The sequence below is a fragment of the Rana temporaria genome, chromosome 2 (genome assembly GCF_905171775.1).
Source record: "Rana temporaria chromosome 2, aRanTem1.1, whole genome shotgun sequence".
Classification (NCBI taxonomy): domain Eukaryota; kingdom Metazoa; phylum Chordata; class Amphibia; order Anura; family Ranidae; genus Rana; species Rana temporaria.
In genome coordinates, this window is record NC_053490.1 from 438,437,164 (window position 1) to 438,725,521 (window position 288,358).

A 288,358-nucleotide genomic window follows, 5' to 3' on the forward strand; every position below is an offset into this window, starting at 1 on the left:
CTATCCGCTGGAACTGATCTGCGGATAAATCCCAGCGGATAGATCCGGTCGTGTGTACGAGGCCTTAGAGGCTGCGGGTGACTGTCACATCAATCTTGCCTAGGTGAGAATTCCAAATGTGCCAGTATGGGACAATAAAGAAGATATTTGAAAAAAATAATTATATATATATATATATATATACAGCCATGGCCAAAAGTTTTGAGAATGACACAAATACTAATTTTCACAAAGTCTGCTGCCTCAGTTTTTGAGATGGGAAATTGCATATACTCCAGAATGTTATGAAGAATGATCAGACAAATTGCAATTAATTGCAAAGTTCCTCTTTGCCATGAAAATGAACTTAAAGCAGATGTGCCAGTAAAAAAAAATATTAAAAGCCAGCAGCTACAAATACTGCAGCTGCTGACTTTTAATATTAGGACACTTACCTGTCCTGGAGTCCAGCGCCGTCCGCAGCAGAGGACGAGCGATCGCTCGTCTCTCTGCTGCTCCCCCCGCCATCCTCAGTGAGGGAACCAGGAAGTGAAGCGCTCCGGCTTCACTACCCGATTCCCTACGGCGCATGCGCGAGTCGCGCTGCGCCCGCCGATTGGCTCACACGCTGTGTGCTGGGAGCCGAGTGTTCCCAGCACACAACGGGGGACAGACGGGAAGTCTGGAAAAACCCGTCTTTTGCCCGTAGCGTGTGGCCGGAAGTGGGTGCAAATACCTGTCTTTAGACAGGTATCTGCACCCCCTCCCCCTGAAAAGGTGTCAAATGTGACACCGGAGGGGGGAGGGTTCGGATCAGCGTGAGTTCCACTTTAGGGTGGAGCTCCGCTTTAATCCCATAAAAAAAATTCCACTGCATTTGTGAAGAAGGCTTTAGGGTGCCCAAGAAAGTCCAGCAAGTGCCAGGACCGTCTTCTAAAGAGGATTCAGCTGCGGGATCGGAGTGCCACCAGTGCAGAGCTTGCTCGGGAATGGCAGCAGGTAGGTGTGAGCGCATCTGCACGCACAGTGAGGCGAAGACTTTTGGAAGATGGCCTGGTGTCAAGAAGGGCAGCAAAGAAGCCACTTCTCTCCAAAAAAAACATCAGGGACAGATTGAACTTCTGCAGAAAATATGGTGAATGGACTGCTGAGGACTGGGGCAAAGTCATATTCTCCGATGAAGCCTCTTTCCGATTGTTTGGGGCATCAGGAAAAAGGCTTGTCCGGAGAAGAAAAGGTGAGCGCTACCATCAGTCCTGTGTCATGTCAACAGTAAAGCATCCTGAGACCATTCATGTGTGGGGTTGCTTCTCATCCAAGGGAGTGGGCTCACCCACAATTTTGCCCAAAAACACAGCCATGAATAAAGAATAGTACCAAAACACCCTCCAACAGTAACTTCTTCCAACAATCCAACAACATTTTGGTGAAGAACAATGCATTTTCCAGCACGATGGAGCACCGTGTCATAAGGCAAAAGTGATAACCAAGTGGCTCGGGGACCAAAACGTTGACATTTTGGGTCCATGGCCTGGAAACTTCCCAGATCTTAATCCCATTGAGAACTTGTGGTCAATCCTTAAGAGGCGGGTGGACAAACAAAAACCCACTAATTCTGACAAACTCCAAGAAGTGATTATGAAAGGATGGGTTGCTATCAGTCAGGAATTGGCCCAGAAGTTGATTGAGAGCATGCCCAGTCGAATTGCAGAGGTCCTGAAAAAGAAGGGCCAACACTGCAAATACTGACTCTTTGCATAAATGTCATGTAATTGTCGATAAAAGCCTTTGAAACGTATGAAGTGCGTGTAATTATATTTCACTACATCACAGAAACAACTGAAACAAAGATCTAAAAGCAGTTTAGCAGCAAACTTTGTGAAAACTAATATTTGTGTCATTCTCAAAACTTTTGGCCACAGCTGTATATGTATATACATATATATAGATATATCTAATGTGAGAGAAGAGAGGAGAGCATAGGAGTGCAATAATGGAATGTGGGTTTGGGAAGATGAAGATCTGCTTTAATAGAACATCCCCCACCTACATATTCTCAACTTGGCCATGCTCCCCAGCCTGTGGAATGTTGAGTCCAAACCCTAAAAAAGTGCAAGGTTCGTGTCTCCCTCTTTGCCTTCTGGTACCGCCTGTTGTACAAATGTAATGATGGTACCTTGCACTTTACATCAATAACTCAACCTACCCTTAAAAAAAAAAAAAGGACCTGCAAGACAAAGGCATAATGAGCTAGTATGCATAGCATACTAGCTCATTATGTATTACTTACCTTAAATCGAACCCCCCGCAGCCGTCCTCGCCTCCTCCGGCCGCAGACATCTCTCCCGGAACTTACTTCCGGGTATTGTGGCTCCGGCGCTGTGATTGGTCGGAGCCGTGATGACGTCACTCCAGCGCATGCGTGCGGGAGCCCCTGGTAACGGCACATCTAACTGAAGCAACGGCACAACGTGCGCATGTGCCGATCACTTTGACACAGGGGGATATCTCCTAAACCGTGCAGGTTTAGGAGATATCCAGGGTCTTAATATAGGCTTACCTGTAGCATAAAGTTACAAAAATGGGTTTAAAACCACTTTAATGTTACAATAATCAAATAAAGCATATTTTAATAAGGACCATTTGTCCATATTTTTTCTTCATAAGGTATTTCCCGTCTGGATTTTTTTATCATACCAAATTTGCTTTCCTCCATACACAAGACCCCTTAAGCCCACCACTTCATGTGCTTGTAAACAGTCTAGATCTTGATAGTTTTTGGTTTCCTAGTCCACGGAATCCAGCATTGTCATTCCCTGCTTCTGTGCCTCCATCTTGAGCCACTTGTTAGCATGGGCTGGATATATTCTCCTCATTTTCACAGCTATCCCTCTGATGGCATGCCGCAAGTGTCTCTGTCAGGTCCCAGGGCCAAAAAGGATGATACTTCCTCCAGTACTGCCTCCTGGAATGTGTGACATTTTATCTTTCTTCCCTCAGTGAAGAGTCAGGAAGTGGCAGGCTGCACCAAAGAATAAAAAAGGTATTTACCATTATAAAGAACAAAAAACTGTCTGCATTGTTTAATGGGGAGAAAGTAGAGGAGAGTAAGTTCATTCCAGGGGTAAAGGTCCACTTAAAGCGGGGGTTCACCCTAAAAAAAAAAAAAAAATTTGCGCCATACTCACAGTTTAATCCATTAGTTTCGTTTTAGACTCCCCGCGGGGAGTAGGCGTTCCTATTAAGAGGGGAACATGATTGACGGCCGGCTATGGCGCGTCACGCTTCCCGAAAATAGCCGAAATAGGTCTTGGCTCTTCACGGCGCCTGCGCAGTCAGCTCCTAGTCTGTGCGCAGGCGCCGTGAAGAGCCGAGTCCTACTCCGGCTATTTTCGGGAAGCGTGACGCGCCATAGCCGGCCGTCAATCATGTTCCCCTCTTCATAGGAACGCCTACTCCCCGCGGGGAGTCTAAAACGAAACTAATGGATTAAACTGTGAGTACGGCGCAAAAAAAATAAAAATAAAGGCATACTGTAGCTCACGCTAGTATGCTGGATGGCATGGTAGAAACTTGTTTTTTAGGGTGAACCTCCGCTTTAACCACTAGAGTACCGGGCCATCGTCAAATGACGGCTCCACGGTTACTCTGAAAATTCAACAGGACGTCATTTGACATCCTGTATTCTTGCGGCCACTGGGGGGCGCGCGAGCGCGCCGGCGGCAGCGCGCGCGCGCCCGGCGCGTCCCCGAGATGCCGATGCGCGTGCCTGGCGGTCGCGATGTCCGCCAGGCACTCGGGATCGGCGGCTACAGGGACAAGACGTGGAGCTCTGTGTGTAAACACAGAGCTCCACGTCCTGTCAGGGGAGAGAGGAGACGGATCTGTGTCCCTTGTACATAGGGACACAGCATCGGTCACCTCCCCCAGTCACCCCCCTTTCCCCACAGTTAGAACACAATTTAGGTATACATATTAACCCCTCCCTCACCCCCTAGTGTTAACCCCTTGAATGCCAGTCACATTTATACAGTAATTAGTGCATATTTATCGCATTAATCGCTGTATAAATGTGAATGGCGCCAAAAACGTGTCAAAAGTGTCCGATGTGTTCGCCGCAATGTCACGGTGACAGTAAAAAAAATCGCAAATCGCCGCCAATACTAGTAAAAAAATTAATAAAATAAAAATGCCATAAATCTATCAGCTATTTTGTAAACGCTATAACTTTTGCGCAAACCAATCAATATTTGATCATTGCGATTTTTTTTACCAAAAATATGTAGAAGAATACATATCGGCCTAAACTGAGGAAAAAAAACGTTTTTTTAAAAAAAAAATGTGATATTTATTAAATAAAAAAGTAAAAAATAGTGTTTTTTTTTTAAATTGTCACTCTTCTTTTGTTTATAGCGCAAAAAATAAAAACCGCAGAGGTGATCAAATACCACCAAAAGAAAGCTCTATTTGTGGGAACAAAATGATAAAAAAATTGTTTGGGTACAGTGTAGCACGACCGCGCAATTGTCATTCAAAGTGCGACAGTGCTGAAAGCTGAAAATTGGCTTGGGCAGGAAGGGGCGTAAGTGCCCAGTATGGAAGTGGTTAAATGACAATCTTATTTCTTTCACTACACACGGTTTGGGCCTTCCTAAGCACTGGTAGGAGTGCAGATTATGTGAGGGCCAGGATAGGATAGCTGTCGTGTCAGGAACACACACATGCCGTGTACACACAATCGTTTTTCCCGTCTGAAAAAGTCCTATGAAAGCTTTTGGCTGGGAATCCCAACCGTGTGTATGCTCCATCTGACTTTTTCCCAATGGAACATGGAGGTGGATCACTGATATTTTGGGGATGTGTGAGCTACAAAGTGGGGACGCTCATTGTTTAGTGTTAGGACCACTTATTACAGGGTGACTTGGCGCGGCTCTGTGGCTCACGCATGTGTTTGCAAATGCGTGTGGACAAAACCCCTGTTTTTAACGCATACTGTTAGACAGGTTAATTGGTTGTTCTGCAGGCTGGTCGGTAAGGAGGCTTGGTTTTTCCCTGGGCATTCCCCAGGTTTTGTTGTTAGTTGTTTTGAGCTACAAAGGCACAGGAAATTTGGTCAAAATTGATGGTAAGATGAATGCAGTATGTTATCAAAAAATACTGGAGGAACATTTGCAGGAAGCTGCGTGTAGCGCCCCCTTGCCTTCAGCATGGGCACTACGCTTTAATTTAGTGGGGAACGGGAGAGTTACCTTGCTCCCATTCAATGTTTGTCTAAATTTGATGATCTCTGTCATGGGACAGCAGACGGGAAATAACCCTTAATACGTTGAAATAAATAAAAGACAGCAGACAACTGTTGGCTGTTAAAAGCCGCGGTTGTTTAATATTGGTTTCAAATTATTGTTAATAAATACTTTCAACAAATTTTCATAAATAAATAAGCATTCAAATAAGCCTTAAAGCTAGCCTAGCCACTACGGCTCAGGCTGCCAATACAACTACCCAGCTTCAAACCAAAACAATAGCATAAGCTAATAAATAATAATGACTTTATTTATAAATAACATGAATTACATATATATGATATAATATATAGCTAGTCCCCCTTTGTTGCTGTCAAATTTATTTTTATTTTTTTTAAAACAAAGGTGACACTACCACATAATAAACACTGCGACAAAATATTATAAAAAAGGGGTGGGAGGGGGAGGAAAAGAACACCACAGCTCCTAAGTCTTCTGAGGCGAATGAGCCTGAGCTAGCGGAACCCCGGTTTAAATAGCCCAAAACTGGGCTGGTTCCGACTAGTTCAAACTGGGTTTTCCCGGGCTTTCTACCCCAGCACCTGAAAGGTCATCTGTAGGGCAATGAGCCCGACCAAATTCCCCCACAGTGAAAGGTCAGCTGTAGTGCAAATAAGCCCGCCAAATTCCCCTGAGGGAGCATAAGGCTCCCCTGGGGAACCTGAAAATGTTAACCCGTCGCCTTCCCATGAGGAAAAGGGGGGCTAGAAACTGCCTTCCCCCTTTTCCTGTCATTCTGGAAGTTCCACTGGGTCAGACTGTGGTCAGGGAGTGCAGTGCCACCCCTGGCCGGCAGCTGGCGCTATAGGGGTTCTGGCAGAACAGATCTTCTCCCAGCAGCCAATTAGAGGATGTTTTTCCTCTGTGAGAGAGGTCATGTGTCAAAAACTTTCCGCAGAGTACGCGCATCCTTCAGGGTACGCGCATCCATGGACCCCGCCGGCGTGGCCCACCTGGCCAGAGCTGAACTTTGCAGCGAACCTCTTCCTGATGAGAGAAGGGACCCCAGTGCTCCACTGGGTTCCGAGGCCTATTGAAAGGATCCTAGTTTGGGATCGGGTGTCCGGACCACTGACAGGTATGCTTGCTGTCATCCGGGGACCATTTGCAAAAGAAATTTACTGGGAGGATTCTCTGTCCTTATTTACTTAAGTCCTCTATTGAAATTGGCCTGTGGCGGGGGCCCTAGAGACAGGTCTGTGTTGTTCAGAGTGACGCTCCGGCTGCCAGGCCTATCATAGGGGTCTGTCCGGGGGCACTTTACCCACTCTGAGCAGAGTGGCGACGTGTATACATTCGGTTTAATGCAGAGCAGTGTATTGCTCAGTTCTATATCCAGGCCTGATACCGCATGGTTCTATTTTTTTCTTCATCAACCTTGACCTTCCTAATGTATGTTGATGTTGGCCGTGTTTGGCCTGGACAATAAAGCATTGAAAACTCTTTATTGGATGTCTGGACCTCCACTCACTGTTGCTATTCTCACAGTTACACCCTTAGACACTGCCAGGGTAACTTAGTAGGCTGGTCCCAAATCATTTAGCGGCTCCTCCGGGGGTAGTGCTACATGCGCATGGGACGTACTTGGACATTCCAACATGACAATGATCCAAAACACAAGGCCAAGTCGACCTGTCATTGGCTACAGCAGAATAAAGTGAAGGCTCTGGAGTGGCCATCTCAGTATCCTGACCTCAATATCATTGAGCCACTCTGGGGAAATCTCAAATGTGCAGTTCATACAAGACATCCCAAGAATTTCCAGGAACTGGAGGCTTTTTGTCATGAGGAGAAGATATGGAGCCTCATCTACAAATACAACAAAAGACTTCAAGCTGTCACTGGTGTTAAAGGGGGCAATACACAGTATTAGGAACTGGGGTGTGTAAACTTTTGATCAGGGATGATTGATAAAAAAAATGGCTTCAGACAAACACTAACCATGAGTGAAAGAAACATTTTTGTGTTAATCATATTGTCTGAAAAATTGCTTAGAAATCATAAATTCTGCCAGGGTATGTAAACTTATGAGCACCTCATGAAGCCTTAGGCCCCATGTACACTGCTGCTGCTAAACGGACGTTCAGAGGCAGTATGTAAACTTATGAGCACAACTGTATGTAAATGGCCTACAAACAGTGGCGGTACTTCCATAAGGGGCGCATGGGCACTGCCCCCTCTCTCCTGGCACCGCTCTATCACCAATAGATAAATTTATGCATTGCATGGCTGCCACCCCTATTCATGTATCCGGCCCCTTGTCGGGCACCTGAATTACAGCGGTAGGGTATTTTTTGGAAGCACCTGATTAGAGCACCTGATTAGAGCCCATGCTGGGCGCTCGCTGTTCACTCAGCGTTGTGTTAGGAAAGCGAACTTAATCGCTTTCATAACACTAAACCACCTGTCACCTTATTGGCTGAAACGACAGGCGCTGTGATTGGACACCACCTATCAGGCATCCAATCATAGCAGAGGACAGGAAGAGAGGGCGGGAGACGAGATCGAGGAGTGTGGATGACATTGCCGCTGTGACCCACTGCCCCACGAGACAAGGTAAGGGCCGAGCGGGCGGGGGATGCACACTGGCATTTGATGGGCACACTGGCAGCAGTTGATGGGCACAGTAGTGGCAGTTGATGGACACACTGGCAGCAGTTGATGGGCACAGTAACGCCAATTGATGAGCACACTGGCAGCAATTGATGGGTACAGTGTCAGCAATTGATGGGCACAGTGTCAGCAATTGATGGGTGCAGTAGCTGCATTTGATGGCACAGTGGTGGCAATTTATGGGTACAGTGGCTGCGTTTGATGGGCAGTGGCTGCATTTGATGGCACAGTGGCTGCATTTGATGGCACAGTGGCTGCATTTGATGGGCACAGTGGCTGCGTTTGATGGCACAGTGGCTGCGTTTGATGGCACAGTGGCTGCATTTGATGGGCATTTGATGGGCACAGTGGCTGCGTTTGATGGCACAGTGGCTGCATTTGATGGGCACAGTGGCTGCGTTTGATGGCACAGTGGCTGCATTTGATGGGCACAGTGGCTGCGTTTTATGGCACAGTGGCTGCATTTGATGGGCACAGTGGCTGCATTTGATGGCACAGTGGCTGCATTTGATGGGCACAGTGGCTGCGTTTGATGGCACAGTGGCTGCATTTGATGGGCACAGTGGCTGCGTTTGATGGCACAGTGGCTGCGTTTGATGGCACAGTGGCTGCGTTTGATGGGCACAGTGGCTGCGTTTTATGGCACAGTGGCTGCATTTGATGGGCACAGTGGCTGCATTTGATGGCACAGTGGCTGCCATGGATGTTTTTTTTGTAGTTTGTTTGCGTAAAGGTGATCCTAGCAGTCATGAGGTGTCGGTGGTGACACGTCTCCCCACATAGATGTGATCAGAGTGTCGTTGTCCAATAACGGGGCCAATTTCTCTTTTAGTCACTGTACCGTCATAGTAACCATTTGTTATTATTCCATTAGACTAATAAAGAACTATACAGCCCCATCGCAGTAAACTGCATGATTTCCAATGAGTTGCCTTCCTCCAGTGATGTCACAGCTCAGGCTGGATGAATGTCTGGTGACCCCGCCTGCAGCTTGTCGCTCAAACACTATGCAGGGAACACGCACTGAGCTCAGGCCTCGCCCCTGTATGACGTCTGCAGGCAGCCCGAACCCTCTCCGCATGCCACAGCTGTACAGCCTTAAAAATGCCAACTCACAGGAGCGCGAGGCGAGCTGGGAACCCGACAAGACTACATATCCCGTCATGCCACACCACCAGACCCCGCCCACACAGTCCGACGTTCTGCACTGAGAAACGAATCCACAGCTACCGTTCCCCTTAGGGGCGGGGACTTACCACAAGCTGACACGTCACTGTACAGGGCGCAACGTCTATCATTCAGAAAAGGGGCGGGGACGGGAGGGAGGAGGTGGGACGGGCTACAGGCTCGGGGCGTGTCTAAACGCAGCACTTTGTGAATTAATTATTCAGAAGGGCGTGTCGTGTCGGCGCTGATTGGGTGCGGCTGGCAGGAGTTGCTTTGCGTCATCACGTTACCAGCTGATCGGAGTTTGGAGCCGGCTTGCTGGGAGTTGCGGGGAGACAGGACAGGTCAGCGGGAGGGAGCGGTCAGTGGAAGAAGTCCGGGGTGCGGGAGTGTCGGGGCAGGAGATGGGATTGTGTCCCGGCCGGGGCAGTGAGGAGCCGGGTGCTGGGCTGGAAGCTGAGGACGTGCCGGGCAGGGTGGGGTGTGTGATGGGGGTGCCGGCTGTACACCCTGACACTGGGATCGGGTGTGGTGAGGAGACACTTCCAGTGATTAGTGACTGATGGGGCTCCGTGCGGCCTGGAGGACGGTGAGTGCGGAGGGTGCCGCAGTGTCAGGGTGGGGTGCAGGGATGACTTAGGGGGGTGGGGCACAGGAGGACACCACTGTCACTGGGGGTGACATAGCAAGCTGGGTGATAGACATAGGACAGGGGGAAGAAGGTGACATATTGTGGGGGAGCCCATCAGAGGGGTGCTGGATGGGGGAGAAGGTAGGCAGCTGGCAGTGGGTGTGTGAAGGGTTAAATGGCTGAAGGACGGGTACAGCACTGCATGGGTGGGGTATCAGCTGTCAGTGGGTGAGGGTGTGAAGGGTTAAATGGCTGAAAAACAGCTACAGCGGTGGTTGGGTTGGAGAAGTAGACAGATGTCCATGGGTGTAAAGGGTGGGTGGCTGAAGAACAGGACCAGTGATGGGGGTTAGGTTAGCAATTGGCTATCAATAGGTGTGAAGGGTGGTGGTGAGGGTAGTAGTTGGCTGTCAATGGGTGTGAAGGGTTAAATGGCTGAATAACAGGTACGGTGCTGGATGGGTGGTGGCTAGGTGAGGGTAGTAGTTGGCTATCAATGGGTGTGAAGGGTAAATGGCTGAAGAACAGGAACAGCATTGGATGGGTGGTGGCTAGGTGAGGGTAGTAGTTGGCTGTCAATGGGTGTGAAGCAAAAAAATGGCTGAAGAACAGGAACAGCATTGGATGGGTGGTGGCTAGGTGAGGGTAGTAGTTGGCTATCAATGGGTGTGAAGGGTAAATGGCTGAAGAACAGGAACGGCATTGGATGGGTGGTGGCTAGGTGAGGGTAGTAGTTGGCTATCAATGGGTGTGAAGGGTAAATGGCTGAAGAACAGGAACAGCATTGGATGGGTGGTTGCTAGGTGAGGGTAGTAGTTGGCTATCAATGGGTGTGAAGGGTAAATGGCTGAAGAACAGGAACGGCATTGGATGGGTGGTGGCTAGGTGAGGGTAGTAGTTGGCTATCAACGGGTGTGAAGGGTAAATGGCTGAAGAACAGGAGCGGCATTGGATGGGTGGTGGCGGCTAGGTGAGGGTAGTAGTTGGCTATCAACGGGTGTGAAGGGTAAATGGCTGAAGAACAGGAACGGCATTGGATGGGTGGTGGCTAGGTGAGGGTAGTAGTTGGCTATCATTGGGTGTGATGGGTAAATGGCTGAAGAACAGGAACAGCATTGGATGGGTGGTGGCTAGGTGAGGGTAGTAGTTGGCTATCAATGGGCGTGAAGGGTAAATGGCTGAAGAACAGGAACGGCATTGGATGGGTGGTGGCTAGGTGAGGGTACTAGTTGGCTATCAATGGGTGTGAAGGGTGAAATTGTCAAAGAACAGGAACGGCATTGGATGGGGTGGTTTAGGTTGGAGAAGTAGACGTTTGCCAATGGGTGTGAACAGTGGGCTCAATGGCTGAAGAACAGGTAGAGCGACGGATGATGGTGGTAGTGGTACACAGGTTTAGTGGTGAGTACTGTAATGTAGAAGGTGAATTGGGTTTCAGGATTCCATTAAGGAAACCAAAGTGCTTCCAAATGTAGGGGGGGGGGGGGGGGAATATCAGGAGATGGAAGAGCTGGTGTTGGGTGTAGCTTGCCAAACATCAGGAGAGGTGATGGTGGGCTGGACATCCTAGATGAGATGGAAAGATGATCTGAGGAGCTATAGTCCACAGTGTTGGCACACTAGAAGGTGGCTCTCCTGGTACTGGGTAATACCAGGAAATTATGTCTTTTGGCAGGCTACGGATGGCTCTCCTGGCACTGGGTAATCCTGTAAGTGATGGTTTTCGGCAGGCTGAAGGGTGGCTCTCCAGCAAGTGATGCCTGTTGTAGAGGGTGGATCTATGGGCTCTCTGGGTGGGGGTGCTGCGGTTAACACTGGGCACTGTGCTCTCTTGGGCGGGCTACATCCTTGTATCTCTTGTCCATTTGCTGCAGCCCACAGTGGGATTCTCTTGTAGGAAAGTTGTGAACTTGCTGTAGGCCTGGGAGAGTGGCTTAAGTGGGTGTGGCATGGTTGGTGTGCTTGCAGTGCCCAGCATAGCAGATGGGTCCTATTGGCATAGCGCTTGTTGCAGGTGGATGGCATGAGCTGGGTAGATAGGGGAACACGGCTGCGACCACACCCCAGTGAGAAGACATGACATCCAGACTTCTCATCCTCCTAACGGTAAGGATTCAGCATGCATGTCATTCCATGGATCATGTAGCCGGGATTTTCCCTCATCTGCACTCAGCCATTTTTTATTCTGTTAAACATTATTTTTTTATTTTTTTCCTAATCTTTTTGATCTGTTAAAGTATTTTGTATTACCTATCCTCACCCAGTTCTGTTATTCTAATATACACATCCTCCATTTCTGATGACTTGAGTGCCCTTCCCTCATCCTCTTACTTGTAGCTATACTTTTATATGCCGTCCCCTCCCTCCCTGAGTATAGATCCTGTTTGCGTCTTGCGTTCAGAAGCTCTGATTCACGCTTATGCAACCTGCTGTTAAGCCATGCAAACACTAGGGGCGATAGAGAGCTGGGCACCACTCTGGGTCATGCCCTTAAGAGGAAAGAGGAGCAGAAATGATAAAGTATTTGCTTTCCCAGGCTCAACTAGTAATTTAGATACGTCTATCGCTCACCGGTCACCATAGTCCTTGACATGTTTCAGTGGCTAGAGGAGTAAACATCTTTTTGTTTTTTATTACTGATGACAAAAACAAAATCAGATATTTTGCACACTGTCTGGTAGCATCTGTCCTTGAACTGAAGAACGTGGCATGACAGAACATTTTGCATGATGGTAGTACAGCCCTGCTGGTGCAACTCACGATGTTCTATTTTATCATAAACGGTACTGAAACTTTTTAGGTTGGCCATCTGTTTTTCTGTGGGACTGGGTGGTGTAGCTTGAAGTTACTGCAGGATACGACTATATGATGCTTTTCACCCTGAAATTTTAAAGTAACTGCTAGAATTTTCCTGCTAAAATTGTCCTAAATGTAAGTGACACTGCCATTTATTTTGTTGGAGTACCTACCTTTTGGGGTATAGCAAATGCATGTGTTATGTATATGCTGTTGAAAAAAATGGGACTTGCATTTTGATTCTTGGGCTCCTAAAAGAATTGGTGGACAAAAGACTAGTTCGCCTTTTTGTATTCTAATTTACTATGCAATAAAGGGGCCACACAAACACTCGATTCAATTTCTGTAGGCCAAGATAGGCTTCCCTAAAGCCTGGCTAGAAAACTTTCATTGTGCTCAGGATCTCTCAGTCTAGGGCAGGGATCCTCAAACTACGGCCCTCCAGCTGTTGCGGAACTACACATCCCATGAGGCATTGTAAAACTCTGACATTCACAGACGTGACTAGGCATGATGGGAATTGTAGTTCCTGAACAACTGGAGGGCCGTAGTTTGAAGACTCATGGTCTAGGGCAGGCGAGGGCAAACTCGGCCCTCCAGCTGTTTTGAAACTACAAGTCCCATGAGACATTGCAATACCCTGACAATCACAGGCATGACTCCTAGAGGCAGAGGCATGATGGGATTTGCAGTTTCACCACAGCTGGAGGGCCGAGATTGCTCACCCCTGGTCTAGGGTGTGAGATCCGTTGGACGCAATGTCCGCATGGAAGGCTCGTCCCCAGCATCAAAGGAACAAAGGTTTTCCTGCTGTCTTGCAACTGCACATGTGCAGCCGCTTCAGTGATGAGGGAAGAGCAGCAAACGACTTGCCTATGCGCGGTTGTATGTTCCTTAGATGCTGGTGCCGCGCCCAACATTTCTTGTGTCCTAAATATTTAAATTTTTTTTTTTTTTTATCAAAACATCTTTTTATTACTTTTATATACAAACAACATATTGAGGGGGAAGACATAAAAAAACACAACCCCCACCCTCTCAATACGAATATTTCTAATATGCGGCAGGCTTCAGGAAGCCTATCTTGGCCTACAGTAGTGTAATTTGAAGGAATGTGTGTGTGTGTGTGTGTGTGTGTGTGTGTGTGTATGTATATATATATATATATATATATATATATATATATATATATATATATATATATATATATATATATATATATATATATATATATATATATATATATAATTTCCCCCCACTGAAGACCATTTTATACAATAATGGTGTCCCTTGGTCTGCAAACTGGCGCCCGATGTGGCCCTTTGCATGATTTTTATCTGGCCCTTGATGCACTTCTTCATCCACCAACTCCAAAAAAGGCATTCCTTCCAATGAAACAAAGGTAGGTCACTATTCTTCCCACTGGCATCAAAGATGAGGCATTGTTTACTCGCAAAGGCACCAGCACATTTTCTATTCCCATTGGCCACAATCTAGCCCCCAAAAAGTATGAAGGAGAGCGAATTGGCCCTCTGTTTAGAAAGTTTGGAGACCCCTGCTTCATTGCATAGTAAATTTTATTACAATGGTGAATTAACCGTATACAGAAGATTTGACTTCATTTTTGTTCAGGGTTCTGTTCCCCAGGGAACAAGGTTTTATGTAGTACTTTGTCCCTTGTTCCTATTTGCTTTGTAAGCCTGTCTAGGAGGTTGTCAGGAGCGCCCACTTACCCCCACAGCGGTCCAACAATATAGCCATCAAGGAGATGGCTGTTTGATAACTAGCGCTGGTCTTGGCAAACACATCTGTATTCCTCTTGTCACCCTGTTGCGGGTAAGTGCTTGGAGCCAAGGCAAGCAGAGGTTATCAAGCAGCTGGCTATGTTGTCACAGCCAGTGATGAGGGGGTGGGCTCCCAGTCTGACCTCCATAGCTAGGCTTACGAAACATGTAGGTACATTGGTCAAGGATCGACATGTATCTTGTCCCCTGGGAAACGAAACACTGAAAAAATGGAGGTAGGCGTTTTTTTAGGGAGTGGCCTGCATCCATTTAAATGGCCTGGAAGGGTGAAAAGTTTAACAAATGTAACCTAAATCAGATTTATATGAAGCGAATACAGATTGGGCTTAGTAAATCAGAACGTTCTTCAAAATAACGGCCTCTCATTGTCTGTGCACTTGAAGACGCGAGATGAATTGGCTTTCCGGAATGTTGCTTCCTCCTTTCACAAAATGGCTGCCGTCATTGTAACTAGGCCTCAAGTTAGTCATCAATAAATTCCTACACGGCCTGGTTTCTGCGTACAGGAGATGAGTGACTCAGCTAAAACAAATCTTTATTTTTATGTGGTAGAACGGTCTCTTAGGCAAATAGGAGTGAGAGGAACATGTTTACAAAGGTGGCTTTCTAGGAAACTATGAAAAGAATTTCTGCTTTTTTCATGTACAATATTGCAGCTGGATTGTATTTTGCCATCTATCATGTCTGGTCAAAGTTTGCGGATGACATTTCTTTTTATTTCAAAGAAGTCCTAAAACTGGTAGGCAACCTTTTGGCACTTCGTCGAAACTGCGAATCGTATCGTGCCTATGGGAGTCGTTCCTGTGGATATCTGCCCTGCAGTGCCTATTGGAAGTTGTAATTCTACAACAGCTGGCGTGCTGAAGGTTGCCCCTATCTGTTCTAAAATATAATTTTATATATATATATAAGATTATATATATATATATATATATATATATATATATAATCTATCTCTCTTGTATAGCGCAACGCATGCGAACTGAATCTATATATATATATATATATATATATATATATATATATATATATATATATATATATATATATATATATATATATATATATATATATATAATAATCTAATAATCTAATAATATATAATAATAATCTATCTCTCTTGTATAGCGCAACGCATGCGAACTGAATCGCCTCTGGGCGCTTTTTCCAGCCAGTATCTGCTTGGCTGGTGCGGTCATTTTTACCCCGTAGGATCATGACACACTAGGGACACACAGTCATACATATATACTGGGCCATTTTGGACGAGATCGAATTTACCTACCAGCATGTCTTTGGGATGTGGGAGGAAACCAGAGTACCCGGAGGAAACCCACGCAGAAACAGGGAGAACATGCAAACTCCAGGCAGATGGTGTCGTGGTTGGGATTCGAACCAGCGAACCTTTTGCTGCTAGGCGAAAGTGCTACTCACTGCACCACTGTGCACTATATAATCAATGGAGGGACTGATGCCAGGTCACAGCGGGCTCAAACCAGAATTGTTTAAACATAAAGAAGCCTCGTAGCCGGGCAACTACTTCAGAAGGATGTTGGCAATGACTGCCCTCATTGTGACAGGTGTTGTTTAAAGATGAGCGTCAAGCCAATGCCTAGGTACACAGTGAAGATATATATATATATATATATATATATATAATATAATTTTTTATACCTGTGATGAAATGAGTTACAATTCTGTTCAGACATCCATGCCAGACTGCACACTGCCGTTAAACAATACAGCTTGATCACCAACCCAACCTGCCGATATGCCAGTGAAGTAGCCTCCCTCCATTCTGATCCTGTCAGTCTTCCAGTGTTGGGTCAGCAGCACTGCATATCCAGTAGAGCCTAATTGGTTTACAGCACTCAGTCTCATATTCTGACTTCTACTGTGTAGGGGACTATAGAAAACTTGATCTAATACATTATGGGTACTAGCTTTATACATATCCTTTATCACACTGCGTAGATGGCACTTCTTACACTTGCTTAGAGTGCAGCTTATGCCAGAGTTTGGTCAGGTCCGCAGCTTGGCATGGATTAGTCCTCCAAACTGTGATGGCAGCCATTTTGAGGAATGGATACTTTGTGTACAAGTTGGCAATATCTTCATGTCTCAAGAAAGCTAAAAGATTTTTATTTTTTCTCTCTGAAGGCACTTCTATATTAGCACTTGTATCTTTCTGAAGGTTTCTTCATTTACTGCACCCCCCACACACAGAGCTTTGGGCCTCGAGTTTCATAATTCTAGAGTGCTTTAATTGGCAGACAGTGGAATTTTTAGTAATACCTAGTTTAGAGTCCCCAAATCCTGACCAGTACAAATCCTCCTGGGTTAACAATGGCACATTTTGTAGCTTTAGGCTATGATGGGATATGCAATCTATGTCAATTGTAGCATGCCACAAGGCAAGAAGCATCCATGGCTTGTTTTTTTTAACCTTCTTGTAGTGTGCTTTCCAGATTATAGTACTGTACATATATTTCGTAACTAAAGCAGCTAGAGCATTTTGTTGGAAACATAATGTTATTCCTAGGTACATCTTAAAAAGTTTGTATTTAAAGTTTCATTAATTCTGTATTGGATTCTCTTCACTAGTACAGAGGATTACATTGCCTTCCTTTGGTCTCTTAAATATGCGATTGAAAGTGCAAAAATGCCTGTTGATCCTGACAGAAATCTCGACAGTTAAGTTATGATGCTGTCTGCCTGTACTGCATGCCACTGATTTTTACATTGTCCAGAGCTATGTTTTTAGGCTACAGAACACCCCTCACCTCCCCATGGAGCACAGGAGATAGGTGATAGGTGCTAGTTTGTAGTGCTGTCAAGTATGGTCCTATAGTCACAGTACAGCCGAAAAGTGTCACTGGGAATGATGAAAATGGTCAGCCTCCACATGGGCAGATTAACTGATGGGCTGGCTCTATTATGGGGGAAATGGTCAGCCTCCACCTGGGGAGAATCACTCATGGTCCCCTTCATTATGGGGAAAATGGTCAGCCTCCACCTGGGGAGAATCACTGATGGGCTGGCTCTATTATGGGGGAAATGGTCAGCCTCCACCTGGGGAGAATCACTGATGGTTGCCTTCATTATGGGGGAAATGGTCAGCCTCCACCTGGGGAGGCTGCTCACTGTGAAGGCTGCTTCCATTATGTAGACATGGCAGCCTTCAACTCTGGTGATGCACTGCCCAAACCAGTGCAATGGGCTAAATATCCAGTAGATTCCACAATTGCGGTTGTGCTTATTTGCCCAGACGCCGTCAGTTTGCCCAATTGTAGTTCATTTTTTACAAGGTTGTAAAAAAGCACAGTTGGTATTGGCTAATGGACAACCGGTGTCGACACGACTCGTTGATTCAATTAAACATTATCATATCGTATCAAAGTGCTGTCATTTGAACTACTTGTAGCATTACTTGCATGATAATTAAGTCATGTTCTGTTCTTTTTATTAATCTAGTAGGAAGTTTCAGCATAGCTTTTTCAAGTAGAACTAAAGGCAAAATGTTGTTCCTAAATTTGGGTACAGTGGTGAAGGGTTAGAACCAATGTCAGGTTTTTATTGCTGTCCATTGGAGTGTGCCTATGTTGTTTGCAGACACTGGCTTACATTCTTGCCCCCTTCTCTAGGTTGCTACCACCCCATTTCCATGTTGCTGAGATTCTGCCACAGCAGCCACTGACACTGTTACCTGGCCACCAGCATCCTAGCAACCAATAATGCTGTTTTATTGGTTGCTAGGATGCAGGTAGCTTGGCCGTACAGAGTCATTGGTGGTTATGATGCAGGCAGGTGCCACGTAGCATAACGACTAATTACGTTGTGTGACCCAGCCGCTGGTGTCCTAGCAACCAGCTTGGTAACAAGGCAGTGTTCGAGTATGGCCACTACATCACGGTGCTGGCCTCCGCACCAAGTCCTGCCTCGCTCTAATTGTCCTAAGTACCAGTTTCACTGGTAATGAAAGCGATGGCGAATACTAAGTTATTGTAAGGTTGTTTTGATCCTGTCTTCTCTGATCCTCACCATTCTACTGTCCCCAATCCATCTGCTGATGGAACAGAGCCCTGATTAGAAAAGGTATTAGTTTATATTTACTAAAAAAGTTGCATTTCCATGTTCTGTGTACTGTGGGAGACCAGATATAATGAATGCTGGGTCCTGGGTTTAGTAACTCTTTAAAGTTTCATTACAGATGTCCAGGTCACGTCTTGCTAAAAGGGTGTCTGGAGCTGGTGGCTAACACCTGAAGGCTTAGTTCAACTTTTAGAACATGTTTTAGGTTACACCCATATTTAGGGTTTAACATGAAACCTGGGCACTCTACCTAACCCTTCACTTTATAATGTTGCTGCACCCACACAGTGACATGGATCTGTGAATGGAAAGGCTAATGTCCCATATGCCACCACAAGTGACATCACCACACTTGAAGGCCATTGATTGCTTCCTCCAGCCCCAACGTTTTGCCCAAGGAGTTGTTGACCTTTTCATTGCGTCATTGTTGACCCTACAGCCATAGTGCTGTTTAGTGTCTGTTTGCGCTCTGATAGGAATGTTTTTGAACAAGATTTGTAGATAAAGGACAGGTCTTGTTGCCACTGGCAAGCTCTCCTTGATTCTTTCTGTATAGCCTGGTAAAATGAAGGCAGATAATAGGGCTAGCTGCAACAAAACCTTCTTCTTTTTTCAGACAGCTGTGCGCACGAAGGCCAAAGCAGCTCCAGAATAACAAGCGTTGAATTCATGAAAATATTTGCTGTTACCTGTGGCATGGTTCCCAGCGTAAAACTGCCCATAAGCAGCCGTGTGAAGTTGAAGTGGTTTACCGGTTTGCTTTTAAAGTGTACGTCAGGGGAAAGTGAAAAAAACCTTTGCAGTCCATGCACATTTTCCTTGTATCCCTTTAAATACAGGGAAATTGTGGCTACATTAATGTGGACTGACATTATAGCATTTTGGAGGATTGAGTGGTGTCAGCCCTGCCTAGTTGCCTTTTTTGGGTAGACTACGCAAACCTGTCCGCTTTAAGATCTCTACAACAAAGAGACCAATTGTTCTGTGGTCCAAGATGAGAACTAGGAGGGCCAATTGGAGTTACTGAGATAACGAGATGTGTGCACAAGATAGCTGTGGGTTTCTGACATTTTTGCACATATTAAACAGATATACTTTAAGCCCTGGTTCACACTGGGCTGCGGGAGTGAAGCCGTGCGAGTTCAGCTGAACTCGCACGATTTCACTCCCGCTGGCAGTCCCGATTTCGGCCGCGATTTAAGAGATATCTGTGCAGGTTTCTGCACAGATGTCTATGTAAATAGCGGCCCTAAATCGCAAAAAGTAGTACAGGAACTACTTTTTGAAATCGGTGCAGCGCCGCAGATGCGGCGTCGCACCGATTAGGACAGTGTCATTGCCGGCAAATGCCGCCGATTTGAGATGCGATTTCACAAGTGAAATCACATCTCAAATCGAAGCAAATCGTACCCAGCGTGAACCTGGGCTAAATGGTACATTTTTATAACAGACTAAAAAGGAGACAATGGAGTATGATGTTAAAATGTTACTAAACCCAGGACTCTGCATTCACTATATCTGGTCACCCACAGTACACAGAAATGCAATTTATTTTAGTAAATCTAAACTGTTAAATACCTTTTCTCATCAGTAATTATATCAGTCTTTTGACTTCTGCGTCTGGCCGAGCACTGGTTAAAGCTTGTAGGAGGAGTTTTCTTGCTCTTCTGATTGTCCTATGAGGTTGCAGCACCACTGACCCTCTGGAGAGTGCTGATTGGCCCGGTGCTGATCACATATGTGGTTTATATTTTTGTGCCTTAAAAGTTTAGTCAGGGGATCCATTGTTTTCTTCTGAATTTTCTTTTGGATGTGGCACCACATAGAGACATAGACCGATAATCTGTTTTCTGTGCTGATCACATGCACCCTCCCAAAAAGAAAAAAAATGGTAGCAATACACACCAAACTGAGCATGTGCAGAGTGCCTCCTATGACTCTGTTCTATCAGGCGACTGTTGGGGAACCGGGAAGAAGGGGAGGATCAGAGAAGACTGCATCAAACAACCTTTTTACACTATGCAGAGGATTAACCGCTTAAGTTCCACAGTGAGTATAACAAGCATGCTTTATAAACTGCATATACAGATGGATTTTACTGTTGTAGGTTTAGTAACACTTTAAGGTTTACTTATAAACCCCCCTCTTCTCTTTTTTTTTATAATTTTGCATTATGTTTTAGATCGATCTCAGAAAACTGAGCCCGTCGCAAACTATGTGCCGCTTTTGGGATTTAAACATTGCATAACCATTATATGCAACCCCATGAATTAACGTTGATGCATAGGAAGTTTCATGGTCTGCGACTTGAAACCTTTAGGCCTCATGCACACTGGACGTTTTTGGACGTTTTTACAGCAGCTGTTTTTGGCAGTAGACGTTTTTTTCTACAGTCAATAAACTCTCCATGTTATCCTATGTGTTCATACACACATAGGCTGTTATCAGCAGTTTTGGGTAGTGGCATTTGAGTAGTAAAAAAAAAAAAAAAAAACTTGTGGGTTCTGAGAGACGTTTTTCCAGCTGTAAAAACGCTCCAACGCTGATAAACGAAAAAAAAAGTTGAAAAACTCACTGCTAAGCTACTGGCGTTTTTATAACGTTATTTTAACGTCCAGTGTGCATGAGGCCTTATTGTTGATGGTCTTGCAGTTCACATTCAGAAAAGTAAATCTGATATTTTTACTTGGTTGGAGAGCCTCCCTGATGATGGCGTTACACTGTGCAATGTCTTGAGTGGATCCACCATCAACTATATAGTACAAGGACATTATTTAGGTTTATCCTCATAGTTTTAGGAGAGCTAAAGGAGATTGTACAGTGTATGGTTAAAGGAGTTGTAAAGGTTTATTATTTTTATTTTTTAAATAACAAACATGTCATACTTGCCTCCACTGTGCAGCTCGTTTTGCACAGAGTGACCCCCCAATCCTCGTCTTCTGGGGTCCCTCGGGGGCTGTCTCGGCTCCTCCCCCGCAAGAGCTAACCCGCCTCTGGGACACTTACGGGGGCACTCCCGTGATAGTCGGCGGCCCCACTCCCTGGTGTGCTGCGTCATTGATTTTGATTGAAAGCAGTGGGAGCCAATGGCTGCGCTGCTATCAATCATCCAATGAAGAGCCGAGAAGCCAGAGCATAGGATGCATTAAGGTGAAAAAAAGTGAAGCTTTACAACCCCTTTTAAAGCGGACTATATACTGATTTTATTTATTTTTTCTTTCTTTCAGATATATGAGGAAAAATATATATTTTTCTATCCATATTATACAGTGCGGATGGACAAATCTGCAGGGCCAGCTATTATATTCTGAAATGAGAGGAATACAAATTTCAGAAAAGTGAAGTGGTTGATGTAGAAGTGAACGCTTACATTGGTGGCCAGTCAGTATAGGGAGGAAATTCCCCCTAGCAGCCTCAGAAGGGACCTTAAATGAAAGCGACTGATCTAGAAACTCTCAAATAGAATACTGCCCCTTCTGGACAAACAAAATAAGAAGGGGGCGGAGTCACGCCTGACTCGCTGCAAATGTTTGCTGGAGCTCCTGACCTGTGTAATCTGTTATCGTTTTATTAGTATTGTAATTTAGTGTACGTCGTCTTTAACGATTTCTAAATAATGTGTTAAACAAAATCAATCAAGGTAATCATTTGTGTTGGGGACTTTATTCCTTGGTGATATAAAATACAAGAAATCTATTTTCGTTCTGATAAATCCTATTCGTTCCTATATGATCCTATTCCTGCTGAGAACTGCCACTAGCGGGATTCAGATTTTCAGGCCAGGATTTTTATTTATTTATTTTTCTTTAGTGTTTGAAGGGTTAGAACCTCTGCCTGGGTTTTTCTATGTCCTGTTGAAGAAATAGACGCCAAAATAAACGTTTCTTTCTGTAGAGTAGAAGCGCTGGTAATACAGTTTAATATCTGTGTGGCTCCATTGGGGAGGTTCTTCTCGCTTCCATTTGCAGTTCTATGTTGTGGCCAGTACAAGAAGTGAGGGGAAATATTCCCAATGGGTGCAGTCAATACTAGGCTCTCTTGTTAAAGAAAAACTCTGCTGGACAATCTAGCTAATTCAACTCTTCCAGGATCACCGTTCCTTGTTATTCCCCCCCCCCCTCCCCAAGCACTTAGTGGTACATTCTGCCTGTCCCTCTATCACTACAGGACACAGTAGTGGAGCAAAGGGTCAACGGATCAAACCACTGAGGGCAGCAGGGGACCAGGCAATCGACGCCTGATGATCTGGCCATCACACAAAGAAATTAGGGCACGTTGGAGCAGAAATGAAGATTTGAAGTCGTGTAGCTTGCACAGCTGAAAACCACAACATCGTCGGCTGTATAGATGCCGGAACGTTCTGTATTAAATATTTTTTTAGCATTTGCTCTGTGCTGTATTTTATCAGCCGTGTCAGGCGGAGGAGAGACTGATGGATGTACTGCTCAGTTACTAGATGGAAAATCATCTGTGAATTGGAGCGTGTATTTCTGCGGAATGGCGACTTTATCTTGGCCACCTTCATTTCTGTTAAATCCCTACAGAGATATCGGAAAGTGTTTCTGGTAGCTCTTTTTCCGTAATGTAAGTTATTCATCAGGTTTATTGGTCTTTTATGAACCCATTTAATATCTGATATATCCGTATAGAAGGTTAGAAAGTATCAACTTGTAAAAACGTGTCCAGCTTTAGTTAATAAATCGACACAAAGTACAATGACTGTGTGAAAAGGGGCTTCAATCCCTGGCAGCTAATTGGCTTTCAGTTTGCTGTGATGGGTTAATGGTTGATATGATTGGTTGGTATAGGTTACTGCAGATTGTTCTTTAGGCTGTTTAAAAATAGGAGATATAATCATGGAAACTGGATGGAATAAGCCGAAGTCGCCTACGTTGCCATATTGCTATGCTGGATAATGCCATGGTTTTCATAAAAAAAAAATACCTATTTAATTTTTTTTTATTTTTTTAAATGCAGCTTGTGGGAGTACCTTTTCTTCCCCCTTCCCCCTTATTCCTTTTTTTTTTTTCACCTCCTGTGTAAGGGGGAGGGAGAGCCAATAGGAGTAAACAATCGAATTGAGAAGAGAGCAGGGGGATGACCCCCATTGGTTTCCCCACTATCTGCTAACATCTTCCAGCAGTCGGCTTCTGAGTACTGATCCTCAGCGAATTGGCCCGCAGTTCGGACTTTGGACATGCCTGCTGTAGGTACTGTGAATATCTCCTTAAACTTGCACTGTTTAGGAGATATTCAGAGTGCATGCAGCTGACGATCTCATTGGTGCATGCGCTCTGAAGGTCTGGCTTACAGTTTTGGAGCCTGTGCTACATGCATGGGAGTAATGGCATTGCGGCTCTGGCCAATCACATAGCCAGAGCTCACGAACACTGAAGGAAGACATGTTGGTGGTGACTTTACAGTGCTGGAGGGCTTTGTTCCAAGGTGAGTATTTCATAATGTGCTAGCACATGATGCATACTAGCATATTATGCCATCGCCTTGTAGGTTTTGTTTTTTATCTGTGGCTTACAACTGCTTAAAACCTGCCAGTAACACTTCCTGTAGTACGGTAACATTAGGACGGGGCTATAACCTAGCATGCACGATTGCCCCCAGACCAGGCAGCTTGCTATGGGGGCACTCAGCAGGGGGGAGGGGTTAGGAGCACCAGCAGGGGACCTAAGAGGAGGATCAGGGCTGCTTTGTGCAAAACTATTGCACAAAGCAGGCACGTATGACATGTTTATTGGTAAAAAAAATAATCGGAACCTTTTACAAACGCTTTAGGAATCAAAGGAGCTGGGTGGAAAATTGTGGGCTGAACAATGACTGAATCTAATCTGGTATTCAAGCAGCTGCAGATGGTGTTCCTGTCTTAGCAAAAATGGGGGGTAATTGGGCTGGATAAGAAGGAAATCTAAGTGCGTATAGCTAGTCTTGGACTGTACTCTCCTGTGTCAAGGCTCTTAACGCTGCCTGAGCACAGCAGCTAAGTTAGGCGGCAGTCAGGCCCCTGTAAATGTGCGGCCTTAGGCAACCGCCTAGTTTGCCTTATTAAAGAGCCGCCTCTGGGTATGGGCTGAAAGCTGGAGAACATGTCTGCAAGAGCCCACATTTCACCCGTGAGCTACTGATTGCACATGCAATTTTTTTATTTTTTTTTTAAATAAATGGAGCCACATGAAAAACTGCCTAAACCGTTTAGGTGTTCAGGTAGCTGAGGTTGTCATGGCTGTCTGAGTACAAGTCGGAAGAGGAGATTCTGCCATCTATGCTGTTTAGTTCAGATGGGAGAATCGTTTTTATTTGATTTCCATGAGATGTGTATGACCAGCCTTGGCTACCAAGTGTAGCAAATAAATTTTTTATCAACGATGTACCGGTAGTTATACATCAACTACCTGTTTACTTTATATGGTAGAGCAATAATTGGGCTCTGCAATGTCATTGGTGATGTAACATCAGAGCGGCTGATCTGTCTAATCCTGTGACTGTGACTCATTCTATGACGTTCACATTGCTAAGCTCGCAGAGTAACAAATTAGGTCAGGGGTGAAAGCCGCTATTGAAATTCCTCGCAGCTCTTTCTGTGAACCTTTTCCCTTATTTGTCACCAGTCACTGAGCACTTATGATGGGCAAACGCTCCAATTCTGTCCAAGGTATTTGTTCAACTGGATGGGATCTGTTTATGTGACATAAAAGAAGCACTTCGAATTGCGTTTAAATATGCAGGGTAAAACGCATTTTTTATTTTTTTTGGAGGCTCAGCGGTAAATGAAGCTTGTCTCGCGCAATGTGCTGCTCCTCTGGGTTCATGATGAGCCATTGTACTGTGCAGTTATATCCAACATATAGACTTGCTCCACCTTACTCCTAGACTGTAAGGCTGGTCATAGATGATTGTGTTTTTTTTTTTGGGCTGATCGAGAAAAAAAAAGACGGCGTGACTGATCTACATATGTTTTTCGACATTCGTGATCGACAGAAGTCGATCATTACGCCAATTTCTGTCCAGCGGGAACTGCAATATGTAAAAACAATTATAACCGTAATTATAGTTGAGTAAGGCTACTGCCCGCTCGGACCTGAGCGGAGTACTGACAACTTCTTGGTAATGTTGGATCAAGTTGTAGCGCCTTTAATATTGCACAAGATCAGGGCCCGCCAGTCTGTAATTTAACATGGTTGTAAACCTCTGACTTGATGTATGAACAAAGCATATCCTATAGTGTGTACTTGTCTCAATTTAAAAGCACGAAGTGTAACTTCTGTCTGCTGCTTTGTTCCATGTTTAAAAATGGTGACGGGGAGGGACCTTCAGCTGATTGACGGCCTCAGCTCTGTTCCTGTGTGCTGTGTAAAGGGGGGTGTTTACTAAAATATGACATAGTGTTGATTGTATTCAAAAACTAAAGTTTTGCCTTAAAATGAGACCAGGCTAATACAAACTAGGCCTAAACTAGCTCCCCCTCTTCTAAATCGTATACTAACTACCCTTCCAAAGGAAGCTGCTTATATTTGCCTGGTTACATGATCTCCCCAGAGTCCGGCTTCATGGGAGAGGAGAGGGCAGCAACAATGGCTGCAATGCCTGGACCAGAGCGCTCTGACAATAAGTATAGGCATCTTCCCTCTACAGGGTAGTGGGAATAGGATTGGTAAGTGGGAGCAGTTTTAAGCACACCCTCCTGCCTGATCCAAGGGCAGGTGGATCAATCTTTTGTTGCCGGAAATTCCGACAGCAAAAGTCCGATGGAGCATACACACGGTCGGAAATTCCGACCAAAAGCTTACATCGGACTTTTCTTGTCGGAATTTTCGATCGTGTGTACGCGGCATAAGTGTTATTAAACCCGGACCCCGCATTCACTATATCTGGTCTCCCACAGTACACTGAACATGGAAATGTGATTATTTTAGTATTTAGTAAATATAAACTGCTAAATACTGTTTTGTTATCAGTGGTATACATTCTTGTGACTTCGATCGGTGTTTGGATTGAGCCTGTAGGGGGAGTTTTCATTCTCTGCCTGTCCTATGAGGCTGCAGGACCCCTGACCCTCTGGACAGTGCTGATTGGCCCTGTGCTTATCGCATACTCTCTGGTAATGCACTCCAAACTGAGCATGTGCCAGAGTGACTGCCAAGGTTGTCTTACCTGGAGATGGATTGGGGACAGTGGAACTAGAGAAGCATCAGAGAAGATGGGTTCCACAGCTGCTTTACCACAGTTGAGGAGATTCCTCCATCTATGCTCAGCATTCCTTATGGGGAATTGATGGATTTTTCGCTCAGCCCTAAATTCTACGTTTGTATTGCTAGCCTTGAAGAATATTTTTTTTTTTTTTTCCCCCATCTTGTGTCACACGGCTCATTTAGACCAATCGCCTCAGTCGGGACACAGGCTGCAATAATTAACCCGGTAGACACTTGGACTTTGGTTTCTGAATTCTCCAAAATGGGGAAAACTGGAGGAAGTGTCGGACTACAAGGGCGCTCACCGGGTGAGGGGGGAGGTGCTGGAGCATGTTAGATGGTACTCCCTAAATTCGGGTGTAATATGCTTCAAAGGTGAATTTAGCTCTTGTAGCTCTAAAATGCTCAACAAGTCAAATCTCATTCTTTTCAATGGATCCTGTTCACATCTGAGCGTTCTGTCATCTGAAGCAAAACGCCTGTCGCTCAAAGTACAGGAGCCTGTTTTTGGCAGATTACAAGTGTTTTTTGGCCCCATAGACTTCAATAGAAATGCCTGACTTGAGCGTTTTATGTGCGTTTTCTGCTCCCCCCCCCCCCCCAATTTCCTCTCCCTAGTGCTTTTCTATTGGCTAAACAAAAATGCCTGGAGCTGTAAAACGCTTGTAATGCGCTTCTAAAACACTATAAAAAAGTTTGTAAAAAGCTTAAAAAAAAATAAAATAACCACGGGTAAATCGATACGCTCAGGTGTGAATGGAGCATTAAATTGGAGCTATTTGCTACATACACGGTGTAAATTGTTTAACCTGCTAAAGGATTTAGAACTCTGTTCAGCTGCTCTTCAGATTATTTCAACCCGCCCAACAGCATATCCTGGTCTCTGATTTCCCTTTTCTCTACTTTAGATAAAGCAATATCATTTTTCTCAAGGTCCCACAATTTCAAATGCTTTCTTCTCCAAAAATGTGTCGATTGTGTGGTCTAAACAGGGCAGTTTTGGATATCCAAATTCATATTTTTAGTCCTAGTAAACGGCTTTGCTATCCTCTCCATCGCTAAGCACTGTCCCTGGCCACTGACCTATGCAGAGAGCGGTGACGCACGACTCTTACTGGAAACTCACAAATGGCTTTGAGGTTCAGGCTGGGATTGGCGGCCTGACTTCAGCTTCATTACATTGCGCAAGAACCAAGCGCCTAATATTTTTCCGAGTCTCGGGGGGGGGGGGGGGGGGGCAGACTAGCGGAGCAGATTTTGTACACCAATTTTGCATCAGTGAGCTGCATATAAACTGAAGTTTTTTGTATTTGGCAGCAGTTTCTGCAATTGTTGATAAAGGAAAGGGTTGCTGTAAAAGCCCCAGTGTTGTGCCCATTTAAATATAGTTGGCAATTCACACTGAACACTTACCTTTTTTTTTTTTTTTTTTTTCTACATGAGGATTAAAAAAAAAAAAAAAAATTGCCACAAACTTAGACAATTGTTCCTGGACGGTACAAAGTGAATTTATTATTTTGACTGACTTATATTTTTTGTTTCCGTCTACCCTGATCTGGCCATTTCCCTGCAAAGGGAAGAGTAACTCGGCGGCCTGGTTCACAGTGCGATTTCAGGTGCAACTTAAGTTGCACAGAATTGCATGACGATGGAAATCGCAATATTCTCTCTATGGTGCCTGCTCACATCAATGCAGCATGGTGCACTTTTGGAAAGAGGGTCTGAGCTACTTTGGTGCAATTTCAGCGAGATTTTGGCCAGATAGACTGCAACGGAAACTCACTTAAAATGCATGTATATGAATTTTTGCCAGTAAAGTCTTTTCCCTACCAAAAATGCAGTAGTATCAAAAACACGTCAAATGCAAAGTTTCACTACATCATTGCACAGAAATTTGGATCCAATTGTGGTTGCACTTGTGTGAACCTAACTCTTCCAAATACTTAAACTAGTCTTAAATTTTATAATGTCGAAAACAGGGAAATTGAGGAATCCCGAAACGTAAAGAAAAGGCTAAAAAACAAAGCGGCATTAAAAGAGAAGTCCAGCCAAAGCTCATTTGGCTGGGCTTCTCCTAAGGGCCACATGAGTGTTAGGCCCCGTACACACGGTCGGACCAAACCAATGAGACTGGCCCGTCGGACCGTTTTCATCGGTTCACCTCTGAAGTGGCCGTACGGCCTGATATGTGTACACACCATCAGTCCAAAATCTGATCGGGTCAGAACGCGGTGATGTCAAACACACGACGTGCTGAATAAAACGAAGTTCAATGCTTCCAAGCATGCGTCGACTTGATTCTGAGCATGCGCGGGTTTTGAACCGATGCTTTTCTGTACTATCCATCGGTTTGGTACGATGGGGCAGCGGTCCATCGGTTCGGTTTTGAAGCATGTTTAGAAATTTTGGACCGAAGGAAACCAGACCGATAGCCTATACACGCGGTCAGTTTGGTCCGATGAGAATGAACCGAAGTTCATTTTCATTCTCATCGGACCAAACCGACCGTGTGTACGGGGCCTAATTCGTTTTAAACTCCTGTGACCCGTTTTCAGCAGATGTCAGACTGAAGTCCACGCTCTGCTGACATCACCAAGATCAGTCCAGGCACCGCATCATCCCGACAATGGGAGTCTGGATCTGCCAGGTGCCTGGACTGATACCCATCTCGGCGCCTAAGTGAGCTGCTGAGAGACTGAGATGGCTGCTCTCCGCCCCTCCACAACTCGGCGCTCCAATGAACGTGGAGGAGCAGAGAGCTGCTGATTTGACAGTCAGCAGCTCTCTGCTCGGGGAGCTGCGAGAACCAAGCCATCGGCAGTGTTCAATCACTCGGTTCTCAGTGTAGAAGCGCCAGGGGACAGATGCAGCAGCAGCAGCATCAGACTGAGGTAAAACTGAAAAAAAATCCCATGCTTCTTTTAAAGTGGTTGTAAACGTTAATCTTGTACCTATAGGTAAGCCTACAATAAGGCTTACCTATAGGTAATGTAAATATCTCCTAAATGTGCTCCGTTTAGGAGTTATTTACTATATATGGAGCCAATGACATCACAGGCGCATGCATGCTGAAGGAATGGCCACCCAGCGGTTTACAACCGCTTTACAATGTTGCCTCCCTATTGCCCTGCATACATTTTTTTTTATAAATCTTGATGCAAATCCCATGCAGTCAAGCTCCTCTTTGTAATGGGCTGACAACAGGGCTGAATCGCATAGCGCAGTGATGTCACCTGCCGGCATCCATAACCTTTTTTAGGTGTTTTCGGCAGAGAAGAAAGTTTGTCCATCGCTTGTGCAAAAACAATTTGGAGTCAGAGGCCACATAGAAAAAGTTAAAGGTAATTACAAATAAATCTATTCTAAAATGTATGCAGGGCAATAGGGAAGCAACTTTTTTAAAGCTGCTTGTTTTTTAGCCTTTCCTTCTACTTTAAATCTCCCTCTAGATTTGGCCAATAAAGTGTTTTGCCTAAACTTCCCGCATTCATCGATGGCTACTGCGGTAGAAGACTCTACTGCAGATTTTGAATAGTGAGCCTGTGTCGGCATCTAAATGGGTTAATGGTTGGGAGGGAGATTGTCCCTGGAAAAGATTACGGAGAGGTGGAGCTGCTGGCTGGAACAAAGTGTATACGCCACCAAGGGGCCGTCAGCCGGGTTGGAATTTCTATCATATGTACTAGGCATGTGTGGAATGTTTGGTATCCCAGCCCCTGTCCGAGCAGCGCACGTAACTGGCAATCTGGCGCTTGTGATCAGCACTTTAGCAGATGTATCCCGGTAAGAAGGTGTCAGGAGAAACATTAGCAAGTGTTTTTAGTGTGATCTTGCTCCAGTATTTTTAGGATAAGGGCCTTGTGTGCAATAGAATCCAGCAATGTGCACACCGGAGTGACCCATTCGTATCCCTTCTTTGTGCCTCCAGATTATTTGCTGTGTTTAATATTGTGCTTTATGCAGTCATTTTGAGATGAGATTGGTTTTCTGATGCGTAACCCTTGTTAATGTGATCCTATTATATAAAACGATTCACTTTTCTCAAATTATGCGTTGCATGAATTAATTAAACTCCTGATCCCTAAGGCATACAAACCGCGAGATCTCTCCATGCAGAGACCCGCAGACCCAAATACCTTGGTGAAATGTCAGTCCTCCTTCAGCAGGATCACAATCATTCTGCTGCTATTGAAAATTAAAAGATAGATGTCGCTTGGTTGAGCGTGGTGGGAACAAATTATTTCATTTTCTGTTTTTTTTAAGATGATTGTTGAGGCATTGGAACTAAACCATGGCCAGCCTCCAAACATTGTAAAAGCAATCTGGATCTCCGCTATCCTAATCTCTGCCACCCCATCCCTTTAAAATGAGAAAGGCGTTTATATTATACTATAAACTACATTCTTTATCTTGTTTTGGGTCACTCCCTGTTGCTGTCCCTGTACATAACTGTTCTCTCCTAGCTGCAAATCTATAATGGTCTCTGAATCAATGTGATCTGAACTTTTATTGCTTTGATTACATTTTTTTTTTTCGTTTCTTGTAACTTTCAGCGTTTGGTCATGTTGGACTTTTGTTGTAATACCGCTGGATGGCTTTTTTTTTTCTTGTGTTGGATATAAGGAAGGTTTAGAACATCTGTCTGGTTTTCCTGCTGTCTCTCCATTTGGGAGATCTCCACTTAGTGTCCTGGTGAAAGGGAGGTAATGGGACAGAGGCAGAGACCAGTTCTTGTCAATGCGTTTTGCAGAGACACGAAGAAAGTGGAAATCTTTACATAGGGGGATCACATCTGGCAGTAAAAAAGTGGAAATACTCCAACTTTTCACTATTTCCCAACTCCAAAAGAATTTTGGGTGAAGATTGGTGCTTCATTGCCCAAAATATAAAGGCCAACTACACCAATATTTAGAATTTTCAGTTTTATCTTGTCAAGTTGAAACACGCATTCTCATATCTTTGCTGGAATTGCCCTCACAGCCTGGCCATTATGAAGTTAAATAATGACCTACTCCAGGGGTCTCCAAAATGTTCAAACAAAGGGCCAGTTTATTGTCCTTCAGAATTTAGGCGGGCCGGATTGTGGCCAGTGGGCGCAGAAAATGTCCCGGGCCCAGCATCAGTGAGAATAAATATGGCCTCGGGTTGGTGGTCAGTAGGAGGAGTAAAGCCCCCCTATCAGTAGGAGGAATCGTATCCCATCAGTGGAAGGAATAGTGCCCCCTTGTTGGTGTCCATGGGAGGAATAGTGTCTCATATCGGTGGGAGGGATAGTGCCCCAAGGGCCCGATAAAGGCTAGCAAAGGGCCACAGTTTGGAGACCCCTGACCTACTCTATCCAATGGATTCCCATTCCCCTTGGTACAAACTAAATTTGGAATCCAGCTGAATTTACATTTTACTAGCCTTTTGTGAGGTAGGGGCAACACAAAATATTTCTGGAAATCTCATCATTGGGAACTCTGCAGATTACCTTTTAGAGAATTTACAGATCTGGCCATATTCCACACAAATTGACCATAAAGGAATAGTATAATAATAACTTTAAATGCATTTTCCCAAAATAAAGGAGTGGGAAAAGTTCCCTTTTTGTTACAAATCTTTATTTTTCCCCCGCCCCGTCTCTGAACTGTATCCAATGGCTCATACTGAAGACATATACATTTCCCTAGCTATCACGCCTAATTTTCCATATCTACGTAGACACTGGAATTTTTGTTTGGATTTCTAAAGGATCAATGCTGATATTTTTGCTTTGGATGGAAGCTAGGGAACTGAATGGGCCACAGATTACGTCTAACTCAGACTTCTGCTGTAGGATGTTGTGATCTCTGCTATAACTATTCTTTGAAGTGTAAAATGCATGTCGTCTCCAACAGGGAGAGTAAGACCCTTCCATATTGGTTGCACAAGTTGATGAAACCTGGGAACATGGGTACCTAGATCTTGCACTTCAGCACCTGAGAGATCTAGGAAAATTGGTAATTGGGGCAACCAGGCATGATTGGGCTTATTCAAGAATCTGACTAATTGGTGGTAAATTCTTACCATTGTTCAGTTTTGCTTATGAAATATGTAGACTTTGCTTAATTTGGTTTTATTGACTTTGTGTCTGACTTTTCTGCTTGCCTCAGGAGGCATCTAAGGTATGACAGGTGCTGCCCTGTCTGATCTTGTGTACAACCAACCAGGGAAGCTGTAACATAATATCCAAGCTATATCCCAACCCTCGTCCCAAAATCTTACCTGAAGCATCTTCTGTGCTCCTCCCGGAACCTCCTGCTCTCATCCAATATTTCTGCAGCACCTCTCCTGTTCTCTGGCACTGCCTTCCCCAACAGTACCTCTCCTGTTCTCTGGCACTGCCTTCCCCAACAGTACCTCTCCTGTTCTCTGGCACTGCCTTCCCCAACAGCACCTCTCCTGTTCTCTAGCACTGCCTTCCCCAACAGCACCTCTCCTGTTCTCTGGCACTGCCTTCCCCAACAGCACCTCTCCTGTTCTCTGGCACTGCCTTCCCCAACAGCACCTCTCCTGTTCTCTGGCACTGCCTTCCCCAACAGTATCTCTCCTGTTCTCTGGCACTGCCTTCCCCAAACTGTCTTGCTATCTCCTACTCTGTCCACCTTTTGGGTGATCCCTGAATTCTCTTCAGGGTAGCCTATCCTGCCTCTACCTAAAAACTGTACTTTTACTTTCTATCCGTTTGTCCCACAGGTATTACCCCCTTGTATCGCTCACCCCAGCCTTATAAATTGTCAGCTCTCACAAATTGTCTTAATTGTCATTTTGTTTATATGGGTGCTGTATTGAATCTGCATGTAAAAATTATGTAAATAATTGCCTTGAACTATCTGACTTGATTCCTAATCATAGCCTGTGTCTTTTTGTTTTTTTCCACAGGGAACGGCACATCTTTCTGGCTCACCAGCAGCAGTTCTTCAGTGGCAAGCTTTATGTTCCTGCTCTGTGCTAAAGCTGCCAGTTGAAGAACTGTTGAAGTTGGCTATTGTTCACCTTGAAAACCCAAAGTCATCAGAGAAGACATGACCTATTGACTGATCCATATGTGTTACGACGAGTGGGATTTCTGCAAAGCGGGATCTGTGTCTTCAATACATAGCCATTCGTTATCATTTCTGGTGGATATTGGAGCGTTTTGGCCACCAATGGTTTTATAGATCTTTCAAGGCTGTGCTGGTGGGACTTTTACCTCCTAAGTTTCCAGATCTGCGTACCTAACCTCTTCAAGGCACAGTCGTCTTGATACATTTTTACAGGAAACCTATACAAGACTGCCTTTGCTGGCCCCTCCTGAAAATGCTTGTTGCATGACTGTCAGTGAAATTGTTTCCCGAGTCTATGACCTGTAACATTGATGCAGCTTTGGTCTTCTGACGCTTGCTGCATATTTGTTTAAATTACTTGGGTAGTTTGGATGTCAGTCAACTAGTGGTTTCTGAATGTGGTCAGCAATGGCATCCTCCATATTTTGCTCATGCTGTGTGTGTTTGTTTTTATTTTTATTTTTTTTAAATAAATAAAATGTGTATATGTCAAGCTTTTTATTTACTTTTTAAGTCTTATAGATATGAAATATTGCTTATGACTAGTCATATTTTCTAGGCTGTCCTTAAAGTAAATCTTTCACCAGAGAAATATGTGGACTGATATTGCTGATGGCCTTTTAAAATGTCAGCTTGGCTGTTGACCCTCTGACTTTAATTTTTTGAGTTACTGGCTCAGAACCAATATGTATATTGGGAAAGTCAGAAGTCTTTAGCTGCATACTTGTTAGCTGGGGGGTTAGCGTGTCAGCCAGTCAGAAGCTAGCTTATGCAGCATGTCATTTCCTGAAACAAAGAAGGAGGCTGCCATTGCTGACTTCTTCTCTAACCCAGCACAAGTATACCAATAGTTGTCCTGGACTTCAATCCGAGTCACTGACCTAAAATAACGGTGTCCTAGGATTGATATTTAAGTCAATTGGTTAGCATGACAAATGGCATTCTCAGAAAAACCTCAAAGGCAGGCCTTCGAGTTTCTCTCAGTGATGGTTTACTTTAACTGCTTTACTAGAAAAGTCAGCTGCTTACAGGGTTCAATAGCTCAATGTGAAATTTATACACAGCTGAATGATCAGAGGAATGACTTCTCTGTCCAAACTTTAGAGACTGCCAGTCTGGAAGGTGTGTGTGTGTGTGTGTGTGTGTGTGTGTGTATATATATATATATGTATATATGTATGTATGTATGTATGTGTGTGTATATATGTATGTGTGTGTATATATGAGTGTGTATATATGTATATATGTAATGTGTGTGTGTATATATGTATGTATGTGTGTGTATATATGTATGTGTGTGTGTGTGTGTATATATGTATATATTTTATTTATGAAAACCAATAGTGCTTGTGAATCCTCTGCTACAGATGTCATCTGTAATAAATGGTTGTTTGTAAAATAAAGACTTGATATACAATAAGTATTAAAGTTCATTATATTAAGAAACGGACCCCAAGCTATTATGCCTTTTTTTTTTTTTTTTTTTCCTTTCCTCACCTAAGAAAGTATGCTGATCAGGTGTTCAAGGGCAGCTCTTATTATATTGGCACAAGCCTACAAAAATTCTATGTTGGGAATGCAGTATTAGGAGTGGTAACATCTAGAGAGTAGGAACTGATGTGTTTTTTGCTCCTGGAGTTAGAGGTATAAATGAAATCTGTAGGTACCTCAACTTTAAAGATTTGTATTTAGTGAAAAAGATGTACTATGACTGCAAGCATTCACAGCGAACCTTACTAAAAATAGCTTTCTAGCTAGAGGTTTTCAGCAGCATGAAATCCTGGAAAGCATAGTGCCTATGTTTAACTCTCTAGCATTTTGACCTGGAAAAAGCTTTAATCCCGAGACGATTTTGTTAGCTAGGTTTCCAGCTCTGCATTTATTTTTTTTGACTCGCAACAGGCTTTCCTCAAAGTGGCTGAGGGAAGAATCCTTTTTTGCACATGGCAACCACCACTTCTGCACAGTAACCAATGAGCTTCCAGGTTTTATTACCAGGCTTAATTGAACAAGCTGGGGTTTGAAGCTCATTGGTTTCTATGCAGAAGTGAGCCTGATTTTGTGCTTTCCAGCTCTAGTAAATAAACACCATTGTGTACTTAAAAGTGGGGTATGCCTGTCAGACAAGCAGCACCAGGAAATTCCTCCATCCATGTTATTTAGCATGGATATGGGAATCTATGGAATTCTCTGGTTCAGCCAACTGGGCTGAACAAGGGAAAAAACTTTTGTGAATGGATACCTTCAGGCAGCATTTTTATGAATTGGTTTGTACTTTTAAAATGGTTTCTCCAGTCATCACTTTCAAGATGCAAATCATACTCTCACTTGAACAACCTATTTTTTATATACCACTCACTCTCATTTACATAAAGAATGATTAGTCTTATGATTAACGTTTCATAGAAAACATGACACTTTTTTACAAGCTCTTTGTTATGTTGGTTAATATATTTGCTTTTACAAGGTGAAAAGTAATAACACCCCCACATAGATTAGATTGCTTCTGCTGGACCTTCCACAGCTTTTCTTGTGATGAGGACTGTGGCCATCATTCAGATAAGGCAGTCTGAGCGTCGGGTACTTCATGCACCAGTGTTGATCTGATGACTCAGTACAGCTGAGCTCTCAGGTCTTCGAAGCATTTACCTACTTATCAATTCACTGTAATTTTCCCTGCAGGGAAAAAAAAAATAACATGAACATTTCCAGAAGATGTAATGTATACAATTTATTGTGCATTTACATATATCAGGACTATTCTCTGAGCTCCTTATTATTGGACTATGCATTACAGCTTGGCTAACCCTTCCAAAAATAATTGACCATCATTATAGCTATTAATGTGCTAGAACAAGGTACACTATGCCTTTAACCTCCCTGGCGGTATGATTCTGTCTGGAATTACGTACCAAAAGCAGTACAATTATTTTGCAAGGAAATTTGGCGTTTTATACTGCAGCCTTGTAATTCTTAGGAATAACTCATTTAAATCTGACCAAACAAAAGTCTAGTAGGCATCCCGGGTATGATTTTTTTTAAAAACTAAATTATAATATAATTATAACATAATATAATTATAATAAAAATTATTCAATAATGTAATCGACTCAATCACTGAAATCTGCTCAGTTGCAGAATTGTCGCTGTCATTACTTTATTTTTTTATGACGAATTTCCCCACAAATCGCTATCGCACAATTCTGCAAGTGATTCTAATTTATTATTGCTGTTTTCTAGCTGCTCTAAAACCATTTTTGACATAAAGGGACACTTTTGGTTGCTATGGACAATCTACAGTTTGCAGAGAGAAAGAATGTTTTTATTATATAAAAGTACATGTAGGACATTGGGCAGACCACTAGAGACAAGGGGGTGTATATTTTTTTTACATAAGTACTGTAATCTATAAGATTACAGTATACTGTATGTATTGTGTTTGTTTACTTTTTTTAATTTGGCGCTCCGTTCTCCGCCCCCGTGCATCGTAACGTCGCAGGGAACGGAGATCGGCGGCACACGGGGACACTGTGAATCTAGCGAGCACCTGCTCGCTCACACAGCGGGGGTGCATCGCTGGATCCAGGGACAGTAACTTGTCTGTGGATTCAGCGAGCAGATGCGCCGCTGCATACTCTGCACATCTACCCCGAGCGTGACTCATGGATACCGATCCTAGCATGAAAAAAACCACCCCGAGTCACGCTGGGGGATACCGACAGGGAGGTTAATAGCAGCCGGTCTCACTACATAACAGCCACTCGTTATCCCTTACCGCAAAAGAAGACTGGAAGATCATTTGGCTCCCTCCAATGTCCTCAGATACCTACCTTTCATACTGCATTATATTAACCCTTTTCTGAAATGGGTAGAATTGCTTACTAATATGAATATTCATTGGGCAAGGACAAAGTGGCATCTATGAAAGCTGGTTGGTAAATGTATTACAAAGTGGCCCTACACCTAAACGGGTTTCTTTAAAGAGACACTGTTGCCAGACCATTAATTCCAGGGGTGCCCAACCAGTGGCCACAGAGCCCTCTGATGTGGCCCGTGACTGCCTGCTCTGGGATGACAGGTTGGTAACCTGCCATACCAGAACATTAGTGTTGTGAATGAAACTGGCGGTCGAGAAAGCAAGTGGCTGCGGAGCAGAGCCGCATCATAAGCCAATGCTCCCTATATAGTGCCAACTCCTGTAACAGGCAGAGTTATACCCAATGTACTCTGCCTGGGACAGCAACAGCTGGTGATACCTGAATGAAAGACTTTTATTAAAGGTACGTTTATTACTAAAAATCATAGTGTGTATATATTGGCATATCTGTTCTGCAGTGGTTACTGGGCTGCTTTCAAACTGATCCGCAGGTGCAGTGCACCTGCACTGAGCCATAGATGGCTGTTATTACCTGTGGGTTTGGTGTGCTTTCAGAAAGCACCACACCTGCAGGATATAATAGATGTCTATTGCAAAGTGCAGCTAATCTGCAGGAAATCACAGGTGCACTGCACCCTCAGTGTGGGCAAACCACAGCAGTGAGAAAGCAGTCTTAGGCCCCTTTTGATGCAATTAGTCTGACCCAATTGGACCCTTCATTCACCTCTATGGAGCAGTGGATGTAAACAGATTTGTGGGTGTTAACTAAACTGATTCTGTTCCTTTAAAGCATGTTATACTGCAAAGCGCTTGTGCTTTGTCATTTGGCCCTCTGTATACCCTAAAAAACCTGGCTGATCCTGCCTGGTTATACCCTCCCCCCTGTAAACAGACCACCATAATCATGGTGGCTGAGCCCCTGATACTGTGGTCTATTTGCATGATTCCGTCAGCTCTCCCTGTCTGTGTCCTCTGTCTTCCCTCCCCTGCTCGTACCTGGGCCGGCCCCCTCACCCATCATAAATCTTCTTTTATTCCCTCTGTATCATTAGACCATCTCTCCCTGCGCCTGTGTAATATAAAAACTCCCCCGACCTGTACCTGTATAAACGGCTCCAGGTGCCCAGCTGATCGTCGGCGCTCTCTCCTAGCTGACGTCTGCAAGACGGCTCGGCTCTAGCCACTGCAGCTGTGAGCCGAGACAGAAGAGCAATTTTTTTCTATTACACAAGCACAGGGACACATGTTCTTATGAGACAGAGGGAATAGGAAGATTATATTACAGTGTCTTACAACCACTTTAAGCATCAAACCTTTGATTATTATGTAACATTCTATATGTTACAATGTTATTTACACTTCCTTTGGCCGAGATATTGTTTTCTGTTCTTGGGAAATAGTTTAGGAGGACTGTGTCGGATTGTAAACGGCCAATGTGAGCAACTGTTGTCACCTCATATTCCAGCAGAAACAAGGATAACACATCAAAATAATTAGAAAGTTATGTTTCCACCCTACCTAGGGCATACAGTTGGGTCCATAAATATTTGGGCACAATTTGTTTTTACAACTATTTACCAAAACATATTCAAGCTATAGTTATATAATGTATATGGGCTTAAAGTGCACACGTCCAGGTTTAATTTGAGGGTATGTACATCCAAATCAGAGGAAGCGTTAGGGAATTGCAGTTCTTAAGAATAACCATTAAATCAAAAGCCGTTTCGTGGGCTACTCCTTTGTTATTTCTTCATCAATTAAGCAGGTAAAAGGTCTGGAGTTGATTTTAAAGGCCAGTACACAGATTTTGCTTTTTCGTCAGACAAAAGCTGGATGTGCAGACTATAAAAATATTTGTTGGCTATGAACTCCACGTCCGATTTTCGTTTCATAAGAGAAAGAATACATATAAAAACTAACACATTACGTCACTTCTGATATATTCTATTGTACGAAAATTTTCATATTGCGAGTAACCTCTTCACTTTCGACATGAGACCAGCATGCCACAAAAACCGGACGTTCAGTCGTCTGAAAAATTAAAAGGTTGTGTGTACGAGGCTTAACCACCTATTCTGGCACTTCTCTCCTTCATGTAAAAATCACAATTTGTTTTTGCTAGAAAATTATTCAGAACCCCCAAACATTATATATATTTTTTTTTAGCAGACATCCTAGGGAATAAAATGGCAATACTTTTTGTCACACCGTATTTGCGCAGCGGTCTTACAAGCGCACTTTTTTTGGAAAAAAAATCATTTTTTGAATTACAAAATAAGACAACAATAAATTTTGCCCAATTTTTTTTATATATTGTGAAAGATAATGTTACGCCGAGTAAAATGATACCCAACATGTCATGCTTAAAAATTGCGCCCGCTCGTGGCATGGCGTCAAACTTTTACCCTTAACAATCTCGATAGGCGACGTTTAAAAAATTCTACTTTTTGAGTTACAGAGTAGGTCTAGGGCTAGAATTATTGCTCTCGCTCTAATGATCGCGGCGATACCTCACTTGTGTGGTTTGAACACAGTTTTCATATGCGGGCGCTACTCGCGTATGCGTTCGCTTCTGTGCGTAAGCTCGACGGGGCGCTTTAAAAAAAAAATTTTGTTTTCTTATTTATTTTTATTTAGTTCAATATTTTTTTTATTTCAGTGTAAAAAAATTATAATCACTTTTATTCCTATTACAAGGACATCCCGTGTAATAGAAAAAAGCATGACAGGTCCTCTTAAATATCTGGGGTCAAAAAGACCTCAGATCTCATATTTAGACTTAAATGCAAATAAAAGAAAAAAAAATCGAAACGGTCATTTTTTTCAAATGACAAAAAAAAAGATGTTTCTTTAAGACGCTGGGCGGGACTGACGTTTTGACGTCACTTCCGCCCAGCAGAGCTACGGGGACGGGTGGGGGCGATTTTTCCCTCACTCGCATCCCCACACAGCTGCCGAACAGACCCGACGGCTCCGGTAAGCGGCGGAGGGGGGGGGGCCCTCTCCCGCCACCGATAACGGCGATCTTGCGGCGAATCCGCCGCGGAGACCGCCGTTATCATTAACAGAACCGCCCACTGAAGAGATGGATATCTTGGTTGTGGCAGCAGCTGCTGCCGTTACCGAGATATCCATCTTTAAAAACATGACGTATTTTGACTATGGGCGGTGGGCAAGTGGTTAAAGCGGAAGAAAAACCCATCCATAAAAAAAGTTTCATTTCCAGCACGTGCCGGAAATGTAACACTCCCAATGGGTGTGCTCTCAACCTGTAATGGCTGGTGTCATAACTAATCACATGTGCAGTATTATGGCAGTTGTAGATTAAACCGAGGCAAAGATGGCAGTTTTCTTGGCTGAATACGATAGGCAGGTTTACTTACACTTTAAGTGTGGTATTAGCATTTGGAATCTATAGCTGTGAGCCTACATCATGCGTTCAAAAGAGCTGTTCCCTTCAAGTGAAACAGGCCATTTGTAAGGCTTCAAAAATTAGACATATCCATTAGAGAGATAGCAGCAACTTTAGGAGTGGCCAAATCAACAGCATGGTACTTTCTGAGGAAAGGATAATGCACTGGTGAGCACAGCAACATAAGAAGGCTTGGACGTCCACGGAAGAAAACAGTGGTGGATCGCAGGATCCTGTCTACGGTAAAGAAAACCCCATTCACAATATCCAGACAAGTGAGAGGTGAGAGTAACATTGACAAAGTCAACAAGACAAGATGCCATGATAGCAAATACAGAGGGTTCACCACAAGATGCAAACCATTCATAAGCCTGAAGAATAGAAAAGCCAGAACAGTTCTCAAAAAGCATTCTTTGTACGGATGAAGCTAATATTAATCTGCACCAGAATAACAGGAAGAAAAAAAAGTGTTGAGAAGGCTTGGAACATATCATGATCCAAAGCACACAACGTCATCTTTAAAAGATGGTGGAGGCAGTGTGATAGCATGGGCATGCATGGTTTACAGTGGCCCTGGGTCATTGGTGTTTATTGATAAAACTGAAGCAGCCAGATGAATTCTGCAGTGTTTAAAGATATACTGTCACCCCAGATTCAGCCAAATGCAGCAAAGTTGACTGGAAGTCGCTTCACAGTACAGATGGAAAATTATCCAAAACACACTGCAAAAGCAACCCAGGAGTTTTTGAAGGAAAAGTGGAATATTCTGCAATGGCCAAGTGAACCACCTGATGGGGAAGGGGGAGAGATTGTGGATGGTGGGACTTTATGTGAAACAACACATTAGGGTAGATTGAATCAAACAAAAATATTAATTTATTAACATAGTATAATTGAGCATAGTGCAATAATGGTATCCATAGAAACTCCATGTATGGTACAGAAAATAGCAGATTGCTAATCAAATAATACAATTGATGACATTTCAAGTATGTGATAACATGATTGGCAATCATGTGATATGATAAAAACACCGTTATACATGATAATAGATGACCCAGCAATAAACTCAGATATAGATAAAAAAAATATAATAAATGGTATAATTGATGATTCAGACAAATCAAAACCCATGGTAGGTCCTCCTGGGGAGGTGTGCTCCACCCCCCCCCCCCCCCCCATTACTTCTTAAATTTCATACCATGAGTTATGTACCTCTATATTCCACCCATAGGTAAGAGTGTTTAGACTTCAGGTCTCTGGCTCTCTCTTTCCTTATATTAATCAATTACCAACTTCTCATTTATTTTAGGTACCATTACTGTATAGACGCTCCTGATGAATAAATAGAGTCCACGAAACGCATAGAGACCCTCTTTTAGTTAATACCATGTCACAGCAGTCATGTACCTACCATGGGTTTTGATTTGTCTGAATCGTCAATCAATTATACCATTTATTATATTTTTATTATCTATATCTGAGTTTATTGCTGGGTCATCTATTATCAGGTATAACAGTGTTTTTATCATGTTATCAATTATACTATGTTAATAAATTAATATTTATTATGTATTTTTTCCCAAAAAAAGTGCGCCTGTAAGGCTGCTGCGCAAATACGGGGTGACAAAGTATTGCAACGATCGCCATTTTATTCTCTAGGGTGTTAGAATAAAAAATATATATAATGTTTGGGGGTTCTAATTAGAGGGAAGGAGATGGCAGTAAAAAATTACATATTAGAACTGCTGTTTTACTTGTAATGCCAACGGCCACCATCAGATGGCGCAGGTCACAGAAGGAAGCTAGGCACTTCACAAGGCCGCAAAGCTGCGGCCTCAATTACCAGCCGTTGCGGGCCCGCCACGATCGCGCAGGGGAGGTGGGGGGCACACTATGCCTCCGTGCTCCCCCGCCGATCGCGCTGGCAACTGAGGCCGTGGCTTTGCGGCCTCAATTACCGGCGGGCGCCAGGTCACAATTTGTCGCAATTGCGACCTGGCGCCCGGATATCGTCGAGCCCTGCCTAACAGGGATATATGAATCTATAAAACCCGATGGGTGTTCTAATCCCACTGTCTAAAAACCTTGGAGTACATCAATGCTATAGTCTAAAGCAGCTTTTCTCAACTTGTGTGCTGTGCCAAAATACTAAAAACGACTAACAAAGGCAGATGGATCAGGTAGCTGGATCCAAGCCTGCCTAATTTTATGGATAGGCACAGGTTGCAAATACAAGTATGGCTGCTCACCCACGTCCTAACAACCAATAACATTGTTGGTTGCTGAGAAGCATAGTTGGCACCCTCATCTGCCTCCAAGGCCGCTCAGGGAGGCACAACAATGGGAGTCCAATTATTTGTTGCTTTTGGCTCTGTCCCTGTAGGTTCAGGATTGGGAGAAAGAGCTCTAGACTGAAGACCAATCAGAACCAGTGGCTTAAAGTGGAGGTCCCACAAAAAAAGAAATTAAAAGCCAGCAGCTACAAATACAGCAGTTGATGACTTTTAATAAATGGACACTTACCTGTCCAGGGTGCCCGCGATGTCGGCAGCTGAAGCCGATCTGCGCTTGTGGATCGGCTGCTGCCGCCACCATACTCGGTAAGAGAATCAGGAAGTGAAGCATTGTGGTTCCACTTCCTGGTTCCCTACTGCGCATGCGCGAGTAGTGCTGCGTGTCTTCACTGGTCCCCGCTGTCTTCTGTGTGTCTCCCAGAAGACAGCAGGGGGTACAGAGTAGGCGCTGCAAGTGGTGTAGATCACTGAGTTGATCTATGCCAGGAAGTGGGAGCAAATACCTGTATTAGACAGGTATCTGCTCCCCTCTCCCCCCTGAAAGGTGCCAAATGTGACACCAGGGGGGGGGTCCCAAAAAGTGGAAGTTCAATTTTTGGGTGGAACTCCACTTTAGGCTGCCCATTTCCAGGAGTAGGAATGAAGGCACTATAACCCACGTGTATATTGTTCATTCTTAATCAACAACTGTGTGTCTCAAAATCTGAAAGGAAAAAAAAAAAAAAAAACGTTGTGGTAGTTACAATTTTTTTTTTTCCCCAATATGAACAAATACAGTGCTATTACACAATGTATCCTGGAACCTTACCAGCAACTCCTATTAGGAATCAGCTTCAGCCGTTGAAGCTGAATTACTGCTATTGATTTTTCTTATTTAACCGGTTAAGGACCGCCACACGACTATTTACGTTGGCAGAATGACACGGCTGGGCACATGGACGTACAGGTACGTCCCCTTTAAGATGCCCAGCCCTGGGTGGCGAGCGCGCCGCCGCCGTGACCCGATCGCCGCCCATGTCCCGCGATCGGGTCACAGAGAGGAAGAACGGGGAGAGGCAAGTATAAACACACCTTCCCCGTTCTTCCTAGTGTGGCTCTCAGTGATTGTCTGTTTCCTGTGTTAGGGAACGATGATCAGTGACGTCACACGCACAGCCACGCCACGCCCCCCCCCCCACAGTAAGAACACTCCCTTAGTACACACTTAACCCCTACAGCGCCCCCTCCTGGTTAACCCCTTCACTGCCAGTGTAATTTTCACAGTAATCAGTGCATTTTTATAGCACTTTTCGCTGTGAAAATGACAATGGCCCCAAAAATGTGTCAAAAGTGTCCGCCATAATGTCGCAGTGACGAAAAAAATAAAAATCGCTGATCACCGCCATTAGTAGTAAAAAAAAAAAAAAAAATTATAAAAATGCCATAAAACTATCCCCCATTTTGTAAATGCTATAAATTTTGCTCAAACCAATCAATACACACTTTTATTTATTCATTAATCAATACACGCTTCTTCTACATATTTTTGTTAAAAAAAAAAATCGCAATAATACGTATCGGCCTAAACTGAGGAAAAAAAAATATATATTTTTTTAAATTGTCGCTCTATTTTTATTTATAGCACAAAAAATAAAAAACGCAGAGGTGATCAAATACCACCAAAAGAAAGCTCTATTTGTGAAAAAAATAGAACGCCAATTTTGTTTGGGAGCTACGTCTCACGACCACGCAAATGTCAGTTAAAGCGACGCAGTGCCGAATCGCAAAAAGGGGCCAGGTCCTTTACCTGCATATTGGTCCGGGTCTTAAGTGGTTAATAATCCTTAAAACAGTCTTCATACAATGTGGCAACATGCGATATTCAATTTTTTTAATAAAAAACAGAGACATTAGTGAGGATCCTACTCTAATTATGTATATATGAATTCTAGTACAAGATAAGATTTATAATATTGTGCCCTTGGTTAAAAATGTATTCTTCACTTAATGTGTCCTTATTTGCAAAGTATTTGCAGCTCTAAAGAGATTTTATTCAGAGTATCTGCCAATGTCAACAACCTGCAGCTGCTCCCACACTGATCAATATTAATCATAAAACAAGTCAGTCAGTGCTGAGATTATGTGCATCATAAGCAGTTCTAATATCACGTGACAGCTTGACAAGACTATTCCACAGAATTTATTCTCTTGTTGATAAAGTTCAGGGTTGCAGGCTAGCTTGTTTCCATTCAATTATTACTGAATACATGCATTTCTTGTAATGCTGACTAGGGATGAGCTTTATGTTCGACCCGAACATTGGCTGTTCGCGGAATAGCGAACAACTTGGGATGTTCGCGGCAAATTCGAAAGCCACGGAACACCCTTTAAAAGTCTATGGGAGTAGTCAAAAGTTCTAATTTTAAAAGGTTAATATGCAAGTTATTGTCATAAAAAGTGTTTGGGGACCCGGGTCCTGCCCCAGGGGACATGTATCAATGCAAAAAAGTTTGGTTTGGAGTGTTAGGAGGGGTGATCCAGGGATATGAAATAAATAGACAGGGATCCTAAGTCTAGGATACAGACAGCTAAGATGGGGATAGTGCAGGCTGGATTACAGTGTGAAGTGGAGGGAGCTGGGCTGTGGATGGGAGATGTATCTGGGGAATGGAGGAGCCCAGGAGTCCATCAGGAACTTCTGGCAGGTAAAGGGTGCAAGCATTTAGTGAAGAGGGAACTGAGGTCTGCTGTGTCAAGGGACTGATAACAGGGAAAGGGAGATGTGTATTAGGACCAGACAGGGATGGACTGGCCATTGGGACTACAGGGAGTTTCCCGGTGGGCCGATGGCTCAGTGGGCCACTTCAGTGACAGTGGACTGCCGCACCCTCCGCTCCTCTGTCTCTTCCTTCCCGCAGCGTTTTACCTCCTTTCCCTCCCCGCAGCGCTCAACTGGGGGGAACAGAGAAGTAGGGGGAGGATCAGAGGAGCAGGGACGACGACAGAGGAGCATGGGGGAGGGGACAGACAGAGGAGCATGGGGGAGGGGACAGACAGCTGACTCAACAGCTATGGCGTGGGAGTTTATCACTTCTGCCTAATCTTGTCCCATAAGGGGGGGCACCGAACTGATTCTTTGCCCCTGATGAAATAATGTCTAGCTTCCCCACTGGTATTGCCTATAAAAAAAAAAAAAAAAAAAGAGTACCAGTACCAGCTGTTCTACTCTAATAAATTAGAATGGCTAGTGAAGGGGTAGAGGGGGCTTGGGTGGCCGGGGGAGGTGCGGGAGTTGTCCGGCCCTCATGGGAGAGACCTGTCAAAGTGGGCCAGTCTGGATGAAGTCCCGGGCCAAATTTTTGTCCCAGTCCAGCACTGGGACCAGAGATGCCATAGGGAGAGGAGAGCAGTAATCAGAGCAGGGGGAATTACATTACTGATTACAGGGAGAGGAGTAGTGGAGCTGTCAGTTGTGGGGAAGGAGTGGATAAAAGCCGATGACCCGGACTGAGAGGAGAGTTTGCAGGCAGGGGAAAGTGTGTAGGTGCAGCCGTTGAGGGGGAGTTGAAAGATCACCTACCTGTCAGATGTCAGCGAAGACCTCCATGTACCTTTCTGGTGGATGGCTACTACGGTCCCTCAGTCACCGCCGGCTGCAGTCCCGCCTTTTGCCCTCAACACTTACTGTAGGACTCAATGAGGCAGACAGGCATCCCTTCCATATCACTCCGCCAGAGACAGACAGGCTTAGCTGCCTCCACCCTACAAAAGAGTACCGCTCTGCTACTGCCTCCTGGGGCCCCACTGATGGAAGGATGGGGCCCTAACAAATGGTGTTTAAGGTTTGGCCAATCTATAAGCTGCTCACAAGCTTTGAAAACTGCCTGCACTCTACAAGAGTGAGTGGCAGTGGAGGCAATGCGGGAAACATCTCAGCTGAGCGGGACTGCGGGACATAAGTCCGAATGGGAGGCTGTACCGCAGAATCCGGGACTGTTGGGAGGTATGCCTTAGACTAACATCTAGTATTCTGTTAAAACTATGGTTTTTCTGATATATAGCAAGTTATTGGGCAGTCCAAGTCTTGCGGTCATTTGTAAGTGTATTCCTGTAGTTGTTTTTGATGGGACATTGGTGATATCAATAAAAACAAATAAAAAAAATGCTTTCACATATTAAGCAACTCTTACCCAAATAGGATACTTTTATTAAGGAAATTGCCAGATATTTTTCTTAGATCATGGAATCTTTTTAGAGAAAAGTTGTTTTTCAGGAAAACTAGTTGAAAATAGCATCCATCCTAAAGTAATTCCCTTACAATTGTAACTGATAACTTTGAACATTTGGCATGTAGGTTGTATAAACCACATCAAACAAGGGTTGATAATATGGTAGCAAGGACTTTGAAAGGAATAGGGTAAAAACTGTCTATCAATTAAAAGTCGGGCCTATGATCAACAATATTCACAATCTGACAAAAAGGGGAGAACAAGCGTATATTGGGTAAGGAGGATAACTGCAGGACAAAAAGTGTGTAAAATTAAGTGGCCTGATCTCAGTTAAAAAAAAAAAATTAAGTGGCCTGGAGTCCTAAACCAGTTACTATGCAAGGATCAGTAACAACAGTCTGTATAATTCAGCAAGCAGGGGATGCAAACTAGATATTAGCCAAGGGTAACAGTATAGCAGTCCGTGTGTGTACAGTATAGCAGACAGGAGATATAAAGACAAATAGCCAATGGTCACTAAGAGAAGAGGGATAACATGGTCAGCACAAAACGCAGGAAACATAAACCGGATGGTAAGCAAGAGTTCGTATTTCATCCATCCATTTTCCCTATGGGATAGCGGGTGTCAGTGGATGAACATCCGCTGACATCCGATCTCATCGGTCCCCGCTATGGTCCGATTCTGCAGGCGGAGGAAAATCCTATTTTTCCATCCGTCTGCGGATCGAGTGAACATGGACCGACGGTCTGTGTTCATCTGATCCCCCCCATAGAGGATAGCGGAGATCTGTCATTGCCGGCTCAGCGGGGATCAACGGAGCAATCCCCGCTGAGGAACGGATCCTCACGGCATCTGTTAGTGTGAAAGGGCCCTAACAGTAGAGCAGTCACTTTCTACAACTCATCAAGCAGGGAGACAGTGGCTATATTGGGAACAGCTGAAACAATCTAAAGTTTACTTGCAGGGAGAAAATACAAAAAGTTAATGTCTGATAACATTTCTATTTCTTGTCCCAGCACTTGCTTCCTGAGCTACAGTTACGGTATTTGTCGATTGTGTATGGAAGGGATTTGCACTGGACTCTCCAGCAGGTGGCACCTGCCTTCTTTTGTATGCCTGTCAATCTACTCACAGCCGAATCTAGGAATTCAGACACTTTCTAAAACGTGCCGATTGCTATGGGTTAAGTCCATCAAGGTGCATGGAACCTCATAGACTTATTACTTTAATTTACAATTCAAGGAGAGTGTGCGTGCATAGCCAACTACTGGAGTACCAAAACTAGACCTTCTTGGTCTCAGCTCCAATAACTGCAGAGTTACGTGCAGCTGCTTTGTCTACACTCCCCTATTCCTGCCTGATCACAGAGCGATTTGTGTTATATAAAGCTCTTCTCAAAATACAAAGCCCTCTGAGAATGAACAGGAGGAAGGGGTGAGTAGGACTGCTTCCAGCACATAAATTACTGAATTCCTGGAGGTCAGCTTTAATGAACACTTGTCACGCACTGGGTAATTAAGATTGAGCATGTGTAGAAAACATACGTGATTTGACAAGCCGTTTTCACTGATGGTAATATCTAATCAGTAAATCATCAGGCAGCTTAAATAGATATACCACCCACGTTATCCCACACAGTGGGGTAGATTTACTAAAACTACAGCACTCAGAATCTGGTGCAGCTGTGCATGGTAGCCAATCAGCTTCTAACTTCAGCTTGTTCAATTAAAGGGGTTGTAAAGGAATTTTTTTTTCATAATAAGCATCCTTTACCTGCAGACATTCCTCTTTTCACGTCCTCATTGTTCGTTTTTGCTCAGAAGTTGCTCTATTTATTCTCTGTTCTGTTCACTTACTGCTTGTCTGATTTTACTGACCACCGTGAAGGGAGGCTTTACTGCGGTGGTCAGTAACGTGCTCACCCCCTCCTGGGAACTACATCTGTGTGGCAGGATGCTCTCTACGTGTTAAGAGACTTCAAGGAGGTGTGAATTACTGGGCGTGCCACAATTCATACTGGGAAATGTAGTTCTTACATGAACGAGCGATGCAAACCAGGAAGTGAATGAGAGAACAGAAACTAGAACGCCGGAGGTGATATAGATGAAGGAATTTAATAGGTATTTACTCGTTTTTTAACAGAATCATTACACTATTCTGTCTACCTTGCAGACAATTTTAGGCAACATTTTTTTTTTCCTTTAGTGACCCTTTAAGCTTTGCCAATAAAACCTGAAAGCTGATTGGGTTCTTTGCAGAGCTGCACCAGATTTTGCACTCTCCGGTTTCAGTAAATAACCCCAAGTGTCTACCTGAACCTACGGTTTCTGCAGATGTAAAATTAGGAATGAGAGCAGAAGGTGAACAATTACAACAGGTTATCTGTACACAGGTATGGAGTATAAAAAAATCTATAGATATTTATTAGTAGAAAAATATATATATATAAAAGTAGTACATTTAGAAGTAACAATATAATAATCGTCAAAATATGGCCCCGACAACTGCTTAAAGTGGAGGTTCACCCTATAAAAAATGTCTAACACTACATCCAGCACCGTGCTGCATATAAAATGACACTGACCTTTATTATTTTTTTGCCGTAGATATCGTTTAGCCGTGGAATTCACCGCGACTTCTGGGTAGGGAATCCCGCGGGAGTGGGCGTTCCTATTGTCATGCCAATTGATTGACATGCTAAACGACGGCGCACACAGTGCGTCACGACTTCCCGAAGGAAGCTCGGGTCGGGTCGGCTCGGCTCTATTCGGCGCCTGCGCACCGGCGCCGAATAGAGCCGAGCCCACCCGAGCTTCTTTTGGGAAGTCGTGACGTGCTGTGTGCGCCGTCGTTTAGCATGTCAATCAATTGGCATGACAATAGGAACGCCCACTCCCGCGGGATTCCCTACCCGGAAGCCGCGGTGAATTCCACGGCTAAACGATATCTACGGCAAAAAATAAATAAAGGTCAGTGTCATTTTATATGCAGCACGGTGCTGGATGTGGTGTTAGAAATTTTTTATAGGGTGAACCTCCACTTTAAGTTACACTTCCACAATATTGTATTCGTATAGGTATACTCAAATTATGAGGAATACATAACCAACAAACAGAAGTAATATATATATATATATATATATGGAGTGTGTAGCCTTGAACAATGGTCAATTTGGACACTTTGCTCCCTTCATTTGATCTGGGGCCGTGGCCCCTGTCTCATTTCCTGTGACCGGGGTCCCAGCGTTCGGCGATGCATAGGGCAAGTTCCGGCCCTCTATGCTCCGCCTTTGCCACCACCACATTGGCCGATGAGCACCGCGTCAGTGGCGTTGTCGGCATATGCCCGGCCGCCCCTGACCTCTTGGAATGACGTCATATCTGTCCTGAGCGACGTCTGTTGCTGTGCGGGGGCATTTAAAACGTTTGCATACGATGCTTACCCTCGGCAGCACACAGGAGAGGCTCCCTACAGGACCCCACATTACGCTCACTAGCCAGACTCCAAGGCAACATGTAACCCATTATATGCTGTAACAATGTCCAAACTTTAAGATTGGACTTATTCTTAAGGGGTTTATGTTTATGTCTACTCTTTAGAGCCTGGTCCTGTTTACCTTTTTCGGGCAAACGTATGGACAGAGTGTTTCTCTACCCAGCCCATGCACTAGACCTGTACTAGTGTAGCACCTGTGGTGTTTTATATTGGAGTCACCTGGAAGGAACCCATCAGCTCTGCTTACCAGCAGACTGTGTTTTTGGTTAACCACCCTTCTGTTTTACTATGGTGAGCATTAATTGTTTTGTCTTGTTTTGTTTTGGTGGGATGGTAGGTCTCTCTGTTGCGGCCCCCTCCTCTTTGAGACTCATATGGGGGTTAATGGCGACTACTAGGGATTCTAAAATAAAATATTATACATTTTTTTAGATTTAAAAAAAAAAACTAACTGGCTATTTGGGTTAAATATAAACTGCCAGTATGCTGGTATCCAGGCCCGTGTTCATTATCCGATACGACCTGCATGTAAGTAAACACCACATGATACAATTCTTTTGTTTTCTGCCATCATCGTTTTATATTAACCTGTTATGGGCTCCTTATATTCATATGGTCCCCTTTTCCACCTATAAATCTTTCTATGGTTGGGGCCGGGGCTTAGGCTTCCCACATTCCACACACTGGAGACATTTCTCTGTGTATGGTTATATTACTACTATATTAACATACATCATGACCGACTCCTAATGCCCCAATGTTGGGGGTTAATTTCATTTGTTTTTGATGAAGCCAATGGGGGGGATTGTGACCTAGTTTACACACAGACAGCAACGTGAGTTTTTTTAATATAAATTTGATGTTTTATGTAATTGTTTGATTAATCAGCACCTCTGATGATGTGTTTTTTTGTCTATGTTTATGTTTATGTATGTGTCTTAACAGACCACCATACCCCTGAGGAAGCGTTCCTATATGCAAAACATGTAGAGCAAGAATAAAAATCATGCATATTGGACCCTTGTTCAAGGCTACATACTCCATATATATTACTTCCATTTGTTGATTATGTATTCCTCATAATTTGAGTATGCCTATACGATTACAACGTTGTGGAAGTGTAACTTTAGCACTTGTCAGGGCCATATTTTTACGATTATTATATTGTTACTTATAAATGTACTACCTTTTTTATATATTTTTCTACTAATAAATATCTATAGATTTTTATACTCAATACCTGTGTGCCTTTCAAAGTCCAAGTGTCTAGTTAAAAATTTGTATTTATTCTCAAATTATCGGGATGTTGGCACATGTTTACTGATGCATCCACAGTATCACCCTGTGGGGATGCACATTTAAGCAAAATTGTTTTTCAAAAGGTTATCTGTACAACCCTGGTTACCATGCAATCTCACCATTCACAAAGAGGTTCATTTCAAAATGTACTGTATTTTGGATTACCACTGAACCTTTTACTATAGGCAAGCGTGGTTTCTTTTGTGATCAACAAAAAGAAAATATTGAAAACCAAGGATCATTAGGGAGGTGTTTAAAGTATAGCCTCCCATAAAAAGAAAATATGTGCTGCATTACCTAATTATAAGTGCATCTATATTTAGTTTTCACTTAGCCTCCCTGAAAAGTCTCACAGATACCTGTTGATCCTGCCAGTGAGCTGCACTACAGAGTAGTGAAAAGATATTGCAGGAATGTGGCAATTAGTCCTGCCCACTGCTTTGTGGATTGACAGCACTGCCTTTGTTACCGAACCCCTCCCACTAAGGCCTGCAGTGTCTTTGATGGGAAGCATGTGAGACACTAAAGAAGGTATTGTCATTTTCTTTTTTTTACTTTCCACTAGTTTTTAGTAGGCTTTAAATTTTGGTGTTTAGGAACTCTGCTCCTTCCAGAGTCTGGGACCCCCACTTGACTTTATTCTGTTTTTCTTACCATACCTATACACAATCATTATTTAATCTTAAGGCTCATACAGACTATAAGAAAATCAGGAGAAAGTTCGTCGGATTTTTCTCTATGTTTTTACAGAAAATCAGAACCGATGAAATACATTTATTATGAAAATCCTCGTGCGACAAAGTCTTTTTTTGTCGTTTATTGTTTCTGATCATGCGCAGTTTTTTTCTGATTTTTCTTCTACGAAAACGGTGCACATTAAACTAAAATCCTTCCTTTCTGTTCCCGTACATGAAACATTTTCATGTTTCTCCCTTAGGGAATTTTTGGACGAAAATTCGGAAATCGGCTGTCGAAAGTTGTGTACACACTATACGAACTATAAGAACATTAGATTCAGCCAACATTTCAGTACTAAGCAAGTTTTCTTGAAGCCTTCAATATTTCTTGGGCACTAGTCTTGAGTGTTGAACACAGATTGTCATTGTAATGCTGACTGTAGCTTTAAACAACCTTCAGGTTGACATGCCATTTAAAAGCTTGTTTAACTTTACAGTCAGCATTCCAGTTGAAACTGTATTCAAGATTACCAGGCTTAGGCCCCTTTCAGACTGGGGCGGGAGCCGCGGTGGAGGTATAACGCCGCTAAAAATAGCGGCACTATACCGCCGGGATTGCCGCGGGAATCAGCCGCTAGCGGTGCGGTATTAACCCCCGCTAGCGGCGCATTGCGGGCGGTATTGCCGCGGTTTCCCATTGTTTTCAATTGGAAGGAGCGGTGAAGGAGCGGTATACATGCAGCTCCTCTCACCGCTCCAAAGATGCTGCTGACGGGAGATTTTTTTGTCTCCCGCCAGCGCATCGCCTCAGTGTGAAAGCCCTCGGGCTTTCACATTGAGTCTGCAGTGAAGGAGTTTTTCAGGCGGGATAGCAGCGCTATTTTTAGCGCTGTACCGCCTGAAAAACTCCTCAATGTGAAAGGGGCCTAAATATAAAGCATAAAAAAAAAAAACAGAGAACCAAATACCACAAAGGGTGGCCAGAAATACAGTGTTCGACCCCTTTCACACTGGGGCGTTTTTCAGGCGCTTTAGCGTTAAAATGCACCTGAAAGAAGCTGCATCTGCAATCCCAATGTGAAAGCCTGAGTGCTTTCACACTAAAGCGCCTGAAAAAAGCCCCAGTGTGAAAGGAGTCTTAGCGTTAAAAAAAAAAAAAAAAAAAGCACCTGCAAAACACCTGAAAAAAGCTGCATATGCAATCCCAATGTGAAAGCCTGAGTGCTTTCACACTGAGGCGCTGCGCTGGCAGGGCATAAAAAAAAGTCCTGCAAGCAGCTTCTTTGCAGCGCTTTAGGAGTGTTGAATTCACCGCTCCTAAAGCACCCCTTCCCATTGAGACAGTTAATGCCAAAGCGCCTGAAAAATGCCCCAGTGTGAAAGGAGTCTTCGTGGAGCTTTACCAGCGTTTTTTGGGCACTGGCAGTGTGAAAGGGCTCTGAAAGCACTTAGGCTTTCACATTGAGGTTGTAGATGAGGCTTTTCAGGCACTTTACAGATGCTTTTTTTAACGCCAAAGCGCCTGAATAACGCCCCAGTGTGAAAGGAGTCTTAATGTGAACATTTTACAGTTCCATGTATGTTCAAAATATTAACAGTTCCATTTCTTCCCAAAACAGATATTTCAGAATTTGGTAGATACTGGAATTTAACCACTTGATACTTTTCAAAATCTCTCAGGACTAAATAGTGTAATCTCTGCACCCAAATGTGTCAGTCTGTGCACCAGTGTGTCATTATAAGAGGTTTCCACTCTGCCTGTTGGATTTGATTGATTTTAGATTATGGGGAATGCAAAGATGCTGGAATATGTAAAAGTGCACAATAACAACCAAAACTCACATACTTACAGGAACATATTTGTCAGTTACTCATATGATACAAGGGGTTAACCGACCAAGGTTCCACCTCTGATGAAAGCTGGCCATACACTGAGCGAAATGCGCTATGTGGGTGCCCGTGTTGGCACCCTCCCGCCTGACATCCGTCAATTGGAAAATTAAAAGTGCTGGGTGGAAAAACTGTCAGTGAAACAGTGCCTGCACCCAACCAGATGCAGGCACTGTTCTGGTGTTTTGAGATGCATTCATCTGTGCTGTGTGAATGGAGGGGATCTAAGATTTTTTTTTTCCTTCAGCCTATAGGCTAAAAAACAAAAAAAAAATATATCACATTTTGGGTAGACTTGACCCTTTAAATGGTGTGTTACTTACATAACTTCATTCTTCGTGATCCTTCTGCCTGATAGGATTGCCTCAGCTACTTGTGATACAGTAGGGTCAAAGTTCATGCTTGACACTGCAACTACAATATCATCCCTAGATTAGGTAAGAAAAAAGAAAAAATAGGTAATAAAAAATAAAATGAACAAGCAATAAAGCATACACAATCTTTCCTAATACTGGAAAGGTTCCAAACGGTAAGTATATGTTACAAAATAAAACTTCCATGAAGATATAATTTAAACTACACATCACAACCTGGTAACACATTATCAGAAGTTGCCAAAAGGGTGGCGCTAAAGAGCAGAAAAAACCCGTAGTTTCACATTTAACGCATAGTCCTACGATTGCTTGCAAGTGTTTTTTATCTTTTAATGCATAAAATGCATTAATGGAATAAAAACCTGCTGCTTTTAGAACCCCTTTAACTTGTGTTGTCATATATGTCCCAGGAATCCTCAGGAGGGTTGTTTTCAGCTAAGCACACCCTTCTGCCTGCATGCCTGAGCTAAGGGCAGATGGAGTCCAGGAAGTAAATGCTACATGAATCATCTGCCCTTACTCAAGATGGCCACGGTCAGAAATGCTAGGGGGTGTTTTTCAAGGGGATTTCTCAGCAAAACATGGATAAATGGGGGAGTATGCTTCAAATATTAAAAATTTATTGAAGCCAATGTCCAGGTTTACTTTCAAATATAGTTTGGGCTAAGTTGGCGCAAACAAACTATTTCCATCGCCAACATGTGCAGCCTCTGGGTGCGCTGTATAAATTGTATGTAGCCTCATCGTCATACAGAATACAGCACTGTGACCTGGGTGTGTGAACGAGACCTTCCTGTCTCACACTCGGAAAAAAAATAATGTCGGGCTGAGCAGCGCTCAGCCAATCATAGGCAGCTTTGTATTCTTTCAATGAACACAAAGCTACCTCTGATTGGTTAAGTTGTAGAAGTAGGATGATGACGTCATTATTTCAGAGTCTGTGCCAATCAGAGGAAGCATTGTATTCATTGATAGAATACAAAGCTGCCTATGAATGCATGAGTGCCGCTCAGCCCAACGCTGTTTTGTTCCAGGTGCGAGACAGGAAGGCCTTGTCTCACACTCAGTTTACAGTACTGTATGTAGCTGAAATTGCCTAGGCAATCCGAGTGGAAGTGGGTACCTGCAAAACCAGAGAGAGGAGGAAGAGCGGAACTTTCCCCTTTTGGGTGAAGTTCTGCTTTCATAAAGGATTTGGGAATGTTCACACAAAAAAGAACTGTAAATATTCCCTTCAGTTATTCAGTCATGTGCAGATGAAAAAAGTAAACATGGATTTGCTTATCACATATTTAGATATTTAATAATTTAGACATATTTTATGAACATTCTAAAATCTTTTAGGAATTCAGCCTCACAGTACCATGCAATCCAGTGCAGTGAGTTTTTGAAAAGTAGTGGATGCACCTTTTTGGTGCAATTCAGTGCCATTTCATCTCATTCAAATTGCTCATTAGCATAGGAATCACACAGTAACAGACCGCTTTCTTGTGCAACTCTGGTGTAAACCGGACCTCTGTCCAAGAAGTTTATACCAAACCCCAGACAGTGCCTGAACAAAGATGGTGCTGTAATTACATTCATATTTTTAATCTCAAAAGAGGTTCAAGTAAGTTAAAGCGGGACTTCGCCCAAAGGGGAAGTTCTACTTTTCCTCCTCCTCTCCCATATTTGGAGGGGAGCAGGTAACTGATTTTGACAGGTACAGTGCCTTGCGAAAGTATTCGGCCCCCTTGAACTTTGCGACCTTTTGCCACATTTCAGGCTTCAAAGATATAAAACTAATTTTATACAAATACTTTCGCAAGGCACTGTACATGCTCCACTTCTGGTTGAATCGCAATGGTGATCTGTGTGGAAGAAGGGGGACCAAAATTCCCCCACAGCCTCTTGGAACACTTCACAGGTCCCAGGAGACTGTAGGACTAGTCATGGGGCACAGTGCGGCTCGCGCATGCACAGTGGGCAGATGGCTGTGAAGCTGCAACGAGTCTTGCAGATCTGTTCTCATATAGCAGGTTAAACAGCATAGTGCTTGTGCGGTCTAATCTGTCCCTTTTTGACGCTGTAAAAAATCTGGTTGATCCTCCTTGTTCCTGTGCCACTCTATGTAAACTGACCACATTAATCATGGCTGCTGATCCACGATCTCTCTCTCTCGGCAGTACAGTCAAAGAAGTATTACTGCCTTCCCCTCTATTCTACCAAGCAATAATACACAGTGAAAATGTTTGTATAAAATTATGCTTCTAAATACCTTATTTCAGATCTTATCTCACATGACCTCCAGCTGGAGGGGCCAAGTAGACACAACAGCGGTTACGTGACCTCCGCCCCTCCGGCTGTAGTCCTTAGATCGGAGGAGGAGAGCGATCGGCGCTCACGTGACCAAGCACAAATGATCTGAAATAAGGTATGTAGAGGCATCGTTTAAAAAAAAACACTAGAAAGTGTGGGACATGTGTCCTGGGTGCCTGGCGCTAACACACAAAAGCTGATGGAGGAAGCAAGTGGAAAAATCCTCTCCTGGCTCCTGTGTGACAAGTTGAAAAGTGTTGACTTTACAACCACTTTAAATCTCAAAGAGGTTTCTATGAGAAAGTTGCTTACCCCCTTTAGGAAAACTATTTTTGTATATGAAATATTCTGCAAATATGTATCTTCTTACTTTAGATAAAAAGCCAAGAACTTCATCTCTTCCAAGGCCCCTTTCAATATGATTTCTGTATAACCCTCACCAAATCCTGTTGAGAAAAAAAGTGCAGGATGAGCCTGGATTGGAATTAGCAATGCAAAGCAGCAAAGTCCTTGCCCTTGCTCATGTGTACAAAATGGCAACATTCAGTGGATAGCATGCATTACCAAGGACCACAAAAGCATCTTTCCTAATCCTGTCATGAAATGTTTATTATGATGCATATGCTAAAGATAAAAGTACAATTCCATGTTACAATCCATTTAAATCCTTTCAACCTGTAGAAATATCTATTACAAAAAAAAAATTGAATGACACAATGATGCATGCTACTGCAATATATAAAAGCAATCCTGGCAGTATCTATAAAGCCAGATAGAGTATTACATGTATGTGATATTAATGCAAAAAACATGATGCCATTTAATGTTCTTTAAAGCTGAAGTTTAGAGTTGTTTTGGTATACAGCACCAAACACACTGGTTATTTGTAATGGTGTGTATCTTATTACTTGCATGCAGCTGCTTCTGGTAAATAGTTGTCCCTGTAGTGCACAGGTGTCAAACACAAGGCCCACGGGCTGAATCCGGCCCTCCAGGCCATTTCATGTGGCTCTCGCACCTCTCCTGCAGCTGCAGGAGAGCTCCAGCCCTCCTCTGGTCCTACTCCAGATGCTTACTTTCTGCAATCAATGCATCCAGCTTCTTCCCAGCAGCAGAATAAGGAAAGTGGGGTGCACTGTGATGTAAGGGAGAGTGGGGGACTCAACTTCTGATGGTGGGGTGGCTCTTGACATCTAATGTAAGGGGAGGGGATAGACTGAACATCTAATCTTACAGATACAACCAGCCCTTTTGAGGGCAATCATAATGCTGATGTGGCCCACGATGAAATTGAATTTGACTCCCCTGCTGTAGTGTCTCCCTAGAGCCACTAGATACTGTCCTGAATAGCCGTCTTCCAGCCATCATTTACAGAACTGGTATTACTCTTCTGTCACCATGCATCGCCTTCTGTGAATGGGTAGGGGGACCCTGTCATTCAATTGATCCATCATTCACAGTCCTCAATGCATTTTGGGATACTAATAGTATGGGTTCTGTAAATGGCGGAGAGGGCAGTAAGAGGCGGGTGAGCAGTACAACTTCTCAGTAGCAGCAGCTGCCATTAACTTTCATAGCTCTGGAAGACAGCCAATCAGAAAAATAATTGGATGGCTTTGAGGAGCCATAGCAGGGAAACTGCTGCATGAAAGTAATGGGATACACACTACACATAAAGCTGGGTACCTATGGAACAAAATCCGGCCAGTACAGCAGGAATCAGATGAACTTTGATCTGTGTGTGGCCTTCTATGTCTAAAAGAAGTTGATCAGAATTGCTGGAAAACTTTAAATTCTATCAGCTGCAGCGCTGATCAGTGTATTCTGACAGTTCCCACTGTCAGAATACATTAGCACACTGGGAGGATTCCTCCATCCACCTCGCTTGTGTGGATTAAGGAATCTGTTCATTTTTTTTCTATATTTATCCCAGATCAACTATCAAAGATTGTGCTAGACAGGTGCAGGTAGTGGTGTCACTGTAGAGATTTGCATTTTAAGCATCAATTTGGATGTTTGGATCACAGACCGCAATTTATTAAAATTGGTTTTTTTTAAATCACTTTTTTTTAAAGCAATTCTGAAGATTTTTTCCCTTCATGCATTCTATGCATAAAGCTAAAAAAAAAAAACTTCAGTATGCAGCCCCACCTAAAACTTACCGAAGCCCCATCTCGATTCAGCGATGTGCACGAGAGAAGCTGCTGTCTAAGGTCTTTGCCTCCTCATTGGCTGAATGACAACAGTGGGAGCCATTGGCTCCCATTGCTGTCAATCACACCCAGTGAGGAGGAAGCGGGGGATGGGCCGAGCCCTGTTCTGTGCGTCTTGTGGACTCGGGAGTGAGCACACACAGACACATGAGTGCCCCCGTAGCAAGCGGCTTGCTATGGGGACATTTGGAGGAAAAGATAGGAGCGACGACAGGGGACCCAAGAAAAGGATGTTTGGAGCTGCTCTGTGCAAAACCATTGCACAAAGCAGGTAACTATAAGAGGTTTGTTTTTATGTAACCTTTAATATTAGTTGAAGCGTTTTTTTTTTTATCTCCATTCTGGAGTTGGGCTTGAACATACTTCAACCAAGATTATATTATGGTTTGTGAGGGGTTATCTTTAATAATGAACAGCAATTTAAGTAAAGGATTATTGATGTCACCCCCAGGGTTGTCGCTCATGCAAGCTGAGGGGCTCCAGGAATGTTGCATTAGGATAAAGCCGGCCTCAGTTTTCTCAAGGATATCAGTTCTGGAGCGTGGTATTACTTTAAAGCCACAGAGAATAGCAATCCCATTTGTGTGTAACATACTGTATTACTTTGCAAACCTTGTTTTTCCTATATAAAAGCAACAGTGACATCATGATAACCTGAGCAGACCCAGCAGCTCTACCCACTACAGGCTGCCTGCAGATAACTACAGGAGGGGGCAGATACAAGACCTGTCACCCTGCACAAGGAGAGAGAGCAACAATGACTAGTCTTAAATACAGGAAGCTCCTGAACAAAGACAAAGTTTCATGCTGGATTCCTGTAGAAATCTGGAAGAAATACACAAAGCCCACCAAGTGAGCAATGGCAGGTTCTATAGTTGTATCTTGATGGGTTTCTTCCTAATAATATCCTAGTGAGGGGTGCAGAATAGTGTGTGGATGAAGAGAAAGTTTGGTCTTTCAACCCAGTGCCTTGTTGTCTGGCAATACTTGCTGTACGAGAACGGCTTCATTTCCTGCTGCATACCCAAAACTTTGTGGAGTTGAGAAAAGCTTGCCCCAAAGAGAAAAATACAAAATGTAGATCTTCTACTGGAAACCAATTACTGTTTTTGTGCCCTGCCTTACATAAAAATTTTCGTTTTTTATCTTGCCTGAAAAAGATAGTTGTGAATAGGAGAAAATATGCGGTACACGAACCTGCATAACGAATGCTTTTCCCCAGCAGAGACGTCCAGAAGAACGGCACAGAGTTCACAGGTATGTGCTTGTTCAGCATATTGAGAGCAGCAATCCGGCCTACAAACAAAAATGCACAGCTCTTGTATATTTCATGTACTGCAACTCCCTCCAATGATATGAACTATTCAAATTAACTACATCTTATACATAATGCACAAGAAACATTTTTAAAACCTCACCTGTTAGATATTGCTAGCTAAATGTAAAGTGTGCAACAGTCCCACCACACAGTCACCATGGCCCACGTTTTACCTACATAAATGCCTACTCAGCAGTAGACATGCATTGTTCATCCATGTGCATTTTTATTCAGTTTTTTTGAACGCTGCTTGTATTTTATTTTAAAATTACAATAATTTCTAGATAAATTCCTCCTCGTTGTTCCAGAAATGTAATATTACCATATGGGTCAAAATGTATTTACAGAAAAGAAAAGGCTAAGGAATAAAAATGTAGTAATAACGCTGGTTCGGATTAAAAGGCGAGGAAAACATGCCCATCTAGTGTTACAGCTTCTTTCCATTTATAAAAAATGTCTGTCTAGAACTGTGTACATGTACTGTATCCTAATGTGCTCACTACTCTTAAGTATAGCATTGCAGGGGAAACGCTACAATGTTCTGTAAGTGTATTTGTGATATGAACTTGCAGTTGGAGGGCAGACAGTTTGCATTGCAATACCATAACTAATTATAGTCAATGCAATCATTACATAGTGCCTGAACTGCCTTTATAACAGCTGGGCATGGTATTATTCATGTAGCACAGGGACTGTTTTCAATGATTGCTATGCAGTAGGGCCTGGAATCATAATATATCACTATGAACATTTCTAGGATCTGATGTGCAGTAGATTTTGGAACCATAATATGGCTTCACTGTATGCTTGTTTCTAGGACTGCTGTACAGCAGCGTCTGGAACCATAATACAGCAGTATTAGTGTTACTAGAACTACTGTACAGTAGGGTCTGGAACCATAATACAGCATTATGCTTATTGTACAGTAGGGCCTAGGACCCCAATATACTGTAGTTCTATTAGTGTTTCCAGAACTGCTGTAAAACAGGGTCTGTAACCTCAAAATAAAGTTAAAGTGTCACCAAACCCACATAATAAAAAACCATCAATAAATGCTGTTTACATGCTGTTCATACTAACTCAGTCACTATGAGATTTGTTTTCTGTGTTCTGCAAAAAAACTGGTTGATCCTGCTGCTCTCTATCTCCACCTTCTGTTCATGTCCCCAATTCTGCTAGGGATTTTGCAGCTGTGGCGGCAACTCTGTACATGCTCAGTTTTCATTGAGTTTCTATGCTGAGCATTTCCTCCCTATCACATCTGAGCAGCCCATGTGACTATAGAGTCATATATGTGGGTGTATAAACAGTGGTAAAGGACAGTCCACTCCCTCCCTTCTCATCCATGCCCACTAACCAGATAAACACTATAAGGGTGGAATTTTACATGTACATCGATAAAAGCTTTACCTCCCAGGCATTCTAAGAGACAGGCTGTGACTGGCATAAATCCGCCCACACCGTGTTATTAAAAAAATAATAATAAAGATCTGATTTAAAATATATATTTGTATGACAATTAAAACAGTTTATTTGATTTTGAACATGTGATCAGCAGCAGAGGACTAAAAAGCTCCCCCCTGAATATGTTTCCCTGCAGACAGGCTGAGAAATATCTGGGTCATGTGATAGCTGTATATAATCGATTAGGAAAAATGTATTAAGATGTTTTTTTATTAAAATGATTACAGTGCCATCATTCACATACAAAAATGGAATGGGCCATGTAAATTAAACAGTGTGTTTAGTATCACTTTAAGAGTGTTTCTTATACTGCTGTACAGTAAGGTATGACTCCAGGACATAGTACTTTAGAGAGTAGATGTGCCATAGGGCCTGGAAGAATTACATATGCAGCGTCCCACTCAGGACATGTGGGATCTGCAAAAGTATTACTTCTTTGTCATTGCTATATTGCATGTCATTTTGTATTGTATACCTGTGGTATCCCTGTTCATAGGCTGGTCAGGTGTGATTCTTACTTCCCACCACAAGATGGGGATAGCACCACTCTGGGAAATCTATCCCAGCTCAGGCTTATCTGTGGTTCAGTTGTAGTCTGTACAGAAAGCAGCATGGAGAGAGAAGGGTGAGAGAAAGTCAGTCCAGAGAAGGGACACATTTAAACTGCTAAAATCAAAGGATAAAAGCCACTAACCGGCAGCAAAGACCTTTGAGTATAAAGGTGAAGGATTTATTAGCCTCCGGCAACCTCACCCATGTCACTGGATTCAAAAGGAACCAGACACAAGTAAGCATTATACTGAACCACACCCTGAGTTTAGGCCTACTAAAGCTTATTAGCAGTGGATCAGCAGAATTCCTCTATTTACCCAGAGACTGTATTCTAACTGGATGTTTGTACTGCAACCAAAACCAGACACAGTAAAAGTTGTGAGTTGTATTCTGCCACTGCCTATCTCATTCTTTAACATTGTTACTACAACTGGTTGTACCACCATTAACGGTACTGGCGTCACGACAAATATCATCAAGGGACCCAGCCGCCACAAGCACTCTAAACACCCCTGTCATCACGGGCACCTCAACCACCATCTTGGCTGGCGTTTCCCTATCGCAGAGCGTGCCCCGGAGGATTTCGTGCTATCTTCCCTTTCACTGTGCGACCCGCCCAGGGAGGCTTTCTGCTAACCGTGAGTAAACCGATGAACTGTATTATTGCTGTCTATCATCGGCCCACCGTGCACCTCACGTGTTCCCCTGCGGTTCTGGCTCGTCGCATAAGAAAAATTGGCGTCACGAACAGGATAATTACCCCTGCGCCCTATCTAAAAGACTGTCGCATCAGAATAAGCCCCTTTGCTTTATTGAGAGACTATTTACTTATTGCATGCTGTGTGGGGCCACAGAACTGTTTAAACTGTTTAAAAGTTGCATGGAAGCGTTATCCCAGTTATCAGCATAAAAATCGCAGCATCCAAAGTGAGAAAATCAGACATTTGTGTGTTAACAAAACTGCATGCAGTATTTGAATTGACTATTTCCATTCACTTAAAATGGCTGCCAGAGACCTTCTTGTCCAAAAATTCCTGTGCCATCACTGTGGATAGGTTAGTGACACCCCCTGAAGAGCGGGAAAGTTTGGTGCCACCTATTTATGCAAAATTGTCCGGCCAGCCCGCCTTACCTTTGCTGTGTCAATCCTGGGAGGAAAGTGTGACAAACGCACGCCCCAGAAGTCGCGAGACTTTGCATGCGAGCAAAAGGAGAGCAAATAATCGCATTGCTTGCCGTCCGAGCAGTAATCGCAACCTGTCAGTTGCCTCTACTAACTATAAGGGCACAGATACCTGAAACTCTGCCAGAGACCCAAAATCAACATTGCTGCAGCATTGTATTCAGCTGGCATTAAATTCTTAAAGGGCCATACACCCGCAAGACAGCGGTTGCCCATAGCAACACCGCACAAAAAGTGTCTAAAAACGCATTCGACTTACCTAACTAGAACTCACCTGCTGTTACCATGTCTGTGCAAGGAGATGACGTGCAGCCTGACCTCAGCAGACCCCCTGCATCAGCCGCAGTCGGTCCCAATGCAATACCAACCGCTGCAGCACCAAGTTTAATGCCGTTAACCATGCCTTATTATTTTGGAGCCCCCTGGTTCCCACGATATTCTGGGGAAATTCATACTTTAAGGGACTTTAAAGAAAAAATTCTGGCTATGTTCAGATTGTACCCTGTATCCTCAGAGCAACAGATGGAGATTCTTCTTGCGCAATTGGAAGGAGCTGCGCTCAGAGAAGTGAAATCCTGGCCGAGCTCAGAGAGAAAGACCATGGAGCAGATTTTTCAACGTCTCTACACCACCTTTGAACCCAGTACCGTGTCAGAGGTCAAGATGAGGTTCTTCAGCAAGAGACAGCAATCTGGTGAGTCACTCAGAGACTTTGCATTATCTTTGCAGGAAGCCCTTAGAGCTGTTGTCCAAGTAGACCCCCGTGAGGCAGAAAATCAGGACAAAACCCTGAAAGAACAATTTATTGAAGGCGTCCATACAGACAATCTAAAGAGCCAACTAAGAATGTTAGCCGCCCAACATCCAAGCGCTACCTTCTTAGATTTTAAAGAACTAGCTATCAGCATACTGGGAAAAAGCCCACCAACAGAACCTGTTAGATCTGTTGACGTGCCTGTATCACAGCTGGTTACCCCTGTAAAGTCTTTACCTATAGTCAGTCAGGCAACCCAAGCTCCAGTTCCTGACGCAGTTGCTGCCTTGACGGAGCAAGTCCGTTTTCTGACTAAAAGTCTGGAGAAAGTCCACCAAAAATTGGAACAATGGGAAAAACCATTAATGCTAGAGGATGAGAAACCTGTGTCCAGAAGACTCTTCCCCTCTAATTCTAGAGAGACTTATTCCAGAAATTCTGGCGGACGCCCCCCTGACCACACTAGTACCCCTAAGCGGCCTATCTGCACGTACTGTCACAAACCAGGCCATACAGAAGCAACCTGCTGGCAGTTAAACGGGAAACCCCCGAGGCCAAGGACCACCCCTCGGGAGGTAAACCAATAGGTCCAGAAGATCCCCACTGGATGCCAAGATACGTTGGATCCCGTCCTGAAGTGGCACTTCAAATAAATGGAGTCCCTTTTGTTGCCCTAGTTGACACCGGATCCCAAGTCACCACCATCCAACAAGCAGCCTTTGAAAAATACTGGGATCAAAATCAACTTACCCAGCCTCCAGAATCCTGGCTGAGTCTCATAGCCAGTAACGGCAAACCCATACCAGTCCATGGTTATTGGGAACCTACCATTCAAGTAGGAGGAACTACACTACCTCGACAAGGCCTTATTGTGGTACAAGTCAGAGACAATAACCCTAACCCTCCAATAGTCCTAGGAATGAATGTCCTCAGGAACTGTTATGTTGAGATGCTAGAAGCCTTGCACCAGTTAGTGCCTACTGCCCCTCCTGATTCTAAGAAGGTGATCCAACAAACCATCCGTGTACTAAATGCGCAACAGAGATTCACCAACGAAAAAGGAGAAATTTGCTGTGCCCGCATCCGGGATAAGCAACCTGTGATCCTCAAACCCAACACCGAAACTCTCTTGTGGTGCCGAGCTGTAGTCGGAATCCAAGGTCAAGACTACCAAGCCCTGGTAGAGCCTGTTGTTTTGGAAGACTATCCTCTAGTTAGAGCTGCAAGGAGCCTAGTAACCGTCTCTGAAGGTAAAGTGCCTATACGACTCCTAAACTTGAGTGATAGCAGTGTAACACTATCAAAACACCTTCCTATTGCACAGCTAATCCAAGTCACTTTTCAAGATGTCATCAGTGTGGCTACAGCTACCACAGAGCAAATTCCCAAGAGACAGAACCCCCAGGACCAAAATGTAAACACATCCTGGTGGAAAGAACTTCATGTGGGAGATGCTTCCACACCAGCAAACCAAATAGAGGGAGTACTAAAAATTGTGAAGGAGCTTCACCTTGCCTTCAGTAAGCATCCCACCGACTATGGAGAAGTGGATATCATCAAGCACTCCATTCCTACAGGTTCACACCCACCGATCAAGGAAAGATATCGGCCTATACCACCAACTATGTACCAATCTGTAAAGCAAATGATCCAAGAGATGAAGGACTCCAATGTCATTAGAGACAGCCATAGTCCATGGGCTGCACCTCTAGTCCTTGTCCGTAAAAAGGATGGTAACATCAGATTCTGTGTGGATTACAGAAAAATTAACCAAATCACCCACAAGGATGCTTACCCTTTACCACGCATAGAGGAATCTTTGACAGCTTTAGGATCTTCAGCCTACTTCTCTACCCTTGATTTAACCAGTGGATACTGGCAAGTACCCATGGCACCTGAAGATCGTGAGAAGACTGCATTTACCACCCCGATGGGCCTATTTGAGTTCAACCGCATGCCTTTTGGACTTTGCAATGCGCCCGGAACCTTTCAAAGATTAATGGAGCATTTTTTGGGACACAAAAATTTTGAAACCGTCCTGTTGTACTTAGATGATGTCATCATCTACTCCAAATCTTATGAAGATCACTTGAAACATTTGGCCGAAGTTTTTCAAATCCTCATTAAACATGGACTCAAAGTCAAACCATCTAAGTGCTATCTACTGAAGACAGAAGTCAAATACTTAGGGCATATTGTAAGCTCTGAAGGTGTTAAACCGGATCCAGAGAAGATAGCCGCAGTCCGAAATTGGCCTACTCCTACTACAGTGAAAGAAGTGAGGAGCTTTCTCAGTTTCGCAGGATACTACAGACGCTTTATTCCTCACTTTGCCCAAATTGCAGGGCCAATATTAGAACTTCTGAGAGGACATCCTAAGAGGTACCAAAAGTCTCCAATACCAGTTGAATGGAACACAGAAAGAGAAATTGCCTTCCAGCTCCTAAAGAAGAAGTTAACAGAACCACCAATCCTAGGCTATCCAGATTACCAGAAGCCATTTCATCTTTACACAGATGCTAGTAAGAAAGGTCTGGGAGCTGTCCTATCGCAGGTACAGGAAGGAAAAGAAAGAGTTATTTCCTACGCTAGTAGATCTCTTAAAGGTACTGAAAGAAACGACCAAAACTATAGTTCCTTCAAATTGGAATTCCTCGCACTCGTGTGGGCTGTTACAGAAAAATTTAAAGATTACCTTGCCGCAACACCATTTGTGGCCTTCACAGATAACAACCCGCTAGCACATCTGAATACCGCCAAGTTGGGAGCATTGGAACAAAGATGGGCCTCACGCCTAGCTAACTACGATTTCACCATAAAATACAGAACAGGAAAAGCAAATGAAAATGCGGATGCATTATCCCGTCTGCCTACCCAAGAAGACCCTACTACACAGGAAGATGTTTGGGAAGAGGTAGAAATGCCAGCTTTTTACAAAAATTTTGCCCAACAAGACATTATCACCATCAAAGGAAGAAAAGTCCTTAATCTTCAACAACAAGTGGATCCAAGATCCCAAGTGGACAAAGAAAGGTGGATCAAGCTGCAAAATGAAAGCAGAGTGTTGGGAGAACTGCAAGATTTCTTCACCAGCGGAAGAACACCTGAAAGAATTCGCAGAAGAAATGCTGATCCAGAATTGTCAAAACTTTGGAGACACAGAAAACATCTCTTCCTACAGAAGGGCCTACTATTAAGAAGAACTTTAGACCCAATTACCTCGGATTGTCTATACCAAATCTTAATACCACGCCGAGATGCAAGAATCATTCTTGAGATGTATCATGATCGATCAGGACACTTTGGCGTGCAGAAGACAGAAGCCACCATCCGTAGAAGATTCTACTGGATCGGGATGAGAGGAGACATTGAAAAGTGGTGTCGAGAATGTTCCACCTGTGCTGTTGGAAGAAATGAAAAACATGACCAAAAAGCACCCTTACATCCCATTGTAAGTCGAACACCGCTAGAAATAGTTGCAATTGACCATGTGAAGCTGGAACCAAGTCGCTCAGGTTACACATACGCCATGACCATCATTGATCATTATACCAAATTTGTTGTAGCCGTACCTGTCAAGGACCTGACTGCTAAAACAACTGCAGAGGCCTTCTGGAAACATTTCCTATTGCCATATGGATGCCCAGAAAGAATCCTTACAGATCAGGGATCTGCCTTTGAGTCGCAACTCTTCAAAGAACTGTGTACACTTCACAATTGCCAGAAAATCAGGACCACAGCCTATCACCCCCAAGGCAATGGACTTTGCGAGAAAATGAACCAAACTTTAATTGAGATGTTAAGAGCAGTACCACCTGCTACAAGAAGTGATTGGCCTACTCTATTGCCTCAGTTGATGTACACTTACAATAACACGATTCACTGTTCTACTGGGTATACACCTTACTATCTCATGTTTGGCCGACAAGGTAAACTACCTGCTGACCATACTTTGGGCGTACAAGTGCCTGATGCAATCAACCCTCTACCAAAGACTGATTGGGTGAGTGAGCACCAAAGACGTCTAATTGATGCACAAGAAATTGTTCAACATCGCATGGAACGTGCTCATGAAAAGCAACAAAGAGATTATAACCAATCTGCCAAAGCAGAACCTCTCAAAATTGGTGACCATGTATGGTTAAAAAACAACCATCGCACCAGCAAGTTAGATAGCAAATGGGAGAGAGAACCTTACACCATTACAGCTATTCTCAATCCAGAGACTGATACTTATGAGATCACTAAAGAAAACAAATCACGTGTAGTACATCGCAATCGCCTTAAGTTATGTCTCAAGGAAAGTACTCAAGAAGAAACTCTTCAAGAAGAAGCTATCCAAGAGGAAACACAATCCATAGAACCAGAGCCTACAAAATCATCTGATTCAGAGAATCCACTACAGTCTTTTGGAAAAGCATTATTAGACTCTGATCCTTTACAATGGTTCCTTACACCATGGCTCAATATCTTAGTGCCTGCCAAGACCAATACAACCGCACTTCAACCAGAGGAGCTATCTCAAGAAGTGTCTACTACAGCTCAAGAGACACCAAGTTCCCTTGAAACAAGGCCTGTAGAAACTCAGCCACTAAGAAGATCTGACAGAACTACAAGAGGACGACCACCTGTCCGTTTGGAGGATTACCTGCACCAGCAGCCGAGAAGTCGACTACCGACTCTGTCATCTCATCGTTGAGTGCATCCTTACATCGTCTGAAGTTCCAGAGTGAGAAGAAGACTTACTTGGGATATTATGTTTATTTCCTTTAAAGGACTTTTCAAAAGGACTACTTACCTACTGTTTTGCAACGTTCAAGCCTGCACCCGGAGATAGACTTTCACGTACCTGAGCCTCCGTGATATTCATCTGTTGACATTTTCCTGTGCCCAGGGAACGGACTCATACCCTGTGAGCCTCCTGAGATGTTATTTTTGCTTTGTTTTTCTTTTTCCATCTCATCGTGGACTATTCTGGTTTTGCCATACATCACCAGTCTTCAGAGGAAAAACTACACCCCTTTTTGTCACCTTTTGTCACATTTCGTTGTTGCCTGAGATATGTTTGCCTAACCCATTTTACTTGCAGATACAAGAAGTACAAGAATGGGGTTATATTGTTATTTCCTATGCATGCATGCTTTTCCATTTCTCTTATATCTTACAGGAAGACACAACATCGAGTCAAAAGTGTGCCGAGGTCGACACACGTTTTACCATGGGGGTATGCAGCGTCCCACTCAGGACATGTGGGATCTGCAAAAGTATTACTTCTTTGTCATTGCTATATTGCATGTCATTTTGTATTGTATACCTGTGGTATCCCTGTTCATAGGCTGGTCAGGTGTGATTCTTACTTCCCACCACAAGATGGGGATAGCACCACTCTGGGAAATCTATCCCAGCTCAGGCTTATCTGTGGTTCAGTTGTAGTCTGTACAGAAAGCAGCATGGAGAGAGAAGGGTGAGAGAAAGTCAGTCCAGAGAAGGGACACATTTAAACTGCTAAAATCAAAGGATAAAAGCCACTAATCGGCAGCAAAGACCTTTGAGTATAAAGGTGAAGGATTTATTAGCCTCCGGCAACCTCACCCATGTCACTGGATTCAAAAGGAACCAGACACAAGTAAGCATTATACTGAACCACACCCTGAGTTTAGGCCTACTAAAGCTTATTAGCAGTGGATCAGCAGAATTCCTCTATTTACCCAGAGACTGTATTCTAACTGGATGTTTGTACTGCAACCAAAACCAGACACAGTAAAAGTTGTGAGTTGTATTCTGCCACTGCCTATCTCATTCTTTAACATTGTTACTACAACTGGTTGTACCACCATTAACGGTACTGGCGTCACGACAAATATCATCAAGGGACCCAGCCGCCACAAGCACTCTAAACACCCCTGTCATCACGGGCACCTCAACCACCATCTTGGCTGGCGTTTCCCTATCGCAGAGCGTGCCCCGGAGGATTTCGTGCTATCTTCCCTTTCACTGTGCGACCCGCCCAGGGAGGCTTTCTGCTAACCGTGAGTAAACCGATGAACTGTATTATTGCTGTCTATCATCGGCCCACCGTGCACCTCACGTGTTCCCCTGCGGTTCTGGCTCGTCGCACATACAAGTCTGAAATTTAAAACAGCACAAGGAGAATCCCATAATCTGTGCAGAAGATGACCTAGATTTGATCATCTAATAAAAACATTTTAGCTACACACTTTGGGCCAAATTCTCAAAAAACCTGCCTAACTTAACTTTCAGCAGTTAAGTTACACAGGCGTTAAATTTCTACCTAAGTGCCCGATCCACAAAGCACTTACCTAGAAATTACACGCTGTGTAACCCAAGTGCCTCCGTCGCAAGGCGGTCGTCTGCTCGAGGGGGCGATTCCTATTCAAATGAGGCGCGCTCCCGCCCCCGTACTTTACGCCGGGCTTTGTGGATCGCGACGGGACAATAAAGTTGCGTCGGGTAAAAAAAAAAATACGCGCCGGGAATTTTTTTTCGAAATTTAAAAAAAAATGCGGCGATCGAAAAAAAGGTTTGTTTTTACAAGGTCTAAACAGTTTAGGCCTTGTAAAAGCATCCCTAATTTTACGTATGCAAAACGTAACTTACGCAGAAAACACAAAGCTAAAAAGCTTTGTGGATCTGCCTAAGTCCTCATTTGCATACGCAAAGCGGCATTTCGACTCGAAATGCCCCCAGCGGCGGATGCGGTACTGCATCCTAAGATCCGACAGTGTAAGTCTATTACAGATGTCGGATCTTCTGACTATCTTTGGAAAAATCCTTCTGAGGATCGTTTCCAAAGATAGTCACAGGGATACGCAGGCTGAACAGCAGTTCCGCCTGCGTATCTCCTTTGAAGATTTGGCCCTTTGTTCATACTTTGTGTCTCGCTTTTTTTTAAAAACTGTGTTGCAACAAAGTATTCTGTGCAAATATATGAAGTTAGTAAGCTGCCTGAATTTCAATTGTAAAGTTCAAATTAAGCAATCTTAAAAAAAGGTTGGTAGTGGTGAATGAATTCGCTTTTCATAGCATCTTTGTTAAAGGGGTAATGAGTTATGTAAATATTTCATAAAAATAGGGGACATACCTACCAAGTCTACAAGGAAAAGAAAAATAGTAATAGTGGATATAACCACGGCCGAAAATGCCATTAAGCCGTGATCGTGGATATAGTGTCCACCAAAGACAGCACTTACCCATCCAAGCTACTTGGAACTGGTATGGACCATTCATGTACAGGAACCACCCACCCCCGGACTACCCAGAACCCCCCCCCCCCCCCCCCCACATCTACATAAGTTGTGTTGAGTCCTGCCTTTACAAACAGCGGCAGGAACACCACTAAATCAAAAGGGCGGGCAGAACCAGATAACTGCTATAACAAGACATCTGAGAGCTGAATTGATGGGGGAGAAGAAAGTGTATGGCCTCGTACACACGACAGAGATTCTCGGCAGAATTCGCCGAGAAACTCGGTCAAAACCCGGATTCTGCCGAGAATCTCTGTCGTCTGTACAGTTTTGGCTCGATGGAGCCGCCGAGGAGCTCGACGAGAAAATAGAGAACATGTTCTCTATTTTCTCGTTGGCCGCGTTGTTCTATAGGAGAAGGCGGCCCGCCGAGCTCTTCGGCGGCTTCATCCCAAAACGAGACGAGGAACTCGACGTGCCAAGCACGTCGAGTTTCTCTGTCGTGTGTACGGGGCCTCTGTGTGTACGTCTGCATGACAGTGAAACCTATTCTCCAAACGTATTCACTTGCTATTAATTAAACACTATGAACCTTTACCCAAAACAATGCTCAGTATGGATTCATGCTGTTGCATGTTATGCCGCATATTAAAATTGTGTTGTATTAAGACTGCCCAACACACCAAAAAAAGTGCACCCTCTATTTTCTTTATCGTACACCATGGGACACAGAGCCTTAGTCATTACATAGTGGGTTGTATGGTCACCAGAGGTGATTGGACACTGGCACAACTTATGAGAACCGGTTTCCCTCCATATAACCCCTCCCATACAGGAAGTACCTCAGTTTTTTCGCCAGTGTCTAAGAAGATTGGATGCAATGAGAATGAGTGCTAAAGGAAGCTCTGCCATGGAGGCCCTTTGGGCAAAAGAGCTATACTTCGGGTCCATCCAAGATGCTTAATTTATTACGCCCCAATTGGATGGTATCCGGGCCTCGCGCACAAGGTATTGCATAGGTCCTGGCAGAGTCTTTTACAAGGCCCAGGGAAGAGGCATCCTAAGTAGGAACCCATATCCCTGAAGGTTGGCACACAATACTCGCGGTGATGGGTGAAGATTGGTTTTGTCTGGTCTTCAGCAAACCTGCGGCGTGGACAAGGTAAGAGAAAAAAGTATTACGTTTTGTCTTATAAACGTTTTTCTTGTGGGTGTCTTCTCTAATCACGCCACTAGAGGGAGTAAAGAGTTCAAGTATTACTCACCAGAACTCCGTGCAGTGTCAGGTCATTTAGACAAGCACACTCCTCGCTGCAGAGCTCTGCCAGTTCCGACCAGGTCCTATCCTCCCTGCAAGTATAGCTGGATACTCCAGCACACAGCTTCCCCCAGGATGCCATTTGCAAATCCCTAGGCGGGAGCATGCTTTATGGGGGCATGAGGGGGGAGGGCGGTCGTGGGTGTGCGTGCGTGCGCAGCATTACACTGTGCAGGCAAAAGGACACGTAGGGTCTCTAGGTGGTTGGTTACTGGCAAAAGAGGACACCCACATAGCATGGAATTGTGTGATTAGTTGCATACTGTATGTAATAGGCTTAACTAGCACAAGAGTATATGCAGTTGATGGTACCTTGGCTTTGTTGTTGGTAATATGTCTTCCCAAAAGAAAAATACAGGGGTTAAAAAAAAGTCAAGAAACCATCGCCACCTAAGACGAGAGCCGCTACCCGGGCCCCTTTGGTACCTTCCTCCCCGGTAATTTATGATACACCTGTGCAGGGTGAGCCATTGACTCCGGCAGGTGTCGGAGTCTGCGTTTGTTACTGAGGACTCTTTGGCAGTAACCCTTAGCAATTTAGAAGGGAGACTCGCTTCATTAATCGCTAAAAACTCGCAAAAGGAGAAAAAGCAAAGCAGGGTGCCTTCAGTTGCTTCAGATCTCCTGTCAGAAGGGTCTGATGAGGATGAGGAGGACATGCCTCCATCAGAGGAAAAGGATTAGGACTCTGATAGATCTGACGCTTCAGATGAATTTTTTGTTTCTACTTCCTTACTAAATTCCTCCCTTTCCTGTTAAGGCGCATTCGACCAGAGCGATCAGTGCTTCATGGGCAGTGCATCACCAGGCTTCCTTGGCTCAGATCTGTAAAGCTGCAACTTGGTCCTCAGTCCATACATTTACAAAATTCTATCAAATAGATGTAAGAGCACATGAGAATTCTGCCTTTGGACATAGTGTGCTGCAGGCGGCGGTCTAGGGCTTCTTGTCTTTGGCGGTCTGATGGATCTGTGTCTCCCACCCTTCATATTGAGCATTGCTCTGGGACGTCCCACTATGCAATGACTAAGGCTCTGTGTCCCGTGGTGTACGATAAAGAAAGTAGGATTTTTAATAACAGCTTACCGGTAAAATCCTTTTCTTTGCGTACACCACGGCACACAGAGGTCCCCCCCTTCTATGGGATACTTACTGCTTTGCTACAAAACTGAGGTACTTCCTGTATGGGAGGGGTTATATGGAGCGAAACTTGTTCTCATAGGTTGTGCCAGTGTCCAATCACCTCTGGTTACCATACTATGTAATGATTAAGGCTCTGTGTCCCGTGATGTACTCAAAGAAAAGGATTTTACAGGTAAGCGGTTATTAAAAATCCTACTTTTTGTAACGTTCATTGCAATGCAGGTGCATTGGTATAAGTGCCCTTTACTACAGCCTATTGGCCGAGCATTTGACCGGAAATGTACGATTGCGGCATCTTACAATTTAGCTGCTTGTCGAATCTTCTTAGAACTTTCAACAGACACCATAAGCCTTCAATGACAGATTCGACATGTGTATGTTTTTTGCTGCTTTGTCGAATCTTCGTTGTTCATGTCGAATGGTCTACCCCAACATTGTCTCTATAATGTCAAATCTTTCCTCTCTATGTAGAATAATCTTGGGCTAAGAGAGTTAAGGTTGTGCACATTCGACCACAGGTTCGATAGACACAGATTGCTATTATCAGCGTCATGTCGAATCTCCTATCTATATTAAACTGTTGTAGCAACGAAAATGAAGCATTTTTTACGTCGGATCTTTCGGATTTTGGATTCTGCGCATTCGTTTTCGTTTGTTAAAACGATAACGAAAATACCTGAAATTCGGACGAAAGTGCATTCGGACGAAAACGAATGCACATGTCCAACAAATTCTACATGTGCCTACTGTATCATGTACTTGTATGAAATAGTATCCTGTTCCCTGTGTATTGCTTCCTTTGTGTGAAAAAGCTATTGTTCCTGCCAGTCACTTTGCTTTCTTATTAAAAACAGACAAGAGAGCACAGCGAGGTCAGTTTTCTAGCTGTGCTGGGAACCCAGCCTGCTCTCCTCCAATTAGACTTGTGCTGACATGCCGCCCCAGCCCCAGCTTTTTCTTCTCCCCCAGCTCTTTAAGCTCCTTATGAGCTTAGTGAGCAAAGTGATGTGCCCTAAAGTTTTATTGTTTATGAGCATGGAAGTGGGTTGTACAAATATTGAATTCTGAGACTACAAAGTATCAAGTTCAAATGATGGACACATGACATTCTGTATTGTAGATTTGGGGATTCTCACCAAGGCCAATGATATACTGAGACAGCCAACTTTCACAGCTATATTTAACTACAGAGTCCAAAGCTTCCCCTCCCACCTGTTCTGATGTGGTAAACACACGCATGCAAACTTGTGATCTAGCAGGTTCTGCTGAGAAAGGAATGACTTTTCTTACCAAGATTGCTAGGGGCAGGTGCCTAACATAATACACACACACACGCGCACACACACAGTATATCCATTCTAAATCTCATTAGATAAGGTGAAAGGTCATTTAAAGATTTTTTTTATTACAATGTCTGATCTGAAGTGGAGGTATATTTTGGAAAGCATGAACGCATTCGAATGGATACAGGGAAATTACTACAGTAATCAATTTATATATGGAGGTGAAATACAAATGACCAATGGGTCTCAATGAAGATAAATTAGATTTTCTGCTACTGATCTGCCGGTCTAATACATCTGATTATCTGAAATAGCTATTAAAAGGGCTACTTTTACCAATTTTTACAATAATTTAAAAGAATGAAACAAGACCTTTTTCACTTTTAGGTGCAAAGCTTCTACTTAATATTGGGCCCCACAAAGGTCCCCACCTGAGAAAGGGACAGAAATATTCTCTATTCCACATAAAGATTTACCGGATTCTGGGCTCCAAATGACTTTTCTTGTGGCAGACAACATGATGCCCTTTACTACAGGAAAAAGGTAGCCATACATGTGTATCATGTAATAAATCTCCCAGTGTATAGAGAGCAATCAATCATGTTTGTGGACCTTGCCAGACCGGAGTCATAGGAGGCTGAAATTTTCAGATGGCCATTGGTGCATCTAGGCTGATAAAACACAACACAAAGTAGAAATAAAAAGAGAAAAACCTAAATCGGGAGTAAAGGGGAGTTCAACAACATAACAATGAACAGTAATTAGGTGCATGTCATCTTATATAAACATTCCCGGAGCTCCACAGATGACCAAAAACTGATTTTAATCCCCTAAAATAAACAGATTTAGTCACCGATATTGCTCCTCCTAATTACATACAGCCATTTTATTTGGACTCTGTGAACATCTAATGTAATGTTCAATACTTCTTTCTTATCATAGGTCAGGTCTGAATTTGTGTCTGCATTTGCTTTGTTAAGAACAACATCCATATTATATATTTCCTACCATGAGAGTGAGCCATCTGCCAGTGTCCAATATTTGCTCTGTGTCCCTCCATCATTGGCAGAGGAAATGATACAACATCACCAGCAGCGAAGACATCAGGAACACTGGTGCGCATAAACTGAGGTAATAAAGACACTTTTGATTAGAAGCACAATTACACAGATCATAAAAAAGGAGAAAGAAAAGAAAGATAGAGACCTTACTGGAAAGCTACTTAAAACCCTAAGTAGGTATGGCCAAAACCACATATAAAGAGATGTTGGCAGGGTTTTCAGCATCTATTTTTCTGAACGTGTTTGGCCAATAAATTAATGCAGAGTTTGGGTCGGTTATACAAGCTTTAGGTTTTTATACAAGTCAACTGGAATGCAAAATAATTTTGATGCAGCCGAGAAGAGAAAACCTGCAGGGTCAAGACAAGGTCAATAGCAAGTTAAAAAAAACAGTGAAGGATACTTCTTAAGATGCTCCAGAACACAAGCTGAAGGCATTCACCGATAAGACCACTGTAACCACCAAAAAGGTAACCACCAAAAAGCAGAATTTTGACTTACCTGTAAATTGCAAATCTTGAGTTCAGTACAGGACACAATCAAAGTATTCATGGACCCTGGGTTACAGGCTTGTACCATCAGAAGACTGAAAAAGCTTTCAGGGACCTGCCCCAGGGCACCTCCCCTATAATCCTACTCCATTCTGCGAGTCCTCCATTTTGTAGAAAGCAATGCAGAGTAGCCAAAGAATGGAAAGGAGGGTGTGTTGTACTGTACCCAAGGTATAGACTTTACAGACAAGTCAAAATTCCTCTCATCTTAATCGTACAGTACCAAACACAAGCAAAGAATTCATAGACCCTGGGATGTCCCCAAGCATTGAATGAGGTAAATACGTAACAACCATGCAACAGGCCCAACAACAAAAAGGGTAAAAAAAACAACTTCACAGCGCCGCTGCAATAACCTTGCAGCAGAATCTGCAGAAGATTTGACATCCACCTGGTAGAACTTTGAAAGTTAGGCACAGAGGACAAGGTGGTGGCCTTGCACAGTTGGGCTAAAGAGGTCTGGGGAGATTTGTCCCTGGAGTGTAGCTAAACTCATATTTCTTTTCCATCAAGCAATGGTGGACTTGGAAGCACGATGTGAGTCCCTTGTGAGGTCCTAATAACAGGAAACCAGTCTTCCTGATTGAAGTGGATGCTTTTGAAGGAGATTCTTATGGCTCAGTCTATGTCCAAGCAATAAAGAGAAATATCCAACTGATGCTTTGGAGCAAGGCATATGGATGGTAGGACTTGGGCATAAGAAAAACTTATTGAAGATTATCCTGAACTTAGACCAGGGAATTATCAAAGTATAAGAAGCGAGAGGGTCTATGGTCCTGGTCACAAACTGAGGTAGGTATGAAATCTGGAGGCTAGGATGTCTACATCTGGAGCCCCCCATTTCTGACATATCAAATTCAAGATGTGTGGATGGAGTAGTCATTCCCCTTGAATGAGCTTGTGTCTGGGTGAAGTGATCATTCCCTTTGAGAACATTACTAAGCCCACCCTTTCTAGCTGCTGTGCCATTAATAGAAGCCATACAACAGCTTCTATGAATGCATGATCTCTGAATGGAGGGGGGGTGAAGCTATCACCCATCCACCCCCCATTCAGAGACCCCGTGATCCAGAGGAAAGATTAAACTTTCTCCTAAACCAAGAAGAATCTGCACAAGGGGCATACTAAATGTAAGTTTTGTTCTTTGTGCCGATTTTTTTGTTTGTAATTTATGCTAAACTGAGTCTTTAATCCTTTAGCTGACAGAGCAGTTTTTACATTTCTTGCAAGATTGCAAGCCTGAAGATTATGTAAAACCTCCAAAACAATATATATTTTCTGAAAGCAAACACCATAGAAATCCCTTAAAGGTCATCAGTTTAGAGTGGTATCTCCACCTTTGTTAGTGTAAAAACTAAATAGTTCCTTTCTCATAGCCTCCCTGCTACTTCTTTCTCCACTGCACTTATCTTTATTTGCTTTGAATCATCTGCCGACCACGGTTGCTGGTGTACAGATTCATACAATTAAAACCCTTATACACAGCCCTGACAGCTGTGCAATAACTCCCGGTAATTGGTCAGCGTGGTCATGTGACAGCACTAACCAATGAAGGCCTCTTACTTTAGGGATAAAAAGAAAAGACCCTTATACTCTCCTCTAACCAGAGGCACACATCTTGTTGGTCCTGAATGTGCAGGCAAGTCTGCAGAGCCTGGAAAGCATGGGAGGGTGCAGGTTGGGAGGGGTGTTGTCCCTTACCCGGGTATATGGAAGCAATCGGATGGCTGCAAAAGCACCAGATTGCCTCCAACTGACAGCTGGCAGTCGGCTTGTCAGATTTACAGACACACAGCCACTGAGAATGTGTGCAAATCTGTGGCAGGAAAAGGATTAAGACTGGACCGGAGATATACGTGCTAGGGAATCCCTTGCTTGGCGGGACAGAAGCATGGGTAGTTAAGAGAAGGAGCAGGTTTGTTTCAGGTAAACAAGATGTGTTCGTGAGATCTTGAATGAATTTAAAGAAATAGGGATCCGATGTGATAGATATATATTATGTCATTATATCAATGAGAGCTTACATTTTTTTGTTTTTACCTTGTGCTAATATTTTTTAGAATCTATTTTTTCTAACGTATTTGTAATAAAACGAATTTCGTAAAATTATGTAGTGTTCATTTTCTGGTACCGGCAAAGTCCGCTCAAAATGTCCTAATCTTTTAAAACAGATCTTGAATGAAATTGGGGAAACAGGAAAAACCTCAATTGAAAGATACCATGAGGCCTAGAACAGTCATGGAGACATTTTATAGTAGGATGTCTCTTTGACCTGAATTCTTAAGCATGGGCTCTGTTGGGTATTGATACCATGAACAGGTTTGAACAAAAACCTTTGAACATGTCATGAGGGGGTGTTGGCACAACTACTCCCTGGGACAAGATATAATATTTGGTAATTTGGGAGAACAAGTTGGGGAGGGGGTAGAAATTTGAATTCTATTTTGTACCTTTTGAAGCCACCGATTGAACCCACAGGTCTAGGACCCAGGGAAAAACTGTAACACACTCCACTCTTAGGCCCCATGCCCACGGACGTTTTTACAGCCACTTTTCTGAGCGTTTTTTGCAGCTTAAAAACGACTCTCCATGTTATGGCCTCATGCCCACCATATCGTTTTTGAGCTGTAAATGGCTGAGGAGTTTTTAAGCTGCAAAAAAAAAAAAAAAAAACAGGACCAGTGCATTCTGAAGCTCCAGCGTTCGAGCTGTAAAGATGTCAGACGCCAGCAAACGTGATTTAACGAGGCTTAACGCTGTGTTGAGCCTCGTCTGGTTTCTTTCTCTATTCAAAATCAATGGTTCCGTATGGGAGCTCATTGATTTGAATAGAGGTCGCACCAGAAGTCGGATCAAGATGATCTGACTTGCGGGCGACTCGTGTGCAGAGAATCTTGAAGGGGAACCCGAAAAAAAAAAAATTGTGTGAGGTTCTCCCACAGGATGATTTGCGTGAGGGTTCCCCCAGGATCCATACCAGACCCTTATCTGAGCACGTAGCCCGGCAGGTCAGGAATGGGGGCCAAAGCACCTTGCCCCCATGTTGATGAGGACAATGGCCTCTTCCCGACAAACCTGGCCGTTGGTTGTTGGGGATCTGCAGGCGGGGGGGGGCTTATCGGAATCTAGGAGCCCCCTTTAATAAGGGGGCCCCCAGATCCCGGCCCCCCCACCCTATGTGAATGAGTATGGGGTACATCATACCCCTACCCATTCATCTGGTGGAATAAAAATGTCAATAAAAAAACACTACACAGGTTTTTAAAGTAGTTTATTAGGCAGCTCCGGTGGTCTTCTTCCGACTTCTCCGCTCTCCGGGGGCCTTCTTCTGACTTCGGGGGTCTTCTCCGCTCTCTTCTGCTCTCCGCGATCCCCGGTTCTTCTCCCTCTCTCCGGTGCCTTCTTCGGGGCTGGCCGCCGCCATCTTCTTGCAGCTCTTTTACTAGCGGCGGCCAGCCCGGTCTTCCTCGTCACCTTCTGCCTTTTTCCCTCTTCTTTTTCTTCCGATGCTGCCACGACGCTCCCTCCCACTGTAATGCCGGGTGTGCAATGATTTATATATAGGCCTCTTATGACGTCACAGTCTCAGCATGCTCCGGGTGCTGATGACATAATTACCCTGCCCCTTATGTCATCAGCACCCATAGCATGCTGGGACTGTGACTTCATAAGAGGCCTATATTAATCAGCAGAAGAAGAGAGCAGAGAAGACCCCCGAAGTCAGAAGAAGACCCCCGGAGAGTGGAGAAGTCAGAAGAAGACCCCCGGAGCTGCCTAATAAACTACTTTAAAAACCTGTGTAGTGTTTTTTTATTGACATTTTAATTCCACCAGGTGAATGGGTAGGGGTACGATGTACCCCATACTCATTCACATATGGTGGGGGGCCAGGATCTGGGGGCCCTCTTATTAAAGGGGGCTCCCAGATTACGATAAGCCCCCCGCCCACAGACCACGACAACCAACAGCCAGGGTTGTCGGGAAGAGGCCCTTGTTCTCATCAACATGGGTGCAAGGTGCTTTGCCCCCATGTTGAGGGCACCAACCCCCCCATGTTGAGGGCATGTGGCCTGGTACGGTGTAGAAGGGGGGGCGCTCGCACCCCTTCCTGACCTGCCGGGCTGCATGCTCGGATAAGGGTCTGGTATGGATCCTGGGGGAACCCCCACGCCGTTTTTTCCGGTGTTGGGGATTCCCCTCAAGATCCATACCAGATCGAAGGGCCTGGTATCATGCGGTGGGGGAACCTCACGCAATTTTTTTTTTAATTTTCGCAGGGGTTCCCCTTCAAGATTCTCTGCACATGAGTCGCCCCGCAAGTCGGGTCATCTTGAACCGACTGCTGGTGCGACCGCTATTCAAATCAATGGGCTTCCACTGATTTTGAATAGAGAAAGAAAAACGCGGCTGTAAGCTAGCGCGGCGAAACGTGCATTGAATTCAATGCAAAACGCGAAAAAAATCGTCTAGAATGAGCCAATCGTCAGATTGTTAATTCTAAGTTTATGAATAGGGAATATCTTTATAGATTTTGCTTGAAATTTCTTTAGCAGTGGTTTCCTAGCAGATATTCTACCATGAAGGCCTGATTCACACAGTCTCCTCTTAACAGTTCTAGAGATGCGTCTGCTGCAAAAGGTGGCTACTTTGAAGAACCTAGAATATGAAATATATTTTCAGTTGTTTCACACTTTTTTGTTATGTATAATTCCACATGTGTTAATTCATAGTTTTGATGCCTTCAGTGTGAATCTTCAATTTTCATAGTCATGAAAATAAAGAAAACTCTTTGAATGAGAAGGTGTGTCCAAACTTTTGGTCTGTACTGTATATTTTTGGAAACATTCACACATTTCAATTTTATGTAATGCTTATTTTTTTGGACATTTTGGTATATTGCTTTTTTGAGATTGTTACAGTATATATACAGGATTTTATTTATGCACGTTTGTATAAATAGTGCTAGATTTTTTTGTGTGCTCTGCTCTATGCACACTAGAAGTCCCTAGTCCATTTTGGAAGCAAGCAAGAGAGGCTGGCTACCTTCCTACATATAGCTAGATCATGGAGAAAAACTCTAGCTACCATTTAATAGGAAGTTAGATCACCATGGCAAAAAAACATATTTTGGAGATTTGGAGGGGGCTCAGAGCAACAGAAGGTAGTTTTCAAGCTAAAAACAAACTTGGGAGAAAAAAGTTTATATATATATATATATATATATATATATATATATATATATATATATATATATATATATATATATATTATTTTTAAACCAGAGTTCAGCATTACATTAAGCTACAACAGTCATTATATGCAATAATGAGCATTATAATCAGTAAATGGAGCTCAATATTATCTTCTGGATACTTACCTTTTTTGCTAGATGCCACAACCCTCTCTAGTGCTGACTCATTTCTTATATCATATAGAGCTCAATATGAAATGATGCACTTAGCAAAATTCATATACAAGATCTGAACAATGACAATAGTTGGACAATCTAAAAGTTGACAATAGTATGAACAGGTACCTGGTCTACATAGACTGCTCCTCTAGAGTCCACTGCAATTCTGCTTCCTTTCAGGAAATTTGTCACAGGGACTACTCCTAAATTTTCAAAATAATAATAAAAATATGTTAGTACATGAACAACAATTATGAACTGAGCATGGTAAAGAAACAGTAAACAATATTACATTGAATAATTTGCTTTTATTATCGGTCTTGAGTTGGTTGCTATTCACACCTTTAGTAATGGATGATCTTAATATTCTCTTTTAAAAACTGAACACTGCCAGTCATTAAGCCACGTTAATTTTAACCTGTAATTCATTTTTAGATGAAAGGTCCTGTCCCGACAGCATGCTCAACAAGATACTTGTTACTACCAGAAAAGTATTTTGTATTTCCCGAATGTAGGTTTACGTTACTAGAGCTGACCACTCTGACCACGGTGGTCGGGGCTCAGCAGCCCTGATTTTCGTGGTCAGTACAGAGAGGGGGATACAGGAAGTGGCAAGTTAAGGGAGGTTTTTTTTTTTTTTACAGTTTGGAGGGGGCAGATTACACAGCACAAGCACTGGCAGTGTTTTTTTTAAATTAGACTTAACAAACACTAACTTTCAACATTTCCTGACAGAGTTCCTACCACCTTCTGCACTTTTTTATGGGCCAGTCCCTATAATAAGTGGCCTCATAAGGTCATTAGGAAGGTACAAGGGAAGATGGGCTATTCTTTAAATCCATCATTGACGGATGGAGCAAGCAGATTGAAGAGGTGTGGAATTTAGCAATCCCGAGGCACCTAAAGCAGATCTTGCACTACAATGACCCCCTTCCCCATCCTCTCCTTACAACATTTAATCACAGAAAAATACCCTTCTCCCAAGCTCCCAGCAGGCTCACCTAGGCGAAGGTGAGGTTAGTGGGTTTTCTTGCTGGATCCTGAGAAATTGGAGGGTACAAAATCCTGCAATAACATGCTCCATACAGCATTTTTTTTTTTTTTTTTAATGAGAACTAGAGTCCTGAACTTCCATGAGATTCCTCTGTGAAGCACAGCGACATCAGAAATTGAAAGTGTACCTTAAACCTGGGAGTACGGAGTGAGGAGAGTATTTTTCAAGCATTTTCCTCCAATGTGGGTGTGTGTTATAAGGGGGCTCAAATTTTCAAATCCTGAGCTACTAGCCAGGCCTTAAGGGTTACTCGCCACCAGTAGCCCCAACTGATCCCTACCCTACACCGCCCCTAATCCCCCCCCCCCCAAACACGCCCTCATAAATTATCTCATGAAATGACACTTAAATGTTTTATGTAGAATTAAAGGGGTTGTAAAGGAATTTTTTATTTTTTTTCATAATAAGCATCCTTTACCTGCAGACATTCCTCTTTTCACTTCCTCATTGTTCGTTTTTGCTCAGAAGTTTCTCTATTTCTTCTCTGTTCTGTTCACTTCCTGCTTGTCTGATTGTTACTCACCACTGTGAAGGGAGGCTTTACTGCGGTGGTCAGTGACGTGCTCACCCCCTCCTGGGAACTACATCTGTGTGGCAGGACGCTCTCTACGTGTTAGAGACTTCAAGGAGGTGTGAATTACTGGGCGTGCCACAATGCATACTGGGAAATGTAGTTCTTACATGAACGAGCGCCGCAAACCAGGAAGTGAACAGAAACTAGAACGCCGGAGGTAATATAGATGAAGGAATTAAATAGGTATTTACTCGTTTTTTAACAGAATCATTACACTATTCTGTCGGTCTACCTTGCAGACATTAATTTTAGGCAGAACATTTTTTTCCTTTACAACTCCTTTAAGTTACAAAAATAAATATTAACAACTTTATGATGCAGCCTCCCCTGTGCCCACCATTGCAGCCTCCCCTGTGCCCACCATTGCAGCCTCACCTGTCCCCACTATTGCAGCCTCACCTCACCTATGCCCTCCATTACAGATTCAGCTTACCTGTGCCCACATTGCAGATTCAGCTCACCTGTGCCCACATTGCAGCCTTGGTTCACCTGTGCAAGAGGATCACCACAAGGAAGAGAGCATGCAGCAAGAGAAAAACTCACGGCATTACAGAGAGGATAGCCCATTGTTACAGCTGAGTTTACATTACAATTGCATTACAATTGCCTCCACTCGGCTCGTGGTAACACACAGCCCGGCCTCCTGACCCCACGCCTGTGATAGACAGAACATGTCCCAGCATTGGACTGGCATCCTATCACAGGCGCGGGGTCAAGCAGTGGGGCTGTGTGTAACCACGAGAGGAGCGGAGGCAATTTTAATGTAAACTCAGCTGTAACAGCAGGCTATCCGCTCTGTAATCCCGCGGCTTTTCTCTTGCTGCATGCTCTCTTCCCGATCAATGGGAGAACGGCTCCTGATCAACCCTGCATGCCTGCTGTACTTGCCCCCCCCAGGCAGCCCAGCTCCTCGCCAGAAATAATTTTCCACTCACAAAATGCGAGTAGGCGAGTGGAAAATTTGAGGGCTGGTTATAATATATCTGTACTAAGGGGTTTTATTAGAGGGTGGTGGGCAGCCACATACATGGACTTTGAATATTAGCACAAGGTCTAGATAAAAGTATTTTTATGCATGGATAAGTATACTTAAGCCTGAAAATGTACATTTGAAGTTTTTTTTATTATCCTTTGCTTCGATTCCTGAAACTTCTACATACTTATATAGGATTTTTTTAATATTTTATTGTATACATAGATTTTCTTCCCACCCTATTTTTATTTACTTACAATGTACATTACTGGATAAACTACAGGCTTATACAAACCTATTCCAGCAAGCACAACATCAGCAGGAAGAACAGTTCCATTTCTCAGACGTACCTCCTTAACCTATAAAGACAGAATAGACTGTCAAGTTTATTGATGTTCCACTGATGTCTTAACTGCTAATTAAGCTTTGCTGAAATGTGCAATACTAAAACTGTAAAAAGGACAACACACAATGGTAACTAAATTTGTTTGCAACCAAACTATATGGACACAGGACCTAGAAAACTGTGTGGACCTAGAAACTAAAAACTGCAAACATGTAAGTGAAGAGTACCTCAAGACAGAAGACATTTAATATCTTTACTGCCCTATAAACTGCATAAATGAACTATTTACATAGCATAACTCTCCCTTTACGGCCGGTTCACACCGGAACATGGTGCGTGAAAGTCACATTCCACGCACATTTCCCGCACCGTGAGCAAACAAACTGCTTTTCACACTTGTGCAACTTGTCCTGCGACTTGGGACTGCAACGTTGCATGAAAAGTCGTACCCCATGACTAGCAATGAGTACCATTAATATCTGTGCGACTTCAAGTTGCACCAACTTCAAAGTAGTGTCTGTACTACTTTGGTCCGACTGATGCGAGTTGAGGTCCATAGACCTCAAGTCTACACAAGTATTCCCTGAAATCACATCAAAATCTCATTGAAGTTGCGGTAGTGTGAAAGAGGCCTTAAATGAATGGGCTGCAAAATTGCACATCACAGGAACATGCAGGAATCCCAGTGTCAAATGGCCCTTACTGATTACTGGCTGGCATTTCTGTCAATCACATCTCTGCAATAAACCTTGGATACCTGGTACAAAAGAGCATCCTTAATTCTATACAGGATTATTATTATTATAATAATAATAATAATAATAATAATAATAACAACAACAACAATACACTTCTATGTTAAAATACTGTATATAACTATAGGTTCTGGCAGAGGTGGCAGGAAATTAGTGCAGTAGGTGGATGGGTGTGGTCTCTACAAAACATATTTTTGGACACTTCTAGAAAAAAAAAAATCACTAAATTGCCTTTAATCTCAGCAATTCCATTAACTATTTACTAATAGGTTACCAACAAAATGTAACCCAGACTTCAGCAACGAATTACGCTGGCCATGGATGGATCGAAATTCAGCCTGTTCAACAGGGATGTCTGTTCCTAATAAAGAGGCGCAGACTTAGGGATCAACTCCTCTTGAATGGGAACAATAGTGCAGCAGGGAGGATATCCCCATCAACTTTGAATTTGTTGATATTTTTTAAGATCAGTTGGCTGGCAGAAAACAAAAAAAACAAAAAGAAGAAACGTTGGCCCAGATTCACAGAGAGCAAGGCGCACATTACGCCGCCGTAGAGCACACACCGTACGCCACGCCAACGTAGCGCGGAGAGGCTAACATTGCATTCAGCAGGCCAGTGCTCCCAACGCTGCGCCATCGTGGCGTAGGTTTCGAAGGCGCACGCCGGCGTAGGTGGAAGTGGGTGTGACCCCATGCAAATGATGGGCCAAGCGCCAGACAGGTACGTATCACGAACTGCGTATGCGCCGTGACGTGGACGCATACACAGCACCCCCTGCGCCTGCTCACAACCACGCTGACACAACTGCCTAAGCTACGTCGGATCACCGCGTACACCGTGAACATAACGTACTCCCAGCCAAACACACGTCCAACGCACAATACGCCGGCTTGTATTCCCTGGTGCAGACCTGTGCATGTCTGTTGCCAGGTTGCACCTAATTTATGAGGAATAACTTAACGCCGGACGTACAACTTACGCGCATCGCGCGTAGCATGCGCCGGGCACACGCACGTTCGTGAATCGGCGTATTTACCTCATTTGCATGTTTGAATGGTTAATCAATGGGAGCAGCACCATGCGCCCAGCCCATATGTGCGCCCACCCTACGCCGGCATGTGCAAGCTACGTCGGCGGGGTGTAGCCTGTTTTTAGGCACATGTTGGTTCGTGGGTCTGCCGCGCACATACGCCGGCGCATATTGGCACTTATGTCGGCGTAACGTGTTATACGTCGGCGTAAGTGCTTTGTGAATCTGGGCCAATATCTATGACCAGCTTTACTGTACATGGTACTCCAGGTTTCCCTAGTCAAGAAGATTCTGTGCACACTGCGTACTATTCTGTCCTCTCCTGCATACAATATTAATAGCTAACATCACACTTACAATGCATTACCATTGATCCATTTCTGGATTTTTATTTGCCACTGGCATTGTTTGAGAAGGGGGAAAATAAACAAATTTAACATCTAATGATTTCCATCTTAAACTAGCACAGTCATTACAAAATAGGCACAAACTATGCAATATTCAAATGTCTCTTTATCTGATGGTTTTAATAAACGTTAATTTAGACAAAAATGGAGATAAACCTGTCCATTCTCGCCATGTAACTCTCTGGCTTCTGTCCTCATGTAGAAATTGACCCCGTGCTCCTGTAAAAGCTGAAATTGAAAATGGAATGCATCAGCATAAAATAATGAAAAAACTTGCATACTAATGTTGCAGAAAAGGGCAAAGCAAAATGAAACCTTGTGTGCCATTATAACTAATACTTTATAAAGTTATGTTCCAGCTTTTAGTCTAGATGGTTATTAGATAATGTTCTATTTTCTATTTTGATCAATTAGGTTACTGCATACCCATTAAAGTAAAGACAAACATTTTCTTGAATAGTTATAAAGATTCTGGGCTATGCAACTAGCCCTTTGGGTTTTCAGGATATTCAGCTACTTTTCTACGTACAGTAAATAAGTATTGATGCGGTCAATAGGTTAGTAAGTGCCTGGGCAATCGCACTGCACAGGGGTGGTTTCCAACAAACTGGGAGGGGATGCACACTGGGTCTAGCTACATTTATAGAGCGTCTTCTACTCTTTAAGGAAAATATGTAAAATAAGGAAAATGTGAATCAGTCCTAAATAGTGCATTACAACAGTGCTGTCATACAAGTGTGTCTATATACAGTATCTCACAAAAGTGAGTACACCCCACACATTTTTGTAAATATTTTATTTAATATGACAACACTCACTTTTGTGAGATACTGTACATATATCATTTATATTGTGACAGTGCTAGGCCCAGCCCTGCCACTGTGTAGTATAGGCAGAAGTCAGAGTATTCCAAGATACAGCTTGAGAGGCTCCGGAGTATTTTTTCCAGAATGGCAAAGACAGGCTTGTTTGTCAGGGTTATCAAGGTTTGGTAATCTGGATCAGGGTCTGGAGCTTGAAGACTTTAAATAGAACTAGATGGGAAGAAGTCTCCAATCCTGTGTCCAGGTCTTACTGGAGTTCTGCAGGCTGTGTGAGTGTGCAGGCATGCACAATCATAAAACAAGGCCTGGCCAAAGTTCAGGGCTCCTGTCAGGAGACAGTTGTGTGCTCCAGCCAGAAGATTGGCATACTCCCATTAGGAAAGGTGATGCACTTGAGAGACTGCTGAGCAAGTCTGGAGGACTGGGAGAGCTGAGGTGATTAGGTGATTCTAGGACTAAGTGATTCATTGACTCTTGGAGAGGGAGAGAGGGGGAAGAGGGAGATCAGGATGCCAGGAGATCCCATACTGGGAGGCCACTGAGTGGGCCTATACAAATTAATTCTGTAACTAAAGGCCAGGAGAGCGGGGAGAGCTGGGTCTGAAGGATCCCGACATATGCCGTGAAGCTGCTAAAGAATGTCAGGTGGGCTGCCAGACTGGAAAATCCTCTCCATAGCCAACTAATTTTGTTAACTTTGCTGTTTTTTTTTTTTTTATAAATTCTTTTTATTAGTTTTTGCACAAAAAAACAGTACAGGCAGGCAACATACCCACCACGACAGTGGCCACGCAGGGCCAACACACACAAAACAGAGGTAAAAAACCATCCCCTGCACAACTCCTTAACCCCCTCCCCCCCCCACCCAATCCCGACCAACACCCTACCCCACAATCCCATCATAAAGGTATTTGTCATAAGTGACATTAAATGCACTCAAGGTAAAGCACTTTGCATAACTGGAATCTCGACACTCAGTCCCAGTGACCTAGGAACTTATCCCACCGTTTCTGAATTGTCAAGCCATGCTTGCCATACTTTATAAAACTTTTTACCACAGCCCCTAGATTTATACGTGGCCTTGTATAAGTGTAATACCGAGTTGATCAGCCCCTTCCAATATGACACTGTGGGAGCGGCAGTTTTCTTCCAATTTAGCAGGATAGCCTTCCTGCCATAGAACAGTCCTATATTCAATAGGGTACGATGTGCCAAGGAGGGAACAACCTCCTCAATCAACCCAAGAAGGCATACCCTAGCTGTTAGGGGGACCGGAACGCTAAGTACTTCTGTTAAACATTCCACCACCTCCGACCAAAAGGTTTGAATGTGAGGACATTTCCAAAAAATGTGTTCTGAATCCGCTGGAGAGAATACACATCTCCAGCACTGACTACTAGTTGAAGGATACACACGGGACAATCTGGCAGGAGTATAATAAATGCGGTGCAGAAATTTGAAATGAATTAGACGGTCCCTGGCTGAGACCAGATGTTTAAAGGGGTGATCCCACATATCCTCCCAGTCCTCCCCCTGAATGCCTGGAATCTCCCTCATCCAACTCCCAGAGGCGTCTTCGTAAACAATGATTTATACACCGTGGATAAGGTTTTGGGCAACTCCTCATTCCCCAGGAGATTCTCCAGTGCGGAAGGAAGGAATTCTACCCTTCTAACCCCGAACTGCGCCCGAAAGGCATGACGCAGCTGCAGGTACCGAAAGAAGAAGGAGTTTGGCAGACCATGCCTCTCCCTCAGCTGATTAAATGAGATAAGCTCACCCTCTCTAGTGATATGCTCCAATAGCTTAACTCCCCCGCAAGCCCAAATCATCGGGTCCGGAAGGGAGCAAAGGTCAGGTAAATTCGGGTTCAGCCACAACGGAGCCGAGGGGGAAACACCCAAATAGGAAGGTGACATCATGGTAGTGGCGGACTCCCATGCTCTAATGGTGGCTTTCATGGAAGTTGTTAAAGGTAAGGAGGATTTTGGTCCTCTATAAAGGGCTAACCGTAGACTTTCATAGGAACCCAATAATGCAGCTTCCAGTACCGTGGCCGTGTCTCCTTCATCAGCCAGCAACCACTGCCTGGCAAACACCATCTGGCCAGCCAGATAGTACTTTTGCCAGTCTGGAAGCGCCAACCCTCCCTGCCCCCATGGCTCCTGAAGAACCTTAATGCTTATTCTAGGTGCCTGCGGCGACCAGATAAACGCCCCAATCAAACCATTCAGCGTGATGAAAAATTTTTTGGGAATCCACATGGGAGAGTGACGCAGGAAATATAATAGTACCGGCAGAAACTTCATTTTAAGCAGACTAACTCTACCGATTAATGAAAGGGGTAATTTTTTCCATGCCTGTATCTTCTGTTTCAAAGACACCACTTGCGGGAGGAGATTCAGCGACATGTAGTCAGATATATTAGCAGTAATTTTTACACCCAGGTAAGTGAGAGAGGAGACCCAAAGTAATGGCAACGTGTCATCCCTCTGCAGCTGGGCCTCCAGGCCCAGAGGAAGGATAGATGACTTGCTCCAGTTCACACGCAGGCCTGAAAAAGAGGCAAACATGTCCAGGATCCGCAGGGCCGCCCGAAGTGACGACCCCGGATCCCGAAGGAACAGGAGCAAATCATCCGCATATAGCGCCACAGATTCCACAATTGAGCCGACCTGAATCCCTCCCACCTCCCCCGATCTCCTGAGTGCCCTGGCAATGGGTTCCATCATCAAGGCAAAGAGGAACGGGGAAAGAGGACACCCCTGTCTTGTGCCCCTACCTATCGTGAAAAACGAGGACACCTTAAAACCCAAACGGACAGCCGTCCGCGGGTTTGCATATAGAAGTCTTATCCATTGGCGGAAACTAGGACCAAAGCCCATTTCCTCCAACACCGCGTGCATGTATTGCCAATCAACTGAATCGAATGCCTTTTCTATGTCAATGGAGACAATTACCTTGGCCGGAAAGTCAGCACTATCCAATTGAATATGCGTGAATAGCCTCCTTAAGTTCGTATCCGTTGACATGCCAGGCATGAAACCCGTTTGATCAATGTCCACTATAGACGATATAACTCTTGCCAATCTCGACGCCAGAACCTTGGTTAGGATTTTTAAATCCATGTTTAATAACGCTATAGGACGATAGGAGGAACAGTCTACTGGATCCTTACCTGGTTTCAGAAGGAGGACCATGCATTGCCAGACTCCATCATGGAGTCTGGCAATGCTCCCCTTTCCCAGCAATGCCGAAAGAGCCGGTTAAGTCTAGGTGCCAATTGCGAACCGTACGTCCTATAGAAGTCCGCCGGGAACCCGTACGGGCCCGGCGCCTTCTGTGGGGGGAAAGCCTGTATCGCCGCCTCGATTTCCAGCACCGAGATAGGCTCCTCCAAAGTCACCGCGTCCGAGTCCGACAGTCGCGGTAGAGCCGTATCCCTCAACAATTCGCCCAAGGCAGCGGAATCGTATGCCGGAATGGGTGAGTATAAGGCCGAGTAGTAACTCACAAACTCCTCCAAAATTTTCTCGGGGTCAGTGATCAGGTCCCCTCCCTTGCTCCTCACCACAGGGACGCTGACCGTTGTTTTACGGTCCGCCGCTAAGTTGGCCAACAGCTTACCATTTTTGTCCCCCTCAGCAAAAATATTTTCCGCCTTTTTCCTAACCTCGGTGTGAGCCAAATTTGAAAAATGCAGGGTGAGTGAGCGCCTAGCCTCTAGTAGGGAAACATAAGAGGCCTCCGAGGGAGAGTCTGCATGTGTTTTAGCACTCTCCCGCTCTTTGGCCATCAGAGTTTCCCCCTCCTGGTTATGGTCCTTCCTGGCAGATTTTATGGCCGAGATACATTCACCCCTCGTCACCGCCTTGAAAGCATCCCAAACCACTGAGGGTTCAGCCGAATCCTCATTGGTCGCCCAATAGGTAGATATAGCCTTTTGTAAGTGTTCTGTTACCTGGTCCTCCGCTAACCATCCCGGGGACAGTCTCCAACCCCCCCGTACGCCACCCTCCGGGAAAGCCAGAGTGGCCAGAAGTGGGTTATGGTCCGAGGGGCCCCCTGACAAATATTCCATTGCATACACGTGTTGTAGGATAGAGCAATTGCCAAACGCCAGATCAATCCTAGCAGAGGATCTGTGGGTGGTGGATAGATGAGAGTATGAGGTGACACCAGGGTGTTTCCATCTCCACAACTCCGTCAGACCCGCCATCGACACCCAGGAACTGAGATCCCCCGAGGCCGGCCTAGCAGCATTGGAGGAGTCCAGAACCGAGTCTATAATAGCGTTGTAGTCCCCCATAATAATCATCGGAAGGTGTAGGTGTGGGGCCAATGTTACCAATAGGTCATACAATAATTTCACCTGGAAAGGTGGGGGCAAGTACACATTAACTAACAGGAGTTTATGCGCGGATACTTCTAAGAGGATTGCCACATATCGGCCCCCAGGGTCTGTAAAGACCTGGTGGATTACACAGGAGAGGGCCTTGCTGATCAATATAGAAACCCCCCTTGAATATGTGGAGTAAGTGGAGTGGACCGCCCTCTGCACCCATTGCCTCCGTAAGGCCAAAATTTTACTCCCCTCCAGATGGGTCTCCTGAAGGAGGACGATATGTGGCTTGACCTGCTTGAGGTATTGGAACATGGCCGCCCTCTTAAATTTATTGTTTAAACCCCTGACATTCCAGGACAAAATCTTAACACGACTATCCATGACCATCATTAAGAACAAAATAGAAAAAGCTCAGTAGCGAGGCAGTCATGCAAAGGTAGACAAGCAAAAACATCCTACATGAGATCATAAAAGCATCTAAGTTCCAAGGTGCATTGTGAGAGTAGTCCCCGTGGTGTTGGTCAAACATCCCTCCCCCCCCCTGCTGTTATACCAGAACCCCCAACTAACAAACAAAAAAAGAAAAAAACAAACAGTCCGGTATGCAGCTTGAACCCTGTAACAGACAAACCTGGAAGAGTTCCACCTTCCGTGATTATAGTTCGGCAGTTAAAGATAGATAAAATCCACGTCTGTCACCAGAGCTCCATTGGCTAAACTAAAAAAAAAGGAATTTGCAACCGACCGACCTTGAAACAGGAGATTGGTCACTGCAATTACAGCACCTTGCAGAATGGAGTGTGGGGTTTTTTATCATGTAACTTGCACCACAGCCCCACAGGGACCCAGTCTTATCAACTGACATATTAATGTGTCCCAATGGAAAAACTGGGAAAACAACCCCCAATGGGAACAGTCAGAGGAGCCGTGTGGCAGCAGCAAAAGATAAACATAAGAGGGAAAAAAAAAAAAAAAACATAAACGGAGCACAAACCAGACGAGGAACCAACAGATCCAGGCGATTTTGGAAGCCTCATGGAAGAAGGTCCTCACGGCATCCGGTCCAGCCATTCACCGGCATCCTGCGGACGTTCAAAGAACTTCACCGATCCCTTGTACTGTACCCGAAGACGACTGGGGTAAAGCATGCTGTACTTTAGATCTTTATCTCTGAGCCGCCGTTTCACATCCGTGAAGGAGCGACGCCTCTTCTGCGTCTCCGCCGAGAAATCAGGGAACAGCATTATGCGGGTGTTGTCAAATTTCAGCTCCTTTTGGTGTCGCGCCTCCGCCAGTAGCATGTCCCTGTCCCTGTAGTTAAGGAACCGGACCAGAAACGGACGCGGAGGGGCTCCCGGAGGCCTGGCAGCAGTGGGTACCCTATGTGCCCTCTCCACAACATAGGTTGGGGGACGATCATTTAGGCCCAGGAGCTCCACGAAGAACCGCTCCGCAAAAGTGGCAGTGTCTCTTCCCTCGGCCCCCTCCGGTAACCCCACCACTCTTACATTATTCCTGCGTTGGCGGTCTTCGGCGTCATCTGCCCTATGTTGTAGGGACCTGACCATATCCTGCAGCTCTGCAAGTTGTGAATCATGGGCATGAGAGACATCCTCGACCCCCGAGATGCGGTCCTCAGCTGTAGTCAGCCTGCCCCTGATCTTCTCTAGGTCGTGACGGATGAGGTTATATTCCGTCGCAAGGCTATCTATGCGGCCCATCAGCTCAGTCTTTGAAGCCGCTATGGCCTCCAGGATTGGCCCAGTTATGGCTGCCGTGTCCACCTCGATCTCCTGAGGCAAGGGAGAGGAAGCCACAGGGATCCCCGGAAGAGCGCCTTGCTGCGTCGCCATCTGAACGGGGACAAATTTGGCGCGCGTTACGGAGGAGCTGGGAGACAAGATGGCGTGGGCGGAGCTAGTCGCCATGCTGCCTTGCGAGCGGAGCTGCCGCTGCTCCATCGGAGGTTGTAAACTCCGCTTCCCCTGCTTTTTAGAGGACGATGAGGGCATCTGCTTGATCCTTGGTAGTTCCCCCAGCCAAACGCCGCCACCACGATGCGGACCGGTCGATCTAGCCGCCACAATCAGGATAATTTACCGGAGGAAAGCCGGAGCTCTGAGAAGACAGGTCTTGCCGCGATCACATCCGGCCACGCCCCCCGTTAACTTTGCTGTTTAATAAAAGTGGGCAACCCCATAACCACAGTTCAGACTGGTATTGGTTAAAACACATCTAACACAGAGCTAAACGATAATAGATAGATAGGATAGAGTTGTATGAATGCTTTAATCCTGCAAAGGAATTTGGGAGTTAGAACCCCTAACAGTTTTTTTTATTGCCTTCATCTTCTTTGCAGGAACCTTCTCTCTTTCCTATCTGTGCTGACGAATGTCATTAGGATCTGAAGTCCAGGGAAAGCTCACCCACAGGGAGAAAGATGCAAGAGAAATTTGACAACTCTTCCCTACAGTCCTGTAACTTTTACACTACTTCTGAAATTGTGTCTCTAACCCCATGCTCTGCCCTTTTAATAGTAATAATCTGATTGTTATTGTAGGACTATAGTATTCGGTCTGCTTCGATTGCATGTCCACTTATTTTCCAAAAGGCTGCAGAATCTGAATCCTGATTATCTTACATAATATTTTTTTTTACTTTTCTAGGTGACATTGGCCCTTTAAAGCACTCAAGGAAACTAGATCAAGTAAAATGTTGATTTAATTAGAAGCAGAATTTTCATGCATGTCAAATATGAGGGAGACTCCCTGGATTTCCTGTTACTGGCCAAGTTCTCTCTCTTTCAGAGCTGAAATGTTTAACAGATCAGTCCCATACACTGTTTATTATTGAAGCTCTCCAACAGGTCACTGAGGATAGAGCAGTACTGCCTATAAAACTCTGGATGAAGAAGAGGGCTCAAACAGGGGCAGCTGCTTATCAAAAAGAACCAGTCACAACAGGGATACAAAAATCATATTAAAGATTTGCATTTGTTTCCGTATTTAGCTTCACTTTTTAGCAGTTTAAATCTTCAGGGAGTTGGAGGTACGGTGATGTCTGACAGTTTCTGCCATGTCAACTATCTAAACCCCGTATGTTCCTACGTACATTTTGGGGTTGAAAGAGTCCCATTGTCAGTAAAATGTACACTATGGGGTTCTATTACATGATACTGTCATGCACACTACGAATCTGGGGGACAATGTGTGAAGGCAAGCAGGTTAAAGAGGTTGTAAAGGTTTGTTTTTTATTTTCTAAATAGGTTCCTTTAAGCTAGTGCATGGTTGGTTTACTTACCCTTTCCTTCGATTTCCCTTCTAAATGTTTTATTTATTTGTCTAAATTTTTCACTTCCTGTTCCTCTTCAGTAAGCAGGTTTAAGGATAGTTAGGAATAGCTCACTTACCATTTCCTTCAATTTCCCTTCTAAATGTTTTTTCCTTTGTCCGCATTTCTCACTTCCCGTTCCTCCTCACCACAGCGTCTCCTCGCAGAGATGTAGTCCCAAGGGAGGGGGCGAGCACGCTGACTAACCCCCAGTCAGAACGGCTCGGATTATGGGGGCAAGCTTACTGAGGAGGAACGGGAAGTGGTAAATTCAGACAAAGAAAAAAAAGATTTAGAAGGGAAAATCGAAGAAAAAAGGTAAGTGAACCAACAATGCACTAGCTTAACCACTTAAGCCCCGGACCATATTGCTAGTCAAAAGACCAGAGCACTTTTTGCGATTCGGCACTGCGTTGCTTTAACAGACAATTGCATGGTCGTGCGACGTGGCTCCCAAACAAAATTGGCGTCCTTTTTTTCCCACAAATAGAGCTTTCTTTTGGTGGTATTTGATCACCTCTGCGGTTTTTAGTTTTTGCGCTATAAAACAAAAATAAAGCGATTTTTTTTTTTAAATGAATATATTTTACTTTTTACCATAATAAATATCCCCCAAAAATATATATACAAAAAGATTTTTTTTCCTCAGTTTAGGCCGATACGTATTCTTCTACATTTTTTTACGTTAAAAAAAAAAAAAAAAATCGCAATAAGCGTTTATTGATTGGTTTGCGCAAAAGTTATAGTGTTTACAAAATAGGGGTAGTTTTATGGCATTTTTATTCATATTTTTTTTTTTACTAGTAATGGCGTGATCAGCAATTTTTTTTCGGTACTGCGACATTATGGCGGACACTTCGGACACCTTTGACACATTTTTAGGACCATTGGCATTTTTATAGCGATCAGTGCTATAAAAATGCATTGATTACTATAAAAATGCCACTGGCAGGGAAGGGGTTAACACTAGGGGGCGGGGAAGGGGTCAAGTATGTTCCCTGGGTGTGTTCTAACCGTAGGGAACAGCGATCAGTCATTTCCCCTAGTGAGTCCACCCCCCGGTGGACTCACTAGGGGAAATGACTGATCGCTGTTCATACATTGTATGAACAGACGGTCAGGCATTTCTCCCCTGACAGGACCGGGAGCTGTGTGTTTACACACACAGCTCCCGGTTCTCGCTCTGTAACGAGCGATCGCGGGTGCCCGGCGGTGATCGCGACCGCCGGGCGTGCGGGAGTCAGGAGCGAGCGGGGGGGCGCGGCCCCTAGTGGCCACTTCGCGAGGCGACGTAGCGCTACGGGCTCTCACGCAGGAGAGCCAACCTTTCGCCGTAGAACTGCGGCGGCTGGTCGGCAACTAATTAAAGGAACCTATTTAGAAAATAAAAAACAAACCTTTTCAACCCCTTTAAGGGACCTCTGACATGTAATTTTCATCAATCAAGCCTGTGCAGTTATAATAAATTAACAGTAAATATTTAGATTCTTGCAAGAGCCAAATCATAAATTGATTCCCTTTGAAGAACATAACTTAAAGTGGAATTACAAGCTATTCCTAACTATCCTTAAACCTGCTTCCACCCCCTTTTAAACCCTATTCTAACTACCCTGTGAAAGGAAGAGGCTTATATGTACCTTTTCTGAGGGAGCGCTCCAGTCCGGTCACATGATCATCTCCCAGCTGTGGCTTCAGCGGAGGAGAGGAGGGACAACTAACAATGGATTTCCCATAGCCTATGGGTGGTGTCGCCGCACAGGCATATCAGCCGTTGTTAGCAATCTCTCCCCTCCCCTGAAGCTGGCTGCTGCGGAGCACCCTCAGAACATGGAAGTATAAGTAGCTTCCTTTCACAGAGTATTTAGAATAGGATTTATAAAAAGGGGTGGAAGCAGAATTAAGCACAGTTAGGAATAGCCTGGAATTCCACTTTACTGAATTCTGCAAATAACATTCATAAAAAGGTTGTGTAATAAATAGATTATTGCCTATACAGACTTTTAAAGAAAGAATTGCCAATTTAAAAGGGGGAACCCTGTACTGAGAGATACATTAAACAGGCAATGCAGACCCCCTTTTAAAAATACTAGTTGTGTGGTCAAGATCCAATGGTTTTAATACTATTAAAGATATAGCCACAGAATAAGAATGTAGCATGTAGTAAACAAAGTCATAACCTCTAATATGTATTCTAGATCAGTAACTTAGTATTTTGAAGCCTGTGAATCTGTGTGGAGACTGCATGCATTCTGGTTTGCAGGTTTGTGTACAGTGTGGTGCTTAGGCTTCCTCCCACAATCCAACAGATTAATGGATTTCCACACAAACTGGTTCTTGTGTTTGAATAGTTGTGGTATGTATATTGAACTGTAAGCTTTTTAAGGGGACGGGACTGGCGCTCACCTAAAAAGCGCTGCAAAATATGTCCTATGTTCAATCTAAACTTCATGACTGAAATTTAGGTATAGATTTACTGTACATAGTTACATTGGTCCAGCTTGATCCTATGCATATGTCATATCGCTATAGTACCTGGAAATCATTGTCGCAGGTACTGCTACTATAGCAATGGCCACTAGCTTTTGAGTCCTGGGCTGAGCAGCTGCCCTGCCATTTAAAGAACACGCTGCATTTTTTTAATGAATGTAAAGCATTCTCTGATGAAATGAGGTGTAGAGTGAGGTCACAATATCAACCTCATCCTATCAGAGTAAATTTTGCACTTATTGAAAAAGTACAAAAAACGTGTTTTCTGAATAGTGCCCTTGCCGAGTAAGCAACCTTCTATGTTCACCAAGCAATAGGGCAGCCGCTCAGCATAGGACATGGAAGCTAGCAGCAATCACTGTAGTAGACGTGGCTGTCTACTACAGTGATTTCCAGCTTCCACAGGGATCTTCCAGGTATGGTACATGCATACTTACATTGGTCCAAGCTGGCAAGCTGGACAAATGTAACTATGCAAAAATATCTCTGCCTAAACATTGGATTTATTAACCAGTGCATGCCATCACATCAAAATAACCATACCAAGGCTTCTCCGCCCAGACTGACTGTAGTAAGAGCACGGTTGTGGGAACAGACATTAGGGAGTGACCAACTCCGATCCTTTGCCTAACAACTACCCAGTCCTGAGATTTACGCAGCTCTACTTCACAGAACCAATGAAGAAAAAACATCCAAGCATCAGTAGACTGAAATTCCTTGTTAATACGTTTGCAATCAGCATGACTTTTTGGCCCTCAGTCCTGCCCCTTCCCCCCCAATTTAGAGTGCTGCTGTGCAGGGAACTGCAAGAGGCCAACACCAAGTTAAATTCAGGTACTTACACATTTAAAAAATTTAATTAAATCATGTGATAGGAGAAGTTCCTTCTTCTCATCCACTTTTGCATTTTTTTTGTGTTCTCGGATCACGTACCTATTTGTGACTCACCTGGACAAGCAGAGCGGAAGTTGCTCTCCCCAGTGCATCCCACCCGGCCACAACCTCATGGGACATATTATGGGTCCCAGGAGGTTGCAGGACCATTGAGAAAGTGCAGCATGACTTGTGATTATGCTGGCTGTGAAGCATCAGGAAGTTGCAGGCAGTGAATAATTGACCCAGGTGAGGACAGTTCTAGATCCCTGGACTGGTACCTGCATGTTTATTAAAAGTCAGCAGCTACAGTGTTTGCAGCTGCTAATATTTTAGATTTATTTTTTTTAGTCCAAAGTTCTTTAGGACACCTAAAAAGACCTCTAATGCCGCGTAATGTTCGATGTGAGCTTGTTGTCGGAAAATCCATCGGACATTTGCTGTCGGAATTTCCAACAACAAAAATTTGAGAGCTGGTTCTCTATTTTTCTGACAACAAAAGTTATTGTCGGAATCAAAACGAACAAAAATCCTATGCATGCTCAGAATCAATTTGACGCATTTTCGGAATCATTGAACTTAATTTTTCTCGGCTCGTTGTAGTGTTGTACGTCACCGCGTTCTTGACGTTTGGAATTTCTGACAAAATTTGTGTTACAGTGTGTATGCATGACAAGTTTGAGCGAACATCCATCGAAAAAAAAATTCACGGTTTTGTTGTCGGAATGTCCGATCGTGTGTACGCGGCATAAGGCATCGCTCATCACTTCCAGGTTATACTATGCACCCTTCCACTTTATAAGCAACGGTTATCTTACAAAAGGCTTTTACTCTAAATGTGGGTAACAGCAAACTTGTCCACCAATCCTGGGCATATCTGCAACCTCAGGAAATATATATCTATTTCACTATAAATGATTGTATGTAGACTACTGTAGGCAAATGTAAACAAAAGATACACAAAACACATAAAAACCCAAGGCATAGGCCCCGTACACACCATAGAATCCATCCGCAGATAAATCCCAGCAAATGGGTTTCAGCGGATAGATCCTATGGTGTGTACACGCCAGCGGATCTTTTTCCGCGGATATTTCTCCCCTGGGATGGATTCCAGCAGATCGAATATTCGCTGACATGCAGAACATATCCATCTGCTGGAGTCCATCCCAACGGATGGATCCGCTGGTCTGTATAGACTCACCGGATCCATCCGTCCGAAGGGATCCCCCGCATGCGTCGCAATGATTAGACGCATGCGTGGAATTCCTTATATGACAGCGTCGTGCACGTCGCCGCGTCATAATCACGGCGACGGCGCGACACGTCATCGCCAGAGGATTTCGGCGTGGATTTCAATGCGATGGTGTGTACACTCTATCGCATGAAAATCCGCCGAAATCCTCGAGAGGATTTATCCGCGGAAACGGTCCGCTGGACCGTATTCGCGGATAAATTCTATCGTGTGTATGGGGCCATAGAGTGATTGTTACCATAATCCAGCATCATGCAGCAGGTACATTTAGCTAACTCCATATTTAGATGTTGCTAAATCTGTTTTAATTCTATAGAGGAAGGGAATAACTTCATGACCTCAGTCTTCAGTCTCTGGTACACTGACAAATCATGAGGTGGAGTCAGTAATCTTTCTGGGTAAGATTAGCTATAGCAGAGCTATGGAGAATAAGGAAAATCACAGGGAGTAGCCAAATCCCACAGCGTCACAGAGAAACTGCTGGCAGGTATGCACACTTTACACATAATGGCCTTATTCAGTAAAGCATTGCAAAAAGCAATGATAGGTCTGAGCTATACTGGTCATTTTTAGTTGTATAATTAATGCAACTAAAAATCTCCCACAATTAAACACAAGGAGTCATTAACCACTTAAGCCCCGGACCAATATTCAGCCTAAAGACCCAAGGTGTTTTTACAGTTCGGGACTGCGTCGCTTTAACAGACAATTGCGCGGTCGTGCGACGTGGCTCCCAAACAAAATTGGCGTCCTTTTTTCCCCACAAATAGAGCTTTCTTTTGGTGGTATTTGATCACATCTGCGGTTTTTAGTTTTTGCGCTATAAACAAAAATAGAGCGACAATTTTGAAAAAAAAGCAATATTTTTTACTTTTTGCTGTAATAAATATCCCCCAAAAACATATATAAAAACATTTTTTTTCCTCAGTTTAGGCCGATACGTATTCTTCTACCTATTTTTAGTAAAAAAAATCGCAATAAGCGTTTATCGATTGGTTTGCGCAAAATTTATAGTGTTTACAAAATAGGGGATAGTTTTATTGCATTTTTATTTTTTATTTTTTTTTTACTACTAATGGCGGCGATCAGCAATTTTTTTCGTGACTGCGACATTATGGCGGACACTTCGGACAATTTTGACACATTTTTGGGACCATTGTCATTTTCACAGCAAAAAATGCATTTAAATTGCATTCTTTATTGTGAAAATGACAGTTGCAGTTTGGGAGTTAACCACAGGTGGCGCTGTAGGAGTTAGGGTGCACCTAGTATGTGTTTACAACTGTTTGGGGGTGTGGGGGTGGAGTAACGTCCGAGCATCCCTCATTACCAGAGGAGTGGAAACTAGAGGGGCCCAGGACCTGCCGGTGTTTAACTAGCCGGATAGCGTCCTGCCCAGTTCCGAGAACTCGTCGCTGCCTAATTCCCCTTTCGGGTCTAAATGGACCCAAAACACTCAGGTGGGTCCAGGGGTGAACTATGGCGTTGTCCTAGCTGAGTAGGTGCCGATGCTCCATAGGAATGCACTGAGTGGCCGTTCAGGTCCGCCGTCAAAACTGACAGGTGGACCTGAACGGCCCGATCATGTGAAAGGGGCCTAAGGCACTCACAAAAGCAGAAGCGATCATTCATTACACAAAACTGTGGGGAAGATGGCAGGAAAGCTCAGATATGAAAGGGTTTCTTAAATGTTGCTCTGATATCCAATGTATTTTGCTGCAGCTAGTTCACACATGTTCTCTGCCTGCATAAAGCAGATACTGGGGTCTAGATAAGAATGACTGGCTCCTGAATGTGCCGTACAAACTTACCCTCCATTACATAAATTAGACAGACAATATAAAACACTAACTCATTATACAATTGGGATGGATCTATCAACTAGCATTTGCCTGTAAGTTTTCCTTTCAATTACTAACCCCATATTCATATCACATAGATCATATAGAAGGTCCCACATGCAAAGTACATCCATATGAGAAAATGAAGCCCATAAGGAGGGTAGTCAGCATGCTGCGTTTTGCATCAGATTTCAGGTGAATTATCAGGAGTTGGAGAATGAGGGGTAGGCTCGGGATAGATATGTACATGGCTCTAAACCTGTAAAATAGGAATAGGATAGTGCACTCACAAGTTGCATTCCAGACGTTGGTGAGGCACCTGCTGACTTCTTGTAACTCTTGAGAACTGCATTTGATCAAAGCCTGAACGGGGAGGAGAGACAATCAGTGCAGACAGAGAGAGGTTCTATCACTGCTTAGAGCTGTGTTGTTGGCCGCTGTCAAAGTCCCGCCTCCTGGATCAGCTCCTATGATGGACATACTGGTTCAATGCTGGTTAATTGGAGGAGGGAATTTGATTGACAGTGGCCGACAATACAGCTCTAAGCAGTGATAGAACCTCTCTCTGTCTGCACTGATCGTCTCTGCTACCCGTTCAGGCTTTGATTAGATGCAGTGTGTCACGCACAGGGCAGCTGGGTAGTTCCTGCCCCCGCCTGCTGAACCCAATAGGCGGCCGGGTCAGCGGCACAGGCTGAAGAACCTGCCTGACAACCCCCACAATGTGTGGCACCCTGCACCCCTGTTGGTACGTCAGGCCACTGAAAGCAGCCACATCATGCAGGAGGGATGGATGCAAAAGGGAACGTCCTACCTTTGGAAAAAGTACAGGAACGCCATTCCCATGCGTTCCTGCAGGACTCGTGCCCTGATTCACAACTGTACATTGTTTATGCTTTTTGCATTTTCCAGATTTGCATTACAGAACGTGTTTCATAGGAAACCATGTTAAAGTACTGTAGTGCAAAATACAAAAAGTGCCAAAAATGCATAGGTATGAATCCAGCCAAACAAGGACCTCCAAGGCCAAAGATAGCTGACATCCTTCAATATTTAGTGGGTTGAGGCATAGTGGCTGCAAGTCATTGGGCGCCAGACACTTCTTGTATTTTGGGGGGAAAGAGGGTTAGGGCCAGCACACCCTTAAGAAGTTGTAGATTCAATTGTCAGACTCAGGGACTTCAATAGGAAGACAGCCATGCAGGGAAAGGCCCCAGCAAGGTGCCACATCTGCACATAAAGGAATTCTGACTCATATGGTAACAGTCCTTTAACAGTTCCCAATTCAAACATAACAGTCCTTTCAGCTCCACTACAACTGCCTCTGGTAGTTATTAAACACTGAGCTCCCAGTCTCTCACCGACTCTGAATCCCTTGCGCTCCTCCAAGGTTTGCGGTGGTATCCCCTCAAGCGTCACCCACGCTTCCCTGCTGGGTCCCTAGCTTGGCACTCCAGATACTTCAAGCTTCACCCCTGCTAACAAGGTCCCTGGTTTGTCTCACAAGGCTTCTCTGCAAGTGTATTTATCCGCAGGTTGGGTCCCTGACTTTATTTACAGCCTGAAATTTCCCGATTCTCCACCGTGCCCGTTCAGTGAGAATGTGGTTCCAATACTTGCTTCAGTTACCCACTGTGGTCCCTGGTAAAGGTGGTTGGTCCCTTTGTGGTGACAGCTTTCCTTCTACCTCCGACCACTGACAGGTTCTCCGGCCGACAGCACCGTCACTTCTGGTTGGACTGCAAGCAGCAATCTCAACCCTGCGCTGCTCTCTTTACTTCTGGATAGGCCCTCACATAGCCTAGCAGCCCGATGCCCCCGGCATAGGCCCAATCTCCGGCCTAGCAGCCCAGGGTGTACGACACCACGTCCACACAGTCAGACATACAGGTGGCACGGAACATAGATCACTGGACCTCACCCAAATATATAGGCTCTTCCAGCAGACCAAGGGATTAAAAAAAAAAAAAAAAACCTGCCCATTGGCTGAGATACCCCATATACTCATAACTTGACCTTGGGTTGCCCTTCTCATAGCGAGTACCACCAAGTACCGGCCACCTAGTGGTAGAAGAGAAAAGTGCAACAAGGCCAAACTTAGGGAGAAAATCAATAGATCTCCTTCAATAGACCAAGATAACTGGCCTTGTCAAGTCAATTTGTGAGGAGCTCCCTGACTAAACCCCAAGGTGCTACACCTACATGCGTCCTTATTTTGAAAAATATAAAAGTGAAACTCCGCTTGTTTCAAGGAAAATTTTCTAAAGCAGCAAGCATTTAAACAATTGCAATAAGAAAAAAATAAATAAATGCTCAAAGGCTCTCATCATTGACATCAGAGCTAGGTTAAGCCCCCATTCACACTAAATGCGGCTTTAAAATTGCACTACTTCAAAGCAATTTCAAAGCCATTGGATGGTACTTCATCGGCAGCTTGCCGACATTCGTGCACAGATGTCAATGCATTTCGCAGATGAAATCACCAAAAGTAGTGCAGGAACCTTTTTCAAACTGGTGCAAATCGGAGTCACACTGATTTGAACGGTTCCATAGACACAAATAGAGTCCAACTTTTCAAGTCGCACCAGTGTGAACGGGGTCTAAAACCTCAAGTGACTCAAGAGCTAGTTGGGAATTTCTGCACTATGATAAATAAACATTTGCACTTACCTTCATTGCCAGTGTTCCAATCTGATTTCCCAGCACAGCCTGAAAAGGCACACTAGATTTTCCTATCACAGACACAGAGTTAGCTTTGTCCGAAAGAAAAGCTGCAACTTCCATGCCTAGGAAGGAGAAGAGAGAGCGTTGGCTAAATACAACTTACATTGTAGATGATTATTCAGATGACTATACTCTCAATTACACCAGCATCATATTTTTTTCCTGGCACAGACAGATTTGGCTTTTAAAAGATTTTTTAGGCTACTAGTAGACTACTGCATATGTTCATGCCCTCTTTCTTTTATTTTTAAAACATTTGCTAGAATGTCATTGTTTTATTTGAATAAAATCTACCATCTGAAACAGTTTCCACTGCATATAACCCATCAGGGTGGTGTCATTTCCTACTAGCTACCTGCACATCTGCAGATTAGAGCTTCAGGAAACAAGCAAGATAAAGCTATATAGGATTCCATATGCAAAGCTCTGCATTTTACAGTTATATCAAACTAGGTATTCTGTCCTGATGCTTACAGGGTTCAGTATACACTAAAAGCAGAAGGCGAGAGGCCCATGTTGGCTTTCTTGATTATAGCCAGAAACAGATGGATTATGGGCAACAGCCAGAAACGAGTTGGGCGCCCATGTACAAAAATAATTTTTAAGATAACCTGTGCTGACAGAAACATAGGCTGCCATTATTGCCCAACCCTAAACATATAAGCTGCCTGCCTGTAATGCTTATCACATGGCTTCATTACTTTAAAGGTATTGGCCTGAAACAAGTATGTAGATCAGGAGATCAGATTCTACTGGACACATTTAAGGACAGACAGTTCCTTGGCTGACATTCTGGTCCACTATTGAACAAGAAGGTTAGCCAAAAAAAAATTAAAATTATTTTCAGAGCTGTATGTCACTGTCCTGGACAAAACGTATGAAGGAATTCAAAATTGACTGTTTTCTTCTCATCTCTGTATAATCCGGGTCAGTGTATTTCAACTGCATATCCTAACAGTGTCAACTTTGATGATGATGATAGTGCTGTAGCAATTGACTGGCGTTATGAAGAATAATAAAATATGTTGCACAGCATAGTTTGTGAAGAAATAAATTTGACTTACTCGTAAATTCATTTTCTTGACAGTACAGTACAATACAGACTGAATAATTATAGACCATGGGTTAGTTCGACATTGTAATCACTGTTGTCAGCACATTTGTCTGATCATTGGAGAGCAGGCCGGGTTCTCAGCACAGATAAAGAACCCTGTCCTTTACTGCCTAGTGTGGTCAGGAAAGAAGAGGGACTGGCAGGAACTCGTTATTTCACACAAAAGGAAGCAATACAAAGAACAGGATACTTTTTCGTACAAGTACATGGTACAGCAGGTACATATCAGAATACAGTAAAACCTTGGTTTGCGAGCATAATTCATTCCAAAAACATGCTTGTAATCCAAAGCACTTGTATATCAAAGCATTTTTTTTACAGGGTATAAAAAGAGAAGAGAGGCACCTCTAAGTGTAGAAATAAGTTGCTAAATGTTGTACCTTTATTAAATGTAACCATATTGCTAGACTTAGAGGCTCCTCTCTTCTTGTTCATACTCGGTTGTGACATGACACTACTCTTATATAAAGACATCACTTGTATATCAAGGCAAAATTTATTAAAACATTTTGCTTGTCTTGCAAAACGTTCTCAAACCAAGTTACTCTCAAACCAAGGTTTTACTGTATAACATTCTGGGTTGATATATTTTTTTAATTGTACAATGCAGAACACAGGCAGCTTATTTAGAGTCTCTAGGACATCTCCAAGCAATAAATAAGAATGGACAACAACTAAGCAAAAAACTGTGCCAACAGGCCCTACAAAAAAAGGTCAACAGACCCAACTTCAGAATGCATCAGCAAATACCTAGCTGCCTAAGGCTGCATCTGCAGAAGATTGGACTTTTTTTTTAAAAGGTATGAACAGAGGACCAGGCGTTGCCCTTAGAAAGCCAAGTTAGAGAGGCTTCATGTTGGAATGGCCAGGAAACACTCACTAACCTGGTGGAATGAGCGCATTAAAAAGCACAGGAGGGGTATTTGTCCTTTACAGTGTAAACGTTGTTTTATCCATCTCCTGATGATGCACTTTAAAGCAGAATGTCCCTTGCAAAGTCTTGAGAGTAGGACGAATAGGGAGTCGGTAATGCCAATATAGGGTGTGGCTTTGAGGTAGACTTTGATGGTTCTAACTTTTCCAGGCAGTGAAAAGTAATTTTGGGTGCTTTGGAGCAGGACACAACAAAGAAAGGACTAGGTCTTCATTGAGGTGGAAGACTCCTACCACCTTAGGAAGAAAAGTGGTCATGGATGCAAGACTACCTTGTCCTTGTGAAGGATGGCTCCTTATAAGAGGCAGCCACTAGTTCAGATACACGCCTTAACCTCCCTGGCGGTATGATTATTTCAGATTTTAGGTGCTGAAAGCTGTACAATTATTTTGCAAGGAAATCTGGCGTTTTATACTGTAGGCCTGTAATTCTGATGCCGCGTACACACCATCACTTTATGTGATGAAAAAAAACGACACTTTCTGTGAAGTAAAAAATGACATTTTTGAAACTTCAATTTTCAAAGACGAAGTTGCCTACACACCATCGTTTTCTCACAATGATCTTGCAAAGTGAGGTTACGTTCCACCACGTTTTACCATTGAAGCTTGCTTCATAAGTAGCTTCTGGGCATGCGTGGATGAAAAAACGTCTTAGAAAACGAAGTTTTTTGCTAAACACGGTCAATTTCTGTGAAGTAAAAAGTGCACTTTTGAAAAAAACGACACATAAAATTGAAGCATGCTTCAATTTTTTTTGGTCGTTTTTTACAAGACATAAAACAACGTTTTCCCCCACACACAGTGAATTAAAGTGACGTTTTTAAAAACGTCATTTTTTTTCATCACATAAAGTGATGGTGTGTACGCGGCATTAGGAATAACTCACTTAAATCTGACCAAACAAGAGTCTAGTAGGCATCCCGGGTATGATTTTTAAAAAAAAACAACAAATTTATAAAAATTATAATATAATAAATAATTATAAATAACAAATAATATAATTATAATAAAAAATATTCAATAATGTAATCAACTCAAAATCACTGAAATTTGCTCAGTTGCAGAATTGTCGCCGTCATTACTTTTATTTTTTTATGACGAATTTCCCCACAAATCGCTATCGCTCAATTCTGCGTGAGTGATTAAAATTTATTAGCGCTGTTTTCTAGCTGCTCCAAGACCATTTTTTGACATAAAGGGACACTTTTGGTTGCTATGGACAATCTACAGTTTGCAGGCAGAAAGAACAGTTTTTATTATACAAAAGAACATGTAGGGCACTGGGTAGACCACTAGGGACAAGGGGTGTGTGTATTTTTTACATACAGTACTGTAATCTATAAGATTACAGTATACTGTATGTAATGTGTTGGTTTACTTTTTTGAATTTGGCACCGTTTTACGCCCCCTTGCGTCGTAACGTCGCAGGGAACGGAGATCGGCGGCACACAGGGACACTGTGTGAATCGAGCGAAGACAAGGGACAAGGTAAGTAAACCCTGCCTGTGGATGCTGCGAGACGAGCCCGAGTCTGGTTTGGGGTTACCGATCGCAGCACAAAAATTTAACCCAGAGTCAGACTCGGGAATACCGCCAGGAGGGTTAAGACAAGTTTCTGATCTACTCCACGCTGTAAAAATCTTCGTAAAGATCTTCGCGCATAGAGATGTAGGCCTTCCAGGTGCGATGGTAGATCTTCCTGGAAGAAGACTTCCGTGCCCTCAGCATGGTTGAGATGACTGAGTCCGAAAGACCTCGGTCCCTCAGCACCTGGCTCCCAATAGCCATGCCGTTTAAAGCCAGAGACTAAAGCAGGATGAAGTATAGAACCTTGAAATAGAAGGTCCTCCCGCATTGGCAGCCGCCAGGGTGCATCCGCCACCAGGCGCAAGAGATCGGTGTACCAAGGACGCCGAGGCCAATCCGGAGCGATTAGAATCATCGGGATCCCCTCGGTCTCCACTCTGCGGAGCAGACAAGGAAGCAACTTCAGTGGGGGAAAGGCATAAATTGGCCAATACTGACCCCACGGAGCGTCTGACACATCTGCCCAGGGATCTCGGGACCTGGCCAAGAACTTCGACACCTTGCGATTGAGGCGAGAAGCCAGGAGATCCACGTCCGGTGTGCCCCACCTCCTGCAAAGGAGTTGAAACACCTCCGGATGCAATGACCATTCCCTCTGGTCCAGCATCTGGGGGCTTAGGTAGTCCACCTGCCAGTTTTCTACGTCTGGAATGTAGACGGCCAATAGAGCCGGCACGTTTCTTTCCGCCCACCGCAGGACGGGAGCAACCTCGGACGCTGCAGCCGAGCTCCGTGTTCCCCCCTGATGGTTGACATAAGCCACCGCCGTGGTGTTGTCCGACTGGATCCTGATTGGGCGACCTTCCAACCTCCTTGACCACGAGGAGAGACACAGCCCGATTGCCCGAAGTTCCAGGACATTGATCAGCAGACGGGATTCTTCTAGAGTCCAGTGACCCTGGGCCGACTGGACCCCCCAGAACCCCCCCCCCCCCAGCCTGTTAGGCAGGCGGCCGTCGTAATCACCCTCCACTGGAAGGGAGAAACGACTTCCTGGACCGAAGAGCCGGGGATCTCAGCCACCAATTCAGAGAGACTCTGACTAGGTGACCTACCTGAATCTGGTGATCCAGAGACAACAGAGATTTGTTCCTTTGGACAAGATCTGCCTCTGCAATACTCGTGGAATTGGGCATACGGTACCGCCTCGAAGGAGGCTACAATGAGACCCAGGACTCGCATGCACAAATGGAGAGACGACCATTTGCGGGATGCCAACAGCTTCACCGTAGACTGGAGAATCTGCAATTTCTCCAAGGGAAGGAAAACTCTCGCCTCCGGAGTCCAGAATCAACCCTAGGTATTCCAAAAGTTGAGTCGGTACCAGGACAGACTTCTGGATGTTTAAACACCCAACCGAATTCTCCGAGGGTCTGGCAGGCTATAGACACATCTACCTCAAATTCTGAGCCAGAAGCTGCTCTCAGAAGAAGATCGTATAAGTAGCCCACAATGGCAATTCCTCGCTGTCTCAACAAAGCTAAAATCGGGGCGAGCACCTTGGCGAAAACTCTTGGTGCTGACGCTAGGCCAAAGGGAAGAGCCACAAACTGAAAGTGGTCTTCGCTGATCGCAAAACCTCTGGTGTCCTGCACTAATTGGGACATGCAAGTATGCGTCCTTGATGTTCAAGGACGCCAGAAAGTCCCCACGGATGGAGCGCAGCCACCACCGAACAAATCGATTCTATACGGAACTTCCGTACTCTCACAAAGGCATTTAGGGATTTGAGGTCCAAGATTGGATGGACTCCGTCCTTCTTCGGGACCACAAACAGATTAGAATAAAATCCTCAAAGGGATAACGGACCGCCAGGCGCTGAGGGACCACAAAAGGACTTCTGTGGCTTTTCCCATTCCTCATCTATGAACTTATCAAAGGAAGATACATAGGGAAAAAACTCTTACAGAACGGTCCGATTTGTGCGAACCAAAGGAGACTGACCCCTCTGTGGACGCCTCAGCTGCACCATCCAGCTTAAGAGAGTCCCTCACAACATTGATAAGCACAATGACAAGTGCCCTGTCTTGCACTGACCCGGTCACAAACAGAGGTAACCTGTGGTCCAGGTGGTGATGGCTGAGGTAGTCTGCCTTCCAGTTTATTACTAGGATGTGGAGGGTAGAGATCACTGGACAATGTTTTTATGTACATGAGATGATTAGGCTTGGTTCCTTCAAGGCTGCATAACTCCTGGTACTACCTTGGTGATTGATGTAGGCTACAGACGTGGCGATTTCTGATTGCACCCTGCTGGGAGTACCCTTGTAGAAAGGGGAATCCAATGGTACAGAGCCAGCCATTCTTACTGTTCTGAGCTATATCATGTGGATGGGGAGCTTGGATTCCTTCAATGACCCTGTTCCCTGAACAGTGAGGGATTGGAACACACCTCCCCACCCTTAAAAACTAGCATCTGTCATTATCACTTTTCAGTGATATGGTAGAAACAACTTCCAAAATAGTCAAGGCTGGCCTGGGGATCTCTCAAGCTAGGGAATTTGTGGCTTGGCTTGATAGGGGCATATGGAAGGTGGAGAGAAGGAGCATGCTTGTTCCATGACAACAGGATGTCGTGTTGAGAGGTCTTGAATAAAATTAGGCAAATAGGAGAGCCTAAAAAGACTACCATGAGACCAAGAACTTCATAGAGAGGGGCATTTCTTTGATCTCAAGTCCTGAGCAGGAGTTCTGAGAGAGAAAAGTTTTCTGATGCAGAGAGCAGTTTCTTCTCTGCAAGGAAGACTTTTACTTGGACTGTGTCAAGAAAGAGGCTGAAGAATTTCAGACAAAGAGAATTTTGGAGAGTAAATTTTAGAAGTTGATCACCCAACTACAGGGAGTGCAGAATTATTAGGCAAGTTGTATTTTTGAGGATTAATTTTATTATTGAACAACAACCATGTTCTCAATGAACCCAAAAAACTCATTAATATCAAAGCTGAATATTTTTGGAAGTAGTTTTTAGTTTGTTTTTAGTTTTAGCTATTTTAGGGGGATATCTGTGTGTGCAGGTGACTATTACTGTGCATAATTATTAGGCAACTTAACAAAAAACAAATATATACCCATTTCAATTATTTATTTTTACCAGTGAAACCAATATAACATCTCAACATTCACAAATATACATTTCTGACATTCAAAAACAAATCAGTGACCAATATAGCCACCTTTCTTTGCAAGGACACTCAAAAGCCTGCCATCCATGGATTCTGTCAGTGTTTTGATCTGTTCACCATCAACATTGCGTGCAGCAGCAACCGCAGCCTCCCAGACACTGTTCAGAGAGGTGTACTGTTTTCCCTCCTTGTAAATCTCACATTTGATGATGGACCACCGGTTCTCAATGGGGTTCAGATCAGGTAAACAAGGAGGCCATGTCATTAGTTTTTCTTCTTTTATACCCTTTCTTGCCAGCCACGCTGTGGAGTACTTGGACGCGTGTGATGGAGCATTGTCCTGCATGAAAATCATGTTTTTCTTGAAGGATGCAGACTTCTTCCTGTACCACTGCTTGAAGAAGGTGTCTTCCAGAAACTGGCAGTAGGACTGGGAGTTGAGCTTGACTCCATCCTCAACCCGAAAACGCCCCACAAGCTCATCTTTGATGATACCAGCCCAAACCAGTACTCCACCTCCACCTTGCTGGCGTCTGAGTCGGACTGGAGCTCTCTGCCCTTTTACCAATCCAGCCACGGGCCCATCCATCTGGCCCATCAAGACTCACTCTCATTTCATCAGTCCATAAAACCTTAGAAAAATCAGTCTTGAGATATTTCTTGGCCCAGTCTTGACGTTTCAGCTTGTGTGTCTTGTTCAGTGGTGGTCGTCTTTCAGCCTTTCTTACCTTGGCCATGTCTCTGAGTATTGCACACCTTGTGCTTTTGGGCACTCCAGTGATGTTGCAGCTCTGAAATATGGCCAAACTGGTGGCAAGTGGCATCTTGGCAGCTGCACGCTTGACTTTTCTCAGTTCATGGGCAGTTATTTTGCGCCTTGGTTTTTCCACACGCTTCTTGCGACCCTGTTGACTATTTTGAATGAAACGCTTGATTGTTCGATGATCACAGTTCAGAAGCTTTGCAATTTTAAGATTGCTGCATCCCTCTGCAAGATATCTCACTATTTTTGACTTTTCTGAGCCTGTCAAGTCCTTCTTTTGACCCATTTTGCCAAAGGAAAGGAAGTTGCCTAATAATTATGCACACCTGATATAGGGTGTTGATGTCATTAGACCACACACCTTCTCATTACAGAGATGCACATCACCTAATATGCTTAATTAGTAGTAGGCTTTCGAGCCTATACAGCTTGGAGTAAGACAACATGCATAAAGAGGATGATGTGGTCAAAATACTCATTTGCCTAATAATTCTGCACTCCCTGTATGTCTCTTAGAAGAGGAGGATGCCCTGAATTTCTAGAAGGGCGTGAAGAGGCGCAATGACCTTTGTAAATACTCTTTAAAGAGTAGAGTATAGGGTAAATGTCAGGTGCAACAAACTGGAGATGATTGTCTCCTACAGCAAAGTGTAGAAACCGTTGATGAGGTGTCTACAGATGCCAATTATTCCCCTAGTCTTAAATAGTCCAATAATTGTGGTTTTCATGCAAAATTTGGGAATTTGAAAGTATTAGCACAGCACTGTTATTTTGTTTTGACTTTTGTACTTTGATGTGAAATACTTTGCAGTGCTGGCTAGCTTTAATTATTTACATTACGTTATTCGGGGTTGGGCATAGTGGCACATGCAGTTTTTTGTATAGAGTAACCCTATGAATAATTGCACTCAGTGCCAAGGCGAGCACCCAAGCAGGATCCAGTAGCAGGAGCAACATTACAGGCTGTCTCCACAGAGTGGGGTCAAGGTACACTTGCCAAGGTGTTACTAAGGCTGCATTGATCTACAGTAGATGCACTGCTTTGATTGTTATAGTAGAAGGCAGTGAAGATTTTATTGAAAATTTTAAGGTAAATATGAACTAGTTGGGCATAGGAACTTTTCCATACAGGAGAAGAGGAGGTCCCCTATAAAAAAACACTAGCAAAAAACTGAGGTCTGACAAAGTGGGGTAGGGTTTTAGGGGTATTCCCAAGGTGGGCAGGTCCAACGGCTTTGCCAGTGTCTAATCACCTGAAGGTAGCAGCCTATAACCCAGCCTATGTCTTGTACTGTATGATTAAGATGTAAACATGTACTTATGCAGTACTAGATTATCCTCTATAATACAATATATACACACACACACACACACACACACACCGTATATTACCTGTGGAGTAAGAAATTACAAGCTGGCACTCTTCTAAATATGTAGCATTAAAATTTAGCACTACGGTATGAGGTGTGATGGTATATTCTAGTGTTCTGGGTCAATGTCTCAAAGTACTGGCGCCAATGCCAGCATCAGCAACTAACATTTTCAGGACAATTGTAACTGATGCAACTGACTCAAGACTCAAGAATCCCAGGACAGTTTACTGAAGGAGTTGAACCTTTTCACACAATAAATTGTGTAAATATTCACTTTACTTATAAAAAAATATGAAAAGCAAATTTATGTTTTATTTTTTTCATCTGCACATGATTGAATAATTGAAGTGGATATTCACACATTTTTATTGTATGAATATTTTCCTTTAGTAAATCTGCCACAGTCTAAAACAATGTACAAAACGTCAAAGTGATTATAGGCAAAAAGGTGCACAAAACTCCACAGAAAAGAAAAACAATTTGTCATGTGCACTGCACACTTGCATGAACCAGCAGAAAAATTCACCCTTATTTTGGCATTACACTGATCAGAACACTCCTTGCCAACTACATCGTCTCTCACATTAGTGCCTATATAGTAGATTATTTTACCCTATGTTGCTTGTAATATTTTGGCTATATTTTTTTTAGGGCCTTAGTATTGTACTGTCAAGATTAAAAAGTTATACAAGAATACATAAAACAACTGTCTATTGAGCACTCACAACATAGGTTCAAAACATATACAGTATTGGAAACATCTAATCATTCACATGCTTTATGTGTACAGATGTACAAACCTACCTATGAAAGAGCTGCCCATAATCACCACATTTTTGCCTGTAGCTTCTTTGCTGACTGCTGTGGCATCTTCTGGAGACCGCAAATAAAATACATTTTTCAGTGAAGAGCCAGGGTACTGAAGTTCTCTTGGTCTGAACATAAGTGAAAAGAAAAATCTAAGTATAGGTAGAAGCACAAAAAAATATGCAAATGCCAGAAAATAGATTAAATTGACCTAAACGTGAATTTGCAACCAGGTAGCCATGTACTGCAGCTGGCTTACACACACACACACACACACACACACACACACACACACACGAAAAGTATAGTGTTACTACCCATACACAGGAATAACAGCAGAGCCTATGGGTGCTTGATCCACAGTCTGTCTGTGAACATTGATGCATCAAAATTATTGGCACAGCCAGTTGTTGCTCTTAAGAATCTTCATGTTTATTGAAAGAAAAAAAGACCACAGTGTACAAAACGCAGCTAAAACCAGTTGAAGCATTTCAGCCTACAAGGCCTTAGTCATAACTACATTAGAACACACAACTTTTTGAAAATAAATAGTATCACTAAGTGCCATACCCATCAATTGCCTTAATTAATGGCCAACAAGGGAAAAAAGCATTAACAGCTGGAGGGTGGATTCAAGTGTTACTAAGCTTTGCAGACAAATTGATACAATAGTATATAAACATGTGCAATGAAAAAAACAAATGAATCAATTGGTGTCTGACAGGGAGGGCAAAACAGCTGTATATACAAAACATGATGACATCCACAAAGAGAAAGATAAGGGGAGAGGTCAATTAATGAAGTGTAAATACAGATCCTACCCTCAGGTCCATGAGGCAATCTTGTATTCAATCTAAAAGAGAGGCATGGTGGATTTTTAGATTAAATACAAGAACGCCTCATGGGTTAAACCTGAGGTAGGATCTGGATTTACACTTGCATTAAATTGCCCTCTCCCTTATCTTTCTCTTTGTGGATGTCATGATGCTTTGTATATACATCTGTTTTGGCCTCCCTGACAGGCACTATATGATTAATTTGTTTATTTTACATTGCACATGTTTACATATTATTGTATCAATTTGTCCGCAAAGCTTAGTAACACTTGAATCCACCCTCCAGCTGTTAATGCTTTTTTCCCTTGTTGACCATTGGCCATTAATTAAGGCAATTGATGGGTGGAGTGTATGGCACTTAGTGATACTATTTATTTTGAAAAGTTGTGTGTTGGAGCCCTGGTTCACACTGGGTACGATTTGGAACGATTTGAGATGCGATTTGACATGTCAAATCGCATCTCAAATCGGCGGCATTTGCGTCAATTCTCGGCAATGGCACTGTCCTAATCAGTGCGACGCCGCATCTGCGATTTCAAAAAGTAGTTCCTGTACTACTTTTTGCGATTTCGGGCCACGATTTACATTAAATTGCGGCCGAAAACGCGGCAAAATCGCGGCCGCGAAATCGCGGTAAAATCGCGCATTTTACCGCGATTTTGAATTCGCAGCAGTGTGAACCTAGGCTAAATGTAGTTATGACTAAGGCCTTGTAGGCTGAAACACGTCAACTGGTTTTATCTGCGTTTGTGGTTTTTCAATAAATACAAAAAAAAATAATCAAATGTAATCCGTTACATGTCTTTGGTAAAATAAACATATATTATTGGTTTGTGTGAAAGTTATAGCGTCTACAAACAATGGTATATATACACACACACTGAAATTTTTATTTATACCAATAATGGAAGTCATCAGCGACTTATAGTGGAACTGCGATAGTGCTGTGGGCAATCTGACACTAACTGATATGAGTGCGAACTGACCGACATTACCAGTGACCATACTATACACTGTCAATGTACTAATGACACCGGCTGGGAAGGGATTACCATCTCGGGGTAATGAACGCTGTTTGTTTCTTCTCCCTACTTTGCACTTTTCCAGTTTGCTTCTATAAACGTAACACTTTAGTGCAGTACCCCTTTATACATATCGGGCCAGATTCACAGAAGAAGTACGCCGGAGTATCTGCTGATACTCAGACGTACTTTCAAATTTACCGCGTCGTTTCTTTAGTTTGAATCCTCAAACCAATATACGACGGCTTCTGGCTTCGATCCGACAGGCATACGGCTTCGTACGCCTTCGGATCGTAGGTGTAATACTTTGGCGCCCGCTGGGTGGAGTTCGCGTCGGGTATGCTAATTAGCTAAAACTTATATATAATGCGCTAAATCAACTAATTGTGTAAAATATCAACACACCAAAAAAACTGGAGAAAAAAATGAGCAATATATTATAAACAATGAGTCCCACAGTTCATATAGTGATATATAGTTCCATTGATACTGAAATCATGGATCAGTTTAGCGACACACTCCCAAACCACACATGCACTGTGTATAGGGTTAATTCGAGTTGATGATTGTAGCAATGTGATCACAGGAATCAACAATCATGTCAGAATGCGCTTTCCACCAGTTTTTCAATGCTCACCAGATATATACAGGGAGAAAGAAACCAACATAGCATAATACTGCAAGGATAAGGGAAATAGTGTTCACAAGACAAGGATGTCACTCACGAATCCCCAGATAACATAAGGCTGCAACGATGCGTGTGCTGCTCAGTTCGTCAGGTTCCTCATTCGGCACATCCGTGCGTCCTGTCACTCAAGCTCCTCCCCCACGCGTATCGTCACTAGTCATGTGACTTACTCATGGGTCAAACTGTCGCTGAGCTGATCCATGATTTCAGTATCAATGGAACTATTTATCACTATATGAACTGTGAAACTCATTGTTTATAATATATTGCTCATTTTTTTCTCCAGTTTTTTTGGTGTGTTGATATTTTACACAATTAGTTGATTTAGCGCATTATATATAAGTTTTGTCTTTTTTTGGCTTGGTTCACCTATCGCAGCTTTATCATTTGTTTATTGATTGTGTGCTATAATTATTGATTGGCTGGCACAATGTACAGTATAGGATTTCAGATCATCTATTTTCTTCCCCCTTGCTGTGAGTGACAGGTGATTTACATATCTCATGCAGGAGACTGAGACAGGCATTATTTTTTAATTCCCACCCCCACTCCTTTCTTATGCAGCTCTCCCAGGATTGGCTGTTCCACACAGGAGAAATAAACAGGAGAAAATGCATGCCGACAAGCAGAGTGTAGAGGATGGTGGTGAGTCTACTGACATCACAACTCCACCCACCGAGCTCCAGACATCAGACACACCCACAGAATCTGCAGTTTTTCAGGTCTCATAACAGACAGAGGGGAGACATTTGACAGGTAAGGATACATGCAGGAGGCATGTATTTCCTTATAGATAACCAATACGGCAGCAGTTTAGAAGGGATGAGAGTGGTTTTACATCCACCCTGAGATGCTGGTGTTTGCCTGCCCAGTGAAGTGATTTCGTCAACCATAATTATTCTGCTCATTTGCAATACTATTCTCACTACTGTGTAATATGTTAGCATTTTATAATAAAAAAATTATATAAAAAATAATAATAATAATAATAATAATAATAATAATAACTGTACTAAGGAGCAAAAAGTGTATACCTATAGATAAACAATCAGCTGATGCATATAGGGTTTACCTTTGCTAGAAAAGTGCTTGAAAAATATACATTATCAAATAAAATCCATCTGAAGAGAGTTGCATTTGTGTGAAAGTGGTGAAGGGAAATTAAGAAAACAGGGAGTAATAAGTAGAGACTGTGTGAGACAATCAATATGTCCACTCAAACATGTACAGAATCAGCTTGATATATTTTGTTTAAAGCGTTTGTAAAGGAATTATTTTTTTTCCTTTAAAATAACAAACATTTTATACTTACCTCCACTGTGCAGTTCGTTTTGCACAGAGTGGCCCCGATCCACATCTTCTGGGGTCCCTTGGCGCCTGTCTCTGGGCCTCCCCGCAATTACTCACCACAGTCATGCGAGAGCTCGCATGGTGGTCAGTAATTGCGGGCGTGCTCCTGTGATACAGCGAGCGGCCATAGCCGCTCGATGTATCACTCGGCTCCGCCCCTTGGCACGCCACGTCACTGGATGTGATTGACAGCAGCGCCAGTCAATGGCTGCGCTGCTCTCAATCCAATCGCTCTAGCCAATCAGCGGCCAGGCTGAGCGGCGAAGAGGATCTCGGGACCGCGCTGGACTTTCGATGGGTCAGGTAAGTAAAACGGGAGCTGGGAGGGCGGCAACACCAGATGTTTTTTCACCTTAATGCATAGATTGCATTAAGGTGAAAAAAATGTTTCATTTACAACTCAAAAGGACATTTTTATATAATGTATATAAAAAAACATATTCCAGCCTTTCTTTATTTGTAATATGATTCTATCAAGATCATTTGGTGGAAGCTGGTGCTCAAAATATTTGGGGGGTGCAAACAAAAAACGTAAAAATTAAACTGTTAGTAATGCAGGACTGTAAAATAGCCATTTATCATCAGGTGATTATGTATCATTACTGCTAGATAAAACTGTGCCCATCAATTTCAGCCTCACTGTGCCCGTCACAGTAGGCCAATTATATCCACATTTCAAGTAAAGTAAAATAAAACCACTTAACATAAGGTGTCTACATCAGAGCCCCCTTTTATATCAGGTGTCCCAATCAGAATCCCCCTTTACAACAACAGGTGTCCCAATTAGTATCCCCCTTTACATCAGAGTCCCCCTTTACATCAGGTGTCCCCACCAGAGCCCCCCCTTCATATCAGGTGTCCCCCTTTACATTACATGTCCCCATCAGAGCCCGCCAATCACTATCCACAGCATGAAAAAATGCGAGAGGGAGTGTTCAGTGCGCAGAGCTCAGCACCCCCCCCCCTCTAAAGGAAGGCAATAGCGCTTATTGTTTGCAATCATGTGATTGCAAACACGTCATGCTTCCCATAGCAGCTGTGTGTCGGGCCCCCTGCACACAATTAAAGGGACATTATTATTATTATTTATTTTTTCAGCGATTGCAGCACATCATGCATCCCATACACCTGTGTGGCCAGCATCCCATGCACACTTAAAGGGCCAGTATTTTTTTTTATGATAAGTAGCTTTGGGGGGGCATCAGTGTAAAGAGAATGTCATCGTACATACAGGCCGAATGTCAGAGGAGACATCGGACTGGTTCAATAAAAAAGAGCCAACATCTGGCCCAAGTGTATGTCAGCCAGTCCGACAGAAGCCAGCAGTTTGGCCGGCTTCTGTCAGCCGAGCATGTTGGACAATCAGCAGTTTAGACATTAATGGCTGAGTGTTGAGATATTTTGAGGGGACAGTAAATTTACACTGTTATACATGCTGTACATTCACTACTTTACATTCTAAGTGTAATTTCTTCAGTGTTGTCACATGAAACGACAGAATAAAATATTTACAACCATGTAAAGGGTGTACTCACTTTTGTGAGATACTGTATTTAGACTATATTTGGTTATCTTACAGTTCAGGTTTATTGATTTCTTAAAATAAAAATAAATTTTTAGTTTGAATTCTTTAAGTTTAAAGACAAAAAAGTGTCATGGGTTTTATTATTTCATAAAATAAAAATAAAAAAATATCAAAAAAGCACCTGCATTTTTTTGCAAGACAAAATATATAAAAAACACATATACAAATGATATATGCTCATGTATGTATATTTGTATGTTTTTTCTTTTTACCTGCTGCCAGTAGCAATTAGAAGTTGGCTGTACTGAAGGAATGATCCATCCCTAAATTTCACCCTTGCTTCATCTGTGTTGACTGAAACCGCCTGCATGGCAACAAAAATATATACGCTTTTGGAATTATATCTCAAAACATAAGAGGCATTTCATTATGTATGCCTTACCATGTCATCTGTGGGATACAGTCACCGTTTTACCTGCATTAAAAACTGTACGTGTTCTCTTACGGCACAAAAGTGTTTTCCTGTCTAGTAAGAATTGTATTACTAGCTGTATCCACAAGAGGGCAGTCACACTACATGTTAAAAGATTTGCAGAACAAAAAAAAAAATTCATAGAAGATTATGAAACACAAAAATTATAGAAAGTCAAAAATGTAATGGCTTCCATATTTTAAGCTACAGAATAGTAGAGCGCTAGGGAATAGGGAGTCTCTTGGGACACACACACACCCACAAAAATGGCAAAATTATCTAATGCATTGTACAGTAAGCGGGAAGTTCTGCGTTATAGATTTTAAAAGATCTCTTAATGCACCATTTTTTATTTATTTTTTGAAATGTAGTTTACAGTGAAACTATGTAACTTTCCTCCTCATCAACTTTTTCAAGAAATGTTAAAATATATATATATATATATATATATATATACACACACACACATATATACACACACACACACATATATATATATATATAAAAATATGACAGAAGTCATATGCTGACCAATCTACCAGCCGACTTCCGCAGCCTGCCCTTAGCCAGCATTCTCCACAATCCTCTGAGCATTTTAGGCCCAGGGCATTACAAAGATTTCACCCAGAATAAACAGAAAAGCAGTGACAAGTCTTCTGGTAGTTTATATCTGCTGTCTCCACAGTAGGGGACAATAACCATCCATTGAAGACAATATATTGTGTATATATATACACACACACACACACACACACACACACACAATAAGCTAGTTAAATGTCCACTGCAAATGCAGACTACTTAAAATTGCATTTTTTTGTTTAATATTAAGAATGTATTTTTAGATATGGAATATTAACAGAAACTTTTAGTATCCCAAACACAGGCTAATTACTTTAGTCATTTACCAGCCTGTATATACCAGGGAGGTCATTAGCTGGCGAGGCACTGGCTAGTATCAGAGCCCGATACACAGAGGTTACATACTCCGCGACCATTAGAGCGAGAGTAATAATTCTAGCACTAGACCAACTCTGTAACTCTAAACATGTAACCTGTATATTTTACAGCGTCGCCTTTGGAGATTTTTAAAAAGGAGGCTCAGCCTGGATGAGGAAAAAAAATTAAAGTCAGCAGCTACAAATACTGTAGCTGCTGACTTTTTAATATTAGGGCACTTACTTGTCCAGGGAGTCCGCAATGTCGGTACCCCAGCCAATATTCGGATCGACTCCCGGGTGCTGCCACCACCATTACTGGTAAGGGAACCAGGCAGTGAAGACTTTCAGCTTCACCCTACTGTGCATGCGTGAAGCTCGCTGCACTTTCTAATTGGCCCAGCGGCGGGGGAAGGAGGAGGGGGGCCGAACTTCCAGGAGATCGGGCCGCAGCCTGATCTCCTGGAACAGTACCTTTTCAACAGCAGCAGATTCTCATTCTCCCTCTTAACTGTGTGAGAAAAACATGAGATTGTGGGCAAATCTTTTACACATAAACCCATGTTTTTTTCCTTGTAGTTATGCAGGCTGGGCTGGAAGGGAGCATGTGTCTTTTAGACACAAGCCCCCTTCTATGACACTGCAGTGAGAGACATGCCTCCACTGCAGCATTTTTATTGGACAGCTTGGGACAATGGTACTTTACCATTGGTCCAAGACTCCAAGCTGCCATTGAGCTCAGTGCCTCTGACAAGAAGTGAGGAGAGGCACTGTGAGCTCATCCTCTCAGTCTGCTGCCAACAGAGTGTGCCAGCTTGTATTTAAACTGTCCGCTCTGTATGTAGCTTCAAGGAGCCCCTTATCTCTGGAACCATAGGTCGTAGGCGCCCCAGTGGTGGGGTAGGAATTCAACTACCTACCCCCCAAATTTGGGGTCTCTGTGACCTCAAAGCTTGATTATTTATTTTTTCCCTGACTGCACGTCCCTGGTATATACCCTATTCATTACCAGGCAATTTTTCAATTTCCAAGTCATCTTGTGATACTTTAATACCTGGTCATGTAGCACTATACCCAAATTTATATAATTTTTGGAGACCCATAGAGTGTCTTTTGGTGGTGTTTAATGATCACTGGGTTTTCATATTTTATTATACAAGAAAAAATTATGAAGATGTCAGGTCTTTTATTGTCCTAATGCAGTTTACTTTTGACATCTAGGTGTCCATCCAGAGATCTCCACAGAATTGTCATACAGACTCAAGCTGTGTTAAATTCAGGTGGGCTGCTATTAAATTAAAAAAAGCTGGCCATATATTATGCAATTTCTTATTCAATTTCCTTTAGATTTACATTTAATTGTGTAGTGCAAGGACCTGCCGGATTCCATACAAATTGTAAGTGTTTGGGTTTGACCTCATAATATATGGTTCTGGTAAATCTAAAGGAAAATTGTACAAACAAATGATATAATATATGGTCAGCCTTAATGAAGCTATAAGTTCATTTTAAACTGTCATATATAACTATACCATTTCTGTTGGAGAACAAGGATTACCTCTTTTTCTGTCCACACTTCAATATCATGTTGAGAGTAAAATTCAACGGGTCGTAGATAGAGATCTTCAGCCTTTGCATTCATTGCCTGTAGAAAAAGTTGTTGTGGTTAGGGGACTGTCTGACTACAATGAATTGCCAATCGTTTTTAGCCATAATGTAGAATTTGGATACAAAATGTGAATGCAGCTAAGCAAAAGCAAAATGCCAAACATCTTAAGAGGGAATTAAAATCTCTCATTGTATAAACTACAAACTCAATCTCAATATATAAAATAAAATAAAAATATAACATGGATGGGTGCCACAGATAATACATAGTATACTGCTGCTGTTTAACAAAACATACACACACACACACACACACACTTGCTAGTCCAGGGTTCCAGTGCTGTCATCACCCAAGCTGGATGTTCTGGTCCCCGGCACTGCCATCATGCTTGCGGGAAGCTTGCTGTGACTTCCTGCAGCTTCACAGCTGGAACCGCACTGCACATGCCCGAGTGCCACTGTGCTTTCTAAATGAACCTGCAGCCTCCTGGGACGTGCGACGTGTCCCAGGAGGTTGTGGGCAGGGAGGAGGGTGGGGAGCAAACTGCATGTTGCTTGCTAGTGAAAGCGGGTAACTGTCAGAAATCAGTACCCAATCTCAAAAAAAAAAAAAAAAAAAATCTTTCTGCAATTTTTTTTATTATGATTCAAGTTTTTTGTAAAGTTCATTGTATGCTTAATCAGAAAGTAGATGCCACTCATTCGGGATCCCCGTTTCCTGTGATATACCTCAAGAAAGGGATTTTACAGGTAAACCAAAAATCTAATTTTCTTTATCATACATCCCAGGACACAGGGTATCTTCATATCCATTGCGATAGGGATGTTATGAAACACTGACTATGAGGGAAGGCAACACAGCAACAAGCCAACAGGCCTTTAACATCTAAACCAGAACAGGTTAGAATCTCATGCAGCAGACTGCAACATTCGCTGACCATGAAACACAGCAAAGGTATGAAGAGCCTTGCCCCCAGCATTTGAAGCTTAGGACAGAAAAAAAAGTAACACAATGTCCTGGTTAAGGGCCAAGTTCACCTTTATGTAAAAAAATAATAAATGCATTTATTATTTTTAAAAAACAGAAGTCTGGAAAGCATTGCACCTATCATCAGCAGATAGCAGGTGCAACGTCAGGCTCCTGCACACACTGCCTAAAGCCCTTTTGTCTGAACTTGTGTACAGGCTGTCATTGCAGAGCTGTAGGCAGTGTGAATGAACTACGGGTGTGCTGATCATCACGCCCACAGTTAATTCAAACTACAAGTACTTCTGCCATGGTGACTGATGGTACACAGGAAACTGTGAATGAATGACACAGCTGTATGGGCAGAGCTCACAGAATCCACTACAGACCTATTCCAATTCTTAGTAAACTCACCAACTATGGGATATTGTTGAGCAAGATGTTTTAGTGGAACAAACACCTTTTCAGGATGAGCCCAGTTAACATAGAACACATCCTTTAACCACTTAAGGACCCCTTCACGCCGATATACGTTGGCAGAATGGCACGGCTGGGCACAAGCCTCTGTACGTCCTCTTTAAAAACCCAGCCGCGGTGGCGCACGCGCGCGACCCGGTCTGAAGCTCCGCGATCGGTCACATGAGCTGAAGAATGGGGAGAGGTGTGTGTAAACACACCTTCCCCGTTCTTCATTGTGGCAATGTCAGTGATCGTCTGTTCCCGGATATAGGGAAAGACGATCACTGACGTCACACGTCCAGCCCCGCCCCCCTACAGTTAGAAACACAAATGAGGTCACACTTAACCCCTACAGCACCCCCTAGTGGTCAACTCCTTCACTGCATTGTCATTTTCACAGTAATCAGTGCATTTTTATAGCACTTTTCGCTGTGAAAAGGACAATGGTCCCAAAAATGTGTCAAAATTGTCCGATGTGTCCTCCATAATGTCACAGTCACTGAAATGCTGATTAGTAGTAAAAGAAAAAAAATATTAATAAAAATGCCATGAAACTATACCCTATTTTGTAAACGCTATAGATTTTGCGCAAACCAATCGATAAATGCTTATTTTTGTTTACCAAAAATAGGTAGAAGAATAATGCTTCGGCCTATTCTGAGGAAAAAAAAGTTGTTTTAGATCTTTTTTGGGGATATTTATTATAGCAAAAAGTAAAAAACATTGAATTTTTTTCAAAATTGTCGCTCTATTTTTGTTTATAGCGCAAAAAATAAAAGCCGCAGAGGTGATCAAATACCACCAAAAGAAAGCTCTATTTGTGGGAAAAAAAGGACGCAAATTTTTTTTTAGGAGCCAAGTCGCAATTGTCAGTTAAAGCGACGCAGTGCCGAATCGCAAAAAGGGGCAAGGTCCTTAACCTGCATAATGCTCCGGGTCTTAAGTGGTTAAATAAGGATGTACAGGGTAAGATTGAAGTTGCTTCGGTAGACGTCACAAACCCAAATCCTGTAACCTTTTGGATACAGAATTCAGAAAGCAGCAATTTAGTCTGGACCACTTTGTACAGAAACTCGCAAAGGCCTTTTTCGTCAGAGATAAAACCTGACATTTGAATTCCTCATAAGTAGGTCCCCTGAAGAAGAATTCTCCACTTCTCCCGCCAAAAAAAGTAATTTGCCATCCCACCTTATCCTCTGCCAGTTCATCAACTCTGCATGTGATAAGGTGGGAAAATGCCTTTTGATCCATATATGGCCATTTCCACTTGACAGAAGTCAATCCAACTATTCTGGAAATAGGTTGGAGTGCCACACGGTTCGTTTGGAGTTCCCCACTGAAGATTCCGGGTCTTCCTCATTGTCTGGGCTACACACCGTTCCGGACATTCATGCTCATATGAATTACTGCTGTCACTGACATGCGGATCCATCAATTGCGGTAAGGCCTCGTACACACGACCAAACATGTCCGCTGAAACTGGTCCATCGGACCAGTTCCCGCGGACATGTTCGGTCGTGTATAGGGCTGACCGGACAATTTTTCGGCCGACCGGACAGGTTTCCAGCGGACAACTGTTTCTTAGCATGCTAAGAAACATGTCCGCTGGAACCATGTCCGATGGTCAGTATGACTCATCGGACATGTCCGCTGGCCCGAGAACCCGCGCATGACGTCGAAGTGATTCGACGCATGCGTGGAAGCATTGAACTTCCGGGCTCGCGCACATCGCCACGTCATCATTACGTCGCCGTCATGTCACCGCGTATTCTGTCCGCGGGGATTTTGGTTTGATGGTGTGTACAACCATCAGACCAAAATCTCCAAGCGGACATGTCCGATGAAAACGGTCCGCGGACCGTTTTCATCGGACAGGTCCGCTCGTCTGTACGCGGCCTTAGGGTATTCATTCCCATCATTTAAAAAAAGACCCTCTCACAGTTTGGATGTTTTGTACACCGGCCCTGTTATATGTATAGGTTTGAGGAATCACTACTTCATTGTCGTGGACTCATCTTCCTTCTTCCAAGATTCTGTTCTTGGATTAGATTTGTTTCTGACCCTCACACTTTGCCAGACTTTCATGTTAATTTTTTCATTGAATGATTATGGACAAGTTGGACTTTTCATTTTGGCGTCTATTCGAATGATTATTTGAATGTTCCTTCTTATTTCTGTGCACTTTCATTTCACATAAAGCTTAGCACTACATTATATCCACCAATCTAACTAGTGACTTCAGTTGATCGGGAATGTTGGAAAACTTGTCGATCAGCAGCTGCAGCCAATTGGAGGAGTCCTGCTGTCAGAACACAATGGCACAGCAGAGAGTAGTCGTCCATCCACCTCACTTGTGGGGATTGGGGAGAATCCCCCTAGCTGCCAAAAAAGGAACTGTCTATGGCCAGCCTGTGTCCTCTTTTCACCAGTGCCACCTGTAGACTACCTAATCAGCAGCAATATCAGATTGGGCTGGAAGGGAAACAGACTATGATAATGAACAGTTCATCGTACAAAAATACACTTCAAGGTGCTAAACAATTAAAGCAATACAGACCTTGCTAAGTTTTGGTCTGTCATAAGGCAAGTGTCTTTCTCTTGTCACCATGACAATCTTCCCTGAATAACCTTCTTGGCGGAGGGTTTCTGCACACACCAAAGCAGCAGGGCCTACAATAGCAAAAACATGGGCAAATAATTAAAAACAAAATATATGGATCCAATTTATATAGTGTTACATATTCCACAGCCCTTTACAGAGATTTCTTGACCGCATAAACAGACCAGTTTGTTGGAATGGATTAGAAGCTCAGTAAGGTTCTTCTTGCTGTTCATGTCTCCATTGAAGAGGTTTCCCTTCACTTCCTATCTCATAGGCACATGACCAGCAAGTAGAAATTCCACCATGGGCAGTTGTCAAAAATAACCCCCCTAATATCCAAGTTTACTAAATTAGCACAAGGGATGCTTTACGGCTTCAAATCTGACCAAACCCAAAGCGAGATAAAACATGAAATAAATAACCCCAAGATAGAGAATCGACCGCTTTATGGCTATCCAAAGAAAGCAGCATGCCCTGTCTAAATCAGAATGAATGGCTGAGATTATATCCATTATTCTTCTGGTCTGATGCCTGGCGATTAGGGACGAAACCCGCCTGATCTAGATGAATATATTCTGGATGGAAAGAATTTAATCTAAGGGCTAGCACCTTTGTCATAATTAAAAAATAAATAAGTCCACATTTATTAAGGAAATTTGGTGGTAGTTAGAACAATTAACTTTTTCTTTAAAAGGAAAATTCCAACAAGATCAAAAACCTAACAGTAAAAACCTACATGGTATAAGGTTGCGTATACTTTGGTCTTTTGTTTTTAAACTTTAAATTACATTTGTAACTGCATTTAATGTTGCAGAAACCCTTTACACATCAGCAGATAGAGGAAGTTAGTGTTAGACCAAATTACAATTTATATAATGGCTGCAACTTGTTCATAACCCAGGAAAATAAAATCCTGTCTGAAATGGGCTTTATTCCTGCCATGGGCTTTGTTATGACTATGGGCTAACAGTACGTTATTTTATCTTCAGACAGAACATCCAAGAATATAAGGGCTAAATAGCTTTTAATGTTTAACTAAATTCTGTGTTTTAACCAAAGCTCTTCTTTAATGAGAACAAAAATTCATTAAGAATCTAAATTAGGATGATGATTAAAGTGGAAATCCAGCCTTATCCAACTAATCTTAATCCTGCTCCCACCCTCCTTCTAAACCCTATTCTACCCTATGAAAAGAAAAACTTGTATACTTACCTATTCTGAGAGTGATTTGGTCAGGTCACATGATCTCCCCAGTGGCCAGCTTCAGTGAAGAGGAGAGATCGCTGACAAAGGCTGCAGATCCCGGGCACTGACGTCACCCGTAGGCTTACTATGGGGCATCCATTGTCGACTGTCCCTCCTCTACACTGAAGCCACCATGGGAAGCTGACTACCTGACCAGACCACTCTCAGAATACTTATACATCCTCCTTTCACTGGGTAGATAGAATAGGGTGGGAGCAGATTTAAGCTAGTTAGAAATAGGCTGGACTTCCACTTTAACCACTTAAGGACCGCCTCCTGCATATTTACGTCGGCAGAATGGCACGGCTGGGCACAAGCACGTACCTGTACGTCCTCTTTAAGTGCCCAGCCATGGGTCGCGGGCGCACGCCCGCGACCCGGTCCGAAGCTCCTTGGCCACGGGACCCGGTCGCCGCTGGAGTCCCGCGATCGGTCCCCGGAGCTGAAGAACGAGGAGAGCTGTGTGTAAACACAGCTTTCCCATTCTTCACTGTGGCGCTGTCATTGATCGTGTGATCCCCGGTGTAGGGAAGCACGATCAATGACGTCACACGTCCAGCCCCACCCCCCTACAGTTAGAAACACATATGAGGTCACACTTAACCCCTTCAGCACCCCCTAGTGGTCAACTCCCAAACTGCAATTGTCACAGTAAACAATGCATTTTTATAGCATTTTTTGCTGTGAAAATTACAATTGTCCCAAAAATGTGTCAAAATTGTCTGATGTGTCTGCCATTATGTCGCGGTCACAAAAAAAAAAAAAAAAAAAAAAAAAAAAAAAAAAAAAAAATCGCTGATCGCCGCCATTAGTAGGAAAAAAAAATTGATAAAAATGCAATAAAACTATCCCCTATTTTGTAAACACTATACATTTTGCGCAAACCAATCGATAAATGCTTATTGCGATTTTTTACCAGAAATAGGTAGAAGAATATGTATCAGCCTAAATTGAAGAAAATAAAAAGTTATTTATTATAGCAAAAAGGAAAAAAATATTGCATTTTTTTCAAAATTGTCGCTCTATTTTTGTTCATAGCGCAAAAAATAAAAACCGCAGAGGTGATCAAATACCACCAAAAGAAAGGGTATAAAGTGGAAGTGATGAGAGCAAACTGAGAGTGAATATAAAGACAGTCAAAAGACTGATGATATCTATAGATCAACAAAAATTGACAAAACAAAGATACCTCCGTGTTGGAATCAGCAACTGATTTGAAGTGCTTACTTACTTCACAATGGGAGTTTTTTGTCTTCATTTTTGCTCCTGTTAATACTTGTGGCCACCTGTGAGCCGATTCCACCTCATCGAGACCTACACCAATAGTGTACACAGAGAATGCTCCTGGAGTTCAACCCAGGAATTGGAGGATTTCGGGGACAGGCATCATCCTTTGACTGGAGGGGATTCCCCTGGGAAACCATCCCAATATCTTGAGGATTTAGTTGACACGCATTATCCTCTAATTGGAGGTAAGCGCTCTGTGAGCTCAATCATTGTGAAGTTCCATACAGATTGTCCACATTGATGTCCAAGGGCAGAAGCTTTTTACTAGCTGATTCACTTGATTTATATATACACTGGACTTTATTTATATGTTTGAAACATTAATAGTTTTTTGGTTTTAAGTTTTGGACTTTATTTATGGTTTATGTTTTGTAAATTTTTGTTGATCTATAGATATGATCAGTCTTTTGACTGTCTTTATATTCACTCTCAGTTTGCGCTCATCACTTCCACTTTATACCCTATATTTGTTGTTAGCACATTTTAGATTTGAGCAGCATTTTGAGTTTTTGGTCACTTATCATTTTCACGGTTGGCTAGCGCTTTAGTTACCCACTTTTTTTACCACCAAAAGAAAGCTCTATTTGTGGGGGAAAAAAGGATGCCAATTTTGTTTGGGAGCCACGTCGCACGGCCGTGCAATTGTCAGTTAAAGCGACGCAGTGCCGAATCGCAAAAACTGTCCGGGTCCTTTACCTGCATTTTGGTCCGGGTCTTAAGTGGTTAAGCTATTTGATAGGCGTTGAGAGTTGTTTGTATCTAGGATTGACTGTTTGTTTTATTGGACTGAATGAATAAATGGTTTTGGGGCATTTAAAGCAGTTCCCGTTTGTCTTCTGGAGTCACCATAAAAATGTAATGTTTACCTGCTCCAATGATTGCTACAGTACTTCTGTTGCTGGCAGTGTGTCGGCACATAGCTTTTACTCTTTTTGCATTCTCCAATGTCTGTATTTAAGGATAAAGAAGCCATTAGCTAATTACATCATTTTAGAGGAATTCCAGAATATACTGCTCTAAATATTTTGTAACTTACTTTTTTATTTATAGCAATATGCACACTGCCATTCTCCAATGTGACCTGTGGGAGGAAAGGAAAAGTGACATATACAAATGAGGAAAGGAAACCTCACAGAAAAGCACAATAGGAAATATTTATTTGGGTAGACTAACTTTATTTTTTTTTAAAGTGTATTTTGTGCGTGTACTCGAGAGAGGAGCCGGACTGCAGGAGTTGGGAGTGGGCAGGCCTCCCCCAGAGGCAATCTGCCATCTTTCTCCATGCCCCGGGTGGCAATGGCGGGTGTGTGAGGGGTCCTCCCACACAGCCCGCCCTACCTGCTCCGGGCCAGAGGGACTCCCTATAAGGGAGTGAGAGGATTTGCCCGCTCAACCGGCCCCGTTAGTCCTTCGCCTCTCTTTTTTAGAGACCGCATGGTCAAAGTGCATGCATGTTAACCCAATTTCGAGTGCGTGTAGACTAACTTTAAACATACGTTTTCCCAAAGAAAAAAAAGACACTTCTTGATTAGAGTATCCTGAGAACAGTACTTTCCTAATGAGAACATTATTCCATACACTGCTTTACTGCATTTTATTGGTCACAAAGGGCCCCTAGTCTATGTGAGCTTATTTCAAATATCTTTAGAGGAGTATTTTTGTTTAACGTACACCAATCACAACAGGATAAAAAACACACACACACACACACACACACTTAAAGGAACACTAAAGGTTTGATTTTTTTTTGATCAATTGATTGCTGTAAGCAAGAGCATTTAAATATCACTTACCTCGTTTTTCCTTTTCACCTCCAAAATACAGTAATCCAGGTTTGAAAATGCCATTTCCTGTCACTCCTCTTCTTGCTTTCCACCAGCATCTGAGCCGTTTTGCATGGTGGAAAGCAGAATGTGCTCACCCCCCTCCCTATGACTACAGCCCTGCGTGAAGATGCTCTCTTATCCCTCACAGGCATGGAGGCTAAGACTAATGGGAACTGTAGTTCCCATTAGGCCGTGATGTAGCAAGAATGAATGCGCACCGCAAACCAGGAAGTCAGTGAGAATAATGATTCAGGAGTGACGGAGGTGAATAAAACAGCTTGATTTCAACAGGTATCAAACCAGTAATAATGCAAAACATTACTTTTTACTTTATCAGCTACTGTCAGGCCTTGTACTCACGACCGGATCTGTGCGCTGGAAACTGTCTGCCCGACAGTTTCCGGCGTACAAGGCTGATTTGTGTTTTGTTCCGCTGGCGTGTACACACCAGCGGACCAAATTCCCGTCGTACCGGAACGCGTGCACGTAAACTACGTACGACGTCACTATAAAGGGGAAGACCAAAGTTAATGGCGCCGCCCTCTGTTCCTCTTTTGCTAGTTACGTGTTTGCTCGTGTTAGTGAAGGTTTGGTTAGAGCTGATTCGCGCTTCTCGGTCTCCAGGCTTTGACAGCGTGTATTCACGGGTTCAGTGCGTGTGCTTGCGGTAACGTAGTTGTCATTCGGCTATAGGCAAGCAGGTTGTTTCTGCTTTAGCAGTTGCATCCTGTGCGCTCGTATCTGTTTGTCACGCGTTTGTCGCAGGTAGTGCTGGATTTGCGAGTGCTTTCTGTTTCAGTGTGTTCTTGACTGACCAGCCGGCCGGTTTGAAGCCATGATGGAGCAGCAGCGTCAATTTTCGCGAGTTGGTGCTGTTTATGGGATGGCTGCTGGATATGTTCATTTGTCCAGTACTTTGGCCAGAAACAGGGGGCGGAGGCGTTTCTGGACCAAGAATTGGTTGCGCCAGCGTGACCAGTTCTCACATATGCCTCTGCTTAGGGAACTCCAGGAGAATAATCCTAATGACTTTAGGAATTTTCTCCGCATGACGGACCCCGTATTCAACCGTCTGCTGGATCTTCTGTCCCCCTATATCACGAGGCAGGACACTGTGATGCGCCAAGCCATCACGGCCGAGCAGAGGCTTATTGCCACGTTGCGGTACCTGGCGACTGGGAGGAGCCTGCAGGACCTCAAGTTCTCGACAGGCATCTCTCCGCAGGCGCTTGGGGTCATCATACCGGACACGTGTGCTGCCATCATCAAAGTTATGCATGAGGAGTATATTAAGGTAAGTTTCCTGGCTCTAATAATGTGGCCAACTAACTTTCTTTTTATTTTCCCAGATATGCTGTGTGTTTAACTAACGTTACCTTTTCTCCCTATGCATGTTGATATCAGCTTTACATGTTTTATTCTTGGCCTACCTGCATATTTGTCCCTTACCCAATATTAACCTGTCCAGCATGCTATCCTAGGGACAAACCCACCTTGCCATTTTTTCTAACAGGACTTTTTGGTTTTTGTGCCCCCCCCCCCCCCCTTCAAACTTTTATTGTCCCCATCAGAGGGCTGTGGAGTCTCTTAATGAAGTGGCCCTATATATTTCATTTCCCAAATTCTCCATGCACATTTTTCTAATGCAATTTTAATACTGTGAACTGTCACAAGGATGCTTGTAGGATGTATTTGTTACAAAGTACTAAATCTCTAATTTTGTTTGTCCCCACAGCTACCCTCCACACCACAGGAATGGCAGTCTGTGGCTTCCCAATTTGCCCAGCGGTGTGATTTTCCAAACTGCGGTGGAGCAATAGATGGGAAACACGTCCGCATTGTGCCCCCACCCCGCTCGGGGTCGTACTATTATAATTACAAGGGTTATCATAGTATTGTGTTGATGGCGGTGGTGTCGGCACAGTATGAGTTTCTATATGTGGACGTGGGGAAGAACGGCCGGATGTCTGATGGGGGAGTGTTCGCACGGACTGATTTCTATGATCGTCTCCAAGCTGGTGGTCTGGCATTGCCACCAGATGAAGATAATGTGGAAGGACTTCCGTTTGTGTTCCTAGCGGACGAGGCTTTTGGGCTTGGTCCTCACCTCATGCGGCCTTTTCCCCAGAGGACCCTCACCTCAGAGAGGAGTGTGTTTAATTTTCGGTTGGCCAGGGCTCGGAGGGTAGTCGAGAATGCCTTTGGGATACTCACCAACCGGTTCCGCCTGTTCAGGACATCGATACATCTGGCGGAATATAAATTGGACACCGTTGTATTTGCCTGCTGCATTTTGCACAACTTTTTACGCAGGCACTCCCAGACGTACCTACCCGACATCGGTTCTGAGGCAAGACTACCCTCAGATCCCCTTCCCGGGCTGGACACTGGTCGCGCTGGCTTGGCCCCCCAATCAGCTCGTGAGGTACGCGACAAATATGTTGAGTACTTCATGGGTCGGGGGGCCATTGCTATGCCAGATCATATTTCTTTCTAATTCGGCCCCCAAAGAAAGGAATATTCTAAAAAATAATAAATAATTAGACCATTGGACTTTATACAGTTGTTTGTCATTAATGCTTTTTCTCTTTTTCTGTCTTCCTGGTTCTCTAACTAACTTCTTCAATTGTAATGCATAATTGATTTCTCCACTTTTAGTAACTAACCACATTTTGCACATTATTCACTCATCTACAAACAGGGTATTGAGTCTAGAAATAAGAAGCAACTCCATTTGTAAATGTTGAGGTCAATTTTTTTTAATTTTTGCTTGTTCATGACCCCAAAAATAATTTTATATTTTTTTCATTACTCCCTGCTTTTGTACTTAGGAGTCTTCAAAATTTTTTTAAAATTTTCTTTTTTTTTTCAGGTAATTCAACCAAAAATATTATGCAGATTATACATTTATTAACAAGTTCACTTTTTTTTTCATCAAATATAGTTAGATTTATTGTTTACATATATATATATATATAGATTATATTTGGTGGGGTGTTTACCGCCTTAATTTTTTTTTTGGCCATATTTTTTAGGCACAAAAAACAATAATTTTTTAACCATTTTTTTTTTTTTTGGTGTGTTTTTCTAAAAGAAAATTTTTAGGTGAGAATTTGAAGTCAAATCTCTACTTCACTAAATTCAGTGATTAGAGAGATTTATAATTCTATATATATATTTAAAAAATTTTTTGGCGTTGTTTATTCTTTATGGTCTAAACTTTATAGTATCCCAAAATGTTCAACATGGTCAAAAAGTAACAAAATCCAATTCAAAAAATATAAAAACTCACAACAGCAGTCAGTCATGGTGTGCTTTCACACTGGAACACGCCAAAATTGGAAGATACACACATTCAGTGCAAACTCGCCAAATGTCATTGGTTCAACAGACAAATGGCCACATGTGCTATCTGACATCATGGGTGATCAATGTCTGTGTTTTGTGGGAGCAAACCCTTCCTCTCAACTACTTGAGGATGGAGGAGGGGGTTGGACCCACAAAGCACAGACATTAGATATTCTGTGATGGCAGATAGCACATGTTGGCACACTGTGTGTGTATATTCAAATTTTGGCGTATTCATTATTCAAACTGTAAAAATGTTTGTGGGGGCGGGGGATGGGCGGGGGGTGTTTCAGTCTTTGACACGGCCCATCATGTCAATAATGTTCTTAAAATTAGATTCGATCACCATCATTCTTTGCCGCATATTGTCCATTTCCGTGCTGCATTCCAAAAGGACATTTGTTACATTCTGTTCCATGAGAAACATCCTTTCACGCATATTGTGCATTTCAGTGCTGCACTCCATTACCTGCTGAATAATTATAGCAGCACTTGCACGTGAAAATATTGGCACACCATCCTCCTCCCCTAAAACAACAAAAAAAAATGGCATTTACAATATTATTTTTCAATGAGGCCTATCTACATATGTTTTTTGGAATCAAGCTAGGGTGACACTGACCTGATGGGCTTCTCCTTTCCACCTCTTCGACATCTTCTATCACTCCTCCTTCTTCCACCACCTCCCCATCATCTTCTATCACTCCTCCTTCTTCCACCACTTCCCCATCATCTTGGACTCCTCCTTCATCCATCAATCCACCTTCTTTCAATTCGCCAAATTGTTCTTCCGCCACTTGCCCTTCATCTGCTATGACTTCTAAGTCCAAAATTACTTCTTCCTCCTCTCTTCCTTCCTCCTCTCCTTCCACATCCTCCTCTCCTTCCACATCCTCCTCTCCTTCCACATCCTCTTCTCCTTCCACATTCTCCTCTCCTTCCACATCCTCTTCTCCTTCCACATCCTCCTCCTCCTCCACATGTTGAGATGGCAGATTTTGGCCTTGTCTGGCCCTCTCTGCCTCCTCCAAATGCTGGCGACTTCTTTCCCCTGAAATAAACCAAAAAAAATGTAGACTCATCAGCACACAGATATTGGAGAGCATAAATCGCACACATTGCTTAGAAGATGCTTTCATTTAGTTACTTTTATCTTTCACCAAACCTACATTTTGCAATTACTTCTATATGGCAAGCTCTGATCCTGCCCCTTTTTAGCAAAGTGACACACATGGATGTCCCCCCTAAACTGTATTTCTGGGAGACCCTACCAAAACCCATTTTTGATTTGGGGAGACACAGGTGCTCTGCATTGCAGATGTGAAAACATCTGCTTTATTACCACTGTTTTTAGAATGAATCCTGTTTGCCTTTCCCATTCTCATACTTTTTTTTTCTAGAACTAGCTTTTACACAATGTTTACAAACAAAGTTTTTGGCCAGTGAGCCATGTCCAGGTGTGTTGTTCCTGTAATAACCGAGCCTTTCTGATAAACTATGTGATGTTACGTTGTTTACTAAGAACACTGTTTGTAAATATGTAGTTATTTATGTTCTAAAAAATAAATAACAACATGTCTTTAAAATTACAAGCTGGCCAAGGAGGCAGATGGTGAAATATACATGGCAACACATTATTGCAGACAATCACCACCCCCCCCCCCCCCCAACCCCAATATATATTTACTTACTTTTACGCAGAATTTTAAGTATTTTCTTCATCTGATGTGGCTCCCTCAATTTTAAGTCTGACCATCGTTTCCTCAGCTGTTCCTTGGACCTGGTGATCCCAAACATCCTCTGCATTCTCCTCGCCACCTTGTCCATAATATGTGCCTTTCGGCGGTTAGGGGTCTTGTATGGCCCTAATTCCCCATCATAGTCCTTCTTTCGCATGATGTAAACTAACTCCACCATTTCCTGGAACCGCATATTAGTGGCTTTATATCTTCTTTTCCTTGATCGGGACGTCCCTGCCTCTGTCCCTTCACTTGTGGCATGAGAGCATCGTGCCCGCTCGTGTGACATCGCCATCTTTCCTTTCCCACAGAGATTATGGGCGTGGAAAAGATGAATTCTTACGCCATGGGCGGAGAAGAGGGCGGCGTTTAATACATACGCGGAGTGTAGAGAATGCAAACAACGTGTTTACGTCCGTTACGCGGAGAATCTTCGAGCGCATCCAGAACATACACAGTTAACGCCATATTTCCTAAACTCATTGATTAGGGGCCTCGCAAAGGTGACGAGGGCGGGGTTTCATAAATACGCGGAGTGTTTAAAAGGTTTACGCCGTGATTACGCATCTTACGCGGTAATTAGGCGAGCGTGAGAAACGAGGAGCGAGAGACAGGAAGGTAAGGAAATTAAAAATGTGATCAGCAGAGGCCTTGAAAATGTAGACACATGGGATGGGGGTTTGGGCTGTTGGTTGCACCCTTTTTAAGCTATTCTGTCTATGGGGTACCACAATGTTATTTTGGTATCCAAATGCTTTTGGACACCTCACAAAATAGAGATGTGAACAATGCTGTACCTCATTGACAAGTTTTTGAATGGTGTATTCAGATCAGGCAAAGTATTGTTCAAGTGTTGGTTGTACAGAGGTCATTAGGAAGTGTCTTTTATGTCATCCATTGTCAGGGGCATGAGATTTACACAGGAAAGAGTGCCTAGATGAATACTGTCATTTGTAAGCATTGTTTATTTTTCAATATTAAAAATATTTACTGCAATGTTAACAATGGCTCTGCATCTAGCAAATCAATGTTTGGTACAACCAATGCGGCCGAGCTGACAATCATTGTTTAAACAAGAGAGACTGTGTTTGTAATTAGATATAGGTAATAAATTTAAAGACACATATTATATCAAGGTCAACGCTGATCCTTTTGAATATTTATTTTTCTTTGGTTTATGTTTTTTGAATCTAGACTCAAAAAAAAATATCATATTTCAAAAAGTAAAATGGACCAACTACAAACCAAGGAAGCTATAGAGGCCTTACTACAAAAATATCAGGACACGCCCATCCTGTGGAATTCAAAACACGCATTATATTGTAATAAAGATGTACGAGCGGCAGCACTAGAAGAGCTAGCAAACTATATGCAAACATGGGTGCCAGGATGCACTGCCAACATGGTGAAGGATAAACTTGCCAACCTCAGAAGCACATACAGGAGAGCATACAAAGCTAATAAAATCAAAAAATCGGGAGCAGCAGCAAGACAAGCAAAGGAACCCAAACTGTGGTATTATAAACAGATGGCTTTTTTGCGGGACGAAATGGAAGGCAGGAAAACGATGTCCAGTCTTTCTTCCAACCTTTCCTCCATGCTACCTTCCAGCGGACCTTCCCCAGATGACCACAGCCCTGCAGAGTCGGAGGAAGAGGGCCTGGCTGACAGAGATGCAGATCTGCCACCCTTCGATGAGGAGGTATAGTAGTTTCCTCTATATTTATGGCGTAAATAATTCTTGGTGGATTAATGATTAGATATTGTAAAAATAAAACCAAGCTGGAAAAAAGCAAACAAAAAGGTGTACAGACAAATAGGTGTCAGGGATGACAACTGCAGGGGTCAGAAGTAGAGTGTATTCAAGTAATAATGAACAGAAAATACTGAACGAAAAACATGAAAATGAGTGTGGTTTTATTTAGCGAAATTGTAAAAAAATTCTTTTTTTTTCCACACAGGAAGAAGAGATCAGCCAGGAGGTGGCAGATCCTCAGGTGTCTGTCAGCCAGGAGGAGGCCGGGGTCAGTGGCAGCCAGGAGGAGGCCGGGGTCAGTGGCAGCCAGGAGGAGGCCGGGGTCAGTGGCAGCCAGGAGGAGGCCGGGGTCAGTGGCAGCCAGGAGGAGGCTGGGCCCAGTGGCCTGCAGCAGGTCCACCCGGCCAGGAGAACCACCACCAGCCAGTCTTCTCCCCCCCAGGTGAGGCCATCAGGCCGAAGGAGGCAGTTGAGGCCTGTGGAGGAGGCAAGCCTCCGCATGATCCAGGAGGCAAGCGCCATCATGAGGGCCCCCCTCAACCCCACAGAGGCCTTCAGTGCCTCATTGGCCCATGATTTAAATGAAGGGGAGGAGGACCAGAGAAGACTGGCAAAGGCCCTGATGAACCAGGTCCTTTGGTGGATGCAGAGGGGCCTGCTGACCCCAGACACTGGGCTATGTGACCCGGCCCGGCTTGCGGAACACCATCCTCCTGCTGCCACATCAACCCCACCTGCAAGACCCCGTGTTCGATCCGCTGGAAGGCTGCCTGGAGGGAAGGCTGGAAAGAGGAGGAAACGTTGATTTTCTGCCTTCCATTTCCTTCCACATAAAGGACATCGTGTTTGTACTACCACAGTTTGGGTTCCTTTGTTTGTGTGCTGCTGCTTCATATTTTTGTGTTTGGCTACTGAGGCTTGGAAGTTTATCCTTCACCATGTTGGAAATGCAAGTTTGCATATAGTTTGCTATCTATTCTAGTGCTGCCGTTCTTTTTATTTTTTTGTGATGACATTTGCCTGAATAAAAGGCCTTTTGCTTTCATTTGAAAACATGTCTATTGTTTGATATACTGTGGGGATTATTAGGCAGCAAACCTTTAATAAATATACAATGGGTAATTTACAAAGGACACACTCCTTGGGGGGGGGGGGGACATTTGGTGTGCCAACATGGTTTAATATTCTCTAATGAAACACCAAAAAAAAAAAAAAATTTTCAAAAAACATGTAAAAAAAAAATAGTTTAAATGGTGACATAACTAGAAACAAAAAAAAAAATTAAAACAAAATGAACATTCCTTTACAAAAATGACTACTCTAAATTATGGAGGACCACCAACCAAAACACACGTCTGGCATAGAAAACATTATTAAAGGATTACATCACAAGCAAGAAATGTGACATTTCAGTATGGGACAACTCTATTGAAATTGCATCAGCAAGAGAACGGGGTTATTCTAGCAAGAGAAGAATTAATAAAACGAGGCTTTAAAATGTGGTTTAGTGCGCCTTTTTAAGACATTGTTCTCTTGCTAGAATAAAAGGTTTCTAATGACGAATGTGCCATATCCCAAAGAAACGCGAGTTTTACCTGAACGAGCGCTCCCGTCTCCTCATTTGGACTGAGCATGCGCGGGGTTTTTGTACGCTGCTTTTGTGTACAGACGACCGAACATGTCTGACGGACACGATTCCAGCAGACTGTTTTAAAGCAAGACCAGGAAACAGTTGTTCGTTGGAAAACGGTCTGGCCGACGATTGTTTGCTGGAATTCTGTACGTTACTGCCTACACACGAACGAACATGTCCGCTGAAACTGGTCCGCGGACCAGTTTCAGCAGACATGTTTGGTCGTGAGTACGAGGCCTCAGACTTTAATTTAAGAGGAAAATATTTTTGTCTTTACAATCCCTTTAAATTTGCCAAATACAAGGCACTGAAGGGTAAACTCAATAATATTTTGTACTTGCATCAACAATGTCATGTCTTTTTCTGAAAATAACGCATATAAGAGCCAACTCATTAATATAAAGATTCTTCCTCCTCTCGTTCCCAAGCCAGGCTGTGTGCATCTATAGGGTAACACAGCTCTTCTCCCGCTGAAGAGTTTCCTGTGAAAAGAAGGAGAGCAGAGAAGATCTGCAGCAGAGGGGCACATCGCTTGATCGATATTGGGCTCAGGTAAGTGCTTAAGGGGGGCAGGAGGGAGTAGCTATTAAAAGGTTTCTTACCTTAATGCTGCAAATGCATTAACATACAAAAAAATTAAAAAATGACACCTTTACAATCAGTCCTGAAAGTTGCAAGGTGGGGCCTTTATGGATCGGAGTTGTTTTTCCAGCACATCCCACAGAATGAGATCTGGAGAATTTGGAGGTCAAGTCAACACCTTGAACATATTGTTGTGTTCTTCAAACCATTCTTGAACCTATTTTGCAATGTGCTGTATCCTGCTGAAAGAGGCCATTGCCATCAGGAATTATAGTTTCCATGAAGGGGTGTACTTGGCCAGCAACAATGTTTAGGTAGGTGGTACATGTCGTGTAATGCAACTTCTACATGAATGGAAGGACCCAAGGTTTCCCAGCAAAACACCACACTGCCTCCGCTGGCTTGCTTTCTTTGCATAATGCATCCTGATGACTTGTCTTCCCCAGGTAAGATACACACATGCATCTGGCCATCCACATGGATGTAAAAGAAAATGTGATTCTTTAGAACAGTCCACCTCCTTCCATTGCTCCATGGTCTAGTTCTGATGCACTGGTGCCCATTGTAGGAGCTTTTGGCTGTGCACATGGGTCAGCATTGGCATCCTGACTGGTCTGTGGTCACACTGCCCCATACACAACAAACCGTGAAGCCCATTTTTTTCTGCTTTCAATGCATCATTTTTAGGACCAACGTGTTCACTTGCTGCCTAGTATATCCCACAAACTGTCAGGTGACATTGCAACAAGATAATCTGTTATTCACTTATTCACCTCAGTGGTCATAAAATTATAGTTGATCAGTGTAAAATTGCGACAAAAGCTATATTGTAATTGAATGTTAGTAAAAATGACCTTTCCTTTTCAATTTGCAGCCTCTGTAATTTTCTGTAAAAATTCAATGAAGTATGGTAACCTGGAGGCTTTCTGTACACAGATGGTGTACAGAACTTCCCCAGAAATGTAATTTCCTGCTTGTGCGATTGGCTTTTTTTTTTTCAAAACCAAGATACAAGCCAGATTTTAGGCATCCCTGCAACAAAAATTACATTTTTGATGATACTCATAAGGGTTAATAATAACTTCTAAAAGGGATGCAGACCCCGCAACTTCTGAGAACTTTGTAAGGGCATCAAAAAGAAAGGTCCCAAACACTGCACACCTAGCAAAGCGTTTAGTAAACAGCCAATGGGGCCGTGGCTTTGGATGAAGCAGGCTGAGGCTGCTTTCACCTGTTTACTATATAAAATCACTGCGCTATGCAATAGCAAATGTGATCCTGAATGTTACGTATGTTCTGGAACATACCCATCAGAGAATACCAACCAGCCGTTTGGCCAATAGAAATGTGCATGCAAGAAGATGTTTGGCTAATAGAAATGTGCATTGCGGGTGGATTTCCCCTAAAAGAAAAAAAAAAAACCCTGCAGTACACACCGGATGCCAGGATATTAGGCACCATTACATGTGAGATTACATGCGAGTGTAATTTGTGATTTGTTTTTACCCAATAAATTTATTAACGGTTTTATGCAATGAGGTTCTCCCTCTGTTATTTTTATACATCCATGTGAGGTCTATCCAGTGCAAGAGTTGCCAGCAACAGATTTACCCAGGGGTCTCCCCACATGCCTAAGCGACCATACTAGAGATACTGTTCAACATCTAGGGGGTGAGTGTACATCCATGTGGGGGCACCCAGTCTGAGCACAAGTCTATGGAGCATGGATTGTCTATTATTGAGCATGAGCACTTATAAAACACAAAACAAGTAGGAACTGTAAAATTACTTTTACGTTATATTCAGGATCACATTTATAACCTAGCGTGGTGATTCATATATTATCTGTATTTGCTATCTGGAATAAAAAATCTCGCGCCAAAAAATAAAATATATGTAAACAAAATAGCTGCTCCCCAAACAATTCAAATAAGAATAAATTCAAATAACAATGGACATATGGAAAGAAATTTATAAATAGGGGGCGCTGATACTAATAAGAAATATATATACGAAGTGGCAGTAAAGTGCCTGTGCAAACTATAATACAAAAGGTCTTCTGAAAAAACCTGTGAAAAAATAGTAATAAATCAGGGTATGAATACCTGTAATAGATGTGCCAAAATGCAAGTAAATAAAGTGCATGTGCAATTTATAAACCAGTGTAAAATGTGTATGTTCTGTCAAAATAGGCGATTTTTTGACAGAACACCGGTGTGACCTCACGGGCGCCATTTCTACTGCTGGCAAGAAGCCGTGAAGACGGAAGTGTGCGGGCAAGCTGCCCTCCCAGTACGTGTAGTTCGGTGGCCATCTTTTGGTTGCTTCCTGTCCAGCTGGTTCTCGGCTTCTGCAAGGTGGAACGCACGCCGTAGAACTCTCCAGCGCGGACATCCCTCTCCACGGAAAAGGTCCTCAGGATCGCTATTTTTCTGATCAAGCCCAAAGCCTCAGTGCCGGGATGTGGGCACTTTTAAAGTAAGCCTCCATTCGTCACTTGCTTTGTTTTTAAATTATTTTAATAAATGGTAATATACTATGGCGGCATCTCTCTGCTTTATTTTTATGATGTTCCACTAAGCTGACCCTTAGGAATCTCAGACCATCCACCATCTGTCCTGGGTGACAGCAAAGCTTATTCGATCTTTTTTTAGTTAAAAAGATCTACTCCATGCGGTAAGGGGCCATCCTTTATGCACTTTTGGGTGATAGGACTGGTGAAGGTGTAATTCCTACTTCTCCTCAACTTACCACACAAGCAGTACAGATTAAGAAATTTATGGACGTTTATTATTTCTGATTTTGGACTCTTTCCTGTGATTATTCACTGGTTCACACTTTTGTGCAATATTTCACAATCACTTATATTGTTTGGTATTTTATATATTTTTTATGTATTAATTTTACTTTTATTTTTATTTTTATTTATTCTTTATCTTTTATTTTTTATTATTTGTTTTTATTTTCATTTTTCACTGAGTTTTTTCTTCCCCAGTTTTGGTTTGGGGGCACTCAGCACATTTATATGTCAACTTACCATATATTTATTTATTGTGTAGTTGACGGAGGTTTAAATGGTTTGTGTGATTTATATTTAGGGTTCATACACATTTTACACTGGTTTATAAATTGCACATGCACTTTATTTACTTGCATTTTGGCACATCTATTACAGGTATTCATACCCTGATTTATTACTATTTTTTCACAGGTTTTTTCAGAAGACCTTTTGTATTATAGTTTGCACAGGCACTTTACTGCCACTTCGTGTATTTGCTATCTAGCAAGTTCTTACTGCAGCTGGTGGAATTTACATTTTTAGCACTTTTTTCCCCCATGTATTTGCAATGGTTTTGTTTTTTTGGCGCCAAGAATTATATTTCACCTGTTTAATAATGGCTTTGCTAGGTGTGCAGTGTTTCGGACCTTTCTTTAAGCATATTCATAGTATGTGGGGAGTTAGATGGACTCCTGCCCAGCCAGCACCCATTACAGGAAACATCGGATGGACTTACAGGAGCTTGAGCGGAAACCTAATGAAATTTAAAAGTCCCTCCCTTTCAGATTCACCCTGCATATTGTAAATACTAAATTAAATGCTAAATATCACAAAATTGAATAGACAATACATTTTTTAAATAAGGCATGTTTTTATGTGAAACAGTACTACAATAATGCACTAAAACGAAAGTGTCACTAAAGGCAAAACTTTTTTAAAAGTCAAAACAGGAAGTGAAAGGGAATCTCTCCGAAGTGAGGGAATCTCTCCGAAGTGAGGAAATCCCAGGGTGTCACCATAACTAGTGTCCCCCATTGGAAGATTTCTCCTCTATTCCGGTTCCGATGTCAATCCAAGGTTTGGGAGTTTTTACTTTCACTTTCAATGAGAACAGTAAACATGACAAAACAGGGATGGTAAATCTCCCTAATGGGGGCACAGACTGCAATAAAATCTGACAAGAGATTTGACTCCCCTCCACTATATCCAAAAGAAAAAAAAATGCCTTTTGTGACACTTTAAAGAGAAAATACAGGCAATATTTAACTGTTGGATGCATAAAGATATACACAAAACTTATGCCGCGTACACACCATCACTTTTTGTGATGAAAAAAAGCCTTTTTTTTAAAAACGTCATTTAAAATTACCGTGTGTGGGGAAAACGTTGTTTTATGTCTTCTGAAAAACTGAAAAAAAAAAATTCGAACATGCTTAAATTTGTTGTGTCGTTTTTTAAAACGTCGTTTTTTGTGTCATTTAAAATGATAGTGTGTGGGCAAAACAACGTTTAAAACTAAGTTTTTAAACCCGCGCATGCTCAGAAGCAAGTTATGAAGCGAGCTTCAATGGAAAAGAGTGCTGAACGTAACCGTGCTTTGCTAGAGCATTTTGAAAAAACAATGGTGTGTAGGCAGTTTTTGAAAATGAAGTTTCAAAAACGTCGTTTTATTTAATGATTTAAAGCGTCGTTTTATTTCATCACAAAAAACGACCGTGTGCATTAGAATTCAGAAATCTGCAGCTTAATGCAGTCTCAGCCTGCCCACAGTTCACATTCTTTCAGAAAACAGTGACATCAGAAATGCTGCACATTGTCTAGGACAAGCAACTGGGGGCTGTGGCCGGCTTAAAAATAACCACATAGTGGATTTTCACCTGTGATGCCAAAAAAAATGTAACACCCAAAATGTAACAGTTAAGTGATTGTGGCATTTGGGAAAAACACTGTGGGCAGATGCTTAAGAGATCCATCAAAGCAAAACGTATTTTTGTTTAATATTGTATTGTGGCCAGGACTAGTAACTTTGGCCAAGTTGTTTGCGTGCATGTGACTGGTATTACCTTATAACAGGGCAGACTGTCCAATCCTGGGTATTCTTCTATGTCCCCTGTTTTCACATTAAAGCATGCACCATGCCAAGGACACCGCAATCTGTCCCCTGCCAGGAATCCTGTAAATATTGATAAAATTTAAAATTACCAGCTTCCCAACTTTTAATTATCACATGACTATTGCCTATAAGCCTCTCTGCAAGTACGGTAATTGCTGGGTAATTTCAATTTTTGTATGACAAATACAGAAGTTCTTTTTTTCTTTGGCAGAGGCCAATTTGAATGCATTCCCCAGAGAACATTGCCTAAAGGCTCTCTACTAGCCTGTGCTCCAGTGAAGTCAAACCAGTCATGGCTTTTTTAAAAGGAAAATGATCACTAGTCATAGGCTGTGGGATAACCTTGCAAAAATTAAGAACTATTAAAAAAAAAAAAAGCCTGAATGCCAACTCACAAGTTAAATATAGCCTCTGTAACCAAACAATAACTCCAAAAATGACAGACCTCCACTAAAGATGAGGTCACATAAAGAGGTTACTTTTAACAGACCAAGTGGCTTTGAAACTAGCATAAAACTGAAAAAGTACAAAAAATATTTTCACGATAGTTTCAATCCTGTTTTTTTTTGCAATATATAACTTTTTAAAGTAGAAAACATGAGCGCCCACATTGTGTCGACAATGCAGACTTGGATTCTTCTCAACAAGCCGTCGGTCTCTCACAGTACAAAACACCAAGATCACACCTTTGTGTACCGAATGGCACCTAGAGAACCCCACCTTTTAGGTGTAAGGTTAGTTTTGTGGTTTAGGACTATTGACAGGTGTACTTTAACATTGCAACAGTCATTGTAACCATAGAAGGGCCTTAAAGTGGACTTATTCAAATGTACATTTCACCAGAATCAACAACATACATCAGCACTATCAGCCCACAGTTTTGCGTTAAAAACATTAAAGTGAGAAAATATTATATCAAGAAATAGTACAAGAAGAAAAAAAAAAAAAAACAATACGTAATTGGGCTTGCCTCGGTCAAGGAGTTCATAAACATTATGCACATAGCAGGAACAGATTACATTTGAAAACGTGAGTGAAGAAATACTTGACCCACTTCACCCTTTATATTATATAACTGATAAGTCTTAATAAGTTACTCAACTTCTATTTGTGTTTCCTTATTAAAGAATGGGGCTATCTTTAAAAACACACCTAAGCTATTTTATTATATCCATTAAATCAAGCAAGTCCACAAATATAATATGTTATCTGTTCCACACTTTCCACATCTACTACTACTTTGCCAATTCAAATTTCCTACTTGTGACTGATAAAAACATCTGAACACATCTTCATACAAAAGGGAGCAATTACATCAAAGTATATCCCTTCACATCCTCATTCTCATATAGCCCAATCTTGTGCACAGATGAGAAGCACTGTGTGCTTTGCTAGACCCTCAGATCTTTCTGGTGTTATAAATGTTTAGTTGTAAGTCAAAGCACTTTATAGAACTGGTGTACTTTTGGTTTTATTTCTTTCTGTACCCAGTGTATCTATTTTAAGGAATCAGTCCACCATGTGAGAAAGTTGAGAGCAGTGAAATGAGTAAAAGAAGTTAGTGTGCATGCAGCTTACTTGTTGATCATTTAATAAATACAGCAAGAGGAGTCAACATTGGACTGTGACTCTTTTTTTTTTCATCACCCAAAAGCTGCTATTTTGGTAGATGTTTGGCGAGTAAAAAAAAATAATAATATCACATGAAAAGCTCTTATAAAGTTGAGGATTTTCTTGACAAACTCTTGAGTCTGTACGTTGCTGTGACCATTATGAGGGGTCCCACTCTCCCTGTTGGATTTTTTACTTATTTTATATAAATGCATAAAGCAGCAGTTGGTACTTGTGATGCAATTGCCTATATATGCTTCAGTCTAATTCTCTCCCTGCTATTTTAATGCTGTGGGTTAGAGGTAACAGGTGTTTTCATGTGTGACTCATCTCTCTCTGTAAAGACTGTTCATATGTTAAATAAGGCTAGCTTTTGAAAGGCCTTTAATTGTGTGATAACGCTGTCTACAACCTAGTGATGCTCAGAGGTGTTAATAGGTGTCAAACTGGATGCAGACGAAACGTCTGCCTAGGAAACTCAAGTGTGTGAAGGTGGTTTGTTGTTATGCTGTTTAAGGAATGTGCAATGATTAGACATGATAATTGTCGGTCGGTGCCGACCTGTCTAGAATGTTTTAGTAATTAGCCTTAGTGTGTGATTAGGGGGGTGGAGATTTCATTGTTGCTTGAATGTCTTGGACTGTATAAAAAGCTGAGAAGAAAACCATTAAAGTGTGTTGTTCCAGCAGTAAGCTTGGCATGTGTGGCTTATTGGGGCGACTCCAGGAATATTCCCCCTTGTGGAATATTGGGTGATTATCTTTATGGGAAGAAGGGAAGACTTTGACGGGGATATCATTCTAATACCGTCACAGTACTAAAACATGCAAAGATGAGCAAGAGCAAGCAAATCTTCCAGGTAATAGCGACAGAGTTAGAAATTATGGCAGGAGGCGCATGCGCGGAGGCGTCCAAGATGGCTGCTTAAGCCAGGAGCTCCGCTCTGCCACGGCCCCACGTCAGCCCTAGCACCGGATTCACGGCGGTGCGGGACCTTCTGAAGGGAGGATTCGATAGGGGGACACTCGGTGGAGACCCCCATGTACAGCAGCGTGGTCCGGAAGGGCCTGGAACCGCGCTATTCAGCGCTGAATACACAGGCCGAATCCAAGATGGCGGCCGCGCCTCAGCCACAAACACCTCACGCAGGGGGAAGCGCTGAATTGAGGCAAGTAATCTCCCCAGCCACCCTGAACTTTACACCTATGTCCACCCAAGGCTCCCCAGGCCCCATGTCTCGCCCGCCAGACACCTCAGAGACCCAGTCAGACCCCTCACTATCCCCCTATGCTGGTGCTGCACATGAGGTAACTTATGTATTGCCAGTCTCCAGGACCCCCACAGGACATTCAGAGATGGAAATACCACAGAATACAGGGGAACTTTTCTTGAAGTTCTCTGAACTACTTGAACGAGGCCTGGCCCAAACAGCAGTTAATATTACTAGGGAAATACATGCTGACTTCCAGAATTTGGGCTCCAGGATGGAGATTATAGAAAATAAATTGGACATCACTATATCTAGAACTAACCAGAACACCGACCAAATACAATCACTTCAGGAGCAACTGGACGTGGCCCTTAATAGAATTGACGACCTCGAGAATCGCTCCAGAAGGGACAATTTCAGGGTGAGGGGTCTCCCTGAGTCCGTTACAGATATCCCTAAAGCTATCCAGGACCTCATCAACAGCATGATCCCCACCATTGCACCCCACAAGCTGGAGCTGGACAGGGCCCATAGGTCCCTGGGCCCTCTGAGAAAGGACGGATCTCCCAGGGATATCATAGTAAAACCCCATTACTTCTCAGTGAAGGAAGAGGTCATGAGGGCTTCCCGTCAGCAACCCCGCATATCCTTCATGGGTCAGGATATTCAAATTTTCGCTGACATTTCTGCAGCTACCATACAAAGACGCAGATCGCTGAAACCTTTATTGCTGATTTTGTCCCAAAAGGACATCAAATATTGGTGGGGATTCCCGTTTGCCTTAAAATTCGCCTTCAAGGGCAAAACCCACGCCTTCACCACGCTATCTGAAGGAGAAAAAATTTTGCTAGCCTTGAAACTGATCTCGCTGGACTCAGCAATGGACACGACAAATTTTCCACCAGGTTCATCCAAACGATCCACCCCGGCAAGTCCTTTATCCCCCACCTGGCACACAAGCAAAAGCAGACGCACCAAAGATACCACAAAGACCTGAAATAATCATCATAGTGGCCCTGCTCACTGTTCTGGAGTTTCCCTCTGTTTGGTGTTTTTAACGGAGGATATTATACCTGTTAGGTATATTGGTTATGGGTACCCTATCCGTGGCTGGGGACCCATGAAATCCCCATACAGTTTTTTATTGAGACTGTTTTGTTTACTAGTTTTAGGTTCTCCGCACTGACCGTGATCCGTATATTTTTTCTCATGTATCACAATAGTTTACATTTAGAGTATTATATGATAAGCTATCGTCTCCTGATTGACTCTAAAGGGTTGATAGGGGCTGAGGCAGTTGCCTTGCGCCTCAGATCATCCCTGGACGGGGACTATGTCACTGTCGGGGTTTGGTCCTGTAGCCCGAGTTAAGGGCTACGTTATTGGTTCGTCTGACGAAGGTGGAACGGATCTTTTTCCCTTCCACGTTCGTTGTGAGGACAAACTTTATATTTTAAAATGTATTATCTCTTCTTTTGTTTGCTCGCTTATCTCTCTTCTCACTAACCTTTTTTTCTTGATTGCCAGTCCGTGCTTGTGTCACCTTGTCCATAGTATTCCAGGCCTCGGCTCGGTTCCTACTCTGCTCCGCTCTGTTGTCTCCCATGCCTCCATGTTGAAGGGGTAAGTTCCAAATTGCACCCACTTTGTTCTCCCAATGACTTCACCACATAACCCGACTTTGCCGAACTCGGTTAGAGTTGCCTCACACAATGTTCAGGGCTTGAATTCGCCCGTTAAGAGAAGGAAGGTGTTTCATTCTTACCACTCCCGGAAGATGTCAGTCGTTTTATTACAAGAGACACACTTTCCGGCCACTTACACGCCCTCCTTTCTTCATGCACATTATCCACAATTTTTTCTGGCTAACGCCGAGGATAAAACGAGAGGGGTGGCTATCCTTTTCGCGAAATCCTGCAAATTTAATCCGCTCCTGACTCATAGAGATCCTAATGGTAGGTTCCTGTTGGTTAAGGGGGAATTGGATGAACTACTAGTGTCATTCATCTCATACTACGCTCCCAACAGAGGACAGACCGAATTCTTTAAAACTATGTTTGATACCTTAGAACCTCTCTTGGAGGGAATGATAGTGTGCGGAGGAGACTCCAACATTGCATTCGACCTAAGCTTGGACAAATCCAAACCTATAGCTACAGCATTGACACGCCCATCTAGAGCTAGCTCACACATAGCAAAACTGATATATCAGCATAACCTGGTAGACATTTGGAGGGAACTCAACCCAAACAAAAAGGACTACTCCCACTATTCCCATCCGCACAGATCGTACTCTAGGATTGACCATATATTTATATCTGCTAGACATATTCCCCTGATCACGAAAGCTAATATAACGGACACAGCCCTTTCGGACCACTCCATGGTGGTTTGCTCGCTACAAACTCAAAACTCAAATCCCCACAAATCACACTGGAAATTAAATGAAACTTTACTACACGACCCTAAGGTGGTTTTAGAGATTGAAGGGGCCATCAAGGAATATTTTGGATTTAACAGCGTTGAAGGGACCTCGGCCGAGATATTGTGGGCAGCTCATAAAGCTACCATTCGCGGTAGGATCATTCAGATAGCCTCTAAAAGAAAGAAGGAAAAATCTGCGGAGGTGACGAGGCTTGAGAAAGATTTCTTAACCCTGCGCAGACAACATAAGAAGGACCAAACGACGGTTCAGGCTTCGCAGCTTGACGCCGCTCGACTAGCTTTAAATTTAGCCTTGACGGTTAGGGCGGAACGATCATTAAATTGGTCCAGTGCTAGATTTTATTTACACAGGAACAAAATGAACACGATGCTAGCCACCAAGCTCTCGTCGAGGTTCCGAACGTTTGCTATGCCCAAGATTAAGACCAGGGACGGGACAACAACCCTTAACCCTAAACGCATACTGCAAGAATTCGAAACCTTTTATACCTCCCTATATCGGGGGTCGGGGATGGCCAGACACCCCGAGGTCAATTCCTTTTTGGACCGGTTAGCGATCCCGAACCTACAGGAGAGTCATGTAGATTTGATGGAGGCACCGATCTCCACAGAAGAAACTATAGAGGTAATTAGGGGACTTAAGGATGGTTCGGCCCCTGGACCAGACGGTTTCTCAGTCCCATATTACAAGACTTTCTGTGAAATCTTGGCCCCTCACCTCACTAAATTTTTTAACTCAAAACGGGGGAGGGAGGGCGGATCCATGCACCCGAATTTGAATGAGGCATTTATCTCAGTCATCCCCAAACCAGATAAGGACTCAGAGCTCGTTGAAAATTACAGACCTATTTCCCTAATCAATAACGATTTAAAAATATTGACCAAGATACTAGCCAACAGGTTAAATTCTTTTATAAACATTTATATCCATAGGGACCAGGTTGGATTCGTCCCTGGTAGGCAGGGTCCTGACCAGGTGAGGCGAGCACTTGATATTATCTCTCTGCTTCAGTCGGGCTGGGACGGGAACCCGCGGCAGGAAGGACTCCTCCTTTCTTTAGACCTAAGAAAGGCGTTCGACTCTGTATCGTGGTATTACCTCTTCGAGATTTTGCGGCGTTGGGGCTTCGGTGAACAATTCCGGGGATTGTTGAAATCTTTCTATTCTGAACCCAGTGCACGGGTCAAACTACAGGGATTTTTCTCGGGCCCCATTAGAATTGCTAGGGGTACTAGACAGGGCTGCCCCTTGTCCCCCCTGATTTTCGCAATAGCGATTGAGACACTTGCTGTTGCGATCAGGTCAGACCCGGATATTAGGGGAGTATCATGTGGTTCCCAAATCCATAAATGCGCCCTCTTTGCAGACGACCTTCTTCTGTATATCTCCTCCCCGATCACATCTCTTCCAATTCTTTGCAACTTACTGGAGTCTTTCGGGAAGATTTCGGGTTTGCGGGTTAATTGGAATAAATCCCAAGCCTTAAACATTTCCACCCCCCCCTCAGTGATCGATCACTTGAAACCCTTGTTTGAATTCCAGTGGGCCGAATCATCCATTCGTTACTTAGGTATAAACCTCACAACCAAAATTGAACATCTCTACCAGGCTAATTATCCCCCTATATTTCGTAAACTAGAATTAGATCTACAGACGTGGGATCGACACAAACTTTCTTGGACAGGTAGAGTTAACGCAGTCAAAATGACTCTCCTACCAAGGTTACTCTACTTGTTTAGATCTCTACCAATAGCGGTTAAAAAAGACCAACTCAGACCACTACAGAGTAAAATTCTGAAATTTGTTTGGGAGGGCAAGGGTTATAGAGTGGCACAAAATGTCCTATACGGGCTCAGAACACAAGGGGGCCTTGGCCTACCAAACCTGTTTAAATACTACCAAGCTGCCAGACTAGCACAATTTTCTGCTATTTTTGCGGAATGTGAAAAACCAGAGTGGATAGAAATGGAGGGGTTGGCGATCCCTAATCTTTCGATAGAGAGCCTTTTCTGGTCTCCCCAAAAAACTAGACCCTCAATACTATCCCCCACATTGTCGCAATCCTTCAGACTCTGGGATGGCCTGAGACACCTTCCTTCTTTGGTCTCGGAGACTAAGCCTTTGACAAGGATCTTTCTCAACCCTCAGTTTCCTATAGGGATGGACATTTCGGCTTTCCAATGGTGGCTGGACAAAGGGATCTATAGAATAGGCGACTTTCTGACACCCATGGGCCCACTTACACTGGAACATTGTGTGAGGACACTTGACTTGCCCCTAACGGAAAGAGCCCGGTACACCCAAATTTCTAATTTCGTGTCATCCTTCTGGACTGACAATTTTAGACACGCAACTCTTACTAGTTACGAAAGCTGGTGTAAACAAATGACGGAACACAAGGGGGGAATATCTATAATATATATAGCTTTGTCTGAGGTGTCCACAAAATTCTCATACATGGAGGCATGGGAGAGAGACCTGCGGATGACCTGGGACTTGAGTAGATGGCACAAGGTAGGTTTGAAATCTTTCAAAGGTTTAGTAAATACCTCATTAGCTGAAGCCAACACAAAGGTTCTGATGCGGTGGTATCTGGTCCCCAGTAGGTTGGCTGCGATGTTTCCTACATCTTCCCCGTTATGCTTTCGCAACTGCCAAGCCCAAGGCACGATGCTTCATGTTTGGTGGGAGTGCCCCAGAATCAGGGGGTTTTGGAACAGAATATTTTGCCTTATCAGAAAAGTCACGGGGGTACCGTTGGTGAAGTCTCCGCAGATAGCTCTGCTGGGATCCGAGATCCCTCGGGTCTCCAAACCCATACAAAAACTGATAGCTTTCATGCTCATAGGAGCTAAAACCACTTTAGCGGCGGCCTGGAAGCAACCTAGGGTCTCTTTCTTGGCAGCTAAGGGGAAGATTTCTTGGATCATGACACAGGAAAAAATGGTCAGCTCCATCTCTAATACAAGCGATAATTTTGAGGCCACATGGGAGCCTTGGGCCAGACATGTTGGCGTATCTCCATCGCCGGGTCATGCGCTGTCCCCTTCGGGCACTTAATTAGCCTACTGGCAATCATTCTTTCTCATTTGCTCTATCTTTCTTTTTTCCTCTCTTTCTCTTTCCCTCTTTCTTTTATGCTAACCTTGGTACATTCTCCTCCTCGAGATCTTTGATTTAGTTATCATACTAGTCTGTTAATAGTCAATACTTTCATGGGAGCGCCCTGGGAGAGGGGGAGAGTATGGTGGGGAGTGGGAGGTCTTTTTCTTCACAGGTCCCTTGGGAAGGGACGGGTTGTCTAGCGCTCTTTTCCACATTTTGGGCGGGGTCCTAGGTTATCTGGGGTCACAGAAGTCTCTTACCAATACCTAGTTATGCTACCCATTTATCCGACACAGTTTGCTCCCTTTACGGGGTGTCGGATGAGACTCTGTACGGAAAGCGTTGATTGGGTTCCCCGCCCCTCTTTAGCCCAGCCTACATATAGTTGAGTTGGGGATCTCCTACGGGGACATCGATTTATATTTTAATTGCTTCCCCTTTATGGTGCTAGATTAATCTAAAATGAAAATTGAAGTTTGTATTGTATCTTCACTATTTATTTGTCGTTGACTTTTTGACATGGAATGTACTGAGAGCTTTATGTTGTACATTGTATTAATTTACTTCTTTATCAATAAAATAAAACATTAAAGTGAAATTATGGCAGGATGATCTCACGGTTTCCCTGTTTGAGTATCCAAGACTTAAGCCGGCCATAGATGGTTCAGCCGGGTGTGACAATTCCAACTAGGATCAGGGATTTTGAAGAGGATTAGGGGCAAGCCTCCTACCCACTAATTATAGCCCATGGAGAAAGCAGATAATTCTAGAATGATGGACAACCACTTAATGGACGTTGAGAGAGTGGTTTGCATGACTTCTCTAAATAAGGACAATAAAGCTTCCCTTCTGGAGTGGATGGAAAGAGGTAAAATTAATCTTGTACAGGTTAATGGTCAGAGAGAATATGGTGGTCCTCCTGCAGACTGGATTGGAGAGGCTCCTTCAAATGGGACAGAAGTTTGTTATGTGTTTATTGTTACTGTAAAGTAGGTCATTTTCATTGTTCTATTGTTTCGCTCTGTCTGAGCATCTCTTGAATATGAGATTAACCTTGTGACCATTTTAACTTATTGTGAGATGTTATGTCTTTATACTTCTAATGTGTATTGTACAGTACTTTTTATTTAGGGTTGTAGGTGCCAAATGGTCTGGTCACCTAGGCTGGTTTAAAAGACTAGTTAATTTAGCTTGTGTTAATTATATCACTGTGAGCTATTAGTTGCTAGAGGTGGATTAGCATAGTTTATGTTGGCTATCCCCTAGTTATGTTAATTATATTACTATAAAATAGTTTCTTTTGCATACAACAATGTTATAAGGCTCGCCTGATTGTGTGGTATATGAAGGCTCTGCGAGTTTTCAATAAACAGTTTTTATGTTTTTCACCACCCTACATTGTGTTCCGACTAGTGACTGGGTGGGCTGCGGGATCTTGGATCGTTCTGTTACCGAGTAAGGGAAGCTTACTTAAATGATGGACATATGCCTCTTGAGTACTGGGGTACGTCACACTGGGACTGGATGAGATTCAAACCATTTATGGTCAGGCAGATTGTACCAAAGTCGATCGACTTGGGTGCAACCAGTATGCTGGATTTTCACATGCGATTATTGCCAGTGGCTTTACCCGCTTGCAATATTCACTGTGTTCTCCTGGCAGGGTCAGCTCCCTACTCCCCCCAGGAGAACACAATATCTCTGCAGGAGAGATTGCCCCATCAACACAGTCAGTGTTTTTAGTGTTGTAGTCATATAGTTGTAATAGAGTGATAATTAATGATTTTAATTCCAGTTATTCCCGCAGCACTCGATTCATCCAGGAGAGATGCAGTCATTAGGTCCCAACACAGAAAAAAAGTTCAGAAGATACTTACAAAAGATGACAAATTAAAGTAAATATTACAATGGACAGCAGCCTTCATATAACCCAGTTTCTCCGGTCACATTTAGCCAAAAAGAGCCTTCCCTAATATACACCTTTTTCCCCCATGGTTGACAAGGACAAGCAATTTGATTGGCCAGTTTTATTAGGCGTTTGATCTGCTTTTGTCCTTCTGGGTGACAGATAATGCCTCTTATGCCGCATACAGACGGTCGTTTTTTGTGATGAAAAAAAACGAAGTTTTAAATCATGAAATAAAACGACGTTTTTGAAACATCATTTTCAAAAACGATGTTGCCTACACACCATCGTTTTTTTCACAATGCTCTAGCAAAGCGAGGTTACGTTTCACCACTTTTTTCCATTGAAGCTCACTTCATAACTAGCTTCTGGGCATGCGCGGGTTTAAAAACGTCGTTTTATAAGTCGTTTTTTGCTACACACGGTCAATTTCTGTGAAACAAAAACGACGTTTTGAAAAACGACACAAAAAATTCGAGCATGTTCGAATTTTTTTTTGGTCGTTTTTTTGAAGACATAAAACGACGTTTTGCCCACACACGATCATTTTAAATGACGTTTTTTAAAACGTCGTTTTTTTTCATCACAAAAAACGACCGTCTGTACGCGGCATTAGCCTTGGACCGCTGCAGTCATAAAAACCCCTGGAAATGTCCTAATTTGCATTCTTTTACCACTAATTAGGTTGGCCCTTTTATTAAAATTATCATAGTCATCTGTCCCTTAGATGTATAGTATACCTGGTTTGGTCAGTCTCTTTAACCTCTTGCCACCTGCCCACCATCAAATTACGGCTGGGCAGCTCTCGTTCTGAATGGACGTCATAAGACGGGGGGGGGGGCAAGCAGCGATTGCAGCCGATCTCTGTAAAGAGCTGCGGCTCTTTAACCATGTGATCGGCTGTGTCCAATTACAACCGGTCAAATGTAAACACAGAAATGCCGGTAATTAGCGCTCCTCCTCACAGTGCAAACACCACATCCTTATTTACATTTTTCATATGTTTCTTTGAATTAGATTCACAGGTGTCTTGCAGCAGTGCCCCCTAGAATTAGCTGGAGACAGGTCGGGAGTCCCTTCATATACCATTTAATCAGCGCTCCTCGCCTCACACTGACCACAGTGAAGGTGAAAACTTACTTATTTACAAAATGTACTGAAAAACTAAAAAAATGTTTCTTCAAAAAAAGATATATATATTTTTTTAAAAATAAAAATACAAGGAAAAAAAAAAAAAAAAAATATTAAAGCGGATGTGCCATGAAAAAAAAAAAAATTAAAAGCCAGCAGCTACAAATACTGCAGCTGCTGAGTTTTAATATTAGGACACTTACCTGTCCTGGAGTCCAGCGCCGTCCGCAGCAGAGGACGAGCGATCGCTCGTCACTCTGCTGCTCCCCCCACCATCCACGGCGAGGGAACCAGGAAGTGAAGCGGTCCGGATTCACTGCCCGGTTCCCTACGGCCCATGCGCGAGTCACGCTGCGCCTGCCGATTGTATCCCGCTGTGTACTGGGAGCCGAGTGTTCCCAGCACACAATGGGGGGGCGGCGGCGGGAGGTGACGTCATGCCCGCAGTCTGCCCGAGACTGTTGTGGCCGGAAGTGGGTGCAAATACCTGTCTTTAGACAGGTATCTGCACCCCCCTCCCCCCTTAAAGGTGTCAAATGTGACACCGGAGGGGGGGGAGGGTTCCGATCAGCGCGAGTTCCACTTTAAAGGTGGAGCTCCGCTTTAAGCGATTAAATATCACCAAAAGAAAGCTCTATTTGTGTGAAAAAAATTAAAAACATTTCACATGGTTACAGTGTAGCATGACCATGCAATTGTCATTCAAAGTGTGACAGCGCTGAAAGCTGGTCTGGGCAGGAAGGCGGTGCAAGTGCTGTATTGAGGTGGTTAATCAACAAGTTTCCTTTGAAATGCCTAGTTAGATAAACAATCTATTCCCAAATATCAATGTGGCCTTGCACAATATTAACATCTTTTTGAGGTGTTAAATGGACTTGTCACTTGCCTGTCCCAGAATGTCTGTTTGTGAACCCATCACAATACATACACACACACATTATTCTACATAAATCGCCCAACATAACAATGTTGTCCAATGGGTTAAGAGGGGGGTGAAAATATTTTCTGTACACATACATTTTATTTTTTTATTGCTGTGAGAAAGGATCAATGTACAAATAATGGTAAACACTATTGGCCTTTCTCGGTTCCAGAGCATGGCAGTTGAGAAGATAAAGGCTAGATCCCATTTCAAGCATTATTGCATTATCCATCTATGGCCTGGTTCACACCTATGCATTTTTTAGTGCGTTTTCAGTTTTGCACAAACACTACAGTCCATTTAACATAGTTTCCTATGGTCACATTCACATCTGTGCATTGTATGAAAAGGGTGAGGGACCAGCAGGTTGTGTTTTTGGTTCCATAGACTTCAATGGAGAAAAAATGTCTACTGAAAAATGCAAAGTGAATCTGATATATGCAACCTGCATAGGTGTGAACCAGGCCTTATAAAAAGGGAGAAATGACCTACACTTGCATGAATGAATGTCTACGGTTATATTAAAACATTGTATTAAAATACTTTATGCAACCTATTCTTCTGTAGAACAGTTTGTATTAGACGAAACACCAGTTATCCAGACTACAAGTTTTGCAAATAATGCAGATACATCCTTTAATATGCTTACAATGCATTTTCAAGCTCTGTAGTATGTTGCGTAAACTGTAGGCAAATAATTACATGAAACCAGCAACAAACAGAAGATTATTTTAAAAAATTTTCTTTTACCTTAAAATCAGGCATTGTAGCGCGAGCTACAGTATGCCTGTCCCGAATTTTTTACCCCCGTACTCACCTTGTAGTCGTCCATCGAAGATACCGGGGAATGGGCGTGCCTATGGAGACGGAGGATGATTGACGGCCGGCTCTGGCGCGTCACGCTTCTCCGGAAATAGCCGAAATAGGCTTGGTCTTCACGACGCGTGCGCATAGCCTGTGCGCAGGCGCCGTGAAGAGCCGAGACCTACTCCGGCTGTCTTCGGGGAGAGTGACGTGCCAGGGCCGGCCGTCAATCATCCTCCCTCTCCATAGGCACGCCCATTCCCCGCGGGAGCCGAAATCTACGATGGACGACTACAAGGTGAGTACGGGGTTAAAAAAATCGGGACAGGCATACTGTAGCTCGCGCTACAATGCCTGTCTCGATGGTAAAATGTGTCGGGGGGGGTGAACTACCGCTTTAAATAAGGGATTTTTTTTCCCAAAAAAATACATACATTGCATGTACCTTGTGGGGTTTTTAGTGCTTCCATTGATTGAAATTATGCTAAAATTATAGGCACGGATTCACATTTAGGATCGGTTCACATTAGCCTGAGTCCAAAGTCGCATGACTTTCAGTGTAACGTTGGAGTACAACTTTGTTGTGACTTTTTTTACTCTGTACCATTGAAGTCGTATCAGACAGACCAAAGTAGTGCAGGAACCTTTTCTAAAGTCGCACAGACTTGTGTAGTATCAGTTAAGACTGCTCTCATAGAAAAACATTGAATTTCACATGTCACCTGACTTGAGGTCTCACAAGTCAAATCCTATGTCACATCAGTGTTAACCGAGCCTGAGAGGGAAGTTGCACTTTGCAATGGAATATACCCCAGAGTGAATGAAGTGACGCTCTGCTCTTTTTTTATTTATTTTCCTTTCACATGTTAAGGTATTCTTTTCAAAGTTAAATTTCACTATATTCACTAAGCTCTTTGGGACATTGCAAATTGCAACTTCCCTTGCAAAGTGACCAGCCCTTATGCCTTTAGTAAATCAACCCCAATGTGTAAAAATACCTATTCCAACTGGTTATGTAAAAAAAATGGTTTATAAAATCAATTGTTTCTAGGCACCTGCCTACGTGTCCCAATGGTAAATCCTGACCTGAAGACAATTTTTCTTGCCAAATAATTCACTACAATGCTGGTCGGTGGACATAAATGTAAGTGGGGCCTATTTTCATTACCACCACGACAGAGTTTTCATTGAACAATGATATGCTCACACTGGAATGTACAGTACACACACACACAGGCATTTTAGAGAGGAGTACATTATACACCAAGAATCATTATATAACAAACTCTTGTACCATTTAACAGGGAAATGGTCAATGAAACAAAAAGGTTTCTGTAATAAGTCCAAAGTGAAAATGTACAACATCCCACAGTAAGGGATTTTATTTGATCTTCTCTCAGGTTACAGCAATCAATACAAAATAAAAAGGTTAGTTGGCTGCTCTGGATGAGTAATGCAGAGGTAAAAGTCTGCCGAGCATATACTCTACAGGACTTACCTTTACTTAAAGGAGCTCCATAGTGGGAACACTTGTTGCCCACAGCGCTGAATGTCCCATTACTCTTCACCAATAGGATACTCCTCTCTTCTATCACGAATTCCCGCATCCTGCATACAAAAGAGGTAGGTAGACATTGATTTGATATGCTTCCTCTTTAGAAAAATGTTAGTACTCAAACACCAGTGTTATACACCCTGCATTAAATATTATATTTTTAATCCAAATATATACAGTTTAGAAACATAATTTTTTTTCTTGCAGTGTCACATAGCTGTCACCCAGGATGAATACTCCAGAAACTCCTACAAAGACGTGTCACATCCAGGGCCGCTGATAGGGAGGGACCACCAGTCCTCCTGTAGGGGGCCCGGGCACACAGGGGGGCCCAAACAGCAGGGGGAATTAGTGTGATTTGGTGGAGGGGCAGTTACAGAAGGATGCCCTGTGCAGCTCTCTGCAGCAGCTGAAAGCCATTTTCTACCCCTTCCGCTGGCTTTCAGCTGCTGCAGGGAGAGACACAGACACAGGGCATCATTCCGGGAAATTGCTTCCCCGACACTGACACGGATTCACCTCTCTGTTCTGCCTGCTTCTGATCAATCCCCCTCCCCGTGTGTCCCCCACTGTGAATATATTTTTTTTGTGTAAAAAAACAAATAAAAGGGCTATTTCACACAGGTTCAATGTTATGTTTGTGTCCACTAATGATGAATTTAGTGTATTTTTTGTGAAAATATGGTCTTAATATATTGGGGGGGCCCTGCCAGGTAGACTGTATGGGGCCCCGTGATTTCTAACAGCAGCCCTGGTCACATCTCATCCTGGCCCTCCTCCAAAGTGGCCGACATCAACACCCACCTTCCATAATTCACTTTAGGCACAGCTTGGCCAGAGACAACAAACACCCATCTCACGTGAGTACAGAAGTCAAGGGCTGATGGAAGTTGGGTCAGAGAGTGGGTGATAACATTAGTGCCAATATTCACCTCAACAGCCCTTGCCCAGCAGCTTAGGAATAGAATAGCAGACACATGAGCACAAAAAGGTCTCTAAATAGGTATTTGAAAAGGTTTTAACTTCAGAGTTTATTAAAGGGGTTTTCCACCCATTTTGTACGTTTATTAAAAGTCAGCAGCTACAAAAAGTGTAGCTGCTGGCTTTTAATAAACCGACACTTACCTGCTCCACGGCTCCAGCGAGGCGCCGGACGGGGCTCCGCTCCTCGCCCCCCCTCGCCGGCCGGCGTCTTCATGCTCAGTGTGGGCACCCGGCCGTGACAGCTTTCGGCTTCACGGCCGGGCACCCACTGCGCATGCGCGAGCGGCACTGCGCATGCGCGAGCGGCGAGGCGCCGTCTGATTGAACAGGCGATCGCCGAGGACCTGTCACGTGTCCTGGGCGATCGCCTACAGCAGCCCCTTCCTGTAGGTGATTAACCTTAATCGCCTAGGCGATTAGGCTTAATCGTCTGCCCGGAAGGAGGAAGTGGGACAGGAAGTCCCACTCCTCCTGAAGCCCCCACCCCCCCCCCCCAAAAAAATTACATGCCAAATGTGGCATGTAAGGGGGTGAGGAGTGGGATAAGCGGAAGTTCCAAATTTGGGTGGAACTCCGCTTTAAGTAAATATAATTGTTAAAGAGATCAAAGAGACTATTTTAGTCATTTACATCTACTTTAGGCTTTTTGCAGTACGCATCCCAGTTTTTATTGGGCTATAAAAACAGTAAACCAACAAGGTGGTGACGCCTGCATCCCCCCCCATCTGTAAGGATGATACCTAAAGATAATAGAACACTGATTGGCACAAAGTGCTGGCCAGCAATCTGTCTTTATGAGAGGCCAATAATCAAATGATAGAAAATTAATTATAAACTACAGGCATAACTTTTTCTTCAGTTTTGGATAGAGTGGAGGTGGATTAGAACACCTGTCAGGTTTTACTGTCTGTGCCCTGTCAGGGAGATTCACCCTCTCCATGTGTCATGTTTACGGTTATCAAAAGTGAAGGAAAATCAGAACAGAAAATTGTCACACCGCTTGATCTTACCTGCCCAGCTTACAATTCTGCTCTGAGGTCTTAAAGTATAATTAAAAGGCAAAACTTTATTTTTTTCGTTTTGGAAAGAGTGGAGAGCTTAAAACACTTGTCATTTTTATTTATTTTTTCGTTGTCTGTACCCCTCCATTGGGGAGATTCACCCTCTCGGTTTGTCCTTTTTACCATCATCATTGAGAAATTTTGGGTTAACCCCAGAAAAGTAATAGAGGGAAAACCTTCCAATTGGGCCAGTAGTTCTGGTGACCTGGGGGTCCCAAGGAATTTGCATAAATTGCAGGGATTTCCTCTTACTTCCCATTAGGACACAAAGTGAAGAAAAATCTCCATAATGGTACATAAATGGCGAAAATAGATCTGACAGGGGTTATAACTCTCCCTTACTCTATCCAAAAGTTTGGCCTATAGTTCTACTTTGTCGAAAGTTCATAAAGAGCAATCATATATAACCCTAAGAACCAATGGTACACACAGATATGGCAGTGTGAAGGACACTTCTGTATTATTTTACCCTAACATTTTCAAAGAAACCCTTACTTTACAGGGCATATACAAAGTGCTGAAAACCAACTATACATTGAAATATAGGCTAAGAAATTGAGTCAATGGACTGCTGTTCATGAAAATGTAACCAATCAGCAAGGTTTTGAATCATTTTGGTAACACCGACTGAATTTTTCCTACTGTGTATATGCTTAAAATTAATCTCTAATGATAGCAATATGGTGGTGACAGTTCTTTTGCTTATCTAGTTCTTTAAGCGCCCAGAGGTGATTAAATTCGCATGTGCTGCGCTATATAAGTTTTCATTCATTCATCTGCTGTATATACACACACATTATATATACAACCTTTGACAGTAAGGACTGTCAAAGGTTGTATATATAATGTGTGTGTATATACAGCAGATAAGCAAAAGAACTGTAATCGTTAATCCTCCCTGACTTTAGTAGCTAAGTTACAAACCTCTACATTAAAATACGTTAACAAAAATATGAAAGAGAAAGCATGTAAGGCCCCGTACACACGACCAGTTTCCTCGGCAGAATTCAGCTTCCGACCGAGTTTCTGGCTGAATTCTGCCGAGAAACCCGGCCGTGTGTACACTTTCGGCCGAGGAAGCCGACGAGGACCTCGGCGAGGAAATAGAGAACATGTTCTCTATTTCCTCGTTGTTCTATGGGAGAACTCGGCCCGCCGAGTTCCTCGGCGGCTCCAGGACTGAACTGGCCGAGGAACTCGATGTGTTTGGCACGTCGAGTTCCTCGGCCGTGTGTACGGGGCCTCAAAGTGCTCACAGCAAAAATGATTTAAGGTAAACTGAAAAAATGCTCAAAAAACAAACACAAAAAAAAAAAAAAAAAGCTATACTTTCCTTTAAATCATAATTAGCAGTGGTGGTGCGTCCATAGCGGGCACAGGAGCGCCGCCCCCTCTCTCCTCTGCACCCATCAACCAACAATACATAGCTTCATGCATTGCATGAAGCTATGTATTGTTGCCGCCCACTATTCGGGGTTGTCTGGCCCCCTGTTGAGCGCCGGCCATCTGAATAACAACGGTGGGCGTGTTTTGGAAGTGCCTAATTAGAGCAAGAGGCTCCAATAGGCTTCCAAATGGTTAACCAGAGGGCGCACAGGCTGTGTGTTCCCTGTTTAAACAGTGCTGTGTTAGGGAATTGCTTCCCTAACACTGCCCCGCCTCTCAGCCAATCAGGTGCACCGGGTCTGGTTACCGGTCACCTGTTTGGCTGAAGCGACATCGAGGGCGTAGAAGACATTGAGGGAGAGTGTAGAGGACGGCGCTGACCCGAGGAAGGCAAGTGCTGGGGGACAAACTGGCGGCAATTGGGGGGGGACAAACTGGCTGCAATTGGGGGGGGGGGGGGACAAACTGACTGCATTTGATGGGCACATTGGCTGCGTTTAATGGGCACAGTGGCGGCAATTGATGGGTTTTTTTTTTCAGTTTGTTTGCGCCCCCCCAAAAATTTAGAGCACCAGCTGCCACTGATTATTAGTGATAAAGTGCTTTGTGTAACAAAAAACATGAAGGCTCTGTTTACACTAGTGCAATTCAGATGTGACTTGAGTGGCACAGAATCACAGGACAATGGAAATCCCATTGTTTTCAATGGTACCTGTTCATCAATGCAACACAAGAACTGATGGGCCAGCCTAGGGTAGGCCTTTTTAAACTTGTATTTGCTTGGGCTTCCTGCAGGAGGTAGACCCTATATCTCATGTGACCGTCCTAGAGGATGACTTGGGAAATCACATTGATGAGAACAGGTACCATTGAAAACAATGCAACTCAGCATGATGCGATTTTGGAAAAGGTTCCTGTACTATTTTGGTGGGATTCCATAGAATATGCAAACCACTTCAAAGTCGCTTCAAAGTTGCATCCAAATTGCATTCAAGTTAGACTATACAATCACACTGAAAGTTGGATCCAAATCAGATTGCATCAGTATGAATCTAGCCTTAAAGTGGATGTAAATCCGATTCATGAAATTTGAGCTGGGCAAATATATCTGCAGGGTTTTCTTATCTCTCTTGAAAAGCACTGTGTCTGGTGGCTTTCTCCTGCTCGGTTCTTCTATTATCAGTCTGACAACTTCTGACAAATTCTCAAAAACATGAGATAAAAGTAGGCTGAATTTTGTGTTGGGGAGGGAGCTATAAATAGATTAGCATGCCGCTTGCCGTGTCACAGAACACCTCTGAGGCCTTGTACACACGATCAGTCCAAACTGATGAAAACGGACTGAAGTTCAGTTTCTTCGGTTCACTGATGAAGCAAACTGATGGTCTGATGTGCGTACACACCATCAGTTCAAAAACAGATTGAGTCCAACGTGGTGACGTAAAACACAACGACGTGCTGAAAAAAACGAAGTTCAATGCTTCCAAGCATGCGTCGACTTGATTCTGAGCATGCACGGGTTTTGAACCGATGCTTTTGCGTGCTAACCATCGGTTTTGACCGATCGGTCAGGCGTCCATCAGTCTGATTTTAAAGCAAATTCTAAAACTTTGGACTGAAGGACAACAGTCCGATGGGGCATACACACGGTAGGTTTGGACTGATTAAACTGAACTTCAGTCAGTTTTCATCAGTTTGGACTGATCGTGTGTACAAGGCCTTAGAGTCTTTGCGGAGTAGGGGCATGTGCCTTTCCTCCAATCAACTGTCTTGGCTGTATGCCCAGACTTCACACTCAGTGTTAAACAGAAAGAAACAAATCTAATTTATTTCATCCCTGTGCATCATCTGAGGCTGTTCACTGCACTGGGTATATGAGGGTTTACATCCACTTTAACAGTCAAAATGTTTCTGTTGCATATTTAAATCAAATAAAGAAATGTCAGCACTGTTGGGGGTTATGAATCTTTACATAAAATTGTGACAATTTATGGTCAATTTGTGCTCCCCATACAAGAGCTTGAGGTTGCCGAACCTGTACTGTCATTCTACTTTATATGGTTGATGCAACTGCTGTTGAAACGCTTGTTCCATCACATAATTTCATTATAAATATTTGCAAATAACCCCTTTAAAAGAAGAAATTTCTAGGTAAAGGCAGGCATGTAGGTGAATGTCCCACCCACTAAACTGTTATAAAGCAGTTTTGGTTTAACAAATGGACAGCACTGTTAGGGCGCTTTAATGTCGATTTAGCTGCACTTTTTGGCCGCTAGCGGGGCGCTTTTAACCCCCACTAGCGGGCGATGAAGGGGGTTAATAGCGCCCGCAAAGTGTCGCTGCCTAATGATTTCAATGGGCAGGGGCGCTTTAGAAGCAGTGTAAAAACAGTGCTCCTAAAGTGCCCCAAAGATGCTGCTTGCAGGACTTTTAACGTTTCAGCACTCGGGCTTTCACACTGGAGTGACAGAAGAGAGGCTTTACAGGCGCTATTTTTTGCACTAAAAGGCCTGTAAAGCGCCTCAGTGTGAAAGTAGCCTTAGACTTATTGAACTTGATCAGCAAAGGCTGGTATACATCTGATGCCAAGAGGTGGTGTTCTTTCCTTCACTACTCTACAGCTCAGCGCTTACTCTCCATCTTTCATTTCGGATTCCTTGCACAGCTCCTGGGTGATATTCTCATTTCCACTCATGGTGATTCTCTTGGTTGCTGCAAAAAGAGAAAAAAAAAGTTTTATTATTAGTAGTAATAACAACAACAACAACAACAACAACAACAACAATTATGCATTACACATCCAAGTTCCAGTCATTTCAAAAATATTCTTTTTCTAGATACTAAAATTGAAAGCAATTGCAGGCAAGCATTCAGTTTATCCTTATCCCCTGCCTTGCCCAAAATGGATTTACCCCAATTCCGGGAGGTCAGAGGTTGCTCCAAGGGCAATGTTCTTGTGAATCTGACATGGATACAAACACATGGTGCCTGTATATACAATTATTTGGAGAAGGAATAATTTTGCATCACGTTGCGCTCCTTTTGTACACTGTATTTGATCCCCGTCTTCTGGGGTCCCTCGGTGGCTGTCTCGGCTCCTCCCTGCACGAGCCAACTCCCCCCTGGGAAGCGCTCTCCCAAGGCGGTTAGCTTGTGTGTGATACAGTCGGCGGGCATAGCCACGTCATTGATTTGATTGACAGCAGCAGGAGCCAATGGCTGTGCTGCTATAAATCCTCCAATGAAGAGCTGGGGGAAAGCAACGCGGGAGATTCAGAGCTCAGGTATATAAAATGGGGGCATTAAGGTGAAAAAACACGAAGCTTTACAACCCCTTTAAGTAAATATATCCTATAAACGGTGCAGGTTTAGGAGACATTTTCTGTACCTACAGGTAAGCCTTGAGGCCCATACACACGATCTGACTTTTTGACAACAATTGTCTGACAGACCTGTTTTAGCGGACAATCCCATTGTGTGTACGCTCCATCGGACAAATGTTCGCTGTGAAAACAGACAAACTTTCTGGCAACAAATGTCCGATGGAGCAAAATCCAATCGTGTGTACACAAGTCCATCGGACTAAAGTCCAAAGTACAAACACGCATGCTCAGAACTAATGCTAAAGATCAGACAACAATAGCAGAAGTTGCCCAAAGGGTGGCGGTAAAGAGCAGAAAAAAAAACACGTGATTTGGATAAAAAGTTGGCCGAAAACGTCCTGCCGTGTGTATGCATACCAAGTTCACAGCCAATGCGCTTCGGACCAAAATCCACGGAAAAGTCAGATGGAAGTCCGATCATGTGTACGAGGCTTTATACTTACCTGTAGATATAAATAAGCAAAAACACATTTACTACCACTTTAACCACTTCCGGACCGCCTCCTGCACATATACGTCGGCAGAATGGCACATGTACGGACAGGTACGTCCTGTACTAGTACCCAGCCGCGGGCGCGCTCCCGCAACCCGGTCCGAAGCATAAACAATGCAATTTAAATGCATTTTTTGCTGTGAAAAGGACAATGGTCCCAAAAATGTGTCAAAATTGTCCGAAGTGTCCGCCATAATGTCGCAGTCACGAAAAAAAAAAAAAAAAAAAAAAAAAATCGCTGATCGCCACCATAAGTAGTAAAAAAAAAAAAAAAAAAAAAAATCATAAAAATGCAATAAAACTATCCCCTTTTTTGTAAACGCTATAAATTTTGCGCAAACCAACCGTTAAACGCTTATTGCAATTTTTTTTTACCAAAAATAGGTAGAAGAATACGTATCGGCCTAAACTGAGGAAAAAAAAAACGTTTTTTTATATATTTTTGGGGGATATTTATTATAGCAAAAAGTAAAAAATATTGAATTTTTTTCAAAATTGTCGCTCTATTTTTGTTTATAGCGCAAAGAATAAAAACCGCAGAGGTGATCAAATACCACCAAAAGAAAGCTCTATTTGTGGGAAAAAAAGGACGCCAATTTTGTTTGAGAGCCACATCGCACGACCGCGCAATTGTCTGTTGAAGCGACGCAGTGACGAATTGTAAAAACCCCTTGGGTCATTTAGCAGCATATTGGTCCGGTCCTTAAGTGGTTAAGTGCTGTATCTAATAGGTTATCTCTAGCTTTTTGAAACAGTTTTATTTTTAAGTAAATCTTAACGTGAAAGATTGTATCACTATGTGCTGCCAATTAAGAACTTGACTTAACCACCTCAGCCCCTAAATGACCAGGCCATTTTTTGCAATACGGCACTACGTTACTTTACCTTACAATTAGGCGTTGTCGTGAGACACTGTACCCAAATAAAATTGATGTCCTTTTTTCCCCCCCACAAATAGAGCTTTCTTTTGGTAAAATTTGATCAACTCGGCGGTTTTTATTTTTTGCACTAGAAAAAATAGCAACAATTTTGAATAGAAACAATATACAGCATTTTACTTTCTGCTATAAAACAGCCATTAAATATATATATTAAAAAAAAAAAAAAAAAAAAACATAATGCGGCAGACAAATTGAACACCAAGTGACACTTTTTGGGGACCAGCGACACCAATACAGTGATCAGTGCTAAACAAAATGCCCTGTCACAGTATAAATTACACTTGCAGAGAAGGGGTTAACATCAGGGGTAAGCAAAGGGTTAAATGTGTTCCCAGGAAGTGCTTTCTAACTGTATGGGTGATGCTGACACTAGACAGAGAGATAAAGATCTGCGTTTCTGATTACTAGGAATCACAGCTCTCTCTTTGTCTGTGACAGAACGACAGTATATCCTTGTTTACATAGGCAGACCACCGTTCTGTCATTCCAAAGAATGAACGCGGGTGGCCGATGGCCCAGCTGATTAGCTCCCGCTCCGATCACAGCGGGACCGGGTCACCGGCAGCAAGCATTGACAATGTACAGGTATGTTGTTTTGCGCAAACGGGCCACCCTGCCGCAGTATATGTGCGGCGGACGGTCCGGAACTGTTTAAATACGTACTTCACTCTAGAAAAAATTCAATAAAAAAGTCAGCAGCTACAAATTCTCCAATTTCTTTATGAGGTGTACTCTATGATCTGGTCTTTTATGGGCACATAATCTCAATATTTCTCTTAGCTCAAGTTCTCTTAGCCCTGGTTCACACTGGGTACGATTTGGAACGATTTGAGATACGATTTGACATGTCAAATCGCATCTCAAATCGGCGGCAATTGTCGGCAATGGCACTGTCCTAATCAGTGCGACGCCGCATCTGCGATTTCAAAAAGTAGTTCCTGTACTACTTTTTGCGATTTCGGGCCGCGATTTACATTAAATTGCGGCCGAAATCGCGATTTTACCGCGATTTTGAATTCGCAGCAGTGTGAACCTAGGCTCAAAAAGGAACCTTTCTAGGAACATGGGTGCTGTCAGGGTTGAAATTTTTATTGAAAGTGTGAATTCTAGGGCTGTTGTCCATTCCCACTCACTGATCAGGATCAAGGGCACTGCCAGTCTAGTATCAGGGTACCTAAATGGATCTGCCTTTTCCAAGTCAGATTCTCATTCTTATAAGGCAAAGAAGGATAAAAGGCGAAAGCCCTGAAGCTTCTACCTTCAAGAACAAGCTAGCAATATCAGTATTCATATTTGAAGTTTTTTAGCATGATAACATTGTGCTGGGAACAACAAACATTCTAATAATAGATTAGAACAATTCCCCTGTCAGTTCTTTCACCCAATACCAGCATTGACAATAGTCACCGTGACAAAAAGGTGTTATTTTACATAGCAGAATTCTATAGGGACTCTTACTTACATTGAGGATTAGGTTCTCACATTACCTTCCTGGCCTTTTACACCATTGACTCAGCAGAAAATCAGAACATGAACTGTTTGCCTTTTCTATATTTATAAAAATCAATATAATCATTAGAAAAGGTGGAGCCCATTTACCATTTATAACTTCTGATAAATGTACATTGCATCTCAAAAGGCCATTTTTATAATCCTAATAGTAAGCTGAATATACACTATATTACCAAAAGTATTGGGACGCCTGCCTTTACACGCACATGAACTTTGATGGTATCAAAGTCTTAGACTGTAGAGTTCAATATTGAGTTGGCCCACCCGTTGTAGCTACAGTGTAACCTTGGATTACAAGCATCAGTTTCAGGAGAATGCTTGTAATCCAAAGCACTCCCATATCGAAGCGAGTTTCCCCATAGAAGTCAATGGAAACGAAAATAAGTTGTTCCGCATTGACTTCTATGGCATGCAATACCGCATGTGGCCAGAGGTGGGGGGGGCACCGGAAAACCTCAGAAAGGCTCGGGGACAGCTTGGCTGAATTCGGAAAACATCGGAAAGGCTCAGGAACGCAGTACTGGAGTATTTCTGAACATTTCCAAACAGCTCCGGCGCCTCCGCACCTCTGGTACTGCACACCGCTGTGGCTTGAATCCCGCTCGTTTTGCGAGACAACACTCGCAAACCGAGTCCGGATTAAAAAAAATAATAATGCTTGTATTGTGAAACGCTCGTTAACCGCAATCCAAGGTTTCACTGTATAACAGCTTCAACTCTTCTGGGAAGGCTGGTCACAAGGCTTAGGAGTGTGTCTATAGGAATGTCTGACCATTTTTCAGAAGGGCATTTGTGAGGTCAGGCACTGATGTTGGACAAGAAGGCCTGGCTCGCAATCCAACTACCGAAGCTTGGATGGGGGCATGCCAGATTGATGACACTACGGGGGGGGGGGGGGGTCACCAGGAGACATCACCGGGTGTCCCTGCCCCTTCGTTTATTTAGCAGTGGGAAGCCACAGAGCTGTCAGATGGTGGGAGCTTGAGTACAGAGCTCCCTACACCATGCCCCAACCCGCCCCTGGTATGGTTTAGGAGGGAGGGGGTGTGCTCATTCTTTCCCCACCCACTATCCTGGACTGCCAGGCTGCATGCTCAGATAAGGGTCTGCCATGTATTTTGGGGGGACCTTTTATTAAGGAAAATTTGGCTTAGGGTTCTCCCTGATCAGTCATTGGTTGTTAAGGACGTGGCGGACAGCTTGTCGGCCCGCTTCTTAACTACCAGCTATTGTTAAGGATGCCGGCTGCCTCCCACTACTAGAATTTGCATCAGAACCACATCTAAATTGCAGCTGAACAGCCATTTTGAAGATTTGGACTAAAAACTGACCTGAAAATTGCACTGAACATGTGTGAACCCAGTCTTAAAAAGGGGCTCCAGGCTTCTTCAGAAAGCCTGTGCAATGAAGAAAAGTTGGGGGAAAATTTAGGCAGAGAGGAGAGCTGTTGGGTTAGTAGGGAGGAGAACTGGGGGTGGGGATCTAAGCAGAGGGGGAAGCTGGGGGGGGGGGGGGTTTTTGCAGAGGGGGGGGGGGGGTTTGCAGATAGGGGAGCTGGGGGGAAATTTAGGAGAGCAGGTTGGGAGATTTGTGCAGAGACGAGAACTGGGAAAGGGGGAGATTTGTGCAGAGATGAGAACTGGGAAATGAGGGAGGATTTGTGCAGAGATGAGAACTGGGAAATGAGGGAGGATTTGTGTAGATAGGAGAGGTGGGAAAGGAGGGAGATTTGTGCAGAGAGGAAAATTAGGAGAGGGGGATTTCTACTTATTACCATTATTTATACTTCTCTAGCCTCTAAGGAAGGCGTGGTTGGGGGTGGAGTTTTGGGCATGGTTGAGGGCAGGAAGTTGGCCGGGGAGGGAGAGTTCCTGCACCTTTTCTCTGAGGAAAAAAAGCCCTGGGTTACACAATGAAGCAATATAATCTTAGACGGTGTAATTAGTGCTTTATAGCGAGAGCAGCAAGTGTGGAACTCCCTTCCATAGTTGGAGATGTCAGTGAATAGTGTAGACAAGTTTCAAAAAAACTTTCAGATGTGTTTCTTAGCGAACATAAATGTTCAGGGTTATGGAAAACAGACACACACTCACTCAGGTTGAACCGATATCTTTATTCATCCTTACCAACTATGTAACACTCTAAGAACTTGAGTACACGTGGCAAGCACTGATGCTCCTTTAAAAAAAAAGCGATGTGCGCTTTTCAGGGGAGCTTTTGACATGTGGTGAATAGGTGATATGTCGCCTCCTCACCACCTGTTTTAACTCCTAAATGCAGCACCACAACCACATGCATTGCCCCAGTAGTGCCTGTGTTTCGTCAGATTTGGCGACCCGTCAGAATTGGTAACTGAACTGAAGTTCCATAGCCGCCATCTTGCTATACCCCACACTCCTCCATACTAAGGATACACAGAGAAGGGGGAAAGCGGACATGTTACACCCACCGGACTTTTGCATTTTACACTTATTTTTAATAGGAAGGTACGTTTATATAGCGATATACAGTACTTAGAACTCTGTGTGACTGGTTAGATGTTGAATTTTAAAAGCAGGGAACTTCTGTCAGATTTGCAAACCTGTGAGATGAGCAGGCTTGCCGCTGCTTTTAAAATTCAAAATCATAATAGTCAGTTCCAAGTACTGGATTTCAGTATATAAACTCATTTTACTGTTACATATAAGTGCATAATGCAAAAGTGCGGTGAGTGAAACACAGGGTTCAATGAAATCCGGGCACCAGGTCGCAATTGCGACTAGAATTAGCGACCTGACGCCTGGGGAAGGAAGCATAGGCCTGCAGAAGGCCACAAAGCCGCGGCCTCAATTACCGGCCGGCGCGATCGCGCTGTGGGGGCGCACAGAAAAACAGGATACCCCCATCCTGTGTCTCCGCGCGGTGGGGGTGCACGATCACGTCAGGCCACGCCGGCCGATAATTGAGGCCACGGCTTTGCGGCCTTCTGCAGGCCTATGCTTTCTTCTGTGATCTGGCGCCATCCTGTGGTGACCATTGGTATGACAAGACAACCAGCAATGCTAATGGAGCTTCCTCTGTGTTTTCACTGCCATCTCCTTCCCTCTAATTAGAACCCCCAAACATTATATATATTTTTTATTCTAACACCCTAGAGAATAAAATAGCGGTCGTTGCAATACTTTCTGCTACACTGTATTTGCGCAGCGGGCTTACAAGCGCACTTTTTTGGGGAAAAAATACACTTTTTTTATATACAAAAATAAGACAACAGTAAAGTTAGCCCAATTTTTTTTATATTGTGAAAGATAATGTTACACCGAGTAAATTGATACCCAACATGTCACGCTTGAAAATTGCGTCCGTTCGTGGAATGGCGACAAACTTTTACCCTTTAAAATCTCCATAGGAGACGTTCAAAAAAATTCTACAGGTTGGATGTTTTGAGTTACAGAGGAGGTCTAGGGCTAGAATTATTTCTCTCGTTCTACAAATCGCAGCGATACCTCACATGTGAGGTTTGAACACCGCTTTCATATGCGGGCGCTACTCACGTATGTGTTCGCTTCTGCGCGCAAACTCGGCGGGACGGGGCTCCTAACATTTTTAGCTGGCTCCTAGATTCCAAGCAAATTTGTCAAACTCTGGTGTAACAACATGTCAGCTTCCCCCTTCTCGGTGTATCCTTACTATGGAGGAGTGTAGGGTATAGCAAGACAGTGGCTATGGAACGTCACTTCCATTACCAAATTCTGACAGGTTGCCATATCTGACGAAACACCTGCTGAATGTGTCAAAAGATATCATTTCTGCTGTGGCTGTAAAGCAAAGCATTGTGACTGTGGCAGGTGTACACCCTTCACCTTGTAAAACAAACCAGTTTAAAATAGAAATGAAAGGCAAAACATTTGTGTATAGATATTTAACCACTTCAATATCTGTCCATTGTCATATGACATCCGCATATGGGTACTCGACTTCCCGGTGGTTTGGGGGGCACGCGCCGCATCACAGAGGAGCCGATGCGCGTGCAGGGCACCCACGATCACTCGTGACAGAGAAGAAACGTGGAATATGTGTGTGTAAATGTCGTGTCAGAGGAGAGAGGACAGATAGTGTGTTCCTAGTATATAGGCAATAGGGGTGCTAAAATTTCATCGCGATTCGGTTGTCCCTGATGCGGCATCGATGCATGCGACCGGGAAAAAAAGATTTCCGGGTGACGTCATCCCGGTACCGTTTTTTTTTGTTTTTAGAGCAGACGGTCGGCTTTCCAGGTATAACAACCGATGCGACTAGAAGCTGCTCGGCTGTTATACATCCCCCCACCTCCCGCCGCTCTTATCGGGCCTCCCGTCCCACCGGGAGACCAGATTTGCGATCCGCCATTTCCGGCAGCTAGAGAGACTGGCATGAAGCCGGAAACTGCTTTGTTCCAGTCTCCTGCTTGTCACAACCTCACTTCTGGTTTACTCGGCTGGCAATGGCGCCAGTTTGAGAAAAAAAAAAAAAAACACAGTAAAAATAATTCTAGCACTAGACCTCCTCCTGTAACTCTAACCTGGCAACCATTAATTTTTTTTAAAGCGTCGCCTATGGAGGAGATTTTTTTTTTCTTTTTTTTTTTTTAAAAAGGTACCATAGTTTGTCGCCATTCCACAAGTGTGCGCAAAAAGACACTCACCTGTCCCACAATCCAGCGCCGTGGCCACCCGAAACCTCCATTCTCTCCCCCGCCTGTCCACGGTGCTGGCAATACTACTGTGAGTATCCGGCTGTGACAGCTTGCAGCTTCACAGCCGGGTGCCCATGTCTCAATTCGCTGTCCTGCATAGTCGGGCAATCTTCTGGGACCTGTGATGTGAAGATTGCAGGGAGGAAGGGCCGCCTAGGCGGCTCAAGCGGAAGTGGAAGCTCATCAGTAATCGTGATGCATCGTGGAATCTAATCAAATCGTTGACCAGATAATCGTAATCGAATCACTAGTGAAGATGAGCACCTCTAATAGGAACACCAATCGGTCTCCTCCCCTAGTCAGTCCCATCCCCCCACAGTTAGAATTACTCCCTCGGTAACACATTTAACCACTTGATCACCCTCTAGTGTCAACTCCTTCCCTGCCAGTGACATTTATACAGTAACCAGTGCATATTTATAGCACTGATCGCTGTATAAATGCCATTGGTCACAAAATATTGTCCAAAGTGTCCGATCTGTCTGCCACAATGTCACAGTCACGATAAAAAATAAATAAAAGGGATAACCGCCAGTAATAGTAAAAAAAAAACATAATAAAAATGCCATAAATTAATAACCTATTTGGTAGGCGCTATAACTTTTGCAAAAAAAATAAAGTATACGCTTATTGCGTTTTTATTTATTTTTTTTACCAAAAATATGTAGAATACATAATCAGCCTAAACTGAAGAAAAAATTTGCCCTGTATTGAAGTGGTTAAAAAATATAACATTTCCCCTTTTTATATAAGTGATCTCACACACACACACACACACACACACACACACACAATCTGTTTTTAGCTGCACAAGGAGCTCAGAGAGCGGGGGGGGGGGGGGGGGGCACAAGCAGCACACTGATTTTCCCAGTGAATGACTGTGCAGGGACGCATGCAAGGACAAGTCTGGTCATTGGAGAAGAGCAGGCCGAGTTCCCAGCACAGCTGGAGAACTGACCATCATGTACTCCCCAGCTTAGTGTGGTCAGATTTTGATAGGAAAGCAGAGGGACCAACAGTATCACCAGGAATTTCACATAAAAGGAAACAATACAAAGAGAACAGGATACGATTTCATACAAGTATATGGTACAGGAATCTAAAATGTTTGGGTAACATTTTTCTTGGAGGGGGGGGGGGGGCAGCTGGAGGGACCAGGGCCCCCATTTACACAGACATTGAAAACGGACCATTGGATCATGTTTTTACCACATCCCGACTGCTTGCTAACAATTGTTAAGCCCTGGTTCACACTGGGCTGCGGGAGTGAAGCCGTGCAAGTTCAGCTGAACTCGCACGGCTTCACTCCCGCTGCCAGTCCCGATTTCGGCTGCGATTTAAGAGACATCTGTGCAGGTTTCTTCACAGATGTCAATGTAAATCGCAGACCGAGATCGCAAAAAGTAGTACAGGAACTACTTTTTGAAATCGGTGCAGCGCCACAGATGCGGCGTCGCACCGATTAGGACGGTGTCATTGCCGACAATTGCAGGAAAATCCTGCCGATTTGAGATGCGATTTCACATGTGAAATCGCATCTCAAATCGAAGCAAATCGTACCCAGTGTGAACCTGGGCTGAATCAGGAAGCTGATGGATTTACATACAGCACATGACAACAGAGTTTGGTAGATACTTTAAAACATTTGTGTCTAACTGCACTGAGAAAATAAAACCAACTCCTTTTTCACCGATTAGTGAAAGAAGTCGATAACGGAAGAAATTCCACGTAGAGGTCAGTCTATCCAAAACCACCTCTATATCTGTTAAGGCGATTGTAAAACGATCACCTTGTAAAACAACACATTCAGCTTTAAATAGAAATGAAAGGCAAAACATTTGTTTATAGATATAAAAACATTATAAATTCCTCCCCCCCCCCCTTTTTTTATAAGTAATAACATTCCCTCTGTTCTCAGCTGCATGAGAGCCAGGGGGAGAAGCAGAAGCACATGGCTGTGCGGCGGAGGCGTGTCAGAACAAGTCTGATCATTGGAGAAGAGCACACAGAGGGCCAGATCCACAAAAACCTGGCGTAACTTAAAAAATCCCATTTAAGTTACACTGCCTTAAAGTTTCTACCTAAGTGCCCGATCCACAAAGCACTCATCTAGAAATTTCAGGCTGTGTAACTAAAATTCCGCCGGCGCAAGGCGTTCCTATTCAAATGGGGCGAGTCCCATTTAAATGAGGCGCGCTCCCGCGCCGGCCGTACTGCGCATGCGCGAAGTTACGTTACGCCGAGTTTTGAGGATCGCGACGGCTTAAAAAAGTTGCGTCGGGGAAAAAAAAAAAAAATGACAGCGTCGCTCGGCATGCATTCCTGAGGGAGAACTCCATGCCAATTTTCAAAGAAAAAAACGGCATGGGTTCACCCCCCAGGAGCATACCAGGCCCTTAGGTCTGGTATGGGTTGTAAGGAGACCCCCCTACGCCGAAAAATCGACGTAGGGGGTCCCCCTACAATCCATTCCAGACCCGTATCCAAAGCACGCTACCCGGCCGGTCAGGAAGGGAGTGGGGACGAGCGAGCGCCCCCCCCCCTCCTGAGCCGTGCCAGGCCGCATGCCCTCAACATGGGGGGGTTGGGTGCTCTGGGGCAGGGGGGCGCACTGCGGGCCCCCCCACCTCAGAGCACCCTGTCCCCATGTTGATGAGGACAGGACCTCTTCCCGACAACCCTTGCCGTTGGTTGTCGGGGTCTGCGGGCGGGGTGCTTATAGGAATCTGGGAGTCCCCTCAAATAAGGGGGCCCCCAGATACCGGCCCCCCACCCTAAGTGAATGGATATGGGGTACATCGTACCCCTATCCATTCACCTGTAGGCAAAAAGTTAAAGTTAGTAAACACACAACACAAGGCTTTTTAAAATAATTTATTATTCTGCTCCGGATGCCCCCCCTGTCTTCTTTATTAGCTCTATTAGCAGGGGGGGCTTCTTCTTCCACTCTCCGGGGGTCTTCTCCGCTCTCCGGGGGGGGGGTTTCTTCTTCCGCTCTCCGGGGGGGGGGCTTCTCCGGACTCCGGGGGTATTCTTCCATCTTCTCCCCTCTTCCGCTGTTGACTCGGCGAACCCCGGTTCTTCTGCAGATGTCCGGTGCCTTCTTCTTCAGCAGCCGGCGCGGTCTTCTGTGACGTAAGGGTCTTCTTCTCCCCTCTTCCGATGTTGCCTCGTCGCCTGTTGTCGCTGCAATGATGGAAGCGCGCCTTGCATCCCATTTATATAGGCATCACCGTCCCATCATGCTCCGGCAGGTACCCACGTGGTGGGTGCCTACCCACGTGCACCCACCACGTGGGTACCTACCGGAGCATGATGGGACGGTGATGCCTATATAAATGGGATGCAAGGCGCGCTTCCATCATTACAGCGACAACAGGCGACGAGGCAACATCGGAAGAGGGGAGAAGAAGACCCTGACGTCACAGAAGACCGCGCCAGCTGCCTGCTAGAAATTGAGCTAACACACAAAGATAGCAGGCAGCCAGCGCTGAAGAAGAAGGCACCGGACATCTGCAGAAGAACCGGGGTTCGCCGAGTCAACAGCGGAAGAGGGGAGAAGATGGAAGAATACCCCCGGAGTCCGGAGAAGCCCCCCCCCGGAGAGCGGAAGATGAAACCCCCCCCGGAGAGCGGAGAAGACCCCCGGAGAGTGGAAGAAGAAGCCCCCCCTGCTAATAGAGCTAATAAAGAAGACAGGGGGGGCATCCGGAGCAGAATAATAAATTATTTTAAAAAGCCTTGTGTTGTGTGTTTACTAACTTTAACTTTTTGCCTACAGGTGAATGGATAGGGGTACGATGTACCCCATATCCATTCACTTAGGGTGGGGGGCCGGTATCTGGGGGCCCCCTTATTTGAGGGGACTCCCAGATTCCTATAAGCACCCCGCCCGCAGACCCCGACAACCAACGGCAAGGGTTGTCGGGAAGAGGTCCTGTCCTCATCAACATGGGGACAGGGTGCTCTGAGGTGGGGGGGCCCGCAGTGCGCCCCCCTGCCCCAGAGCACCCAACCCCCCCATGTTGAGGGCATGCGGCCTGGCACGGCTCAGGAGGAGGGGGGGGGGGCGCTCGCTCGTCCCCACTCCCTTCCTGACCGGCCGGGTAGCGTGCTTTGGATACGGGTCTGGTATGGATTGTAGGGGGACCCCCTACGTCGATTTTTCGGCGTAGGGGGGTCCCCTTACAACCCATACCAGACCTAAGGGCCTGGTATGCTCCTGGGGGGGAACCCATGCCGGTTTTGTTTTTACAAATTGCCGTGGAGTTCTCCCTCGGGAATGCATACCAAATGCCGTCGCTGGAATGGGCTTTTACATGGTGTGACTAGTTTACACTTTGTAACATCAGCCCTAGTTTTACACTTGCAAAATAACACTTACGGCGAAAAAACGAAGCTGGAAAGCTTTGTGGATCGCCTTAAGTGCTAATTTGCATACTAGAAACGGCATTTCGACTCGAAATGCCCCCAGCGGCGGATGCGGTACTGCATCCTAAGATTCGGCAGTGTAATTCAATTACACATGCCTGATCTTCTGCCTAACTTTGGAAAAAGCCTTTTGAGGATCGTTTCCAAAGTTAGACACAGACTGAACAGCAGTTAAGTCTGCGTATCTCTTTTGAGGATCTGGCCCAGAGTTCTCAGCACAGCCAGAGAACTGACCACGTTGTGCTCTCCTTCTTAGTGTGGTCAGTTTTAAATAAGAAAGCAGAGGGACTAGCATTAACACCAGGGATTTTACACAAAAGGAAGCAATACAAACAGGAGACTCTCATACAAGTACATGGTGCAGAAGGAAGATAAGAATATGAAATGTTGGGGTAACAAACACTTTAACAACTTCAGCACTGGAAGAATTGGCTGCCCAATGATGGGCCATTTTTAGCAAGTGTCACACCCACAGGTGGTTTCCTTAAACTTGATGGCTTGGTATCTGAAGAAAAGATACTAAGCGCCCAGGGGTTCTCTGACAAAGTAGTCAAGAAAAAGGTTTTGCAGAAAACCAGTCACTAGAGCCATATATTCCAAGGTTTGGAAAAAGTTTAACACATGGTTATCTGAAAATCAAAGATCAACTCATGATGTTCCTTCTATTTTGGAATATTTTCAAGAGGGTGTCGACAAAGGTCTTTCAGTGAGTACCTTAAAGGTACAAGTGGCAGCTATCAGTGTTTTTCTCCAGTTTTCATCCTGGAAAATCCCACTATAGCTAGATTTTTCAAATCCGTATCTAAGGCCAGGCCAGTAGTGGTAAGAAGTTGTCCAACCTGGGATCTGTCCTTGGTGCTTCAAACACTGGAAGAATTTCCTTTTGAGGCCCTAGAGCAGTGGTTCTCAACCTGGGGGTCGAATTATGATTTGCCAGAGGTCACTGAATCCTGGGCTGGTCCTGAAGTCCGCATCGCTCTCCCAGTCTTTTTGCGGCCACCCAGCAAGGGCTATACCTGGAGCCTGTGGCTGCCCAGCTGAGCTGTTCCTGAAGCCAGCAGCTGCCCACTCAGCCTCTTCGCAGGCGCCCATTCAGTTCAAGGCATGGCTGGGGAGCAGAGACTAGAGGACAGCGCTGACTGGTGAGGAATGGGAAGTGGGAGACCCTATCTCCCGATTTCGGCATAGGTGTCACTGCTACGAAACACCACAAAGTCGGAGACACAGTGAAGCCAGAGACACAGTAACACTACATGTGATTATAGTTGCCATTAAAAGGACTCCTGTAGCGCTAAATGTCCGTGGGTTTGGGGGTGCAAATTACTTGTCTTGCCTTGGGTGCTGACAACCAAGGTTACAAAAATTATTTTAATGTTAGGGGTCCCCACAACTTGGGAAATTTTATCAAGGGGTCATGGCAGTAGAAGGTTGAGAACCACTGCCCTAGAGGATGTTTCTGTTAAGTTACTTACTTTAAAAAACATTTTTTTCTTGTAGCAATTACCTCAGCCCGTAGGGTAAGCGAGTTACATGCCCTATCAGTGACGGAGCCTTTTCTCACGATTTTTGAGGATTGAGTTGTTTTGAGAAATTATCCAGGGTTTTTGCCTAAAGGTGGCACACAGATCTCAGGAAATTGTACTGCCAAACTTTTGTAGTTTGCCACAGGGCGACCAAGAAAGAAAGTTTAGTTTTTTAGATGTGTGAAGGATTCTCCTCGTCTATCTTGAGGTCACCAAGAACTTTAGGAAGACAGATGCCTTGTTTGTCCTTTTTCCAGGAACGCACAGGGGTAAGAGTGCATCTAAAGCCACATTGGCTAGATGGATAAAGCAAGCTATCTCTGAAGCTTTCAAAATTAGGGAAGTTCCTCCACCCTTTGTCACTGCGCATTCAACGAGAGCCTTGTTTGCGTCTTGGGCTGAGAGGGCTGGTGCCTCACCGAAAAAAATTTGCGGGGCTGCCACATGGTCCAGTTATTCGACCTTCATTAACCACTTGCCGACCTCCTCATGTACATTTACGTCAGCAGAATGGCACGGACAGGCACATGTACGTACCGGTACGTCCTCTGCTTGACGTGGGTCGGATCCAGGGCTGGACTGGGACAAAAATTTGGCCCTGGACTTCATCCAGACTGGCCCACTTTGACAAGTCTCTCCCATGGCAGCCGGACAACTCCCGCACCCCCCCGGCCACCCAAGCCCCCTCTCCCCCTTCACTAGCCACTAGCCATTCTACTTTTATTAGAGTAGAATGGCTGGTACTGGTACTCTTATAGGCAGTACCAGTGGGGAAGCTAGACATTATTTCACCCGGGGCAAGGAATCAGTTTGGTGCCCCCCCCTTATGGGACAAGATTAGGCAGAAGTGAGAAACTCCCAGGCCATAGCTATTGAGTCAGCTGTCTGTCCCCTCCCCCATGCTCCTCTGTCGTCCCCCATGCTCCTCTGGTCCTCCCCCTGCTTCTCTGTTCCCTCCAGGTGAGCGCTGCCGGGAGGGAGAGGAGGTGAGTGCTGCGGAAGGGAGAGACAGAGGAGCAGAGGGGGGAGGCGGTCCGCTGTCACTGAAGCCGGCCCACTGAGCCATCGGCCCACCGGGAAACTCCCTGTAGTCCCAATGGCCAATCCATCCCTGGTCGGATCGGGACCCCCCCCCCCCCGGTACATGCGGCGGTCGGTAAGCCTCGGGGAGCGATCCGGGACGACGGCGCGGCTATAAACGTTTATAGCCGCCCCGTCGCGATCGCTGCCCGGAGCTGAAGAACGGGGAGAGCCGTATGTAAACACGGCTTCCCCGTGCTTCACTATGGCGGCGCATCGATCGAGTGATCCCTTTTATTAGGGAGACTCGATCGATGACGTCAGTCCTACAGCCACACCCACCTACAGTTGTAAACACACACAAAGTGAACCCTAAATGTTACAGCGCCCCCTGTGTTTAACTCCCAAACTGCAACTGTCATTTTCACAATAAACAATGCAATTTAAATGCATTTTTTGATGTGAAAATGACAATGGTCCCAAAAATGTGTCAAAATTGTCCGAAGTGTCCGCCATAATGTCGCAGTCACGAAAAAAAAAAAATTGCTGATCGCCTCCATTAGTAGTAAAAAAAATAAAAATGCAATAAAACTATCCCCTATTTTGTAAACGCTATAAATTTTGCGCAAACCAACCGATAATTGCGATTTTTTTTTACCAAAAATAGGTAGAAGAATACGTATCGGCCTAAACTGAGGAAAAAAATAATTTATATATGTTTTTGGGGGATATTTATTATAGCAAAAAGTAAAAAATATTGCATTTTTTTCAAAATTGTCGCTCTATTTTTGTTTATAGCGCAAAAAAAAAATAAAAAAAAAAAAACGCAGAGGTGATCAAATACCACCAAAAGAAAGCTCTATTTGTGGGGAAAAAAAGGACGCCAATTTTGTTCGGGAGCCATGTCGCACGACCGCGCAATTGTCTGTTAAAGCGACGCAGTCCCGAACTGTAAAAACCCCTTGGGTCTTTAGGCAGCATATTGGTCCGGTCCTTAAGTGGTTAAACATTATCGCCTGGATCTCCTATCTGCACAGGAACAGGCGTTTGGTCATAAGGTCCTTCAGGCAGTTGACCCTCCCTAGACTGGTAAGTTCTGGCTCATCGTCTCATGGGCTGTCCTGGAAGCTGGAAGCTGAAAGCTGAGTTATGGCCCGTACACACGATCCGAATATCGTACGACGGATCGTACGACTTTTTTCGCTTAATAGTCGCAAGTAAAAGGAAATAGGTTATTAAAGTCACGAAAATTCTCGTACGACCGAAAAAAATAATCGGAAGTGATGTCATGTGTTGTAATGTATTTGTATTGTATTGTCGGACGACAACTGTACTGACTAAACGAAAATCGTACGATCTTACATCGTACGAGGAAAATTTTCGTGCATGTCCGATCGAAAAATATCGGATGATCGGCTCTCGAAAGTAGTGTACACACGATCCGAAAATCGTACGATTCTTCATCGGACGATCGTTTTCGTCCGATATTCGGATCGTGTGTACGGGCCATTAGACTTACCGGTAACTCCTTTTCTAAGAGTCTTCCAGGACACCCGGATTCCCACCCGGTTGTCTGGAAGTTATGCGTATTATGCATATGTCCTACAGTTCTTGAGAAGACTGACGTGGGGCCTGGAGAATCACCCTTTTATCTGGTGGGGGCAACGCGTTTCCTGTCCTGGTAGGAGGAGCCCTAGGTCTCATGGGCTGTCCTGGAAGACTCTCAGAAAAGGAGTTACCTGTAAGTCTAACTCAGCTTTTTTATAACATTCAATTACAATATGACTCGTGTCGCAACCGTACATGCTAAATTGTTTTTTCTTTATTTGCTATATGGAGTTACCCTTCAAAGCGGAACTTGCCCCTTTAGGTGGAGCCCCGCTTTAAACTTTGACACTAAATTCTCTGGCTAAAAAATAAATAAACGTTGACTATAAAACCTTGAAGCCGATAGGTTTCTATGCAGAGTTTCACCATTTTGCACTCTCCAGTTTTAGACTGCATTCACACTTCAGTGTTTTGAATCGCGGGCAGATTTGCCGTGATTCTGCCTGCGATTTCAAAGTGCCGATGTGTGAACAACACCTAAAATCATGGTGCGGATCCGGGGGAATAAGTGGCACGGCAACCCACATTGCATGAAGCTTGTCGCCCAAAAAAAAAGCTCAGGAGCCAATTTATGGGTGGCATGCTTCACGTGATGCGGGTTGCCGCTCGATTTATCGCACGACAATCGTGGCAGCTCCGCACCGCGATGTTAGGTGTCATTCAAATGAATGGCATCTCAAATGTGAGTCCCACGATTTGTCATTCACACATCAGCGCCCTCAAAGGCACCAAAAGTAGTGCAGTAACTACTTTTGGAAATCGGTGCGGCGGCGGCGGCGCAAAGTTGGCTGCCAGAAAACGTGTGATTTTGCGTATTTTACTACAACACGCATGGCACCTTCTGCCTTATAAGAACAGATTAGCAGCAGATAAGAATAGCAGCCAGCGATAGATAGATCTACACTACTCACCACCAGTCCTGGGGCTGCACAGGGTCCTGTCTGGGCTGTATGGAAAGCAACGCTTGTCAGCTGACCACCTCACACGGCACTGAGCTCCAGGTCCTCCTCACACGGCACTGAGCTCCAGGTCCTCCTCACACGGCACTGAGCTCCAGGTCCTCCTCACACGGCACTGAGCTCCAGGTCCTCCTCACACGGCACTGAGCTCCAGGTCCTCCTCACACGGCACTGAGCTCCAGGTCCTCCTCACACGGCACTGAGCTCCAGGTCCTCCTCACACGGCACTGAGCTCCAGGTCCTCCTCACACAGCACTGAGCTCCAGGTCCTCCTCCCTCCTCACACAGCACTGAGCTCCAGGTCCTCCTCCCTCCTCACACAGCACTGAGCTCCAGGTCCTCCTCACACAGCACTGAGCTCCAGGTCCTCCTCACACAGCACTGAGCTCCAGGTCCTCCTCACACAGCACTGAGCTCCAGGTCCTCCTCACACAGCACTGAGCTCCAGGTCCTTCTCACACAGCACTGAGCTCCAGGTCCTTCTCACTCCTCACACAGCACTGAGCTCCAGGTCCTCCTCACACAGCACTGAGCTCCAGGTCCTTCTCACTCCTCACACAGCACTGAGCTCCAGGTCCTTCTCACACAGCACTGAGCTCCAGGTCCTTCTCACACAGCACTGAGCTCCAGGTCCTTCTCACTCCTCACACAGCACTGAGCTCCAGGTCCTCCTCACACAGCACACAGCACTGAGCTCCAGGTCCTCCTCACACAGCACACAGCACTGAGCTCCAGGTCCTCCTCACATAGCACACAGCACTGAGCTCCAGGTCCTCCTCACACAGCACTGAGCTCCAGGTCCTTCTCCCTCCTCACACAGCACTGAGCTCCAGGTCCTCCTCACACAGCACTGAGCTCCAGGTCCTCCTCACACAGCACTGAGCTCCAGGTCCTTCTCACACAGCACTGAGCTCCAGGTCCTTCTCACTCCTCACACAGCACTGAGCTCCAGGTCCTCCTCACACAGCACTGAGCTCCAGGTCCTTCTCACTCCTCACACAGCACTGAGCTCCAGGTCCTTCTCACACAGCACTGAGCTCCAGGTCCTTCTCACACAGCACTGAGCTCCAGGTCCTTCTCACTCCTCACACAGCACTGAGCTCCAGGTCCTCCTCACACAGCACACAGCACTGAGCTCCAGGTCCTCCTCACACAGCACACAGCACTGAGCTCCAGGTCCTCCTCACATAGCACACAGCACTGAGCTCCAGGTCCTCCTCACACAGCACTGAGCTCCAGGTCCTTCTCCCTCCTCACACAGCACTGAGCTCCAGGTCCTCCTCACACAGCACTGAGCTCCAGGTCCTCCTCACACAGCACTGAGCTCCAGGTCCTTCTCACACAGCACTGAGCTCCAGGTCCTTCTCACTCCTCACACAGCACTGAGCTCCAGGTCCTCCTCACACAGCACACAGCACTGAGCTCCAGGTCCTCCTCACACAGCACTGAGCTCCAGGTCCTTCTCCCTCCTCACACAGCACTGAGCTCCAGGTCCTCCTCACACAGCACTGAGCTCCAGGTCCTCCTCACACAGCACTGAGCTCCAGGTCCTTCTCCCTCCTCACACAGCACTGAGCTCCAGGTCCTCCTCACACAGCACTGAGCTCCAGGTCCTCCTCACACAGCACTGAGCTCATGACACTCTTCTTCAGCTGACACAGCAGGGGCTCTACCGGTGTGCACACTCATGATGAAAATGTTCTCCGCACTATCCAATCACTGGCCAGAACTAGCCTGTAACCGGGCAACCCGCCCCGCCCCCCTGCTGCCTCACACACGGGGAAGTTGTGTCAGGATAGTCCTGACTGAAGTGTGACATAACACAGGAGGGGGAGGGGGGAGTCCCTCATCACACGCTGACTTACCTGATGTAAATAGGGACATGCGCACTCCAGGAGAAGAAGGGTGTGTCGGCCAGTACATTGGATTATATAACACAGACAATGTTATCCAGGAGCCATGTGACCCCTCCCTACAGCTGATGAGACGCCAGTTGTCTGGTCCTGTCACACCGAGCTCATCATTTCACTCACAGTTCTTACCTGACGAATACTGATTCAGGGGGCTTCAGTTTTCTCCTCTGTTCTGTTCAGTTTACATCGTTTTTTTTTTTTTTTTTTTTTTTAAGAAACTAATCAGGTGACAAAAGTTTAAAGGGGTGGTTCCCCTAAAAATAAACTTTTGACATTGCATTTGCTATAATAATTACAGTTAGAATCGGCTAATTTTATGTAAAAAATACCTCCGTACGTAGCGTTTGGTATATTCGTTCCCACCGCCACTTCCGGGTACGATGCTGGCGGTGGGCGTTCCTTATTGACGGACAGGCATCCGACCGACGCATCCATCGCGTCACGAGATGCCGAAAGAAGCCGAACGTCGGTGCGCATGCGCCGTATAGAGCCACACCGATGTTCGGCTTCTTTCGGCATCTCGTGATGCGATGGATGCGTCGGTCGGATGCCTGTCCATCAATAAGGAACGCCCACCGCCAGCATCGTACCCTGAAGTGGCGGTGGGAACGAATATACCAAACGCTACGTACGGAGGTATTTTTTACATAAAACCAGCCGATTCTAACTGTAATTATTATAGCAAATGCAATGTCAAAAGTTTATTTTTAGGGGAACCACCGCTTTAACCACTTCAGTACCAGGCACTTAGACCCGGTTCACACTGGGGCGACTCGTCAGGCGACACAGCCGCCTGACAAGTCGCGTCCCATTGTAGTGAATGGAACCGTTCTAATAGGAGCGACGCAATTTGCTCCGACTTAGAAAAAGGTTCCTGTACTACTTTGGGGGCGATTCGGGGCGACTTGCATTGACTTCAATACTGAAGTCATTTTGCAAGTTGCCTCTCAAGACGCCTTGAGATCGCCTTGCCGAGTCGCCCCCAAAGTCGTGGCGCCTGTGTGTGAACCGACTCTGACACCCCTTTCCTGTCCAAGCCAATTTTCAGCTTTCTGCGCTTTTGCTGTTTAAATGACAATTGCATGATCATGCTACACTGTACCCAAACATAATTTTTATAATTTTCCCCCCACAAACAGAGCTTTCTTTTGGTGGTATTTGATCACCTCTGCGGTTTTTATTTTTTGCTAAACAAATAAAAAAAAGACAGAAAATTTTGAAAAACACGTTTTTATTTTGTTTCTGTTATAACATTTTGTAAATAAGTGAGTTTTTTTCCTTCACTGATAAGGTGGCACTGATGGGCACTGATAGGCGGCACTGATGGGCACTGGTAGGTGGCACTGATATGCAGCACTGATGGGCACTCATGGGTGACAATGATGGGCACTGATGGGTACTTATGAGTGGCACTGATGGGTACTTATGAGTGGCACTGATAGGCAGCACTGCTGGGCACTGATAGGCAGCACCGATACATGGCACTGATGGGCTCTGATAGGCATCACCGATGGCACTGGCAGGCATTGGGAATGGGCACTGATTGGCAGCTGCCTGGGCACTGATTGGCATTTCCCTGGTGGTCTAGGGTGGCATACCTGGTGGTCCAGTGTGATGGCCATCCTTGGTGGTCAGTGCCGATCCTGACCTCCCTGGGACCCTAAGCAAAATTACATGTCACATTAAAGTTGAGAAGCGAGGGGGCTGCCCGAAAATCACATGTCACATTAAAGTTGAGAAGGGGGGGGGGGGGGGCTGCCAAAAATCACATGTCACATTAAAGTTGAGAAGGGGGGGGGGGGCACTGCCGACAGTGACATGTCACATTAAAGATTAAAGTTGAGAAGCGGGGGAGGGGGTGTTCTGCTGTCGGAAATTACATCTTACATTAAAGTGATAAGCGGAGGGTGCTGACTTCTTACCTCTTCTCCCATGCAGCCAGTGAGTCGAGAAGCGAGGTGAGGGGCCGAAAATGATTTCTCACCAGGCGGGGCCTCTAGTAATTTGGGGGGCCCTCCGCAGCTTTGCAGGGCCCTAAGCGGCTTGCATAGTGAGCCTATAGGGCGGATCGGCCCTGCTGATGGTCCTGGCGTCATCCTGGGGGTCCTGGGCGGGCATCCGAGGGGGGCTGCACTGATAAACAATCAGCACAGACCCCCCTGTCAGGAGAGCAGCCGATCGGCTCGCCTCTACTTGCATCTGTCGGAGGCTCTTTATTGAGATCGGTGTAGCGGCGTGTCACACTGACACACCACACCACCGATCGCTGCGATGAGCGCCCCCCACGGGCGCACAACGGCTGTTATCCTGCTGGACATCATATGACGCCCAGTCAGGTTAACTGAACCACCGCCCGGCCGTCATTCTGCTATAGGCCAGGCGGGAAGTGGTTAACCAAAAATATGTTTCTTACCTAAGAAACAGTTCACAGCGCTGTTCGGCCAAAACATTTCTGCCCAGCTCCTTCCTGGCAGCAGTGTTACTTTTAGTCATAGACTTTTGACTAAAATGCTATTTTAGTTTTAGTCATATTTAGTCTTTTGACTAAAATGCCATTTCAGTTTCAGTCATATTTTAGTCATCTGAATTGTTTTAGTTTTAGTCGTGTTTTACTCGACTAAAATCAAATAGGTTTATTTAAATTGTAATGCATTATTTAACCACTTTCTGCCCACGCTATAGCCAAATGACGGCTACAGAGCGGGCCTTTTTTCATGTCCCGGAAGGGCGTCAATAGACGCCAACCCATGATCACGCTACTCGCGCACCCCCTGTGGCTTGTGGGTGGCGTGCCCTGTGACTGCCGAGTCCTTCTGACCAATCACAGCAGGCCCTTTACCACATGATCAGCTGTCAGCCAATGACAGCTGATCACGACAGTAAACAAGCCAGTTATCAGCTTTTTTTCTCCTTAAGATCACCGTGAGGACAGAGTCAGAAAGCCGATAACCAGCTTCTGTTACAGGGACATCGGTCCCTGCCTCGGTGCCCGCCAGTGCAGCTAATCAGTGCCTATCAGTACCCACCAGTGCCACCTCATCAGTGCCCACCAGTGCCACCTCATCAGTGCCCACCAGTGCTGCCTCAGTGTCCATCAGTGCCGCCCCATCAGTGCAACTTCATCAGTGCAGCTTCATCAGTGCACATCAGTGAAGGAGAATTTTTTTTTTTAATATTTAAACTTTTTTGTAAAACAAAATCGCAATAATCGTTTATTGATTGGTTTGCGCAAAAGTTATAGCATCTACAAAATAGGGGATCGTTTTATGGCATTTTTAATAATATTTTTTTTTTTACTAGTAATGGCGGCGATCAGCGATTTTTATCGTGACTGTGACATTATGGCGGACACATTGGACACTTTTGACACTATTTTGGGACCATTGTCATTTTTACAGCGATCAGTGCTATAAACATGCACTGATTACTATGAAAATTACACTGGCAGTGAAGGGGTTAACCTGTAGGGGGTGCTGAAGGGATTAAGTGTGCCCTAAGGGAGTGATTCTTACTGTGTGAGGGCGTGGCTTGGCGTGTGACGTCACTGATCGTCGTTCCCTATGACAGGGAACAAACGATCAGTGACACTTACTTCTCACCGTTCTTCAGCTCTGTGACCCGATCGCGGGACACCGGCGGCGATCGGGCCTGCGGGTCCCGCGGGCGCGGTCACGGAGAACCAGACTGGGTCACAAGGACGCCACCCGCGGTGCATGCGCGACCCACGGCTGTGCATATTAAAGGGGACGTACCTGTACGCCAATATGCGCAGCTGTGCCATTCTGCCGACGTACATCGGCGTGCGGCAGTCGGCAAGCAGTTAAAGCAGAGCTCCACCCAAAAGGGGAAGCACTGCTTGATTGCCTCCTACCCCCCCTTCCGCTGCCACATTTGCCACCTTTCGGGGGGATCGGGTACCTGGTTTTGACAAGTACCCGTTCCCACTTCTGGCTGATCTCGCCGCTGAGAACCAGACGTTCGACTCCTCTCCTCTTTCCCCCGCCGGCGGGCCAATCACAAAGCAGGAACTGCTGTGAATGGTTTAGCGTTTTATGTAAAGCGCCATGACATGCATTTTTATGTAAAGCGCCATGACATGGCAGCATTTACAGTGGGTAAAATAAGTATTGAGCATCCCATGATTTTTCTAGGTAAATATATTTCTAAAGGTCCTATTGACATTACATTTTTACCACATGGTCGATAACAACCCATACAATCCATGCGTAGGTGTGATTTTGACCCATTCTTCCACACAAATCGTGAAGGTTTCCGTGGGCCTCTTCTATGAACTCTGATCTTTAGGAAATGAAAATCAGCAATCACTGCAGCGATTCACAGGTACGGTATGTGCAAACAACCACATGGTGTTGAATGTATTGTGAATTGGAGACTGCTGCACATTTGACATAACATGATATGACCGTTGCATGATTGCACACATAATCTGGTGGCTGCAGGCACTATGATAAAAAAACAGGCAGACTCCAGCTTGCTCACACGGATCCCCTGTACTGCCACACCCTGCCATGCTTTCTTTCTTGCCTATCTGTGGGCCCGGGAGCGAGATGACAGCTGGAGGGGAAGGAGAAGACTGGACACATGTCTGCTCCACTCCACTTCTTGATGTGACCTGGAAAATGAAGTTTTGACTGCACATCTGGATCAAGCTCTTGCTGTCCCACTCTCCACCTAGCTTGAAAGGGATGTATTGCAATACGATTCCGAATTTGAAAAAAAAATAAAAAAAATACGAAAACATTTTGTATTTCCGAATTTCCGAAAATCCGAAAATCTATCCAATAACTGAAGGACCCAGTAATATTTCAGTAGCGAAATTAGGTTTATTGGATTAACAGAAAATGCGCAATATGCATTAAAACGAAATTAGACAGGTGCATAAATTTGGGCACCCCAACAGAAAAATCACATCAATATTTAGTAGAGCTTTATTTAACAGAAATAACAGCCTCTAGACCAGGGATCCTCAAACTACGGCCCTCCAGCTGTTGCGGAACTACAATTCCCATCATGCCTAGTCACGTCTGTGAATGTCAGAGTTTTACAATGCCTCATGGGATGTGTAGTTCCGCAACAACTGGAGGGCCGTAGTTTGAGGATCCCTGCTCTAGACTAGTGGTTCTCAACCTGGGGGTCGGGACCCCCTCAGGGGTCAAATGATAATTTGCCAGGGGTCACCGAATCTTGGGCTATTTCTGAAGCCCACACCACTCTTCCAGCCTTTTTGCGCCCACCCAGCAGGACTGGAGCCCGCGGCCGCCCACTCAGCCTCTTTGCAGGCGCCCATTCAGTTCACAGCATGGCTGGGGGCAGAGACTAGAGGTCAGCTGATTGGTAAGGAATGTGAAGTGGGATGGGCTGGAGGAGACCCCATCTCCTGATTTTGGCATAGGTGTCACTGCTGCGAGACACCACAAAGTCAGAGACACAGTGAGTGTGATTATAGTTGCCATTAAAAGGACTCAGGGAGCGCTAAATGTCTGTGGTTTAGGCACAAATTACTTGTCTTGCCTTGGGTGCTGACAACCCACGCTACAAAAATAATTTTACTGTTAGGGGTCCCCACAACTTGGGAAATTTTATCAAGGGGTCACGGCACTAGAAGGTTGAGAACCACTGCTCTAGACGCTTCCTATAGCTTGTAATGAGTGTCTAGATTCTGGATGAATGTATTTTGGACCATTCCTCCTTACAAAACATCTCAAGTTCAGTTAGGTTTGATGGTTATGTCCATGGATGCGCGCACCCTGAAGGTGGATGCCGCACCTGGAACGGGGACCCCGCAAAGATTTTAGAACACATGACCCCTGTCGCAGATATACCCCTCCCCAGCATGCCCCGCGAGGGAAAAGCTCCTTTAATTGGCTGCTGGGGAGAACTTGCTCTGTCAGAACCCCTCTGGCACCAACTGCTGGCCAGGGATGGTATCACATCCCTGGAATACAGACTGACCCAGCGGACATTTCTTAGATGACAGAAGCCACAATTTAAACAAACTGTGAATGGGAGCAAAATAACTCTCCCATTCCCCACTAACTTTAGCGTAGTGCCCATGCTGAAAGCAAGGGGGCGCTACATACTCCCCCCACCTGAATTGACACTGTCCCCAGTGTCCTAAAGCATTCAAGCCCGAATGCTGACCTGATACCTGCTAAAAAAAAAAAATAGAAAAAGGAGGAAAAGAAGGAAGGACAGAATTCACACATGGTAATACCAAATCTTAAAATGGCCTAAGACATAAAACATACACAACCCTGCTATCTATCTGCCCATTCTCCACAGTGTTTGACAGCAGGTGGATCCAGACGAAATTCTGTATAGGAAAAATAAGAAAAGTATGCAAAAAAAATATGTACAATATACCTTCTAAGATATCAATACAATTTTCCCTAATTATTTACAACCTCTGAGGTCGGGATCGAAACTGTATGCTCACGTCTGAACGCAAAGTTTCCTCTCCTCCCTGAGAGTCCTAGATTGCAAGTGCTGTAGAAGAAATACTCTGTGCAAGAAATATCAAAGTACAAAATTTAACAATATTATCCTGCAGAGACGGTGCAGAACACTGCCCCTAGCGGTCAGTGTGCTGGTACTGCAACAGTCACAAATTCAAAGGTGCAGAAGTAGCAGCAAAGGGAAGTAAACCAAAAAAAAAGGAAAAATAGTTCTTTCTCCTTGTTGAATGTTCCAAAGCTGCATAAAGAAAGTTGGCAAAGTCCCCACTCTAACTGACTGAACCCAGCCCCTCCCAAGAGTTCTGCACAAAAGTTTATGTGGTTCTGGAGGAGCAGGGGGGAAAGGGGAAACCCGAGAAGAAAAATTCAAACGGAGTGGGGCATACTTGTCCATAACTTCCCTTTTTGAGTGAGTGCCCAAACCTGGCAACTCCCCCGATCACACGAACAGGGCCCGGAAGCGGGAACATTGGGCACCCCGCACAGCACAGCATGTCCCGGGTTGAAGAAGCGGTGAGTCAAACAGAAAAAAAACACACAGACTCAACAACTTCTTAAGGTAGACATGGGCCACTGGGCCCGTAAGATGCACTCCGGGTAGGGCGCTTCTTCCTTCTCTTTCTCGTGGAGTTCCAAAATTCCCCAAAGCCCTGTTGCTCTGGGAACCTTGGCTCGAACAGGCAGTCCGACAAGTCATCGCCATCCACTGTGGAATCTCCTGACCAGAACTCAGGGTCGGAGGAATCCTCTGCTCCAGCCGGGAGGTAGGTTAGAATCTGGGTCGAGGCAGTGGCCGGATTAGGCCGATTGGATCTTTGTATTGCCTCCCAGTCAATAGGTTTCAGAGATCTTCCTCCAGTGGGCACACACTGGATGGAGGCCGCGCCAACCGAGACGGCCTCGTGGGTGGTCTCGGCCTGTATGCAGGCCGCGCGGGCCATAAAGTCACTGAGCTCCCCCATCCTGTCCAATGGCTTACCTCCTGGGGGTAATCGATCAAGGCAGCCGGTAGCGAGACTTTAGTGGACAGGGCCTCTGGCTCCGCGTTCTCTTCGGAGGGGGGAACTTCCGGCCACGAGACTTCAACCTCCGCGGCGATCTCTCCCGAGTAGCGATCCACCCGGTAATCTCTCAGGGGACCGATGGATGGGACAATGTCGAATAGCGGTGTCCGGCATTCACGACACCGGACAAATGGTAGAAGGCGGACATCCAACTAATGACACCGATGGCAGGCCAGGCCCAGCATTTCTGTCCCCTCATGGGACAATAGCGCAAACTGTCCTTGGGTGGTCAGCCATATGCCCGTGTCCGTCACGGACTCTCCATACGAGACAATCGCAGAGGGTGTCCCGGGTGCGGTCATCGGGCGCCTTAGTGGAGCCAGGGCAGCTAGGTTTTTCGCTTCAGCAGAGGCCTTCGACATCTCAGACATCTCCGATAGTGATCCGTTCTGGTCGAAGGAGATGGTGGTTCTGCTAGTTTGGCACGCTAGTGGGCGTTCCTGTCCCTTGTTGACGCAAAATCCCCTGCACGTCTCATGCAGGGGAGGGTGGCTCCACCCACTTGGAAGAACTTGTCCGGACACGTTGCAGGCGCGTGCTAGGCCGCACGTACGCCCAAGCTTAGCAAGGCGAAGTTAACTCCCTCGCTGCCGGACAGTTCAATTGCACAACACCGGACACTTTTCACTCTTTAATAAATAATCACCCACTTTGGTCGTTGCTAGTGGTAACAGCCGAATCCCGGACGAGCCCCCACGTGTAGCGCTACCCCCTGTTACAAAATAAAAGCTATATTTTAAGATTTAATATCTCAAAGCTATGATAAGAGTTAAGTAAGAGTTCTTTTGACAAGAATTGAAAGCTTCAATATAATAAACATTTATTAGAGCTTATACAAAGTCTAATCTAACACACAGAACCTCTAGTCAGAATCTATAGTCTCAAACAAGACCGTAGGTTAAAATACATACATTTACATGAAGGAATATAGAGCATATTCCTCTAAAACATTAGATTACAAGAGTGTGCAGTTGCTACATGTAAGTATAACATGCCTATACCATAGTTACCCTTTTAAGACCCATCCTTTTAGGCCATCTCTCCATCAAGTGAATTCCCTTTCCCTCTGCAGTCGAGTATATCTCTCTATGCTGACGTCCCATTGGTTGGCCTAGCTAGGAACACGATTGGAGGCTTGACTACATACAGTATACATAGATACATATACATATCTCTATTTAATTTAGATTACCCAAAAACCATATGGCAACACCCCGCAGAAGCTGCTGGATTGTTTTTGGGATCAGCATATTAAATTACCTTGATATGGCCCAGGGGTGCAGTTGTAGAACAAAACAGTGAGCGAAGGTCCAGACAGTGAATAAAGGGTTTTTTCCAATGCTTTATTTTCCAAGCCAACACGGCCAACATCAACATCAAATGGGAAGGACAAGGTTGATGAAGAAAGAGAGAGAGAACCTTGCAGTATCAGGCCTGGATATTAAATGGAGCAGTCAGTACTGCTCTGTATAGTACCAATTTGTAACTTGTCCCCACTCCAACTGAGTGGGTAAAGTGCCCCCGGACAGGCCCTTTCTTTTATAAACACCACAAAGAGGTGAGCCCGTCCCTATTAACAAATTCAGATACCCTTCCCATGCGCATATAAATAGTCACTCCTTTGGGGAGGTCACCACCGTAGCCAAACCGTATGCATAAAGAAAACAAAAATCCCATAGAAACACCAAGATAAGGTATTCCTTGGGATAAAGAGGGCTACAAAGGTGGTGACGGACAATAATATATGTTACCAAAAGTTTTATTAATAAATATATAAATACAAATTTACAACTTCATGGGGTGCATGGTATCAAGGTTCTAACATTTTGGAAATTATCTAATATTTAGCAAATTTACCAACTATCTATGGCCGGCCAATACTGCACCTATGAACTTAGTTCACAGCATAGTGCAAAACAAACAACATACAAAATGAGACTGGGACAAACATGGACAACATAAATCTATGGCGGTCCGGACGCCTTATGAAGAGCTCCCGTTGGAATTCCCATGCGGTAATTATTACCGTCTATTGAGTATATAATTATTGTGAGATAAGGAAATTAACAGTGGGGCATCCCCACGGACATTTGGATAATGAGCTGATTATAGGGCAATGATCAATAGGTGTTATTCATTGAGATGTTCAACTAAGGATGGAATTACTCAGGCAAATAAGTATGCAGGAAAAACACAGTCCAAATATATTCCAGATCCGTTGTGTGCATGCAAGTTGCAATGAAGATATTGTCCTATACATAAGCCGATATGACACAAAAGAATCCAGTGTATTCATTAGTTTTCATAATATCAATGCAGTCATTTTAAATGAATACAAAGCGCTTTTATATGCAAAATTCCAAGCTATTTATGCTTTCAATAATTCAATGCATGGTTATTGCATATATCGTAGGGTCCGGGATTATTGCTAATATTTATAGAAGATGGAACGCTCTTACCAGTGATTTGGAGGTAAGATGATGTATAGCCAAGATGCTCATCTGATATCCTCTGAACGAGGTGTGCTGCGATCAGTGTCTGTCACATACAGATGCGCCTTTGCAGATCCGTGTCATGGCTGTTGCTTGTTATTGCGTTCCTATCCAAGTCCCTGTATTTGCTTGTTTTTTTCCGATCCTTGCGCTGGATTAGGTCGTGTGTCCGGCACACGATATTTGAGATGTTTTTAGACTTTTGGTGCTCGAGGCTCGGGGAATCACTTCTGCGGCGTCCGACACCGCGTGACGTCAACGCGTTTAAGAATAAGAGGTGCGTAGCTTCGTCTGGACGTAAAAAACGGGACGTGCAGCGCTCCTTTATACCCTATCACTGCACGTCCGGTTTTTAGAGAGATAAGATATTAATCGAAGTATCATCAAATAGGTTTCCCTATATTTCGTATGTTGGTTGCCCTAAATCCTGCCTAACACATATACTGACACAAACATCACATTTAAACATAACGTGGAAATTAATAATGAATTAACAGTACTATGGTGGTGGTGAGAAAGAGGTACTACTGTATGTATATTTTTGGGCAAGTGCAGGTCAGCATATAAATGACCTTTTCAGTGGAGCAGTTAATGAGATCTCTGATCTCATATTCCTTTTCACCTTTTGCGTCTCTGAATACACGAGTTCTATCTACAAAGGGGCAAATTTGGCATCTTGAGCATGGGAACATGCCAAGACTGCGTGGGTACTCTGACAACCAGGACGTGTTCGTCTGCTTGATGTATTCTGATTGGGTGAGCATGTCTCCTAGGTTTTTTGCTCTACGAGCTACCATTTTCGGGCTATCATCAACTATACCTGCCAGGCCCTGGTTGCTAGTGAGTATGCCCCAATGCTTTTCTAGTATTGTCCTCACCCTGTTCCATTGGGAACAATAGGTGGTTATCAATCTTATGGGGCCATACTTGTTTTTCTTTGTTTTTTTGTCTGAATTTATGAGGAGCAAACTTTCTCGGCTTGGTTTTGCCACTTTCCGTTTTGCCAATTTTATTTCCCTTTGGGACTAGCCTCTCTCTCGAAACCTCCCATATAGTTCCTTCCCCTCTTTATCAAATGTAGCAGGGTCCGAGCAATTTCTTTTGATCCTCATAAATTCCCCTACAGGAATGCAATTTTTTTGCCATTGTGGGTGGTGACTGTCTGCCTGCAGCAATGTATTTGCTGTTGTTTCTTTCCTGAAAGTGCTTGTAGTAAGCTTGCCATTTTTCACTCCAATTTTTAGGTCTAGAAATGATATTTGGGATTTATCATAAGTGTAGGTCAGTTTTATATTCCTATCATTTACATTAAGGTCTCTAATGAAGTTGTCAATGTCACCCCTCCAAATCAGGACGTCATCAATATACCTCAGCCAGGTATGTACCTGGCTGAGGTATTGCGGTGTCTCGTAAACATCCTCCTCCTCCCACAAGCCTAAGTGTAGGCAAGCGTAGGCCGGCGCCCAAGCTGCGCCCATTGAGGTGCCCTTTATTTGGTGGTAGAAGCAGGATGCAAACTGAAAAAAATTGTGTGATAATGCAAATTGAAGCAACTCCAATAAAAAGTTGTTCTGATGACCTAGGAGGGGGGAATGTTTTTCCAAGAAGGTCTTCACTGCCCTTAGTCCGCACTGGTGGGGAATAGATGTGTATAATGACTCTACGTCTACTCCCACTAGCCAAATCTCATCTTCGACTCTTATTTTGGCTATTTTAGACAGAACGTGACGGGTATCTTGTACATATGACCTCAATGTATAGACCATTTCTTTAAATAGTGAGTCCAGGTACCCCCCTATTCTGTCCAAAGGTCCACAAATAGCCGAAACTATTGGTCTTCCTGGTGGGTTTTGGAGGGACTTATGCACCTTGGGAATGCAGTAAAAGGTTGGGATGTTGTAATCGTCTACTGAAAGGTATTCGAATTTCGTTTTCAATAGAAGCCCTGCTTCCACTGCATCGTCCAGTCTGCTATTAAGTTCCCCAATTATTTCTGGAAAGGGGTCTCTCTCCACCTTCCTATAAGTTTCCTGATCACCCAGTAGACGTCTTACTTCTGTTTCATAATCCTCGTCGTTCATTAGAACAACGTTGCCTCCCTTATCACTTCTTTTAATGATTACATTCTTCGCTTCTTTCAAGTCCCTCAGGGCTTGTCGTTCTATTTTTGAGAGGTTGTCCTGGTTATGGATTTTCCAGGGCAATACCTCCAAATCCCTTTGAACTACCTCCAAGAAAATATTCAGCCACCTGTTTTTATTGAGTGGGGGCATCTTAGTGGATTTGATTTTTAAGTTTGCCAGTCTTATCGATGTAATATTTTGAGTTTGAATATCGTAATTTTCCTCCAAAAGCGAGTTGAGCATTCCCAAAGCTGGTTGGTCATCCAAGTCTAGCAGTGGTTCTGTTTCTTTCTCCGAGTCTTGTTGCTGGTATAGGGATCGGAAAAAGACTTTTCTAAGAAACAGGACCACATCTTTATACACTGTGAATTCCTCCATGTCGCAGACGGGGGAAAAGGACATGCCTCTTTGTAATAGTTGGATATGTTTTGATCCTAGAGGGAAAGCTGATAAGTTTATGACTTTGTTGTCACAGGGGGGCTGTAAATGTATTGATTTTTTGACTTCTCGTTCGATTTGCTCCCCTCCCTGATCTTTGGGGTTTCCCTGTCTGATTTGTCTCGGGATGGATTTTCTGAAGTTGGGGATCCACTTGTGATGCGGTATATGCTGCTTCGTCGCCCTTCCTCTCTTTGTCTAAAAAAGAGACAGTTTGTATGGTCAAACGGAGACCCTCCTCTCCTATTTCTTGAATGCGACCCTGCTCCCCTTCTTGAAGAGCCACTTCTCCCCCTACGGATTGTTAGGTCAAAGACCTGATTTTTCTCAAAGTCCAACAGATCACGTCTGTACTTGGACTGTTTTGTACTTTTAATTTTTTTTGCGCTTTTTCTATCTCCTTTTTGAGGTTCTCATTTTGTTTGGTGAACTCCTCATCCTCTTTCGGGAGGCCAAGATTTTTAGTGCCTTTCTCTATTTGTGTTCTTAGTTCAACAAGTTGAATTTTCTCTTCCTCTACTATCAGAGCCATGACTGCTATTCCGTGATTGATGCATAATTCTTTCCACTTTGAAAGAAATCTTTCGTTGTAAAGATGTTCTGCAGGTACTGTTCTGTCCCGTAAGCCCCTGGGAACTATTTTATGTTCTATATATGTCTCGAGAAAGGACACGTCCCACTTCCTATTTACGTGCTTAGTAATGATTTTTTTATGCTCTTTAAAGCCAATTTTTATTTCTTCTTCTTTATTAAGAAGTTGGGATGAGTCCTTGCTAAAGGCTTCTCTGATTTCCAGATCTATATCCTCCCCTAGTGTAAATGCCATCTATTCTGATACTAAATAGGTATAGTTTAGCCGGGGGGGGGGGGGGGGGGGGGGGGACAGAAAAGTTTGTGTATGTTAATACTAATACCAAGAGATGTGTTTGTTCGTGGTTCGTTGTGTGTATGTGTCAGCCTGTAGTGTAGGAGGAATATTTAAGGTGTATGGGCCTGCTTAAAGCCGGTAAATATATTTGTAGATAGGGCAGCGCTCAGATGGATCAAAAGAAAATCCTGACTACTGCATACAAACACCACAAAGAGGTGAGCGCGTCCCTATTAACAAATTCAGATACCCTTCCCATGTGCATATAAATAGTCACTCCTCCTTTGGGGAGGTCACCACCGTAGCCAAACCGTATGCATAAAGAAAACAAAAATCCCATAGAAACACCAAGATAAGGTATTCCTTGGGATAAAGAGGGCTACAAAGGTGGTGACGGACAATAATATATGTTACCAAAAGTTTTATTAATAAATATATAAATACAAATGTACAACTTCATGGGGTGCATGGTATCAAGGTTCTAAAATTTTGGAAATTATCTAATATTTAGCAAATTTACCAACTATCTATGGCCGGCCAATACTGCACCTATGAACCTAGTTCACAGCATAGTGCAAAACAAACAACATACAAAATGAGACTGGGACAAACATGGACAACATAAATCTATGGCGGTCCGGACGCCTTATGAAGAGCTCCCGTTGGAATTCCCATGCGGTAATTATTAACGTCTATTGAGTAAATAATAATTGTGAGATAAGGGAATTAACAGCGGGGCATCCCCCACGGAGATTTGGATAATGAGCTGATTATAGGGCAATGATCAATAGGTGTTATTCATTGAGATGATGATAGCCCGAAAATGGTAGCTCGTAGAGCAAAAAACCTAGGAGACATGCTCACCCAATCAGAATACATCAAGCAGACAAACACGTCCTGGTTGTCAGAGTACCCACGCAGTCTTGGCATGTTCCCATGCTCAAGATGCCAAATTTGCCCCTTTGTAGATAGAACTCGTGTATTCAGAGACGCAAAAGGTGAAAAGGAATATGAGATCAGAGATCTCATTAACTGCTCCACTGAAAAGGTCATTTATATGCTCACCTGCACTTGCCCAAAAATATACATAGGTAAAACGAAAAGACAACTCAGGATCAGGATTGGGGAGCACCTTAGGCCCCGTACACATGACCGGATCTATCCGCTGGGATTGATCCGCGGATCAGTTCCAGCAGATAGATCCGGTCGTGTGTAGGTCCGAGCGGACATTTCCCAGCGGATAAAAATCCAGCCGACGTATTCCCAGCGGATAAAAATTTCTTAGCATGCTAAGAAATCTAACCGCTGGAATCCAGTCCCTCGGACTTATCCGGTCGTCTGTACAGACTCACCGGATAAGTCCGTCCGATCCCATCCCTCGCATGCGTCGTAATGATTCGACGCATGCGTGGAAGTATTTACCTTCCAGGGTCACGCACGTCGCCGCGTCATCGTCGCGGCGACGGCGCGGCCACGTCACCGCGGATGTATTCCGCGGGGATTTTGATCTGATGGTGTGTACAGCCATCAGATCAAAATCCGCCAGCGGATTTATCCGCTGGAAACGGTCCGTCGGAAGGAAAGAGATCCAGAGAAAGGACATGAAAGTCCAGTGGCGAAGCACTTCGCATTGTGTCATGGGGGCAAAACAGATGGACGAAAAGTCAAAGGTATTTATTCCTTAAAGCTGCCAGCTAGAAGGGGAGACTTTGACAGGATTCTGCTTCAAAAAGAGAAATAGTGGATCTTCACCTTAAAGTCCCTTGTGCCCCTGGGAATGAATACAGAATTGAGCATGCAACCCTTTTAGGAATAGACTTAGATGCCCTCTGCTTGATTTCCCAAACAGCACAGTGATTTGAGATATGCTTCTCCACTGGGCTATATTTAATTTCATTTTATTTCACCCTGATATAACACAATATATCTAACTCAGTTCTCCTCTCCCTCATTGAATCATTCCTCTCATTTGTATTATCTAACTTAAAAAGTATTTTTGGAAGTGTGTCTCTAATTAGATAGCATACTATTCTGATTTATGTCTTTCGTTTTACATACACACACATTTATACCAATAAATGTGTAAATATATGTATATATTTCATTAAAACCTCCTCTTCCCTCTTTTCTTCTCCTTTTTCTATTTCCCATTCCCCCCTTCTGCTCACTGCTTTGAAAGGATCTTCCAAATGTGTATATATACTTACTCTATGGATGCATTTACCCTTTGACCCACAAGGGTGTGTAATATAGCAGAAAGAAACTACACGTCTGATGTAGTACCTCTTTCTCACCACCACCATAGTACTGTTAATTCATTATTAATTTCCACGTTATGTTTAAATGTGATGTTTGTGTCAGTATATGTGTTAGGCAGGATTTAGGGCAACCAACATACGAAATATAGGGAAACCTATTTGATGATACTTCGATTAATATCTTATTTTTCTAAAAAACGGACGTGCAGTGATAGGGTATAAAGGAGCGCTGCACGTCCCGTTTTTTACGTCCAGACAAAGCTACGCACCTCTTATTGTGAAACGCGTTGACGTCACGCGGTGTCGGACGCCGCAGAAGTGATTCCCCGTCCAAGCGGGAATTTTGGAAAAAATCGGGCCTCGAGCACTAAAAGTCTAAAAACATCTCAAATATCGTGTGCCGGACACACGACCTAATCCAGCGCAAGGATCGGAAAAAAACAAGCAAATACAGGGACTTGGATAGGAACGCAATAACAAGCAACAGCCAACACACAGATCTGCAAAGGCTCATCTGTATGCGACAGACGCTGATAGCAGCACACCTCGTTCAGAGGATATCAGATGAGCATCTTGGCTATACATCATCTTACCTCCAAATCACTGGTAAGAGCGTTCCATCTTCTATAAATATTAGCAATAATCCCGGACCCTACGATATATGTAATAACCAGCTTAAATGCAAGCCTTTTTACAAGTGACATGATACATTGAATTATTGAAGGCATAAATAGCTTGGAATTGTGCATATAAAAGCGCTTTGTATTCATTTAAAATGACTGCATTGATATTATGAAAACTAACGAATACACTGGATTCTTTTGTGTCATATCAGCTTATGTATAGGACAATAACTTCATTGCAACTTGCATGCACACAACGGATCTGGAATATATTTGGACTGTGTTTTTCCTGCATACTTATTTGCCTGAGTAATTCCATCCTTAGTTGAACATCTCAATGAATAACACCTATTGATCATTGCCCTATAATCAGCTCATTATCCAAATATCCGTGGGGATGCCCCACTGTTAATTCCCTTATCTCACAATTATTATTTACTCAATAGACGGTAATAATTACCGCATAATTACCGCATGGGAATTCCAACGGGAGCTCTTCATAAGGCGTCCGGACCGCCATAGATTTATGTTGTCCATGTTTGTCCCAGTCTCATTTTGTATGTTGTTTGTTTTGCACTATGCTGTGAACTAGGTTCATAGGTGCAGTATTGGCCGGCCATAGATAGTTTGGTAAATTTGCTAAATATTAGATCATTTCCAAAATGTTGATACCATGCACCCCATGAAGTTGTAAATTTGTATTTATATATTTATTAATAAAACTTTTGGTAACATATATTATTGTCCGTCACCACCTTTGTAGCCCTCTTGATCCCAAGGAATACCTTATCTTGGTGTTTCTATGGGATTTCTGTTTTCCTTTCTTTTATAAGCCTGGCAGCCGAAGTGTCACACAGGATTTCTGCATTGGTCACCAAATGACAGCAAACATACCTGTAAATACTCTGGTCACCAGATCCCCGATTGGTTTGTTCAGGCTCTGTTGGACAACCTGCCTCCGGGTCCTCCTCAAACCGACTCCCCAATCGAACGGCACCCAGCCTGGGATCCTTTCAATAGAACCGGGAACCCAGTAAGTTACTGGGGTCCCATTTTACCTCCGGATGAGGGTTTGTGCAGCCTGCGGTTTTGGCCAGGTGGGCCGCGCTGGCGGGGTCAATGGATGCGCGCACCCGGAAGGTGGATGCCGCACCTGAAACGGGGACCCCGCGAAGATTTTAGAACACATGACCCCTGTCACAGATATACCCCTCCCCAGCATGCCCCGCGAGGGAAAAGCTCCTCTAATTGGCTGCTGGGGAGAACTTGCTCTGTCAGAACCCCTCTGGCGCCAACTGCTGGCCAGGGATGGTATCACATCCCTGGAATACAGACTGACCCAGCGGACATTTCTGAGATGACAGAAGCCACAATTTAAACAAATTGTGAATGGGAGCAAAATAACTCTCCCATTCCCCACTAACTTTAGCGTAGTGCCCATGCTGAAAGCAAGGGGGCGCTACATATATATATAAATGTTAATACAATACACATGACAGAGGGGCATGTTTACTGTCTTGGGGGGAACTGAACAAGGAAGGAGGAAGTCAAAAATCTTCATCCTTCCCCAGGAATTGTCTCTTCACTCCCAAATTCAACAACTCTAAGCTGGTGAGTCGGGGAGTGTGAACTCGGACACAGATCGCCAATGACATGTTGAGATCTCAGCTTCTTAAACTGTCCGTTTCAGTGTCAGTAAATGACATCTTCTCTGTGTGCAGAGATCATCGGCAGAGAAATTGTTCTCCCCCGATCATTAACCGTTTATGAAACAGAGATGGACTGTGATCAGCGGCAATCCTAGGGATCACCGCTATTTACAGTTTCATAAAGAGACACAACAGATAAGTCTGACGAGGGAGGAAGGAGTAAAGGGGACAAACGGCATTGCAGCACCATTTCCCAGAAGTGGGGAAAGGGACCTGTCAAAAAACAGTTTCCTGTAACCACCCTCCCCCTGAAAGGTACCAAATGGCACAACCAGTTGTGGGGGGGGTGAGGGGGAAGCTAGTATGTGATGCATACTAGTACACTTGCCGACCGCCTTCCGCATATATACTGCGGCAAGGCGGCTCGGCTGTGCAAACCGACGTACCTGTATGTCGATCTTTGCATGTGATAGTGTGGGCATGCCCGCTAAACGCCGGGGGATCGCGCGCATGGGTCCTGTGGACTCAATGTCCACCGGCCACCCGCAATCGCAGTACAGAGAGGCAGAACGGGGATCTGCCTATGTAAACAAGGTGGATCCCCATTCTGACCGGGGACAATATGGAGATCTGCTGTTCCTAGTGATCAGGAACAGTGATCTCTGTGTTGTCCCAGTAAGCCCAGCCCCCACACCGTTAGAACACACCCAGGGAACACAGTCAACCCTTTGATCGTCCCCTAATGTTAACCCCTTCCCTGCCAGGGTCACATATACAATGATCAGTGTATTGTTTTTTTAGCAATGATTACTGTATTGGTATCACTTGTCCCCAAAAAGTTTCACTTAGGGTCAGATTTGTTCGCCGCAATGTTGCAGTCCCGCTAAAAACAATTTAAAAAAGTCCCTGAATCTATCCCCTATTTTGTATACGATATAACTTGTAACTATTTTGTATACGCAAACCAATGAATATACGCTTATTGAACAAAAATATGTAGCAGAATACATATCAGCATAAATTGACGAAGAAATTAGATTTTTTACATATTTTTGTTGGTGTGTAATATAGCAGAAAGTAAAATAAATTATTTTTTTTCAAACTTGTTCCTATGTTTTGGTTTATAGCGCAAAAAATTAAAACCGCCAAAAAAAAAAAACTCTATTTGTGGGGAAAAAAAGAACATCACTTTTGTTTGGGTACAGCATTGTGGGCCAGATTCACAAAAGAGATACGACGGCGTATCTCCTGATACGCCGTCGTATCTCTGTGATCCGCCCGTCCTACCTATGCGGCTGATTCATAGAATCAGTTACACATAGATAGCCCTAAGATCCGACAGGTGTAATTGACTTACACCGTCGGATCTTAGGATGCAATTCTAGGCCGGCCGCTAGGTGGCGAAGCCATTGCGGTCGGCGTAGAATATGCAAATGACTAGTTACGGCGATTCACGAACGTCCGCGATGCCCGTCGCTCTAACTTTACGTCGTTTCCGTCGAGATACACGTCGTAAAGTTAGGGCTGCCTCCTAGGTGTTCTAAGCAATGTTAAGTATGGCCGTCATTCCCGCGTCGAAATTTTAAAAATCACGTCGTTTGCGCAAGTCATCCGTGAATGGCGCTGGACGCCATTTACGTTAATGTCTAAACAAATGACGTCCGTGCGACGTCATTTAGCGCAACGCACGTCGGGTAATTTTCCTGATGGAGCATGCGCAGTACGTTAGGCGGGCTTGCACGGAGCTGATTTACATTACACCGCCGCAAGTTTAAAGGTAAGAGCTTTGTGAATCAGGCACTTACGCTGTAAACCTGCGGTGTAGCGTAAATGGGATACGTTACGCCGCCGCTGCGCAACGGAATTCTTTCTGAATCTGGCCCTAAGGGTGTAGATCCTTCCGGGGCTGAAGTGGTTCATTTGCACTGACATGGGGCAGGATTACTTTCTAATTACTGGTAGATTTCAGCTGGTGTCTTGGCTTTCCATGTCTTTTTGTGCTTCCCTTTCTTCATGTGTTCAAAACCTTTTCCCTGTGTCATTTCATTCCATTCCATTACACATAACCTAATTTGGGAACTTATTTGTTATGGTGTCATTGTATGTATGGATTGCATGGGTTGTTACCGACGTGGTGAAAACTGAATGTCAATAGTATCTTTAGAAATATATCTACCTAGAAAAATGGTGAGGTGTTCAATACTTATTTTATCCGCTGTATACTGAAACAAGCTTGGCCATAACATTCTTGTTTATTAAAGTATTTCAATTTTTGGACACTAGATGTCACAATAATGCTAAAAATCTATAATTTAGCTGCTGTTATCAAACTGTCTGACAGGCCTCTAAGGATGCTGACAATTACTAAGAAGGTCATTGCACTTGTTGACTCTTAATTACACAACTGTAAATTTATGGCAGTTTTCCGGATTAAAATGTAACTAGCTTGCTGTTATGTATGTCAGGTTAGGCTAAGGTTGTCATATTATTACTAAACACATTCTTAGGTAAGCTTTTCCAAGTCTAAAACACCCTGTCCCAATGCAGACTTCAGGGCCCGGATTCAGATACTTTTTCGTATCTATCGGCGGGCGTAACGTATCACAGATACATTACGCCGCCGTAACTTAGGGCGCAAGTTCCGTATTCAGAAAGAACTTGCGCCCTAACTTATTAAAAGTCAGCAGCTACAGTGTTTGTAGCTGCTGACTTTGAATAAAAAAAAATCGCGGATGGAACCCCGCTTTAACATCAGGTAAACTATCCATGTGCGATAATATCTGAACACTGGTAGTCAGCTGCGGCTGCTGTCATTACTTTATACTTTACAGGCTGAGCAGCCACAACTATCCTTATCCACCTGTGAATCCATCTGAACACCAGCAGCATACCCCCCAACTTCTGAACTTCAGAATGAGGGACACTGGAGGAGTAAAAAGACCTGCGGCGCACTACGTTGTGGTAAATTGTGCGCGTGGTCAAGCACCTAGCAGTGGGAGGGACTTAAGGGATGTGGTTAAACAAAACCTGTGCTTCCTTGTACCTATAAAATATGCTTTGATTGCTTTGTCTGAGCCTAACTTAAAGAACTTAATTAAAATAGTCAAGGACTGCATAGCAGAGGTATGGACATAATACAAAAGATGGTCAGAGATAGTGTTGAGCAGAATATGCCATATTCGATTTCGCGATATATCTCGAATATATATTCGAATATTCAAGATATATTCGCTAAATTCGAATATTCGTGATATTTTATCGAAATTAATTGATTGCGATTTTTCGCTATTGCGAATGCAAAAATAATTGCGATTTTTTTTATAACTGCGGTAGGAGCGCTCTGATTGGCTCAGAATATTCGTGATATTTTATCGAAATATCGCAACATGCGAATGCGATATTGATTGCGGAATTTCGAGATATGCTGGAGGAGCGCTCTGATTGGCTCAGAATATTCGTGATATTTTATCGAAATATCGCAACATGCGAATGCGATATTTATTGCGCAATTTCGAGATATGCTGGAGGAGCGCTCTGATTGGCTCAGAATATTCGTGATATTTTATCGAAATATCGCAACATGCGAATGCGATATTTATTGCGCAATTTCGAGATATGCTGGAGGAGCGCTCTGATTGGCTCAGAATATTCGTGATATTTTATCGAAATATCGCAACATGCGAATGCGATATTTATTGCGCAATTTCGAGATATGCTGGAGGAGCGCTCTGATTGGCTCAGAATATTCCTGATATTTTATCGAAATATCGCAACATGCGAATGCGATATTTATTGCGCAATTTCGAGATATGCTGGAGGAGCGCTCTGATTGGCTCACTCTGAAATCGAATATTCGAGATATTTTAACGCAATTTCACAAAATGCGAATGCGAAATTGCGTGAACAACACGCGACCATTTCCTGGAGCCTTGCCAGTTTCCAACTTATGATCGCAGCGCAATCACACAGCAACATGGTTGGAAGCAATTTCACTAAGTCTGAGGAAAAGATGCTGATTTGTGTAAGTATTTTGACCACTGTTATTTCATCATCTTCAACTGCATTTTAGTCTAGTTTAAAAGTTAGTATATATGATCAGATATTAGTATTTCACAAAAAATGTGTCTCCTGCTTTTACAAAACTACAAGTCCCAGCATGCCTGGACAGCTGCAGACACCCTGGTTGGCAAATGTGTATTTAGGCACTTTTCCTTGTTATTTAGCATAATGAATTTAACATTTTTTTGGACATAGGACGTATGCGAACGTCCTGACTTCAGTGTCCTCAAGGCCCAAGGACGTTCGAATACATATTGCCCTTTAGATGTTGCAGAACTACAACTTCCAGCATGCCTGGGAATGCTGGCACTTCTAGTATTGTAAGTTCTGCAGGCCCCCATTTTTCAGGCCTTTATGCACGGGTCTCTAAACTGTGGCACCCTAGATGCAGCAAAAGTAAAATTCTTAGCATGCACTGACAGACCGTGGCTGATGGGAGTAGTAGTTTTGCAACAGCTGGAGGTGGACTGGTCTTGAAACCCAGAGTTAGGTAACAAACCCGTAGTGTTTTGCAACCATTCTGCCTCCAGCTGGTTTTTTTCTGTTGAAAAGCCTGTGGCGTGCAAAACACAACCCAAAAACTCCACCCGGTGGAACGAAAAATTTGCACACACCTAAAGAGTGACATCACAAAAAACTGCGACGGTTGCATACGTCAGTGGTCCTCCGAAAAGGTCCCGTCTCTGACCCCCCGGGGCGTTAGGCTCCTGACAGGGAAAAGAGTTACTGTGGTCCATACAGCCGAAGCCATATGGACCCATCTCGGTCCAAGCAGCGCAATCAACACGCGAACAACACGCGACCATTTCCTGGACCCTTGCCAGTTTCCAACTTTATGATCGCAACGCAATCGCAGAGCAAGATGGTTGGAAGTAATTTCACTGTATCTGACGAAAAGTTGCTGATTTGTGTAAGTATTTTGACCACTGTTATTTCATTATCTTCAACTGCATTTTAGTCTAGTTTAAAAGTTAGTATATATGATCAGATATTAGTATTTCACCAAAAATGTGTCTCCTGCTTTTACAAAACTACAAGTCCCAGCATGCCTGGACAGCTGCAGACACCCTGGTTGGCAAATGTGTATTTAGGCACTTTTCCTTGTTATTTAGCATAATGAATTTAACATTTTTTTGGACATAGGACGTATGCGAACGTCCTGACTTCAGTGTCCTCAAGGCCCAAGGACGTTCGAATACATATTGCCCTTTAGATGTTGCAGAACTACAACTTCCAGCATGCCTGGGAATGCTGGCACTTCTAGTATTGTAAGTTCTGCAGGCCCCCATTTTTCAGGCCTTTATGCACGGGTCTCTAAACTGTGGCACCCTAGATGCAGCAAAAGTAAAATTCTTAGCATGCACTGACAGACCGTGGCTGATGGGAGTAGTAGTTTTGCAACAGCTGGAGGTGGACTGGTCTTGAAACCCAGAGTTAGGTAACAAACCCGTAGTGTTTTGCAACCATTCTGCCTCCAGCTGGTTTTTTTCTGTTGAAAAGCCTGTGGCGTGCAAAACACAACCCAAAAACTCCACCCGGTGCAGTGAAAAATGTGCACACACCTAAAAAGTGACATCACAAAAAACTGCGACGGGTACATACGTCAGTGGTCCTCCGAAAAGGTCCCGTCTCTGACCCCCCGGGGCGTTAGGCTCCTGACAGGGAAAAGAGTTAGCAACGCATATCTCCCCTATACGTGTATCCTGTGTTGTTAATAATATATTCATAATTATGCAAATGATAATGGCTGCTATATTTATGCAAAAAAGGTGGCGACCGAAATGGCAGGATATAAAATCTGTCATGTTACCCCTGTCATTGATTAATAAGGCGAGAATGCTTCCAATTGTTGAATAGCATACATTTACGTCATATATCCATAAGGCTGTCAACAGAAGTATTACAATATACTTTGTTCTTCATCTTGCAGAAGTTCCTGGAAACAGGATACGATGAGCTGCGGAGGCAGCAAGAAAAACAGGCAGTTGTAAGCTCCCTGATTGAGGAACTACGCGCCCAAAACGGCGAAGCACCCACTCGCATGGCGATCCTCAAAAAGTGGTCCGACCTGAAGAGGCGCCAGATGAACCGGGTCAGGCGTATCCGGAATAAATATCATCCTGGTAAGTTATTGGTCACAGTTATGTTTTTTTTCCCCTAAAGTGTATTTTGTGCGTGTACTCGAGAGAGGAGCCGGACTGCAGGAGTTGGGAGTAGGCAGGCCTCCCCCAGAGGTAATCTGCCACCTTTCTCCATGCCCCGGGTGGCAATGGCGGGTGTGAGGGGGTCCTCCCACACAGACTGTCCTACCTGCTCCGCTTCGAAGCCCAACGGGGCAGAGGGACTCCCTATAAGGGAGTGAGAGGATTTGCCCGCTCAACCAGCCCCGTTAGTCCTTTGCCTCTCTTTTTAGAGACCGCATGGTCAGAGTGCGTGCATGTTAACCCAATTGCGAGTGCGTGTGTAAGTGTGGTGGTTTTTGTGGGAGGGAGGTGGGCATACTAAGCGCAGGCTTACCTCGCATAGCACACCCACCGGGGGCCGAGCTGAGACCACCAAACTCAATTCACATGTAGCCGAGAGCGGGATCCGAACCCCTAGCTGCAGAGGTGAATGGCTTGTCAGCGCAGTGGCAATCGCGTTGAGCCAGCCCGGGTCCCTTGGGGACAGTTATGTAAGGTCATATGTAATTAATGTAAGGTCAGATGTTGTTAACCAAGACGCCATGTTGTTGTAACATATATCACCACCAGCCAAGGTATTCATAGTACTGTTGGAAAAAAACATGGGACAGCAGACAGGAACACAGAAGTTATGTGGGAACATACTTTTCCCATTGCTTTGCATGGGACTTTAAACAAAAAGCCCGACCCTCACCAATGGGGTTAGTTAAGGGATAAATTAACGATCCTATACTTTAAGTGGACGTATAGATAACATGTGACCAAGTGTTATCGAAATATCTACAGCTGTTATGAAGTAACATGTATTTCCCATAGAGTTGAATGGGACTTTAAAGAAAAACCCTGACCAAGGCAAATGGGGGTGGGTAAGGGTTAAACCACCTATCCTATGTTTGTTGCTGACATATAAGTAACCTGTGTGCCAAGTTTCATGTAAATATCTTTAGCCGTTTTGACGTGATGGTGGAACATACATACATACATGCATGCACACACACGTTGAGTTTTATATATATAGATTCCCACTAAATTCCTGTGTTAGGCGTGGGGTTGTTATAGTAATCCCGTGTACTCCATCAAGCCCTTTTTTTAACATGAGATCGTCTGAACAAAACAAAGGAGACAAAAACAGCTCATTTTACCATGGTGGCAGCCCAGCTCACGCTCAGTCCCCTGTAGTGCCCACAAGACCCTTTAATATAACATTGTCCCATTGGTTAACTGTCTATATAAATTAATTTTGTATTCATATACAATACAGCAGAGTACACAGAATTTGCATACGTCATTAGAAAACATTTTTATAATATATGAACATTGTGTTATTATAGGAGCTCCGCTACCAACTGTGCGCCCCAAGCGCACAAGGCGACAGGCCGCAGAGGAGGAGGATGCGGCAGGGGAGGATGCGGCAGAGGAGGATGCGGCAGAGGAGGAGAGGGATGAGGAGGAGCAGCCAGGGCCCTCCCACTCGCCAACCCCAGCTCCTGCTCAAGTTGAGGTGCCTGATGCGGAGCTTACCCCCTCCCCCCAAATTTCTGGTCAAATCGCGGCTGCAGGGGAGGTCGAGGAGGTGGAAGAGACCGTTGCTGTGAGCCTCGGTCAGGAGGGTAATTATGTGCACAAAGCTTAATAACATTTTAACAATAACATGTAGATATAAAAATTGACAACATTTAAAGCGCACCCGTCAGATTTCAGAACCATAATATGGTATTTATGATAGAAGTATACAGGTAGTGCAGAATTATTGGGCAAGTTGTATTTTTGAGGATTCATTTTATTATTGAACAACAACCATGTTCTCAATGAACCCAAAAAACTCATTAATATCAAAGCTGAATATTTTTTGAAGTAGTTTTTTTTAGTTTTACCAATTTTAGGGTGATATCTGTGTGTGCAGGTGACTACTATTACTGTGCATAATTATTAGGCAACTTAACAAAAAAAAAAATATATACCCATTTCAATTAATTATTTTTACCAGTGAAACCAATATAACATCTGAACATTCTAAAATATACATTTCTGACATTCAAAAACAAAACCAAAACAAATAAGTGACCAATATAGCCACCTTTCTTTGCATGGACACTCAAAAGCCTGCCATCCATGGATTCTGTCAGTGTTTTGATCTGTTCACCATCAACATTTCGTGCAGTAGCAACCGCAGCCTCCCAGACACTGTTCAGAGAGGTGTACTGTTTTCCCTCCTTGTAAATCTCACATTTGATGATGGACCACAGGTTCTCAATGGGGTTCAGATCAGGTGAACAAGGAGGCCATGTCATTAGTTTTTCTTCTTTTATACCCTTTCTTGCCAGCCACGCTGTGGAGTACTTGGACGCGTGTGATGGAGCATTGTCCTGCATGAAAATCATGTTTTTCTTGAAGGATGCAGACTTCTTCCTGTACCACTGCTTGAAGAAGGTGTCTTCCAGAAACTGGCAGTAGGACTGGGAGTTGAGCTTGACTCCATCCTCAACCCGAAAAGGCCCCACAAGCTCATCTTTGATGATACCAGCCCAAACCAGTACTCCACCTCCACCTTGCTGGCGTCTGAGTCGGACTGGAGCTCTCTGCCCTTTACCATTCCAGCCACGACCCATCCATCTGGCCGATCAAGACTCACTCTCATTTCAGCAGTCCATAAAACTTTTGAAAAATCATTCTTGAGATATTTCTAGGCCCAGTCTTGACGTTTCAGCTTGTGTGTCTTGTTCAGTGGTCGTCGTTTTTCAGCCTTTCTTACCTTGGCCATGTCTCTGAGTATGGAACACCTTGTGCTTTTGGACACTCCAGTGATGTTGCAGCTCTGAAATATAGCCAAACTGGTGGCAAGTGGCATCTTGGCAGCTGCACGCTTGACTTTTCTCAGTTCATGGGCAGTTATTTTGCGCCTTGGTTTTTCCACACGCTTCTTGCGACCCTGTTGACTATTTTGAATGAAACGCTTGATTGTTCGATGATCACGCTTCAGAAGCTTTGCAATTTTAAGAGTGCTGCATCCCTCTGCAAGATATCTCACTATTTTTGACTTTTCAGAGCCTGTCAAGTCCTTCTCTTGGCCCATTTTGCAAAAGGAAAGGAAGTTGACTAATAATTATGCACACCTGATATAGAGTGTTGATGTCATTAGACCACACACCTTCTCATTACAGAGATGTACATTACCTAATATGCCTAATTGGTAGTAGGCTTTCGAGCCTATACAGCTTGTAAGACAACATGCATAAAGAGGATGATGTGGTCAAAATACTAATTTGCCCAATAATTCTTCACTCCCTGTATGTGCTAGACACATAACAAGTGTATAGACATGATAATGATTGTTTAATAAGCAACATAAATATTTTATTTATTTGGTAACGGTCTTTGAAATCACAATGTTTTTTTCTTATATCCTAACAGTTGCAAAAAAAATGCTGCGGAGGCAGGCTTTGATCCAAAAAACGAATGACAAGATCCTCTCGAATCAGGAAAAAATTCGTTACCTGGACCAGCAGAATCGGCAGCTGGAGCAGCAGCAATTAATAAATTATTCAAAGATGGCAGAGCTTCAGCAGCGCATGCTTAATTACGTTTAATTTTTTTTTATGTTAATAAAAAATGTTATTTTTTTGAAATGTTTCCTTTCTTTTTGAGATAAATTTTTAGGTTTTTCAACACATCTAACTTCACATCTAACACATCAACATCAACACATCTAACTTCCTAATAAGCAAAAAAAATGTTATACTATTATTTTATGTAACACAAACCTAGGACAAACTAAAGTTCGCGGACACAGACACGACGAACACAAACTAAACTGTTGAAAAATGAACATAACAAAAGCAACAATATATATATATATATACAGAGAGAGAGCAAGAAAGAGAGAGAAAATGCAGTTTTGCTCTTGCAGACAGGCTAATGGTTGCAGTATAAAGGCCGCACACCAGGCTTTAACATAAAGTTCATTGTTTTAGTTACACTTGCTGTTACGATCCGGTCTGGTAGCTTGTAGCGGAGGCTGTTGGTGTGTCCGCTGTGCCAGAGAGGTCATGAAGCATTACTCAGCATGGAGGCAGTAGTATTAAAATGTAATGTAACTAGAAAAGATACAATTTCAGGGTAAATTGTGCTGCGTGGTCTTGCCTCCACCAATACTACTGACTGGAGACGGTGCCCCTGGAGATGTAAATGTGATCCAACCGTGTGTGGATCCAGTTCGGTCCATTGCCCCATCAAAAACTGCTCCATCCAAAACTAGCCCATCAAAACTGCACCATCAAAACTAGTGCTGCGCAGCTTCACCCGTCTCACAATTCGATGCGATTACGATTATCAAGTCCACGATTCGATTCGATTCCGCAATGCATCACGATGCATCACGATTGCAGCGCAAGTGCGCATGTCTCTCCCCCCAAAATACTAAAGGATATTATCAGAGACTGCAGACATAGTACAGCAGATGGTCAGAGACTGCAGACATAGTACAGTAGATGGTCAGAGACTGCAGACATAGTACAGGAGATGGTCAGAGACTGCGGACATAGTACAGGAGATGGTCAGAGACTGGGGACATGCTACACGAGATAAGAGACTGCGTGCATGCTACAGGAGATGGTCAGAGACTGGGGACATGCTACACGAGATAAGAGACTGCGTGCATGCTACACAAGATGATCAGAGAATGCGGACATGCTACAGGAAATGGTCAGAGACTGCGGAAATTATGCAGAAGATCAGTAGGTAAGTATGATTTTTATTTTTATTTTAATTTTAAAGAAGAAAATAATACCCTTTAGTATCACTTTAACAAAGCCATTGAGTCTTTTGGCAGCAACTTGCATAGTAAACAGGTCAACATCACTGCACAAATAAAAAAAAGGGAGACATTCCAATCAGCAAGAAATATACTGCTTGCAGATCAGTAGATGGTTCCAGAGGGGAGAGATGTTTGGGAAATCACAGCAAGAAATTAGACAGTAAAAGAGTTTGCCTTACACATTGGGGGCTGCACAAACAGTACACACACACACAGAGGATCGCTGCAGCAGGAATGGGGGGGATGCTGCCACCTCTCTACACTCACCCATATATCAAGCATGACAGGCTTATCTCTCACCTCCGGAGCACTTCCATCCCCCCCTCCTCTCAGCTCGTTTGTAGTTTGCAGAAGCCAAATTTATGGCTCATCGCACGGATGTTACAACAGCTCCGTGCAGTCATGATCTGTATGCCTCTGTCTCTCAGCTCCTCGTGCGGCTCGGCACCGCCCATCGGGGAGATGTTGCAAAACTACAAGTCCAATGAGGCATTGCAAGAATGACAGTTACCAGCATGACTCCCACAGGCAGAGGCATGATGGTAACTGTAGTTTTACAACAGCTGGAGGGCCACCAGTTTGAGACCCTTGCTTAACAGAGGAAAGTTCCCTCAGCCTTGTGTGGGTGGAACCAACTCACCTCACAACTGTTTGTGAGGTGTTATTAAACTCCTCAGCTTTTCCTAGGAAACCAATTTTTGGGTTTGCAGGCTCTCTGTAAACACAGCAAAAATTGAGGAATGTTTTTTGAATACTTGTCCTTTACATTGTTCGATCTTAAAAACTATAAATCTCACAGTGAATATCTTTATAGTTTACGAATCACAAGACCCAGACCTACATTTTGATGTATAGTATGTCTCTGAAATAATAAAATTTAAGGCACAGTCGAAGTTTACAAATTCAACAGCAGATTTTAGTTTTATAAACTTTGACCTCCATTGACTTCCATTGAAATAATGGATGTCGTTGGTTGCAAACAAATTATCATATTGTGAATACCGTTTGATCATTCGCTTAGCCGTAAACACGTGTGATGGCAGCAGGGAGAGCTGAACTTTTTGATATAAGATTTGTGTAGGTCGGCTTGAAAATGAGGGAGTGGTCGCAGTTTACAAATCATGTGCTGATTTTTCCGGTGTTCACATTCCACACTCTAGCTCTCCTCATTCACTCCTATGGGAAAATTTCGCCGCAAAAATGACGATATTTCATGAATGATTAAGCGAAACGTTCCACAAAGTAATAGCACACCATTCTGGAACAATCCACACGTTTCGATATATTACTTGTCTATGTAGTGTAAAAACTGTGGGAGGAGATACCGTTTAAAAGTTGGCTATAATAAGAATAATATATATGTGAGATAACAATAAGTGCTCTTGCTATGCAAGACCACTTTACTCTCACACAGGCATCATTTACAAGGAGTATTGGTAATATTACTAGATAGCATCTAAACACGTGGGCAGGACTTTACAACATCAGTAATGACCATAGTAGTCAATAGTGTCAAATAACTTGTGACATAGGTGTCGTGAGCAGCAGCAGTATTAGTAACAGTAGACAATATAGTGTCAAATCACTCGGGAAAGAGGTGCCATGAACAGCAGCAGCAGCAGTGGTAATAGTAGTATAGAGTGGCAATTAACTTGTGACATAAGTGTCTTGACTGAGCAGCAGTAGTAGTAGTAGACAGTGACAATAGAGAGTCAAATCACTTGGGCAGGAGGTGCCATGATGAACAGCAGTGAAAATAGTAGTATAGAGTGGTAAATAACTTCTGACATAGGTGTTTTGACTGAGCAGCAGTAGTAGTAGTAGTAGTAGTAGTAGTAGACATTGACAATACAGTGTCAAATCCCTTGGCCAGGAGGTGCCATGATGAACAGCATTGTAATAGTAGTATAGAGTGGTAAATAACTGCTGACATAGGTGTCTTGACTGAGCAGCAGCAGTAGTACTATTAGCAGTAGTAGTTGATACGGAGTCATATCACTTGGGCAGGAGGTGCCATGATGAACAGCAGTGGTAATAGGAGTATATAGAGTGGGAAATAACTGCTGACATTGGTGTCTTGACTGAGCAGCAGCAGTAGTACTATTAGCAGTAGTAGTTGATACAGAGTCATATCACTTGGGCAGGAGGTGCCATGATGAACAGCAGTGGTAATAGGAGTATATAGAGTGGGAAATAACTGCTGACATAGGTGTCTTGACTGAGCAGCAGCAGTAGTACTATTAGCAGTAGTAGTTGATACAGAGTCATATCACTTGGGCAGGAGGTGCCATGATGAACAGCAGTGGTAATAGGAGTATATAGAGTGGGAAATAACTGCTGACATAGGTGTCTTGAATGAGCAGCAGCAGTAGTAGTATTAGCAGTAGTAGTTGATACAGAGTCATATCACTTGGGCAGGAGGTGCCATGATGAACAGCAGTGGTAATAGGAGTATATAGAGTGGGAAATAACTGCTGACATAGGTGTCTTGACTGATCCAGAGGAGTCATGGGATAAAGTCATGTGGTCAGATGAGACCATAATATAACTTTTTGGTCATAATTTCACTAACCGTGTTCGGAGGAAGAATAATGATGAGTACCATGCCAAGAACGCCATCCCTACTGTGAAGCATGGGGGTGGTAGCATCATGCTTTGGTGGTGTTTTTCTGCACATGGGACAGGGTGACTGCACTGTATTAAGGAGAGGATGACCGGGGCCATTTATTGCTAGATTTTGGGCAACAACCTCCTTCCCTGATTTAGAGCTTTGAAGATGGGTCGAGGCTGGTTCTTCCAACATGACAATGACCCAAAGCACACAGCCAGGATAACCAAGGGGTGGCTCTGTAAGGAGCATATCAAGGTTCTGGCGTGGCCTAGCCAGTCTCCAGACCTAAACCCAATAGAGAATCTTTGGAGGGAGCTCAAACTCCGTGTTTCTCAGCGAGAGCCCAGAAACCTGACTGATGTAGAGAAGATCTGTGTGGAGGAGTGGGCCAAAATCCCTCCTCCAGTGTGTGCAAAGCTGGTGTAAAACTACAAGAAAGGTTTGACCGCTGTAATTGCAAAGAAAGCCTACTGTACCAAATATTAACATTGATTTTCTCAGGTGTTAAAATAGTTATATTCAGCACTGTAAATACATCAGGTCCGGGGCTCCATCAGGGAATGCATGACAAGGGACCCTTCAGCGCCCTGAACCGACGACGGGTGCCAGAAAGTCACCGCCGATCCAGGACTCATTCATCTTTATGAATGTGAGTCTGTCCACGGAGTCTGTGGACAGACGGGTCCTCTTGTCCGTGACCACCCCACCTGCCGCGCTGAATGTCCGCTCAGATAGTACGCTGGAGGGGGGGCAAGACAATAACTCCAGCGCATACTGAGCGAGCTCGCGGCAGGTGTCCAATCTGGCAACCCAGTACTCCATGGGGTCGTCGGTGCTCATACTGTCAGAAGCACCGACGGACGCCATGTAGTCTGCCACCATGTGGGCCAGCCGCTGGTGGTGACTGCTGCTGCTGCTGGTGCTGGTACTGGGTCGCTCGGTTTGGAAGAACATCCTCATCTCATCCATTAGGTCCCCTGCTCGGCTGCTGCTGGGTGCAGCCACCTGTTGGGTGAGATGAGGGGGGACAACTGGAGGCCGGGGAGTTGCCTGCTCCAACCGTCTGACAATGCCTGCCTGCAGTTCCTCCATCCGGTGCTGCCTCCGGCTGGCTGGGATGAACTGCTCCAGTTTCCCCTTGCACCTGGGATCCAAAAGGGTGGCCATCCAGAAATCATCCCTCGCCTTGATGGTCTTAACCCGGGGGTCCCTCCTGAGGCATCTCAGCATGTGGGCAGCCATGGGGAAGAGCACAGCCCGCTGTGACTCCTCACTGCTGGCCAGGTGAATGAGGTGCGACTCTTCATCCCTGAGGCGCTGCTGGTCAAACTCAGAGATGCCCAACCCCCGGACTATCGGTGCCCCCAACACCGGCTCTCCCTCCTGATCAGGCCCTGACTCCGGGACGACACCAGCAACCACCTCCTCCTCATCATCATCATCCTCCTCCTCCTCCTCCTCGTCCTGGCCCTGGTCTCGGTGGAGCATTGCTGACTCCTCCTGCTCCACCAAGGCACTCTCCCCAGCTTCGAGCAGGCGATCTAGTGTCCTCTCCAGCATGAACACTATTGGCAGCACGCTATTGAGGCCGATGTGCTCACTGCTGACCATCTTGGTCGCCTGCTCGAAGGAGGACAACACTTGGCAGACCTGCTTTATCTGCCCCCACTCCGCACAGGCGATGAAAGGGAGTTGTGGTGAAGCCCTCTCAGTGCCTAGTTCCATCAGGTACTCCCTCACCGCCCTTTGCTGCTCCCACAACCTCTTCAGCATGTGGAGGGTGGAGTTCCACCGCGTCACACTGTCCACAATCAGCCTGTGAAGGGGCAGACTGTACTTCCGCTGCAACTTGGACAGGGACGCGGTAGCGGTTGGGGAGCGCCTGAAGTGGCTGGCAATCCTACGCGCCTTTGCCACAATGTCACTCAACCCTGGATAAGTGCGCAGGAACTTCTGCACCACCAGGTTGAGGACATGTGCCAGACAGGGCACGTGGGTCAGACTGCCAGCACTGAGGGCGGCGAGTAGGTTGCTGCCGTTATCGCAGACAACCATACTTGCCTGGAGCCTTCGGGGTGTCAGCCACTTCTGGACCTGAGCCTGAAGTGCTTTCAGCACTTCTTCTCCAGTGTGTCTCCGGTCCCCTAAACTAACAAGCTGGAGCACGGCCTGACAGCGCACGTGCCCCACACTTGAGTAGCTACGGGGGCGCTTGCTGGGAGGCTCAGCAGCTGCGGAGACAGTGGCTTGAGGGAGACCAGCAGTTCTCCCCTGGACACCCCGGGGCGGCACCACAAGATCGGTTGCCGCCGATCCCTCACCGACGCCTCGGAGGGAAACCCAATGGGCCGTGAAGGTGATGTAGCGCCCCTGCCCATGCCTGCTGGTCCAGCCATCCATTGTCAGATGAACCCTGTCGCTGACAGCGTGATCCAGCGACAGGGTTACATTCTGCACAATGTGCTGGTGTAGGGCAGGGACACCAGTCCTGGCAAAGAAATGGCGGCTGGGGACACGCCATTGGGGTTGGGCCTGCTCCAACATCTGCCTGAAGGGGTTGCTGTCAACTATGTTGAAGGGCAGCAGATGTTGGGCAATAACCCTTGCCAGGAGCCCATTGAGGGAACGCACACGTCGGTCTCCAGGGGGGAAGGGAGTGGTGCGGTCAAAGGCGTCTGAAATCGACGCCTGGCGCCGGACGGCAGTGCGGGACACAGACGTGGAGGGTGCTGTGGAAGTAGAGGTCTGGCTGCCGGTACCAGTACCTCTACTCGAGGGAGCGGGGGGGCATGACCTGCTGGAAAGAGATGAAGATGTGGCAGGGGCTGCTGTACCCTGCTCACTTGTGGTGGTGGCGCTGCTACCACCACCACGCTTCATCTCGTCAAACACCGCCCAGTGGTTTATCCTCAGGTGCTGGTTCAGGGCTGTGGTACCCACCCGAGCCAAACACTTCCCTCTCTTCACCCTCACTTTACAAATCCGGCAGATGGCCACGGTAGGGTTGTCTGCCACCAGGGTAAAGTAATTCCAGACAGGTGACTTCAGCACCGCCCTCCTGTCAGATGGGGTGACGCTTACTTGCACCTGCTGGGACTCGGTGCGCACAGGTGGAGCTGCCTGCTGCTGCTGCTGCTGCTCCTCCTCCTGACACCTCCTGCTGCCATCACCAGTGGAGACCCTGACGATGGTCTCCCTGGTGGTGACCTGGCGCACCGTTTCACCAGGGTGCCTACCTTCCCCGTCGTCACTGACGTAGTGAGCCGACGCGTCAGATGGCAACCATGATGGGTCACCCTCTTCGCCCCCAGAGATGTCAGACCAAGGGCTGAAATGTGTTGGTCTGAGGGAACCAACTGACATGGAGCCTCTAGCCTGGCTCCGCTGTCCCCTCACCCACGCCTGGGTCTGACTAGGTGCTGCTGTTTCCTGCACCAAAACAGCAGCACCAGTTTGAAGGGATGTCTCTGGGATACTGCCAGCAGGTATCCCATCCTCCTCATCCATCCCTTCAAAAAGGTCCTGACCATCAGGACAGAGCTGAAGGTCTGCCTGATGCATGGCCTCCCCCAAGATATCCCTCTCACTGTCGCTGTCGAACAGTAAGATGCTGGACTCTTGGGGGCTGGGGGGGGTACTACAGGCACCGGTGTAATGGTGGTACTACTGTGAGTCGGGACCGACGACTCAGTGGCACTGCTGTGCCCCATGTAGTCCACCACTACTTCAGCCTGAGATGGCAATATCGGGCGGCTGCCCGATGGGAAGAACTCCCGGATCAGGCGTACTCCCCTTGCACCCGATCCTCTACCACTAGTAGGGGCACGAGAGGTACCCCGTGCTGGCAGCGATCCAGCACTGGGAGTAACTCCCCTACCCCTGCTGCCACGGCCACGGATGCCGCTCATTATTGCTGATATGTGTGTGGGGGGGTAAACTTTATTGGGGGGGGGGAAATGTGAACAAAATGTGTTTTTGTGTTTTTTTTACAAGACAGGCACGCAGACAAAGACGTACACAGACAGCTACTAAACTATAAGAAAAGTAGTACACCAAAGACAAGGACTACAAAATTAAAGAAAAAAAAAAAAGCACTAAACAAACACTAACTTTTTTTTTTTTTTTTTAAACACAAAACACAGACACTAAACACACACTAAGCTAAGCTAGATGAAATAAATGTACACTAACAGTGTGTACACTTACTACACAAAATTTAACTAAACTGAACACAAAACTTAGCTTTTAGAAAAGCTCTTTAGGAAAAACTAAACAAAATGTGCACTGAAATGCCTAGCAAATATCACTGAACAGCGAACCTGCAAGATCTAACAGTAACACAAGATGAACAAAACTTAGCTTTTAGAAAAGCTCTTTTAGAAAGCTCAGCAAAATGTGCACTGAAATCTCTAGCAAATATCACTGAACAGCGAAGATGCAGGATCAAACAGTAACACAAATGAACAAAACAGCACAAAACAGCACAAAACGTAGCTTTGAAAAAAGCTCTTGGGTCTATTGCTTTGAAAAAAGCTCTTGGGTCTATTGCTTTGAAAAAAGCAGTTGATATACTGGAAAAGATGCACTGGAATCACTAAATAGCAATGCAGCACTATGCTGGTGATGATATAAATCAATCAGGAACAAAGACACAGGAACACAGAAACAGCCTCCACACTCTCTAGCCAGCTTCTGAATCTGCAATGAAATGGTGCTGGGAGTGAGCTTATATAATGTCCATGCAGGCAGGTTCCTATTGGTTGCTAACCTCTGACGAGTGTGGAAGGAGAACTCTGATTGGCTCTGATGCAAAAGGGCGGAGAAAATAATCGCGCAATATTCCTATTGCCGAATATTCGCATTGCGAATATTCGGCAATATAAAATGATCGCTTCAGCTACTCGGCCCAAGGTCTCTAATCATACCAGCAATGCTTTTAGACGTCTATGGAGATCACTAGGATGTGATCTGTTTTAAAAATGAAACTGTAAAAATCGCTCTGATGCGGAAGATAGGGGCGAGGAAAATAATCGTGCGATATTGCGTTTGCCGAATAATCGCATTGCGATTTTTCGGGAAAATTCAATGAACGCTTCAGCTACTCGGCCCAGGGTCTCTAATGATACCAGCAATGCTTTTAGACGTCGATGGAGATATCTAGGATGTGATCTGTTTTAAAAAAAAAATTGTAAAAAATCGAATATTCGGAATTGCGAATATTCACCGCGAAATTCGAAATATAGCGCGATTTCTCGAATATGCTATATTCGAGTCGAATATTCGCAATGCGAATATTCGTGAGCAACACTAGTCAGAGACTGCAAACATGATACAAGAGATGTTCAGAGACTGCAGACATAGTATAGGAGATGATCATAGACTGCAGACATGATACAGGAGATGGTCAGAGACTGCAGACATAGTACAGGAGATGATCATAGACTGCAGACATGATACAGGAGATGGTCAGAGACTGCAGACATGATACAGGAGATTGTCAGAGACTGCAGACATGATACAGGAAATTGTCAGAGACTGCGGACATGATACAAGAGATGGTCAGAGACTGTGGACACAATACAAGAGATGGTCAGAGACTGCGGACATGATACAGGAGATGGTCAGAGACTGCGGACATGATACAAGAGATGGTCAGAGACTGCGGACATGATACAGGAGATGGTCAGAGACTGCAGACATGTTACCTTAAGTGGTCAGAGACTGCAGACATGCTCCAAGAGACTGTCAGAGACTGCGGACATGATACAAGAGACTGTCTGGGACTGCAGACATGCTCCAAGAGACTGTCGGGGACTGCAGACATGCTCCAAGAGACTGTCAGGGACTGCAGACATGCTCCAAGAGACTGTCAAAGACTCCGGACATGCTCCAAGAGATTGTCAGAGACTGCAGACATGCTCCAAGAGACTGTCAGAGACTATGAACATGATACAGGGGTCAGTGGCGGTGCGTCCATAGAGGGCGCAGGAGCGCCGCCCCTCAATCCTGCACCCGTCAATCAACAACAGATAGATTCATGCATTGCATTAATCTATCTAATGTGGCCGCTGCCACCCTCTATTCGGGTGTCTGGCCCCTTGTCAAGCACCAGCCATCTGAATTACCACTGTGGGGGTGTTTTGGAAGTGCCTGATTAGAGCCAGAGCCTGTGGGCTCTAATAAGCTTCAAAATTGTTAAACAGCGGGCGCACTGCTGTGCATTCGCTGTTTAAACAGTGCTGTGTTAGGGAATCGCTTCCCTAACACTGACCCGCCTCTCAGCCAATCAGGTGCACCGGGTCTTGTTACCGGTCACCTGATTGGCTGAAGCAACAGGCGCTGTGATTGGACGCCTATCAAGCATCCAAACATAGCAGAGATGACATGAAGAGGACATGAGAAGACATTAAGAACTCGGAGGGAGCATGGAGGATGGTGCTGACCTGAGAAAGTGCCGGTCAGGGGGGCAAACTGGCAGCATTTAATGGGGCAAACTGTCTGCGTTTGATGGGGCAAACTGGCGGCAATTGATGGGAACAGTGACTGCATTTGATGGCACAGTGGCTGCGTTTGATGGGCACAGTGGCAGCAATTGATGGGCACAGTAGCTGAGTTTGATAGGCACAGTGAGGCTGCAATTGATGTTTTTTTTTTCAGTTTGTTTGCGCCCCCCCAAAAATTTGGAGCACCAGCCGCCACTGACAAGGGTTGTTGGACACTAGGGGCGTGCTTCAGCAGTCAATCATAGATTGGAGACATGGTACATGACAAAGTTGTGCTCATAAGTTTACATACCCTGGCAGAATTTATGATTTCTTGGCCATTTTTCAGAGTATTAAAAAAAAAACATTTCTTTCACTCATGGTTAGTGTTTGGCTGACGACATTTATTATCAATCAACTGTGTTTACTCTTTTTAAAACATAATGACAACAGAATCTACCAAAATTACCCTGTTTAAAAGTTTACATACCCTGGTGATTTTGGCCCGATAACATGCACACAAGTTGACACTTAGGCCCGGTACACACGAGCAAACATGTACGATGAAACCGGTCCGTCGGACCGTTTTCACCGTACATGCCTGCCAGAGGGCTTCTGTACGATGGTTGTACTAACCATCGTACAGAAGTCCGCGCGTAAACACTGCGCGGGGCGTGTCTGCGTCGTCGACGCGGCGATGACGCGGCGACGTGGGCGGGCCTGCCATTTAAAGGCTTCCACGCATGCGTCGAAGTCATTCGACGCATGCGAGGGACGGCGGGCGCTCGGACATGTACGGTAGGTCTGTACTGACGACCGTACATGTCCGAGCGGGCAGGATTCCAGCGGACGGTTTTAAAACACGTCCAGGAATATTTGTCTGCTGGGAAAAGGCCCGGCGGGCAAATGTTTGCTGGAATTCGGCCCGCTCGCGCCTACACACGACCGAACATGTATGCTGAAACTGGCCCGCGGACCAGTTTTAGCATACATGTTTGGTCGTGTGTACGGGGCCTTATATGCATATATGCATTTTACCTAAATATCTATATACTTCTATTTTATTCATCTCAAATTTTTACAAAAGAAAAGAAAAAGGAAAAACATAATAGAGGATGACATCCCATGGCAAAGAAACGGAATAAAAATCCAAAGCTCTTAGGGCCAAATCCACAAAAGGGATACGACGGCGTAACTGCTGTTACGCCGTCGTATCCCTGTTCCTAACTATGGAACTGATCCACAGAATCAGTTTTCCATAGTTAGGCAGAAGATCCGGCATGTGTAAGGGACTTACACTGCCGGATCTTAGGATGCAGTACCACATCCGCCTCGGGTATGCAAATTAGCACTTACGGAGATCCACGAAGCTTTTCAGCTTCATTTTTTCTCCGTAAGTTTTAGTTTGCATATGCAAAATTAGGGCTGCTTTTACAAGGTGTAAAGTTAGTACACCATGTAAAAGCAGACCTTTCTATCCAGCGACGCGATTTTTTTTTAATTTTGAATATTTTTTTCCCCGCCGTATCATTTTTTTTTCCCGACGCAACTTTATTGACCCGTCGCAATCCACAAAGCTCGGCGTAACGTAATTTCGCGCTATGCACGTCGGGAAAATGACGTCACGAGCATGCGCAGTACGGCCGGCGCGGGAGCGCGCCTAATTTAAATGGGAATCGCCCCCATGAAAATAGGAACACCTTGCGCCGGCGGAATTTAAGTTACACAGCCCAAAATTTCTAGGTAAGTGCTTTGTGGATCGGGCACTTAGGTAGAAATTTTAAGGCAGTGTAACTTAAATGGAAAAAAATTAGTTACGCCGGATCTTTGTGGATTTGGCCCTTAGTGTCATTTTATTTTTCCAAGGGGCAATTCCATTCCAAAACCGTTTTATCCTGGGGCATTTCCACCATAAGTGGAGGAAAGTGCCCTTTTGCTCATATCCCCTCCAGCAGTGGGCATCCGCCGTTGGATACATATGTGCCAACCGCACAGGAGTGTGGTACCATCTGGTAAGAAATGTATAAGACATTTCTTGTATTTGGGAGCTTCTAGACATATAATGTGTTGCCGTAGTCAAACTCTGGATTTGTGAAGATGTAGAATTTTGACCCAATTATCTTTCCCATTCTCTTATAAAGTATGGGATTGAGGTCTGTTGAGCACTAAGAATTATTTTATACATTCGAGACAACTAATGTCTTGAATCTTGGATATCAACACACCAAGATTTAAAAGTAGTAAGAGAATTTAGACGTCTAACCTGGAGTTTTATTAAATAAATCCGCTATTTGCCGATACTTCCAGTTTGCCAATGGTATATCCCCTAAAGACGTTATCAGCTCCGCTCAGGGCAACAGAATGCCTCTTGGTGCAAACCTGGCACAAGTGGTGCTTTCCATCCCTTCCTCATAAATCTAAACTTCTCTCCTTTTCCCCTGGGTGGGAACCAAGGGTACCTTCCCAGTGGTGTTAAAGAAGATATTGGAGGGGCATACTTCCCTGAATTATTCAGTCTATCCCATACAGACAAAGTTGTCCGGGTTAGTGGCGATACCCAATCTGATAGGCCCCTGAAAGCAGCCGAGATCCACCCGCCAGATCTCCACCTGCCAATGTCTTCTCCAAGGGCACCCAGAGTTTATTCAAAGAATCATGACATCGGTTCATAATTCGTACCAAGGTCATAGCTTTGTAATACAAAGCTACATCAGGAAGCCCTACTCCCCCCTCCAGTTTATGTTTTCGTAAAACATTGTGGGCCAACCTAGGATGTTTATCTCCCCATACAAAGGTTGAGAAAGCCCTACGTATTTGTTTAAAGAAAGTCTGAGGAAGGGCCCCTGTCACCGTATATAAGGTATAAATAATTCTAGGCAATATACTCATTTTAAGGCCATTCACTCTGCCAAGCCATGTCAAAACCTGGCCTCTCCATCTCTGCAAATCATGTAATATTTCAAATAATTCAAATAAAACTGATCTACCATTAACAAATCGATCCGTGAGTATGTATTATGAATTTTAGAGTAATAACTATAGTCCCTCTCTCTGTTATGTAACACCCGCCAACTATCCACTAAGTGGAGCAAGCATAAGTATTGTTTAATATGTTTTAAAGCTCTGAAAGACACAAAAGTTTTACCCGATGAGTCCAGACCAGGGTCTACAGTGATATTTAAATCCCCTCCCAATATCAAAAAGCCTTCCCTGAACTTACCCAACATCTCCAAAGTTTTAGATATAAAATTAACGGTACAATTGTTATGCGCATAGATAGACGCAAAGGTGTAACACTGGCCCTGTATTCTACCCTTAACAAAAATAAATCGGCCTTCAGTATCAGCTCTTATTTCAATGGGTACCAGGGGGCATGAATTATGAAAAGCTATTGTGATGGCGCATGAAACCACTGATTATATGGAAAGAGGGGCATACGTGGGGTCGACCCTGCTGTGAAGTGCGTCTCCTGTAAAAACACAATTCCTGCCCCTTATGTCAATGGTGTACTATAAATGAAAAGAGCTTCTTCTGTTTACTCATTTATTGGCTTCCCTTTACTCATTTATTGCTGTTTGGTAATTTACTGTTCACCTGTGACTATATACTTTAATTATAGCTGAGCAGTTTAGTGCATATTTCTTGATACCTTATTATAGTTGTGTTTACTTGTATTTATGAATGCATTTGCAGCAACCGTTTTAGTTCACCAGGTGTGTCAGAGGGGAAGAGGCTGTCCACAGAGTCATGGCATAAGAGCAGAAAACCCATGATTATACCCGGCAAACCCCTGAGGCATGTGCAACACAATGAGGAAATCTCATACTGTCATTTCCACCATTTTCCATGCATTAAAGTGGTTGTAAAGGTTCCCGTTTTATTTTTTTTAAATAACAAACATATCATACTTACCTCCACTGTTCAGTTTGTTTTTCACAGAGTGGCCCCGATCCTGCTGTTCTGGGGTCCCACTGCGGCTCTCGCAGCTCCTCCCCGCAATAGCTAACCCCTCTGGGCAGCTCTCTCCCGAGGGGGTTACCTTGCGGGCGCGCTCCTGTGTAATACACTCAGCGTCCATAGACACTGAGTGCATGACTCGTCCCCGCCCCCTGACGTCCATTACATTGGATTTGATTGACAGCAGTGGGAGCAAATGGCTGCGCTGCTATCAATCTATCCAATGAAGAGCAGAAAAGCCGTGGAGAGAGCGACGTGTGATCGCGCCCACGGAAATTTGGGGCTCAGGTAAGTAAAACGGGGGGCTGGGGGGCCGGACAGTGCAAGGTGTTTTTTCACCTTAATGCATAGGATGCATTAAAGGGGAGGTTCATCCTAAAAACCACTTTCTCTAATTACACTGGCCCCCCACATTACAATACGATTATGCCTGTTATGTTTTTTTTGATGCTGTACATACCTTCGTACAGCTAATTCACCCGTGGCTTCCGGGTTGCGAGTCCCGCGGGAGTGGGCCTTCCTCACATGCTGGTGATTGACGTTTTGACAAAAAACCAATCGTATTGTAATGTGGGGGGCCAGTGTAATTAGAGAAAGTGGTTTTTAGGGTGAACCTCCCCTTTAAGGTGAAAAAACACAAAGGTTTACAACCCCTTTAATAATGAATCCAAAAAATTTGAAATCCTATTTAAACAGGATGCAATTAAAATGCAGCTATAATGCACCCCATGTAGTTTTGTCAGTTTTGCCTATAAACTGTTAGCTTTTAGGTCTTCTAAGAACGTTCTCCTTGAGTGTCTTGTGTAAACGTTCCTGGCAAGTATGATATCAGCTTCCTGCATTCCCCAGAGTACTGTTTGTTATGAATATAAATTGGAAAGTGCCCAAAATACTGCTGTGTTGTCTGAAAAATATTTCAAATATTTCTTTATTTAAAGTAAACCTATTATAAGAGAAAGGAGGCGGCCATTGTTGCTAATAGGTGTCTAGTTTTTATGCTGACCCCCTAGTGTCAGTTATTTCTGGAACACTGTCCTGGAACAAGTATGCAATTCACAATTTCCTTTATGCTTCCTGGTCCTGGGACAATGACACTGATACACTGATAACCTGTCAAGTGGTAATTAAAGCGGAGGTCCTGTGGTACAAAAAAAAACGCTGTACCTTCTGACTTTTAACCACTTAAGCCCCGGACCAATATGCTGGCTAAAGACCCAAGGGGTTTTTACAGTTCGGGACTGCGTCGCTTTAACAGACAATTGCGCGGTCGTGCGACGTGGCTCCCAAACAAAATTGGCGTCCTTTTTTCCCCACAAATAGAGCTTTCTTTTGGTGGTATTTGATCACCTCTGCGGTTTTTATTTTTTGCGCTATAAACAAAAATAGAGCGACAATTTAAAAAAAAATGCAATATTTTTTACTTTTTGCTATAATAAATATCCCCCAAAAACATATATAAATTTATTTTTTTCCTCAGTTTAGGCCGATACGTATTCTTCTACCTATTTTTGGTAAAAAAAAATCGCAATAATCGTTTATCGGTTGGTTTGCGCAAAATTTATATCGTTTACAAAATAGGGGATAGTTTTTTTGCATTTTTTTTTTTTTTTTTTTTTTACTAGTAATGGCGGCAATCAGCGATTTTTTTCGTGACTGCGACATTATGGCGGACACTTTGGACAATTTTGACACATTTTTGGGACCATTGTCATTTTCACAGCAAAAAATGCATTTAAATTGCATTCTTTATTGTGAAAATGACAGTTGCAGTTTGGGAGTTAAACACAGGGGGCGCTGTAACATTTGGGGATTACTTTGTGTGTGTTAACTAGTATAGGGGGGTGTGGCTGTAGGACTGACACCATCGATCGAGTCTTCCCTATAAAAGGGATCATTCGATCGATGCGCCGCCACAGTGAAGCACGGGGAAGCCGTGTTTACACATGGCTCTCCCCGTTCTTCAGCTCCGGGGAGCGATCGCGACGGAGCGGCTATAAACAAATAGCCGCGCCGTCGTCCCGGATCGCTCCCCGAGCGGACCCGACCTCCGCATGTACCGGGGGGGTCCCGATCAGACCCCCCACCCACGTCAAGCAGAGGACGTACAGGTACGTGCTTGTGCCTGTCCGTGCCATTCTGCTGACGTATATGTACATGAGGAGGTCGGGAAGTGGCTAATAAGCACACTTACCTGTCCAGGTTGCCTACGATGTCAGCCACCCGAGGCAGATCCGTCCCTCGGACCGGGTCCCGGCGTTGCCATCCTCACTGCGGGAAACAAGTCGCGTGGCTGTTTGTGAATGGGAACACCGTTCTGTGTGTCCCAGAAGGCAGCGTGCCTCCATTTCCCAGGAGGCAACAGTGAGGAGGAGAACACAGAACCTCACAGAGGAAGAGGCAGATTAGGAAGATCTGCCTAGTAACAGCAATTTATTTATTTTTTCTTGAGCCTATTTAGCTTTTTTTATTATTTATTTTTTAGGTTGGACCACCACGGATTTACTACATACAAACATGCCACAATAAATTACAAGAAAAAAAATCTTGTAATATAAAGTCAAACCTAAACACTTTGGGCCAGATTCAGAAAGGAGTTACGACGGCGTATCTCCAGATACGCCGTCGTAACTCTGAGTGTGAGGCGTCGTATCTTGGCGCCTGATTCAAAGAATCAGATACGCCAGAATTTGTCTAAGATACGACCGGCGTAAGTCTCTTACGCCGTCGTATCTTAGTTGCATATTTACGCTGGCCGCTAGGGGCGCTTCCGTAGATTTACACGTAGAATGTGCAAATGAGCTAGATACGCCGATTCAGAAACGTACGTGCGCCCGGCGCATTGATATACGTTGTTTACGTAAGGCTTTTGTCGGCGTAAAGTTACCCCTGCTATGTGAGGCGTAGCCAATGTTAAGTATGGACGTTGGAACAGCGTCAAATTTTACGTGGTTTACGTCGTTTGCGTAAGTCGTACACGAATAGGGCTGTGCGTAAGTTACGTTCACGTCGAAAGCATTGACTATTTGCGACGTGATTTTAAGCATGCGCACTGGGATACGTTCACGGACGGCGCATGCGCAGTTCGTTAGGAGCGTCAATTACGTGGGGTCACGAGACATTTACATACAACACGCCCACTACCAGCCTACTTTGAATTACGCGGGCTTACGCCGGCCCATTTACACTACGCCTCCATAACTTAGGGCGCAAGTTCTTTCTGAATACGGGACCTGCCTCACTAAGTTATGGTGGTGTAGTGTATCTGAGATACGCTACGCCCGCCTAAAGATAGGCGATTCTATCTGAATCTGGCCCTTTGTATGCAATCAGGCAGGCCCTTGCACTACATAAATAAAGAGAAATTGAAAGGAAATTGAAAAAGAAAATAATATAATGCATGGCCAGCTTTTAGGCTCAGTTCAGATCTCACGTTAGCAGGAAATTGCATTCCCACTTGCAATTTTTAAAGCTTGGTTTCATAGGTCATAGTCATAGGGCAGCCCATTGACTTAAATAGGCTGCCTATGCACGTTTGTCTTCCAAAGGAAGCTCCTGCTCCTTTTTGGGCGATAAGCTTTGCGTGATTTTTAAATGCGTGTTTTGCCGCATTGCATAATTTTCTCTTATTCAATAACTCTTATCCCCCCCCCCCTTCACCCACACCCGACTGCGGCCCACCTAGACAAAAGGTTGGATTCCTGCATAGCCAACATAGGCGCAGGGTCTCAGGCGGCAGGACTGCAAATGGTGTCACACGGCTATCCCCCTCAGGTTGTTGGCAATAAATAGCACATTTTATGTAATAAAAGGTTTCACCAACTACCTCTCTGACTGTCAGAGCATCCTGGGCAGGTATTCGTCATTGCTGTTCCAGAACACCAAATTAATTACTGTTCATGGAATTACTGTTGGTGGAAAGGTCTGCAGAGGATGTGAAGACTATACAAATGATAAGTGTTTACCCAAATTTCATTAAAATGGATCATTTATAAAAATAAAGGGGCAGATCCACAAAGCACTTACGCCGGCGCATCTCAAGATGCGTGGCATAAGTGTAAATATGTGCCGTCGTATCTATGCGCCGTATCCCCAAAACGAGATACGCCTGAAAAATAGGTTTTTCCGACCAACGTAATTTTTCTACACCGGCGCATCGTGGGCGCAAATATACGTTGGACGCACCATTGTTTTGCTATGCAAATATGCAAATGAGGGAGATACGACGATCCACGAAAGTACGTTTGTTCGGCGCAGGCTACGCGCTATGCGCGTAAGCTGTACGTCCGGTCTAAAGTTACCCCTCATAAAAACAGCTTTAACTTTGCACCAGACGTGTGCAGGTCAGCTTCAGCAGCACCGTTAGGGATGAGCTGAGCATCCACACTTGCAGGACAACAATCTGTATGCCAACATACCAGGGGCATCCATGGTCATAGCTTTACTACTGGCTTTAGATGCGCGTAGAAGGAGGAGGGCACGGAGGAGGAGGAGGGCACGGGAGAGGATATACCGACCACGCATAAACGTCTTTGGCATGGGTGATTCGGAGGTGTATCGCATCTTCAGATTCAGCCCTACTGCCATCCTGGAATTAACCACAACCCTGAAAGATGACATCACCATCCAGACACGACGCTCACATGCAGTGGAGCCACTGGTCAAGGTACTGGCAACACTCCATTTCCTTGCCAGTGGCTCGTTCCAGCGTACAAGTGGAGTCGTGGCTGGGATGGCACAATCCTCCATTAGCAGATGTGTGCACCAGGTTGTCCCCGCAATCCTCAGACGCATGGCCAACCAAATCTTCAGACCCACCCAGGAGCATCTGCGGGTGAAGGCAATGCGTGATTTCTACAGAATTGCAGAATTCCCACGCACCGTGGGGGCCATTGATTGCACAAATGTGGCACTACGGCCCCCCCATGACACAGAGCACATATACCGTAATCGGAAGCATTGGCATTCCATCAACGTACAGGTAATAGCTGAAGCCCAATGCCTCATATGGCACGTCCGTGCCAAACACCCAGGGTCCAGCCATGACAGCTACATATTCCGTCAAAGCCCCATCCCAACAGAATTTGAACAGAACGTGTATGGGGACAGCTGGCTGGTTGGTGAGTGACATGGGTGTCAGGCATGACTGTCCAACCCCATGATGCAGACATCACGAGGAGCACATGCATGACTAACATCCTCCTGTCTTTTCCCTTCCAGGTGACTCTGCATATGCACTTGGACCCCATCTCATGACTCCATACCGGAATCCCCAAACCCCAGGAGAGCAAAGATACAATGATGCACACACACGTACCCGTGGAGTGGTGGAACGCACCTTTGGCCTCCTGAAGTCCCGTTTCCGATGCCTGGATAAGTCGGGGGGTAACCTGTTGTATTTCCCAAACTTTGTGTGCCAGGTCATCGGTGCATGTTGCATGCTGCACAACTTTGCCGTGAGAAAGGGCCTGGAGATTGACATACGTGATGACCTGACCCCGAACCAGACAATCCCCCCCTGACCGAGGATACCCCGTCTTCTGAGGGAGCAGCAGTCAGGAGATGCCTCACATTAGGCATCTTTGCACATTAAACACACACATTAATCATGGCACAAGCACAATGCACGCATGCACACCACTATGGTCCCTAGCACACACACCAAACATCCTTATCAAATTGGATTAGCCCAAGTCCACCATTTAGGACTTGTGAGCAGCAACGCCACGACAAGGCTCCAGTTATGTTGCTGGACATTCATACACCATTCACATGGATCTGGGGATCACTTCTCCATGGTCCTGGGGATCCCTTCTCCACCACAACCAAGGGTGACACCCCTTTTCCGGCAGGAATGTCACCCCCACATTCATAAACCATTCACACTGTAGCCTGCACTACTAACCGTGTGCTAGGTCTACAAAATAATATAAAAACTCATAACCTGAGTAAAATAAAAAAGAAACATAAAACACTCATAACCTGAGTAAAAAAAAACAGCAAAAAAAACCACCAAAAAAAACTACCGGCGCTGCCGTGCCCCACGCCTGCGGCGGCCACGGCCCGGCCTCGGCTCCTCAGGGGAGACTCATTGGGGGGGGAATCAGTAGAAGCATCCCCTGGTCTCAGCACACCTGGCGGCCTGGCCTTCAACGCCAGGGCGATGCAGGTGAGGACCACCTTGGTGTCCTCCTGCAGCCTCACCCCTGCCTGGATGGCTGCCGTGTTGGCTCTGACAGCCTCTGTCAGGGCGCGCACCTCCTGACCCACGCCTGCTGTGGTGGTCTGCATATCAACCATGCAGGTGATCAGAGCTGTGGAGTTGCATGCCACATCCTGCACAGACTCCTTTATGGAGGCCATGCTATCGGCCATGCGGTCCATGCTCCTCACAACTTGACCCAGATGGCGGGTCTGGCGGGCCTGGTCCCTTCGGAGGTTTTCGGGCAGAACGTCTGCCACCCCCCTTGTCTTCCTTGTCGCCTTCCTGGGTCCGAATGCGGCTTGGGGCCTAGGAGAAGGGGAGCCCCTTGGGGGGGAAGCCCTGTTGGGGGAGGAGTGGGAGGGGCTACCCCTGATGGAGGCCTGACTGGTGCCAGCATCAGGGCTAGACTCCTCCAAATGGAGCCTCACCTCATTGCCACTGGTGACCTCCTCCTCCTCAACCTCCTCATGAGGAGAGGTGTGGCCACTCCCCTCCTCAGAGGACTCCTGGCTTGCCTGGGGGGTCTGCATCAGACTCATGTCCGGGGGAGGTTGTGGACTGGCCAGATGGCCCAGCACCCTCCTGCACATCTGTGAATGACACAAGACATTCACAGGTTGGAGGATCCACACACTTGTCACATGTTCCCTTCCACCCCCACACATGCTACACACCAGATAGAAAAAAAAAAAAAAACTTACCTGTCCTCAAGGCCTCCTCAATGGAGTCAAATCCTGGAACTCCCTCCACTTGATGCCTGTGGAGACACTGGGCAACCACCCGCTCCTCAGCAGTGAGCGTCACAGTAGTGGCTGGTCCCCCTCCAGTGCCCCTGGCATGAGTGGTCATCTTAGCCAGCTTACCTCGCACCACGCGCCGCAGGTCATTAATCTTCTTTAATATGTCATTGGGGCTCCTGGTCTCACTCCCCAATGCATTCACATCATCTTCAATCTCTTGCAGGATCTCCCTCCTCCTGGCCTTGGTGGTGTTGACACTTTCAGGCCCATGGAGATAACGATCATTCAGGGCCATGGCCCTGACAATGATGGCCTTCTCCTGTGGGGAGTAATTCAGCTTCCTCTTCTTCGGAGCTGCTGACATGGCTCCAAAAAACACACCGACAATCACCGACAAACACCTACAAACAACAGAACAAAAGCACCTTGCTTCAGGGGTGAAACAAGAGGATGTACTTTTGCACTGGACAGGCGCATGTTTGGGCGTATTTAAGCCCTGGGCGTATCTCACTAATTACGCCGGGCCTAGTTCGTATGTCACTGATTACGCCGGGCCGAGTTCTGAGCATGCGCAGAGAGGCGCTGAACATAGTCAGCGTCATTGCGCATGCGCCGTCCGGCCGGCCCTTATTTGCATGGGGTCACGGCTCATTTCAATGGAACACGCCCACTTCCTTCCTACTTTCAATTACGCCGGCTTACGCCTCGTAATTTTCGTTGCGCCAGCGCATCGTCGGGCGCAAATACTCTGAGGATACGGTGCTTGCCTCTCTAAGTTGAGCCGGCGTAACGTAAATGAGATGCGCTACGGTCTATATATGCGCCGATGTACGTGGATCTGCCCCAAAGTCTGCAAAGTCCTTCCAACACAAACCTGGATGCCATGTGCTAGCAGAATTTGCATTCTGTTATTATTTCCTATTTGTAAGGATTACAGAAGGGGAAAAAAAATACGACTGTAACAGAAAATGTCATAATCTTTGTCTATGGATTCTTTGCTGAGTAAATTAAATTATTGTGAACTGTTTTCCAGACTGACCTTTCATTGAACTTTTGTAATATAGTTGATTTATGGCTAAAATAAGGGCCCTTTCACACGGGGCGGATCAGTAATGATCCGCCTCCGTGTGTCCGTCAAGCTCAGCGGGGATCCTCCGTAAAATCCCCGCTGAGCCGTCGGCTGACAGGGTGGTCCCCGCACACTGTGCAGGGACCGCCCTATCTTTCCTCTGCTCTCCCCTATGGGGGGATCGGATGAACACGGACCGTATGTCCGTGTTCACCCGATCCGAACCGACCCGATCAGACCCGCCACCCGGAGGCGGGTGATTACGGGTGTCAGCGGATGGTCATCCGCAATCACATAGGGACCCATGTATGTTCTGTTTTCATCCGCAACGGATGGATGAAAATGCGGACATACGGTCCGCACATGTGAAAGGAGCCTAAGTCTTGGAACATCCCGTGTAAATGTGTAAAATAATTTAAAACACAAGACTGTCCTAGTCTTGATGTGTATCAGTGGGCTAGTATCCTTATCTACACCAGCAGGGGGAAGCTAGTGCAGCCTGCTCCCCGGTGCTTGCATGGAGAGACGCAGGTCTTTTGGGAACTCTATTGCCTTGTACACACAGTCGGACTTTTGACCGTGCAAAAATCCGCCGTGAGTCCGTCGGAAGATCCGACGGAAAGATAGAGATAGTTCTCGATCTAAGGTCTGTCGGACTTCCGACAAAAAAAGTCTGATGAAGGCTACACATGGCCGGACTTTACGTTTTTTCTTGGAAAGTCCAGCCGTGTGTACGAGGCATACAATATGCCAAAGTGCCAGAAGCACTATCAAGAAAATAGCAACATGATCTCTTCTTGTGTGGTCTGCCTCTTTCTGTTCTTAAGCCTCGTACACACGATCGGATTTTCCGACGGGAACTGTGTGATGAAAATCCGACCGTTTGTACGCTCCATCGGACAATTGTTGTCGGATTTTTCGCAGACAAATGTTGGGTGGTAGACATAAATCCAAAGTACAAACCCGCATGCTCGAAATCAATGCTCACAAACACGACATTAGCAGGGTGGCGCTCAAGAGCTGAAAAACCATGTAGTACGTCACTACGTTCGTGTTTGTTGGCCGACAATTGTGTGGCGTTTGTATGCAAGACAAAATCCAGGCACACGCCTTTCGGAGAAAAGTCTGACGCTTTGTCTGTGGAAAATCCGATTGTATGTACGATGCTTTAGGCTCCATGCACACTAGCGTTTTTTTATGCTTCTAGAAGGTGTTATTAGCTAAAAAATCATCTGTTTTTAGAAGCTAGATATTAAAGAGGAAATGTACTTTCCCCTTTTTTCCCACTTACTGACCTGCCCAGCTAATTGTCTGATATGAGCCACAGCTCCGACTCTGGTTCTTGCACTGTCATCTTCTCTTCTAACATTATCAGAAGGCCAGGTTCTTTGAGCCTGCCACCTGATGACATGCAGCAGTACATGTGTGTACTGCGGCAGAGATTAAGGAGCATTGCAACCCTGGAGTAGCAGGCCCACGGCAAGGGTCGTATACACGGCTTCCCCGTTCTTCACTGTGGCGGCGTCATCGATTGCATGATCCCTTTTATAGGGTGACACAATGGATGACATCACACCTACAGCCACACCCCCCTACAGTTGTAAACACACATTAGGGAACACATAACCCCATCAGCGCCCCCTGTGGTTAACTCCCAAACTGCAAATGTCATTTCCACAATAAACAATGCAATTTAAATGCATTTTTTGCTGTGAAAATGACAATTGTCCCAAAAATGTGTCAAAATTGTTCGAAGTGTCCGCCATAATGTCGGACACGAAAAAAAAAACGCTGATCGCCGCCATTAGTAGTAAATTTTTTTTATAAAAATGCAATAAAACGATCCCCTATTTTGTAAACGCTATAAATTTTGCGCCAACCAACCGATAAACGCTTATTGCGATTTTTTTTTACCAAAAATATGTAGAAGAATACGTATCGGCCTAAACTGAGGAAAAAATATATTTTTTTATATATTTTTGGGGGATATTTATTTTAGCAAAAAGAAAAAAATATTGAATTTTTTTCAAAATTGTCGCTCTATTTTTGTTTATAGCGCAAAAAATAAAAACCTCAGAGGTGATCAAATACCACCAAAAGAAAGCTCTATTTGTGGGGAAAAAAGGACGCCAATTGTGTTTGGGAGCCACGTCACAGGACCGCGCAATTGTCAGTTAAAGTGACGCAGTGCCGAATCGCAAAAAGGGGCAGGGTCCTTAACCTGAATAATGGTCTGTGTCTTAAGTGGTTAAAGGAACCTATTTAGAAAATAAAAAACAAACCTTTACAACCCCTTTAACATACAGGGAAGGAAAAACTATGCTAATTGGGGCTCTCCAGCACTGGACAGTTGCATTTAATTTGGAAATCAAAGTCTCAGGCCTCGTACACACGACAGAGTTTCTCGGCAGAATTCACCGAGAAACTCGGTCAAAACCCGGATTCTGCCGAGAAACTCTGTCGTCTGTACAGTTTTGGCTCGATGGAGCCGCCGAGGAACTCGACGAGAAAATAGAGAACATGTTCTCTATTTTCTCGTTGTCCTCGTTGTTCTATAGGAGAAGGCGGCCCGCCGAGCTCCTCGGCGGCTTCATCCCAAAACTCGACGAGGAACTCGACGTGCCAAGCACGTCGAGTTCCTCTGTCGTGTGTACGGGGCCTCAGAGACTGCAGGAAGAGGTGAGAGGCACAGAATCCAAGTTGCATGAGGTCCAGTGTGAAGTTTGTGAATGTAATACATTTTCTGAGATACCTAATTTGGGATTTTAACTAGCTGTAAGCCATAATCACAAAAACATTTTTAACCACTTCAGCCCCGGACCATTTTGCTGGTCAATGACCGGGCCACTTTTTGCGATTCGGCACTGCGTCGCTTTAACTGACAATTGCGCGGTCGTGCGACATGGCTCCCAAACAAAATTGGCGTCCTTTTTTCCCCCACAAATAGAGCTTTCTTTTGGTGGTATTTCACCTCTGCGGTTTATATCTTTTTGCGCTATAAACAAAAATAGAGCGACAATTTTGAAAAAAATATGAATATTTTTTACTTGTTGCTGTAATAAATATCCCCCAAAAATATATAAAAAAACTTTTTTTTTCTTCAGTTTAGGCCGATACGTATTCTTCTACATATTTTTGTTTTAAAAAAATAAATAAAAATCGCAATAAGAATTTATTGTCTGGTTTGCGCAAAAGTTATAGCGTCTATAAAATAGGGGATAGTTTTATGGCATTTTTATTAATATATATATTTTTTTACTAGTAATTAGTGTTGCTCACGAATATTCGCATTGCGAATATTCGTTACGAATATGGCATATTGGAATATTCGCGAATAACTCGAATTTCGCGGACAAAATTCGCTATTCCGAATATTCGTATTTTTTCAAATTTATTTTTAAAACAGATCACATCCTAGTGATCTCCATCGACGTCTAAAAGCATTGCTGGTATGATTAGAGACCCTGGGCCGAGTAGCTAAGCTGAGGCGATCCTTTTATGTTGACGAATATTCGTAATACGAATATTCGCGAAAACTTTCTCCACCCTTCTTTTGCATCAGAGCCAATCAGAGTTCTCCTACCACAGATGTTATAGGAGAGAGTGGAGTGTTTCTGTGCGTTTTTCCAGTGTATCACATCTTCAAAGAATTTTCCATCATTTGTCCCGTGTCATCATCATTTGCATTTCACCTCTTTAATGAGAATAATAACTGTTTAACATAAAGACATTTAAGAGATGTCAACGTAAACGGTTTACTTGGCTTTTTTTTAACTCGACAGAATCAGGGGCCCCAGTGTGCGGTTGATCTTTACCTAACTCCGCACGGCAACCGATATAGTCTATATCCAGGAAACGCATTTCAGGTCGGGTGGGCTCCCGATACTACAGAGTAAGCACTACCCATTTACTTACCATGCGGAAAATAAAGAGGCAAAATCGAAGGGGGTTTCTATTCTGGTATCCAGTAGAGTCCCCTGGATACTAGAAAATAAATATCAAGATACAAAAGGGAGATACCTCTATTTAAAGGGGACGATAAGGGGGATTAAGGTGACCCTGGCGACGGTGTATTTGCCAAACAAACAACAGGATGTGTTTCTGAGGAAGGCTATTAAGAAGCTGATGGCAGTCGCGGAAGGCAAAATAATTCTAGGAGGGGACTTCAATATACCTCTGAGCCCGAAGATTGATTGCTCCGGGGGGACGTTGTCTGCCCCGGAAGGGGTTAGACGGGGTGTCTTGGAGAAGTTATATGAGGCTCAGCTGGTAGATATATGGAGGGTGATGCACGGAGAGGAGAGAGACTACACTTTCTACTCCAATCCACACCAGTCATATTCCAGAATTGATATGTTCATGATTCCCCATTACTTGATTTCATCTGTGACTGAAGTAACTATAGGTAGCATAACGTGGTCAGACCATGCCCCGGTGAGTCTCTGTATTTCATTATCTGGAGCAGAGATGAATCAGGATAGGAGGTGGCGACTAAATGAGAGTCTTTTACAGAATGAAGAGGTGAGGGAGGATGTGGCTCGGGAAATCGCAGAATATTTTAAATTGAATGATACACCAGGGAGTAATCCAGGGATGATTTGGGAGGCCCACAAGGTGGTAATCAGGGGAGTGTTGATTAGACACGGATCGAAAATAAAAAAGAAACGTGAACAACAGGTGAAAAATCTATTAGCAGAAATTCAGAAACTGGAACTTCAGCATAAACGAATACAGTCTCCACAAATCGGTAGAGAATTGAGTCATCTGAGGAGGCAGATTTCAGAAATTCTACGGTACAAGGCCAAAGCAAAGATACAAAGGGGAAAGAAAATAAACTATGAATTTGGGGATAAGTGCAGTAAACTATTAGCTGGGAAATTGAAAGAGAAGAACCAACTAACGTATATCCCACAGATTAAGGGGATGTCATGGTCTTACCTCTCTCCTGTCTCCTTCGTTTGACATGTGCTGGCGGCCATCTTGGTTTCTGGGACTCTTGTAGCCTCCCACCCTGCGGCTCCTCCTTCCCACTGGGAGGAGCTGGATGCCTGGCTCATATATTAGGAGGTCTGTGGCTTCAGTTGCTTGCTTGGTCCTCCTGTGTTCACATGCTTCTAAGACTGCTGCTGCTTCTGGTTCCGATTCTGGCTTCGTCTGACTTCCCTGCTGGTTCCTGATCCTGGCTTCGTCTGACTTCCCTGCTGGTTCCTGATCCTGGCTTCGTCTGACTACCCTTCTGGTTCCTGACCTCTGGCTTCGCAAGACTCTGTTTAACCATCCGTTTGGACTTTTGCTTTACAGCTTGATTTTCAATAAAGCCTTCTTATTTTCACTTATCTCTTGTTGTACGTCTGGTTCATGGTTCCGTGACATTAGGACCAAGCCATGAATTTTGACGGTACAGGGCCATCCTCGCTACCCACGCTGGTTGCCAGACTTGATCAGCAGGATTACTTGTTGGGTCAGTTCGCCGTGGCGTTGCAAACCCTGCTTGAACGCACGGCTCATTTCGCTCCCGTTGCCGATGGGTCGGTTGTCGCTCCTGGGTCCGCTCCTACTGCCGCTCCGGTTGTTGCGCCAGAGTCTACCCCGACACCTGTTGTTGCGCCTGCGGTGTTTCGGGGTATGACCGGTTCTGCCCCCCTTCCACAGCGATTTGGGGGAGAGCCAACTCAGTGCCGAGGTTTCCTTAACCAAGTGGGCATTTATTTCGAGTTGCTGCCACATGCCTTTCCCACTGAGAGATCAAAGGTGGGCTTCTTGATCTCGCTGCTCTCGGACAAGGCCTTGGCCTGGGCCAGCCCTTTATGGGAGAACAACAATCCGGTGGTTGCCGAGTTTTCCGGTTTTGTTGCTTCTCTTCGGAAGGTATTCGATGTGCCGGCTCGCGCCGCCTCTGCTGCGAGGCTCCTTATGTCCGTCAGACAGGGTTCACGATCCGTAGCCGAATACGCCATTGAGTTTCGTACCCTGGCAGCAGAGGTGGGCTGGAATAATGAGGCTCTGGTCGCTGCTTTCTCTCATGGTCTCTCGGATGCCTTGAAGGATGAGGTTGCAGCTAAGGACCTACCAGTGGAGCTCGAGGCTCTTATTTCTTTCCTGATTTTGATTGACACCAGACTCAGGGAGAGACCTTCCTTTAAGGAGAGCCTGCGGAGGCCTCCTAACAGTTTGGCGCCTACGTTTGCTGTCCCACCCGTGCCTCCCTCTCCTCCCACGCCTCCTGGGGTTGACTTGTCTGGGGGTGAACCCATGCAGCTGGGGTTTGCTCGCCTGTCCGAGGGGGAGAGGGTACTCCGGAGACGCGAGGGCCGATGCACGTACTGTGGTCTCGGTGGGCATTTTCGGTTGGCATGTCCGAACCGTCCGGGAAACGCTCGCACCTGAGATCCTGTCGGGGGCAGATCTTGGGTGGAGTCTTCTCGTCCCCGGTTTCCCGTGTTGATAAACCACTGATCACTGTTGTCCTCTCCTGGGTCGGGGGCTCGGTGACGACCCAGGCGTTGGTGGATTCTGGTGCTGGTGGTTTTTTCATTGATAGTGAGTTCGCTGCCGCCAATTCCATTCCTCTGCAGGCTCGAGGTTCCCCGCTGGCTCTAGAGGCGATAGACGGCAGACCCCTCCAGCCGCCACACGTGACCCATGAGACCCTTCCAGTGGGGATAGCCATTGGTGCCGTTCACAGAGAGTCGGTCTGCTTCCAGGTTATTTCGTCTCCACACTACTCGGTGGTCTTGGGGTACCCCTGGCTCCAGAAGCATAATCCGACTTTTGACTGGAGATCGGTCGAGATCCTCTCATGGTCACCACAGTGTGGGGCTAGTTGCATCCATGGGCCTGTCAAGTTGCTGTGTACTTCCTCGGACTCTCTGTTGCCTCCTGAATACGAGGAGTACCGGGATGTATTCGATAAGGTGCGCGCAGTTGCCCTACCTCCGCACCGCCCATACGATTGTGCCATAGAGTTACAACCTGGTGCCGTTCCTCCTCGCGGCAGGGTCTATCCACTGTCGGTTGCGGAGAATGAGGCTATGGAGGAGTACGTGATGGAGGCGCTGTCCCGTGGTCACATTCGCAAATCCTCGTCCCCGGCAGGGGCTGGATTTTTCTTTGTGAAAAAGAAGGGCGGTGAGTTGAGGCCTTGCATCGATTACAGGGGCCTTAATCGCATCACGATCAAGAACGCTTACCCGATACCCTTGATTTCCGAGCTGTTCGATCGCCTTAAGGGGGCCACGGTCTTTACCAAACTCGACTTGAGGGCGGCATATAACCTGGTAAGGATCAAGGCGGGCGATGAGTGGAAGACCGCGTTTAACACCAGGACCGGTCATTATGAATCCTTGGTTATGCCTTTTGGGTTGTGCAATGCGCCCGCAGTCTTTCAGGAATTCATCAACGATGTTTTCCGTGACCTGTTGCAGCAGTGTGTGGTGGTCTATTTGGATGACATCTTGGTATACTCTGAATCCATGGAGGCCCACATTCTGGATGTCAAGCGAGTGTTGCAACGATTACGAGAGAACAAGCTGTTCGGTAAGCTTGAGAAATGCGAATTTCACCGATCCCAGGTAACCTTCTTAGGTTACATCATTTCCGCTGAAGGGTTCTCCATGGACCCTGAGAAGGTTTCGGCTGTCTTACAGTGGCCTCAGCCCAGTGGTCTTCGTTCCTTGCAGCGCTTTTTGGGCTTCGCCAATTATTATCGGAAGTTCATCAGGGACTTCTCCATGCTGGCCAAGCCTCTCACGGATCTGACCAGGAAGGGCAGTAATTCCCAGGTCTGGCCGCTCGAGGCCATCCGGGCTTTTGAGGCCCTAAAATCCGCCTTTGTGTCGGCCCCCGATTCTGTCTCATCCCAACCCTGGGTTGCCCTTTGTCCTCGAGGTGGACGCATCTGAGACGGGAGTAGGCGCCCTTCTGTCTCAGCGTAGAACACCAGAGGGTCCGCTGCTTCCTTGTGGGTTTTACTCCCGGAAACTGTCACCCGCGGAGTGCAACTATCAGATTGGTGACAGGGAGTTATTGGCCATAGTGCAGGCTCTCAAAGAGTGGAGGCACTTGCTCGAGGGCTCCGTGGTTCCGGTTCTCATCCTGACGGACCACAAGAATCTGACCTACCTTTCTGAGGCCAAGAGATTGACACCACGTCAGGCCAGATGGGCTCTGTTCTTGTCACGTTTTAATTACGTGGTCTCCTACCTACCCGGTTCCAAGAACATCAGGGCGGATGCCTTATCACGGCAGTACTCCGAGCTGTCCAGGGAGGAATCTATACCGACTTCGGTCATACCTCCGAATCAGATCCTGGCCGCCATTCGCACCAGTCTGACCTCTCCCCTTGGTGAGCAGATTTTGGCGGCTCAATCTGGTGCTCCCTCTGGGAGACCCAACGGCAGATGTTTTGTGCCTGAGGAGTTGCGCACTCGGTTGTTGCGAACCTACCATAACTCCAAGACCGCGGGGCATCCTGGTAAGAATCAGCTGTCCTGGGCTGTTTCACGTCTGTTCTGGTGGCCTTCCCTACGCTCCGACATCGCCGCATATGTAGCGGCATGCTCCGTTTGTGCCCAGAGTAAGTCCCCTCGGCACCTTCCGTTGGGCCTGCTGCAACCCATAGCCACCGGGGAGCGCCCATGGTCACACCTGGGGATGGATTTCATTGTGGACCTCCCTGCATCCCGAGGCCATACGGTCATTCTCATGATTGTGGATCGGTTTTCCAAAATGTGCCACTGTGTTCCTCTCAAGAATTACCCTCTGCACAAGAATTGGCCACGATTTTTGCCTGGGAGGTCTTCCGGTTGCACGGTTTGCCCAAGGAGATAGTGTCGGATCGGGGGAGTCAGTTTGTGTCCAGGTTCTGGCGCGCCTTTTGCTCCCAGTTGGGGATTCATCTCTCCTTCTCCTCGGCCTACCACCCTCAGTCCAATGGGGCCGCAGAACGATCCAATCAGGCCTTGGAGCAATTCCTTCGTTGCTATGTCTCCGATCACCAGGACAATTGGGTTGACCTCCTGCCTTGGGCTGAGTTTGCCAGGAACACGGCGGTGAACTCTTCCTCTGGGACGTCTCCCTTCATGGCCAATTATGGGTTCCAACCTGCCGTGTTACCGGAGGCATTCTCTCCCCAGGATATTCCGGCTGTGGAGGATCACCTTTCCGTCCTACGCGCCTCTTGGGTACAGATCCAGAAGTCCCTTGAGGTCTCTGCGCAGCGCCAGAAACTCCAGGCTGATCGCAGACGAGCGCCTGCTCCTTCCTACCAGGTCGGAGACCGTGTATGGTTGTCCACTCGCAACCTCAACCTTCGAGTGCCCACTCCCAAGCTGGCTCCTCGCTTTGTTGGTCCCTTCCGAGTGCTTCGCAGGGTAAACCCGGTAGCCTATGCCCTTGCGCTTCCTCCTGGCATGCGGATCTCCAACGTGTTTCATGTCTCCCTGTTGAAGCCACTGGTGTGCAATCGCTTCACTTCCTCGGTTCCTCGGCCTCGTCCGGTCCAAGTGGGCAATCATGAGGAGTATGAGGTGAGCAATATCCTGGACTCACGCCTGGTCCGCGGTCGGGTGCAGTTTTTGGTCCACTGGCGTGGTTACGGTCCAGAGGAGCGTTCCTGGGTTCCCTCCGCAGATGTCCATGCTCCTGCCTTGCTCCGAGCCTTCCACGCACGTTTCCCTCAGAAACCGTTTTTTGCACCGCGAAGGAGGGGCCCTTGAGGGGGAGGTACTGTCATGGTCTTACCTCTCTCCTGTCTCCTTCGTTTGACATGTGCTGGCGGCCATCTTGGTTTCTGGGACTCTTGTAGCCTCCCACCCTGCGGCTCCTCCTTCCCACTGGGAGGAGCTGGATGCCTGGCTCATATATTAGGAGGTCTGTGGCTTCAGTTCCTTGCTTGGTCCTCCTGTGTTCACATGCTTCTAAGACTGCTGCTGCTTCTGGTTCTGATTCTGGCTTCGTCTGACTTCCCTGCTGGTTCCTGATCCTGGCTTCGTCTGACTTCCCTGCTGGTTCCTGATCCTGGCTTCGTCTGACTACCCTTCTGGTTCCTGACCTCTGGCTTCGCAAGACTCTGTTTAACCATCCGTTTGGACTTTTGCTTTACAGCTTGATTTTCAATAAAGCCTTCTTATTTTCACTTATCTCTTGTTGTACGTCTGGTTCATGGTTCCGTGACAGGGGAAGGAGGGGCAATTAAAGAAGTACCCAAAAGAAATAGCGGAGGAGTTTGGGAAATATTATTCTAATCTGTATAATTTGCCCCAGACATCAGTAGCCCAATCAGAGATAGATGAATTCCTCTCAACAACTGACCTGACCAGGCTTTCATCAATTGCCCAGGCCAGTCTGGACACCCCAATCTCAGTTGAGGAACTAGAAGTAACGCTAAAATCTATGAAAGAGGGGAAAGCGCCGGGACCAGATGGCTACACAATGAGATACTATAAAGAATTTATACCAGTACTGGGAAGTAGGATGGCGGGGGTGTTTAACGAGATGGGCCGGTCTGCTGCATTTCCGCCGGAGGCTTTACTAGCCCATATTACAGTGATCCCCAAGGAGGGGAAGGACCCGGCGGAGTGCAGCAGTTATAGGCCGATCTCGTTATTGAACTCTGACCTAAAACTGTTCACGAAGATTCTGGCGAGTCGGTTACAGGTGTGGCTTCCTGAGCTGATAGACATGGACCAAGTAGGATTTGTTCCCACGAGAGAGGCAAGAGACGGTACGATAAGGGCCCTTAACTTGGTCCAAGGAGCTATAGCGGGGGATATCCCTGCCGTGTTCCTAAATACTGATGCCGAGAAGGCCTTTGATAGAGTGGGATGGAGGTACCTGTTCTCTGTGCTGCGACACGTGGGTCTGGGGGAGAACATGATGAGATGGATTAGAAGCGTATACACAGACCCACGTGCTGCGGTGAGAGTCAACGGGATCTTCTCTAAGACATTCCCAATTACCAATGGAACGCGGCAGGGATGCCCCCTGTCCCCGTTACTCTATGTACTATCTCTAGAACCATTACTAAATAAAATATGTCAAAACCCAGATATACAGGGTATTCAAATAGGTGAGGGCAGCCATAAGATAATTGCATTTGCTGACGACCTGATGTTTGCCATATCTAATCCACATGTTTCCCTTCCCAATCTGATCAAAGAAATCACAAAATTTAGCGAATTTACTAATCTTAAAATAAATCAGGCAAAATCGGAAGCAATGTGTGTGGCAGTCCCATCTAAGATGCAGAAAATCTTGCAACAAAATTTTAGATTCAAATGGAAGGCCGAGCTAAAGTTTTTGGGCACTCTAATTCCAGCAAACATACAAGAAACCTTTAAAATAAATTTCCTACCCCTTTGTAGCTCAATAAGAAAGCTGCTGGAGAAATGGCAATATGGGCTACACTCATGGTTTGGTAGAAACAATATAGTTAAAATGAGTATACTTCCAAAAATTACGTATCTGTTCCAGACCTTACCAATTAAAATACCCCCGACCTTTCTTCGGCAGCTGGATACACTTCTGATGAGGTTTATTTGGGCTGGGAAGAAGCCAAGGATAAAAAAAGAGGTGTTGAGACTGCCCAAGAGTTTAGGGGGGATGGCAGTCCCAGATATAGCTAAATATTATCAGGCAGCCCATCTGACGAGATTGATAGATTGGTGTAGGAATAGACAATACAAAAGATGGGTGGAAGTAGAACAGCAGTCCTGTCCAATAGCATTACGTCGAGCTCCCTGGTGCTATAAATTACTGCCAAGTAAGATGAAGAAACACCCCATAATTGGGCCAACATTATCAATTGCAGCTAAAATATGTAAGAACCCAAAATTTTCTTCAAATCTTTATCCCATATTCCCTGTACTAGGAAATCCAGGATTTATACCAGGGACGGTGGGAGCAATATTTAATAAACTAACAGAGAGGGGTAAGGTACAGGTATCCCATTTTTTACAAACAGACAACTGGCCTTCAACCGAAGAGCTGACGAAGATAGGAGGTGGATATGAGCTGAGTATCTGGCAAGCATTACAAATCAGACATTTTTTAAGATCTCTGGGAAAACCGTCTGAATATAGGCGACAGTTAACAAAATTTGAAAAATATTGTGATGAAGAGGAGCCAATACAGCGAGTGAGTTCAAAAATGTACAAAATATTAAACTCCCCTCAGGAAGATGTGGAGCTACCAGGAATTACCAAATGGGAAAGAGACCTAGGGAGGAACTTTACACAGACCCAACGGAAACATGTAGTGTATCTAGCATTAAACTCCTCAATTTCTACACGGACACAGGAATGTAACTATAAATTACTGTCCCAATGGTATTATACTCCAGTAAAGTTACATAAACTGTCTAGAGAGAATTCAGAGTACTGCTGGAGATGTGGAATGGAGCAGGGAACCTTGCTGCACATCTTTTGGGCCTGTGTAAAGCTTCAAGGTTATTGGAAGGAAGTTCGGAGAATAGCTCAAAAATTAACGACGTTCCAGATTCCGGACGATCCAGCCCTATTTTTACTTCATAGCTCACAAATCCCAGTAGGAGAATATAAAAAGTCGATACTACGGCATCTGATTAATGCGGCTAGAATGGGAATAACACTTCAGTGGAGAGATAGTAGACCACCATCTATTGCAAGATGGCTTAATAGAGTCATTGGAGGTATGGAGGACTTAATTCTTTTTTCTAAGAACAAAACAGAGCGGTATGTGGAAACATGGACAGAATGGAACCAGTTTATAAAAACGGAAGAAGGGAAGAGGTTAATGGAGGAGTAGGGAGTTGAGGGGGGAGCCCAGCCGACCGGAAAGGGATAAGAGGTATATGAATGAAACATAGGGGAGTGAGCCCCGATGTAGGACGAGAGGAGATGGGAACTTAGAAGGGGGTTTTTTTTTTTTTCCCCCTTCTTCCCTTTTTTTTTTTTGTTTGTTTGTCTGTTTCTGCTTTGGGGATGCTCTTGATGTGTTGAATAAATGGGAGGGGGTGGGAAGGGGGTAGGGAATATAGGAGGATTAAGGATCAGAAGGGAGCATAAATCAGGATTCCGGGGACTCTCGGAGAGGATTAGCCACTAATTAGAAGTTTCGAGGTGAAATATATATGTGTAACTCTATGTTTAAGTTATGAACAGGCTAAATGTAATGTTAATTTTGAATAATTCTGATCCTAAACGAAAAGAAAAATAAAGTATATAAATATGAAAAAAAATAAAAAATAAAAAATAAATGTGTCCCCGATCCTTTAGACCCCTTTCTCACCGAGGTGTTTTTCAGGCGCTAAAGGGCTAAAAATAGCGCCTGTAAAGCGCCTGAAAAACACCTCCGTGCAGTCCCACTGTGAAAGCCTGAGTGCGGTGCACTTGCCGGACGTTAGAAAAAGTCCTGCAAGCAGCATCTTTGGAGCGGTTTAGGAGCGCTGTGTACACCGCCATGCCCATTGAAACAATTGGGCACTGCAAATCGATTCAGCAGCGGCAGCAGAGACACAGCCACTGAGTCCTAATGTGATATCTCCGGGGGTGCGGAGCATGTCCCTGAACTCACCCTGGGTGCATTTAGGTGAAAGACCATGATATCACATTAGGACACAGCAGCTGTGGATTTTGGAACTCTAGACTGATGTATCAGCGACAATCCGATCGCCTTATGGGGTCAGGAAGGAATTTTATCCCCTTTGGAGCCAATTTGACCAAGGTTTTTTTTTTGCCTTCCTCTGAATCATTGGAAGGTTAAGGGGTCTGAAAAAGTCCCTGCACCTCTTTGAATGCAAGTTTAGCCATACTGTATGGATGAACTCGCATTGCATGGACATTGCATGTGATCAGCACCGAATCAGCATGCAAATCACATGCAATGTTTGTGTTCTCTACAGTGTGAACCCGGGCTCAACAAAAAAAAGAACATAACATGTATGCCCAGTGGCGAAGCGTGGGGGGTGCCAGGGGGTCCAACGGCCCGGGCGCAAAATTTAGAGGGGCGCAGTCACAAGTGTGGAGAGGAGGGAGCACCAACAACAGATGGAACATAGGAACATATGCATAATGTCACCACTCCAGGCTTTACCAGTCATTATCAAGCACGCTCTCCTCTTCCCTACAGCCACCGCTGTCTCACACAGTGGATCATGTGACCAGATTGGAGCTAGCTGAAAATAGGTAAGTCCATGGGTCAGATAGGTACAAATTACTTGCCTCGCCCCAGGCACTGACAACCCACGCTATGCCACTGTTGGCCGCTAGCGGAGCGGGATTAACCCCCGCTAGCGGGCAAAAAAGGGTTAATACTGCCCACAATGCACCTCTGCATTGCGGTATTACCGCGGTGTCCCGTTGTTTTCAATGGGAAGGAACGGTATACACACTGCTCCTCTCACTGCTCCAAAGATGCTGCTTGCCAGAATTCTAAACCGAGATTTCATCTCCCCTCGATGTTCCAACTTGTGAGGAGAAAATTCATGTCTGTAGGCCGGGACGGACGCCGTGGGAAGGGGACAGAGGGACTACATCTCCCAGCAATCTCTGTCCGCATGGGGAACTACAACTCCCAGCATGCACTGTGTATGTAATGGGGCTTCAGCTTCCAGCCTGGAATAAGATGTTACAGGACTATATGTCCCAGCATGATTTTTTCTATAGATGTACTACAGGTCCCAGCAATCTCTACATACCCCAGCCTGCTCCCCTTCCCATCCTCAGGGGTAATTTCACCCCACACTCATCTCCCACCAAGGGTGGTGGGTCCCCTCCCCCCAGGATAAGGGTGGGCCGGTTGGGCCTGCGGGGAGGGGTAAAGGGTGGTGGGAGATGAGTGGGGTGGTGGGACTGGGGGGGTGCAATCCCCCATGAGGAGGGGGAGGGGAGCAGGCTGGGATATGTAGAGATCACTGGGACCTGTAATATCTCCATAGAAAAAATCATGCTGGGATATGTAGTCCCACAGCATCTTATTCCAGGCTGGGAGCTGAACCCACACTACTTACACAGTGCATGCTGGGAGTTGTAGTTCCCCAGAGCCTGAGCAGAGGAGGCAGATTACACAGACACGTCGTGACCCACCTGTAGTCTGGACAATGGCTCCTCCCTCTGGAGCTGTGTGTGGGGGATTGTCCCTCCTCCCCTGCTCTCCACCCACATCTCCACTCACTTACCACCGAGGGTGGGGCTCCAATTGCCCGCCCTCCCCCACACACAGGGCTGATCCAGGAAATATTCGATTGCCTCTCGGGGCATCAGGAAGGAATTTTTTCCCCAGCTGGAGCACATTGATCATGCTTTGCTGGGGTTTTTCGCCTTCCTCTGGATCAACTGCCTCACAACCCAATACACCCACTCATCTACCACCAAGAGGGGACGCTACCACCCTGGGTATGGCGTGAGTGTGGCCAGTGGAACTTCCCCCCAAGTTTTATCTGCCCTCACTCCCCCACGCCCAGCATACTGGTAATACCACCTGCCCTCACCTATATGCACTCATCTACCACCAAGAGGGTACGCTATCACCCTAAGTATAGGGTGAGTGTGGCCAGTGGAACTTCCCCCCAAGTTTCATCTGTCCACACTTCCCTACGCCCAGCGTAATGGTACTACCCCCTGGCCCCACCTATAGGCACTCATCTACCACCAAGAGGGTCCAGAGAAAATGGGGTGCCTTGCAGATAAGTTGGGCTACATGCCCAGGTAAAAACAGGGCTAACATTTATTTACTAACACACTGGTCAACATACAATGACTGGCATGCACTGACCTACACTAACAGACGACGTCCAGATGTACATAAACTGACCGCTCCATGCTTTAGATAGATGCACACAGACAGACAACCAAATTAGGAGAGAGTAGATTGCACACACAGATTATAGGATGAGGCCGTACTACAAACATACACCCAACATTAGAAAAATGATGATTAGCATCCAGTAGGGTAGCTTAGTGTAGTTAGTGTAGGTCCTGCCCTAGAAGAGTCTACCTTGCCGTGGTGGGCAGGCTTGGAATCTCTTGGTCAACAGTGTGCCAGCAAACGGGCGAGAGGATCACTAGGCCTTCACTTCTGGACAATTGATTTTACCAAAGGACTCTTGGTTTAATCAGAGTATATATAGTTGGAAAAGGAAAAAATGTGTATAGGTCCAGGGCTGGACTGGGACAGAAATTTGGCCCTGGACTTTAAATTATAACATTTTTTATTGTTGTTTGCATATATAAATTACAAGAAATAGTGCACCAGCGTGCATAAGTTTAAAATAGTACATACACAAGCAAACCTTTTACCCCCCCACCCTCCCCCTACCCCTGAGTCGTTGTGGTTGAGTAAGAGAGCCTCTTGGCTTCCAAATTTTCTTCCCTTGTGTCCACCCTCCGCCCCTCACCCACCCCGCCACCCTCCCATCACACCGTGAACCAGTTTTTTAAATTAATTTAATTTGCTTAATTGAGTTAATCCTCCCCATAAAGGGGTGTCTAATAACGGATTAGAGTATATATTAAATTTGAAGGACGCCATCTTCTTATATAGAACAGCCCGTTGTATCTAGCCAAGGTTTCCACATCCTCACAACCTTTCTATCGGCCCTGGACTTTATCCAGACCGGCCCACTTTAATTTTAAGTGTCCCCCTTGCATCAGAGTCCCGTTATACAAGCTGTACACTCACTACTTTACATTGTAGCAAAGTGTAATTTCTTCAGTGCTGTCACATGAAAAGATATAATACAATATTTACAATAATTGGAGGGGTGTACTCACTTTTGTGAGATACTGTGTGTGTGAGAGAGTGTGTGTGTGAGAGTGTGTGTGTGTGAGAGAGTGTGTATATATACACAAACACATACATACACACACACACACACACACCTTTGCATAGAGAATACAGCAACTAATATATGAACTGTCTTACCTCTAGCTCCTTCTGCTGTGTATATCTAAGGCCTCGTACACACCACCCAACATGTCCGATGAAAACGGTCCGCGGACCGTTTTCATCGGACATGTCCGCTGGGATCATTTGGTCTGATGTGTGTACACACCATCAGACCAAATTCCCCGCAGACAGAATACGCGGTGACGTGGCGGCGACTTGGCGGTGACGATGATGCCGCGACGTGCGCGCACCAGGAAGTTCAATGCTTCCACGCATGTGTCGAATCACTTCGACGCATGCGTGGGATTTCGGGCCAGCGGACATGTCCGATGAGTCGTACTGACCATCGGACATGTCCGAAGGACAGGCTTCCAGCGGACAAGTTTCTTAGCATGCTAAGAAACTTTTGTCCGCTGGAAACCTATCCGCTAGACCAGGAAACTGTCCGGTCGGCCCTACACATGACCGAACATGTCCGCGGAAACTGGTCAGACGGACCAGTTTCAGCGGACATGTTCGGTCGTGTGTACAGGGCCTAAGAATTGGTACATTGTGTGCTTTACATGACTGTTAAAGGGGAGGTTCACCCTAAAACTACTTTCTAGTATTACAATGTCCCGACACATTACAATACAATTATGCCTATTTTTTTTTTTTTTTTCATGCTGTACATACCTCGGTACAGCTAATTCACCCGCGGCTTCCGGGTTGCGAATCCCGCTGGAGTGGGCGTTCCTAACTTGCTGGTGATTGACGTGATGACCAAAAACAAGCTCCTTTTTTTGCATTTAAGCCCAAATATGAGATCTGAGGTCTTTTTGACCCCAGATCTCATATTTAAGAGGACCTGTCATGCTTTTTTCTATTACAAGAGATGTTTACATTCCTTGTAATAGGAATAAAAGTGATCGATTTTTTTTTTTCAGTGTAAAAAGTAATAAAATAAATAAAAATAAATAAGAAAACAAAAAAAAAAAATTTTTAAAGCGCCCCGTCCCGACGAGCTCGCGCGCAGAAGCGAATGCATACGCGAGTAGCGCCCCGCATATGAAAACGGTGTTCAAATCACACAAGTGAGGTATCGCCGCGATCGTTAGAGCGAGAGAAATAATTCTAGCCCTAGAGCTACTCTGTAGCTCAAAAAATGCAACCTCTAGAATTTTTTAAACATCGCCTATCGAGATTTTTAAGGGTAAAAGTTTGACGCCATGCCACGAGCGGGCGCAATTTTTAAGCGTGACATGTTGGGTATCATTTTACTCGGCGTAACATTATCTTTCACAATATATAAAAAAATTGGGCTAAATTTATTGTTGTCTTATTTTTTAAATCAAAAAAGTGAATTTTTTCCAAAAAAAGTGCGCTTGTAAGACCGCTGCGCAAATACGGTGTGACAAAAAGTATTGCAATGACCACTATTTTATTCTCTAGGGTGTTAGAAAAAAAATATATATAATGTTTGGGGGTTTTAAGTAATTTTCTAGCAGAAAAAACTGTTTTAGTCTTGCAAACACCAAATCTGAAAAACACCTAAGGTCTGGAAGTGGTTAAAGGGTCACTAAAGGAAAAAAAATGTTTTGCTGAAATGACTGTTTACAGGGTATAGAGACATAAAAGTTAACTGATTCCTTTTAAAAATGATTAACCACTTCCTTACCGCGTCATTGTGAAATGACGGCGGCAGGAACCCCTCCTCGATCCAGGAGGACGTCATATGACGTCCTGGGCTTTGTGGGGGGGATATCTGAATGATGCCTGCAGCTAGAGGCATCATTCAGATATCCTTCTCTCCTGCCGGCGATTCTGCACAACGTAAGAACGATCATAGCGGCGATTCCGCCACTAGATCGTTCTTACAGGCGGCGGGAGGGAACATCCCCCCCCCTCCCGCCGCCATCCGGTGCTTCTCCGGGCTCTCCCGTGCCATCGGGGGCCCGGAGAACGAATCGTCCGGCGCTGGCAGGAAGCATAGAGATGACTGGTGACCAGATGGTCACCAGTCATCTCTATGACCGTCGGAGGACCCAGGCGCAATGTGATGACGTCACGCCCGGGTCCCCGTAAGTAAACAAAGCCGCAATTGCGGCTGCTAAGCAACAGTAAGCATGAGATCGGTGAATTTTTTTTCACTGATTTCATGCTTTCCAGCCTGGAGGAGAGATGTGCGGTCTTATTGACCCTGCATCTCTCCATAAAGAGTACCTGTCACACACATTCCTATTACAAGGGATGTTTACATTCCTTGTAATAGGAATAAAAGTGATAATAAAAAAAATAAAATAAAAAAAAAGTGTAAAAAAATAAATAAATATGTAAAAAAAAAAAAGAAATAAAAAATATTTTTTTTAACGCCCCTGTCCCCAGTAGCTCGCGCGCAGAAGCGAACGCACACGCAAGTCCCGCCGACATATGTAAACGCCATTAAAACCACATATGTGAGGTATCGCCGCGTGCGTTAGAGTGCCAGCAACAATTCTAGCACTAGATCTCCTCTGTAAATCTAAACTGGTAACCTGTAAAAAATTTCAAAGTGTTGCCTATGGAGATTTTTAAGTACCGAAGTTTGGCGCCATTCCATGAGTGTGCGCAATTTTAAAGCGTGACATGTTAGGTATCTATTTACTCGGTGTAACATCATCTTTCATATTTTACAAAAAAATTGGGCTAACTTTACTGTTTTGTTATTTTTTTAATTCATGAAACAATTTTTTTCCAAAAAAAAGGCGTTTGAAAAATTATTGCGCACATGGCGTGCAAGATAAAACGTTTCAATGACCGTCGTTTTATTCCCTAGGGTGTCTGCTAAAAAAACATATATAATGTTTGGGGGTTCTGTGTAATTTTCTAGCAAAAAAAATATGATTTGTACATGTAGGAAAGAAGTGCCAGAATAGGCCTGGTATGGATGTGTGTATAACAGCCCGGTATGGAAGTGGTTAAAAATAGATTAAGTTCAATCATATAATGTGCCTCTAGTTTCACTTTCGGTTTTAAACTGGTTTCATGTTTCTGTGAAGTAAAGAGACCCACAGAACAAAAACAAACAAATCCAGGGCAGTGTTTTGTTATTAAAATGAATCTGATTGGTTCTGTTAAGTTTTAGACACACAGTAATGACAGCTTAGACCACCGTGAAAAGCTCCCAGTACTGTGGTTATAAGGAGACAGACAAGCAGGAAGTGTGGAGATCACAGCAGAATTACAGCAACTTCAAAGCAAAAACGAACAATGAGGACATGAAACCAGTACTGCAGTAAGGTAAAGGAAGCTATTTAGCTAAAAAAAAAAATCCTTTAGTGACCCTTTAAGCTTCTTTATGCTTCTTAAGGAGATCTTGCTTTAAAGCTTTAAAAAACAAAAAAACAACACTGAATCACCAACATTGAGGAAATAAGTACTACACCACAAAAATAAAGCACATATTTCATCTTTTTAAAGTGACACTGTCACCAAAATATGAATAATAAAGCTGTGCACTAAGATATTATACTCCTCTCTTGTTGTTACCACTGCCGACCTTTACTGTATTCGCAGCAAAGTCACTGCTGGAAAAAACTTCTGGATAAAATACTTTTGGTTCCCCCGACAAGTACTGTGGTTTCTCCGACTGGTCACTGTCACTGCTGTAAACATCGCATGTCTTTGAACCAAGAGTCCAGCACTCCTGAAAGGGTCTGATCCTGAAGATTCTTCCAGCACTGGCTTCTCTGCAATACAGCAGAAATTGGCGGCATTGACAACAAAAGAGAATATTAAATATATTTTTGTAGAGTAGCTTTAAACCACAGCATACTGAAAAATCAATAGGTTTATTCACACTGTGCTGGTCATTTTTCCCTAGAGAGATAAACAAAGTTAAAAAAAAAAAAAACACTAGAGAGAATGAAACTACACTGCAGGAGCGTCTATGTCATAGGGGAAGCTTAGGGCTGTAGAAGGGCGCAAAGCCGCGGCCTCAATTACTGGCCGGCGCGGGGCACAATCGCGGGTAATTGAGGCCGCGGCTCTGCGGCCTTCACAGAAGGAAGCTGAGGCCTGCAGAAGGCTTCAAAGCCGTGGCCTCAATTACCGGCTGGTAATTGATGCTGCGGTTTTGCGGCCTTCTGCAGGCCTAAGCTTCCTTCTGTGATCTGGCGCCATCTTGTGGTGGCCGTTGGCATTATAGGTTACATTACATTACAAGTAGCAAAACAGCAGTTCTAATGTGTTTTTCACTGTTTTCACTGCCATCTCCTTCCCTCTAATTAGAGCTCCCAAACAATATATATATTTTTATTCTAACACCCTAGAGAATAAAATGGCGGTCGTTGCAATACTTTGTCACACCGTATTTGCGCAGAAGTCTTACAAGCGCACTTTTTTGGGGGGAAAAATACACTTTTTTAATAAAGCAATAAGACAATAGTAAAGTTAGCCCAATTTTTTTTTTAGATTGTAAAAGATAATGTCACGCTTTAAATTGCGTCCACTCGTGGAATGGCGACAAACTTTTACCCTTTAAAATCTCCATAGGCGACGTTTACAAAATTCTACAGGTTGCATGTTTTGAGTTACAGAGGAGGTCTAGGGCTAGAATTATTGCTCTCGCTCTACCAATCGCGGCGATACCTCACATGTGTGGTTTGAATACCGTTTACATATGCGGGCGCTACTCACGTATGCGTTCGCTTCTGCATGCGAGCTTGGCGGGACGCGGTACGTTTTTTGGCTCCTAACTTTTTTAGCTGGCGCCTAGATTCCAAGCAAATTTGTCAAACCCTGGTCTATGACTTGTATGGTTATGTGTTTGCATGTCTTCTGCACACTGCATTTAGTAACAATTACATGCAAAAGAACCTACATAAATTCTAGATAAACCACCACATTTTTATTTTTGAGCAAGGATGTAAAATACCTACTTTGCATATTTGTGGAGGTGTGTCCAGAAAGTAATGAGAATGTTATTTCAAAAACTTTAATTGAACATTGTCTCCTTTAAAGCAGGCCCGGATTGGCCATAGGGCAAACCGGGCAAATGCCCGGTGGGCCACGGCCGCTAGGGCCCCCAGGCCGCAAGACCTCGCAGGGCCCAAGAGAGCTGGGCTCCTCTTTAAGCCCGCGCCACTCAGCTAGCTTGTCCGCGGCCACCCGGCTGTCAGCCATCCGCGCCGGGAGGACGGAACCAAAAGGGGAGGAGCTAGATGAGACACCTACGATATGGCCGCCCATCCACAACCCCACCCCCACCCCTACACACACACCTCTTCCGGGATTCCGTCAGGGTGCAGAGTGGGAAAAGAGCCGGTTAACATGTCACGGGCTGCTCAGTTCAAAATGCCCGGGTATATTTTTTGTTCCTGTCCGGGCCTGCTTCAAAGTATGCACCTTGTGAGTGTACACAACGCTCCCAGCAATTTTCCCCATTCTTCAGAGCATCCCCGAAAGTCTTCAAAATGGATAGCATTCAGAACCTGCGTAGCGGCTCTTTGGACGTTGTCCACACCATCAAAATGGTGTCATTTCAAACCCTTCTTCTTCTTTGAGAATATGATAAAAAAAAATCGCAGGGAGCCAAGTCGGGGCTGTCGGGTGGATGGGGAAGCACTGTGATGCGTCTTTCAGACAAAAACTGACAGCCAATCGCTAAACTTTGCCATAAGCTTTCCTCACAAATAAAGATAAAAAAAAATTCCGATTGCCAAGTCTAATATATTGTATATGTAATAGAGAAAACATAGTAAAAGCACTTACCAATTGCCACTATAGGTAATCAATTTCAAATTTTCATTTTTTTCCCCATGAAAAATAACATATTTTAGAGGGGGCAGTGAAGGCTGTTTTTCCAACAGCTCTGATTTGAGTATAGAACGGTCCTAACTGGACGTGTTTGGGGCCGTGTACCCGCAAGAACATCATATTGGGAGCAGCGGCAGTGCCCATGCACAAATTGAATTGCACAGGAAGGCGGTGCAAATCATAGTATGAACGAAGGCTAAATGCATCTAAACTGACCATTCCTAAACACAGGTAAATGCTCAGTGTAAAAGACACGACTCAAAAATTATTACATGCACATGGAAATAACTTTGCATATAAACCAGGGTTTGACCAATTTGCTTGGAATCTAGGAGCCAGCTAAAAAAGTTAGGAGCTAGAAAACGCACCCCATCCCGACAAGCTTGCGCGCAGAAGCGAACACATACATGAGTAGCGCCCGCATATGTAATCGGTATTCAAACCACACATGTGAGGTATTGCCGCGATCGTTAGAGCGAGAGCAATAATTCTAGCTCTAGACCTCCTCTGTATCTCAAGACATGCAACTTGTAGAATTTTTTAAACGTCGCCTATGGAGATTTTAAAGGGTAAAAGTTTGTCGGCATTCCACAAGCGGACGCAATTTTGAAGCATGACATGTTGGGTATCAATTTACTCGGCATAACATTATCTTTCACAATATAAAAAAAACTGTTGTCTTATTTTTTAATTAAAAAGGTGTATTTTTTTCCCAAAAAAGTGCGCTTGTAAGATACGGTGTGACAGAAAGTATTGCAACGATCGCCATTTTATTCTCTAGGGTGTCAGAATAAAAAAAATATACATAATGTTTGGGGGTTCTAATTAGAGGGAAGGAGATGGCAGTGAAAACAGTAAAAAAAACAGTAAAAAAACACACATTAGAACTGCTGTTTTTACTTGTATTGCCAACAGCCACCACCAAATGGCGCCAGGTCACAGAGGGAAGCTTGGGCCTTCACAAGGCTGCAAAGCCGCCGCCTAAATTACCAGCCGTCGTGTGCCCTCCGCGATCGCGTGGAGGCTCAATTACCGGCGGGCGCCAGGTCACAATTTTTTGTCGCAATTGCGACCTGGCGCCCGGATTTTGACGAGCCCTGATATAAATACAAGTTTGACAGTGTGAATGAGGACATATACAGGAGGCTCAGTATTTTGAATTGATTACACGCCTCATATTCATGTTTAAAGTAGAACTATAGACAAAACTTTTTTTTCCATTTTGGATAGAGCAAGGGAGAGTTATAACCTCTGTCAGATTTTTTCCCCACCATCTGTGTCCCATTGCGGAGATTTCCCTTCACTTCCTGTCCCATAACCAAACAGGAACGGAGAGGAAATCCCTGCAAATAAAAGGAATTCATTGGGAACCCCCAGCTCCACAGAACCAGTGTTCCCATTGGAAGGTTTACCCTCTATGACTATTGTGGGGAAAACCCCAAATTTTGGATTGTTTTTTACTTTTAATGATAATGGTAAACAGGACATATAGAGAGGGAGAATCTCCTTAAAAGGTTGTATACTCGCTGACACTTTTTTTGTACACCTGTAAGGCAACAAGCATAATGAGCTAGTATGCACTCATTATGAAATACTTACCTTCGAACGAGGTGTTGGTATCTTAGCCGGTCCACGCTGAGGGAGATTAAATTTTGCCTCTGCGTGTCTTCCGGGTATCGTGGCTTCAGCGCTGTGAGTGGCTGGAGCCGCGATGACTTCACTCCCACGCATGTGCGCGGGAGACTTCTGTCCAACAAGGTGCGGCGTCTGCCGGGCTTTCAGACGAGAATCCCTGATGCGCATGCACCGCTCAAGTCAGCGGCTCATTGCAAGGGGAATATGTCCGTTTAGGAGATATTCTTTTTACCTACAGGTAAGCCTTATTATAGGCTTACCTGTAGGTAAAAGTTCAAAAAATAACTATCCAACCACTTTAATGGAAAACAGACAGTAATACAAACTGACAGGTTCTCTAATCCCTCTGCACTCTATTCAAAACTTAAAAAAAAAAAGTTTTACCTTTAGTTATACTTTAAGAATTGTCTATTTTCTCTTTTGCTTCCTTATGGTTGTTAGGCCCCATACACACGACAGAGTTTCTCGGCAGAATTCAGCGAGAAACTCGGTCAGAGCCGGATTCTGCCGAGAAACTCTGTCGTGTGTACACTTTCGGCCCGATGGAGCCGCCGAGGAACTCGTCGAGAAAATAGAGAACATGTTCTCTATTTTCTCGTTGTTCTATGGGAGAACTTCAGGGCTGAACTCGCCGAGGAACTCGATGTGTTTGGCACGTCGAGTTCCTCGGCCGTGTGTACGGGGCCTTATAGTCACAAGAACCAAAATTGACTCATATTTCCCAACAAAGCAGTAAAATAAAATAAAAACAGGAATTTCCCACAGTCCTGTATGTAATTTACTTTATTACAGTGGCGGTGCATCCATAGAGGGCGCCGGAGCGCCACCTCCTCTCTCTCCCACACCGCCACTGAATACAATACACAGATTCGTGCATTGCATGAATCTGTGTATTGTGACAGAGGGGGGGTGTGGCTTACGCATGTCCGGGTGAGGGAGTGTGTTAGGTGAGCTTCCATCGCTCCTCCACCACAGGCTCCAGACGTGACAATCAGAGCGTGCCGTGCTGATCGCTCTGACCGCCCTGACCTACCTGCCTGCCGCTGGGACTGCTGAAGCTTACAAATGAACGTGCGGGAGGAACGTGGGTTGGTGGTTCGTTCCCCGCTGCCGTACTGCTGATACGCTGATACGCTGCCGGGACGCGGGACGCAGCGGCTCCTGGTACGCTCCTGACACGTGCGGCAAGCTCCCTGCTGACACGCTGATACGCTATTTTACGTGGTGCCTGCGGCTTTGCTGTGGACTTTGCAGAGAGGGGAGAGGTATGAGAGGCAGAGGAACAGCCAAACAGTGAACTGCCGACATATATGCGCTCCCAGAGAGGAGTGAGAGGAGAGAGAGCGCAGTAAACGCTAGAGTGAATTGACGCTGTTGATACTGTAAAGAGTGCAGTGACCCGGGTTTTGGCTGGCCTCCTCCCGCTGAGACATTACAAGAGCTTACCCGGATTCTGCGAGCGCCAGAAATATTGCAACCTAAGATAGGACAGCGCAAGCCGTCGTATCTTAGATATGTTTAAGCGTATCTCTGTTTGAGAATACACTTAAACATAGGTCGGCGCAGATTCTGAGTTAGGTCGGCGTATCTTCTGATACGCCGACCAAACTCTTACTGAATCTAGCTATATAAGTCTAGGATTTAACTGCAGCCAGTCTGGTACTGCAAACGGTTTGGTTTCCAAGAGTAAAAATAAATCAGGGAGATCCGCTCTAGAGCGTAACCAAAATGAGGATTGGCCTTTCTTGATAAGCACAGAAATGGGAAACCTCCATCTGTATGTCCCACCCCAGGCCTTCACCCTTTCTAATATTGGGCGAAGTAAAGCTCTACGCTGAAGAGTGGCCCCTGATAAGTCTGGCAAAATCTTAAGCTGTACCCCTTGGAATTCAATCGAACCAGCCAACCATGCTTTCCGTAGGATCATCTCCCTATGCGCAAAGTAATGTAACCGGCAAATCACATCCCAGGGGCGACCGCTATCTTTCGGTTTTGGGCCCAAAGCCCTATGTGTTCTGTCCATCTCATAATTTAATGAGTAGTGTCTTTCATAACGATTTGCAGAATATTCTTCACCATAACTTGAAGATCCTTCTGAATATCTGATTCTGGGACACCGTGTATACGTATGTTATTTTGACGGCTCCTATCCTGGAGATCTTCCAACTGCAACTGCAGGGAAACCGCAATGCCCATCTGGCTATGAGTCTCTTTTTCGATCACCCCTACACGTTGCTCCAGGGCCCTTAATCCGTCCTCCCCCTCTACCATGCGGGACTCCAAGCCCTGTATTATACCAACCCAGCTACTGGGTTTTTTCTCTCCACCTCACTTAGCGTAGTGGTCAATTTGACCTAACCACAACACTGAGAGGGCACGGGTAGGTTGGGGGGGGTTTAGTTGCGGAAGGGGGGGTAGGGTCATCCAACCTGGGTACCCAATAGGAGCAGGGGGGGTTCACTAACTTTTCAAAGGGTTTTTTTTTTTCTTCTCCTCCTCTCTCTCCCCACGAACGCTCTCCTATTATTTAGTCAATTGCTACAGTTACTTTCCAGGGGAAGGGTTTATGTGATGGTTTATGTGATGCTGTTAAGGTACAGGGGGGATGGGTTTGAGAGGGTGATATACCGCATCAATGAGACATAAGACTGGCTACAAAGCCCTGGATTAGGACTGTTTGCAATTTTTTTGATGGACCCAAGACCCACGGTGGGGGGTCTATAGGGAGTGGGAAAGGGTTGTCTGGGGTTCACCTTTCTGGGGATTTTTCACGGGGGGAGGGGGAGGAGGGAGGGAGGGTGGGTGAGGGGTAAGGGGGGCACTGTCGAAGGGCACCATAAGAGAACCAACTGAAAGGAGCGAGGAGGTCCTAAGAACTGACAAGCTGAATGGTACGAGGGAGTGCTTGAATTTCCTTATGAGATTTTTACTAGGCTTGATCCTCCTGGTTTATGGGAAGAAGGTCTGCGATAGGAAGTCAGGGTGCGCCAGAAGCGACCAATTTAATCGGCTAGCGAGATCATGGGTATATTGATGTGGATGGAAGGAGCGGGTGGGGGGGACGGTTTGGTCCCTCACCGGGGTATGCGTGGGTAAGTCTCCCCCATTAGGCCATCACTCACGGGGGGTTGGGTTTTGAGTGATAAAGCTATTGCTTTGGGATACCCTTGGGGAGGAGGAAGGGGCTATTTCCTTTCTTCCCCGTCCTAGGGTATCAGTTTAGACTAGGGGTACGTAGGGTCGGGTGGGGGGTTCGGGGTTTACCTTTTTTTTTTTTTCGTTTTCCTCTCTCCTCCTTCCTCGTCCCTCCTCTTGTAGGGCCCGGAGGGCTCGGTTTCTTCTTTAGGGGACCGGCTGATGTATCCAGAGACGGAGGCCCTTTCAATGATCTCAATTAATGTTAAGGGATTAAATATCCCGGAAAAGAGACGGATCCTACTGCAGGATCTGAAAAAAAGAGGGTGCAATATAGCTCTGATACAGGAAACACATTTTAGGAAGGGGGGGTTCCCTCTCCTTAGAAACAGATTTTTTCCGACAGTCTATCATGCAACAAACCCTGTGGCAAAGAAGGGGGGGTGTCTATATTAACCTCATCTAACACCCAGTGGTCTTTAAAAGATTCCCTGGTGGATACAGGGGGGTAGTATTTACGCTTGCCACCTTTTATGCTCCCAATACACAACAGGACCTCTTTTGAACATCCCTTTGGACCCCACTCTGGATACATCACCCGGAGGCTCTTCAGTCACGGGGGGCACCCGAAAACAAATCCGGCAGTTGTTGCAACAAGGGAGACTAAGAGATATATGGAGAATGATGCACCCTGGGGAGCGAGATTATTCCTTTTATTGTGTACCGCATAAGACATACTCGCGTATTGACTATTATTTTGTACCGCATATTCAGCTCCACGCAGTTAAAGAGGTCGGAATAGGGGAAATCACCACGCCCCAATCCTTCTGAAATACATAATAGGGGACTCCCGGCCTTCGGGATCGGGAGCCTGGAGATTGAATGAGAGTCTGTTGCAGGAAGAGGAGGTGTTGGAAGATGTGCGGAGGGAATTAAAATGGTATTTCGAGACTAATGACAACCCAGAGTGTAACCTAGGGGTAGTATCGGAGGCCCATAAGGCGGTGATTAGGGGGGTCATGATGAAACATGGGGCAAGGATAAAAAGGGAAAGAGAACGTAAAATAACGACCCTTAAGACAGAGATCATAAACCTAGAAAGAAGACACAAACAAAGACCTGATCCAGAGACAGAGAGAGATCTTATGGCGGCTCGTAGACAAACCACCGAGTTACTCCTATATAGAGCAAAAAGGGTGATACAGATCGGTAGAAGGCAGAATAACGAATATGGTAATAAATGTGGGAAGCAACTGGTGAATTCGTTGAGAGAGCAACAAGCAAAAACCTTTATTCCTATGATTAAGGGGATAGGAGGGGAAGAGCTCGCTTTACCTAGAGAGATTGCACAGAGATTTAGTGACTTCTATAGCTCTTTATATAATTTGCAAACAAGCCCCCAGCACCATGAGACAATGGGAAATTATATAGCAACATCAGGTATCCCGACCTTAACATCAGAGATGAGTCAAGAGATGGAAAAACCTATAACCTTAGAAGAGCTACAGGAGGCAGTGAAAAAAGGAAAAGGAGGGAAATCACCAGGACCGGACGGGTTCAGTACTATAGACTCCTCAACCCAACATTGGGCCCCTTCATGGTTAGACTGTTTAACGGCTTAGGAGACACATGTTCTTTCCACACTGAAACTTTGAAGGCGGTGATAGTGGTCATACCTAAGGAAGGAAAGGATCCCTCCCATTGTGGGAGTTATAGACCAATCTCATTACTGAACGAAGATCTGAAGCTTTTTGCTAAGATCTTGGCAGGACGGATACAGCAGTACATACGGGGGCTTGTTCATAAGGATCAGGTGGGATTTGTGCAGATGCGTGAAGCTAGGGACAATGCGGTCAAGATTTTGAATTTGATCCATTTGGCGGGAGCTTCTCGAACCCCATGTGTCTTTATAGGCACAGATGCGGAAAAAGCTTTTGACCGGATAAATTGGCAATTTATGTTTATGGTTATGAGGCAAATGGGGTTCGGTAACAAGATGACACAATGGATTGCAAGTAACTATACTCACCCAACGGCACAGGCAGAGGCGTAACTAGAAACTTCTGGGCCCGGGTGCAAGAAATCAATTTTTTTTTAGGGGGTGGTAACAGCGTTAGTTGAGGGGGGGTGGCAGCTGTGTTACTTGAGGGGGAAGTGGCAGTGGTGGTGTTGAGGGGGGTGGCAGCGGTGGTACTTGAGGGGGGTGGCTGTGGTGGTACTTGAGGGGGGGTGGCAGTGCCATCCTCTCCCACCACCACCTGTGCCTCTTACTGATCCCATCCTCCCACGCACCACGGCCACCCCCCCTCAAGTACCACCCCTCTTTAAGTACCACTGCTGCCACCGGTGTCAGTAGGGCAGTGGACGGTGTCAGTAGGGCAGTGGACGGTGTCAGTAGGGCAGTGGACGGTGTCAGTAGGCAGTGGATGGTGTCAGTAGGCAGTGAGCGGTGTCAGTAGGCAGTGAGCGGTGTCAGTAGGCAGTGAGCGGTGTCAGCAGGCAGTGAGCGGTGTCAGTAGGCAGTGAGTGGTGTCAGTAGGCAGTGAGCAGTGTCAGTAGGCAGTGAGCGGTGTCAGTAGGCAGTGAGTGGTGTCAGCAGGCAGTGAGCAGTGTCAGCAGGCAGTGAGCGGTGTCAGCAGGCAGTGAGCGGTGTCAGCAGGCAGTGAGAGGTGTCAGTAGGCAGTGAGCGGTGTCAGTAGGCAGTGAGCGGTGTCAGCAGGCAGTGAGCGGTGTCAGCAGGCAGTGAGCGGTGTCAGCAGGCAGTGAGCCTACTGACACCGCTCACTGCACTGCTGACACCGCTCACTGCCTGCTGACACCGCTCACTGCCTGCTGACACCGCTCACTGCCTACTGACACCGCGCACTGCCTACTGACACCGCTCACTGCCTGCTGACACCGCTCACTGCCTGCTGACACCGCTCACTGCCTACTGACACCGCTCACTGCCTACTGACACCGCTCACTGCCTACTGACACCGCTCACTGCCTACTGACACCGCTCACTGCCTGCTGACACCGCTCACTGCCTGCTGACACCGCTCACTGCCTGCTGACACCGCTCACTGCCTACTGACACCGCTCACTGCCCTGCTGACACCGCTCACTGCCTGCTGACACCGCTCACTGCCTGCTGACACCGCTCACTGCCTACTGACACCATCCACTGCCTACTGACACCGTCCACTGCCCTACTGACACCGTCCACTGCCCTACTGACACCGTCCACTGCCCTACTGACACCGGTGGCAGCAGTGGTACTTAAAGAGGGGTGGTACTTGAGGGGGGGTGGCCGTGGTGCGTGGGAGGATGGGATCAGTAAGAGGCACAGGTGGTGGTGGGAGAGGCAGTGAGCGGTGTCAGTAGGCAGTGAGCGGTGTCAGTAGGCAGTGAGCGGTGTCAGCAGGCAGTGAGCGGTGTCAGCAGGCAGTGGACTTTTAATTACCAAATAAAAACCCCAAAAAATCAAAGCAGATAGATAGATAAAGGCTACTGAGTGAGCACTGCACATACAGTAATTATGCCAGGATGGTACTGTAGGGAGAACACTAGACTGCAATCTTCAGCTATGTCCCGACTCCCTGGAAAGACCAGCATGACAAACCCCCACACTGGAGAGAGACTGATCTGTAGGAAAGTAAAGAGCCTCAGCTCTGCACTCACCCAGTGGTCGGTGTCCCCTTAGTTTGCACGGCAGGCTCTGTACACCGGCTGTGTTTGTTCCTCCCGCTTTCCAGACAGGTCACATGCCGAGGCTGTGTCTGCATGAGTAGGCACACTAGCGCGTCTCTCCCCCTCACAGCACACAGTCACCCTGCTCTGCTGTAATGTGTTGTCACCGCAAATTTTACACAGCGCCGGAGATTCGGACAGAGCGCCGGGCAGTGCAGGGAGGGAGGGAGCCACCTGCACGGGGAACTTCGGAGACTCTGCAGCACTGTGTGTGTCCGGGGCTCAGGCAGACTGATTCCCGTACACAGGATTCAAAACTCGTACTGTCAGGTGAATCCCGTACGAGTGGCAACCCTGCGCACAACATCAGCCAACAAACACTGTGTGTGACAGTCAGGTGGGCCCCCCGGACTTACAGGGCCCGGTCGCAGCTGCGATTGCTGCGACTATGAAAGTTCCGCCACTGGGCACAGGTTAGAGTGAATGGAATATTGTCCCCACCCTTTAAGTTGTCAAATGGGACAAGACAGGGGTGCCCTCTATCCCCGCTTTTATTCGCGTTATCGGTGGAACCTCTACTAAGTAGGATCCGAATGAATCCAGATATTAAAGGGGTGTCTTTTGGAGGTGCAGAATACAAGATTTCGGCATACGCGGATGATATGATGTACTCATTGTCGAGCCCGATGGAATCCCTTCCTAATTTGCTACACGAATTGCAGTTATATGGAGATGTATCAAATTTTAAGATAAATTATGATAAATTGGAGGCAATGGGAGTGTCGATCCCGGAGGAAGATTTACAGTCTCTGAAAGTTAATTACGGATTCAAATGGTCTGATACGTCACTTACATATTTGGGCACCTCCATCCCGGCGGACCTGACACAGGTTTTCAAACTTAATTTCGTGCCATTGTTAATGAAAACACGGACCCTACTGGATGGATGGCAGAAGGGGTTCCATTCGTGGTTCGGACGATCTAACATCATCAAAATGAATATACTGCCGAAATTTCTGTACCTCTTTCAGACACTCCCTATCGCAATACCGAAATTTTTCTTTAAGCAGACTCAAACCCTTTTTAATAGGTTTATATGGGCTAATAAACGCCCAAGAATTAAGAGTCGTACACTATCCCTAGAGAAATGAAACGGAGGTGTGTCAGCTCCAGATATCTATAGATATTATCAGTCGGCTATGTTGATCCGACTGATAGACTGGAGTAGACATGGCGGCGAAAAATTATGGCCGGGCTTAGAACAAGCCCAGAGTAGTAGTTTGCTCCATCGGGCAGCATGGTGCTACAGGGAGCTGCCGACAAACATTAAAAAGCATCCACTGATAGGCCCTACTCTGCAAGTGGCCCACGGGCTATTCGCGAAGGGGAAACTGTCCACTGTGGACTCACCACTTTATCCAATTCTGGGAAATCCGCAGTTCGAACCAGGGAGGGTGAAGGGGCCTTTCAATGGATGAATAGAGCAGGGCCTGTTACAAGTAACTCACTTCTTGAAAGAAGGCTCCTGGCATACTGTGCAGGAGATGCTAACAGGTCGATTATCCTATAAATTGGATCTTTGGAGGGCACTTGTCACGGAAGCATGAATCAGACGTACAACAATAGATAAATAAAGAAAAAACACAAGAAAACTGCGCTGCAACACAATGATCTCAAGGCAGCAGCTATCGTGCGAAGTACACAATAAACATAAACAAACAAAAAGCCGCGCCAAGCTAATGTAAGTGATAAACCTCTCCTTTAAGGAATGGAAATTAGCAGAAAGTCCAAAGAGAGTCTTTTTACTCATAGGCAAAAGCTACTGTTGTGATATTCAAAGAAAATGATTCCTTAGAAAGTTGCTAGTGCTGAAATAATGGATCTTTCAATCACCCGGTGACATGTAAACAAATCGTGAGGTCCCTCCACCGAGAATAATGAGCCTCTTACCAGATGGCAAGTAACCAGAGCAGTTGGCTATAGCCCAGCCACGGCCTTTGGGTTCCCCAGAAGTCACAGGACAAAATCAACAGCGTCACGACCGTTTCTGAATCGATCGCTCCAATGCAGGGAATTATATAAAAGAAAAGACGCATATAGCGTAATACCGCTGGGTAACAAATTTTATTAAAAAGTAATGTACTTACAGCGAGTAGAGATAAAAACAGCGTGTGTTAAAATGTAAATGCCGGCCGGCATGCAGGAGCCCTCCTCCCGAGCGTGGTGACGTCACTGGCGTAGCCTCCCAAACGCGTTTCGTCACAAGGGGACGTTCCCCATTGAGAAGGTCCCCTTGTGACGAAACGCGTTTGGGAGGCTACGCCAGTGACGTCACCACGCTCGGGAGGAGGGCTCCTGCATGCCGGCCGGCATTTACATTTTAACACACGCTGTTTTTATCTCTACTCGCTGTAAGTACATTACTTTTTAATAAAATTTGTTACCCAGCGGTATTACGCTATATGCGTCTTTTCTTTTATATAATTCCCTGCATTGGAGCGATCGATTCAGAAACGGTCGTGATGCTGTTGATTTTGTCCTGTGACTTCTGGGGAACCCAAAGGCCGTGGCTGGGCTATAGCCAACTGCTCTGGTTACTTGCCATCTGGTAAGAGGCTCATTATTCTCGGTGGAGGGACCTCACGATTTGTTTACATGTCACCGGGTGATTGAAAGATCCATTATTTCAGCACTAGCAACTTTCTAAGGAATCATTTTCTTTGAATATCACAACAGTAGCTTTTGCCTATGAGTAAAAAGACTCTCTTTGGACTTTCTGCTAATTTCCATTCCTTAAAGGAGAGGTTTATCACTTACATTAGCTTGGCGCGGCTTTTTGTTTGTTTAACAATAGATAAATGAAATAGGAAGGCTTTATTGAAAACCAAACAGCAAGGTAAAAGTCCAAACGGATGATCAAACAGTGCAGAGTCTTCCACCGGAGCCAGGGATCAGGAGCCAGAAGGATAGTCCGAACGAAGCCAGGGATCAGGAGCCAGAAAGGTAGTCCGAACGAAGCCAGGAATCAGGAGCCAGAAGGGTAGTCCGTGGAAGCCGGGTCGGTAACAAAAAGCAGCAGCACAATCTCAGGAGCATGTGAATACAAGAGGACCAAGCAAGGAACTGAAGCAACAGACCTCCTATATATATGCAAGGCATCCAGCTCCTCCCAGTGGGAAGGAGGAGCCGCAGGGTGTGGTAAGTTATAAGAAGCCCAGAAACCAACATGGCCGCCAGCACATGTCAGATGAAAGAAGCCAGCAAGAGGTAAGACCATGACAGTACCTCCCCCTCAAGGGCCCCTCCTCCGCGGCGCAAAGAACGGTTTCTGGGGGAAGCGCGCGTGGAAGTCTCGGAGCAAGGCAGGAGCATGGACATCTGCGGAGGGAACCCAGGAACGCTCCTCTGGACCATAACCACGCCAGTGGACCAAAAACTGCACCCGACCACGGACCAAGCGTGAGTCCAGGATATCGCTCACCTCATACTCCTCATGATCGCCCACCTGGACCGGACGAGGCCGAGGAACCGAGGAGGTGAAGCGATTGCACACCAGTGGTTTCAACAGGGAAACGTGAAACACGTTGGAGATCCGCATGCCAGGTGGGAGCGCAAGGGCATAGGCAACCGGGTTTACCCTGCGAAGCACTCGGAAGGGACCAACAAAGCGAGGAGCCAGCTTGGGAGTGGGCACTCGAAGGTTGAGGTTGCGAGTGGACAACCATACACGGTCTCCGACCTGGTAGGAAGGAGCAGGCGCCCGTCTGCGATCAGCCTGGAGTTTCTGGCGCTGCGCAGAGACCTCAAGGGACCTCTGGATCTGTATCCAAGAAGCACGTAGAGCGGAAAGGTGATCCTCCACAGCCGGAATATCTTGGGGAGAGAATGACTCCGGTAACACGGCAGGTTGGAACCCAAAATTGGCCATGAAGAGGGACGTCCCAGAGGAAGAGTTCACCGCCGTGTTCCTGGCAAACTCAGCCCAAGGCAGAAGGTCAACCCAATTGTCTTGATGATCGGAGACATAGCAACGAAGGAATTGCTCCAGGGCCTGATTGGATCGTTCTGCGGCCCCATTGGACTGAGGGTGGTAGGCCGAGAAGAAGGAGAGATGAATCCCCAACTGGGAGCAAAAGGCGCGCCAGAACCTGGACACAAACTGACTCCCCCGATCCGACACTATCTCCTTGGGCAAACCGTGCAACCGGAAGACCTCCCTGGCGAAAACCGTGGCCAACTCTTGTGCAGAGTGTAATTTCTTGAGAGGAACACAGTGGCACATTTTGGAAAACCGATCCACAATCATGAGAATGACCGTATGGCCTTGGGATGCAGGAAGGTCCACAATGAAGTCCATCCCAAGGTGTGACCATGGGCGCTCCCCGGTAGCGATGGGTTGCAGAAGGCCCAACGGAAGGTGCCGAGGGGATTTACTCTGGGCACAAACAGAGCATGCCGCTACATATGCGGCGATGTCAGAACGTAGAGAAGGCCACCAGAACAAACGTGAAACAGCCCAGGACAGCTGATTCTTTCCAGGATGCCCCGCGGTCTTGGAGTTATGGTAGGTTCGCAACAACCGAGTGCGCAACTCCTCAGGCACAAAACATCTGCCGTTGGGTCTCCCAGAGGGAGCACCAGATTGGGCCGCCAAAATCTGCTCTCCAAGGGGAGAGGTCAGGCTGGTGCGAATGGCGGCCAGGATCTGATTAGGAGGTATGACCGAAGTCGGTATCGATTCCTCCCTGGACAGCTCGGAGTATTGACGTGATAAGGCATCCGCCCTGACGTTCTTGGAACCGGGTAGGTAAGAGACCACGTAATTAAAACGTGACAGGAACAGAGCCCATCTGGCCTGACGTGGTGTCAATCTCTTGGCCTCAGAAAGGTAAGTCAGATTCTTGTGGTCCGTCAGGATGAGAACCGGAACCACCGAACCCTCGAGCAAATGCCTCCACTCCTTGAGAGCCTGCACGATGGCCAACAACTCTCTGTCACCAATCTGGTAGTTGCACTCCGCGGGAGACAGTTTCCGGGAGTAAAACCCACAGGGAAGCAGAGGACCCTCTGGTGTTCGACGCTGAGACAGAAGGGTGCCTACTCCCGTCTCAGACGCGTCCACCTCGAGAACAAAGGGCAACCCAGGGTTGGGATGAGACAGTATTGGAGCCGACACAAAGGCAGATTTTAGAGCCTCAAAAGCCCGGATGGCCTCGGGCGGCCAGACCTGGGAATTACTGCCCTTCCTGGTCAGATCCGTGAGAGGCTTGGCCAGCGTGGAGAAGTCCCTGATGAACTTCCAATAATAATTGGCGAAGCCCAAAAAGCGCTGCAGGGAACGAAGACCACTGGGCTGGGGCCACTGTAAGACAGCCGAAACCTTCTCAGGGTCCATGGAGAACCCCTCAGCGGAAATGATGTAACCTAAGAAGGTTACCTGGGACCGGTGAAATTCGCATTTCTCAAGCTTACCGAACAGCTTGTTCTCTCGTAACCGTTGCAACACTCGCTTGACATCCAGAATGTGGGCCTCCATGGATTCAGAATATACCAAGATGTCATCCAAATAGACCACCACACACTGCTGCAACAGGTCACGGAAAACATCGTTGATGAATTCCTGAAAGACTGCAGGCGCATTGCACAACCCAAAGGGCATAACCAAGGATTCATAATGACCGGTCCTGGTGTTGAACGCGGTCTTCCACTCGTCACCAGCCTTGATCCTTACCAGTTTATATGCCGCCCTCAGGTCGAGTTTAGTAAAGACCGTGGCCCCTTTCAGGCGATCAAACAACTCGGAAATCAAGGGTATCGGGTATGCATTCTTGATCGTGATGCGATTAAGGCCTCTATAATCGATGCAAGGCCTCAACTCTCCGCCCTTCTTTTTCACAAAGAAAAATCCAGCCCCTGCCGGGGACGAGGATTTGCGAATGTGACCACGGGAAAGCGCCTCCTTCACGTACTCCTCCATGGCCTCATTCTCCGCAACCGACAGTGGATAGACCCTGCCACGAGGAGGAACGGCACCAGGTTGTAACTCTATGGCACAATCGTATGGGCGGTGCGGAGGCAGGGCAACAGTGCGCACCTTATCGAATACATCCCGGTACCCCTCGTATTCAGGAGGCAACACAGAGTCCGAGGAAGTACACAACAACTTGACAGGCCCATGGATGCAACTAGCCCCACACTGTGGTGACCACGAGAGCATCTCGGCCGATCTCCAATCGAAAGTCGGATTATGCTTCTGGAGCCAGGGGTACCCCAAGACCACCGAGTAGTGTGGAGACGAAATGACCTGAAGGCAGGCCGACTCCCTGTGAACGGCCCCAATGGCTATCCCCACTGGAAGGGTCTCATGAGTCACGTGTGACGGCTGGAGGGGTCTGCCGTCTATCGCCTCGAGAACCAGCGGGGAAACTCGAGCCTGCAGAGGAATGGAGTTGGCGGCAGCGAACTTACTATCAATGAAAAATCCACCAGCACCAGAGTCCACCAACGCCTGGGTCGTCACCGAGCCCCCGACCCAGGAGAGAACAACGGTGATCAGTGGTTTATCAGCACGGGAAACCGGGGACGAAGAGACTCCACCCAAGATCTGCCCCCGACAGGATCTCAGGTGCGAGCGTTTCCCGGACGGTTCGGACATGCCAACCGAAAATGCCCACCGAGACCACAGTACATGCATCGGCCCTCGCGTCTCCGGAGTGCCCTCTCCCCCTCGGACAGGCGAGCAAACCCCAGCTGCATGGGTTCACCCCCAGACATGTCAACTCCAGGAGGCGTGGGAGGAGAGGGAGGCACGGGTCGGACAGCAAACGTAGGCGCCAATCTGTTAGGAGACCTCCGCAGGCTCTCCTTAAAGGAAGGTCTCTCCCTGAGTCTGGTGTCAATCAATATCAGGAAAGAAATAAGAGCCTCGAGCTCCACTGGTAGGTCCTTAGCTGCAACCTCATCCTTCAAGGCATCCGAGAGACCATGGGAGAAAGCAGCGACCAGAGCCTCATTATTCCAGCCCACCTCTGCTGCCAGGGTACGAAACTCAATGGCGTATTCGGCTACCGATCGTGAACCCTGTCTGACGGACATAAGGAGCTTCGCAGCAGAGGCAGAGCGAGCCGGTACATCGAATACCTTCCGAAGAGAAGCAACAAAACCGGAAAACTCGGCAACCACCGGATTGTTGTTCTCCCATAAAGGGCTGGCCCAGGCCAAGGCCTTGTCCGAGAGCAGCGAGATCAAGAAGCCCACCTTAGATCTCTCAGTAGGAAAGGCATGTTGCAGCAACTCGAAATAAATGCTCACTTGGTTAAGGAAACCTCGGCACTGAGTTGGCTCTCCCCCAAAGCGCTGTGGAAGGGGGGCAGAACCGGTCATACCCCGAGACACCGCAGGCGCAACAGGTGTCGGGGTAGACTCTGGCGCAACAACCGGAGCGGCAGTAGGAGCGGACCCAGGAGCGACAACCGGCCTATCGGCAATGGGAGCGAGATGAGCCGTGCGTGCAAGCAGGGTTTGCAACGCCTGAGCGAACTGACCCAGCAGGTGATCCTGCTGATCAAGTCTGGCAACCAGCATGGGTAGCGAAGGTGGCCCTGTACTGTCAGAATTCATGGCTTGGTCCTAATGTCACGGAAGCATGAATCAGACGTACAACAATAGATAAATGAAATAGGAAGGCTTTATTGAAAACCAAACAGCAAGGTAAAAGTCCAAACGGATGATCAAACAGTGCAGAGTCTTCCACCGGAGCCAGGGATCAGAAGACAGAAGGATAGTCCGAACGAAGCCAGGGATCAGGAGCCAGAAAGGTAGTCCGAACGAAGCCAGGAATCAGGAGCCAGAAGGGTAGTCCGTGGAAGCCGGGTCGGTAACCAAAAGCAGCAGCACAATCTCAGGAGCATGTGAATACAAGAGGACCAAGCAAGGAACTGAAGCAACAGACCTCCTATATATATGCAAGGCATCCAGCTCCTCCCAGTGGGAAGGAGGAGCCGCAGGGTGTGGTAAGTTATAAGAAGCCCAGAAACCAACATGGCCGCCAGCACATGTCAGATGAAAGAAGCCAGCAATAGGTAAGACCATGACAGCACTACAGCTACGGCACTTCTTAGACACTCTGAAACCTCCAACTAGATACGAACGCAAATTAACAAGGTTTGAGAGGTACTGCATTGGGAGTGGTGTGCTCCGACACTCCCTCTCAAGAATTAGTGAATTATTGAACGTGTCGGCGGACGACTCCCAAACCCCTTTCTTTAATAAGTGGGAGGCGGAGCTGGGAAGACCTTTTACAGAAGAGCAAAATAATAAAATACTCCAGAATATATTTGAATCATCAGTCTGTGTGAAGACACAGGAGATGAACTACAAAATATTATCCCAGGGGCGCATGCGCGGAGGCACCCATGATGGCTGCTTAAGCCGGGAGCTCCGCTCTGCCTCGGTCATTCAGCCGCCCTAGCCCCGGACACACGGAAGCCGGCAGCCCAATTTTAGGCTGACCATATCGGGGAACCTCTCTACAACACGCCTATGTCTAAAAGCTCGGTCCGATGGGACCTGGGAACCCACTATTCGGCTGAGGAGATTCAGACCGAATCCAAAATGGCGACCGCACCTCAGGTACAAGACGCCATCGCTGGGGGAAAAATGGACAGCAGGCAAGTTATTGCTCAGAACCATGTGACCTTCACTCCTCTGACTCCTCACAACACTCCTTTCCTCATTTCCCTCTCACCTGCCGCCACAGACTCTCATTTAGAGAACCCATTGCTGCAATATCCTATTTCCCCCATGGGAACAGCTTCAGCTCCCTCTGGCGCCATTTCCTCCTCAGGAAGCCCTGACTCCACTATACCCCAAAATGCAGGTGAACTTTTCCTCAAACTATCTGAATTGTTAGAGAGGGGCCTGGCTCATACTGCCAATAGAATTACCAATGATATTAGATCCGATTTCCAGAACCTTGGCTCCAGAATGGAAGTGATAGAACAAAAGTTAGACATCACAGTATCCAGAGCCAACCAAAACACTGACCACATCCAGGCTATGCAAGAACAACTGGATATTGCCTTGAATAGAATTGATGACCTTGAAAATCGTTCAAGAAGAGAGAATTTTAGGGTCAGGGGTCTCCCAGAGTCCATTTTGGATGTCCCTACAGCAGTACAGGACATCATTAAGACCCTGATCCCATCCATAGGCTCTCACAAATTAGAGCTGGACAGAGCTCACAGGTCCCTGGGTCCTCTCAGGAAGGACGGTTCTCCTAGAGACATTGTGGTCAGGGCCGGATTAACAATGGGGCTGATGGAGCTGCAGCTCCAGGCCCCTTTCTCAAGATAGGCCCATTTGCCCTAAGATCGAATTTGGGGGGTTGTAGCTCGATGACCAGAGGTCACAGAAACCCCACATTTGGGGGTAGGCATGGGAAGAGCTACCCCACAACTGGTTAAAATATGGGACGGCTATCATTTATGGTTCCGGAGATACGGGCCTGCTTGCACAGCCTGTCAGAAGCTACATTCAGAGCGGCCAATATAAATACAAGCTGACATACTACAGCAGACTGATAGGATCACAGTGCTTATAATAATTATTTGTATATTACTCATGGTAATTAACCCCTTGCCACCCAGGCCAATTCTGACACTTCTCTACTACAGTTGTGTTCAAAATGATTCAACCCCCCAATGCTGTAAATGGTTTTAGGGAATTTAGTGTACATTTGTAATTGTATTCAGAATGAAATCCTACAAGGACTTCTTAAAGAACCATATGCAACTAAAATGACATCAATTGGTTTTGTAATACAGTAGTAAATGTTTATTTTGTGAATTCCTCATTTACACAATTATTCAACCCCTTAAAGACTACCACTCTGAAGAACAGAGGTTCATTGAAGTGTTTTCAATCAGGTATTGAAAACACCTGTGGATGTCAGGGAGCAGCAATAAAGCCTAATAAGCACCAATCAGGCAGCTTTAAAATGACTGTGATACTCAGCTCCTTCTAGACATTTACTGGTGTGGTTACAAATAGGGTTGTCCAGATACCGATACCAGTATCGGTATCGGGACCGATACCGAGTATTTGCGGGAGTACTCGTACTCGCGCAAATACCCCCGATACCTAAATAGAATACTTTCCCCCCCTTTACCCCCCCCGCCGCTGCCGCCGCATCGCGCCGCCGCATCGAGGGACATGGCTAGAGGGACATTGCTGCATATGTGAGGGACATGGCTAGAGGGACATTGCTGCATATGTGAGGGACATGGCTGCATATGTGAGGGACATGGCTAGAGGGACATGGCTGCATATGTGAGGGACATGGCTAGAGGGACATTGCTGCATATGTGAGGGATATGGCTAGAGGGACATTGCTGCATATGTGAGGGACATGGCTAGAGGGACATTGCTGCATATGTGAGGGACATGGCTAGAGGGACATTGCTGCATATGTGAGGGACATGGCTAGAGGGACATGGCTGCATATGTGAGGGACATGGCTGCATATGTGAGGGACATGGCTAGAGGGACATGGCTGCATATGTGAGGGACATGGCTAGAGGGACATGGCTGCATATGTGAGGGACATGGCTGCATATGTGGGGGACATGGCTGCATATGTGGGGGACATGGCTGCATATGTGGGGGACATGGCTGCATATGGGGGGGACATGGCTGCATTTGGGGACACATTTTAAAAAAGTATCGGTATTCGGTATCGGCGACTACTTGAAAAAAAGTATCGGTACTTGTACTCGGTCCTAAAAAAGTGGTATCGGGACAACCCTAGTTACAAACATGGTGAAGTCAAGAGAATGGTCCGGGAAGACAAGAGAAGAGGTGATTACTCTTCACAGGAAGGGCAATGGCTATAAGAAGATTGCAAAGATGTTAAACATACCAAGAGACACCATAGGAAGCATCATTCGCAAATTCAAGCCAAAGGGCACTGTTGAAATGCTACCTGGTCGTGGCAGAAAGAAGATGCTGACTTCGACTGCTGAGCGCTACCTGAAGCGTAGAGTGGAGAAAAGTCCCGTGTGACTGCTGAGGAACTGAGAAAAGATTTGTCAGATGTGGGTACTGAAGTTTCTGCTCAGACTATATGGCGCACACTGCGTAATGAAGGCCTCCATACCAGAACTCCCAGGCGCAGTGGCGGCTGGTGCTCAAAATTTTTGGGGGGGGCGCAAACGAAGAAGAAAAAAAATTGCAGCCTCACTGTGCCCATCAAATGCAGCCACTGTTCCATCAATTCGCACCACTGTGCCATGCCATCAAACGCAGCCACTGTGTCATGCCATCAAACGCAGCCACTGTGCCATGCCATCAAACGCAGTCACTGTGCCATCAATTGTCACCACTGTACCATGCCATCAAACGCAGTCACTGTGCCATCAATTGTCACCACTGTACCATGCCATCAAACGCAGCCACTGTGCCATGCCATCAAATGCAACCACTGTGCCATGCCATCAATTGTGGTCACTGTGCCATCAATTGTCACCACTGTACCATGCCATCAAATGCAGCCACTGTACCATGCCATCAAATGCAGCCACTGTACCATGCCATCAAATGCAGCCACTGTACCATGCCATCAATTGTGGTCACTGTGCCATCAATTGTCACCACTGTGCCATGCCATCAAATGCAGCCACTGTGCCATGCCATCAAATGCAGCCACTGTACCATGCCATCAAATGCAGCCACTGTACCATGCCATCAAATGCAGCCACTGTGCCATGCCATCAATTGTGGTCACTGTGCCATCAATTGTCACCACTGTGCCATGCCATCAAATGCAGCCACTGTACCATGCCATCAAACACAGCCACTGTGCCAATTGTCCCCACTGTGTCACTGTCCAGTCATCCATCCACCTCGGAGCTTTATATTATAACCTGCTGGGACTTGTAGTTCTCCATCGTCTCCTGGGGCTCAGGTGCATGCAATCCACCATCTTTGTCCAGTTTTTCTCACTGCTGGGACTTGTAGTCCCATAGATGGTGTATTGCATGCACCTGAGCCCAGGAGAAGATGGGGAACTACAAGTCCCAGCAGGTTATAATATAAGACTCCCATCCACCTAGGAGCCTTATATTATAACCTGCTGGGACTTGTAGCTCCCCATCTTCTCCTGGGCTCAGGCTGCTGACGGCTGGCATTTCACCCATAATATGCATTGCATTGAACATTAAAAATCATTTATTAAAGCCCAACTCCATGAAAATGTTAAAAAAATCCACCCTTGCAATGAGCCTACATCTGCACTGGGTTAATTGCTCACAATGTCTAGTGAACATTCGGCCGAAATCGCGGCACCCCCACCCCCCCCCCCCCCCCCCGCGCGGGGGGGATGGGGGTGCCGCGATTTCGGCCAAATGTGCACTAAAAAAAAAAATTCCAAATGTTCCACATTTTTTTTTATAGTGAATATTCGGCCGAAATCGCGGACAACCCAACCCCCCCTCCCCTCTTGCTGTCTCCAAAGAATAAGAAGAGTCGACTGCAGTATGCAAAAATCAAGTGGACAAACCACAGAAGTTTTGGGATTGTGTTCTGTGGACTGATGAAACAAAATTAGATGTTTGGGCCCATGGATCAACACTATGTTTGGAGGAGGAAGAACAAGGCCTATGATGAAAAGAACACATTGCCTACTGTGAAGCATGGCGGGGGGTCAATCATGCTTTGGGGCTGTTTTGCTTCAGCAGGTACAGGGAAGCTTCAGCGTGTGCAAGGTACCATGAATTCTCTTCAGTACCAGGAGATATTGGATAACAATGTGATGCAGTCCGTCACAAACCTGAGGCTTGGGAGACGTTGGACCTTTCAACAGGACAATGATCCCAAGCATACCTCCAAGTCCACTAGAGCATGGTTGCAGATTAAAGGCTGGAACATTTTGGAGTGGCCATCGCAGTCACCAGACTTAAATCCGATTGAGAACCTCTGGTGGGACTTAAAGAAAGCAGTTGCAGTGCGCAAGCCTAAGAATGTGACTGAACTGGAGGCTTTTGCCCATGACGAATGGGCGAAGATACCCGTAGATCGCTGCAAGACACTTGTGTCAAGCTATGCTTCAAGTTTAAAAGCTGTTATAACTGTAAAAGGATGTTGTACTAAGTACTAAGATTGAATGTCACTTGGGGGTTGAAAAAAACTGATAATGATGTGAGCACAGAAAAGACATTTGTGGTTATTTCATTATAAATGTTATGTTATATTTGTCTTTGCCTCTTTGATTTAATTGTAAGCAGGATGACTGAATGATCAAAATCAATGTCAAACTGGCCAAAACAATCAATTTCAGTGGGGGTTGAATAATTTTGAATACAACTGTACATGTAAAAATCATCATTTGTTTTTTGCTAGAAAATTACTCTATGGTGGTCTTTGCACTTTTTATGTTGCAGGGTACAGAGCTGCACGATTCTGGCTAAAATGAGAATTGCAATTTTTTTGCTTAGAAGATAGATCACGATTCTCTCACGATTGTTGCGGCGTAACATCATCTTTCACATTAAAACAAAAAAACAAAAAAATGGGCTAACTTCACTGTTTTGTTTTTATGGTTTTTATTATTCATTGAAGTGGGAAAATGCAGTGTGACATAACATATTGCAGCAATAGCCATTGTATTCCCTAGAGTCTCTGCTAAAATATATATAATGTTTGGCAGTTCCAAGTAATTTTCTAGCAAATAATATTGCTTTCTAACTTAAGAAACAAGTGTTGGACTTTGGTTAAATTTAGTTACAATGTTAGTTAGTTACAATGTTTCATTTTGTTTACAAACTTCGAAGACTGCCCAGATTTGTTCTTTACACACAGAAGTTTATCCCTTTGATCTAAGAAGGAAGTGTCAGTTACAATGTTTCCTGTTAAAAACTTGGCAGACTGCCCAGATATTTTCTTTTGACAGCTGAAAGTCTCTCCACTTGTTATATGAAAGAATCAGCAAACTCTGCATTGAAGATCGTCAGGGGGGTTAAATCGAGATCACAATTTTTTTAACGATTAATTGTGCAGCTCTAGCACGGTATTTGCGTAGCAATTTTTCAAACATGTTTTTTTGGAAAAAAATGTTTCATTCATTAAAAAAACAGTTAGTTAGTTAAGTTAGCACAATTTTTTTTGGTATCCTAAGCGATGCTTTACATTTTTTTAGGTTACATGTTTAGAGTTACAGAGGAGGTCTAGTACTAGAATTATTGTTCTCGCTCTAACGATCGTGGCGTATGTAACCTGTGTGTATCTGGCTCTGATACTACCAGTGCCTACCCAGCCACTGACTACTATCTCTCCCCAGCCTGTCCCCACACACCCTCTCAACTGCTGACCTGTGGATGGGGGAATCACTCCTGCAGTGTTATTGTGTTCTGCCAGTGCGTACAATGATCAGTGTTGCTAACTTTAGCTGGCAGCACTGATTGTTTTAAGAAAAAAAAAACACGCTGGTTGTACTCAAGTTGATTAATAGATTGACTTGTGTAAAACCAGCTAGCCCATACATAGATTGACTATGGCTGGTCTCTGCATAATTGGCGTAATTTCAATCCATGTATGACCCGCTTAACCACTACTCAGTCCCTAAATATCCTTCCACTCCTGTACATAGTGCTCACTGTCATACTCTCCACACTCCTCTCCTGTACATAGTGCCCACTGTCATACTCTCCACACTTCTCTCCTATACATAGTACCCACTGTCATACCCTACACACTCCTCTCCTGTACATAGTGCCCACTGTCATACCCTCCACACTCCTCTCCTATACATAGCGCCCACTGTCATACCCTTCACACTCCTCTCCTGTACATAGTGCCTGCTGTCATACACTTCTCTCCTGTACTTAGTGCCCACTGTCGCACCCTCCACACTCCTCTTCTGTACATACTGCTCACTGTCATACCCTCCACACTCCTCTCCTATACATAGTGCCCACTGTCATACCCTCCACACTCCTCTCCTATACATAGTGTTCACTGTCATACCCTCCACACTCCTCTCCTATACATAGAGCCCACTATCATACCGTCTACATTCCTCTCCTGTACATACTGCCCACTGTCATACCCTCCACACTCCTCTCCTGTACATACTGCCCCATCATACCCTCCACACTTCTCTCTGGTACGTACTACCCTCTGTCATACCCCCTCACTCTTCCTGTACATACTGCCCATTGTCATACCCTTCACACTCCTCTCCTGTACATAGTGCTTTTTTCCGTACCCTTTGTACTCCTCTCCTGTACATAGTGCCCACTGTTAGACCCTCCACATTCCTCTCCCTCACCTGCACATACTTCCCACTTATATACCGTCCATACTCCTCCCCTATGTCGCTTACCCACAAAAACAGTTCTTTAAAATTATACTGAATATCCTCAATGTTACCAGCTCTAGAATGGACACACTTTTGTTAGTTCAACTAAAGGAAATATCAGTTCTCATATTTGTTCTGCCCCATTATTAGTACTCATTTAATTTTGTGATTACTACTATGATGTATAGAGGAACATCGGGGATCTCAGCTACTCTAAATATAGCACTTATATAACAAAGTGGCCCTGAAAATATTTTTTTAATGTTGGCAACTGTGCACTTACGCACTGCCCAAGGGCCACCGTCCACCGGGTCAGTAGGGGGCCCCATGAGAGGCTCCTGGGATCCTGTGATAATAAAGCGGTAGTAAACTTTCCTGACATTACTACTTTTTAGAGGCCCTGGGGTAGGTTATGCCACAACGTACAAGTATGCACAGCATATTAGCACATTAGTGTACACTTCAATTTTCAGACTGAGCCCTCCAGTGCTGCGCTGAATCAGGCGGGGCCCGGGCGCTTCCATCTTCACCCGGTCTTCCTTCTGGGTTCTGTGCCTTTGGTCACTTGCCTTGGCTGGGCTGCGTTCATGTCATTCCCACGCATTTATTTATTATTTATTACACCCCATTCACACCTCCGCGACAAAATGCCTGACGCCGGCCGCTCGTGCCGCTGGAGGGGAGAATTCCCATTGCTGTCTATGAGATGGTTCACATCTCATAGACGCCGTACACCTGCGGCATGAAAAAAAGTCCCGGACCCTTTTTTTTAGGCGGCATTGGCGTTTGGCCATACAAAGCAATAGGAAGGATTTGTAAAAAAAAAGTTACACTATTCGCGGCAAAATAATGTGTGAATGCAGCCTAAAAGGCCCCACCAAAATCCTCAGCACCAGGCCCATGATGTTCTTAATCTGGCCCTGATAAAACCACATTACTACACAGTAAAAGAGGAGGTTATGAAAGCTTCGCGCCAACAACCCCGCATCTCGTTTCAAGGATTCAATATCCAAATATTTGCAGACATTTCCCCTTTGACCATTCAAAGGCGCAGGGCCCTTAAACCCTTGCTGACGATCCTGACACAAAAGGAAATCAAGTACTGGTGGGCTTTCCCATTTGCTTTGAAATTCTCCCTTAAAGGAAAAACTTACTCTTTCACATCTCTATCAGAGGGGGAAAAAAATCCTCCTATCCCTCAAGCTCATAACCCAGCAATGGATACTTCTAACTTACAAGCAGGATCATCTAAACGCCCCACTCCTACCAGCCCAATTTCTCCTTCATGGAAGTCTAATAAAAGCAGGCGCACAAAGGATCCGGTCACGACCTGAACTTCCTACAACAACAGATTTTCTGCCCTTTTTGTTACCTGGGATGTTCTGCCCGGGGTAACCCTCTGTGGGATTTCCTCTCAGTTTTTGGAGATCCTTGGACCATTTGGTCCCAATTCCACTCACTTTTTTTTTTCTTCCATGACTAGTTTTTAATCTTTCCCTCATTTAATTCATGAATAACAGAGACAAGTAATCTACGCTTACGATCTCTTGAGTCTGGTGGGAGAGTCCACGATCAAGAATCCTTTGGAGTCTTAGACAGAGTCCACACCTATCTTTAGGATCGTTTTGGTTTTCTTTGATTAGCTACTGTTTCATGGACCGTAATATTGATATAACTATAGACTCTTGCATTGCATATTTTTATTCTCGGAAGAAAGGGAGAGGAGAAGGGAGAACCTCCCATCCCCCTTTCTCTTTTTTTTTTTTTTGAGGGATATTGATTCTTTTTTCATCCTCTTACTCAAGCTCCCTTCCCTAAGCGGAAATGGTTCTATTTATGGCCCTGGGGCTCCGGCTGCCCATGTTCTATACTTTATAGACTGTTACAGTTTTTTGGCATTATATTTTATTGATGTTTAATATGCTTTCTTCCTCTCAGGGATGGCTATGGCTGAGGCAGATGCCTTGCGCCTACGACCACCTCTCGGCTGTGGATTTTCCGCTGTCGGGAGTTGGTCTAGTAGCCCCTAGTAAGGGCTACGTGAATGTTTTGTTTGGCGGGAATGGGGTGGGGGTTTTCCCACCCCGTTGTCGCTGGTTTAAATTAACTTGCTTCGTTATATGTATTTTTTTGTTTTTTTCCTCTTTTCTAATCTTTCTTCCTTGGTTGCCAGACTACAGACACAGTTTCTTATTTGCCTTGCTCTGGGTCCCAGTCCAGCACGTGGTCTTCATTCTCGAATTCTACGCCTCCCATCGCCTGGGGTAAGTTCATATAGCTACACTATGCTTCTTTTCTCTAATGGTCATGCCACATAACTCTAGTCCTCCGCCACCACTTAGAGTTGTTTCCCACAACGTTCAGGGCTTAAATTCCCTGGTTAAAAGGAAGAAGGTGTTCCAATCCTATCGCTCCCAAAAATTGGAGGTAGTTCTCCTACAAGAAACCCATTTCCCTATCAGTTATTCCCCCTCAGGACAAGACTAGAGGGGTCGCAGTCCTCTTTGCTAAGTCCTGTTAGTTTAAATCCCTTTTGGTACACAGGGACCCTGACGGTAGGTTTATTTTGGTAAAGGGGATGTTGGATGAACAACTGTTTTCTTTTGTATCATACTACACTCCTAATAGGGGCCAACTTAAATTTTTTCAATCTATGTTTAATGTCTTGGAAACACTCTTGGAGGGGATAGTTATATTTGGAGGAGACTCCAATGTTGCGTTCGATCAAAGTCTTGACAAATCCAGGCCGCTAACATCACAACTGACCCGTCCCACTAGAGTTAGCTCTCAAATAGCAAAGGCCCGGATTCAGAGAGCAATTGCGCCTGCGTAACCATAGTTACGCAGCGCAATTGCTTGTTTGCGCCGGCGTTACGAATGCTCCTGATTCAGGAACATCGTAACGCCGACTGCAGCCTAGAATCTGCGTGGCATAAGGCTCTTATGCCACGCAGATTTTAGGCTGCATTCTTGCGATGACCGCTAGGGGGCGCTCCCATTGTGCTCAGTGTATAGTATGCAAATTGCATACTAACACCGATTCACAATGTTGCGCGAGCCCTGCGTACGCAAGTAACGTCGTTTCCGTACGGCGTGTTTAGCATAAGGCTGCCCCTTCTAATAGAAGGGGCAGCCAATGCTAAAGTATACCCGCCGTTCCCGCGTCGCGAAATTTGAATTTCCCGTCGTTTGCGTAAGTGATTCGAGAATGGCGCTGGACGCCATTCACATTCACTTTGAAGCAAATGACGTCCTTGCGACGTCATTTGCCGCAATGCACGTCGGGAAAGTTTCCCGACGGCGCATGCGCTTTACGATCGGCACGGGAACGCGCCTAATTTAAATGATCCCCGCCCCCTGCGGGATCATTTAAATTGCACGCGCTTACGCCGGGCAATTTTGCCGGCGCGCCCTCGCAATTTACGGAGCTACTGCTCCGTGAATCGAGGGCAGCGGCGCAAATTTGCGGGGGCGCAGGGCAAAATCGTTGCCCTGTGCCTCCGTAATTTATGCGCAAATCTTACTGAATCTGGGCCAAAGTTGATATTTCAATGGGGCCTAGTGGACATTTGGAGGGAATTTAATCCTTCTAAAAAGGATTATACTCATTTTTCAAATCCATACCGGTCTTACTCAAGGATAGATCACATACTTTTTTCCTCGAGACATGTCCCTTTGGTCATCAAAGCACATATAAAAGATACGGCCCTTTCAGATCACTCTATGGTAGTCTGCTCGCTACGGGGCCAACTAGGCGACCATCGTTCGTCCCTTTGGAAGCTTAACGAAACCCTTTTAAATAATCCCATTGTGGTCTCGGAAATCGAAAAGGCATTGCAGGAATATTTTCGCATGAATGATGTTGAGGGAATCTCGGCTGAAACTTTATGGGCCGCACACAAGGCTACAATCCGAGGTAAGCTAATTCAGGTTGCTTCTAAACTAAAAAAGGGCAGAGCCTCGGAAGTTGAAAAATTGGAAAGGGATTTTGTAGATTTATGTAAATAGCATAAGAAAGATCAGACAAAAGTCCGGACTTCTCGGCTGGACGCTGCCAGATTGGCTCTAAATTTAGCTCTCACAGTAAAGGCTGAGAGGTCCTTGGATTGGAGTGGTGCGAAGTTCTATCAACACAAGGATAAAATGAGCACTATGCTAGGCACTAAACTCTCGCCGAGATTCCGCACATTCACTCTCCCAAAAATTAAAATTCAGGATGGGACCACAACCCTTAATCCTAAACGCATACTACAAGCATTTCAGGGATTTTATTCCACACTTTACCAATCTAATGATTCAGCTGAGGTTCCTGAGATTCATTCCTATATTGACAAGCTACCCATTCCCCGCCTACAAGCGAGTCATGTGGATCTTATGGAGGCTCCTATTTCTACGAGGGAAACCTTAGAGGTGATCAAAAATTTGAAGGGTGGATCAGCACCAGGGCCGGATTGTTTTTTCGACCCCATACTATAAAACTTTTGCGGATACCCTAGCCCCTCACCTTACGAAATTTTTTAACTCCAAAAGAACGGGGGAAGCTCTGCATCCCCACCTAAACGAGGCATTCATTTCTGTTATCCCCAAACCAGACAAAGATCCTGAACATGTAGAAAACTACAGACCCATCTCCTTAATCAATAATGATTTGAAAATACTCACAAAAATTTTAGCTAACAGAATAAATTCATTTATTACCCATCATGTTTATAAAGACCAAGTCGGTTTTATTCCGGGGAGACAGGGTCCAGACCAAGTTAGGCGGGCAATTGACATTATTTCGGTACTACAGTCGGGGTGGGATGGAGGTCCTTCCCAGGAGGGTTTACTCCTGTCGTTGGACCTTCAGAAAGCCTTTGACTCTATCTCATGGCCATATTTATTTGAGGTTCTGAAACGTTGGGGGTTCGGAGAGAGTTTCTTGGGGCTACTACAATCCTTGTACTCTGGACCTCAGGCGAGGGTC

General features: G+C 44.9%; 2 protein-coding genes across 4 annotated transcripts; one reads left to right on the forward strand and one right to left on the reverse strand.

The window, feature by feature from the left end:
- Positions 1-11,176: 11,176 nt before the first annotated feature.
- LOC120927598 lies at positions 11,177-34,111 on the forward strand. Of its 2 annotated transcripts, none has more exons than XR_005747100.1 (2): positions 11,177-11,799; positions 33,491-34,111. XR_005747100.1 is itself a non-coding variant. In XM_040338379.1 (2 exons), the coding sequence occupies exons 1-2, from the start codon at positions 30,152-30,154 to the stop codon at positions 33,635-33,637; spliced, it is 366 nt and encodes a 121-aa protein (XP_040194313.1). In that variant the 5' UTR covers positions 29,622-30,151; the 3' UTR covers positions 33,638-34,111. The 2 variants fall into 2 exon arrangements, 1 of the variants encoding a protein (XP_040194313.1); XM_040338379.1 differs by lacking the exon at positions 11,177-11,799 and adding an exon at positions 29,622-30,370.
- Positions 34,112-36,072: 1,961 nt separating this feature from the next.
- LOC120927600 (apoptosis-inducing factor 3-like) lies at positions 36,073-186,843 on the reverse strand. 2 transcript variants are annotated; one of them, XM_040338380.1, is made up of 19 exons: positions 186,806-186,843; positions 166,990-167,068; positions 160,869-160,978; positions 146,186-146,295; positions 131,496-131,540; positions 131,326-131,407; positions 127,883-127,995; positions 123,850-123,936; positions 121,154-121,245; positions 115,458-115,588; positions 105,705-105,820; positions 88,236-88,307; positions 85,834-85,897; positions 83,064-83,140; positions 76,924-77,041; positions 60,893-60,991; positions 57,853-57,928; positions 55,134-55,238; positions 36,073-36,330 (listed from the first exon to the last, which is right to left on the reverse strand). In XM_040338380.1, the coding sequence occupies exons 1-19, from the start codon at positions 186,822-186,824 to the stop codon at positions 36,300-36,302; spliced, it is 1,626 nt and encodes a 541-aa protein (XP_040194314.1). In that variant the 5' UTR covers positions 186,825-186,843; the 3' UTR covers positions 36,073-36,299. The 2 variants fall into 2 exon arrangements, with proteins under 2 accessions (XP_040194314.1, XP_040194315.1); XM_040338381.1 differs by lacking the exon at positions 186,806-186,843 and adding an exon at positions 184,893-186,720.
- Between the last annotated feature and the right edge of the window lie 101,515 nt (positions 186,844-288,358).

What these genes read in the sequence shown, in the direction of transcription:
- LOC120927600 (XM_040338380.1), bottom strand. An exon ending in TTGGAACACTGGCAATGAAG is followed by an intron (nt 88,308 to 105,704) that starts GTAAGTGCAAAT and finishes TTTCAATTTCAG; the next exon opens with CTTTTACAGGAGCACGGGGT. An exon ending in ATCACGAAGAATGAAGTTAT is followed by an intron (nt 36,331 to 55,133) that starts GTAAGTAACACA and finishes TTTTCCCTGCAG; the next exon opens with GGAAAATTACAGTGAATTGA.
- LOC120927598 (XM_040338379.1), top strand. Translation starts at nt 30,152, where the DNA reads ATGGTTGGGAGGGAGATTGTCCCTGGAAAAGATTACGGAGAGGTGGAG. An exon ending in ACTTTAGCAGATGTATCCCG is followed by an intron (nt 30,371 to 33,490) that starts GTAAGAAGGTGT and finishes TTTTTTCCACAG; the next exon opens with GGAACGGCACATCTTTCTGG.